The sequence below is a fragment of the Vicugna pacos genome, chromosome 22, assembly GCF_048564905.1.
Source record: "Vicugna pacos chromosome 22, VicPac4, whole genome shotgun sequence".
In the NCBI taxonomy this organism is placed as follows: domain Eukaryota; kingdom Metazoa; phylum Chordata; class Mammalia; order Artiodactyla; family Camelidae; genus Vicugna; species Vicugna pacos.
Window position 1 is genome coordinate 10,921,933 of NC_133008.1, and position 225,595 is coordinate 11,147,527.

The following is a 225,595-nucleotide window of genomic DNA, read 5'->3' on the forward strand; positions in this document are numbered from 1 at the left end:
GTTCAGGAATGATTAGGTTGTGGGAGGGTTAGATGTTCTTCCAAATATGCTGGTATTTAAGCAAAGTTTCCAAAGGAAGCTGGAGCTGTGGATCCCGAAATCTGGAGACAGAAATCTGAATTTGTTCTAAAGTCAACAAAAGAGAAAGCCCACTACTGAGAGGGGGACAAGCCCAGCCAGAGAACAGGTTTCATGTGAAATTACTGGGGGGGGGGGGGGCGGAGACATGAAGAAAACAGCAAAGCAAGCCCTGGGCTAGGAGTCCTGCGTGGCTGCTTGCATAAGCAGTTTGGTTTTCATCACTCCCCAGAAAAAACGCACACTCGAAACTCACTCCCTAAAAAGAACGGGGGAGGGAAAGAAAGCCAAGCACGAAGCAGGCCCCACCAGGATGAACCTTGCTGTCCCACAGAACTCAAGCCCCCTGGCACTCAAGGCTGTGCACCCAGCTACCACCCCTGCACGTCGGATCTGCCCGGACGAGCTAAAATCTGGGAGAGACAAGAGACGCTCCTCCGAGAATTCTCAGAGGCAGGGCAGTTGCTCACAAGGCGCAGAGGACGATCAGCTAGTTCCATGTTCCACTGGAGGGTTTCCGGGGATTTTCATGGTTCTTAAAGCTAAGTGGGGGAAGGCACCCTAATGAGGAGGTGGGCAGCCGGCCTGCTCGCCCTCCCGAGTCTTGAAGGATCCTCAGCAGAGGACTAGGGGAGCCAAAGAGGGCTTCGTGCAGGGAGAATGACCAGGCCCTGAAATTCTGCCCTGGGTATTCATTGTTATGGTAACAAACAAACCCCGAAACTTCATAGATTGAAACAATGATTTTATTTTGCTCACGATTTTGTGGATCAGAAACTTAAGAAAGGGCTCTGCTGGGCGATGGGTCTCTTGTCCACATGGTGTCAGCTGCCTTCCCAGGTGAGGGCCAGGCCCTTCCAGAGGGCACCTCGGTGCTCCCTGCGCCCCCTCTCCCGTTCTCTCTCTCCCGCTCCATGTGGCACCACGTCCCCTGAGGCCTCTCAAAGCATGGCTGTTGTAGGGTGGTTAGTCTCCCCACTTCCATGGAGACTGGCTTCCCCAAGAGAGGCTGGAGGGTTTTACGGCACATTCTTCACATCGAAACTAGGGTTTTAAGTTCATCCTTGGAAATGAACATCGGGGCAGAGACTGTCGCCTCTGCACATGGTTTCATGTCTCTCCAGCAGCCCCGCCAGGACACAGTGAGAATGAATGAATGAGTGAGACCTCTTGTCCAAAAGAGGGCCAGACTGTCAAATCGGGTAAGTTTTCATTCATCTTAACTCCTAAAGGAAAGAAATCCTTGTGTCTGTGTAAGGGGCATCGACATGTCAGAGAGTCAGCAAGGGGGTGTCAGAATTAAAAATCCCCGGCAGGTCTAGTAATTTTGGAGTCAGGAGACAGAGAAACTATTGTCTTGCACCTGGTAAATCTCTCTTTCTCTCTCTCTTTTTTTTTTAAATAATTATGACTGAAAAAACAAATTTTTTTTTAAAATAATAATGACTGGTCCTGAGACCCTGGCAAACCAGTTAAACTTTCTAAGCCTGTTTCCTTGGCCACAAAAGAAGGAAACTAACAGCTGCCTTGCGTCCGTCGCAGTGGGTAGGGAGGAGAACATGACTGCAGCTGCATGAAAGCAACAACGCATAGGAGATGCTTTGAAGATGGCGGGCGCCATGTCAACGGTGGGTGTCGCTTCTCCCGGCCGTGTCCGAAGGCTTGAGCAGGAAGTCAAGAGCGCAGAAGGGACGAGCTGCCCCATCCTGTCCACGGTCCTGGAGGTCCTCTGAGGCAGGAACAGTGTCTTCCATGGCCACCACAGACAGGTCAGCCCCAGAATGTGAGCCAGACACAAGGGGACAGAGCGTAACCAGGCGGACACCCTCTCCAGGGTGGGAGAGCAGCCCCTGAGCGGCCCCGAGGCCGTGCTGGGGAGCTGAGCGCCTTCCTGCCAGGCTCGCACCCAGCAAACCTCAAGGCAAGGGGCCCACAGAAAAGCCAGTTTGTAAACTCCTTCATGAGAAAGGAAAGCAGAGACTGACAGGGACGAAGGAGAAAAGAGATTCGGGGCCAGAGCCCACTCCACCGGGTGCCAAGGTTCCTGAGAGTTTGACATTTGGAAAAGATCTGGCCTGGAGGAGCCAAGGATTCGGGACAGGGCTCCTTCCGGCTCCCGGGACTGTCACGAAGAGGAGGAGGAGGAGGAAAATGACTCAGCTGAAATGAAGAGAAATTTATTTTTAAAAAGGGAAACGATGAAAGGCACAAGGGAATGAGATGGAGCCCAGGACAGGGTCCAAACGCCTTCTCCGAGGGAGCAGGGCAAGCCCGTAAAACACCAGCGAGCTCCTTCGGGTTTCCAGACCAAGAATAACACCTCGAAACTGAAGGGCATCTTGCCAGGCCAGCCGCTCTCCGAGCCCTCCAGGTCCATGGTGCCCACCTCCTCGGGAGAGATGCTGGGAGTGTCGGCACAAAAGCTTCTCCACGCTCTTAATTCTGAAGATGGGGGCAGAACAGAGGAGTTAGGTAGAACCTCATCTCACACTCAGGCTCACCCTCACCCAGCAGGGCGAGGCGGGGAGGAGGGTCCACGTGCCCCACGACTCCTCCCTGCCAGGTGCTCCATTCCATCCACAGAACACTCACGGGGTCATGACGGAAGAGGGTGGGAGCAGGCTCCCTCCCCAGAAGCTGACACAACTCGATCCCTCTCTGCAACAGCCAAGGTCAGATGACCCTTCAAGTGTCAATGGAGAAGAACTGTGATAATGAAAACAGATGTGAGAATAAAGTGAAGCCACCGCCTGGGCTCCGCTCTCCCTCCCCCAGGGCATCCGGGGGGATGGGTTCACGCCGGGGTCCACCTCCTCCCTGCACGGAGCTCACACTTCTAGAAGAGGGGAGATTAGGAAGAGAAGGTCAGCCAGCATGGCCCAAGGACTGTGAACCCCTCACACAAGTGTGTCAACCCTGTTGGCCTTTCTCTTACCCAGAGCCTCCCGTCCCTGGGAAAACCACCAACGTATGTCCTCCGGGGAAGGTGCAGAGCAGGGAGGCCAGCCTGGTGGGGGACACAAGGACGGATGCAGAGGGGGCCCCAGGAGGAGACCGGCTGACCAAACCCCACTGTCCCAACTTGTCCGGAAGCAGGTGGGGTGGGAAGCCTGCCCCCAGCCCCTTCTAACAGAAAACAGGAAGCCAGCAGGGAATTCCTGGCCCTCGAGACCCGGTCATCCCAGCACCTCCGAGAGGAGGAGCTGCCCCTCTGGGCCATTCGAACGGCTGCCAGCACCTGGCAGGCGGGCTTCCAGCCTCCAGTGAATGTAGCTACTGGGAGGAATGTCAGCAGACAACACAAACGATCACCGCTGTCCGCCCAGCAGAACAGATCAAATTCAGAACAACGGACAACCCCAGGTGCTGCTGGGGCAGTGAAGCGACTGGCCCCTCATACATTGCTCGTGGTTCACAAGTGGCACCACCACTTTGGGAAACTCTTGGGCAGTTTTTTATAAAGTGAAACATGTACCCATCCTATGGCCCAGAAACCCCACTCCTGGGAGTGTGTCCAGAGACATGAATACACAGAGCCACAAAAATACCAGTACAAGAATGCTGAGTAGCTTTATGCACAATAGCCAAAAACTAGAACCAGCCCAAAGGTCCACCAAATAGCAGACGGATCAACCAAGTACGATACTTCCATCCTAGGAGCACGAGTTGGCAGTCACGAGGAACGAACGACTGACACGTACAACCACGTGGATGAATCTCAAAAATGGGACAAAGGGAAGAGGCCAGACAGGAAAGAATACATGCCGTATGCCGTATGTGTCTACTGACATTCGGTTCAAACACAGGGAAAAGGAATCCATGGGGTCAGAATTCAAAATAGGGGTTATCTCTGGGGGACAGGGACAGACAGGTATCAACTGACAGGGACACAAGGGAATTTCTGCGGTCACAGACATGTCCTGGTGTCACAGGCATATCATATGTAAAAGTCATTAAGCTGGGCGCCTAAGATGTATTTTACTACGTGGAATTTATTCCTCAATAAAGTACTACAGGAAAAGAATAGAAAATGAAACAAATCAAAAGAGATGCATTATTATTCCATGAAAAGTAAAACTTGTATTTTAAAAAGCAAACATAATCACAGGACAATCCCTGTGATCTGGACCTAGCTCGGCTGTGAACAACAATTACACAGCTGTCATAATGGATAAATATGCTCTCTGTGGATTCAACCAGAAATCTTTATTGGCAGGATAGCCAGAAGGGCAGTGACTGTGTGTAGCAGAGGGTCGACGAGTGAGCAAAGAGAGCTAAATCCTACTATTCTGTAGGAGGAACTCAATAGATAATGTCTAAAATCAAATAAACAAATAAACGAGAAAGACCAGTGAGGTGTGTTCTTCAGACTTCTGAAGGTAAATATACTAGGAGAAACAGCTAACGGGTAACAAGTGGCTGTCTCCACGGAGTAGGAGTCAGCGGTGGGGAGGTGCGGGACAGGTAATCTGGATCTGCTGGAATTAGGTTTGGTGGAAGGGAACAGAAACCCACAACAAAATCCCTTAATTAAAACAGAAATGTTAAAGTCTGGAGAGAGACAACTCAGGGCTGCTCCACAAAGTCCTCAAAGACTCAGGCTCCTTTTTCTCACTGCTATACCCTACACAAGCCTTGAGTCCAAGCCCACCTTATGGTTCAGTATGGCTGCTCCAGCTCCAGCCAGCAAATCCACATTTCAGCCAGTAGGATGGAAGAAGGGACCAAGATGAAACAGGGTGCATGCCAGCTGTCCTTTTAGGATGTTTCCCCAAAGCCACCCCCACAACACTCCTGCTTAAGTCTCACTGGCCAGCACTGGGTCCCATGGTCACTCCTAGCTGCAAGGGAGGCTGGAAAAAACCATCTCTAATCTGGACAGCCATGTGCCAGCCACTGAAGGCGGGTGGTCTCTGCCGTTAGGACCTGTGTTTAAAATTTTTAACTCTACATAGGTATGATTTTGATTTTTTTATTAATTAAAATTTAAACAAAAGGAAATGGCACAAGCAGTCAACAGACAAAGCAAAGAGCGGTTCTGCCCAGTGGATCAGCACTGCAGGCTGCTGGTCTGGAGCACACACTGGGGCAGGCAGTAGAAAACACGTAATGAGCCCAGCACTGCCACTGCGGGCCTCCCACCACGGCCAGGGAGCCAGACGCAGGGCTCAGAGGAAGACCGAGAAAGTGATATATGGAATTCAGTCATTGGCTGCAGCGCACAGGACCAAGAACCCACCGGAGGGCCAAGTAACCCCACGACAACCTTGCAGATAGCCCCCAGCTCTGAAATCTTTCCCAGCCTTCCACATTGAGACCAGCGTTTTGAAAGATAAAATCGCCCAACACCCCAGCAAGGTGGAAATTGTTATTCCTCCTTTACAGATAAAGCAACAGACTCCCAGAGGTTAAGCAACATTCCCCAGGTCATATCTGGAGAAGCCTGAGACTTGACCTCAGGAATCCCCAAGTCCGAGTCCTGGTTTCTCTCCTCCATGACACAGGCACTCCTCCAAGGGCTTTTGGATTCTCTGCAGAGCCACATCAGGCCTGTCAATAAGTCACAAGATGCAATGACTCATCTGAAGACAAGATAAACAACAAGGAGGCCCGGTGGGATGACAGGTCCTGTTTCCTAGGAAGTTGCCTTCTGCAGGGCTGAAAGAGCACACACTTAGCCTGCAGGAGCCCCTTCTGCAAACACCAGCACAGCAGTTTGCAGACAAAGAGAAAGTCCTGCCGGTTCTGGAGATGGGCGGCCGGGCTGGGAGCTGCAGAGCTATTTCCATCCTGAAAGGGCTTTTGTCAAGCCTGGGCCACGAGCCTGAGCATATAGAATTCCAAGCCTTTCCCTTCCAGTTTCTGCAAAACCAGAAGGGGAGGTCATTCTATGCTATCTGCTGGGTCCCATCCGAGGATCCCAAAATGCTTCACCAACAGCTCTGGATGAAACTGCAGACCCTCTTAGGGCAGTCATTTCCTCTCCTTCCACTCCAGGCCTTAGGGGAGAAGCAGATGGCCCACAAGGAGATGAGGCGTAAGGAACTTACTGCCCCCAGAACGCATCCTATCCGGTCTGTCTGGATGCAGTGTGTTCATGGGGACCAGCCAAAGCCCAGAGCCCAGACGGCCCAACAGGAAAGTGGCAGGCAGTCACGGAGGGCCAGGCAGAGCCAGCAGGAGGGGCCCAGCCCAGGGCTCAGTGACAAGGCTCAGCCTCTGCAAAGACTCAGGCCCCGGCAGGACCCCAAACAAATCTGCTCTCAGATGAAGGATCGAGGTAGAGCCTTGAGGCTTGGTCAGGGGAAATAAAATAGAAGACGGGGCCTGCTGGACTGCAGGTCAGAGTGAGGTGATATAATGCTGACGCAGGCAGAGAGATCTCAGAGGAAATTTTCATACTCCATGACCGGTCGTGGAATCGTGGCCAGAGTCTGCAGCTGAGGCAGCTTCGAAAGTCCAGGACGACTGGACAGGGAAGCCTCCAGGGCAATTCAGGAAGCAGTGTGTGCTCAGACACTTTCCTCCTGTGCCCCCGTGTAGGAGGCCCTTCTCCTCCAAATCATCAAAATTAAGCAGGTGACCTTCAAAGCAGCCCCAGGACTCCGTGGCAACACTCAGAACAAAGCCCCATTCATCCATGACCCCTTCCTGGACACCCCCAGCTTGAGTGGACCTGCCTAATGGATGAGGTTTATCTCTGGCCCAATTCAAATCTTCTATTGTTATTTTAAAATGACTTACTCTCACTCCATGCCAGCCCCTAGCATAAGGCCGTCTACTCAGAGGAGCTCAGTAAATGTCTTTGCTTTTGACTTGACTTGAAAACAATCTAGTTAAGGAGATTAAAAAAGAACTGTATGAGAAAATGACAATACACAAATAAGCACAAAATGATGTCATGGAAATAAAAGTCATGAAGCTAGAGAGAGCATTGGAAAAATAAGCGAATCAGAGAGGAGGGGGCATTAATCTGGGAAGGTTGCTTGGACAAGGTGAGTTTTGAACCAGCTACTAGAAGGATTAGAGTTTGGGCTTATAGATCATTTTGGTTGCAAGCAAGAGCAATCTAATTCGAAGTAGCTTAAGCCAAAAAAGAAAAAAAGAAACAAAAAAGGTAGGAAGGAAGGAGGAGAGAAGGAGGAAAGGGATAAAGGAGAAAAAAATAGAAAACACTGTATTGGCTCAGGTAATGGGATGTAGGCATGGCTGTATCCAGGTGCTCAAATGATATTAACAGGAAATCGCCTTTCTGCATTCTGGTTTCCTCCGTGATAGTGTCATTTCAAGGCAGGTTCCCTGTAGAGTGGCTCCCTAGACATAGATCCTACAGCTCAGCAACCCCAGGAGGAAGAGAAAGCTTCTCTTTTCCAGTAGTTGAGTAGTATTAAGAACAAAAACAGAAAATTTTTGTTGTAAAGAGGTTCTCAGGGCTTTATTTGTTACTGCAGCTTAACCTGGCCCATCCTGACTAATACATGCTTCCCTGGTCTAGCTTGGGACACAGGTTCACCCTATAGCCAGCAGGGTATGCTGATCTGATTGGCTAGGCTGAGTCAAGGTATGGTGTTCTGACTGGCCAGACTGAATTACAGGCCTAATCCGGGAACCAGGGAACTGAAGCCAGCCGCGCCTTAATCATGTGGTCTGAGATTTCCCCAGAGGAAAATCAAGACGCTGCTACCAAAGAGAAAGGGGAATGTTCACTGGGCAACAAAAATCAGCAGAGCTTAACGTGCACTTGGCAGAAAGGTGAAAGGAGGCTGGGCATACTCCATACCAACCATTCTTGCATCTGGAACCCACTATGCTATCAGATGACCCCCCTCCCTCTAAGGTACTCTCTGCCTCCCCACAGGAGATTCCCAAAATGAAAGCTGGGTTTTTCCTGAAGAGAGCTTGGGGACTCCCAGACAGGGCTAGGTTTCCCCGCCTCCATCTTTGAGACTCACCACCTGCTCTGGCCAAGACTCCCAGCTGTGAAATCTCCCGGCCCTGCAGGGAGGCTGCAGGTGTCCAGTGGTGGCCTGGAGGCCCAGGGCCCCACACCTGCAGCCTCTGAGGGCCACCAGATCCTGCCCGGACCCTCCCCGCAGCAGGCGCACGGACGCTCACACGGCATTCCAGCAGGGCCGACTCCTCGGGGAGCTGAGCAAAGAGCATCAGCACTCTTAGCTCTGCCGTCCCCTGACATATTTTTAACCTCCTGGACGGAATAATTCAATCAGGCATGTCTGCCTCTACCCACAGACCTCAGAATCCAGCCGGAGTCACTACGTCACACTTTCTGCAGCAGCCCAAGGGTCAGGAGTTCACCCGCTGAACCATTTGCCTGGGGAGCGGGGGTCCTAATAAGCATTCCACCCTCCCCCAGCGCTCCAACAGCTGTGCTTCCCCCTCGCTCTGGAGGGAAGAGACCAAATAAAGCGGCAGGAGGAATGACGTCGTGCAGAAACCCTCAGCATGGGGCTCCGAGCCCCAAGGTCAGACCCTCAGTTGTGACTGCCAGCAGGTCAGTTTGGGGGTTTTGCCTCGGTTTTCCCATTGATAAAATGAAGGGAAAGAGGATCATTTCAGGGAAGCGAGCCAGTGTATGATAAAGTAGGAGTTTCTCTGCCCAGGTTCTGCTGGGTCCAACAGCTGGTCAAAAATCAAGCCAACGCTTTTCGTAGGGAAACTTCTGGACTGCCAAACTCACCTTAGGAGAGAGAACTGTAGTCGAGCTGAGCTTGCATCTTCATTTTTCTGTCTAAACTGGGCAGAACTCTGGGAGGCTGAGCCACCAGCCAAAGGCTTCTGGCTCTCCAAGCATCTCTCAGAGGTGACTGGAGGGCTGGAGACGACCAGGAGCAGGACAGACCGAAGTGTCCCAAAACCCTGGCCTGGGAGCACCAAAGTGAACGTGTCCCCTGAGGACTCACAACCCATCCCTCAGAGCATTACATGTATTTTTTATACAGTCAACAAGAACCACAGAGATGGAGGGGCTGTGAGGTTGGAGGGGGTTGAAGAGAGCTAAATATATGACTAGGTCAGGACAGGCAAGAGAAAAGGTGGCTCCTGGCAGTTTAAACCTTAAAATTATTTATTTAAAAAAAACAGTAGAAAATTTAAAGAAAGAAGTCTGGATAAAACACTTCTGTGCACTAGGCTAGGGAGCATACAGCTAAAGATAAAGGACAGAGCCACTTGGGGGCAAGGCTGACTATAAGGCCTTTGTGCAGAAGGTGCTTCAAAAGGACAAATCTAACAAAATCACTTAAACGGGAATTAGGACAAGTCCTGGCAATGGTATTAGACGATTTTGGTTGCCAGCGGCAGCTGCCCAATTTAAACTGGCTTAAGCCAACAAGGGGAATTTGCTGGCTCCCTGGACTAAAAAGGTCAGGGGTTCCAGCTTCAGGCATAGTTGGATCCAGACTCAGATAGCGCCATAAGGACTCAGTCATCAACTCCCAGCCCCATTTCCCTCCATGCCAACTTCATTCTAGGATGCCATGTGGCAGCCCCTGGAAGCTGCAGGCTTGCAGCCTCCTTCCTGCTGGCAGTCACAAAGGAAAAAAAGTTTCTCCTTCCCAAGGGTTCTCATTGACCCGGTTTGTGTCACAGTCACTGTGGCCAGGGAGAAGGAATACACTGGTTGGTCAGACCACAGCCATGTATGGAGTCTCATACGAAGGTCTGGAACTCTGGGAGAAAGGCCTGGCCTGAAGATTAACAAATGGACTCACTGGGATGAAGACGGCACCTAGGTTACCAGTTTTGCCATTCCCTGGCTGTGGGGCCTTAGGCAAGTCAGTGTCCCACTATGAACCTCTGTTTTCTCATCTGTAAATGGGCAACAATACCTACTGCAGATGGCTGCTATGGAGATTAAGTGAGATAATTTACATAAGGTACCTGGTGGGAATCAACAGATAGTAGCTACTATTCTTTTTTCTATTTGTTTCTCATTTTAATTCCCTTCTTCCTGTTTCTACCTTAAGATGCCAGAGGCTCGCCCTTCGGCACTACTCAGCATCCTGGGAAGCACTGGGCTAAAGATAGAGGAGACCCTGGGCAGCCAAGCCTCATTATGACCCTCCTTCCATTCCCTTCCATGTGCTCTGTCTTGCAGCTGAGAGCTGGGAGATGGGGAGAGGGGGGGAAATTCCAAACAGCTAGGCTGGAGAAAGAGGTTGTTCCCGAGGTATCATGAGCTATCAGAACTGCAGGGCCAGGAAAAGGGCTCCTGGGAAGGTCAAAGGCAGAACCTCCAAGAATGCCCTTCCGGTTTGGAAGTATCAAGCTAGGAGTGGGTTTGGGACTTCCGGGTCGAGAGGGTAGAAACAAGGAAAGCAGAGATGAAGGGCAGAGGAGGGATCCACGGAATCCGACCACTCACCAAAGGCTGGGGAGATACAGCCTGGCTGCTCCAGGACCAAGCCAAGGCCATCTCAGAGTTCTAAGGGATTGGAGAAATTCTTTGAATTCAGAAAAACATTGAGACAACCCCACCCACTGTTCCTGGAAAGGACTACATTGTGACACCAGTGATCATGGCCCAGATGCGGGCGGGAACCCAGTTAGGAGCTGTCAGAAGGAAGAAAGAGCAGGCCATCAACTAGGGGAGGCCACCCCAAACCTCACCCGTTCTTCCTTCTTTTGGCCTTTGCCTTTTCGAGAGATTCTTTCTACTGAGAACTTCCCTCGGGACCTTCCCTTGTGCAGTGAGAGCAGCTGAGCAGGGCAGGAGGGCCCCACCAGAGGACTTGCCGGACAGCAGGGCTCAGCAGATGGCTCTGGGTCTCTGTCATTCCTGGACTGAGGGACCTTGGACAAGTCTCATTTCCTGGTCTGGGCAGTTGGAATATCCCCTGGTCACCTCCACCCAGCGCTGTGTCCGGATGAGCAGGACGAGACAAGGGCCGTGAGGGCCATGAACCTGGGGAAGTTTCAGGGGCTTCTCCCCGCTCCACCCACCAGCCAGAGGGCCCCTGGAGCCAGAACACCCAGTCTGGGAGCCCAGGGGTAACCCATAAAAGACCTCTAGCTCTTCCCCCCCAGGTCCACCCCTGGCAGCTGACCTCAGCACTTGGCTGGCCTTCTCTGAGTCAGAACTCCTGATGGGAACAGCAGCGACACTTGCTGGGCAGGGGCAATGCGGCCGAGCTCAGCACCTGCATCTTGGCGCCACCCTGGCCGCGTTCAAATACCAGCTCTAAGTCTTATCAGCTGTGTTAACTTTGGGCAAGTCATTTCTCCTTCCTGTGCCTCAGTTTTACCATCTGTAAAATGGTGATAATAGTGTCTGTGTTAAATTAAATGAGCTCCATGACTGACACAGAAAAATCACTCAGTGATGGTAACTGCTATGATTGACACTGTGGTTGCAGCTTAGAGGATTAAAAGAGGTCTTCAGCAAAACATTTCACAATTCGCAGATTCAAGAGAGGTGGAACAGCCCCTAAAACTCCGTTTTACTGCTCCTTTAATTATCATTCTGCTTTCATGTCTCCTGGGCACCTTCTTTGCAAGGCTGCCCAAACATCTGCCCTCCATCCACCGGCAGTCCAGAAGTGGATGGTAAAAATTCAGACAAGAAAACCAAAAAAAAAAAAAAAAAAAACCAGCTCGTAACAGACAGCAGCTTGAAAACCAGACTGACCTGCAAAGTTGGCATCTGATCAAATGAGTGGGTGCCCAGGGAGCTCTCAGACAGGGGTGGTGGTGGCGGTTAGTGTCGCTGTGGCTGTCTGACACAGATCACCCGCTCAATTTTCCAAGGGCGCCTGCAGACGAGAGAGGGACCCAGGCGGTGGTTTCCAGGAGCTGCATGGTAACAATGTGTCTTTCTTCCTGTAGAAAGATGACATCGCTGGTTTGCACTCACAAGCATAGGAGCCTTAGCAAGCCCTGGAGAGGGATTTGCAAGGAACCGCTTCCAAGTTTCCCTGGCCCCCACCATTTGCCCAAGAAATGCGATGCCCATCTAGGGGTCACAGAGATGTCACGAGGACTGTCCCTGACCGAAGATGGAGAGAGAAGTCTAAAGGGTCCAAGGGGGAAGGAGCCTCACTCCGCCCTCAGTGACACCCACTCCCTCAATGAGCCTTTGATTCGGCTGATGTTAAAATGAATCTGGATCCCTCCAGCACAGCGGCTGGCGGACGGTAGCCCCAAGGTGGGAGGGAGGTTGCTCAGGGACGCTGGGGCACTGGGCAGATGGAGGAAAGCCAGGCAAAGGCTGAAAATGGTCCAGCTCTTCACACCAGTGGGCCTGCAGCCTGCGTTCCGGCAGCAGAGCCTTTCCCTGGGTGTGAAGGTGGTTCAGGGAGTGGAAGAGAAAAACAAGGAGACAGAGGCGAGGGAGAAGGTGACAAGAAGCAGGGAGGGAGAAGAGGACAGATGGGAAAAGAGCAGAGCCTGAGGATACAAGCCGCCTTGGGACTCGGGATGGCTGGCACATTCCCTGCAGAACCTCCCCAACCTATGGGCTACACCAAGCGTCCCTGACTGTCCCAAATCCAAGCCGAGGACATGCCCCGCATGCCCCGTGTCCACACACCGCAGATCTCATGTATGGTCTGTCAGGTCTTCCCAATGTTCCCACACAACTCCAGGCGGGCCTTAAACGCCATGCTCCACGCAAGTGGCAGCCCCAGGGTGGTGAGGCGAACCACCTGGGCAGCCCTGCGCTGTGGCGCTGGACGCCTCCACCCCTGCTGCGTGCTCTCCTCCAACTCCGTCTCTCTTAGCTTGGCAGCCTTTGCCCAAGCTTTGCCCCTGACAATCAAGACAGGTGGTGACAATGTAGAGTGAACACAAAGGCAAGTGGCAAAGCCCAAAGAAGAGCAAACAGAGTCAGAAATGCCAGGCCTGCTCCTCCCATTAAAAGAGCCAGGTGGCCCCACATCAAGAAATAGCCTGGGTGAATCCACTGCAAGGCAGGGGTCCCTGCACCCGGCCAGGCCCTCCCACCTGCACCATCATCCCTGCCAGGCCATGCTAGACCCAGCCCCACCACAATCAAGGGGGACACTGGTACTTTCCTGCCCCCAAAACACTCCTCTACATCACTTCCCAACCTGCCTGCCCCGTTTTTGTTGGCCCATAAAAATGGACATTGTTCAGACATCTTGCTGGGTAAAGCCAAACTCTCTCTCCCAGACCCAGGGGATAAATTATGCCTGATCTAAGCCAATCTCGGTCATCCTGTTCCTCCTTGTCAGTGAGAGTCCAGGGACAGGCATGTGACCAGCTCTGGTCAATGAGATGTAAGAAGTCTGCCAAGACTTTCTGAGCTTGCTAACTAAAAACAGAACACTGTGGAGAAATGCCCACTTTGCCATCCTTCCTGCTCTGTGTGAAGACGTGAGGCCTGGAGCATCCGCAGCCATCTTATGACCTAGAGGACAAACCTAAGGTCAAAATGCCAATGCTAAAGATGGTGGAGTGGAAAAAAGAACAAGCCTTGGTTTCATGGGGCCATTGTGAGGTTTCTGAGCCAAACCTGGAACTGCCTCTCCAGATTCTTTATCAGTAATATAATTAAATGCTTCTATAGCTTAAAACATTGTTAGCAGGCTTTCCTGTCCTTGCAACCAAAAGCAGCCTAGATGATGCAACAGTCAGCAAGTTCCTCTCCCTTCACCCAAGGCCAAAATCCTACCCCAGCTGCCTTCCAAGCTAGGGGTGCTCTTATCCCCCAGCCAGAGCTCAACTCACACCCTTCCTGAGCACCCAAGGCACCTGCAGGCCTCCACCTGAAGCAGAAGCTCGCTCCAGCCTGTCCCTGCCTGTAACGGGTAGGTAGCCACTAACCAACCTAGGGTCCCCGGACTCTTGACTCATTCTGTTCCTTCTGTTCATCAGTCAGCCGTCTCCTAGACAAGCCACACCTCTCTATCTCTATTTACTTATCTGTAAAATGGGTGGGGGTGATGACTTTTTTTTTAACTGCCTTATTTGCTCACAGGATATCATAGGATTGAAACTAGATGAGAAAGGGGAGGGAGGGAGGAATGAATAGATGGAGTACAAGGGATTTTTAGAGTAATGAAATTATTCTGTATACTACAGTGGTGGCCACATGTCATTACACATTTGTCAAAACCCATAGAATGTACAACATCAAGAGTGAACCCTAATGTAAACTACGGACTTCAGTTGATAATAACATGCCCATGTTGGTTCATCGATTGTACCAAATACGCCACACTGATGAGGGGTGTTGAGGGTAGGGGAGTATATATGTGTGGGTGGGGAGGGGTATGTGCAAATTCTGTATTTTCTGCTCAGTTCTGCTGTGAACTTGAAACTGCTCTAAAAGAATAATGTCTATTAAAAAAATTAAATATAGAACCAGAATTTTGATTTGTTATATAAAAAAGTGCTAAATTTTTTTCAAAAGTAATAAATCATAATTAAAAATAGTGCTCTTATTAAACATACTGACATACCATCAAAAGTAAAATAAAATAAATTAGATCTAAATATTAAAAAAAAGAAACTAGATGAAAAAGGATGAGTAAAGTCATCCTGTGCATTTTAAAGTGCTCGGTAAATGTCAGTTAGTGTTATTACTAAACTAATGTCTGGATGGGGAAGCACTCTGGGAAAAAAAATTGTCACGGAACTGTAGACTTTTATGTGAATTATATCTCAAAGGCAATTAGTAAAAAAAATCATTTAATACATATGTATGCATGTGTATGCACATATATATTCATTGTCATCAAAATCATTATTGTGATGATGAAAGAAGCCTTTGGAACAGGCAGGCCTGGATTAGAATTCTGCCTCTGCCACTTACTAGCACAGCCTCTTAGCTAAGTGCCAACCCTTTCCACACCCTGAGGACCACCCATTTCACAGATGAGGAAACTGAGGCTCAGAAACCAAGTGGCATGCTACGATCACACCACTAGGAAGTGCCTGACCCTGGATCCACACCCTGTCTGCACGACCCCAAAACCCACGGGAATTCCCTCTACATCACACTACCTCCCCGTTAGGTGTCAATGACAAAATATTGATTGCCCCATGACTGCTATCTTTCCTCCCCAGTGTGTTTCTACTTCTGCCTGGGGTCTCCTCACTCTCCTCACCTAGCATGACACACACACCCTTAGTAGCTGTACACTTTCAGCTTGCTTCATTCTTCTCTCTATAAAGAGCTCGTTTCTGCTCTGCCTTTATTTCTTCTCCCAAAGCCCGAGCAGTGAATTCGTTTCCTATTCCATAGCGCCACCGTGTGGGCATGGAGAGCACAGCGTGTGTTTGATCAAGTGGGCAAAGGGAGAAAGCCTCACGGCCTTCTAGGTCCTAGGTCGGGAGATAACCTGTAGGTCACACCAGTAGCAAAACCAGTGTTTCCAGCACAGCCCGCTCCACATCCCCAAGGGAGTCACATCTGCACTGATTCCATTACAGCCTGCCCTGCCTGCCTAGGAAACAGACACGGGAGGCGTCCCCGCATCAGCAGGTGGTCTCCTGAGGGTTCCAGCAGCTGCTGGGCACAGTCCAGTACAAACCAGGGGACACCCACCCTTCGGCCTCAGGCAGGGAAGGAGCCACCCCAGCAGCAGAGGTGCCCCCCGCAGCTCTAAACTGACCAGTGGAGGGTGAGTCCTGGGTCTGCCCCAGAGCCCAGAGAACTCTTCCCTCCAACTCAAGGGAAAGCACATGGAGAACAGTCCTCATTCTTAAAACATTTTAAGTGATAAATGCAGGTATAAAATTGTACATACGCAGTGATCTTTTATTCTTTTTACATAAACATTCATATGTTACAAAATTGCACTAAAAATCTGGAAGTATGTTAAAGTTAGTGGGGGTTATTAGTGAGTGGTGGGATTTTTAATATATACTTCTCCATATATTTCAAATTTTTCACAATTATCGTGGAATATCTTTATCGTGGAGGTTGGGGGGGTGCAAGGTGGAAGACATGTTTACACTCTTTGGAAAATTGAAAGCGTTTCCCATGATGTGCTGGGGAGTTGTGGTAGAGGAACTATCCTTGAACTTGGCCATCCACTCACAGGCTGAGTATCCCTGGGCAAGCCACCTCCCTAACCCCCATCTGTCCTCCATAAACTAGAAAGCATTTTAGCTACCTACTTCATAGTGTTAGTCGGAGGGCTACATGAGATCACGTATGTGAAAACACTGGTACAGAGTGAGTGCTTAATGAGTGTTTTTTGAGTGAAATATGTTGTATATATTTAGCATTGAGTAGTTCAATGCAAGTGACAGAAACCCAACTCAATTCAGCTTAAGAAAAAAGAGGACAGAATTTATTAAGTTACAAAACAAAAGATGAGGGTTTCAGGCATGGCTGTATCAGGCTGCTCAAATAGTGTCTTTAGAAATCTGCTTTATCTATCCCTCAGTTTTTCTTTCCCTGGAACTGGCTCAAATATCAGGCAGACTCTTCCTGGAAGTGGCACTCACCCTCAGCAGGCCGCAGCTCACATCTCACCATCTCAGGTCTCAGGACCCTTAGCAGGGAAAGCACTTCTATTTTGCAGGAAATCCAGCAAAAGTTCCTCAGCCCCACTCCAATCACTAAGGCAAGAGTTTGACTGTCAGGCCTGAGAAAGTCATAAGCACTCCCCGGGGAGAGTGGGTCAGGGCCTGCCCTAGTCAATGTGGTTATTTGGGGTGTGTACCCAAAGGAAACGTTAGGCACAGTAACCAGAGAAAGGAAGAAATGGCAGGCACCCCCAGCATGAACATTCATCACTAACAGAGCACAAAGACTGTCACGAACATAGGCTCACACCTCCCTTAAGGCAGAGATTCTGATCATTAGCTTCACTACCTGAGCAAAGAGCCACCTTAGGGTGGAAGGGGCACTGGGAAGACACGCTGTCTCCTCGCAGCCTGTCCCACGTGACCTTGAGCAAGCAGCCAGGCCTGGCTGGGTATCAGGTTCTTCACCTGCCCAAGCAGGCTGCCGGACCAGGACCCACACTCACATGCCTCCAGGCCCAGGCAGTTAGCAAATGAATGAAGGGCCGTGGGTACCACAAAGGCTGGGGCCCCTGTGAGCCCGAGTCCACTTAGAAGGCCAGGCTGCCTCATCGCGTCAGGAGGTAGGCCCTATATTACCGGGTCTTCTGGTCTTTCTGGGAAATCTGACTTTTGTGTGTCGAAAATTAACTGTGGTGATGGTTGCACAACACTGGAATTGTGCACACCATTGTGAGAGCCATGGAAGTGTACTTTTCAGGAGGCAAATTTGGACAGTACCTGGGTGACAGCTCAACACGGCTGTTATAAACTAATTCAAAAGCTTTTTAAAACTATTCAGCCTTTAAAAGGAATAAAGAACTGACACACTGCAGCACGGAGGAACCCTAGGAACACCGTGCAACATGAAAAAAAACAGTCACAAAAGGCCACCTACTGTACGATTCTGTTTATATGAAATATCCAGAGCAGGCAAAAAACAGATCTCCGGTGGTGGCCAGAGTCGGTGGCGGGGGGAGGTGACAAGAGTCTCCTTCTGGGGTGATCAAAATGTTTCGGAACTCGATAGTGGTGATGATGGTACAGCATCATGAACGTGCTGAATGCCACTAATTGTACGCTTGAAAATGGCTAATATTTATGTAATAAGAATTTTATCTCAGTTTAAAAAAAAATTTTTTTTTAACATTCTGCTAGCCAAATAAAACATCCATGGGCTGAATCAGGCCCAGTAGGTGCCGGTTTTTAATCTCACCCCTTCTCACTCTCAGATCCCCTGTTTCCAGGGACAAAAATGTCGCCTCCCGTCAGAGGAGCAGTGCCGGGCTGACCGCAGTTTACGGCCAAGAGGAAAGAGGCATTTTGTCTCCTCGAAGCGGAACCTCCCAAAGATAATTTGAGGCCAGAAAATAAAAGTCTGCCCTAGCTGGAACCAAGCCAGGGTTTTCAATTTTTTTTTTTTCCTAACTGCCCTTTGCCACAATGAAGGGCAACGAATTGCATCTGGGTGACAGCAAAGGGACCCTGTTGACACAGCCCAACTTTAATTTTGTGAAGTTAATAATTAGGCTGTCATCCCTCTGCTCCAGAGCAATTAGTGGCCTGCAGAGGGGATGAATGGGCCCTATTATCAAGCAGAATTATAAATAGAAGAAGGCGCGGGGTGGCTGGGAGCTCTGCACAGCATCACCCCTGCCCTCTCGCACGCACCAGAGTCCCCACCAGCCTGACTGTGATCACTTGCCTCCAGCTGACAGCTTGAATCCCAGCTGCCATCTGACAGGGCTCTAAATTCTGCCTCTGTCATCTGAGCCTGACTTTTTATGCTGTCCAGAGCCGGGCCAGGCAGCCCAGCTGAGCCGCACGAGAGCCGGAGTGAGATAAACACCTTTGTTTCAGTGGCCTCCCGACTCCAGGGTCTGAAGGTGTCTGGTGCTGAGCAGAAGAAACTGGGCTCAGCCTGACAGGCCAGGGTGTTAGGGACACTGAGTGACAGCCAGCCCAGTGACTCCCCAGGTCAGTGCGTGGCAGCCCCCAAAAGCACAGTCAGGGAGGGAAGCGTCCCCAGGGTGGCACTGGGACCCTTTTCTCTGCTTGTCGTGCTTCTGCCAGCATCTCAGACAAGTTCAGAACCCTCTCTGCAAACTCTCCTCTGAGATCAGATTGACAGAGAGTTTGGTAATTCAAGAAGGAAAAGCATTTGCTGCTGTGAGGGGAAAGCAGCAGTTAAAAAATGCAAATACCTGTAGCCAGCAAACAATTAGAATAATAATTAACACTTATATAACGTTTTCGATGCCCCAGATACTTTTTATATCTATTAATTCACTTAAGCTTCCCCCAACACCCCTATGAGACGGGTAGTGTTACTGCTCCCATTTCACAGGTGTGTAAACTAAGGCAGCAAACAGTTTCGCTAACTTGTCCAAGTCACGTGGCCAGGAGGTATAATTCAAACCCACTCTGGCTCAAGTCCATGCTCTTAACTATTATTTCTATGGCTTCTACTTTAGTCAATGAGTGAAGCGGGCCAGGGGTAGGAGACAGAAAGGAGTGGTGGGCACTGCGGTGCCCTGGAAACTGCACACCCAGACTAGAGGAAGCGGCGGCCAGCTGATGGGTTGCCTGACAGCGATGAGGACACCGATTTTTTCAAGAGAAGTGGGAAATCTAAATTTAACATGAAATTTTATTTTCAAATTTTGGCAACTAACTCAAGGCTTTTAAAAACACTGTGCAGACCCAACAAAGCACCTCTTTGAACCACTGCTTTGCAATTCTGACGGCCAGCAGTGCTCCTGGCTCGCTGGCGCCACCTCTGGCCTCACGGGGACTCAGTCTGAGTCAAATGGAGCCTCATCTCTCTGCCAGGTGTCTTTCCACGGAGAGAACTTGAAAGACAGAGACAGAGAGAGAGAAAAAACAATACACAGTCCAAAGCTGGGTACTACCAATAGCTGTGTGACTTTGGACAAGTCACTTACCCACTCTGGTCCCTGATTTTCTCATTTGTTAAACAGCGATGAGAGTTCCTCTGTCACAAGGTCACTGGGGGCCTGGATGAAAACAATGCAGGAACCGAGCTTGACAGACTACATAAGTCACCCCCCAGAAGCGGGAGCCTCCTCACACACGTGGTCTTGGCCTGTGGTCGACCAGGACAGGAAGAAAGGAAGGAGCCTCAATCCCGTGCAGCCAACTGCCCAGCTCACCGCAGCCGCCCCCGCCTCCTGCCTTTCTATTCAACACAGCCTGTGATGTCAGGACAAACCACCCCAAGTCCCTGCCAACCTCGCCTCCACACCTCCCAGGATGGAGCCTCCCTGCCTGCCTGGACCAGCACAGATTGCAGGCCAGCCTCTCATATGACACAGATGTTCAAAATTAGAGAAAAATACTAAAAACAGAGAAAATGCGCCCCCGCCTGCCACCTCCCTGTAAATCATTTGGTGTCTATTCAACTAATTATTTCTACACATAGAAATAGAAATTATGTACAGTTTGTTTTTGTTTTTATTGAAGTAGAGTTGACTTCCAATGTTGTGTTTCTGGTGTACAGCATAGTGATTCAGTCATACACATATACACATATTCTTTTTCAGATTCTTTTTCATTGTAAGTTATTACAAGATATTGAAGTTCCCTGTGCTACACTGTAGGACCTTGCTTCAGTGTGTATTTTATGAAATGGGAACCAGATATACATTGAAGTTTTCTTTTTTTTCCTCTTCATGAAAGTATATTTTTTCAGGTTATATAAAATTTATTATTAAAGTATATTCTACCTGCTACTTTTTACTCTTTAAATGTAAGATACTACAACATTTTTTTAATTGAAGTACAGTCAGTTATAATGTGTCAATTTCTGGTGTACAGCACAATGTCTCAGTCATGCATATATACATATATTCATTTTCATATTCTTTTTCATTAAAGGTTATTACAAGATATTGAATATGGTTCCCTGTGCTGTACAAAAGAAATTTGTTTTTTATCTATTTATATATATATATACAGTGGTTAACATTTGCAAATTGATTTACTCCACCCTGGACATCTTTCCATGGCAGCATATGTTACTGTATTCTTATGAATGGTGCCACAGGGTTTCATTATTTTTTAAACTAGTCCCCTGAACATGGCTGTTGCTTCCAATTTCTTTGCTGACAGAAGCAGAGCCACTGAGAGCATCCTTGTATTTATAATTCTGGGCACTCAGAGAAGGGGGGGAATGTTCATATTTGGCTAATTCTTAGATTTGGGAATACTGAGTCAGAATGGCTGGTGGAATTAGGATCCTTTCATTTTCTTTGATTTATTCGAGCTGTCTTAATTATTTTAATGTACTTGCTAGTGAAGAAACCTCACACGGGAATTATAAATGATTAAAAACATCTTAGTGATCCACTCAGATAGCATGACTTACCACAACAGGTGTGTGCAGTTACTTGGACTCAGACTAAAATTCAGAGCTTGCACTCAGGGTTAACTTTTAAAGAAGACCCTTGGCGGTTTTCCCAAGTCCCCTGCAATCACTCTGGATGGAGCGGGACCACTGTGTCCTCCCTGATGGGAGAGACACACAGGCCAACAACATGGAAGACCCAACTATGGGGAAGTAATTTGTACCTGGAGCTAAACTCCAGGAGAGAATATGGCTGAGGACAAAACAGATATAAGAGAAAAGCAATGACTCAGGAGGCCTAGGCTGGAATATTGACAACTACATCCACCACCTGTACAGACTGGGTAAGTCATCTATCCTCTCTGACCCTCGGTCTCTTCCTCAAAAAATGGGTGTAGTAATCTGACTTCATAGGCACATGAAGAATCCAGCCCAATGGCTGGCACATAACACGTGCTCAAAAAATCACTGGTTAAATCAGAATCCTGGAAATTCCCTCTGCAATCAACCTAACAAATTCTGTCTGGGTCCACAAGGGACTACTGGAGCGATGTTGCTGCCTGAATTTATCAATTGCTTGACTGACTAGGGCATCAAGAAATGGCTGTGACTGATTTTGACCTCAAAATAGGCTGACTGCTTCACTTCAGGAAATAGGATGTCTTTACAGGGCCCACCATCATTTGGGGGTGGTTGTGCACTGGCTAATGGGCTGAAGATATGAGTAAAACCATGCATGATACTTTTGTAGAAGAAAGTAATTTTGCTTGTGCGGTCCTTCTTCCTGACATACCCTCCCATCTTCCCTCTAGCAATCCCAATCTTTCAAAGTCTGACTAAATAATTCTCTCTGCTTGAAGCCCACACCAGCCCACCCCTCACTTTACATTGCTTCAGCCCACAGACCTCCCGTTTGGACATACCATGTGCATGCGCGCACATGCGCACACACACACGCGCGAATGCGTACACAATAGTCTTCCAATAGTCTGTGCTTGCTAAAACTCCCTGACTGCTTAATGTATCTATATCAGATTTCCCTAAATAAAATGTAGGCTTACAGAAAATTAGGCAGTTTCTAATTCTCTGATCTACTACATACCATTTACTGAGTACATAGCTATGTACCAAGTGTTTCACCTACATTATTTTATTTAATCTTCCCAACAACGCCACATGATTTAAATGTCATTATGTTCAATTTACTGATGTGGAAACTAAAGTTCAGAGAAGTGTAGTAACTCACCCAAGGACACAGAGCTTAGCACTCAAGGCGTATAAGTTGGCACCCAATGAAAAATTTTTTGAACGACTGAAAGAATGGATGGATAGATGGGTGGGTGGGTGGATGAACAGACAGCAAATCAGTGGTAGACGCAGGTTTACCTGACTCCAACAAGATCTTTCCATTTGAGCATAAGGGGGCTCCTACTTTTTAGCACCCAGAGTAGGCACAGGGCAGGTACCCAATCACTGTCAAACATTCCCCTAAATACACAGTAGTAGCTGAGCATCTTTGTTCCAGTTTCCATAGCTACAAAGCTGGGTGTTGGATTCAGCCACAGGCAAAGGTGAGCCATTAGGGTGAGGACCAAAGAGTCTCCTCCCTTCCTCCCAGTAAGAACGGGCTCACGGGCTGAGGTTCCATATGGAGGATTTGGCGGGGTTCCCGGCTTACGGGGACACACCTGGTTAGCAAGAGGCTCCCCATCACCTGGCCACAAGGGGGCAGCTGCTCAGCATCTAAAAGCGTCCTCCCACTCCAGGCCAGCAGGGCTGTCAGGAGGCTGCTGCTGGATAAGTGTGGTCCCACCAAGTACCCTCATCTGGCCCCTGGCTGCAAGTTCATTCCTGCATGGCGGTTGGGTGGGGGGGGGGACCACGGCTGGAAGTGCTTAAGAAAACGCTGGAACAACCAAAATCTCAGCGCCCGCCGTTAGAGGGCAGCTTAAAACAATCACGGCTTGTGCAAGCTCAGCCCTTATGAAGAACGTGGCCCCTGCTGATACAGGAAAGTCCCTGACACACATCAGATGAGAAAAAGCAAAGCGTTGAGCATCCGCGCCGAGTGACCTCATCTGTGTACATTGTAAATACGTATACAACAGTACGTGTATTGATTGTCTGCTGCTCCAGGCAAAAGGAAATTCTTGAAGGAATCCCAAGCAGCTGTTTGAAGGCCCTGTTTGGAAGAAGGGGCTTTTCCCTTTTTCTTTTCTGCCTTTCCGTGTCGTTTGAATTACTTTTTTCGCGACTGGAATGTATTGTTTGTTTATTTAAATTAACAGGGGCTATCTGGAAACGGGTTTGTGGAGTTTTTTTGTTTGTTTGCTTGCTTGTTTGCTGTTCGTTTTTTACACTTTATTTTTTTTAACCTAATCAATACTGTTTATAAGGAGGCAGACGGCAGTTTAGGGCTTGCTGCTGGCCCTACCTCTGTAGCCCTACCTCCCACCCCAGGCAGGAGGCCCAGCTGACAGAGCCTGGCTGCACTGGTGCCCCCCTGCCCAGGGCAGGGGGGCAGGCTCAGCCTTGGAGCACAGGGCCCGGGCACCCCGAGCCACAGGGAGGCTGGCACCATCTAGTTAACCGAGGCTGCCTTTGAGGAACCAGGACAGGTTCACCGGGTACTGAAGGCTTAGTGCTCCCACCCTGCGCCGACACAGAAGATGGGTGTCGCACTGGGGTCTGTGAAGCGGAGCTCTGGGAGAAGAGCAGGGCCGTGGAGTTGTGAAACAGCAGGGCCCAGGGATTTGCCGATCTGGGCTCGGCTCGGGTCGGTGCTGTCCTAACCGTTTCACCGGCACAGCGGCCTGGTGTAGTAAAACATGCAGGGCTTCAGAACCCGACAGACTTGGCTTTGAACCTGGCAGCTGGGTGACTTTGGGCAGATGACTTGACCTCTCTGGGCCTTAATTTCCTCCTTTGTCAAATAGCAGTTTTAAAATCATTGTTGTAAAAGTGAGCATTGATGTACATATACCACCTACCAAAGAGGCTGCCGTATAGAAGACACTGGATTCATGGTGATCACACTCACTGGATGATGGTGATCACCATCATCGTTACCTCCTTCTCCTAGAAAGAAAATCAACCAGAAAGTCTCCAGCCTGGTGACCGCCATCTGGTCCATGTCCGAACCAGATCTGTGTCTCATCAAGAAAGGGCAGGACGTTGCTCCTCTCTCAGCCCTACATCTAAAACCAGAGCCTCCCATCCAAGGTGCAGGCCCGCTTCCCGCCCCTGCAGTTCCTGCGTATCTCACTTGAAGGCAACATTGAGCTTCGGATTTCAACCTGCCCAGGCGCACTCACCCTCCTCAGTTCTCCAGCCTCCACCGCCAAACCACAGACTAACAGGACCAGGCTGCTCATAACATGGAGAGGGCAGTTCCAAACACAAAGAAAATACATGCTATTTCCCACCACCAAGGAGAGCCATGTAATGTGCCAACCCTAAACCAGCTGAATATATAAAGGGGTTTCAGAAGCTAAGGAGCAAAAACAAGACAGGGGAGAGGGACCTATGCGCGCCTTGGCAGACTTATCTATGAATAATAAAAAAAAAAATTGCAAGCAACATAAATGACTGTAATAGCTAAGCCGATTGCAGTATGCCCACTGGAATGAACATTTACAATTCTAATGATGGAAAACGCAGCAACTTGGGACAATTCCCTAAGCAGAAAGAAGAATGCACATTTTTTCCCTACGCTTTTCTTGCAGCCATCTAAAAATTAAATGTGCCTGTAGGAAAAAAGGAAACAGGAATAAATAAAAACTGAATTGCAGAGGTAAGTGGACTAGAGGTTACTGTCCCACATATTCTGCATTCATGGTGTTTATTCCCTTTTCTTAATATTCACGGGTGTTGCCGCAGCATAGCATGATCGAAAACACACAGTCTTGATGCTTCTGGCCCTCTGAGGTCACAGATCGTCCCCAGTACAGACATACCTGTGGGTTAAGGTGAAAATGGTCTTTAGAGCGTGGCTAAGAAACTGTTCTGCTGGTGGGAGGGGACAAGCACTGCTCTAGGAGTCATTAACACACAGCAGAAAATAAGAATGTGTAGGGTTATTAGGTTCTCTCTCTTTCCTATAGAAAAGCAGGATTTCAATGTGAGCGGAAGCGAATGGAAGGAGATACTATTCCATAATAATAATCTCTAATTTGTGCAGACCTAGATTATCTACTGCTTGTGTCTCAATGATCATTTGCCATTTGTTGAGCAAACTCCTTTCCCGTGTGTTAGATGCCAAGCAATGCGCTGGGCACGCCATGCGTGTTATCCCCATGTGATGCACCCGACAACCTCGTGAGATGGTAGGATTTACTTTCCGCCTTTAATCGATGAAAAATGGGGGCTGCAAGAGGTCGCTTGCCTGAAGTTATGTGGCTTGTTGGTGGCCAGGGCAGGATTTGAACCCAGGTTTGTCTCCCTTCTCACAGCCTGTGCTTCACACACATGCACACACACACACTTGCACACACACAGCCAGAATTGCCCCAAAATGCAGACAGAGAGGCAGGGACCCATGGTGAGCAGGACCTGGGCTTGGCCTTAAGCACCAAGCAAGGGGCAAAAAGCTTCCCCAGAGCCCCTTGTCTTGGTCCTAATGATGACACAAATGACCTCTGTGTGCCAGCAGGATCCAGACACTTGCTGCTGGGTAGGATTGAACCAAAGCATCTGGCTGGCAGGAAGGCGGGGAGCATTTTCAGAAGATGCTCGTGGGTTCTGGTCTCCACCCTTTGCTTTTCTTCCACTCCCTCCCTCTGGTTTTCCTGCCACTTAGCATCAACGGGTGAGAGCACAGAGCCCACTAGCACAAAAGCCTGAGTGCCCACCTGTATGGGAAAGCTCCAGGGTCAAACAGCTCCACTCAAACCACACTTCCCCAGAACTCGGGTGAGCAGAGCCCGTGAAACCAGCATCAGCCAATCTGCAAATGTGCCGGAAAAAAAAGGATTTTTTGTAAGACATAATTCGGGCTGGGTGGGGTGGGGTTAGCTCTCATCTGTACGCTCGAGTTCTCAAGAAGGATGCACTGGTACTGGGTCTACTTCACAGACAAGAAACCCAGGACTGGGAAGACCTCTCCCAAGGCCATTTCGCTGGGAAACAGTGACGGACTCCAGAGTCTGGGAGGCTCCCTGGAGCCCGAGTTCTCAAGCCCTGCAGTATAACATCTTCCCCTGGGCCAGACCGTGTCATTGGAAAACGGAACAAAAACTTCACAGCAACCTCTGCACCTCAGGCTCTTCATCTGTAAAATGGGCCAATACTAATAACAACACCTACCTCAGAGGGTTACTGTGAGAATTAAATAAGTTCATACATGTAAAGCGACACATGGTCTCACTCAGTGGATGGTGGCTTGCTGTTTAACTGTTACTGAGATTACAGAGTCAAGACTTGGAAGGACCGAAGCGACCTGGTCCAACTTCCCTACAACAGCTTCCAATCTCCGCTTCAATGCGAACGGCCATCCTTGCTCCATGAGAACCTTGTTCTTTCAAGAAGACAGTCGTGATTAGAAATGTTTTCCTAATACATTTGGCTAAATCCAGCTGGCACGACATACACCCTCCCCAGGTCTATTTCTGCCCTGGATAAGAGACAGATTAAAGCCTCTCTCTTCCCCTCTCTCTTTCTCTCTCTCCCCCTCTCTCTCAACAATGCTTCCAAGCTGAGGAGGAACCCACTGCCCCCAGGCCCTCCGGAGTCCTCCCCACCCTGCCCCTCCAGGGCAGACCCCCTCACCACTCAGCACCCTGGTCCCTACAAGCCCAGAACAGGATGCAGGCGTCCAGCTGGGCCCTGCCACTTCCCTGACCCCGGCTAGTATTAATGCAAAAGTGACTCCCCTTTTGTCTTACACGGACAGACTGTAAGGAGAAAAACCAGGGAAACGTAATACTGAAAATAAAAAGGACAGTGGTGTTTGGAGCACTTTGGGATGTGACGAATCTCAGTTCATGACACTAGCCCGTTTCTCAGCCTCAGCCCCGAACTCACTCCTGCTGACAGCTAATGCTTCCATGGAGGGAGGCCTTTGTCCTGGCTTCTGTTCTTGAGGCTTCTCTGCTGACTTCCCTCTTCTAGCCCACGCGGGCACTGAGAATAAAGCAGGCAAACGAGTTCAGGTTCAAAACACATTGCTGTCCGCGGGGTCAGGTCCCCAGGCCGGCCCGGAGCCCTCCTCCACCCCGTTCTTCATTCGCTCCCGTGTCCACACTTCAGCCTCAGGAGGACCAGGCTCTGGGCCAGCTCCTTGCAGAAGCAGTTGGCCTTTTAAGCATCGTTATCTCCCAGAGGATGCACGGAGCTGGGACCGCCCAGGGAGCCATCTCCTCGCCCAAGCAAGATTGCTGGGCAGCAGAAAGAACACAGTACAGCAGCGCTGTCTCATCTCTGATGAGGATACTTTTGAATGGGCGGGAGTGTTCTGGAAAGTTAAAGCTTTATTCCCAGGTGGGCCAAGTGCTCCTCCCCGTGCGCTCTCCTCCTCTGCCTTCACCACCTCAGGACTGGGCTCTGCATTGCCATTGCCCCTCGACTTACCTAAATCTCTCCCTAATGTGCCAGTCCCTTGCAGGTAGCGATGCATCTCTCTTACTGTTCCCACTCCCCAGGACCCAGCACCACCGTGCCCAGAGTAGGTGATCAAGGGGTATTTGTTGAATGAATTGATTAAATGAAGGACCAGCATTTATCATCCTATCCACATCTTGTACATTAAATGAAGCTGCACAGACTAATGAGAGGTGTGTCGGTGGACGTCCAGTTTCAAGATGGAGGAACAAAGATTTTCTTCTGAGAAATCACACAAGGACCAAAAGAAGAAATATACACAAACTGCATCTTCAGTGAAACAAGAGACATCTGTAACCCAGTATAGGAAAACTCAGGTACACAGAGAACTGTAAATGACCCGGAGGACAGGAAGGAAGGCAAGCTCAGGTCTCTGCAGGGCTGGCAGGGGGGACCTACCATTTGTTCTACAGAACCCCCCCCCCACCTCAGAAGGCTCAAGAATAGGAAGCATCAAGTTCTCACATTAGATCTGAACAGCGAATGAAAACAGAAAATCTTCGGGGAAAAGAAAAAAAAAGAAATCTTTGAAAAATCTCTTTCAAGACTACACAGAGTCCATCAACTGATGCACAGATAAATGGGAAGTTGTACATCCATCCAATGGAATATTATTCAGCTTATTAAAAATGAAGTACCAATTCATGCTACCATATGGATGAAAACTTGAAGACATTGTGCTAAGTGAAAGAAGCCAGACACAAAAGGCTATGTATTGTATGATTCTATTTATATAAAATGCCCAGAACAGGCAGATGTACAGAGACAGAGCGTACACTAGTGGGTGTGGGAGAGTGGAGTGGGGAGTGACTGCTAATGGGGTCAGGGCTTCCCCTTGGGCTGATGAAAATATTCTAGAATTAAATAGTGGTGATGGTTGTACAACCTTGTAAATATACTGAAAAAAAAACTGAATTGCACACTTTAAGGGATGAATTTTGTAGTAGGGGAAATTAAATCTCAATTTTTTTCAAAAAGAGAACACAGAACTTCCAGCCAGCTTTTTCTGATTTAAATATGAACTGATAGTGAAAGAGGCTGTTCTTTCTTACCACTTCAAGTGCTGCCCCCTCCCCAGTTTTGCAGGTGGGTGGGGAACAGCATATGCTCATTTTGAAATCAGACAACACAGACTCTAAAGCAGGACAAAAAAAAAAATGAACTGAAAGGCCAGATTCTTGAAGAACATCTTGACCATGAAAGACAGAGACCAAAACATACAAAGACAAATTAAAGAAACTTGGAGCAGAGATAATGCAGGGCTCAGAAGGAAATTTTAAATAATTGTCATTAATACGCTCTGCATGATGAGAGAAGATACTGTTCCCATGAAGCAAATGTAGCATATCACACAAAAGGAGAAGCCAAAGAACAAGAACTTCTTAGAATAAGTTTTTTTTATTTAATTATTGCTGAAATAAATAAACCTTTCAATAAAAAGATTAGGAGATTAAGTTGTGTGTCTCGCAGAAACACTCTCCCCCTCAATAAAAAGTCAAAGAGATGGCAAAAGGTAAGAAAAGATTAAAATGAAACTAGAGAATCAATTCAGGAAGCCTAACTTGAAAATCCAAATAATAAGTGTTCCAGAAAATGAGGACAGATAAAATGGTGAAAGGAAAATGATCATAAAAATAACATTAAGAATTTCACAAAAATGATAGGACTAAGTCTCTGGATTTTAAAAGCCCTCAAAGTTCTCAGTGCAATGAATGAGATAACTCTACCAAAGAACATCATTCTGAAACTGCAGAACAGTAAGGATAAAGAAAAGATGCTGACAGCATCCACAGAGGAAAAACACCAAGGCACACGCAAACATATCAAGAAATGAAATGATAGCCATCTTCTCAACAGCTAGAGGAAAATGGAGAATGACTTCAAAAACCTTAGGAAAAATGAATTTCAACCGCTGTATCTGGCCAGACTATAAGTGAAAAGATTAAAATTAAGAACTTTAAGCATGAGAGAGCTGAAGAATTCACCTCTTGTACACCTTTTCTGAGAAAACTATTAAAGGACATTCTCCAAGGAAACAAGGAAGGCAAAGGCTCAAGGACGAGAAGAACCAACACATACACAAAGGCAAATAGACATCCCAGGAAGGAGGGAAGGGAAATGCCAGGGCTACCAACAGCTGTGCAGAAAGCTTAAAGAGCAGGAGGGAAGGCTCTGAGATAAACACTGAGCTGATGAATTACCTGATAGGTTTGACCATATAAGAAGTTACATGGAGAGGCTTACAGGTCTGTTGAAGAGCGGAGCATGGCTGGCCAGATATTCAAAGAAAACTAAACAAACAAAAATATTGCACAAGAAAGGAAATTTAATTACAGTAGACTATCAGACACAATAATGAACACTGCTTACAAAGTCATAAAATGTAAATACTGAATAAGGTGTTTATAAAATATTTAGATAATTATATTGTAAGAAAGGAGAAAGAGAAGGAAGGTATAAGTCAGCTAAAATTTTCATCGGCCATGTTTGGAAGTCAAGCAATAATGGTCAAATTGATGAATCAAGAGACAGCTTAGGGGAGGGTATAGCTCAGTGGTAGAGTGCACGCTTAGCACGCACAAGGTCCTGGGTTCAATCCCCAGTTCCTCCATTAATTACCTCCCCCACCAAAAAAAAAGAGAGAGAGGGATAGCTTAATACATATGCTATTTAGAAATATGGAAGTAAATGCCAGGATAAATAGCTAACTGGGCTGAAAGATGTTCTTTCTGGGAGAAGGGCTCAGCATTAGTCGAGCAGCCTGGGGAGACAGAGAGGGCAAGACAATTTTGACAAAAATTTTTTAATTATCTTAAGTGCACTAGTTTTGAACTCAAGACATGGTTTGATGTGGGTCTGCCATTTCCAGGCTGAATGACCTGGAGTGAGTTCTTTCCCTTCTCTGGCCTCAGTTTCTTCAGCGTCGGTAATTCCTACCTAGTACATAACAAGGGCACAATGTCTTCGTGGATAAATAAACGGGAGATCCCCTCTCTCACCTCCTGCTCCATCTGAATGTCACCTTGTTTCTTCTAGGAGGCAGGGACTGTGTCCTCTACTTCTTTTGTTACCCACCCACCCAGCACCCAGCATCCAGCAAAACATGTGAAAAGTCTATCCTCTGATAAAGCTGCCAAATTCAGTAATTGGCTATTATGAGTTACTGGTCACCCAAGAGAAGTATTTCACTGAGGGACAATTATTAAAAAAAAATGGAGATAATACCATTATAATAATAACATTGCTACTCAGTAGTTGTTTGGGGTTTTTCTAAATTATTTTTTTAACTTTTTTAAAAACATTTTTTATTTGGGGGCAGTGGTAATTAGATCTACTTATTTATTTATTTTTAGAGGAGGTACTGAGGATTGAGCCCAGGACTTTGTGTATGCTAAGCATGCACCCTACCACTTGAGCTCTACCCACCCACCTTTTTTTCACTTTTTTTTTAATTGTAAGGGGTGGGGGGGGGGTAATTAGGTTTATTTATTTTAATGGAGGTACAGGGGATTGAACCCAGAACCTTGTGCATGCTAAGCATGCACTCTACACTGAGCTATATACCCTTTCCCCCAACTCAGTCCTTTTCATTGTCTCCAGGGTAACAGAGTTTTATGGGTTTGGTTAAAATAACAGACCGCAAAATTCTCTCGTACAGCCAATAATTTCTAGCCACCCTTTTTAAATAAAAGCCTCTATGGCCAAAGTCACTAATTAATCCACCAGTCTCATTTCCACCTTCTTCCTTTTCATCGTAGAACCCCCATCCCACCCTGACTGCCCAGGTAAAGACCACGTTTCCCAGCCTCCTTTGCAGCAAGGGGTGGCCCCAACCCAGTGCTCAGAACGACTGTGAGAAGACGTGGTGCGTGCCACTTCCACGTCACTTCCTCAAAAGAAGGCTGCCTACCGTCGACTTCCTTTCTCTTTCCCCCATCACACAGGCTGGTTCACAGACACGATGACCAACAAGACAGAAGGAATCTGAGGCCCCACATGACACAGTAGAGCAGGGCTGCCCCTCCCGCCCCATGCCCCAGCTACTGAGAGCCCACAGCCTGCCTCACCCACGTGCTGACTGGGAGCTCCTGGCGCTGGATGTGACAGGAAAACACGAGAGCCAGTTAGAGAGAAACTCCCTGCTTCACTTCTACAATCAAGCAGCAACTGAAGTTTGTTCTTAATTAATTTTTATATACACACACAAGACCCAAAACTCAAAATACGCAGAAGTATATATTATGAGAGGTCTCCCCTGATGCTAAACTCACCTGGCCAGATCCCACCCCACTCTCAACCCCCAGGTAACGACTGGTTTTGGTTTCCTGTGGCCTCTTCAATAATTCTTTTATGCACATGTAACTGATAAATGCTTATACTTGCTTCTTATTCACACAAAACATAATTTTCTATATTCTACACCCAACACTCTACACTGGTACCACTTCTGGGAATCTATTTTTAGAAAATAACTAGAAATGGTGCTATGTGACCAAAGATATTAATTTCAGCATTATTTATAACAGTTTAAAAAAAAAACCAAGGAACCCTTAATGCACAGAAACAGGAAACTTAGCTTTAAATTTGTAAAAAGTATTCCAATGACATGGAAAAATGCTTCTGATTTTATATTAAGTGGAAGAATCAGATCAGACATACAGTGTGGTTTCAACCATGTGAAAAATACGCATAGGAAATGAAAGGAAAGACCCCACACCCAAAAATCTGTAGTGCTTTTTGTCAATTGGAGAAATTATTTTTTCTTCCGCTTCTTTGTTCCCCAAAATGACAATGAGCTTGTAATTTTTCCATACAATAGGAGAGGGGATAGGACAGGGGAGGCAGAGATGTACCACCCTCCTCTCTTCAGACGCACGCCCAAGGTGTCTGAGCGCCTTCACCTGTGATAAGAGTGACTCTGACTGGGAAGGGTCAGAATAAAGGCCGAATTGGATTTTTTGTTCCTCTGTTTGGAATTCCTTAGCCCCAGGCCTTGATGCTTCCTTTCCTTCTGCCTCTGTTCAGCTTGCTCCCCTGAATATCTCTGGTCTCTGTGTAGCTAAGCTGGGAAGCCACCGTTCCAGGTGGAGACTGGCACAGCAAAGGCAGAGCCTTTCCACGAGTGGGTGGAGCTTGAATTGTATTTCTCCTTTCACCCTAAGGAATGACTGTTCCCCAAACAAGATGCTGCTTTACTTTATGTCAATCAAGAAGTGTCTCCTTTGCCACCCCTACCTCAGCTTCCCCCGCAGCCTGTACCCACCAATAAGCCCCCATCCAGGTACGTCCGCCTCCTCTCCCCTTCCGTGCCAGCCCACCATGGCTCCATGGATTTCCCACATTTTTCCATCTTCATTTGAGTTCGGCCAGCATTTTCCAATGCATGGTATTGCCTGGATTTTTAAAAATTAGTAAGTATTGACTTTAAAGTATATTAAGACAAAATACAATGAGGGTCTCACAGCCATGATTTCTTGGATATTATGGAGTTCCCAAGTTAAAAAAAATACCTGCTTCAATAAAAACATTGTATCAATAAATGTATTGTTTAACTTAATATGTTTACCTTTATATATCTTTATTTATACATTATTTCTCTTACCCGGCTATGGAAAACAACAAGGTTTAGGAAACTCTACATTTGGGTATTCTTTTTTTTTTTTTTAATGTTTTAATACATACCTGGGAGGGATAATTCATTGCCACCCCTGAGATCCCCACCCCGAGAGGCAGGCCTGGGCAGAGAAGCATGGACAGAGGCGAAGCCGCCCGGGAGGGGCAAATGGGAGGCCAGGATGAATGTACTGTTTTTCCTGGTGAATCCCAGGAAGGCAGAATCCCACCCGGCTCCATCCGGAGCATCTTCCTGACCGGGTCGTGGGCGGCCAAGGTGTTGTCCCCTTTCACCCAGGAGAGGGCATGAGTCTGCAAGCAACCTGCCGCCGCCGCCGCCGGCCGCGGGCACCAGGCAGAAGCCCCCTCACCAAGCACCAGGGCCGGGCGCGCTTCCCACGTGCTGAATGACAGACTGCCTTTTCGAGTCACTTGCTGAGGTCACTGAGTCCAAACCTAGTGAGATACAACATACTTTTGAAAAACCTCATTTCCGGAAGGAAGAGCTGACAAGCCAGGATCTCCCCACCTCCTCCAAGGCCGGGGAAGCAGGAGCAGGAATGGGGGGGGTGGAAACAAAGATGGACCAGGTTAAACAGAGAAGGGCCTTTTAATCCCCCTGCACTTAAGTTTGGGACTCATGAGCACTTGGCGCTTTTTCGGGCAGCCTAAAATGAGGGTCCTTCAGCGCTCCTCACATTCTACTAAGGAAGGACACATGGGTGGGAGTGGGATGGGCTCGGAGGCAGGCAGGCGACTTCCTAGACTCGAAGACTTCAGGGGATTAGGACAGTGACAGGCGTCTTCTGCAGGGAATGCTGCCAACCTCCCCCTGCCCCCACCTCCCCCCGAAGCCTGGGTCCAGCCTTCACCAGCTACCCTTGAGTCCAGCCTCTCCCCATGTCTCAGTTCACATCTCAGGACGTTTGGGGCAGGGGGGCAGGGGACAGAGGGTTTGGCAGGTCCAGTCCCTACCAACTGCCACCTTGCCGGGCGTGAGCAGAACAGCAGGTGGGTCCAGCAGGAAGGCGCAGTTCGCCTGTGTTGGCATCTGGCTGCATCACGCTGCAGCTTCCATGATATAAATACTGGGAGCGAAAATAGCTAATCCCAGATAACAGCAGTGTAATCACCCAGCGCCCGGCCTGGAATCCCGGAGAATTTGGAGGGAGCAGCTGCCGGGGCTCCCCCTCCAGCAGCCCGCTGCCCCTGGGTGGCCTGGGCTGAGCGTGTAAGCCAGCACAAAGCTGGGGGAGCGGGGAGCAACTGGAGGACAGAGACCTGATGAAAAATACCTCGAATTGCCACCCTGCCTGGGAAGAGATGATTTTTTTTTTCTAGAAGCACCATGAAAATTCTGAGCTTGCAGCAACGTGAACCTGGTATCTGGTCTTAGTTGTAACTGGGCTCCTGGTCTCATGTGATGATACACATGGAATCGTCCAAGTTTGGGTTTTTGGTTTTTAGGTTTTTTAGCTTCTGGGTATGATTATCACCCCTGGTGTCACTGTGGTTCCCCCAGTCTGGGAGGTCGAGCCTCTCCCATGTTCCTCCTGCATTCTGGTCCTGAGCACCAGGGTGGTCAGTCTGTGGCCGCCAACCCCGGGCTCTTGAATTCATTTCTGATGTGCTGGCTGCACCCAGTGGTTACTGCTGAGGTTGCAAACGATGCGACCACCTCCCCCGTGGCGATCACCAACTGTCTGGGAGAAGCTGCCAGGCCTGCTGTCTGTCCTCAGTCATTCTGTTTAAGCAGCACATTTAATTAGGGCTGGATGAGATGGTGCAAACAGCTCAGGGCTCCCCTGCCCTGTTCAGAGTGTGCCTTGATTCTCCGGTTGACGTACAAGCCATCCCCAGCCGCCAGTCATGTCTGTCCTCACACTCTCTGTGCTTTGTCCCAGCTTCCCAGCTGTGCTTCTGAAGGGCCCTAGGCACTCAGATACCTCCTGACAATCGTGAGGCGCTCTCTCGCTCAGACACCACTGCAGACAGAGCCTGGCAGCCCTGGAATCGGCTTGGTCTGGGCCACTGGGGATGGAAACTGATGGGCTGAGGCCACAGAGGGGCTCCGAAGCAAGGATGGGGGCCGGGCCTCACAAATACGTCCCTGGTGAGCACCCAAGACATTTGATTCCTTATGGAAGCATCACTACCATTCTCTGCTTACCCAGGAAGAGGAGAGATTACAAACCAGAAGGAATGGGAAGTGGAACCACTTGTCATCTCTGCACAGTCCTGGGGTGGCTGCAAACAAGACTTCTGGCTAGGTTCCGAGGGGCTGTTCTCTGGTCCTCTCGGTTGGAGAACCCACCTCATTATGAATAACGTTATTTTTGTTTGGAGGAGTTTTTTTCTGGGGGGGGGTAATTAGGTTTGTTAATTTATTCATTTTTAAAAGGGATACTGGGGATCGAACCCAGGACCTCGTGCATGAGCTATACACCCTCTCCCTCTTTGGAGTTTCATGTCACTTTATCACACAGACTTTCATATTGTCACCATGGAAGAAAGTCACTGTGTCCTTTCTCCCTAATACGATTGTGAGACCAGCCACAAATATTTCAGTGAACAGCAAGCCTTGAGCTGCACAAATCTCTGATCCCTCAGCTCAAGGCAGCGGACGGAGCAGATGGAAGGTTTGCCCACCTCGCCCACGGGAGATGGAGACCCTGTCAAAAGAAGCGACTGTGAGGCCGACAGGCCACCCGGGCCACCACAGGAAGCTCAGCCACCAAGATCAAATTTGAAAAGAGTGTTTGGAAGACACAGGGAAATGCTTACGATTTTACACCAAGCAGGAAAAATTGCATATTATGCAATCTCGGTCATGTAAAATATACCGAAAGAAAGATGACAGAACCACACACCTAAATATTTTCCACGCTTTTTGCGGCTTTGTAAAATTGTAGTTTCTTTTTCTTCTTTCTCATGAGCTCATCGCCCCATGGGTTTCATCCCAACTTCTGTGCTTTCTAAAGAAGGAACACGGGGCCTGACAGCCACCTGTGCACGAAGGAGACCCAGGACGTCTCGCACATGACTGCTTCGGCGAAGGCCGGAAAAAGGTTTCAAGTTAAAAACTGTGTAAGAGAGTCGAATTAAAATATTAAATGAAAAATAATAATGGGGGAGGGTGTAGCTCAGTGGTAGAGCACATGCTTAGCATGCACAAGGTCCTAGGTTCAATCCCCAGTACCTCCAGTAAGTACACAAACAAACAAACCAACCTAATCACCTCCCCCCTCCAAAGATATAAACAAAAACTATTTTTAAAAGCTTAAAAAAAAGAAAAAATGATAAATTAAAGTACTAAATAAAAAAAATTCTGCCTAGTTGTGGCAAACAACTGACGTTTGTAGGAAACTCTACATTAGTGTATTAATCTTTTTTATTAAAAAAGACTTAAAAAATTTTTTTAACGGAGATACTGGGGATTGAACCCAGGACCTCGCAAATGCTAAGCACACACTCTACCACTGAGCTATACCCCCACCTCCGTAGTGTATTAATTTTTAAAAAGAAAAAAAAACTTATTTTAAAAATATGTACAAATGTCTGACTTGGTGACAGATAACCCATTTCCACTCTCGAGATTCCTGTCCCAAAAGGGGGACCCACACAAAGAATCAGAGAGAGGGACAGAGCTTCACAGTCAGCATGTGGAAGGCCAGGAGGCCCCTAAACAGAGGGCAACCCCCCAGTGAATCCATGAGGCCCCATTGGGAGCCCCTTCCGCATCCGGTCAGATTCAGCCTGGGTCCAGATACTGCTCATCCACTTAAAGACCCTTGGTAACAGTCACCCGAAGACTGACATCAAAGATGACATTTGGGATTGTAACTACAGTGCACCCTAACTATCCGAATCTCTTACTCCTCATTGAAAAGGTCTTCCTTACATATTTAACAGAAAACAAACCCCAACATAACAAGAGAATAAAGGGAAATGACATTTGTTGAATGCATACAATGTTCCAGAAATTACATTAGAAACAGGACAATGTAGCATATCAGAGATGCAACCAGAGATGGCTATCACACTGCTGTCCATTTCATAGATGAGAAAACCGAGCCTCAGAGAGGTTAAATAGCTCATCCAAGGTCACCAGCTCGACATGGTCAAGCAAAGCTTCAGATCTGCTGACACCCAGGCCCAAGGTCTTTGCACCAAGTCTCACTAACCCCTGCCTCTGCAAGGACTTCCTCATGCACAGAAAGCCACGAGGGGCTGGGAGCAGAGGGAGGAAGAACATGAGCTGAGACTGACAAGATCCCAGGGGGTTGACAACCTCTCTCCCCAGACATTTCACCACTGGGGAGACACATGGGCTCAGAAAAAGAAAGCCAGGGAAGGAAAAGGAGCAAAGGATCAAAAGCAAAGGCAGGGAGGAGCCTCACCATGGAATCAGCTTCTCGGCTCTGGGCCGTTGGGCTACAGCCCACTGGCCAGTATGTAAATGTGGGGTCCGCTGCGTATGAAATCAACAAGACCAGGTCTTCCATCTCTGCCAGACAGGCAACTCCGGCTGTAATCTAATCGCACCCCTTGAAGCCCCAGCCAGCAATCTCGTTCCCTCACCCTGTCACAAATGCCATCACATTGCATCACAGATTCCCCTCACACGCACAGCCCCGGCAGGACACTGGGACCTGTCTTGGCCACACATCCACAGATCGGCAGGGTCAGCCCTGGTTCTGCACAGTTCACAAAGGCCAAAATAAGAGTGAGACCAGAGAGGGGCCCCTGCGGGCAGCAGGCCTGGCTGGCCCAGGGAGGGCAAGGCTTGGAGGCTTGCTCTTAGCCGAGTCCCGGTTCCTTGCTGCTGCCCACTGTGGGGAAAGTTATTAGGGATAAAAACAAAAGGAAAGAAATAATCCTAAAATGCAATTACTTTTTTAATTATTTTTTTTAAAGGAGTGAGGAAAAATATAGTAAAAACTCATCTGATGATTCAGATTTTAGATTTGACTGTAATGAACCGGGTACCACTAACTGGTCTGATGTTTGGGGAGTCACAGAGGGACTGTCTGATGCAAACTGCCTTGGCACCACCAGCCCAGGCCTGGAGTCAGCGGGTGCCCTCCTTCCCAGAGTTCAGATGCCTCTGGGAACTCCGGGATGAGGAGCAGGGGGAAATGAACCTTAGCACGTTGCCTTTATATTGGGTCGCATGTTTCCAGGTAGTTTATCTCATTTGCCCCCATAGTAATCTGGGAGGCAAGTAAGCCCACGGCTATTGTCCTCTTTCAACTAATGAGGAAAGGAAAGCCCAGGGGACCCGCGGTCCTACAAGTACTTTGTGACAGAGCTGAGACTAGAGCTAAAATCTGGAAGCCTGAACTCCCGTTACCAGCTATAGCCAACCAGGTAGTTCACACCAACTGCCATTCTGCTGAGGACAAACACAAAACCTGTAGAACAAGCAAATTCTTAATTGGACAAATGGAAGAAATTCATGAATTTTCTTGGAATAAAGAAGAGGAACATGACTAAGCTCAGCCTTTTCTTTTTTTGTCTTTTTTTTTCTCTTTTTTTTCTTTTCCTTTATTTTCTTTTTGGTGGAGGGGGATTAGGTTTATTTATTTAACTATTTTTTTAAGGAAGGTACTGGGGATTGAACCTAGGACCTCGTGCATGACAAGCACATGCTTTACCGTAAGTTCTGTCTTTTACTTTCCCTGGCCCATTTAAAACTGAAAGATTATTACACTCACAGGCAGTAACAAAATTACCCTGCCCCTCTTATTGGTCAATGTAAATTTTTTTAATTATTATTACTATTAGTCCTAAATAGTGATTGCTCTGCCTCAGATGTGAGAATTTGTCACAAAAGCATGCAAAGGTAAAATACACTGAAAGAAAAAGCTATATAAGCTTTTTTTTTAGACGTGGTTTCTTTGTAAGAATTCTGTCTGCCAGAATACCTTTTGAGAAAGAAAAGGAGTAAAGCCAGTGAAAGACATTGTCATCTTACTTTGTTGCTGTTATTGTTTGTAAACATTTGTTTATGCTTTTACTAAAACGAATGATTACTCACAGTAAAAAGCAAAACAAACAAACAAAAATCTGCTTCAAGGAATCAGAGAGCTAACAAAATAATGAAGGATTCTCAGCCAGGATGCAGGGGAAGAAGGCGGCTCAGAGCAGTGAGGCCATTCTTTGAGCTGCTTTAAGACCTTGGGAGCGTTTGGTAACTCTGCGAGTGGTGGCTGAGAGGCTGAGTGGCACTTTTGACAGCCCCAAAGGGAAAAGGGGCAGAGGTGGGATCTGAAGCCCACCAAGAGTAGGATGGGGACTTGCTTTGGATTGGAACTCCAAAGGGATGGTCTCTACAAGAAAGTGTGAACCAGAAGTAGACAGGTCCTTGCAGAGACTACGGCTAAGCTTTAAGTATCCCAAAGCCCCGAAATTAGATTAAAGTAATCCTTGATTGTTGGTGCCCCAGGAACCTGGCAGAAGCAAACACAAACCTTCTTAGAAGGAAAACAATATTATTGGAGGCCTCCAATAGATTCCGCAAGCAATTTTGCAAAAACAATGCCCAAAACACAATTAATAAAAAATAATTAAGGTACAAAGGATACAATGCAGTATTTTTGAAACAAAACCAAAAAAAAAAAAGAAATGGAAAATCAACAAACAATAGAAACAGACCCACAGAAGCTCTAGATATTGGTGTTACCAAACACCTTAAAATAACTATGATTACCACATTCTAGGAAGTAAAAGAAATAAAACATAAGGCTGAGGATTTTGGTAGCGAACTGAACACTATAAAAAAGAACCAAACAGATATGTTAGAATTGAAAAATATAGTAACTAATATTAACAACTCAAAGGATCGTTTAAGTTTAAAAAAAAAAAGTCGTGGGGGGGAGGGTACAGCTCAGTGGTAGAACACACAATTAGCATACAAGAGGTCCTGGGTTCAATCCCCAGTACTGCCATTAAATAATAAATAAGTAAACCCAATTACCTCCTTCCCCTCCAAAAAAAAGAAAAAACATTTTAAAAAAAAATTTTAAATGGTGAACCATGTTAGGTGAGGAGAAATTACCAGAATATAGGAGGGAAGACAAAAGGAGAGCAGTATAGAAGATAACACAAGAGACATAAAAGACACAGTGAGATCTAACATGTGTGTTATTAAGGACCCAGAGAGAAGAGAAGGGGAAAATGTCAGAAGCAAGATCTGAAGAGACAACAGCTGAGAATTTTTCAAAAGTGATGAAAGACATCATCATACCACAGATTCAAGAAGCCTCACAAATCCCAAGGAGGATAAATAAAAAGAGATCCACACTTAGGCACACTGTTAAAAAAAAAAAAAAAAGACTACTGAAAAACCAAAGATGAAGAGAAAATCTTAAAAGCAGCTAGAGGGAAGAAAAAAGATAGATTACCTTAAAAAAGGAGCAGGAATCAGGCATACAGCTGACCTTCCATCAGCAACAATGGAAACCAGAAGACAATAAGAATGCATCTTCAATTTGCTAAAGAACTCAGGTCCCTTGTCTACAAACCCAGTTCTCTGTCTACTGCACTATGCTGCCTCCCAAGCTTTCATTTCCTAGTGGCTTCTAGAGCTAGACAAACCTGAGTTCAAATGCTAGCTGTTTGATGTTAAGCCTCTGCTTTCTTTCTGTACAACACAGAAGAGAAAAATTCAGTAGAAAACGTACATAAAGTATCTGGTACTAGCAGCTCAACAAAACTGAATCGCTGCTCCTTCATTTTTTCTCTTCATTTCCCTGAGACTCCGATATCCCCTCAAATGAACACCATTGGTAAATTGTGTCCCCCTTCTCTGGTTTTCTCTTGTAACACAGTTCAAGCCCTAGTGATTTGCTGAAACCACAGTTCGATTACACATACTCAGATTTTCTAGGAGAATGGTCTGCTTTATCGCATCTCACCATCTTGAATGATTCTTCCTTCTTGAGCTCTCCCTGTCTGTCCTGGTCTAAAACACTCAGTGCAGCTCCTGTGAGCCAGAGCTCACTGCTCCGGCCACCCCCCTCCTGACTGCCACACACATGAGGTTGGTGACCACTTGTCTTTTCCTGCAGTGATGTGTCAGATACCTGATTGCCTTAGGGTTGAGCTGAAGCTATATCCCGGAAGGCCAGAAGCATGAACTTGACCCTGGCAAACCTAGAGCTCCGGGAAGACAGCAGGTCCTCAACCACATGATCATAGGACACCAGTTAACACTTGGTGAGAACCTGCCAAGGGTCAGGTGCTGCACTGAGTGTGGCTGCTGCAGATAGAAGACATGGTGCTGCCCTCAATACACTCCTAGTCTACCGAGGAACAAACCATTTCAACAAGTACCAAAGTAGGGTGTGATGGAGTTAGGGGGAGGGGAAAATAACTTGAGCAAAGACAAGACCGGTCCTGAGCCCTCTTTCTTTCTCTACAGTCTCCCTGCTTAATCTTATCCACTGCCATGGCTTTAAATACCATCTGTATACACTGACAGACTCCACGTCACATCTCCAGCCCAGATCGATCCACTTAACTCCAGACCCAGAAGACAACTGCCCATCAGAAACCTAAATGTCTATAAGAATCTAAAACTTAACACAACCGAAAGAGAACTGAGTTCCTGCCTTAAATCCCACACCTCACTCACACACACACAAACCTGATTTTCTTCAAGTCTTCCCCACCCCAGAAAACCATACTAGGTACTTAAGCCAGACACTTAAGTGCTGAGATGTCCTTCATTCTCTTTCCTTCTCCCTCAAACCGATCCATCAGCACAGCATTAGACTCTACTTCCAAAACGATCTTATTTACGAGTTTCAGTCTGTTCGTTTATTTTCTCCCACCAGAATGTTACCTTTTTAAATGCAGGAACACTGTTGTTCTTTGGGGTTTTGTGTGATTTCTTTTCACTGCTGCATCTCAGCTTGTGGAGCTGTGACTGTCATTTCACAGGACTTCAATAAATATGTGTTACCAGCTAAGAAGGTCAGGGAGGGTGTCAGCAGGGAGGTGATATCTGAGCTGGGTCCTGAAATGTAAGTCAGTGTTCACCTGCTGGAGAAGGAGGAAGGGAACGCTGGAAGAGGGAATAGTATGAGCAAAGAGAGAGAAGCAATAAAAAGTGCAGAATGTCTTGGCAGCCCGGACTCGGAAGTCAGGTGTGCTGTGTTCAAATTCTAGCTCAGCCCCTAGCTCAGTAACTTTTGGCAAAGTAGCTTCCTGACCTGGGAAAAATGGAACTAACGCTAATACATTCTTCATAGGGCCATGTGGGGAATTTAATAATAGGCACAGCACATTATAAGCATGCCATCAATGGTAGTTTGATTAATATGAATCAATAATCATTATACATTTATAATGAGTAACAGTCTTAATAATTTGGTGTGGTTAGAATGTGGGATGCATGAGAAGTTTCTGGGAGATGTGACTAGATGATCAGGTTAGAGTCAGAACACCAGAGGTCAGGGGACCCTCAAAATCATGCAGTTAGTGGCCAAGTGACTATGGCTCTGCAAATTATTCTGTCACTCAAAACATTAGGTGATCAGCAAACTCTCACCTGAAAGCATGCTTCTACTCTGATGCTAGCAAACAGCAGTCAGCTAATACAGGCAATTCTCAATTATGACAGTGGTGCATTCATTCTTTACTGCTGTGTAACAAATTACCCCAAATCTTGGCATCTTAGAAAACAACGAACACTTATTATCTCATATAGTTTCTGTGGGTCAGGAATACGGGAAAAAATTTAGCTGGGTCATTCTGGCTTGGGGGTCTCTCATGAGACTGAAGTCAAGTTTCAGACATCTGAAAACTTAACTGGAGCTGGAAGATTCACTTTCAGGATTGTTCACATGGTTGGCAATTGCAAGCTGGCTGTTGGCAAGAAGCCTTAGTTACTCACCACATAGACCACAGGGCTGCTTGAGTGTCCTCACAACATGGCAGCTAGTTTCCCTCAGAACAAGTGATCCCAAAGAGAGCAAGGAAAAAATCACGTCTTTCATGACCTAGCACCAGAGGTCACACACGGTCATTCCTAAATACCTTACTGGTGACCAGGTCAGCCCTACTCATTGTGGGAGGGCCAGGGAGCCTCAGCGCTTCCCCACTTGGCCTCTCATCCTTCCAGAATACTAAGTTATCTTAGGCATTGACTGCCCCAGTTGGCCAGAGTGGACCTGAATTTTTCTTCACATCCCAACAGATGGAACAAAATAACAATGCTGAAAGAGAAAGTACAAAAATGGAAAGCAAAAGAGGGCTGCTGAAGGAATATGGTAATAATAATAATAATATAATAATAATAGCTATCATTTACCAATTGCTTCCCTTACATTGGACAAAGACCAAGATCTCTCCCAACTTCATCATAGGTGTTGACAAGCTATGGTCTGTGGGCCAAATCTGACCCATCACCTAATTTTGGGAATAAAGTCTTAATGGAACATGGCCACACCCATTCACATCATCTGTAGATGCTCCCACCTACAACAGCAGGTGAGCAGTTATAACAGAAACCATGTGGTCTGTAAAGTCAAAAATATTTACTATCTGACCTGTTACAGTAAAAGTTTACCAGCCTGTGCACTATCCCACTAAAACCTCATAAAAAAAAAAAACCCATGAGGTTAAAAAACCTATTTTAAAAAATTTTAAACCCCATTAGGTAAGTGATATTACTTTCCTAATTTTATAGATGAAGAAACCGAGGATCAGGTAAGTTAAGTGACTTGCCCAAGATGGTGTTTATTGTAAGGTTCCTACTGGGGAGCCTGACATCAGGGTCTGGGTTATTCTGAGCTAGGAATCAGAAAGGCTGGCTTTTCGGAGGAACTCTGTGACCTTGAGCAATTATTTAATGTCTTGATCCTCATTTTTCTCTTCTAGGAATAGATTTTAAAATGTCTGTCCAAACACTCCATGGGAAGGTCAAACGATAAATACAAAATTAGAATGAAAACCCATAATGGAAAAGAATGTATATATACGTGTAACTGAATCACTATGCAGTACACCAGAAACTAACACAACATTGTAAAGCAACTATACTTCAATTAAATTTTTAAGAAGTGGAACGAAAAAACAGCAAGTACTTCAACAGAAGGAATTAGGATTCTCAGCATGTGATGCTAAGGCTTACAAAGAGAAAGAAGCTCTGGGAGATACTACTAGAGAAGGCATCTCAGTTATCCTTGCAAAACAGACCACCCAAAATGTAACGGCTTAAGGCAACAACAGTTTATTACTTTTTACGATTTTCTAGGTTGGCTGGGTGGTTCCTCTGCTGGTTCCCCCCGAAATCACTTATGCAGCTGTGTTCAGGTAGAGCAGCAGTTCTCAACCAGGGGACATTTGGGGATGTCTGGAGCCATCGTTGGTAAGCGTTCCTTTCATCTAGTGGGTAGAAGACAGGGATGCTACAAGACAGGGACCAAATATCAACAGTGCCAGGAAACCCAAGCTGAGAGTCAACTGAGCTAGAAAAGTCGGGATGCCATCACTCACATGTCTGGCTTCTGTGCTGGCAACTGGCTGGGGGCCTCAGCAATCCTTCACGTAGCCTCTCGTCCTCTAGTAGGCCAGCCCCGCCTCCTTCCATCATGGTCTCAGAGCAGCATCCCAAAAACTCAAGGGTGGAAGCCACAAGGTTTCTTGAGATCTGGGCTCTAGCATTCACCCAAGGTGGCCTCCCTCACATTCATTTAGCCAAAGCAATTCACAAGGTCAGCCAAGATTCTAGGCAGTGGAGGAAGAGACTCCACCTCTGCTGGGCCAGCAGCAAAGTCACATTCAAGGGTGTGCATATACTGGGATGGGAGGACTCCATGACTATTAGTCTACTACAGGAAGTAAGATTAAATATGTCTCAGCAGGAGCCCCATAGCTCAGGGGACAGCTCTAAGCCAGTGGTTCTCAAAGCGTGGTCCCTGGGCCTGCAGCGTCAACATTACCTGAGAACGTGTTAGAAAGGCAAACTCTCGGGACCTACCCAACCCAACTGAATGGGAAACACAGGTGTGGCAACCAGCAGTGTGGTGTCAGCAAGCCCTCAGGTGATGCTGCTGCTCGTTCACGTGTAAGAATCCCTGGCCTAAAGAGAGCAACCAGGTCAGACACCCGTACATGCCCTGGACACTGGCTTGAAAGATGGTAGAGACCAAAATCTCCCTCCCCAGCCCTGCCCCAGCTCTCCCTGGGCCGCTGGTCATTCACCTGAGCACGAAACTCTCTCCTTGATAACAGAGTTTAGAGGGAACAGTCCTTACACTCCCAACAGAAACGTGTCAAAGATCAAGGGGCAGGAACATGAGCCCAACAGAGTCTGCGGGCCGGGCCAGGAGGAAGCCAGGGAGGCAGCCAGCCCTCCTCAGGAGCTGGACCAGAAGAATCAGAGGATTCTTTTATTTTTGTTTTTGCTACTAAAAATACTAGCAGGAGAAAAAAAAAAAGTCCATATAAAACCAAATCTTTTCTTATGATGTGACCAACAAGGTAATTTCCAAAATATACAAACAGCTCAGACAGTACAATATCAAAAAAGCAAACAATCCAATCAAAAATGGGCAGAAGACCGAAATCGACATTTCTCCAAAGAAGACATACAGATGGTCAACAGACACATGAAAAGATGCTCAACATCACTAATTACTAGAGAAATGCAAATCAAAATCACAATGAGGTACCACCTCACACCGGTCAGAATGGCCATCATCAAAAAGTCTACAAATAATAAATGCTGGGGAGGGTGTGGAGAAAAGGGAACCCTCCTACGCTACTAGTGGGAATATAAATTGGTGCAGCTACTATGGAGAACAGTATGGAGGTTCCTTTAAAAACTAAAAATGGAGTTACTGTATGATCCAGCAATCCCACTCCTGGGCATATATCCAGAAAAGACAAAAACTCTAATTCGAAAAGACACATGCACCCCAATGTTCACAGAAACACTATTTACAACAGCCAAGACACTGAAGCAACCTAAATGTCCATCAACAGATGACTGGATAAAGAAGCTGTGGTATAGATATAAACACTGGAATATTACTCAGCTATAAAAAGAATGAAATAATGCCATTTGCAGAAACGTGGATGGACCGAGAGATGATCATACTAAGTGAAGTAAAGCCAGAAAGAGAAAGACAAGTATCATGTGATATCACTTATATGTGGAATCTAAAAAAACTGATACAGATAAACTTATTTATAAAACAGAAAGAGACTCACGGACATAGAAGACAAACTAATGGTTACCAAAGGGGAAAGGGTAGGGGAGGGATAAAATAGGAGTTTGAGATTAATAGATGCAAATTACTATATATAAAATAGATAAACAACAAGGACCTACTGTATAGCACAGGGAGCTATATTCAATATCTTATACTACCTATAATGGACAAGAATCTATAAAAGAATATATATATATATATGATGTGTGTGTATATATAGCTGAATCACTTTGCTGTGCACCTGAAACACATTGTAAATCAACTATACTTCAGTAAAATAAATAGGTAAATTAAAGGTTTTTAAGCTAAACAGAAATACTCGCAGGGCCCATTTAGAGTTTTCTATCCTCAGCCCAGAACTTAAATTCACATCACTGATCAAGAAGCGGATGGGACACCACCACTGCTGGTGATTGCCAGCTGAAAGCAGAGAAGCCGGTAAGAACCCCTATGTTCCAGCGCCACTGTGCTCTGCAGCCTTTAGGCAAAACCAGTGGTAGGACCCAGTCAGGTTCCCAAGCTACCCTGAGTCCTATCTGGTTCTTTGCTTATTACTGAATACCGCCAGCTGAGAGTGCTAAGCAGGGGGGCCTTGGGAACCCCCTACCCAGGGCCAGCTGGGTCCTCAAGCTCTTGATGAAGGAGGGAGATGTGTGACCCCCTGACCTGTTCATTCAATCTGAGGCAAGGTGAACTTTCCTGGATTCAAGATAAACCACATGATCCAACAAAAGGACCCAGTCCTTGTTTAGCACAAAAATGGCTCAGCAGATATTCACCATCTCCCAGGCGGGTACTAAATGTGCTCCTGGAGCCTGCTGGAGGCCACACATTTGTGAGAGGAGGCGGTAAGAGGACTTTATTGGCATTAAAATAAGTTTTTCTGAGAAAAACAAATATCATATGATATCACTTATATGCGGAATCTAAAAAAAATGATACAAATCTTATTGACAAACCAAAAATAGACTCACGGACATAGAAAACAAACTTGCGGTTACCAAAAGGGAAAGGGTGGGGGAGGGATAAATTAGGAGTTTGGGATTAACAGATACAAATTACTATATATAAAATAGATAAACAAGAAGGACCTTCTGTATAGCGCAGGGAGCTATATTCAATTTCTTATAATAACATAAAATGGAAAAGAATCTTAAAAATACATACATATGTTAATATATGTATAACTGAATCACTTTGCTGTACACCTGAAACTAACATTGTAAATCAACTACATCTAAAAAAAAAAAGTCTTTCTGACCATGGGCCCAATCTTAGCATCGTAGAGGCAGCTTCCCAGGGTGATGAGGCCCTCTCACTGGAGTTATGCTTTCAAGAGGTGGGACATTAACAACCAATTGCTGGGGGCGCTAGAGTGGGGATTTAGGAACTGGGGATTTCTCCACTGTCAGCCCCAGAAGTTAAACACAGCAATTTCCAAGCAGGAGCCACCATGAAGACAGGAGCCTCCCCTACACTCAGTCCTTCTATGTTACGAATTGGGATTCTGCATTGAGAAGATCATTTGCAATAAGGATTCCATTGTTTTAAAAACAAAACTTTGAGAACAACTGAACTGATAACTGCTGGTGTTCTTTCCAACTTTCAGACCCCTAGTTCTGCGGATTATGTATCTGGGTGCCCAGAGAAGTCAACATTATCTAAACCATAATCACCCTTCTTACCAATAATCTCTAATGTTTGCATATAAATTATCGCTACAGCATAAATAAGCCAACATAACACTAATTTCCCCTCCCACAGGAAAGTTTTAAGTCCCTTATCCTTGGTTTGAACAGGGGTGGCAGAGCTGTTTCATTATTTACCTTCTATTCTCCGTCACTATGAGAAAATGGTGATGACATCTTTTTGGCCAGATGGAACTGATGGGAGATTTATGGAGCAGCTGAGAACTGTCAAAGCCAGGCCAGGCAGATCCCACAAGACAATGACCATGGCCTTTTCATCAAGGAGCACACTGCTTTCTGGAATCCACTAACACAAGAGGTTCGTATCTACCCAGTCATCAGCAAGATTATCCCAACACCCCACCAGCTGCTGCCACCAAACCCGGAGGCCTCCGCTTCTGCTCTTGGGGGATGCCATGTGACTGCACAGGAGTCTCACCCCTCACCCACCATCGCACCACCCACCCACCCCACCCCCACCCCAGTCTGGCACCCACAGCCCTCCCAGAGTGGGAAACCTCATCCAATGCCTTCTCGGTTACAGAGATTTCAGAAATTAGTCACAGAAAGGAGGGCGGGAAGAGAGTGGAGGTTTCCCGAAGGAACCAGTAACAAGATCTGGGCTGTTTCACCTCGAGGTCACAGCGGCTCAGATTGTCCCTGAGTTAGCACTGAATGGTCAAGAACAAAATCAGCCTCTCCAAACCCTTCTGCCGACTTGTCCACCATCTACTTTGTACCAAGAGCTTCCTTGAGGCAGGACTTCCAGGCAATGGGATCTCCCCATTCACCGAGCCTTTCTCATTGGAGATTTTGATCCTTTCTCCACTGTCAGCCCCAGAAGATGGCCCCAGTGCCCACTCATTATCAGACAGAAGGGAGGAGTGGAATTGGAGACTAGAGTCAAGCATTTGTTTGAAACAAAGGTTCAGACGAGCTTCCCATCCTTTTCTTATAAAGATGCACACTGGGACCCCTTCTCTGGCTTTGGTGACCATATGTCCTACTCACCACAGAACAGTCCCAGTTTGTTCCTCCTGTTGTCCCAAAGTTGTAACTTCCATCGCTGCCTTTCACTCTTAAAAGTCCCTATTTGGACAGCAAACTATACAGTCCCTTTCCCCTGGCCCAGTCGCCACCTATGCTTTTCAGTAAGAATCTGGAAAGCCGCAGGTAGCCCTGCAAGCCAAGAGATGTGGAGATTTACAAAAAAAAAAAAAAAGCCAAAGAGACAAAATAGATTTCAAAAAATAAATTTTAAAAAGCCAAAGCCAAGAGCAGAGATGCTTATCCAAACAATCCAAATGCTCATGGGTAGGAAACGGTTTAATAAATCAAGGCTTGTCAACATGGAAATACTATGCATCAATTCAAAAGAAAAAGGTGTATGTATTCATACTGATACTGTTATGAAAAGATCTCCAAGGGAGTTTGGTAAGAGAAAAAAGCAAACTGTCGATCGATGCAACATGAATGATCCCAGTTATCTATTCTTTGTCATTGTGCACGTGGATATACAAAAGGTCTAGAACAGTGTCTAATAGAAATATAATGTGAGCCACTATGTAATTTAAAATTTTCTAGGTCCATATTTTTACCAAGTGAAATTAATTTTATATAACCCAGTACATCCAAGATATGATCTAAATCAATATAAAAGATTATTAATCTTATTTTACTTATTTTGTACTAAGTCCTCAAAATTGTGCTTTTTCCAGCAGTCTCAGTTCTTACAAGCCACATTGCAAGGCCTTAATAGCCACATGTGGTTATTCAACAGCTCAGGGCTAGAAGGACACACACCAGATAGCATGCTATCTCTGGGGAGGGAATTGGGATTATGAAAATGGAGTGATTTGCACAGGCTTTTGAAATTTTTACAATGAGAATATATTCACTACTTAACATAATTTTGTAAAACAATAAGACCGTGAGATTTTTTAAAAGTAAGGAGCCAGAACATGAGATGTGAAACTAACAAAATCTATGAATGAGCAATGAGGAAACATGGTATTAAAATCAATTCATCAGCCAGAGTGTTGGCTTATATTTTTTTTAAGTTTGACCCCCTCCAGGTCTGCTGGTCATGGGGCTGCATTAGGGTGCCCAGCAGCTGGAAACCAGCTTCCTGGGGGTCGCCTTGCTGACTTCTCCATCTAGAAAGAGAATGCCACGACATCACCCTGAGAAGCCTGCCACGTCAGGGGACATAGGACAGTGCTCTCAAACACTCAGATTGAAATTCTTTCAAAATGCAGACTAGAAAACCAGTGTCATCAAAATAGCCTGGGGTGCTTGTTTTAAAAGGCAGACTCTTGTAAGGGAGGGTATAGCTCAGTGGTAGAGTGCATGCTTAGCATGCATGAGGTCCTGGGTTCAATCCTCAGAACTTCTACTTAATTAATTAATTAGCTAATTGATTAATTAAAGGCAGACTCTTGAGCCTCACAAAATAGGAGTTCCTGAGGTGGGGCCCAAGAATCTGCAATAAACAAGAACTCCAGGTGACTCCTATGCCCAACTAGGATGCAAAGAGACATCATTCTCTCCCAGACAACTTTCTACAGCCGATTCCTGGCTAGAATCTGATTCCACCTAGAATCATACCGCCAAAAACTGGTGGAAGACAGGAAATTCACTTCGATTTCCCCCGCCCCACCCTGAAGGAAGATTATATTCCTTCACAGTACTTACTGAATGATGCTTAAAGACCCCAAAACTTAAAAATAGGCCACCTCTTGGTAAAGACGGCCTTGTCCAGAATTAGCACTGCTTCCAACTCTCCAAATCAGAGAACAGCTCAGGCTGCTGGACCAGTGCCTGCCCTATTGTGAGAATGCAAAAGGTGCTTCTTTCTACTTCCACGAGATGAGGCTGGGACATCTGGGTGGAAGATTTTTTCCCTCAAGGTGAGATCTTATATCTGTTTGGGTTTTTTGTTGTTTTTTTACATACTTTTTTCTTCCTTATTTTTAAACAAACCAAAGATGCAAATCACTGTTTAAAAGGGGGTGGGGTCAGGGGAGGAAATTACTTCAAAGGCACAGTTTCAATAGTGAAAAGTTATTGCTGCCTGTGCATAACATCTTTGTCCTAAAAGCTCAATAACCAGAAATTGACAGGTATGATTTTTCCCTATTTTACAAAAAAAAAAAAAAGGACAGGAGGCTGGGAAGGTTAAGAGATGAGGGGGCTGGAGGGAGAAACTTACCCTCCCCGTTTGGACTCACAGGTAATTTTCACAACCGCGAGAAGCTGGTATCATTACTCTCCCCATTTTCACACCTGAAGAAAGGGGTTGGAGGGCTCGCAAAGCTAGTGAGAAACAGATTGTCCACTGGACTCCTCTGCTGGTGCTCATCGCCCCTGCTTCACACAGAGTAATTCCCTCTGACACAAAATGATTTACTGCCTACTTCACCCCCACTCAGCCACGTTTAGCTGATTACAAGAAAGGCCCTCTCACGATCGTTAAACAAGCAGATGAATCTTTTCATCAAAGCTAAATGTCCTTTAATAATCTGACGCCCATTCTCCTTCCCTGACACCTGGCTGCTGTCAGTCTCCATGTAGATGAGAGAGGGAGAGAGGAATGTTCCTTCTCCCCTCACCCTAACAGCCCTCCAAGGCCAGGTTGGGTGCAATCCCTCACACTTGGAAACTCCTTTCCCTTGAAGTTTCTCTCTCTCTCCCTCTCTTTCTCTCTCTCTCTACCCTGCCACCCACCCCCATCTCCATCTCCATCTCTCTTCTCTCCCAGTGTCTCTTTTCTCCTTCAGTCTCCCTTCCTCTCTTTCGGCTCTCTAGGCAAAGCAAACAGCAGCGAAGGCAGCCCAGCAGAATGAAGAACGGGCAGGAGGATCCCTGTGAGGGGCAGCCTCCCCAGGGCAGAAGGTCAAGGTGAGGCGCAGCAGAGACCAGGGCGCGGAGGAAGCCAAGGAGCCGGGCGTGGCCCGCGCGCGGGGACCAGCTGTCCAGAGGTTCTCGCAGCTGTGCAAAACCTCCCGGTGCCGGTGCCCATCTGTCCGCCTCTCTTCAGAGGGAGGAGAAGCCTCCTGGATCTAAGGAGGGCTGGGCGGCGCTCACCACGGAAACCCCAGAAAAGATTCGGCACACGGGCCCAGGCTCGGTTGTCCTAGAACCCCACCTCCCCCGACCCCGCCCAGGATGCTGCCCGGGCGGGGACACCATCTCCAGAGAAAAGCAAAAGGCTATTTCTGAGGCAGCTTAAAATTTTACCCTCTTTGCTACATCCGAGGCTTTCGCTTCTGCAGCTCTGAGCCCCCAGATGTACTGTCCCTTAATTGTCACCCCTGAGCCCCCGGGGAGGGAGACATAAGCCGGTGACCCTGATCAGAGCCCACTGGATGTGGGAATCACAACAGCAAAAAGATCCCCTTCCTGCGCAGGAGGCGCTGCGCACGCGCATGGACTCCCTGTGCAGTCACTGCTTGGCGGGTTTCAAATGATCAATCCGAAAGCATTCGTTGTACACCCAAAACCTGCTTGGAAGTGTGCTAGAATGTATTCTCTGCCCTCAAATGCCTAAAGACAAGGTGATGCATAGGGAGACAGGCGCTCAAACTGAAAAGCAGAGCCCAGAGACGAGGGTTACTAAATTCTGCACAATTATTTTTAACAGTCACCATTATGGTTTTGCCGTTCAAGCAACAAAATGATTTCTCACACCTCCTCTACTCCCCACTCTCCCACATTCCCCAAGCTCCTTCACTCCAGCCTACAACCCTTGCCAACACCACTCTAGAATTTTTTTAAAAGAGGAGAGGTGGGTGCAAAAAGAGAAAATTCTAAGGCCCTCCAATCACCTCCTTTTGTGGCTATTTGCTGTTTGGAGCTCTGGAGGCAGGAGGAAGATACAGTCCAGGTAGAGGCCCTGAAATCATACTGGCTCCACTTTCCCACAGCAGGCCCGTCTGCTCTATTCCCCTGTTAAAGCCTCCTGTTCTCCACTCTGGGACAACTCTGTCACCAATGAGACTACTAAAAGCCACTGTATATTAAATAGCTACTACCAGTCCATGTGCTGAATCATTTTGCTTGAACGATGTTCTGATTGCCTATAGCTGCATCACAAACCATCCCAAAACTTAGTGGTACGGAAACAACCATTTTATTATATTCGCTGATTCCATGGAGTAGAAATTTGGACAAGACATAGCAGGGATGGCTTGCCTCTGCTATACGAAGTCTGGGGCCTCAGCTATGAAAACTGGACCAGCTGGGTGCTGGAATCATCTGGACCCTTCATCACTCACAGGTCTGGCTTTGAAGCTGGAATGACTGGAAAGCTGGTTCATCCGGAACTGTCAAGCAGTTTCCTTCTGTCCTGGACGCAGCCAGTGATACTTCAATCTCCATCCCATCTTCACCGGCTCTGGGGCCCAGGATGGAAATTTTAAGGAAGGCCCCCCTCCAGGTTTGACCAGCCTCTAATACCAGCTACTTACGGGTTCTACTAGGCCAGACTAGGAACTGCCTTTGTCTGTTTACGGTGGGTTGGGGCCCTGATGCACCCTGCCTTCATTCTGCCATTGGCCCCTAACTGGGAAACAGAACCCCATCAGTATATCTCTTTATATACTATCATCAGGTGCCCTCAATTAAAAATGAAGGTTTTAGAACAGCAAATGGGAAAATGGTCAAAATTTGTAGCATACAATAAAATGATAAAGGGGCACTAGCTCATATGAAGAGTTCATAAAATCAATAAGAAAAAAAACTAAGATCTCAATATATAGTCAGAAAATGCAAAGAGGTGATATAATTTAAAAAGAAAAATACAGATGCATTATAAACATTGAAAATAACCAAAATAACTTAAAATAATTATAGTATGGTGTTTTCACCTTATATATTTGCAAAGATCCATAAAATGAGAATTCTCAAATTGCTTTCCAGAAGGACTGCATAAAATTATATTCATGTGTCACTCATGTTTCAAGTGGAGAGCGGCTCTTCTTGAGCTGCAGCAATCAAGAAAGACTGTCTGGGAGAGGCGGGGCTGGGATTGGGACTTTAAAAGGGGGATAGGATGTCTCGTCTACATCTCTACAGCTACACTACCTGTGTTTTAAAAACTCATGTAAATGAGGAGGGTATAGTGAGGAGGAAGTGGTAAAGTGCATGCTTAGCTCAGCATGCATGAGATCCAGAGTCCTGGGTTCAATCCTCTAAAAATAAAGAAATAAATAAACCTAATTACCTACCCCTCCAAAATAAACTTAAATAAATAAATCACTCTTCAAAAAATTTTTTTTAATTTTTAAAAAACTAATGAGTTTACAAAAAAAAAAGAAAAACTCATGGAGTTTAAATTATTCCACTTAAATTGCTATGGAAAGATTTGATCCACCACAGTGTATAATAAAGGATACATAATAGTGAATTCAGCCCTCTCCTTCAATCCGAAGGTTTTTTATTGGAGTTTCTCCTATTTAATGGATGACTAAAATATTCTTAGAAGAAAAAAAATGCTCTAGCAACTATGAGGGAAACAAGGAGAATCAAAAGGGTGTTATGTCTTCAAGGAGTTTACTATGGATGGCGGGGTGGGTTGCCCAGAACCCAAAAAGGTACTCAGCCACAGATACCCCAGACATATAAACCAGCAGTGCTACCACCTCAAGGTCAGAAGCATGTCACGAGGCCAGAGCCCAAAGTGGATGCTATGGCATTAAGAGAGTAAAAATGCAAACCACCAACTGGGGGACGACATTCACAGTAAGTATACATCCAACAAAGGGCTCACATCCAAAAATATGCGGAACTCCCACAGATCAATAAGAAAAAGACAAAAGACTTAAACAGGCACTTCACAAAAGAGGACATTGAAAAAGCCAATAAGCATTCGAAAAGTTGCTCAGTTTCGTTAGTCAGTAGGGAAAAGCAAAAGAAAACCACGCTGAGATAGCCCTACACTCCCACCAGAATGGCTTAAAATGAAAAACTGATAATACCAAGTGTTGACAAGGAGATGGAGTGGCGGGAATTCTCAAACACTGCCAGCATGAATAGAAACTGGTACAACTGTAAATTGGAAAACTGTTGAGTTAATCTACTAAAGCTTAATTTATGAACATTCTGTGGCCCAGCAATTCGACTCCTAGATATATACCCAACAGAAATGTGTACATATATTAAAAAAAAGGCACATACTAGGGTGTCCATAGCAGCCTTCACTATTCATAACAGTCAAAAACTGAAAACCACCTAAAAAGTGCACCAAGAGATAATGGGTCTAAAAAAGAATGAAATAATGCCATTTGCAGCAACATGGATGGACCTAAAGATTATGATACTAAGTGAAGTAAGTCAGACAGAGAAAGACAAATATTATATGATATCACTTAAAAGTGGAATCTAAAAAAATAATACAAATGAACTTATTTATGAAACAGAAGAGATTCACAGTCATAGAAAACATACTTACAGTTACCAAAGGGGATGGGAGCAATGGATACATTAGGAGTTTGGGATTAACAGATACACATTACGATATATAAAACAGATAAACAACAAAGACCTGCTGTATAACACAGGGAACTATATTCAGTTTCCTGTAATAACATATAATGGAAAAGAATCTGAAAAGAATACACATATATGTATATGTATAACTGAATCACTTTGCCATACACCTGAAATTAACGTTGGAAATCAACTACACTTCAATTAAAAAACAACTTTTTTAATTAAAAATAGAAAGAAGTGCCCAGACCTTCTAGAAGATGATGGCCACATCTAAGGAGAGGGCAGTGTCCTGAGGGTCCACGCTTGGCTGTTCTGACCACTCTTAATTCTGAATGTCCCAATGTCCCCATCCCCCACCCCACACAATTAGAAGAAAAGAGAACAACGAACCCTGGATTCCTTCTAACGAAGTGTTCATTCAGAACAGCTTTCTATGAGGGCCCTTGGCCTGGAGGAGTGGGGGAAGCAGCCCTCCCCATGCAGGAGGGCCATCTCCAGGTGACCCTGGGCTGATTAGCTAGGTCCCCAGTGTAACCGAAATGGCCAGGAGATGGAGGGCACTGGACCATTGGCTGGCAGACACCATGGCAGTGTCTAGTTCACATTATGCTAGTGTCAACCTAGCATATGGTACTAACCTGGCAAGAAAGCACAGCTAGAATCTCCCCTCCACTTCCACCGACCAATTTGCTAGTAATCAATTTCGGTATTTTTTTAAATGACAAATGAAATAAAACGGAAAGGTCCACAGGGAGTAACAAGACTTAGACCAAGGCTTTCAAGAAGCTTCAGAAATGCCTCCTCCTCTCCATGAGGGAGAAAGGTGATGTTTTCCTCTACTTAATTTGCCCACAATAATTTCTATCTATCTGGATAAATAAACCCTGATAAACGAGAATCCAAATTTTCCCAATGCCTGCGCTTCCCCCTGGATGTTTTTGGTGGGTGGTCCTCTCTCAGCAGTTAGGGTAATCCGGATGATCCCGGGCAAGCTGGAAGGGAGCAAGTCTGTATTAAAGCCAAGAAATGATTTTCCCCCTCCAGCTTTCCAGGAGAAAGGAACGCTGTAGGGAATTGTGAGGCTGGAAATAAAGGGAGGCTGAATCCCACCATACCTGGATGTTTGGTGGGTGTGTGCAGGCTTACGGGGTAGAGGGAGGAGGAGACTGAAAAGTTTTTATTATTGCTATTGGATTATTTTTCTTTAAAAAAAAAAAGCCAGATACAACCGACTTTAATATAGAAAGAGGAAGATGAGGAGATGCTGGTGGCTGTGCTTAGACATGGAAGCTGGCCCAGGGCCTCCCGGCAGGTCGCCACATCTAAAAACACTTCAGTGCAGGGCCTGGCCTGCAGTTCTCTGCGAAGGGTTCAGACCGGAAGAGAAAGCCGAGGCCGGCCCCAGGGCCTTTGCGAAGGCTGGAAGACCAGCCAGGGTTACGTCGTTCCTCTGCGCCCTGTCCTTAGGCCCGGCTGCAGTCAACTCCGACTCCAGCTCGCTGCAGGCTGGGGAGGTGAAGCCGCCAGAGGCGAGGACGGCAGCCGGCAGCCGGACGTCCCACCGACCCTCAGCCCTTGGGAGTTCGCTCCTCTCCCCCGCACAAGCCGCCTGGAGACCCGGGAAACCTCACACTACCGGAGCGCGAAAGGTACCCTGGCGCCGGGTTGGCGCTTCCTGAAGCCCAGGAGGCCCTCCCCAAATAACAAAGCCGATTTTCCTCCAGACGCGGGCAAACAAGGTTGCCCACAGAGTCACCAAAGCCTAGCTCTCAGCAGCTATTTTCGTGGTTAGAGAAAAAGAAAAAAGAGACCGCGCCCTCCCCCGCGAGTGCTATGCACCCCAAGTCTCCCGCGAGGCGGGTCGCTTTCAGCCTGTTAGTTCCCTCCCGCGCCTGAGTGGGAGTTCGAAGCCCCCGCACCTTCGTCCCGGCCCCCCCTCTTCGCCCCACCCTCCCGGATCCCCGAAGGGGCGTCTGGGCCTAGCCGAGGGCGCTGCGCGTGACCCCGAGCGGAAGGGCCCCAGTCTGGGTCCTAATGCGGGTGGCGTCTCCCTTGACAGGCGGCGTTTGGGGACAACAGCGGGGACGGGAGATAAGGTGACATACCAGAGCAGATTTGGCGGTGCGCGCGCTGATACTCCTCTCCCGACAGGAAACGCGGAGCTATTTAAAAGACCCTATCGATTACTTTATCTTTCCCGGAGGAAAGCTTCTTGCCGGGAGACAAAAGATGTTCCCTACCTAGAGATACAAGGCCACAGCCCTCAACACACACAACGGAGGCTCGGCGCAGGCGACGCCCAATTAGGGCGCAGGGACGGCAGGGACACACTTACCCCGCAGAGTGCCAAGAGCCGCTCTGGAGGGCAGGAGCCGAGACGGGACCGAGGGGTACTTCACAGGATGATCTGCTGCACCCTCTGAAATTTTATTTTCTGACTTTGTGAATTTAAAACACGCACAAAGACAGTGACTATGCACTTAAAGGACGCGTATGTGTACCCGAGCCCCTCAGCATATTTAAAGCGCACCCGCTGTGAACGTATTCCAAAGACACACGTCTCAAAAGTAAACACTCCACTGTGCTCCTTTAAAGTGCCTGAATGTCTGCAACTGTCATGTGTACACTTAAATGTGGGGACGCGTCAACGGCCCTTTATAGTGCGCTCATTTCCCGTCTTGAATTCCCCGCACCTCGCCAGTCTGTGGGCAGCGCAGAACGCCATCACCGCTATCCTGCTGCTGACACTGAGTTAGCTCCGGAATCCCGAAGCTCTTTGGCCTCCGGGTCCCCTACGCCATGCCCCCGGGGGAGATTCTCAAAAAATACCGAGAGAACCTAACTGCACGGAATCGAATTATTTTTCTGTGCAGAAATCTGCAAGCTAGGCATTCACAAGGTGCTTCTCCCGGCTGTGCAAACTTCGCGGCTTGTGCACAGAGCAGGTTGGAAGATAAGACAGGAAGAAAGATGCTGAAAAAGCAAAGGTGGCGGGCCTAGGAAGGTTCGATCGCCCATTTCCAGCTTAAATGCAACACTGACCAGGCCGCAGAAATCCGGGAGTGGAAGCTCTGGGAGCCGCGGTGCCAGCCTGAGCCCAGGAGGCTGCACAGATCTGGGCAAGACTCTAAGATCTCTCCCGGAGGCCAGTGCCGAGGACCAAGCCGCAACACTGCTGACTCCGCGAGCACCCCGCGCTTTGGGCAAAATCACACGTCCGCTCGCCCAGCTGGGCTTCTCCCAAAGCTTCGCACTCACTCCAAAGGTTTTTCCAAAGCCGTGGCTCCCGAGCTGTACACTCACCGGGCAGGTGTACACCGGCCCTGGAAAATCCATTTTCCTCTTCATCGGATTCCGAATCGTTGTCCATAGGACTCGAATGTCACCTGACTTTTCCAGCTGTGAACGCGAGCGACGGGATCCTGGGGGACTGGCTGCAGTGTCTTGGTTCCCTCCGCCTCTCCGCGCTGTTTTCGCTGGAACGGTTTGCAGCAGTGAGGGGAGGGGTGGAGAACCAGGGGGAATAGAGAGGAGAAAGCATGAAATTAACACGGAACGACAACGGAAGTTTGAAAGCGATGCGCTCCGATCTGGCAAACCTTAACACGAGTTTGAAACCGGATCATATCTATGCACACAGGATAAATTCCGTTTTAGAAACATGCCCCCCCAAAGCATGAGAAAGTGACTTACACAAAGATACTGGTAACAAAAACTGTCAAGTGCAAAAATGCAAAGGAATCGGGAAAGGTAGTTGCTCTCAGAAAAAGACAAAAACAAAAATTAAAAAACAATGTATTTGTTTGCTTACATTTGCAGGAAATGTCTCCAGAAGGGTACTTTTTTTTTTTAAAGCCGGTGACTGCCTGGATTGGGGTAAGAATTAACTGGGAAGGAGCAGAAGGAAACCATTTGTGGTGACGCAAATGTTTTTGTATCTTGATTGTGGTGGTCCTTACACAGGTTTATTCATGTGTCAGGACTCATCGATTGTGTTTTGTTGTAGATACATTATGCCTCGATAAAGTTGATTTTAAAAATAAATAAACCCAGATACAACTTTGTGTTTAACGAAACTGGGTGGCGGGGGGAGAGTCCTGGGATGCTTTACATTGTATGTCTCTTTTCATGTGTTTATTTTGGCATTTTGTCGTTTTGTTTTTATGGTGTATTACTTACTCAAAATATGTAAGTAGGGTATTCAGTGATGTGAATATAAAACAATTGTTAAGGAAACCAACAAAAGCAAGACAGAGATGCTAATATGAAAACGAATATATGTATGTATATGCATGACTGGGACATTGTGCTGTACACCAGAAACTGACACAGTGTAACTGACTGTAGTTCAATTAAAAAAAAAAAAAGAACAGAAGATGCTTATATACTCCCTTGTAGGGATTTTTAAAAAGCATGCATTGTCCAAGCCCAGAAAATAGTTTGAAAGAGGAAACATCTTTAATGTCCAGATTTGTTTCTTTTGTTTTTGGGTCATATGTTTCAGACATCAACATAAATGAGGACCTAGAACTTTTCCGGTGTTTATGTGTGGTGTGGGTGGCTGTCATCTCCTCGAGGACTGGAGGCCAGCCACAGAGAGCTCCACACAAGGCCACAGGAGGTTTTCCTGGCTGGTTTATCCCTACTCCCCAGAGTAGCATGCTATCCCGCTATCCTGCTTGGAGCAAAGACGAGATGGCCCACTGCGCTGTCCGGAGAAGGCCAGATGCCCCGGGCAGGCGTGCTTCACACTGGGAGAGCCCTCCCAGGGGTCAAAGCAGGGCCTCCCAGAGGCTAAGCAGGCGAATGAGAGGCCCCAGACCTCGCAGCCTCTGTGGAACCCTATGGGGCTGGCAGTCTGGGACCAATGACTGGGAGGGTACTCTGGGAGAAGCAGATATGAAATACCTCCATGTATTGCCCTGCAAGACAGGGAAGAGTCACTTTGGCCTTATTCAGACAGGTTCCAGATCTGGTTTGGATTCAGAGCTATTTCACAGAGAGTTTTGAAGGCAGGCCCTCAAGAAGACAGATGGACAGTGGGTCCAAGGCCGGGGGCCAGGGAAACTAGGACTTGCCAGACTCCTCTGCTGGCCTGGGGGCAGGACCTGGGTGGGGTTACCAAACCTTCCAGCCAGCCTCGTCTACTGTCCTACTCACAGCCACCCAGACCCACAGCACCTTCAAGCAGCAAGCCAAGGCATTGGTTAATTTAACGGAGCTGCATTCCCAGTGACCCCAAAACTAGTGTCTAGCCCCGGGACCAAAGCACAAGTCAAGGGAAATCATGAGGGCAAACATGAGTTTGCTGAGTGGTAACAGGGACCATTGACATCCTGTCCCTGGATAGTGCTGGACCAAAAAGCCACCCCACTGCTCTCTCTCTGATGCTCCTCTGACCACCCTACTCGGTCTTCCTACCACTGATGACTTAGCTCCAGTTCCCTCTGGGAAAGTGGAGATTTCATTGGCCGGCTGCACAGGAGGAAGTTTCAAGCTATATACACCTTTGATTTGCAAACTCCAACTTGAAGGGTGGGGCCCATAAATGTGCATTTTTAACATGTACCCCAGGTGATTCTGGCCCAGATGTTTCTAGATGTTTCTATAGTCCAGATGTCTCTTCCCTTCTACAAAGGCACAATTTGATTCACTGTTTGGAGTTTGCCTTGATTGTGTTTTTTTTTAACTTTTTAAGGCAATATATGCATGTGGTAAACAACAAAACAAAACAAAATTAAAAAAAGAGGAAATTGTCCTTAAAAATGTACTAAAAATGTCACGTTTTTATTCTTGACCATCCCCCCTCATTCTTCCCCCGTTTCATTACCATTTTGTTTATCCTTCAAAAAATCCATAGAACCATACATATGTACATATGCCCATATTTAAAATACAAATTCTGCATCTGGATTTAATACTTAATGTGCCTCAAAATATATCCATAAGAATACATATAATGTAACAAACTCTTTCTCATGGCTGCTAGTATTCTGTTCCATCGGCGAACATAATTTTTTTAACCAGTCCTCCAAGACAGATATATTACGGGTTTTTTTTCTAATGTTTTGATTCTTTAAAAAAATTTTTTTAATTGCAATAAAGATACTTCTTTTTCCATACAGGTGCTCATACAGAATAGAGTCTTAGAAGTGGAAATACTTGTTCAAAGGGCTTAAACGTTTTTAATTTTGATAGTACTAAATTGTTCCAAGGAGGTTTACCAATTAACTTTCAATCAACAACATAAAAGGGTGTTTAGGTAGGGTAATTATCAAACTTTGCGATCTTTGCCAATCTGATAAGTGAAAAAGTTGCCTCTTTGTTTTTAAATTTCTTTCTTCCTTTCTTGTTTCTTTCTTTCTCCCTTTCTTTCTTTCTCCAGCAAAGTTCTGCTACTCTTGGCCAATTTCAATTAAATGTTGCATCATTTTCTAATTCATTTACAGAAACTCTTTCCATATTGTGTAACTCAGTAGGGTTTTTGGTCATTATTTCAAGCATTTAACCTGTGTGTCATTTTTCTCTTTGATTCTATTCTGTTTTGCTTTGTTTTATTTTTCTGTACACAAGTTATTTTTATGCCATCAGGTTATATAATTCACCTTTTATAATTCTAGGTCTTTAGTGCTCCTCATTCACCCTCCTAAATATATAACCACTCCAAAATTACTATCTTAATTGTTATGTTTCAGTTTTTAAGTCTAAATTTTTAATCTATCTGGAATTACATGTATTTGATGTAAGAATAATCCATTTCCCTTTCCCTAATGTCACTTTCACTTTATTTCGAGTATGTCTTGCTGTATGGACCACATTCCCCAAAACAGTGTAAACTGACAATAGATAGGGACCTTATTTCCCATCTTTCCAGTTTCACTTTGCAGATTAGACAACCACCAACATGCTGCTCCACCCCTCCCCACCGCCCAGGTGAGTCCAGGTAACAATAGGGAATGTTTCCCAGAATAGCACAACTAGGAAGAGAACTTAGGTACACCCAAAATCACCAAGGAAACAAACATGAAATCAGTGAGAGAGGAAAAAGGATGTGCTGCAGAAGAGCCAATCAGTGAGGGAAGCAGGACCAGAACCCAGTACTAGCTCATAGTCTAGCACTCATTCTGGCACAATTCTGCCTCCTTCAAGGTCTGTGTGTCATGGACTGTGCAACCCCAGCACCTGGTGCATGGTGGCCACCCAGTCAAGGTGGGTAAAGAGAAACAGAAATCAGCCCAAGTTTCCCATAGTGACTAGGCTATGGGGTCATTTGGTGGCTGGGTGGAAGTTCAGGCCTGCTCTTCTAGCCTTTCCCCTCACTGCTCACCACGCCTCAACACACTTATACATACCTGCACATAATATTCTCCAGCCAGCTGGGTCTGCCCACTGCTATCCCCTTCTGTGGGCTCCAAGCCCTTCTTATGGCTGAGCAACTTTGGATGGACAGCCTTTAATGCAGCTCAGGGGACTTCCTGCCTGATCCAGCTGGCTAGCCAAGGCTAAACCCTGGGGCAAAGGAAGCCAAAAGCCTGACAGATTACAGGGGCCTTAGGGACATGAAGATAGTATTTCCAGGACTCTGCTCAGACCGCCCAAAGAGCAGAACCAGCTATATCGTTGGTGGGGCCCACTGCAAAATGAAAACGTGGAGCCTCTTGTTCCAAATGTAGCAAGAATTTTAAGACAGCAACAGCAGAACACGGGGGCTTTTCTAGGTAAGTTCAGGCCCTGTGTGACTGCACAGTTGGCATACCCATGACATCAGCATTCAAGGAAGGACAGGGTTAATTGTAGGGGAAGGCAGGAGAAGGGTCCTCCCCAGGCCTCTAAAGGTTCAGAGTTTAGGGCAGAAGTGGCCTGGGAGATTATTCATAGCAGCCAAAAGGTGGAAGCAACCCAAATGTCCATCAACTGATGAATGTAGAAACAAAATGTGGTATAGCCAAACAATAGGATATCATTCTGCCATAAAAAGGAACAAATCTGGGAGTTTGATATTTGCAAATGTTAGCCACTATATCTAAAAATAGATTACAAAAACAAATCTCTTCTGTACAGCACAGGGAACTATATTCAATATCTTGTAATAACCTTTAATGAAAAAGAACATGGAAATGAATATATGTATGTATATGCATGACTGGGACATTGCGCTGTTCATCAGAAACTGACACATTGTAACTGACTATACTTCAATTTTTTTAAAAGAGGAAAAAATTACTGATACATGCCACAGCATGGAGGAACCTTGAAAATGGGAGATGGTGGGGAGGGAGGGTTGATGGCTAAAGCCTACAGATTCTTTTGGGGGTGATGAGAATGTCCTAGAATTAATTGTGGGATGATTGCAGTACTTTGTGAACATACTAAAAGTCACTGAATTGTATACTTTAATGGATGAATTATATGGTAGGTAAATTATATCTATTATATCTCAATAAAGTTGTTACCAAATAAGAAGAGAAGGGGGAGGAGGAGATGGGGGAGGAGGAGGAAATAGAGGAGATAATGGAGGAGTGGAGGAGGGGGAGGAAGAGAAGGAGGAGGTGGAGGAGGTGGAAGAGAGAATAGAGGAGGAGGAATCTTAAATTTCTCTTTCTCTCTCTCTCAGACGAACTTTTTGCCAGAAGCCCCCTCGTCCATGAAGGTTTTGGCGAACCCAGCATCCCAAATCTAACAGCCTGCTCCTCCTCTCTAGCTGCGGGGTGTGTGTGTTTGGGGAGGGGATAGTGTTTTGCTTCCTCTCCAATTAATTGGCTCTAGGAGGCAGCGACGTACAATTTAAAAAAAAATCACAGCTCTGTAGTTAGTTCAGTGTTCGAATCCTGACACTATCACTTCCCGCCTGTGTGACCCTGAGCAAGTCATTTCACCTCTCTGAGCCTCTTTCTCCTCCGCTGCGCAATCGAGATAAGCGGATCAGCGATGACGGTCGAGAGTGTATGGCCCTCCCAGTGGGAGCGCAATAAATTGGAACCGGCTGAGCCACCTGAATAAGGAGAATGCCGGGCAGGAAAAATCCGCTGCCGCTGAGGCCGCCCGGACTCTTCTGGAGCCCAGGGCGAGGGAGGCAGCCCCCAGAGTCGCCCCCCACTCCCAAACCCGGGCCCGGCCCGGAAGGAAGCCGGGACGGTTGAGAGGCCCCGAGGCCGGCCGGGCCGGGGAGCCCGGGCGAGGGCCGGGAGCCGGGCTGCAGCCGCCGCTACTCATCCATCAGCTGGACGAAGAGCAGAGGCGCGCTCTCGGCCCACTGTTTGCTTTCTCGCCAATTATTGCCGCGCCGTGGCCCCTTTGTTGATACAGTAGTCCGAAAAAGTGCTAATGTTCATTTATCAGGGGGCCTGCCGGGGACTCCCACGAGTTGCGATTCTTCCCAAAATATAAACACGGGGCGAGCGTCCCAGACAGAAACCCCCATCTGTTTCCCCGGCGCGGGCCGAGAGCGAGGCGTTGTTGAAGATAAAGCCGAGGATAACGCCGCCTGTCTCCAATGGACGTCTCCCCGGCGCATTAATGACATTCCCGGTGATAGTTCCAGCTTATCTTTCAATTAATCATATATACCTTTCGCGGCCGGCCCTGCTTATTGCAGGAAAATGGGGGCCGGCTCAGGCCGCTCCGATCGCTTTTCAATTAATAATATTTTATGTGCGCAGAATGCGCGCAAGTCATCCTGGAATTTGGCTCATATTAAAGCACCGACTCTTTAAAAGGCAAGGAAATGCACAGATTTTCGGTCTCTCCTCTCTGCCTGCTTTTGTCTTTCTCTAGACTGAAGGTTGTTTGTTTGTCCTGCTAGTTTGGCCAAAGTACCGCTTAAAGAGGCGGCCAGGTTGGGTCAGTCGCGCTTGGGACGGGAGATGCACCCCTGGTGGGACTAGAGAATCAAATTTCATCCCTTCCCATCCCCAACCACTGCAACTTCTATTTAAAGAAAACAAAACAAAACAAAAACATTTTTTTTACTCACTCAAATTGTGAGGACTGAAAGGAAAAGTTAGAAATTGCTCTTGGACATTTCTCTGCAGAGACCAACATGGGTTGCCCCAATTTTGAGTTTTGCACGTGTTTATCCGGTTTTGCCCCCGGTTTCCTCTCTCTGGCCTGTTTTAGAGTCAAGAGAAATTATTACCAATTCACAGAGGGTGCAGGGGGTGGAAAAGTCACTGATTTTGTCCGAAAAGGGAGAGTTTTCTTTTCTCCCCTTTTCATGACACCTGACCCACAAGTCTTGTCAGCTCTGGGAACCCCCATATCCGAAAATATGTGATACATCTTCATCTCCTTGATTTGCAGAGGAAATGCTGATTTTTTTTCATCCTCCAGAGCTCTCTCTTGACACACACACACACACACACACACACACACATACAACTAAAAACAGGGATGCCGGATGCAGCCTCGATGTCCCCCATTAAACGGTAATATTTCAGGCGTCAGCTCACACTAATCTTTCAAACTGTCATCGCGAGCCGCCAGGCCAGCCCATTCACTTCGCAGCGCTCCCAGGACCCTCACTCCGAGCTCTTTTCAGTGAGACGTTTAATTGAATCGGATGTGGCTCGTTTGCCAGACGTCACCGCCTCGGCGATAGGCATTCTCTCCCACTCCCCAAAAACATTTTTCAAAGGCGAAGCAGGCCCCCAAGCTAGGTTAGTTGAGGGCAGTAACTAACATTGGCCAAAAGCCGCGGTGAGGTACGGCCGGCCAAAGAGAGGCCACTGATCTGCAGATCCGTCGAGGGAGAACCTAGGTTGGAAGGCTGGGAGGTGTGCTGGTGCAGAGGGCTCCTGGGGCTTTGAGAACGACCCCACATCTCTGCGTAGAGATGCCCACAAAAAAAAGACATCTCTACGCAGACCAAGCTAATAATCCCAGAACCTCGCATTGCCCCCGGCTTGAAGACGTGAAGCGAGATTCTGCCTCTGTGGAGGGGGCCTGGTTCTGGCGGCTGGCGGCTGGCGCCTGGAAGCCGGGGTCGGAGTGCTCCGAGCCTCTGCAACCGACCACCGTGCTGGGCTCCGCTCTCCTTTGCCTAGGCCGGGGTCCACAAGCCCTGCTTGCAAGTATGGGCTTGATGAAGGGCTGGTAAAGTCCCAACGTTAGGCCTATGCTTGACTCCACTCGCTTCCTTCCCAGTGGCCCTGCCTGATGGCTCACCATCAGGCTTGAGCACCCTAAGGCTCACTTTCTGGGCCTGCTTTGTACATTTCCTGGGTGCCTTGAGTGCATATTCTGGACTCTAAGGCCCAGAAGCCGTCACCTTGGCATGTTTTTGGCCCTACGCACCTTTCTTCTAGTCCAAAACACTTCTTCCCCAGTTCACAACTCGCCCTCCACAAGGAGCTGAGTCATACAAATCTCCATTGCCAGAAAGTCCGCGTGCTCCACTTGGACTTCCCCTGCAGAAGCTGGAGTCTTGGGAAATCCACGTTATTCCCCTGAAAAGCCTCTCCATCTCCAAAGATAGGGTAAGGCAGCGACCTTAACCTGGGACCGTTTTGTACGCCCAGATCCTTCCTCCCTGAAATTGTACACAAAACAGAGAACTTCTCTGCAGTGTTTCAGGGGCATGGAGTGGAGAAGGCCTCCCAAGCTTTCATCACATCTCCTGAGGGACCCAGAGGGATGAGGCGGACCAGTGCTAGACTGGCCAGGTAGCTTGTTCTCCTGAAACACTGACAGATTTGTCTGACAGAAGATACCTACTTTACTGACCCTGGGCTAAAAATTAACACCCTGGCCCTTCCCCCATAGGCCTGGCCAGGCCCGCTGCCACGGCGCCCCACTCGGAGCCCGCCCAGAGAAATCTTGGCTGCGCTGGACTCAGAGAAGCCCCGCCTGCCCGAGACCTAAACCTGAGCTGAGGCCTGAGGCCCTGGTGCTGACAAAGGTCTGGGGGCCTTGCTGCCAGGCAGGGAGGGCAGGAATGACCAGCCTCCATAACTGGAGACACTAGGCCACTGGAAGCTAGAATGGCCTAGAAGACAGCTCTCTTCTGGCAAGCTGAGTACACCAGCTGGGATTCTGGATTTGTTTCATTATTAAGGGGAGGGTCATCTCTCTGGGAGGAGACTGGTAGTGACTGGTGTCTCCAGGAGTTGTGTTTGTGTTACTTGCACGTCTGTAGGAGGTGGCCACCCCCATCCCACAACCATCAACCTTGCTTTTCAGCTTGACTCACTCAGGAATCCCCAGGGTCTGGCCTCTTGGAGAAGGGCAGACTACTAGGGCATGAGTGGCCTGGTAAGTCAAGCCACACAGAATCCCCAAATTATCCAGAATGTCCCGCTCCTGCCATCAACCCAGAGCAAACCCTCTCCCCATGCTTTTCTTATTCAGACTCTTTCAAGCGAACACAGTCAGTAATAAAGCGTTTGCGACTCCTGGAAATAACTCCATTTCTTCAGCCTCCCATCCAATCCTTCACTCTCCTATTCAGTTTCAGGTACTGAGGAACATTTCTTCAAATCCCAGATCCACCCAACTCAGCCCAAAAGCCGGATTCAGAGAATAATCAGATCCTTTCCTGTGCATGCGTCCTGGTAGGGGTTTCAGGCGGATACTACGGAAAACTCTCAGGCTGCAGAAGCAAAAGGGGAGCCTTCCAAGAGCGTCGCGGCCCCTTTAAAAAGCTGAGCGGGATTTTTTTTTTTTGAGTCGTATGACTATATTAGGTGACACAAAACTGCTCATCGCTCCTGTCAACGAGGCCCCCGGCCCAATGGCAGGCTGAGTCCCCCTCCTCCGGCAAGATCCCGCCTCTCCTGCCCCTTGCGCTCCGCACTACCTGCCGCCCTGCCACATCCCGAGCTGGAAGGCGGGTGCGCGGGCGCGCGGCGGCCACCATGCAGGGAGGCTGCCAGGGGCCGTGGGCAGCGCCGCTCTCTGCCGCCCACCTGGCTCTGTGAGACGCGCGCTGCCACCATGTTCCCCAGCCCCGCGCTTACGCCCACGCCGTTCTCGGTCAAAGACATCCTGAACCTGGAGCAGCAGCAGCGCAGCCTGGCCGCCGGGGAGCTCTCGGCGCGCCTAGAGGCCACCCTGGCGCCCGCCTCCTGCATGCTGGCCGCCTTCAAGCCCGAGGCCTACGCGGGGCCGGAGGCCGCAGCGCCCGGCCTCCCCGAGCTGCGCGGCGAGTTGGGCCCCGCGCCTTCGCCCGCCAAGTGCGCGCCTGCCTTCTCCGCCGCCCCCGCCTTCTATCCGCGCGCCTACGGCGACCCCGACCCCGCCAAGGACCTTCGAACCGATAAGAAAGGTGAGGAGGAAACACAAGCTCCTTCTCCCCTCTGGGGTCGCTTTCGTCCCCAGACCCCGCGGCCAAGAAACTTTGGCCTGGGTAGAGGAGACTCGAGTGCCCGGGCAGATGGTCGAGCAAAGGGGGCCCCAAGTGTGAGAAGGGAGATTGCTGCCCGGGCCCCTGCGCTCTGCGTTCAGTCGGAGTTCTAGAGGAAATGGTGGATCGTGATGATCAGAAACAAAAGGCAAAAGAGAAAAAAAAATTTATTTTGCGGCCTAACAAAGCCCCAGGCGGCAGCACCCTGCTCCTGGATCTGTTACGGAGCGATCTGTTTGTGGTAGACAGAACAGAGGGAGAAAGAGATGGTCTCTATATTGGGTTTTGTTTTAAATCTCTTAAAGGTCTTTCAGAGGATCTGACAAAAACTGCTAAACGGAAATTAAAATGCTGCACACCAGACATACTTTGCCTACAATTAGAAAAGGTCCGAGACCTTCTGTAGCCCACCCGTTACCCGGGGTTTCTGGGGCCTTTCCTCCTTTGTGCCAGGAGAGTGGAATCTTTGAGAACAAGGATCTTGAATTTAAAATGGGATACTGCGGACTCTCCGGAATTTGACTTAGCAGCTTTGTTTTTTCATAACAATTTCCCCACGCGGTCAGGGCCGAGGGGTTCTCTCCTGGAATAAGTTAGAAAGTGCCGCGTGACTTAAGTCGTGGGCCAATGGAGAAGATGGCTAGGGAAAGTGGCCAGATCGCCGCGCACATCCCGAGGTTCAGGGGGAGGCTAACTCCGTGGCGGAAAGGGCATGTAGGAGACGGTGGCCCAGTCCAGAGTCCGCGCGAATCCGGGGAGGACGGGGGCACCGCGTGAAGGGCCGCTGTGAGCCCAGAAAGGATCTTGCCGTGAGCCTACAAAAGTCTGTCTAGTTGCAGAGGGAAGGCCCCGGCAACAGCTGCCGGCAGGCACAGCGGTTTGAATTGGTCTCTACCAATTCGAATTATAATTCGAGCACGCCAGCAGGCAGGTTCCCAGGCCGCCTGCCCACCCGCCGCTTTCTGGGCGCTGCACAATCCCCGCGGCGGTTGCACGGAACCTTCGATAGATCACCAAACCAACACCTCCTGGCGTTCTGTTTCTTCGGTTCTGTAATTATCAGACAGTTTGCCGACCCTGGGGTGAGGGCTATGTCTCCTTTTAACTTCTCAAACCAAAGTAGCCCTAATCTAATTCACCCCAGAGAACCATTCGGCTTTATTTTCTTAGCAGCCTTAAGTCTTACGTCATTGTCCATCTCTCTCACTAGAAGGTGAACTACCCGTGGGCAGGGATCTCCCTTGTTTTGTTCTTCAGTGCCTAGAGCCATGCCTGGCACATCGTAGGCATTTAACAAATTCTTACTGGAGAGGGGAAACCTAGCTGTCGTGGCGCCCAGTGCACCCGGCAGAGTGAACCGCAACCAAGCTGGGGCTCCAGGCAGGACCGGGTGGCACGCACCGGGGCCCATTACCCACCTGGCGGGCGCTTGGAGGGTCGGGCCGCTGCGACCCAGCATCTCTCTGCCTCTCTGTCCCCCTCCTCCCCCAACAGAGCTGTGCGCGCTGCAGAAGGCGGTGGAGCTGGAGAAGCCGGAGGCGGACAGCGCCGAGCGACCCCGGGCGCGACGGCGGAGGAAGCCGCGCGTGCTTTTCTCGCAGGCGCAGGTCTACGAGCTGGAGCGGCGCTTCAAGCAGCAGCGGTACCTGTCGGCTCCCGAGCGCGACCAGCTGGCCAGCGTGCTGAAGCTCACGTCCACGCAGGTCAAGATATGGTTCCAAAACCGGCGCTACAAGTGCAAGCGGCAACGGCAGGACCAGACTCTGGAGCTAGTGGGGCTGCCCCCGCCCCCGCCGCCGCCTGCCCGCAGGATCGCGGTGCCAGTGCTGGTGCGAGATGGCAAGCCTTGCCTAGGGGACTCAGCGCCGTACGCGCCAGCCTACGGCGTGGGCCTCAACGCCTACGGCTATAACGCCTACCCTGCCTACCCAGGTTACGGTGGCGCGGCCTGCAGCCCTGGCTACAGCTGCACCGCTGCCTACCCGGCCGGGCCACCCCCGGCGCAGTCGGCTACGGCCGCCGCCAACAACAACTTCGTGAACTTCGGCGTTGGGGACTTGAACGCGGTGCAGAGCCCCGGGATTCCGCAGGGCAACTCGGGAGTGTCCACGCTGCACGGTATCCGAGCCTGGTAGGGAAGGAACCGGTCTGGGGCGCCCCTGACCGATCTCACCTCTAAAGAGGGGCATCTACTCGACCCTGCGACTCTTCTCGGATGTCACATTCACTCCCATGGAGGCCTTGGAGCGTTTTCCGCCCCAGGCGCTTTTATCTCCTCCACGCGCGGGAGAGTTTGTGGCCGGGTTTACGCAGCTTGCGGTGAGTGATCCCGCAGCCTGGTGCCTTAGCCGTCGCCCCGGGAGTGCCCTCCGAGCGCCCACGGGCATCCCTAATCGGCCGAACACCGGCCAACTGGGACTGGGAGCCCGGGCGCGCCGGGCCCAAGACCTGGCGGCCTTTCCCCGAGCCTGGGCCCGGCGCCTGGGCCCTTGCTGCCTTGCCGCCCACCCACCCGTATTTATGTTTTTACCTGTTTCTGTAAGAAATGAGAATCTCCTACCCATTAAAGAGTGCTCTGATCCTCCTGTGTGCTTTTTTCAGCTTGCAGTGTTCCAGAAACTGAATTTTGGAGGGCAGAGACAGCCGGCCTTGAGATGTAGGGACAAGTACTCACTGAGCAAATAATAATAATGATAAAAACTAACCTGTGCTGGGACCCGTGTTAGATGCTTTTGGGGACTACTCATGTAATTTTCAATGACTCAAAAAAGGAAGGCGCTATTTTAAAGTTCAGCAGACTGAGGCCTGGAGAGGTTTAATGTGAGCAAATAACCAGTACTGGTAGACCTGAGGTTCGTTTCCAGGTCTTACTTCAGAGACTGAGGACACCTGCCCAGAGGTCCCAGTCTCACCTCCTTAAACCCTTCTATGTGCCAAGCACTGTTCCAGGTACTGGGCTTTTAATGAAGGGCAAAGGCATCTGGGCCCTATGAGACTGGAGGGCACCATAATTCATCCTGCTTAGAAGAACGCTGCAGCCCATTTTCGACAGAAAAGCCCAGAACCAAAGCCCTAGTCAAGCTTCTCAAAACTCCCCAGCCCAGCGTTACTCCACGTGGAAGGGCGACAGGAGTCCTGTGGCCCGGTCCTCACCAGCTGCTGGGCTGGGCTGAATGCAGAGCCTGGAACACAGAGGTGGCTGGCTGGCAGTGCTCACCTCCTTCTGTGGCTGGGCCCCATGAATTCATGTGGTCAGGGAACCCTTCTCCCCCATCTGACTGCCATCCTCTCCGTTCAGCATTTAACAAATTTTGCCATAGTCCTTACCAACGGATGCTATTATACAGATTTTACAGATGAGGAAATTGAGGCTCAGCGAAATCAAGCTAAAAACCTGCTTGCTGTGGGACCTGCTTGCTGCCTGCCCCTCCCCCCCCCTTTTTTTGGGGTCAGTAAAATGAGAATAATAAAGATACCTTGCTCTAAGACCAGCTCTCAACAGTCCCCAGTGGCTCGGACCTGACCTCCAGTTCCTCTACTCCCAGCCTCCAAGGTCAGGAGAAACTAACCTGATTCTTAAAAAGTGAGGAAAGCGGGAGGGAGTTGGAGCTTTCTGTTCCTGTGGAATATAGGTTTTTCTGAGATTTTGCCTGGGAAGTGCTGGCCTGCCGGTCTGGCCCTGAGCTCCTGGTTGAAGACACAGCATTGCTCCAGGCACTTTGGGATGGAGCCAGGCTCGATGTGCTTCTTACACCGGGGAAAAGTCGCCAAGCCAGGCTGGTGAGATCAGGGGCCGTCCAGCCGCTGAGCCAGGGACTGAGCATCGCTGCCAGTGCCTGTACTGTCATCTCTTTAGGTAAGTGCTGTCCCTCAGGCTAGCCCCACCGCCTCCAGGGAGGGGAAGATGCCAGGGGATTCTACGTGCTTAGAGCTGAGCTGGATGGGTTTTCGATACAGGGACGCTGCGGTGTATGCAATCAACTGTCGCAGTGGTATAAGCCGGGCTCTGTAAAGGGGAAAGACTGTGCTCAGAGCAGAGCTTCACTCTGGGCCCTGGGACTTTAATCCTTCTGCTGTAAGGTCCAAGCCGGCGGCCGAGGGCCATGGGGAGGGGGATGTGTTCAGCTCAGTCTCCGCATTCCACCTTCTGAGCCTACAACGTTACTCCCAACCTTTACCTCAGTGCTCTCTGCCCCTTCCCGAGATGCACGCTGTAGTCCCATCTCATGGAAGGGCACACTGAGGCTCCTCCAGGCCACCAGACCAACTCACACACACAGCGCCCTGCTACCAGACATCTGAGCTCAGAGTACAGCCGCAGCAGGCGGCCTAACTCACACAATCAAGGAAACCCTTCTATCTGGAGCTCATCCACATTCCCCCTGGGGTCCTGCGCATCGTGAGCTTTTTTCACCTTACACTCATCTATAGTTAACACTAGAGAGGTGTTTGTTTTTCCACTTAACGTTATATACCGCGAGGGTTTTTTCTGTGATGCCTCTCTCTCTTTCTCATCGTTCAGGGACCAGCTGAGTGATCCCAAGGTCTCCCAACAAACGGATAACAATGGCTGACTGGCACTGGGCTGGCCGAATGCGAGGACTCCGGGCTAAACGCTTACAGGAGTTCTCTAATCTAATGCATCTTAATTTGCCAACCAGGAAACTGAGGAACAGAGGCTACGGCAATGGTCAAGGTCTTAACATTCGTTGCCTAAGCAATCGCGGAGCTGGGAAACCGACCCGCCGTACACACGTAGGGCGGGGCGGGGGGCGGCGTGTTTAAGAACCGAGAGCGCGCACGTCTCTCGTCAAGACGCAGCGGGACCCTGCTCCCTGCCCCGGGCGACCCCATGCTCTCTCCAGTGGGGTTAGGATCCCAGGCTCATTATGGGGCAAACTGTAGCGCGCGAAGGCTGTCGCCCGGCCGAGGGTGTTGCGTTCAGGAGCCAGGGGCCGAGGGCCGCAGGGGCGTTAGCATCCTAAACTAACACCGCCCGCATTCCCGTAGCGATCCCTTCCCAAATTAAATCGGTAGTATTTGTTTTGTTTCTCAATATTATATAAACGACGCGTGCAGAGTGAGAAAATTCCACCAGAACAGAAAAGTGAGAACTTCTGAGAGCCGCTGAGGTGGCAACGCGCGCGGAGACTGGGGTGGCGCAGGCAGGCTCCGCATGCCCGGAGCGCCAGGGGGAACATAGGGAAATAGACAATTTTTAAAAAAAAAAAATCAAACAAGAATACGCCGCGGTTAAAATACAATGAGAGAAAAACCTTGGCATTAAAAAGAAAAAATCTGGCTCCCCAAGCTGGAGTGGATTGGGTCCCTCTGCCCCGCGCCGCCGCGCACCAGCTGGTGGTGGAGAACCCCGTCTTGGTGGGGTGGGGGGTCATCTGAACAAGAGGTGAGGAGAACCCCGTCCGGGGGGTCCTCAGAGCCAGAGGCCGGGCCCGCTCGCCTCTCTCCTTTCTGCCGCGCTCTGGCCAAGACGACCTTGTGTAATTCCCAGCCAATAGAGGTTTTGCCAAATCAGAATAGCTCCCATCTTATTTTGTATAAATTTTCCCTTAAATCGATGCCATGCTGTATATTTCAATACCTGAATTTAAAAGAACGCGCAGAAGCCGCAGGGCTCGCTGCAGACCGGCGAACTTGACGGTGGCGGCGGCGGGAACCCTGCGCGGCTCCTTGGCAAGCACGCCCTTCCTGGGCCGGCCCCTCGCTTCCTCTGGGACAGATTCCTGGCTCCGGCCGCGCGCTTGTGTCGCGCGCCTGTGCGGGAGCCGACAGTTCGGCAGCCCCGGGTCTCTTGCTGACCTCCCAGCTAGACAGGGCTCCTGGGAAAAAGGTCCTGTGGCTTAGATTTACATTTATTTATCACTCACGGAGCTTACTGTGTCACTGGCACTGTCCTAGCTCTTTACAATAAACCCATCTAATCCTCTTTCACACCTCTTGAGTTCTGTTGAGGAAGCAGATGAAGAATCAATCTTAGGCCCAGAGAGGAGGAGTAACTTGCCCAAGGTCACACAGCTGATTAGTGCCACAGCTTGGTTTCAAACCTAGGCATTCTGGCTCCAGAGCCCAAGGGCAAGGTGCCATCTCACCCCTAGTCCAAAGAGTGGGCACTAAAAACTATCTGTCAATTGTTTAAAGGGTACAGTAATAATCTTAGCGAACAATTTTTTGAAGATTTCTATGAGCCAGACATATCAAGCGGATGAGATCAGCAGGATTATTTCTCACTTAGGGCAGGAGAGGAGACCGAGGCATAAAAAGAAGTGGCCCACCCAAGATCTCACAGTGGAGGAGGCAAGGCAGCTGCGATTCTGGGGCGGGGAGTCTCGTCCCTTTGTACCACTCCGCTGCTTCTCCGGAGAGCTTGCTGCAGAGTCGGGTAGGAAGTGAGCAGGCCTGGCAGGCTGGTCACCCGGAGCCACCACGAGCTCCCGACCCTGCTCCAACCCACAGCTGCGGAGGATAGCAGTGCGGATTACTGCCTAACATCTGTTCTTGCTTGCTTTGTGCCAGGCACCGGGCTAAATGCTGAACCTGCAAATCTCATTCTGTCATTTTCCAAGGAGGAAACTGAAACCCAAAGAAGTTAAGGGCACTGACTACCTAAGGCAGTCAGTGGACTGGGGAATCCTACACGTGAATCCACATGGTTCCGCTGGAGCCCTGGCTCTTTGAACCACTCAGCGGTTCTCGAACTTGCCTGAAGACACAAACTGCTGGAGGCTGGGACAAACCCAACCCCCTGCTTGCCGCAGCGCCCTTGAATTAGACTCCCCAGGGATGGGGGCCTGCAAAACCGCATTTGGAACCAGGTGATTCTCGTCATCTGGCAAGCTGGGGAACTGCATCTTTCACAGAGGCCCTAGATCCCTCTGGCTCCTCTCTTGATGGCCTGGGAGAAACTGGAGTCAGATTTCCCCTCTCCAGGCCCTTCTCTTCCATCTCAGGGTCTCTGTGTATTTGCTGTAATCCAGTGGCTACAGCACAAGTCTCACAGTGTGGGGACCCTGGAAGCGGGGACGTGGGCAGAGGGAAGGAAAGTGAAGGGGAAGAGGTGGAGAGAGGTACTCTGGGACACACCTGCCTGGGCCCAGACCACAAAACCATCCCTGAAGCTCCTGCAGCCCAGTGCCCGCCAGTGCTGCACAGGGGAGAAGAAGAATTTGGGGGAACTCGTCAGAGACAGTCCATCTGTTCTGCTCAGATCCTAAGCTCCCCTCCGGAGTCCCCCAGGAAGGGGAGTGGGGGTGAGCCAACCTCCATACGGGTTTACGGGGTGCAAAGCTTTCAGCTGTCCCCCTGTCTATATGAGGCTTAGAAATGTTTTATCACTTGTCCTGTTCTGCACTTAAGAAGCAGCCAAGCTGAATTCTAACATCAACTCCCCCTTTTTTCCAGCACATCCACAACTAACCCCACCCCACCCAAACTCCAGCTTACAGAAATCTCAGTTGCTACACTGGTTCACATTAACTCTGCCTCCCCCCACAAAGCAGTTTCCTTTGTCCTCAGCTTCTTAGGAAAGGTTTGTTACACAAGCTTGGTATACTCCTGACTCAGGGCCTTTGCACTGGCTGTTCCCTTTGCACGGAATGACCTTCCCCTAGGTATCTGCCTGGCTGATGCTTCTTCTGTCTCAGTCTTTACTCAAATGTCACCTAATCATGAGGCCCACCCCAACTATCCTACTTAAAACTGTATCCCCACACACATACTCCTGGTGGCCTCTATTTTTTTTCTTCCTTTAGCCTATGTCACCTTTTAATATATTGTTTTGTCCCATGCTGTATCCCAGGCATCCAGAAGACTGTCTGGCACTTACACTCAGTAAAACGTGGTGAATGAATGAATGATGATCAATTACCCAAAAGGGAAAATCAGGCAAGAGAAATGAACAAGAATTTCATGGAGAAGGAAGCACAAATGGCCACAAAATACATAAATACAGGTGATCTATCCATTAGTTAGCAAAACAAAAAGTCTTGATAAGATAGTATATCTCACCCATCAGATTGGCAAAAATTAGAGTCATTAGTACCAGGAATTGGGAGAGCAGGCATCGATGGGAACGTGCCCCTGGAAAAGGTGTGACTAAGTACAAAGAATTTAGAAGACAGTTTGACACAATTTAGTAAAGGTAAATACGAGCCCACCCTCAATTCAGCAGTTCCACTTGTAGGCATATATCCTGCTATGTGTGCATCTGGAGATACATATGTAATTAAGTTCAGAACAGCCCTGTATGTTGTATAGACTGGAAACAACCCAAATGCCTACCAACAGTTGGATAAATAAATAAGTTGTAGGAGATTCACACAGTGGAACATTATACAGCCATGGAAATGAAGGTGACTCAGCCACACTCATTGACATGAATACATCTCAAAGCTGAGCAAAAGAAGTGGCACTGAAGAATATAGATGGTGCCAGAATGGTCATCATTAAAAAAGTCCACAAACGATAAACGTTGGAGAGGGTGTGGAGAAAAGGGAACCTTCCTACACTGCTGGTGGGAATGTAATTTGGTGCAGCCACTATAGAAAACAGTATGGAGATTCCTTAAAAAATTAAAAATAGACTTGCCCTATGATCCAGCAACCCTGAACATATATCCAGAGAAAACTGTAATTTGAGAAGATACATGCACCCCAGTGTTCATAGCAGCACTATTTACAATAGCCACAACATGGAAGCAACCTAAATGTCCATCAATAGATGACTAGATAAAGAAGATGTGGGGTGTGTGTGTGTGTGTGTGTGTGTATATACACACACATATATATATGAATATTACTTAGCCATAAAAAAGAAATGAACTAATGCCATTTACAGCAAAATGGATGGACCTAGAGATCATCATACTAAGTGAAGTAAGTCAGACAGAGAAAGACAAATATCATATGATATCACTTATATGTGGAATCTAAAAAAAGTCACAAATGAACTTATTTACAAAACAGAAGCAGACTCACAGACATAGAAAACAAACTTATGGTTACCAATGGGGGAAGAGCTGGCAGAGATATAAATTAGGAGTTTGGGATTAGCAGATACAAACTACTATATACAAAATAGATCAACAGCAAGGTCCTCTGGTATAGGACAATAAACTATACTCAATACCTTGTAATAACCTAAAATGGAGAAGAATATGTGTATATATATGTATGACTGAATCACTGTGCTGTACACCAGAAACTAACATAATTTTGTGAATCAGTTATACTTCAGTAAGAAACTGAAAAATTAAATAAAATTTAAACAAGAATATAGACAATGAGGTTCCATGTACGTAACGGCCAAAATGGGCAAAAGAAAATGATGTATTAGTGAGGACGTGCCTAGATGTTAAAGTTATAAAGAAAAGTAAGTGGATGAATAACTCAAAATTCAGATGGTGGTTGCCTCTGGGGGAGAGGACGAGGAATGCAATGGGGAGGGGGTTTCAGAGGGGCTTGTTGGGTATGGTCATGGCCCGGCTCTCGGTCTGGGTGATGATGACTTCATTGCATTATTCTATAAACTATACATACCTATGCTCTTCATGTTTATTTTATTATTATTTAACTATTCACCTGCGGTATAACTTACATATAATGAAGTGTACAACTCTTAAGTGGTCAGCTCAACCAAATTTTGCAAATCATCATACTCTTGCGTGTATATACATACAATGCCATATTTCACGATGTTAAAGGGCACCCCCAAAATCAATCATGCTGTCCTGAGTTTCAGGACTTAGGCTTCAAATAAGGGAGCTCCACCCGAGGTAGATTTTAAAGCGAAAGCAAGTCAGATGCAAGCTGTGCTTCCAGAAGGATCCCAAGTATGTAAAGAAAAAAAATCAAGTATGCTTAATACATTATAATGCGTGACATATGATTATTTTATATTTTCTAATAATCATCATCTTTCTAAGCTGCCAGAATTATTGGTGAGATGGATCCAGATACTGTTTACACTGAAGAAACAGAGGTCAAGTGAAGAGTCAAGTCAGCCAGCTCGTAGGGGCCAAGGGAAAACCAAAACTTACATTCCTCTCACTCCCATGTCCCTCACTCCATCACATCAAACCAGGGTTGGGGAAGGAGGGAGGTGGGAAAGAAACACACCAAAACGTGCCTGGCCAACGGTAATCTTGAATTTTATACCAGGAGGGTTTCCTTAGGATCTCAAATAATCCCAGCCTGGGTTTGCAATTGGATTAAACTCAAAGTATGATTCCCCACCATGTCAAGTTCTGCACTTAATGGAAAACGAACATTTTTGGTATTTCACTACTTCAAAAGTATAGGATTCACATTTACACACAAGGTAAATGATGAATTGATTTCTCTATAGTCTAAGTCTTCTACGGTGAGCATCAGAAATAACAATCAAAGTTTAAAATTATAAATATGTCTACGGAGAGCGGTATGTGGACACCCTTTCACTGAGAGGCCTGGAAACAATGTGCTAGAGGTCAAGGTCAAAGGGAGAAAAGTCATTGCACTGTCCTTCCCAGAAATGATGGTGCTTTTTGCTCTCTATTTCTGTTGCTATAACGGAAACTCCATGAGGACAGGGAGCTTGCCTGGAATTCTCAGTGCCCAGAACAGTGCCTGGCATAATGGGAACTACATAGGGACTGCTAAGTGCTTTACATTCATTCTCAGTTTTCCTGAACTTGGCAGTCACCCTGAGATACTTACCAGAAACACGAACCCCAGGTTCCTCTCATGGAGACTCTGATCTGGCCTGACTTCCAGGTGACACACCGGCTTCTCCCCAGCTCCTTCCTGCACATCTCTTCCTTCTGCCCGCGAAGCTCCTCGCCTCACATGGTGGCCTGTGTTTCCTCCCCAGCCCTCAGGACTCAGTTTGAATGCAGCCTTCCCAGAGGAGCCCTTCCTGAGCCCCAGTCTAAATTGGGTGCAGCTGTGACCTCTGTTTTAGTGCCCTGATTACAGACTGTTGCTGTTCTTCTGTAAGTGCAATGATTTCTTGTCTTCCTTTCTAGACTACAAGCACCTCGCAGGCGGGGACTATACAATCACAGGCAATACTTAGGGAGCAATTGCAAAGGGTCAGGCTGCATTGGCACCATCTTATTGCAGCTTCACAATTAACTCTGTAGCTAAACACTGCCCTAATCTTTGTTTTATAGGCACGGCCCAATGACTTAGGGCACGGGACACCGGGAGTAAGACGCAGAGCCAGAACTGAACTCAGGACCGAGGCAGGCTAGTCCAGAGCCCATTCCTTTATTTACTGGAGTCTACTGCTTCTGTTCGGGTCACCACTGCCTGACACACAGTAGGTGTTCAATAAATACGTGCCAGGTGAATGGATGTTACCTAGAGGTGCATCACAGGGCTGAGAAAGTGTGCGCCCTTTATTAAAAGAATGGGAATGCTGGACAAGAGCACAGTTGCCTTGCTTAAAAGAAAACACCACGATGAAAAAGCAAAAGAGGATGACACCAAACAGCCTGGGGCCATTTAGGGCCCAACTGCCCATCTGTCCCCTGTGCCGCCCTGTCCCCATTAACTGTAAAGCTCGCAAATCTCAAATCGACATACAGCACACCTGAAACTAACAATTCTGTATGTCGACTGTAGTTCAGTGTTCTTTTTAAGTGTAAAGTTCAAGGAGTTTCATCTTGTTAGAATTGAAACCAGGCCCCTCCTTTAAGAGTGTTGACAGACCGGGAAAGAGCCACCCGGCCTCACTGGAGGATGATGGCTTTAAAACCTGACAGCGTTTTCCCTCAAGGAAATGAACTGTTTGGTCCTGCAGGAATCATCTTCAAAGTCGGAGAACCTGGCTTAAACACGACCTTTAGAAGAAGCTAATCGCGCCCCTGACTCCCACCAAGCAGATGGCTGGGCCGTCTTCCCCTTGTGGAATAAGGGGCCTGCTTCACGCAGCTGTCCAAGCTGGGGGCTGAAACGAAGATGCTGGCATTCACCCTCTCTGCTCTTTCATCCGCAGCCTCTGGGGCCTGCGGTCTGGAGTCAAGTGTGGGGTGAGCCGCAGGGGCCGTGGCAGGTGAGGTCTCGCCAGCATTTAGCCCCCGTGCCCAGACACTTGCTCCTTTTTATGTTCCTAATGTTTTTACCAGAAACACTGGATTTTGTTCCAAGCTGGGCTGGGAGCACCACTCTCTTCAGAGGGCATTGGGAAGTCAGGTGTTTTCAACACTCAAGACCCCTTGGAGAATGGCCCCAACTCTGAATTAACAAGTTCCAGAAACAGGTGGGCTACTAGAGAAAGTGAGAAGCATTAAGAGAGCATTCCTAGACAGTAGGTTAAGAGAGAACTGATGCAACAAGAGAAAGAATAGGTAAGTTGGACTTCACCCAAATTAAAAACCTTTGTGCATCAAAGGGCACCATAAATGGTGTAAAAAGGTGGGGGGTGGGAATAGCTCACTGGGAGAGCACATGCTTAGCATGTGTGAGGTCCTGGGTTCAATCCCCAGTACTTCCACTAAATGATAATAAATAAAAATGCGTGATAGTCAAATGTTTAAAAAAAAACAGTGTAAAAAGGGAACCCATAGAATGGGAGAATGTATTTGCAAGTCCTATATTCATAAGGAATTGATATGCAGAATTATCAAAGAACTCCTACAACTCAGCAATGAAAACCAAACAACTGGATTTAAAAATGGGCAAAGGACTTGAATAGACATTTTTTGAAAGAAGATATACAAATAAGCCAATAAGCACATGAAAAGATGCTCAATATCTTTAACATTAGCCAAATGCCAATCAGAACCACACACCCATTAGGATGGCTACTGTCAAAAAGAAACCGAAGAGGAGGGTATAGCTCAAGTGGTAGAGCACATGCTTCGCGTGAACAAGGTCCTGGGTTCAATCCCCAGTACTTCCATTAAAAAAAAAAAAACTGAATAAATAAACCTAATTACTCCCCCTCCCCCTGCAAAAGAAAGAAACAAAGAAAGAGAAGAGAAGGGTTGATGAACATGTAGAGAAACTGGAACGCTTGTGGACTGTGGGTGGGGATGTAAAATGGTGCAGCCATTGTGGAAAACAGTCTGGCCATTCCTCAAAAAATATGAAACACAGAATAACCACATGATCCAGCAATTTCACATATGGCTATTTATCTGAAAGAAGGGAAAGTAGGAACTCAAATACACAGCAGCGTTATCCACAACAGCCAAAAGGTAGAATCAATCCAACTGTCCACTGAGAAATGGATAAATAAACAAAATGTGGAATATTCGCACAATCAATCAGTCTCACAAAGGAAGGAAATTCTGACATACTGCAACATGAATGCACCTTGAAGACTTTACGCTAAGTCAAATCAGCCAGTCACAAAAGGACAAATATTGTTACATTTCTACTCGGATAAGGCACCCTAGTGCAGTCAAATTCATGGAGACAGAAAGCAGAGTGGTGGCTTCCAGGGGCTGGGCGGGAGTAGTCGATGGGGAGTTAGTGTTTGATGGATGCAGAGTTTTAGTTGGAGAAGATGAAAAACTTCTGGAGAAGGATGGTGCTGATGGTACCATAACAACATGGATGTACTTAATGCCACTTAAAAATGGTTAAAATGGTCAATTTTATATTATGTGTATTTTACCACACGAAAAAAGACTTGTCCGCCCAGCAACTGAACCACAGGATCAGCCGCCTCCTCAGCCCCAGTAGTGATGCACAGAAGGTCGCAAAGTTCTGTGAATCTATGTTCTCAATGTCTGTAGTAGACTGATGGCAAAATAGCCCCAGTTATCACCTCTCGGAACACCTGTGCCCTTTACAGCGCAACTATGCTGCTCCCCCCATCCAGAGGCAGAGCCTAAGGAGGGGAGGGTACAGCCCAGTGGTAGAGTGTGAGCTTAGCAGGCAGGAGGTTCTGGGTTCAGTCCCCAGTACTTCCATTAAATAAATAAACCGAATTACCTACCCCCCAAAAAAGTAGAGTCTATTTCTTTACCCCCAGAATCTGGCCTGGCCTTGTGGCTCGTTTACCCAACACAATCTTGTGGAAGCAACAATATGACAGTTTTGACCTAGTCTTCAAAAGATCTCGGTTGCTTCTGCTTGCCCTCTGGGAATCCTGTTACTGTCGTTAGAGGGAGCCAGAGTTAGCTGTCTGGAGGAGGAGAGCCTATGTGGAGAGAGGCCTGTTATCTCAGCTGAGGCCATCCCAAATCACCCCACAGCCACCTGGGCCCCAAACACATGAGCAAGGCCAGCCACAATTAGTGGACCTTGTCTAAATGACAGGTAGCTGGCTGCCTATGCACGACCAGGCCCTGCCCAGACCAGAAAAACTGCCCAGTCAACCAGTAAACTCAGGAGCAATAAGACATGTTTATTGTTTTAAGCCATTCTTGGGGTGCAGGGGATGAGGGCTGTTACGCAGCAACAGCTAACTGATACATACAGTACAGGCATAACTTGGAAATACCGTGTGTTCAGTTCCACACTACTGCAATACAGTGAATATCACAATGAAGTGAGTTGTAGTTGTTTTTCGGTTTCCCAATGCATAAAAAAGTTACATTTACACAGTACTGTGGTCTATTAAGTGTGCAATAGCATTATGTCTAAAAAAGCAATGTGCATATCTTAATTAAAAATACCTTATTGCTAAAAACTGCTAATCATTTGACAATGCAGGGTGGCCACCAACCTACAATTTGTGAAAAAACACAATATTTGACTGTATTCTTACTGAGTCCTTTCCTCTTCCTATTCAAGAATTACATTTGCCTTAAGCATCTAGATTATATTAGCAACCAATATTTAGATTTAAGTTCAGTTTTACTGCTGACTGTGATTTGCTTTACACCATATTTTCCCAGTTCTTTTGTCCTTTATTTTATGTCCTCATTAAAAGATGGAATTAAAGATGTATCTCCTGTAATTTTTTCAGGAGGACTATGCAGATGGTATACTTAAAACAGAAAGCTCTGCAAGCTTGTAAAACGTCAAACCATATAAATATACAAATTGAAAGAAAATGAAGACAGTTTCTGAGTTCCTGCAGGTCTGAAACTGACTATGTTTGCCTTTGAATTTGAAAAACTGCTTGACTGACTATGGAATTCCTGGGCTACAATCTTTTACTTTTGATATTCTCTAAATATTGCTCACTGTCTTCTACTCTAAGGAAGCAGTCTGACATCAACCTTAGTTTTCCCTCTTTTCTGAGAACCAATGTTTTTTTCCAGTGGCTAATAGGCAGGATCCTTTAAATTTAAAAACTTCACTAGGATATATTCAGACATTGATCGATTTGTCATAGTTTGGGGTTTTTTTTTTTTGATCTTTGGTAAGTGAAGTATTTTTTGGGTGAGAAATAACTTTTATTTCTTTGGTGCCTGCTTCTGTTCCAGCTTTCCTTTTACACCCATTTCTCTTTCCAGGGCACATAAACTGTGCAGACAATGTGTCTTGGGGAGTTTTCAACATGTTTCCTATCCTCTCTTCCATTCGTGTCCTTCCTTCAATCTTTTTCTCTGGGTTTTGGGAGAACTCCTCTTCAATCCACCAGTTCGGTATTTTGCAGTACCCAAATTCATTTTTCCCACCACGCTTTTTAAATCTGATCATAATTTTCACCTCCAGGAATATTTTTCTGATTCTCAGATTATTTACTTTTCATGACTGCCTAACTGTTTTCCAGAGGCTGTGTCCTCTCAAATCTTACTAAGAAGATAAATGAGAGCTTGTTTTTTTTCCACCTTGTTTCTTTCTGGGTTTTTTTTTTCCTATTAATTATGTTTGAAGGGAGATATTTGCTTTAATTTCTCCAGGCAGTCCTTTTCTTTTGGTTTACTGAATTCTTTCCATATTCCAGGATTATTTTGCTGTTTTCTCATTCTTATAGGAATGGTGGTTTTGGTAACTCTAGTGGGGTGGTGATGGTGGAGATGGTGGTGATGGTGACAGTGGTTGTGATGGTGATGATGATGGTTATGATGATGTGATGATGGTTATGATGATGTGATGATGGTGGTGGTGATGATGGTGGTGATGATGATGGTTGGTGGTGATGGTGATGATGTTGGTGATGGTGATGATGGTGGTTGTGGTAGTCTCACCCCAGGGCTTTGTCAACCTTCATTGGTTATCTGCAGACCAGCTACACCCTGAATCTATAGGAAAGGCTCCTGAGGGCTATGGTCACCTGGGGTCTCTCTCCAGCTGGTCTTGGCCATTATGAGGGCTATTCCCATCCTAGATGCTACCCAGCCCAGCCCAGAAGTCCCCACCCTCTTATCTCCATTCAGCCCAGCCCTGGGTGGGAGAATTGGCCACATCCTACAGCCACAGGCAGGCAGGGTCTGTAGCTGACCAGTCATGATACAAGAAGTCCTACGAGACAGACAAGGGCTTGTCTAGGGGAGCATGGGGGTGTGGTGTAGGGCAGGGAGGTCTTCTTTTGGAAGGGTCCATGGGGTAGTAGAAAAAGCACTAGTTGTAGCACCCACTGACCTACATTATCATCTCAGTTCTGCTATCATTAGACCATGGGCAACTTGTTCCACCTTGCTAAGCCTTGATTTCCCTGACTGTAAAATGGGACTAATAAAGCCCCCCAGGCCACGTTGTTGGGAGTAACGGGATAATGCAGGTTCTCAACAAACGTTACTTCCCTTTCCCATTTTGCATGCATCTGTCTCAAGCAGGAGGCTGAGCTTAAGGTAGTTTCAGTTTGAGATCCCAAAGTGGAGATTCCTCATAGACAACCCCAGACAGGGGGAATTGGAGGCAGATGGTAGTATGGTCACAGCACAGGCTTTGGCCACAGACAGCCCCGAGCGCTGCATACTAGCTGCATGACCTTGGCCAAGACACTTCACCCCGCTGCATCTTGGGTTGTTGTGCATCATTGGGATGATGGTGTCCTATCTCACAGAGCTGCTGCAAGTGGACACTGGGACACAGGAGCACTCACTGAATGCTCACTGTTAAAGAATTTGGAAATCACTGAATTGGGTTTGTACAATTTGAACAGAAAGATATTCCAGTGTTTTCTGTGTCTGTTCACTAGCCAGTAACCGGCCACTATGACCGTTTCTTGCAAGAGGGATTGCCAAGGGCATACGTCCACTCTGCCACCACTGTCCCTGGTCACACTGGCCATATTCAGAGTGGGCACGATAGGCCCGGAAAGGGGCACGTTAACAACCCTCACTTGGTCATGTTTGACCATCACGCAGTAGGAAAGGAGGGGGCTGGGGGCACTGCTTTCATGTTGTTCTATATTTACCTCCCACTGGCCTGTCTGTGGGACTGGGTGTGTGCTGATCCCTGCCCAGCGCCCCCCTGGCTCCCAGGGGCACCCTTATCGCTGGACACAGACACCTTATCTCCTGGGAGGCTCAACTGGCAATTTTCTTTCAGGTTGAAACCTCCACAAATCAGTTTTCAGATGCTTTCTACGTGACAGCTTGTGGCTGCGGCCACCTCCCTGGTCCCCTCAACTTTGGTCTCTGTCCCTCCACAGTGGTTCAAAGAAGCTTTTGGAAACCTTTTTTCCCTCCAACAAGTTGTTATTCATTCATTCACTCATTCAGGCACTCTATCAATGTTTATCAAGACACGGCGCTGGGGCCTGGGGATACAAGTGCTAATAAGATATATATAAGGACCCTGCCCCTCCTGGAGCTTATGGCAAATAAAATAAGGATGTGGTAGTGAGCGCTGTCATATGAAGAGACAGGCAGAAAGGTAATAAAAGGGGGGCCACCTTTGGATGTAGCTGATGCATTGGGGTCCCCCAAAGATCTCCCAGGGGAGTAGGCTGGGTAGCTCCACAGGTAAGCTGGTGACTTCCCCTAGGCCTGGTTCTCCCCCATATCCCGTTGACTCAGAAGTCTCATCAGAGTCCTGGGATCAGATCCTCATCTCTAGGGGGACTTACATGTTGTGCAAGCTGTTACGAATTGATCTGTCCCTTGTAAAGCTGTGTTGAAGTCCTAACCCGCAGTACCTCAAAATGTGACCTTATTAGGAAATAGTCATTCCTTACGTAATTAAGATGCGGTCATTAGGGTGGGCCCCAATCCAACATGACCGGTGCCCTTTTTGAGGGGGGTTGGTAATTAGGTTTATTTCTTTCTTCTTAGAAGAGGTACTGGGGATTGAACCCAGAACCACATGCATGCTAAGCATGCGCTCTACCACTTGAGCTATACCCTTCTCCCTCTACCAGTGCCCTTATAAGGAGGGAAATTGGACACAGAGACAGACGTGCACTAGAGATGATGTGAAGACACAGAAGGCGGGGACGGCCATGTGGCGATGAAGGCAAAGACTGGACTGATGCCAGGAACATCAAAGATTGCTGGCCACCACCAGAGGCTAGAAGAGGCAAGAAAGGACTCCCCTCTAGAGCCATCAGAAGGAGATGGCCATCCCGACACCTTCATTTCAGACTTCCAGCCTCCGGAACTTCAAGACAGTAATTCTCTGTTGTTTTAAACCATCTACTCGTGAACCAAGTACTTACTGAGCAACTACTATGTGCAGACATTGTGCTAGACCCTAGGGACACAGCTGGAGGCTTGGAGGCTGAGGTGGGGGGTACTCGGGTTAAAGGCCTGAGGCAGGAGTGGCAGGACCAGGACACTGTCATGGAAAGATGTTTATGGGTGAGACTGGAACCCAAGGCAGGGGAGGTGAGCGCCCACTCCTCCCCAATGGACAGAACTGGGGGTACTGTGGGATGAGACCACCCAACAGCCCTTTCCTGTCCTCCTGGCTGCGGTGGTCACCAGGTTGCTTCTCCAGATGGACACATCATAGTAGATGAGGCATCTGCTTAAAAAGCTACAGTCCATCCAATAGTTAGGTCTCCCGAGGCTGCCCCAGATGACACCGGTTGGAGTCTGAGGCATTCCCAAAATTCTCCACTCACATTTACCAAGCTGTTACCAGTTTAACCCAGATGTCACCCAGGGCTCCCCCAGGGCCATCACATGGGCATTCTGTTGGCAAGGCACAGTGTGTTTGCCCCAGGTCACACCCCATTCTCACACCTTCTGCATGCCTTGCCCTTGTGGAAAGCATCTAGGATTGATTCCTGGCTTCCTCAGATTATCAGTAATGTTCCAGTTATCTATTGCTGGGCAGCAAACCACCCCACTCTTCGTGGCATAAAACAACCTCCATTTAACTCTTCAGTGGGTCAAGAATTCAGATAAGGCACAGCGTGGATGACTTGCCTCTGCTCTGTGATGTCCGGGGCCCCAGCTGGGAGGCTGCAGTGGAGTCTTCTTCACACACCTGTCTGATGCTGGGCTGGGATGACTCAAAGCTTAGCTGGAACTGACAACCTAAGCATCTACACTGGCTTCTCCCTGTGCCTTGGGCTTCCTCACAACATGGCAGCCTTAGGGTAGTTGAAATTCTTACATGACAGCTCATTCTTCAAAGTCAAAGGAGCCAGAGAACGAGGCAGAAGCTGTACGGCCTTTAAACACCTAACCCTGGAAGTCAGAATTGCGTCCGCTGGATTCCGCTGGTCAAAGCAGTCCAAGCCCTCGAGTTTCAAGAGGAAGGACATGGCGCCTATGGACATAGACAGTCAGTTACATCCACTAGGAAGGAACCAGACCTTCCTCAGGTCAAGGTACACCTCACCTGACTGACAACACCTGGCCCTCAAACCCCTTGGTGTGAAAAATCAAAGCCCTTCAAAGCCTGTCACAGACTGGATTCCAGCCTCCTCCTCTGGCCCTCTGAGCTCTCCCCAAACTGGTGGAATGCTCTCATACCAGGGTTCCAGCCGCTGGCCACTGTGGCCTCGAGGATCCAGGAACTTCAGAGGGTGCCATTGTGGCTGGCAGCTCCAGAGATTATCCTTCCAGAGGCTCTGGGCGCCATAAGGGGACACAGAGACCCACATGGAACGCTGGGTCCTCAACCTGACAATGATGCCCCCTTGCCCTCTGCTAATGACTCAGCCATCTGTCTTCCCTCCCTGAACTCTGCTCCGCTGGAAGCTGCGCAGATCCCCAGCTGGGGCTTCAAAGTCGGTGGGTGGGGGGATGGAGTGGTCCTAAGCCTAGGAATCAGAATGGGAGCTGCTAGTGATTCTCTAGAGTTCCCGCCCCAACTCATAACTACTCACAGGCGTGGACAGCTGAGTCTGGGCTGCACCCTTGAAAGGGCCACCTTTGAAGCCAGTGGCGACACTGAAAGGTCTCCTGAGTGGCGGGCACTGGCTCTGAGTGACTGAGACAGCGACCACCGGGGCCACACCTGGAAAGGCCACTCTCTCAAAAGGACCCACGTGCACTGCCAGCAGGCAAGAAGAGACAGGAAGAATGCACCTCCGCTGTCAGTGACCCCTGGTCCCCAGCAAAATGATGACTGTAGGATCTGAGGGGTCTGAGAGTCCAAGAACAAAGCCACTTCCCATTTTAGTTGACAAGACGCAGCTGGGTCTTTTCCTGGTGGAAGTGATGCCAGAAGGAAGAGGACCCTTGCTCTTTGGAAGCAGGGGTTCTTCTCTTCCTCCCTCCCCTTCATTCACTCACTCATTTGTTGCTTCCATCATTCAACATGCAGTCGCTGAGAGCCCACTGCAGACACAGCCCTGCTGGGCTCAGCACTAGAGGTTAGCAGGTGGCCAGGACAACCCCTGGCCTCAGACCCCAGGTCATCCCAAGTCATCAGACCAGCCTGAGTTCACGTCCCAGCCCTACCACGTGCTGGCCAAGTCTCCGGGTGTGGTGGGCTGGATGGTGGCCCCTCAAAGATACACCCACATCAAGTCTCTAGAACCTGTGAATGTGACCTCATTTGGGAAAATGGCACACGGCAGGAGATCAGGAATGCTGGCTGTTTTCTAATGGGTCTGTGCCCCACCCACCCCACCACCACCCTCCTCACCAACCCCCACTATAATGGGCTCCTTGGTCTCCAGTGAATTTCTAAGTGGGGCCCTAAAAACAAAGATGCAAGATTGGATTCTGATGCCATTTAGAGGTTTTAAGAGGGGCTGCTCATTCTATCCGTGAGCCTGAATTGCCTGCATTCCGTGGTGTACTGTTTGAAGGTCCTTGGGCTCCTGGACAAGAATGAATTCTACAGGGATTAGACAAGTCAAACCCACACGTGCATAAGCTAAACGACGCTCTGCGCTTGGACTCCTGCCCCTGATCAGCACTTAGTAAATCAAGTGTGAATGAAATGAACCCCAGCATCCAGTGCAAAGCCTTCTTTTTTTATTTATATTCACCTGCACAAACACCTCATGTTTAGGGTGTTTTTAAACTTATTTGGAAATCTTTATGGACTCACAGGAAGTTACAAAAATAGTACAGAGGAGTCCATGGACCCTTCACCCAACCTCCCTCAAAGATAACATCTTATAGAGCAGTAATCTAACACCCAAAGGAGACAGACCTGGGTATACTGCCGTGAACTAGACCACCTGCCTCACTCCTTTCTCACCAGTTTTCACATATGTTCATTTTTGTGTGTGTTTCCATGTAATTTTACCCCATGGATAGACTGGCATCACACCACTGCAATCAAGACACAGGGCAGTTCCATCCCCGCGTAGGAACTTCCTCGTGCTGCCCCTCTCAGTCACAGCCCCCAACCCCGCTGTGCTCTCCATCTCGTTAAACGTTTTGTCGTTTTGAGAACTTTATACAAGTGGACTCACAGAGTACTCAACCTCTGAGATCAGCTTTCTTCACTAAGCATCACTCCCCCTGAGATCCATCCAAGTGACTGCACGTATCAAGTTTGATCCTTTTCATCGCTGAGTAGTATTCTATCATGGGGATGTCCCACAATTTGTTGAGCCATTCACCCGCTGAAGGACTAAGGTGAACTATTCCTAGTTTGGGGCTACTAAAGCCACTTGAACCTTCATCTATGGGTTTCTGTGTGGACATGTTTTTATTTCTCTGGGATAAACGCCCAAGGGAATGTTCAGTTTTAAGCCTGTTATCTGGCACGCATCTGCTAAAGAGTTACAATCTGCAGAGTTTAGATTTTGTGTTTTAAGGCACTAGGTGGTCATTCTTCTAAAGGGAAATCGCTCTGTTCTCACATGGGTTTTATAAATGGGGCTTCTTCTATGTAGACTTCACATATGATGCATGACTGAAACATTCTGCTGTACGCCAGAAACTGACACAACGTTGTAAACTGACTATACTTCAATTATAGTAAAAACAATTTGCATTAAAGATTAATATTAATATTCTTTTTATCCAAGAGATAATCGTACTGTTCTCATAACCAATTTGAAAAGCAGAAAAGAGACAGCCATTGTACTGCCATTCCTCAAATGATGACACCGAAATCCATGGTTGATGTGGTTTTGTTTTTCATCCTTCCAAGCCTAAACTGTTGTAATGGACCACTTGTGGCCTCTCAGGGATGCTGAGGGGGGTACAGAGGAGAGGATGCAGACAGCCTGGGGGGCCTGAATTAGAGGGCCAATGACAATGACAATGGCCCAGGCTTCTGGGTTCCTAATCATTGCACTTTTCAATGAAATATCTCAAAAAGACCAGAGGTTAAAGCAGTTTTATCAAAATGGTAATGTTTCTATGGCAAACTGCAGTGAACAAGAGGAATTTCAGGCATTTCTCTGTGGGGCTTAGTAAAAAAATTCACCACACCTTCGTAGCATATAATTCAGATTAAAAAAAATAAATTACCAGCAACATGGATGGACCTGGAGATTGTTATACTAGGTGAAATAAGCCAGAAAGAGAAAGCCAATATCATATGATACCATTTATATGTGGAATCTAAAAAAAAAAAATGACACAAAGGAACTTATTTACAAAACAGAAACAAACTCGCAGACATAGGAAATAAACTTAGGGTTACCAGCGCGGGCAGTAAGGGAGGAAGCGGTGGTGGGGAGGATTAAATGGGAGTTCGGGATTTGCAGATACAAACTACTATGTATAAAATAGATCAACAAGGTCCTGCTTTATAGCACAGGGAATTATATTCAATACCTCGTAATAACCTATAATGAAAAAGAATAGGAAAAAGGATATATATAACTGAATCATTATGCTGTACACCAGAAACTTACATTGTAAATCAACTATACTTTCATTAAACATAAATAACTAAATAAATAACAATTTAAAAATTAAATCTTTCGAAGTTAATATATTTAAAACTATTCAATGCAATCTTAAATAAATTACCAAGAGTCAAATACATATTGAACATGGAATTTGAATAAGTATTTTCAAAAAGTCTGGATGAGAATTTCCCCCTATAAATGCAAGTTTCGTGTCAAGCTTTGGGCTCATGGCCACCTGTGCTTCCTGCTTTAATGATGAGGGCTTCACATTCTTAATCATCATCACTGCCAAGAAATTTTGCTTTTCAAAGTGGTTTTAAAAAGGCTTAGAAAATTTTTTTGCCATCTCAAAAAATTGACAATAGTCAAAATAACATTTAAAGAACCTCTTTTCTTTCACTGGCAATAATACTGTGGGAACTTCATGGGGTTCTGAATCCAGTCAAATTTCTTCACAGAGTTTCGAAATGGTGACAAAGCCCTGACTTCTAGGACACCTGCGCATGGCTAGGCTGCCTGAGGTGGCATGATTCCCCTAAAGGAGACATCAGTCACACTGGCTGAAGCGTCTGTGTTAAGACAGCACCCACCCCCATCCTTCCCTTCCCATCCTTCCCTGTGGGCCCAACTGTGTGTGTCTGTTTCTGCCGCTTCTGAGCATCTGGAACACAAGCCCCAGCCCCATGACCCTGGCCCATCTCAGGCAGTGGGCACTCTGCGGCTAGCTGCGGTTGTTGACATCCAGGTGGCAGCGTCTCCTTGGCCGCACCCAGCATTCCACCCACACCAGGGCATGCCACTGAGGTTCCCATTGTCCAGCTCAGCCAGGCTGCCCTGAGGTGTCAGTGTCTCAGGCACACCTGAGCGTCTAAAGAAGCACACCTGTATGCCAAGCACAACCCACGTGCTCTGGTGTAGAAGACAACGTAGGGAACCTCAAAGTACCCCTACCACCTGGTCCAGGAAGTAAATGATACGCAGATCCTACTAGAGCCCAATGACACTGATTTACTGTAAGAAATACATATTTGGTCTTCGACCCCATTCCGGATGCAGAGCTCCTAAAACCCTGAAAAATTCCTAAGTGAAGAGAGCAATAAAGGTGCCTTTTGTGATGTTAAAGAGGCATTGTTCGGAAAGCCCCTAGGTCACCAAAGGATGGGGACTGGTTGCTAGAACCAACTACTTGATTAAAGAGAACTTTTAGTCCCTTCCCATTGACCTCCAGGGAGTGGGGATGGGAAAGGAGCTGGAGATCGAGTTCAATCACCAACAGCCAACCACCTAATCAATCCTGACTCTGTAATGAAGCCTCCGTGAAAAACCAGAAGGATGGGGTTGGTGAGTAACACTGAGGAGAGTCGTGTCCTTCAGGAGGGCGTGGAAGCTCCGCCCCTTTCCCCATACCTTGCCCTATGCATCTGTCCCATCTGGCTCTTTCTGAGTCATACTCTTTTATAAGGGTGGGGGGAGGTATTCTTGGAGGACAGAGCCCTTAACCTTTGTGTTCTGACACCACCTCCAGGTAGATAGTGTCAGAATGGAGTTAAATTGTAGGACACTCAACTGATGTGGGAGAATAGCTTGGTATGCGCGAAAAACCCACACAAGTTGGAACTGGGTGCAGAATATTAAGCCCCCTGCACGCCCGTCCCCAATTCCATCTCCTCTCACCCCTGCAAAGGTAGCCACTATCTTGATTTGGGTATTTATTATTACCATTCATTTTTTAATATTTTACTACATGTGTATGTATCCATACAAATATAGAACTCTCTTGCATGTTTACAAATTTAGCAAATAGTATTTGGCTAAGAATCCTTCCATAACTTAGTTTTTTGGGTTTTTTTTTAACATTGTGTGATGTTTCCATGTTGATACATAGATTTCATACATTTCTTTTCACAGTTGCACAGTATCCTATGAAATACACTCCAATTTATCCCGTAAATAGACAGTTAACTAATTCCCAATATTTGCTTTTACAAATGATGCTTTAAGGCCTCTTTTATGTTTACATAGGTGCTTAGGAACCTGTTCAAGAGATGCTCTGAGGTAGCAGAACAGACGAGTGGTCAGAAGAACCCCGGGTCACCGGCCTATTCGAGGGGGTTCGTGAGAGCCCCCCTCTTCTAACTACAGATCTTCATGAAGCCAGATTTTTTTCACCAAAACAACTTACCGCAACGTACAACGTAGAAACAGATACCAGAATCCAGCTGCTTCTGCTAAGCCAGGGAGTGAAGAGATTTTCAAACATGTAAAACAATGCCAGCCACTCACGAATCTTGTTTTGAAAAACACGGCTACTTGCCATTAAAATATTTTATGTTAAATTACCATTGGTTTATTACTGTTGTTAATGAATTATTAGATGTTTTAAATTTCTCAGTTTTCATTTCTAAGATACGCACATAAACGAAAATTCTCTGGAGAGCTCATTTTTAAGGCTATAATAAGAGTCCCCCAAATTTCTGAGAACCCCTGTTCTCAGGTACATACCCCGGTGTGGAATGACCAGGATAGGCAGAATATGAACGTCCAGCTTCTCGAGATGAAGAGGGGGCGGCGGCGCCGGCGGCTGGGAGCCCGGAAACGCGAGCGCCGATGGGAGGTGGTTTGGACACAGCCGGCAGCCGTCGTTTCTAGAAAGGGTTTGGAGAAAGCTCTGCGGCAGCTCTGTTGATACCAGTGAACCAGGATCCGTTCCCCTAAATGTTGGAACAGTGCTCTGAAACTGCACAATGGACCAAGGTCTTTTACTGAGTTGGCTGGCTCCTCTTGTTGCGGAAAAATGTGTTACAGCTCAGTTGTAACAGCAACCTGGATCCGGGCGAAAGACCAAGCAGCACTCGGAAAACTGGAAAAACTCAGGTTTATTACGCCAGGACACTCAAAAGACTTAATAATTCAAACTCTGCACCCCGGGTGTAGGTTTACACAGGCTTTTTATAGGCTGCCAGTTTTACACTTTGCAACATTGTATGCAAATAAGGTATAACAAGTTGACCAACCAGGAACACGCTTTCTAGAAATAGACCAATCAGGAGTGAGCTCCCCGCAAATGAACTACTACAAATGGACCAATCAGAAGTTAGAGAAGTGGGCCAATCAGAAGTGAGAGTAATAACCAATCAGAAGTGAGAGTAATAACCAATCAGAAGTGAGAGTAATAACCAATCAGAAGTGAGAGTAAAATAACCAATCAGAAGTGAGAGTAATAACCAATCAGGAGTGAAGGAAAGTGAGCGCAGAGAACCAATAGAATTCTAGGTGTAAGTTAGCCGCTTTAGAGGCAAAAAATGAGATAGAGCCTCTGGGCCAGGGAACCGGACGGTGCTAAGAGGAGAGCAGCGGCCCTGCGTAGGGGTCCTGCTGGTCTTTTTATGGGGCTTCTCTCTTCACTCTGGCTGATGGCATGTTGAGGCATATGGGCCAGTGGCAACGAAGGCATCCGATCCAGAGGCGGCCACTCTAGAGACCAGGTCACCCCAGCATCGTGGGCCAGTGCGTCACCAAATGCATGAATCCGTCATCAGCTCTGGGTGGCGAGAATGGAGACCACTGTGACCCCAGCAGCAAGTCACACAGCAGGCGGGGTGCAGGCCATCGTGAGGAACAGCTGCCAGCCTGTGGCAAGCCCGGTGGGGTTATGCTCATCAAAGGGTCCAAGAAGGCAGAAGCTGCTACTGAGGCCCGCCAGCTGCCAGCATCCTCGGGAGATGCTGGGAGAGAGCCCCAGTCAAAGGCTGAAGGGTCTTCCTTGCAGAGGCTGGAGGAACTGTTCAGGCGCTACTAAGGATGAGTGGGAGGATGCAGTTTTGGAGGAAGGCATGGAGCGCTTGTGCAATGACCTATATGTTGACCCCACGGAATTTCTAGTGCTGCTCTTGCCTTGGAAGTTCCAGGCTGCGACCATGTGCAAATTCACCAGGAAGGAGTTTTTTCATGGCTGCAAAACAGTGCAGACAGCATTGATGGGATCTGTGCACGATTCCCCAGCCTCTTAACGGTAGCCAAACAAGAGGATAAATTCAAGAATCTCTACTAGCTTACATCTCAGTTTGGCCAGGACTCTGAAGAAGGGCAGCGGTCACTGCATCGAGAAATAGCCATTACCCTGTGGAAACTAGTCTTTACCCAGAACAGTCCTCCAGTATTCGACCAGTGGCTAAACTTCCTAACAGAGAACCGCTTGAGGATCAAAGGCATCTCCCGGGACGCTTGGAACATGTTCCTTTTGTCACTCAGGTGTTTGGCCCCGACTTCAGCAACTACAGTGAAGATGAGGCCTGGCCAGGTCTCTTCAATACCTTTGTGGAGTGGGAAAGGGAACGAAGGAAAAGAGAAGGGGAAGGGAGAGGTGGGCTCAGGGCCGGGGGGCTTGTGTCCCGAGGAGCCGACTAGTGGCTCTGTCTCAGGAGCAGCAGCAAGGATCTGCCCGTGTCCTAAAGCCATCCGAGGAATTGGACCTTTCTGGAAATTACTGAAGATCTGGATATTTTTTACTTTACACCTTTCTCTGCCTTGTATTTGAAAGGGTTCTAAAATGCTGTTTCATGTTTTAGGCATTTTCTTCACTTTTTGGCTATTTTGGTTATTCCTATTGTGGGGGGGGGTTCACCCAAAATATTGCAGCCTGGTTACATGTTGTGTTTCTTTTCTTTTCTTTTCTTTTCTTTTCTTTTCTTTTCTTTTCTTTTCTTTTCTTTCTTTCTTTTTTTTTTTTTTTTTTTTTTTTTTTGAAGGCTTCAGATAGAATAAACCTGCCGTTTCTTGCTCAAAATAGTTTTTGGGGTTTTGGGGGGGTTTTTTTGTTTTTTTTTTGGTCGGAGAAGGTGCCAAGCAGGGAGGGGGGTGGTACAGTTAGGCTGAATTATCATTACAAAGGGATACCAGTTTTGCATATTCTTGTTTCTCAGGGCAGGTCCGTACTGTGTGCAGTGCTGTTTACATGGTTGAATTTAGGTTGTAATAATTATTTTTAAAGATTTACAGAGTTGCATAGCATCAGTAACTGTTAACCACATTGTATTAATTGCCAGGTGATTTAAAGTTCTTGGAGAGCTAAGGCCAGCCAAGAACATTTGTAGTCTAGTTATAACCCCTTTAAAGCTAATGTATCTGAAACCCTTATTTCCCCGATTTCTTGTCCTTTCCTTCTTTGACCTATTGCATTTCATGTTGAGTTTATCCATCAATGTGCTGCACCTGTCAGTCAAGTGAGCAGTTGTTTTTTTAGAACACATTGTATGTACTGAGACCCACTTAAAGCACTGAATGCAGAGAAAGCAGTGCTACCTCAGTTTTGCTGGAAGTAGATTTTGATACTTTTCTTTCTTTGATGAATATTAGGTCTTTTCATGTTGTAACTGGAAATACTTTTTTTTTTTTTTCTGTCCATTTACCTTGGAGCCAAAGTTTGTCTTCCCGGTGGTCAGAAAACTGGGCCTGCCAGCCAACTGACTTGAAGGAAAACTGTGGTATGGAGCTCTGCTTGAATTTTTTTTTTTTAATTTTTTTAAGTATCATCAGCTTACTTGTCTGGCAAGTGCAGAAGCCTGGGGCTGACCTGAACTCTGCCAAACAAATAAGAATTGTATTTCATAGTTAAACATGCGCCCTTTCCCTTCTTGCTGCACTCATGTTGTCACTTAACCCCCAGAAGTTATTTCTCTTCTTTGTTATAATGTCAGGCTGATTTGGCGTAATGTGATGACTGTTTAGGTTAACAGGACCCTCCTTCCCTTACCCCCAAATATGTATAGATACATATATAAAAATACATATATACGCATATATGTATCTATATTCCTTTGTTTCTTCTTTATGTTTTTTTTAAGTGGGGGAGGTAGTTAGGTTTATTTATTTATTTTAATGGAAGTACTGAGAATTGAACCCAGGACCTCACGCGTGCTAGGCATGCGCTTTATCACTGGGCTATAACCGCCCTGCTTTTGTTTCTTTACCTGCAAAATATGGCTACAAAACGGAGCTGCCTGCAATATATAAAGTATAAGAAGAAGACATCATCATGGAGGCTTTTGTATCTGAATTTGGTCCATTTTCACTAAAGAACAGATGAATTTTCCCAGCCCTTTCCTCGCAGGAGGGGTCCCAGTTCCCCAGGCTCCCCCCGCGGGCTCTCCTCCCTGAGGCCAGCTCTGGCCAGACCACCATGGAGGAGTTGATGGGTCCTACCTGGTTTCAGTAGAAGGGCCTCTTGTTATTTTTCCATTTAAAAAAAAATGTCCTCATAAAATTATACTGGAAGGTTGGGTGGCAGAAACTTGTACAGTTCAGCTTCCAACACTTTGGAAGAGACTGAAAAGGGAGTCCTTTAAACAAAAAACTTGTAAAAAAAAAAAAAAATCCAGCTTTCCTAGCTGTCACCGGGTTTGTCTCCTGAGTGGTCGTACCGCACAGAGAAACTGACACTTGATACCACAAGACTTTTTAAATTCTTGCCAAAATGCAGAGTGTGAAATTAAATCTCATTAGAGATTTCATGTGCATTTCCCTGATGATTGATGAACAATAAATCCCCTAGAAATTTACTTATTTATTTTTAACTATTGTAAAATACACATAATATAAAACTTGCCGTCTGAACCATTTTTAAGTGTGTGGTTCAATAGCATTAAGTATATAAATATTGTTGTGCAACCAATCTCCAGTGCTTTATTTTTTTTGAATGGTATGAGGATCAAATTTATCATTATTAATTATTATAATTAATTATTATCATCTTTGGTGTTAATTGGCAAACCAGTGGTCCCAGTGCCTTTCACTGAGTAGCCCATCCTTCTTTCAGTGATTCAGAATTTCCTTTGTGTGTGATGTATGCAGTTTGTACCTACAAAAGGTGCTCTTTCTGGGTCCTCTCTTTTGGTGTATCTGTGTCAATGACACATTGTTATAATTACTACAACTTTATTATCAGTCTCAAAAACTGGTAGGGCACATGTGCCCAACCCCTCTTCTTCAAAATGTTTTTGCTTCTGCTATTCCCTTTAAATTTTGGAATTAAACGATCAAGTCCTACAAAAATTCCTATCAGGATTTTTTCTTTTTTTTTTTTTTTTAGTTGCATTGAGGAGATGGGGAAGCCTGAACCAGCCAAAGGCTGAATGTAGAAATGGGGGCCTCAGTGACTGACCAGGCAGAAGAGATAAAGACAAAGGAGATGAGAAAGAGGTTGAGTTTCCAGCCGGGGCACTGGCGGCCAGTGGCAAGGGTGGAGAAGGTTTTGAGGTGGTGATTAGGTTGCAACCAAAACGGGAAACACTGGGGTTGGTAAGGGTTTTGACACCCGGCTACTTCATTCTCCGTCACTGGTCCCATGAACAGGCATCCCTGACCCACCCTCGGTGGTCAGGTGGGGTCCAGTCTTGGGCCAAAACCTCATGGTGAGACCAAGGACCAGGCTTAATGTCAAGACGAGCCAAATGCCAGGCTTTGGGGCAGTGTTAATCCCAGCTCTGGGTAAGACCAGTTCACGGTCAGCTGAACAACTGCGGGTAAAAGAACGGTCAGCTGAGGGCCGACGGCCTGCGCTGGGGCCGGGGGCCTCTGCGGGGAGCGGTCTGGACAGAAACTCTTGCTTTGGGCCCACACTGATGCAGAGGGCTCTTCTCTGAAAGCCTTGCTGGGGAGGAGGCTGGCCTGCTAGTCCCGCCTCTTAACCTCTCCCTCCTCCAGTACGCGGGCTGTATCAGTAAGGACACCTGGAGTTGCAAGAGAGGGAAACCCAAAGTAGAAGTTAATCTTTGACTGACCTGAACAGGAAGACCAGAGAGACATCTAGTTTCAGGCATGGCTGGATCCAGGGGCTCAAATGTTGTCAATAGGGTGCTGCCTCTCTGCCTGTCTCTCAGCTTTCTTCTTGAACTGGATCCAAAGATGGTCACTCCATAGCCCCAGGATCTCTTCCTACAAGCTTATTGATCCCAGCTGAAGGGAATGCTTCTTTCTGGAGAATTCCAGCAAACACCTCTCAGGACGGATGCTCTGTGGCCTGGCTTTCTTTATGTGAGCCAGTCACTCTGACCCTGATTGTCCAGGTCACCTCTCCAGCTCTGACCAGGTGGACTGAGAGTGGGGAGAAGTGGTTCCATAAAGGAAAATCCCCAGATGAAGAACGGACGCAGGACAGGCAGACACAGCAGAAGCCACCGCAGGCCGGGGGAGGGGGCCTCCCTGCTCTGCCCAAGGGAAAGGAGTACGGGAATGTCTCCCAAACCATCTCCTACCATATAACCAAGTAACCTCCTCTGTGCTCAGCCAGACCCCCTATTATGAAAGAAAAGGGGGAAGTATCTCTGGGTAACCAGGGAGCCCCCCCTCACTCTGCTCACACCTGTTTTACATCACTGTGAAAAAAAAAAACTAGAAGAGAAAGCAGTTTTTTGAGTGTGTTAAAGTACATAAGGAAAAACAATAAACTTGCGAGTGGGGGGTTTCAAGTCAGAAGCGACTGGGTGTATTTTGGTCAATTGATAAAATTCTGAATCATGAATGTTATTTGCTCAAAAGGACCTCTGCTATTTGCTTTCCAGGTTTTTGGTTTAGAAAATGGTTAATAATTTGGTTTCAGCTGCTGCCACATTCCTCGTAGGCCCTGGGATTATACAACCACTTCTGCTCTGGAGAATAGCCGGGGGCAGCGCCTACAACTTGCTGGAGAGCAGCGTTTGAAGTCAGGGTGATGCTGAGTAACACGAGCAGTGCCACTGAAAGACGGATGTAAATATTATCCCCGAGAGCTCACCTTTCTGCATAAATCCATTTTCCAGAAGGAAGATGTCTGCGATCTCTTTTCCAACCTGGGCTGAGTCAGCGCCCCAGATGGAGGAAGCTGAAGGTCCCACGAAAGGCTTTTCTACCCGGGAAAGACGAATGTGGAGGTGGCAAACCTTAGAAGGCAAACCTGTTTCCGCCTTGCTCAGCACAACAAACTTGGAAGTCAAGAACCTACCGCTCTAAAAACCTGCAAATGACCTAAATGCCCAGAAAGGAATGGAGGCCAAACCGTCAGTTCATTCACTGACTCAGTAAATGTTACGTGCCAGCAATTATCTCTAGGTAGGAGATTTGACAGTGATTTTTTTTCTTCTTTAGAATTTGTCGGTGTTTTCCAAATTTTCTCAAATGAGCCTGTCTCACTTTTATCATCAGAAAAATATTAATGCTCATTCAATAAGGACAAAACCAACGAAAGGAATGGGTGCTCTGGGAGTGGTCTGGCAGCATGCACCAGTTAGCTACTGCTATGTAACAAATCACCCCAAACATAGTAGCTAAAATCAACATTCATTCCTTATTATTTTCTGTTGTGGTTCTGGGGACTGACAGGGCTCAGCCAGGCACTTCTTTCTCAGGGTCTCTCATGCATTTGCAGTCAGATGGTGGCTGGTGCTGGAGCCATTTTGAAGGCTCCCTCCCTCACATGTCTGGCATTTGATGCTGGCTGTTGCTAGGACCTCAGCCGGACTAGAACACCAGCATGTGGGCTCATGTGGCGTGAGCTTCCTCACAGCATGGTGGCTGGGATCTAAGGGTGAGTGTCCTGAAAGAAGAGAGCCAGATGGATGCTATACTGCCTTATGACCTAGTCTCAGATGTCACACAGTGCCACTTCCACTGCAGACCATTATTAGAAGCAAGCCACAGAAGTCAGCCCATATTCAAGAAGAGAGGACTTAGACGCCGACTTCTGATGGGAAGAATGTCGGGAAATTTGCAAACATCTTTAAACGGGATCGTGTTTTCCTGAACTAAAGTTCCCAAGAACCTCTGCTGTCCTCCACAACCAGCCATGTTACCCCCAACCCCGTGAGTCTCTGTCACATCCATCTTCTCAGCAACCCTGAACCCCACCTTGGACCCTCTGCTCTCAGCAGAAGACCTGGCCCTGTCAGAGACAGCAGACATCCCCACACATACACACTCTCTCTAAAAGCTCTCAGAGCTGAACCTGAACCCCTTTCCCAAGGTGACCGCTGTCCCCTCATCTCCTCCATGACCTCATCCAACCTAATGGGCCATCCTTCTCCCTCTTCCTTCACATTCTTGGAAGGTGCTCGGTTTCCTCAGAGTTCCCTCAGAGCCTGGGGAAGGGAACCATTCAAAAGGCACTGCAATAAGCCAGCCAAGGTCAGACCAGGGCAGTGGGAAAAGGCAGGAAAGGGTCGGCTAAAAGAAAGTCCCCTTTGGAAATAGAATGGCTGTTCCCTCTAAGGTGATGATATGGGGAGTTTTTGAACTTGACTTTGAGGCTTCCATCTTTTGCGTCCCTGGTGTCTTTCTTAGTAAATACATAAGACAGAGTTCCCTCTGTCCTCTTAAATCCCAGAGCAGTGAGTGGTCATCTATCCTGCCAGACAGCATCCTCTTCTTGACCTAACCACCATGACCCCCAAAATAAAGCCCCAAAGAGAAAGGGGAATGAATGCAGTGGCCATTGCATTTGGTTACAGTGTGAGCTCTTGGCCTGAGTTTTGCCCTCTAGTCCTCCCAGTGCCCCTAAGAGGTCAGTGTGGCCGCCTGTTCCCGTGTCCCAGAAGTTGGGCAGGTGAGGAAACCACAGAGGGGCGATCCCTGTGCAGGACAGCTGACCCCAAGGTCGCACTTCTGACCACTGTGCACTGTGGCCCATTGCAAACTGCAGGCTGACCAATGCCACAGGCCCTGGCACTTCGCTGTTGGGGACTGAGGCGGGGGTGGTTAACACTCACCTCCCCTCACCCCAGCCTGCAGCCCTTCATTCCTGACAGCACGGCTGAGACTCCCGCCTGGTATCTCTTAGATTAGCCCCTGGCTATTTTTGTTCTGCCCTTGTTTAGGGAAGAAACACAGTTGGGGCAAACCCTCAGGCAGGGCCCCCGGGGAGACCACCATTAGCCAAGGAGGAAAACAGAGCTTATTTTACATTTTACGTTTTTTTTTTTTAATCTTTTTTTCCATAGAAGCATCTCCACACTTTCAGAACCAGGTGGTCATGCATCTGTTAAATGAAGTCTCTTCTCCTGGACTGGTGGGAAGGGGTGTCAAGGAGAGGGGCTGGGTGAAAGGAAAAGGAACCTGGGAAGGGGAAATGGGAGAGCTGCCGGGGGAAGTCAGGGAAGGCTGGAGAAGGGCCAGGCTGTGCGTGGGAGGGAGAGCTCAGGGACGTCCCGAGGTGGAGGAGCCCCAGGGACATCTGAGTGGAGACAACAGAGGGGTCTGGGGCTCACTGACGTGGACATCGAGCCTCTAGATGACTGTTACAGCTCCGGGGACGCAGATGATCTTGCCTCTGAGAGAATAGCTAGAGGCAGGGGAGGGAAGAAGATCTGAACCAGCATCTAAGGCTGAAGAGAAGATGAAGAAAGAAGGGGGAGCAGGAGTTCCCAGAGAAGCAAAAGGAGAAGCAAGAGAGGCGGGGGGTCACAGAAGCACCAATGAGCAGAGCGGGCGTGCTCAGCACCTGCTGAGAGGAGGTCAGGGGTGGGGGGCAGGCATCTCCAGAGCAGCAGCCTGGAGGTAACTGATCACCTTCCAAAGCTTGTTTTGGGGAGAATGATGGTAGCAGAAGCCAGACTGAAGAAGCGGCTGAGGAAATGGGGGTGAGGAAAGGGAGACCTGTGTCCCAGAAGTTGGGCAGTCAAGAGGAGAAAAGACAGAGCAGGGGCTCACAGGGGAAACAAACTTTCCATGTTCCGTTCCGAGCACCGCTCTCTCCCCGCGTGGCTCCCCCAGGCACCCCTGTCATCCTGTGTCGTCCTCAAGGGCGGGGGCTCCCATTTATGTGCAGTCCTCGGGGTCTAACGCACAGGGGGAGCTCGACAGTTAGAAGATGCTTTGGATGATGCTGGTAACAACCATGACTACAGCGATGAAGACGATGATGAAAAATACAGATTCTTGAAGATGAGAAAAATCCCCCATCTGGGGATTAAAAGAACGGTTAGTTGCCAGAAGTCTAACCAGGGAGAGCACCTGCTCTGTCTCTGGTCCTCCCCTCCCGGCCTTGTTCACTGGTTCCCCTTTTCTCTGTCCTTACCTTTTCTCTGTCTTTACTCAGATCTCTGGGTGATCTCACCCTACCTCGTGGCTTTAAATTCTACCTGTGCGCCAGAGACTCCCAAACTCATGCCTCTGGCCCCGACTGCTGTCCCAGACTCCAGACTCACACAGCCGCCTGCCTACCTGTCACCTTGACCTGAGTGTCTAACAGACACCTCAGACCCAGCGTGTCCAAAACCCAACTCCTGACCTTCTTCCTCCTCCAGTTCCTTAGGCCAAAAATCTCAGTCTTTGCTCTCTTTCCTTCAAGAATGATGTCCATTCCTTCAGGAAGCTCTGTCCCGTGGGTCTGTCTTCAAAATACATCCAGGTTACGACTACCTTTCACCACCTCTACTGCCACCAGCCCAGTACAAGCCACCAGCACCTGCCACCTGGGTGGCTGCCACTATCCTCGTAACTGGTCTCCCTGCTCTGCTCGTATCCCCTTCACTTTGTCATCAACATACAAGTCACATCGAGTCACTCCTCTGCTCCAAGTCCTCTGAAGGCTCCCCATGTCCCTCAGAGTGTAAGGCCAACCCTCCCAGTGACATACAAGGCCATTCGTTAACGATACTGTCCACCCGTCTCTCTGACCACCTGTGTTACTTCTCTCCCACTCCTCACGCTCTGCTCCAGCCACAGTGGCTTCCGCGCTAGTCCCCAAATGTGCCAGTCAATCATGCTCTGACTCTGAGGTTCCCCCCCGCCACCACCAAGCAGTTCTCTAACACCAGCTGGGCGTCCTACAATTCCGCTCCATTCCGACACTGTCTGCCTGGAGCTGGTGTCAGATCACGCAGGATAAGGGTTCAGTCCTCCAAGACGCCTCCCACCCCCAGCTTCAGACTCTAATCACAAGTCCAGGTTGTCACTGGCACTTCTGACCAACAGGCTATAGATGGGAGGTTTCCACCGAGCCCTCCTCCTGGGGTTCCATTAATTGGCTTTAGAGCGGAACTCAGAGAAACGTTTAGTTTACTAGATCACCAGTTTATTATAAAAGGATGTAACTCAGGAACATCCAGGTGGAAGAGATGCACGGGGCCAGGTATGGGGAGACGGGGCGGAGCTTCCATGCCCTCCCAAAGGGCAGCACTCTGCCCAGTCTCCACTTGTTCACCAACCTGGAAGCTCACCAGACCCCATCCTTTCTGGGTTTTTATGGAGGCCTCATTACATAGTCAGGATTGATGAGGTCATGGACAATTGGTGATTAAACTTAACCTCCAGCCCTGCTCCCCTCCCTGGATACTAGGAGGCAGGACTGTAAGTTCCAATCGCCTAATCACACAGTTGGTTCCCTTGGTACCAACCCCATCCTTAATTAGTGCTCTCCCAAAGTCACCTCAAGAATGTAACTAAGGACAACTTTATCACTCTCACTGCAGGAAATTCCAGGGGTTTTAGGACCTCTGTGCCAGGAACAGAACAAAGACCAAATATATATTTCTTATTATAAATCACAAGGCCACACATGCTCCCACCGTAGTCCTCTGCTCCAGCTGGACCCTCTTCTCCGGGCCATCCACTCTGCTCTGATCTTTCCTCCTGCATGAGACCAAACCTGCCCCCATGCCTATATTCCAGTTCTCTGTTAGCTGGCTCCACATTCCCCCAAACACTTATTCCCTAATGTAATAAGTGATTTATTTAGTATGTTAATTGCTTTTATTCAAGTATAGTTGATTGACAATATTATATTAGATTCAGGTGTACAGCATAGAGATTTAGTATTTTTGCAGGTCATACTCCATTATAAGTCATGACAAGACAATGGCTATAATTCTCTGTACTATACAATGTATCCTTGTTGCTTATCTGTTTTATACATAGTAGTTAATCCCATAGCCCTGATTTGTCCCTCCCCCGCTCCCCTCTCCCCTTTGGTAACCACAAGTTTGTTTTCTAGTATGCTGTTTCTCACCTGCCCACCCTTCCCCACATACTGCAAGTTCCATGACGACAGGGAGTCTGTGTTTTGTTCCCTGAGTATCCCTAACATAGTGCCTGGCACAAAGTAAGATGCTCAGTAGATACTTGAATGAACAATCACTTGAAGGCTGTTCTAATAATTTAATTCCTTGGCTGTCAGCTAAGCAAAGTGGAGAATACAAGCTTGCCTTACTGTTTAACAGTGAAAATTAAGGTCCTTTGTGAAACATCTTCCAAAAACCATATACATAAGCTTTGTATATTTGCTTTAAAAAAACAATCTGGCATTTATTAAAAAAAAAAAATCCGTAAGAGCATTTCACATGGACCGATGGAAACAGGCTACTCACAGGTAGACCAAAGAGCGAATGTGAACACTGCCCCCTCATGGTTGAACATGGAGATGGCGGCTTCCCACACTGCCAGCCCACTTAGGGACAACTTCCAACCCTGGTGGCTGATTAGGGTTACAAGATATGCGATCGATGACATTTCAAAATGGGTCAGATTCAACCCTATTTTCAGACGGAGGCAAGGAAATGAGGAGTTAAGTGTCAAAGGGAGAACTTTTTGGGGAGTAAAATTTTTATTTAGCGCCCACACATTTCCATACTGTGAGGAGGATGTTGACAATTAGTGGGAAGTAAAGAAAAATGTTAAGACAAGAAAATCCTAACATGATAACATCCATCTGCTGCACTTACAGCTGGAATCTGAGTGGGAATTTCCCATCTGTGCTTTATTCGCAGCTTTAATTTTGACTATAAATAAGACACACGTGTGCGCAACTCGCACTGCGCGTCTTCTGGGGCCAGAAATTGTTTAAGGATGATATATAAAGTGTACACACACACACACACACACACACACACACACACACACACACACACACACACACACACACACACACACTTACACTTTCACTCAGAATCTACTCATTAGTCAGTCTGAGGTGTACAACCAGGACATCTGACACTTCATACCTGCGGCCGTAACTGTTGGTACCCTCTGCTCGACAGACCTAAACAGAACTCCCCAGCGCCCAGCCAGCCTGCCCTGCAGACCCTGGCTTTTTTTGCCACAGGAAACCCCAGGGCCCAGAGGCCCGGAAGTGGCCGGGTCTGGGGAGCCCACTGCTCAGTCACAGAAGCTGCACTTGCTACTTTTCACGTCTGTGTGATTCTCAGACTCCACGAGTATCTATATGGACTGTCACCCCTACTTTACAGGTGGGGAAACTGAGGCTTAGTGACATCAGTCGCTAAGTCATGTGGTTTTTCTTTTTTTAATTGGTGGAGCCAATATCAAAAGCAAGTCTTTCCTCTCTGCCTCCACATTACCCTCCCAGGGCCTCTGGGGCTATAAATAGTGGGGGAGGCGCAGACTCTGCGTGCGAGGTCAGCCAGGCCTATAGCACAAGGAGACACCAACATCTCCCGGGCTGGCCAGGCCCAGGCCTTACAATACTGTAGGCCTCAACAGAACTCAGGCCCAGACAGGCCTTGGCTTATCACTAACTTTGCTCTCTTGGTTATATTTAGCTCTGGACCTCAAAGAGAAAAGGGTGGGCCAGCCCCTGAGAGCACACAGCCCCAGGCCAGACCAGGCCAGGCCTTCAGGCGTAGAAAGAGAAGAAAGGATGTCTGCCTCGGGCTGAGCTGTGTGCACCCTCCTTCCTTAGAGCTGCAGGATCTTGTCTGTCTTGCTCCTTGAGGGAGGGACCAGGCAGTGTCTATAATGCTGTGTGTGTGGCTGGTGCTTAATAGCTCTTTGCTGAGTGAACAAAGCAAGGATCCAAGTTCATGTCCTAGAAATCTGTACATCAAGATCAGGTACGTGACCTCACACCAGTCAGAATAGCCATCATTAAAATCCACAAGTGATGGATGCTGGAGAGGGTGTGGAGAAAAGGGAGCCCTCCTACACTGCTGGTGGGAATGCAGTTTGGTGCAGCCACTGTGGAAAACAGTATGGAGATTCCTTAAAAAACTAAAAATAGACTTGCCCTATGATCCAGCAATCCCACTCCTGGGCATCTATCTGGAGGAAGCTCTAATTAGAAAAGATACATGCACCCCAGTGTTCACAGCAGCACTATTTACAATAGCCAAGACATGGAAGCAACCTAAATGTCCATTGACAGATGACTGGATAAAGAAGTTGTGGTATATATGAACAACTGAATACTACTCAACCATAAAAAAGAATGAAATAATGCCATTTGCAGCAACATGGATGGACCTAGAGATTATCATACTAAGTGAAGTAAATCAGACAGAAAAAGACAAAATCATATGATATCACATATATGTGAAATCCTTAAAAGGACACAAATGATCTTATTTACAAAACAGAAACAGACTCACTGACATAAAAAACAAACATGGTTAGCGGGGGGGGGGGAGTGGAAGGATAAATTGAGAGTTTGAGATCTGCAGACACTAACTATTATATATAAAATAGATAAACAAGAAGGTCCTACAGAATAGCACAGGGAACTATATTCAATACCTTGTAATAGCCTATAATGAAAAAGAATATGAAAAGGAATATATACAGAAACATATATATACATACATACATATATATTCCTTTTCATTATAGGCTATTACAAGGTGTATATATGTGTGTGTGTGTATATGTATATAACTGAATCACTATGCTGTAGATCAGAAATTAACAAAACATTGTAAACCAACTGTACTTCAATTAAAAAAAAAAAGGTATACAAATTCCCAGAGGGATACCTTATAAAACCGAATGCATCTCATTCTATTAAATACAGTGAACTTTATTCCAGGAATGGACATGAGTTTTCATCCCCTCCGTCCCCTCTCCTCTCTCCCTCCACCAGACCTGGCATTAGGGCTCAGCAGGAGAGGGAGAAGGAAGGAACATCGAATCCTGGACGCTGGCCTCTGGGTGCCCCGTGTGGCAGCCACCCACACTGTGCGACGGCTCTTCGAGTCCCCGTGTCCTTGAAGGTGGCCCGATGACAGGCCTCCCTCCCCTTGCTCTGCTCGCCCCCTTACGTGCCAGCCGACTGCAGAAACCTGGGGGGCTGTGTTTCCATCTGACCTGCTCAGCGACTGGAGCAGACTGGGGGGTGGCGTGGATCGGTGTGATAGCCGGGATCAGAGCTCAGGATTGTGGCTAGATCCTGATGCTGGAGCTCAGAGGGCAAAAGCTGGTAGCTCTCGGACCTTACAAAAATGGAAAGAGCCGCTTTTTCACAATATAGAGGACTGTAGCAAGAAAGAGGGCCAGAGCAAGGAAGATGAGAAGCTTGTCTGTCAGCTCTCGGCGATTATACTTTGTGATGAGCTTCCGTCCCAACTGGATGGTCCCCGACATGGACTTAAATTCTTCGTTTGCATCCAGGATAGTCCGGGAAGAATTAACTGAAACAAAGGAGGAAGGAAGCCTGACTCAGAAACTGCACAGCACCAAGTCCAAAGACTCTGCTCTGCTGGCTGGGTCCCCAGTAAATAACACCGCACTCAGAAGCAAGTTCTTCTGAGCCAGAGCAGAGGATGTGAACAGAGGCCATGCAGAGGAGCACGGAACAGGACAGAGCAAGGGCAGGCACTTCCTTGGGTCCCGTCCAGCTCAGAGAGGGATGTGGTTTGTTGACATTCAATGTCAGGGGCCATAAGTAGCAGTCCTTCCAACGTGGACATCACCAGGGCAAAGGGCAGAGGACGGTTCCTCTCCTCACTCCACTTTCTGAAGGAGGCAGGCGCTGCTAAGAACTGCCGGCCACAAAACTAAGACGGTGACTGGGGACAGGCACTGCGAGGTCCCCGTGGGGGCAGGGCTGGGAGGCAGGACCTCCCCCCACGAGGTGCACCCCGCCAGGATGCCTGCTGGTCACACCTACTCTTTGAGGGACAGTGGAAGGGCAAGGTGTCCTGCACTCTTGTCACAAGCCCTACACACGCCAGTCCTCCAGTCCTGGGACACTGGCTGTAGCTTTAAACGTGTGACACCTGTGCTCCAGCCCCTGCGTAAAACCTAGGAGGAGGCATGTGTCCCTTCAGGCTCACTTCACCTAGGTGTCAAATTAACTCCTGAGTGTGGGTTTCTGGGCCTGACACTCGGGGAAGAAGGTTTACGTGGTAAGATTCTCCTACAAAGCACAATAAGGCTTCAGAACATCCAAAGGATGAAACATGTTAAGAGAGAAGGCAAAGTGGGGAGGAGAATCCGTGAAATGTTTCCATTCGTGTAAGAAAGAAGGGGATAAGTAATATTTACTTTGCTTGCACTACACATGATTGCATAAGGATACGAAAGAAACTGGTAACAGCCTCTGGGGAGCAGACCTGGAGGCTGGGGGCCGGGGGGGTGTCAGAGGGAGAGCTGTCTTTCTGTTTCCCCCCGAGACCGTCCAGGGCTGTGCAACCTGGTGTGACGGCCACTAGATACACATGGCACCTGCGTGTATAAAATGGGTCCCAATCCAAACTGCAATGTCTCCACGGATAAAATACCCACATGATTTCAAAGATTTAGGGAGAAAAGGGAAATGTAAAGTATTTCAGTAATTTTCAATATGAATTGCATGCGGAAATGGTAAAAAATATATTATTACAATTAACTTCATATATTTGTTTTTACTTTTTTGAATATGCCTAATGGAAAATTTAAAGTTAGCATATGTGAAAAAATATATAATTAAAAAAAAATTAAGTTACCATATGTGGCTCACATTGTTTCTATTGGACAGGGCTGGCCTGGAGGTTTTCGCCTTAACCATGTAATTTACATTACTGTTCCGCAAAATACAAGTTAATAAGCAAATAAAAGAAATTATCAGAGGAAACAGAGCAGCATTTTGAAAAACACAGATAAGGAGTAAAAACAAAGACTCTATACACAAAAATCCCTCTCGGCCCTTTCTCCATGCCTGCTGCCGTTCAGAAACCGTAGGAAGAACCTGTTAAATAATAACCTAATAGGCCTTTTCTTTTAAAACTTTCTTTATAGAGAATTTTAACCATCAAAAAAGTAGGTAGAACAGTGTCATGAAATGCCATGTCCCATCACTCATACCCAAGAACCATCAACTCCCTGCAATCCTGTCCCCTCCACCCCGACCCCCAAAATTCCTATGATTTTGCAGCAATTTCCAGACATCATATCCCTAATACTCTTTTTTTTTTTTAACTCTTTTCCTAATAGGCTTTTAAATCAAGCTGAATTTGTGAGCCATAAGGAAAGGATTAAGAACTACATTCGGAGGAGAGTGTAGCTCAAGTGGTAGAGCACATGCTTAGTAGGCACAAGGTCTGGGGTTCAATCCCCAGTACTGCCTCTAGAAATGAATAAATAAACCTATCGCCACCCCCCCACCAAAACCATAAAATAAATCAATAAGTAAAATCACCTAGAAAATGTAAAGAAAAATAAGTTAGAAAAAATAAAAGAACTGCATTCTTTTCTCAACTGTCTCTCCTACAAAATATGCCCCAAGAACAACCCTCAACACCCCAACAAGCACAGACATACGGTCTGTTCTGATGCGTGTGCTGGGGAAGGGCGTCCTGTCACTCACAGCAGAGCAGAAAAGCCCTGATCCCAAGGACAGGCTGGCTCCTCCCTCTCATGTCCCCCAAGGCCTCTCCCAGGCTCGGGCTGCACTCCCCAGTGCACACTCAGAGGAGGTGACCAGCTGGTCCTGAGCCTAAATGCCCAGATAAGTTTCAAATACAGGGAGTGACCTTGGGGACAAGCTGCTTGCTTTCCTTTTGGTTCTGTTTGAATAGCGCACTGGAAAAAAAAAAAGGTTCAAGATTACAGATAATTTTTAGGGGTGATAATGGTACTGTGGTTTGGTTTTGTTTGTTTTTTGTTTCCAGTGTCTCTTATCTTTTAGAGAGACACACTGAAATAGTTACAGATGACGTCTGAGATTTGCTTCAAGTCGTCCAGATGGGGGCACAGTGAGGACAGAGTGAAACAAGACTAGCCGTGAGCTGACAATTTTTAAAGCTGGGTGATGGGTCCATGGGACTCATGTACCACGGTCTCCATCTCCGTGTGAAATCTTCCAAAAGTGTTTCAAGGAGTAAACTCTCTTCCTCTGTTTTTCCAAACAGAAGATCCTGGACAGAGCAGATTCTCTTCTGCATTGCAAGGGAGACATCATGGAAAAGCCACTGGAGAGAACCAGACGGTCTCAAGATGCCTCTTCTGTGGCCTCTGACTGTATCTTTCAAAAGGAGCTCACAGTAAAAATAGCACTGGGGAGCACCGTGGTAAGCGGAGGTCCTAGCCGGCAGCCAGCACACTGACCCTCATTCCGGACAACGGTTCCCAAACCTGCCTGGCCACGGACATCCCCAGAGCCCTTGATGAGAAACAGGCTCCCCGGCCGCTCCCCCAGGCTTGCGGGTACCCACTCTCCAGGAGAGGGCCCAGGGGGTGGGGGGTCTCTGCTTTTCCCATGAGCCCGTGCAAGTGCCTCTGCTGGGGAACACAGTTTGATGGGGGAGGTGTGGATCTTGTAGCACAACTATAAAAACCAAAAAGAGAAATACGAGCAGCGTATCCCACCCTGGGGAAGGCCACAGTGTCAAAGGAGTAAGAAGCCACACAAACCAGTAAGCCTGGGGGCAGGGCGGGGGCAGAGGTGGAGGAGCCCAGGGTGCCGGTGCCGGTGCCGGTGCCGGGGCGAGGGCTCCGGGAGCAGCTTCCTGCCACAGGCCCGGCCTTACCCAGCGTCTGCATGGCTTCCTCACTCTGCTGGACCTGCTGGGACATCATCCTGCTGATCCCCATGAGGCTCTCTGTGATGGCACTGGACGTCTGGGCCAGGCTCTCTTTGGCGGTTTTCCTACAAGTCCAGAGTGGGAGAAGGAATGTCAACAAAAGCCTGGCTTGCAAGAAAGCCCCAGATTCACATGAGATCCCATTTTCTAATCTATCGAATTAGTACAGATTTTGAAAAAGATCACGATCAGTGGAGGGGAAGGCTGTGCCCAGAGCACGCCGCTGCGGGCTGCTGGGGGGGACGGAAAGCGGGGCTGCCTTCTGGGGGCGATCTGGCGATACGTGCTAGGAGCCTTAGGAATGTTCACGACTGAGACCTCCTTTGGAAATCTCTCCAAAGGAAACATCCAGAATGCGGATAAAGCCTTATGTCCTAACACGTGCCCTGGTGTGTTATTTACAACATTGACAAATGACATATAAACACACAAACAACGGACTAGTTAATACAAGAGAATACTATGTACTGTTAAAATTTTGTTTAAAGAGTTGTTTTTTTTTTAAACAGGCAAGTCTTTGTGCTGTAATACTAAGTGGGGAAGAGCAGGAGACCAAATTTTATGTGTGGTACGGTATTGACTTTATAAAAAATATGGAGGGAAAAATAATGGGAGGAAGCGATATAACATAATGTTGGTGGCTAGCACAGTTACGACCTACTTTCACTTTGTAATTTGTATTTTTCTTTATCCTACCAACTCATTACAAATAAGCGAGCATTTTTTTCATACTTAAAAATATTACTTATATAATAGAATTAAATGCCAATTTTATGCTGAAAACAAGAGAGGGTTTACTACAGGGGGGGTCGCGCCTTGCCAGCTGCGGTCCATTTTATCACCACCCAGAGAGACAAAAAGATGGATACCTTTGCCGGAAGAGGTCCCCTCCCTGGAGCAGTTCTGCTTTCTCTAGGTTGTCAATGGCAATTTTGCAAGTGAGATTTGCCTTCCTCCATGAGGTCTGATTGCTGGAATCAGAAAGGTCGTGTGTGAGTTTCTGTTGACATCATCAGGCTGTCAGACAGTTCAAGTCACAGTAGTTCTTCCTTCCAGCAAGGGAGTGGTGCGGAAGGCCACCCAGGTGTGGCCCACAGAGCCCAGCCCCACCTCCCGCCACCCATTCCCCTTGGTTGCCCCGGCAACTGCTCCAGCTCAGGCCCCGGAACCTCTCATCTGGACCCTGGAGGCTGCCCCTGGGACGTTCTCCTACGGCTCATAACTGTCTCTGTCCCCCCAGGGCAGCCCGAGGGAGCAGTCTGGCCACAGCACGCCTCTGTTTACAGCCCACAATGGCTCCAGACTTGGGCAACATCCACTCTCCCCAGCTGGACACACGAGGCCCCGTTCCAGTTCCTCGCTACACTTTACTGCTCTGCCTCGGGTACTGCCTGGTTCAGTCCTCGAGAACCATGCCTTGTTCATCTCTGTATCACCAGATGCAGAACGACAGCCACTGACCCATCAGCTGCTCACATCAATATATGTAGTAGGAAGTAGAAAAATCATTAAAAGACAGTCTTCAACATTTCTTCAAGATTTGCTGTTCTTTACAAACCACAGACCAATTACAGACAACACGAACATACGGTATGAGCATGGCCCAGTCTGACATGATTTGTTCACTCTCTTTACCTGAGCTCCCTTGCGAGAAACAACTCAAATTTGGTGAAATTTGGAGATCCCAGGAGTTAAGAGTGTGTGGACAGACTATAAAAAAGTGAACTGGGCCCCTCAGAGAATCAAACTCACATTCTAGAACTCTTCTGCAGCTGGCTCAAATCAACTGAGCCAACCCCCAGAATATTTAAGAAGGCAAACGAGGGGACATGAACTGGCAGAGTGGTCCTGAACAGCACCTCTGTGTTCAAAGTGTTCAGGTGAACTCTCTGATGCCTGACCAGCATCTGCCACGCCGTCCCTAGCCTGGTATTTTAAAAGAATCAATTACATTTTCGATCTGTTTGCAAGGGGCTTCTGCTGGGCCCTGCAATGCAGAGATGAATGAGCCACAGTGCCTGCCCTCAAGGAGCTCACATTCACTGGGGAGAAAGCCAAGCAAAGAGGTATTTACCGTATAGTGTGATGAGCCCGATACCCAGCACGGTACTGTTTCAACGCACAACTGGCAAAGTACTAATTTACTGCTTTCTCTCCTCTACCCGGGGATTCCACACCATGAAGGCCACTCTCAACTTTAAACCCATGCTGAGCTGATTTTGTTGGTGTCACTGGCTAGACTCTATACAAGGGGTCCTCTTTACTCAGTGTGTATAATATGAGTCTCCACGGTGGTCTCGGGAAACAAAAGCCATCGTGACACAAAGTTATCACTCTTGAGCCAAACACCTTACCGTTGACGCTGGTCCCGCTCACCACGCACACATCCTTCCCTACTCACGCGAGCCTCCACCACGCCCCTGTCTGTGTCAGTTCCTTTCCTCCTGACCTCTGGGTGTTATAAACACAGCTGCCACAGGGGAGGGTGATGCTGGAGAACTACTCAAATCAGAAGCAGTTAGACCGACTGACAAGGATGAAGAGAAAACCTTTGAGGATGTGACACACTAGCGACTTCAAAAGAGAATGATCTGGCTACCAGGGGGCTGGGAAAGCTGATGGGGCCCTCAAATATTTTTGCAAGTATCAACCTTCTTTATGATTATGGTGCAAACATCAAATGTGAAGGATCAGGTACGGTTTCATGCTGTCAGACAGTTTTGTTGAGAAGTGCCCCAATTCAATAACAGGAAATAACACATACTTCTAATCATGTCATCAGGAATTAGTATACTTGCAATGAAAACCTCCATTTTATTTAACATAAGCTTATTTATGTTTTTTTGTTCATTGTTAAAGATAAAGCCCCATTCAGAACTTTCTAAATGTTGGTCCATTTTAAGTAGGTTCACTTTCAGTGGGCTTTTCCTGGTATCAATTCTCCTTAGATTCAAAAAGACCTTGTATTACAAAAGCAATCATGTTTTTGCTTTTTAAAACATAAAATACAGAATGTTAAATATGCTTTTGTAAACTATGCACAGGTCCACCCACCCAGCAGCCCCTGCTTGCCTGCTGGCTTTGAGAATTACATTCAGTAAATGACACGATCAAGCCAGCAAGTCAGGCTTACTGGGCAAACCCAGGCACAAGCTGCGCAGGGAGCAGGTGACCCAGCCGAGGTCACTGGCAGGAGGCCAGGCCCCACCTACCTGAGCATCTGCTTTTTGTGATTCTCCACTTCCTGGAGCAGCGCTTGCTTCTCTGACTCTTTGTCTTGCTCTTTAGCCGACTGCTCGAGCTCCTTTGGAGGGGAAAACAGCGCTAAGTTAAAATGATTTAAAAAGCCAATACAAAAATTGGAGAGCACTTCTATTTCTAGCAAAGTCATCCAGTAGCACTTGAAAACCCTTCTAGAACAGAACACTTAGGAATGCCACGTCACATGTAACAAACATCCTTTTACATAGATAGCTGAGTCTGCAGGAAAGTAAGGACCATCCCCAGGGCCACACAATGAGAAGCGAGCTAAGAGCTAAGGGGTCTTCCCAGGCGTGGTGTGAGGCTGCCCTGGGGCAGGAGATGCCCCCCGTAACCTAGGGCGTGCCTGGAATGCAAAGGGAAAAAACACCACTAAATAGGATCTCACTGATCGCACCCTTAGATATGATGGAAACATCAAACTGCTCTCTGTTTCTAAACGCTCACCCTCCATCTCTGCACACATCTCACTGTAGACGGGTAACAATTAGAGCTTTAGAGTCCATGCAGGGAGGGAAAGATGAAGCCTTGGCCACATGAGGCTGGGAACAGGAACTGAGAACACCGCAAAGCCAGGGCCACAAAGGGACACAGCCTCAGTGAGAAGATGAAGTAGGAGAGCGTCTGTCAAGCAGCCCAGAGAAGACGTGGAAGCCTGTCTTTTTTTGCTGTGGGTACGTGTGGCCAGAGTATATAAAGTATCTCCCCTGAGAATTCACAACCACGGAGCTGCCCTCACACCGATCTGGGGCTCAAATTCACCCTCCCCGAGGGGTTCAAGCACCTCTACGAGGAGAAATGAACACAAAAAGTGCTCCCGGAGTTGCGGTCATCCCGGGAGACCCAGTAACAGCAAGTGAAAAAAACTTTGAAGAGACTTGCCTCCCACCGAGGCCGCACAAAAGGCCCACAAGTCTGGTTTTCCGAAGAGCGCCCAGAGCCCGACACGTCCCAACAGCCGGACGCAAACCGGCCACTATGGTGAGGGGCAGCGGACCTAACCAGCAGCAGTCTGAGACGCACCCCCCCCGCAAGAACTTCAGGAAACAGAACTATCCGACAGACTATAGCTAAGGATGTACACCTCAATTCTCATGCCATATAGATTTTTAAAATTGAAGTATAGCTCATTTACAATATTGTGTTAGTTTCAGGTGAACAGTGAAGTGATTCGGTTATACATATATATATATTTCCAATTCTTTTCCATTATGGGTTATTATGAGATATTGAATATAGTTCCCTGTGCTCTGCAGTAAATCCTTGCTGTTTGTCTATGTTATATAGAGTGGTGTGTATCTCTTAATCCCATACTCTGAATTTATCTTTCCCCTCCCTCTCCCCCTTCATAACCATAAGTTTTTTTTCTATGTCTGTGAGTCTGTTTCTGTTTGTAAATAAGCTCACTTACATTATTTTTCAGATTTCACACATAAGTGATATCATTCATATGTTATTTGTCTTTCTCTGGTCATGACATATTTTTTTGTTTTCAGATCAAAACAAGTTCCAGTTTTAATCAAACTACTGATGAAAAGACATACACTATTAGCTCACTTACATACTAATTTACTTATTTACATGCGTGTTTTTACACTGATTTGTACACGATGGTCTGGAACAAGCATCTGTATCCACCATCTCACTAGCTCCCAGGTGACTTCTAACTGACGGCCAGAAAATTGCTCAGGTTCTCAGAATGTGAGCTGGGAAGGTTTTGCAAATGCGCTAAGTTAATGATTTGCTTAAAATCTAGATTCCTTGATGGAATGTAAACTCTATGAAAGTAGGGAGGCAGGGAGGGAGAAATGTACAGGCTCCCCATGAGAGGAGGCTTGGAAGTTCTGTCACAGAGAACGAGAGATAGTTCTAGAAGAAAAGAAAGGGGGTAAAGTAGTTCTCAAATTCCAGTTTGAGAACCATATACAAAGACATTCACACAAATACTTACACATTGTTAATGTCCAACATTTACTATGTTAAGAATGTCATCTTCTGAGGCTATGAAGCCAATTCACCTAGTATCACACAATCTTGCTGCTAATACACAAAGAAGACATTCATGGAAGAGCTAAGAACATCAAACAAATAGAAATCTTGTATGCATTTCCAGGTATAAACATTTAGGAGTTGCAGATTAAACTGGGATGGCGTTATTCATTCATTGATCATGTGTATAATAGGGCCTTACTGGGACTTGAAGAGCTGATGAAGCAGAGAGGGACATAATAAATACATACATGTATTGCTGGGGTTCAGGAAATAAACACTGGGTGAGCGCACAGAAACTTAACAAGAAAATACTTATACTTAAGGTGGAGGGTGTGGTTGGAGAATTGAAGCCATATAACTTGAAGAAAGGTTTTTTAGGGAATAAATTTGCTTTAAAAAGCAAAACAACAGTCCAAATAAATTCCCTTTGATAGAAAACTGGCTAAAAAAATTATGGCTATGAAAAAAGAACGAGGAGACTTCCTCACACTGATATGAAAAGATTTCTAATACACACTGTTAAGTTTTTAAAAAAAGCAGTGTTTTAGTCTGCTACCTTTTAGACGAGAAAAGGAAAGAAATAAGAAAATATATTTGTCTTGTTTAGTATCTGAGTAGAGAAACGATGGAAAACTACATAGGTAACAAACAAAAGCGGTTACCTGTTTGGAAGAGGGGAACAGAGAACAAACATGAGATCAGCTAGGTTCAGTGACACTGCTGAAACCCTGAAGTGTACTCCTTTGACAAAAACTGCACGTTGCCAAAATTGCCCTTGAAAATCCCTTAGGAAGTTAACACACAGGATGCAGACATACTGTTTCTCACGGTCCAAACTGCCAGTTTTGCTACCAGCTTTTGAACAGACTGTTTTCTTCTGTTAAGCAGCAACAGAGTTGTTGGCTGGCATTTGGGGCCATGTCATACAAAAAGTACAAGTCTTCAAATCCGAGGACCACACACAGTGAGACCAGGTGCCCCAAGACCCACAGGTGAACAGAGCCATGCCACCCACCCTGCCCTCACTCAGGGCACAGCACAGAAACACCTACGCTATTCAAACTGCTACTTTTCTCACTCTATTGTTTTTTGGAGACAGTACACATACCCTAGTCGAATTCAGGACTGTTACATATGCATATAATGTGACTGGAGACTACAGAAACAGAGAGGAGGACGCTGGGCTGAGTGACAGCAGGAAAAATCCCAGGAGACCCCGGAAATGGATTGAGGTGAATGGGATGGAGAGACTGGTATAGAACAGAAAGTAATTCAAATGACCTCAGTTTTCAAGTTGAAAACTTCCAAGGACGACGGTGTCCCTACCATCCACTTGTTAACACAGCTGGCAGTGCTCTGCATTCAAAGTTCCTCACTTTTACCTGGATAGCAGGTTAGCAACAGTTACCTCCACTGTCTAAACATTTACCACTCCCCTGTCTGACCATTCACTGAAGAACCAGGACAGCTCGCAAGCAGAGGTCAGTCCCAGGACCGAGTCCTGTTCATCGTTACCCACTCTCAGCATCTCAGCTCTGCAGACACTCACCTGGATTCTGTGCCTCAACTGTTGAAACTTCTCTTTCACTTTAGTATTCAGCTCAGTAAGTGCACTTAACGGTCCTGAACAATCTCGAATATCCTAGGAGACATTGAAGAGATGAGGGGGCCTTTCTCAAGACAATGAAATAAAATGATACCACCTGTGCAGTGAGCGGCAGCGTGGCCGACTGACTGTAATTCATCCTGATCTTTGCTGTTTACCTCTGCAACACAAGCAAAAACATGATAATTTACATTTTCCCCATCCCTCTTTAGATTAATTCTGAGCAAGTAATATAAAAGCAAAGAGAGAAACACAACTCTCTCTTGACTTCTTAGTTTCTGGAGTTTAACAAAATGCCACCGAGCCATTATGAAGACTTACAGTGGCTTGTACGTCTGACGAGAATGAACATCCAAGAGGTGGATGATCTTCCCAACACAAAAAATCAGGGGGCTAAATCCCTGGCATCATATGACAAGATTAACTTCTTCAACTCAATCTAATTTTACAAACCGTCTTTTATAAATCACACAGTTTATAGACATGGTCAAAGGCAGAGTCGGAATTTGTTTCTGAACATTCAGAATTACCGGGGCCAGGTTTCAAAGCAGGCCATGGAGCCAGATTATGTGGATTCAAATTCTGGTTGCAACAATTTATTAGCTGTGTAACCTTGAAAAAGTTACTTGAGTTGTCTGTGCCTGTTTCCTCATCACACCATTACCTACTTCACAGACCAGGATGTATTTAAAGGGCTTAATAGAGGAGCTGGAACACGGTGAGAGTGCACTAAATCTAGCTATCATGAGAACCCGAATGTTACGGAGTGCAAAAAGAGGCTTAAGCAATTTTGATTATATGAAAAGGCAATTTCATTTGTATAAATCCTAAATTTATTTTTCTAGAATTGGCCCAGATGTTTTATAGCTTATACATGGGAAATGTGAGGTTCAAGCAGTTTAAATGTTTGCATCAAGTTCCCTCACTTGTCTGGATTACTCATCAAATCACACGTCCTTGCACCATGTACCAATTTAGTTTATTTTACATCTGCTTTCCGTGGAAAGCTTTACTTTCCTTCACTTTTTACCACAGCTAGTTGCAAACTGAGTTTACATCTAATGTTTAGTAACATTTGTTAAAAATGGAAACGATTTGCCTAAAATGATTTGTTTAAAACTCCTGGGTTTTTTGTTTTGTGTTTTTTGATTTTTTGCTAAACTCAAGGAATCATTTACATTCCTAACTCTTGCCTATGCCAACGGGTCTACTGCTTTATTATCTCCTACCCTTAAATGGCTTAAGGCCAAGGACATAATTACCCAATCTGTTAAACGAAGGAGTAGACTCTGTAAACAGTTTTTTCTCTAGGTTGACTTTCCCTGTCCGGATCCCAGTTTTGCCATTATCTGCCTTTTGGTCCACGCCTTGGCACTTTAGTCGATTTCTTCATTTACAAAATCATAACTACGGTCAGGTGAGGTTCATTTCACCGGGCGCTACCCGTGCCAGGTGGCCTTTGGTGCCACGGGGCATCTGCTCCAAGGAGCGGGCCAGCAGGGGGCGGGGCTCATGGCCTCCAGAATGCTACCAAGTGATGGAGAGGACGGTGTCAGGAGGCGGGGCCCAGCAGGGTGGCAGGTGTGTCGTCAGGCGGTCGGGGGCGGGGAGAGGCGACGCCAGGGGTGGGTGGGGTAGGGACCAAGCGGAGCCCTAAAGGGGAAGCGTGGTCAGAGGCGGGGGTGGAGGGTGTCTCGGAAGAGGGCGAACCAAAGGCAGCGAGATGGATCAGGGCCAAGGGGATGGGACCAAAGCGGGTCGGTAAGGGGGTAACCGGCCATGGGGCGGGGCCAGCGACCTCGGAGACTAGACCAAGCGGGGAAAGCTCGCAAGTGAGGCCGCAGAGCTCAAGCTGGCAGAGCTTGGGTTTAAGGCTGCTGGACCCCGGCGGGGGTCCCGGGAATTAGTACCTGGATAAGCGCCTTCACCTCCAGGTCGAATTTGACAATCTCCTGGTTGCAGATCCGGACGTGGACATCCTGGGGAGCTGCCATGTTGGGGTTGCCGGCTACGGGCAGCCGCGGCGGCCAAGTTCCAACGCGTTTTCGCACCGCCTTCTTTCCCGGCCGGATCTCGCGGCGGCGCCCCCTAGAGCCCGGCCCGCGGCGAGCGGGGGCGCAGGCGCCGCGCCACGGGGACTTTCCCTGACACGTGGGAGAAATCGGTCCGCCTCTCAGTGTGGACCTAGTAAGACCGAGAGGGAGAGAGGAAGGAATTACAAAGAACGGTTTAGCAGTGGCCTCTCCCCATCTTCCGCGTATCAGCCAGTCGAGTGACTGCGTATTTTTTGCAGAGAAGGGAGGGGGAAAAACACTGGAAGTGTCAGTGGGGATGTCCCTGGAAGGTAGAATTAACAATTTTTTTTAGATTTCTTTAAACTTTCTTGTATTTTTCTTGTATGTTCTACAGTGAATATAAATTATGCCGTGAAAGGGGGAAAGATGACAGCTGTTGTTGTTATTACTTTTTTTAATGTATGGAATTCAGGGCAGGTCTCTGGGGCACCTCTGACGGTCCAGCCCAGGGTCCGAGGGATCTTTCTGAAACGCACGACTGATCCTTACCTCCCAGTTTATACAACCCTTTTCTGGCTCCCGGCGGTTCCTTTTTGTGTACAGTTGGATTTATTAAATTTGCCTCGCTGGAGCAGTTTTGATGGATTAATGTAGATGGAAATAATTAAGAGCACACCCTCCACAGATGGAGTATTTAGTAAGAAAAATAAAATCAGAGAGCCTGTAAGTTTCTTAGCTGGTCCTCAAGGGAATCAGCCTTGCCTCCTTCTGGGATTCTTCAAGCTCTTTTTGGATCTGTAGCCTTGGAATGTGCTGTTCCCTCTTTTTTTTTTTTTAATTTTATTTATATATATTTTAATGGAGGTACTGGGGATTGAACCGAGCACCTCATGCATGCTAAGTAGGCATTCTACCACTGAGCTGTATGGTCCCCCTAACTGTTCCCTCTTCTTAAAATGCTTTTCCCCACTTGCCCCCACCACATTCACTTTTGTTCACTTCATCAAACAGATTGTGAGGACCTGAGTGCCAGCTGTTTCTCTTAATCCTCACAACCACCTTTGAAATAGGAAATAACCCAGCTTCACAGGTGGGGAGCTGGCTAAGAGTAGATCAAAACACAACATCCTTGCCCCAAGGTTACCCAACTTGAAATTGGCAGAGCTTTAACTGAAAGCTACATCCTCCCTCAAGAACCAAATACGGCCCCTTGGGTAGTGTTGAAGAAGCAGGGCTAAATGCTCCCCGCCTACCACTCCACACACCCCGCCTTAAGGTGTTTATCACCCCACTGCTCCTAATAGAGAGGCTGTGTATTGCAGGCTTGGGCATCTGACTTGCTTGAATCCTGCTTGACATCTACTGCACATCTCTGTGATTCAGCCTCCTCAGAGGCTAACTGGTGGTAATCACAGCGTTGGCTGGAGGATTAAATGAGGGAATATATAAAAAGCATCCAGCACAATGTAGCAATGTGGTACATGGTAAGCACACAATACGCGTTGGCTGCTAATATTACTGACATTTTTGGAGCACTTCCCTTGTGCCAGGCACTTTGGACTAAGTCCCTTATATGTATCATTCTAACCAGTTAACTGTCACAACAACCCTATGAGGTAGAATTATCCACTTTTTACCCATGGAGAAACAGGGACAGAGAGAATAATGACTTGCCCAGCACAGATAGAATTGCTAGGTCAACGGATACATGCATTTTCAAATTCTGATACACGCTACTTAATTGCTCTTCACAGAGGTTGTATCAGTTTACACTCCCACCAGCAACGTGGTACAAATGCCTGCTTTCTCACGGCCTCACCCACGCAGTGTGTTAACAGTGGGATTCGCCAATCTGATTAAGTGAAAAGTGCCGTCTGGTAATTTGCATTCCTCCTACCATGAACGAGATTGAGACTCATTCGTATTTACTCTCTGCTTGCTCTTCTGCTGGGTTGTCAGTCTTTTTCGTATCAGCTCCAAGGAGCTCTTTACATATTAGGAGCATTTGCCTTTAGAGATGAAGTCTATACTCTTAGTCTATAGAATTTTGACTTGACTTCTGGTTATTTTTGGCCTTAAAAAAGGTTTTATTTGAAATTTAAAAATTTTTGTTTCGCATAGAATTTGTCAGTCTTCATTTATGACTCCTAGATTTGAGATCCCAGTTAGGCCGTCCCTACCCATAGACGTTGAAAGGGATTGGCCACATTTCCTTCCAGTGTTTGTAATGTGGTTGGTTTTTTTTTTTTTTAATATTTAGATCTTTACCCATTTTGAAATATATGTTGGCTTGTGGTGTGAAGTATAGAACCAACTTTACGTTTTCCAGAGGGTTACCCAATTGTTCCAACATTATCTTCTCAATAATCCATCTTTTTCTCACTGGTTTCAGATGCAACATTTACCACATAAATTCTTACATTTGAATCTACTCCTAGACTTTCCATTCTATTCTGTTGGTCTTTTCAGTCATGCATCAAATGACACTGTTTTAATATCATAGTTTTATGTGTTTTAATATGTTATGATTGAACACTCCATTTTTTCCCCATGTGAACTTTGGGTTTTTTTTTTTATAATTGTATTGCTGTCTTATTGGGATGCTATTAAATTGTTTAACTTAGGAGGACTGACAGCATTATGCCCTTGACTGCTCCTGTTCAAGAACTTGGTTTATCTTTCCATTTGTTCAAGTCTTCTGTGTCCTTCATAGCATTTTTTTTAAATAGTAATGACCAATGTTTTATTAGAAAATATTTATCTTGGATAAAGCAGTTTAAGAAGGGAAATTGTATTATTCCATTTCATATTAAAATATATTCCTCCCAAATAAGTCTTCATAGTATTTTAATGTTTTCTTTAGACCTTGTACATTTTCTGTTAAGTCCATTCCTGGCGAATTTTTAAGATTAAAAACCTAAAGAAACTGAGATTGACATTTTTCAGGTCACTCGAACGTTTTGGATCCTCAGATAGAAGCTCCCCATTTAAGTGTCACAGGGAAGAAGCCCCAAGTCTGTAGCAGTAGATCTGCCTGTGTGACCTTGGGCCCCTTTCCCATCATGCTTCTTGCTGGAAATTCCTCTGCAACTAACAGTCGCCAGTTGCATCTCTGTGTGACAATTAAAGAAGAAAATGTAGCTCCCCTTTTCTCCACCCTCCAACATATTCCCTTCTAATAGGAAAGACTCAGTTCTAAGCTCTTCAGCTGGAGGCCGTACTTGGGGGATAGACATGCAACTTGGTGACCCACACTACCAGGCACCGACTACTGGCAGTGCTGTTTTGCCTACATCTACTAGGTTTTGGCTTTAGTTCTCTCTGGTTTTCAGATTCTAAGCTCATTATCTTCCTCCTACACAGACACCCATCTAAATACTGCCTGTGACTTGGCCTGGCCCTCGCGGAGGAGTATGGATCGTCTGAGTGCTGCACGCAGACTGCGCTTTGAACTGGAGCTGTGTCGTCTCAGTGGGGTCTGGGGCGAGTCCCTGCATCTGAGTCTAGTCTGACTCCTTTGTAAGATGGGCATGACCTCCCACTTCACGGGGCCACGCAGAGCAGCAGGTGAGTTCCCTGATGGGAAAGCACCTAGCCAGGGCTTCCTGAATGCCACCCTAGCCTTCTGGGACTTTCTAATGCCTTCTTCCAATTTGATCCTTTCAGCTGGGATATTAAAAGTATTTCCAACTAGTGGTTTTCTCTCTGGCTAAAGTGCTGTCCTGGTTTCCAAATTACCGTGGGTGAGAGACAACTGAACAACTCAGCTCACTGGATGCTGCCTACGAAGGTTTAGTTTCCTAAGAGCTATGCTGACCTGGCTCACCCAGCTCCTTAAAGCTCCCAGACCCCAACGGAGGTCACGTCCTGAAGCTCCAACAGCCATGAGAGGCCAGGTCTACTTTGCTTCCTGACAGCCTTGCTGTCACTCAAATGAAGCAGAAGGGGCTTCTTCAAGGGACCAGGGATGTCATGAACAAAGTCTCTCAATTCTCTAACATATCCCGCCTCTGTCCTCGCAAATACACCTTTGTGCTAATGCACCTAGAACCCTTTGTAACAGCTCGTGTTGCTCTGCGGTCCTGTTCACAGGTGGCCTCCCTCAGCCTACTCCAGAGTTCCTGGAAATCTCTTCAATCTCCTTCTAGCCCAGTACCTCTAGCCCAAGTCTTGGCAGAGTAAGTGCTAAACAAATGTTTGTTGGCCGAAGGAACACACTGCTAGCCCCGATTTAAGGGCTCACTGGACATACCCAGCCTCATTAGGGGACTTACTTAGAATTATGAAACACACAAACACATACAAAGGCTTAAGGCAGGAGAGACTCTAGATCCTTTATTTCCCTCAGAGAAATCAACTTGGCCAAAGAATCAAGGAGAAGAAATAAAGATAAACTAAACTGTGCTCTAAACTATGAGGAATGTAAAGTTTTTATCAACATATAATTCTACATAATAGCTAAATTTCACTCAAGTATTGAAAAATCAGCCCAAAGTGTCAAAAAAAAAAAAGTTAGCTCTTTGTACACGACACCAGGAGGGGGGCAGCGCGGTCAAGAGTTCAGCACTGTCTTTAGTTTGGAATCTGTCTGCGGTGGGCTACTTCGAAGAGGAGTAGGTGGTCACCTTGGAAAGCAACAGAAAAGCAAGAGGGAAAGGAAGGATGAACACACGAGACGAACAATTCAGAACCTTTTCTTTTCATCTTTTTTTTTATTTTAAATTACAAAGGATGTTGCATACACTGATGAATCTGTATCTGACTAGAAGTGCCGAGGGGTTGGAAGGTGACAGAAAACAAAGGCAACGTTTGAATTGCCTTTTCTTCTGAAAAGAAAAACTGCACAACTATTAACCAACATTTAATAGAATAATTTTTAAACAGCTCATGCGTCAACAAGATAAAATTCTTTCTAGACAAAAGACAAGACTGAATCCAATAAAAAGTTTCATAGCTCCAGTTGGGGGAGGGAGGGGAACAGAACTACAGAATATTCATGGTAGCGTTACAAACAGGAGCCTACGCAGCTATGCAGAAGAGGTCGCCACATTGGTATGAACAAATGCTTTGAATTCTTGCCTTTCCACTCTTCTCTTATGACTTCTTATGTGCGGTCAGCCCTAGTATCACTGTTAACCACAAATGCTAAGTTCTAGGACAAATCCTAGGGAGAGAAGGTTAAAAAAAAAAAAAGAAAAGCAGGCAGTGGAATACAGTGTCATAAAAATGTGGTGAAAAGGCAGATACAGTACACACATACACATTTCTGTTATTTGGTTCTGAAAAAACAAAGGGCGAAGGGCAAGACACAGTAATCAGTCCCGCTCCCATCCACCCAGAATTTAATTAACTACACCATTGTGTTTACATGGTTATGAAAGAGGCGAACCTGGTTCACCCGAACTTGGCACACTGAAATACCTAACTCCGATGTTCTTCACTGGTCACCAAGTCTTCAGTTCCAAAATACTATTCGGAAGTAGTTTTAAGGTTCTATTCCCTCACCACTACCCCCAAATCTCTCTTTTCTAAAAGAAAACGGCAATTTGGCATAATTCATTTCTTAGGTGTAATTTCTACAATTTCAGTCAGTTACTAAGCACGAGGATTATGCTTCAACACATAACCCCACTTGCCTACGGAAGTGTAAAACTTTCAGTAGTACAGTTTCATCATCTTTCCCCAACATGCTTATTCCTTAAAACGAAACAACCATTCCTACAGTTGACATTCATTGTTACATCCCAATGTGTTTGAAATATTAAAAAAAAATGGAGTCATCTTCTCATAATGCCCTTATTGAGATTACAAAGATTACAAAAGAATCCACAAGTGTTACGGCACTGTGTGAGACTTATTTGTCATGATCCAAGGGAAGAACAAGACTGCAGGACTGTGCGAAGTTGTGGAAGTGGCCTCAGTTCCATGGGAAATGGTATTCCACAACAGACTTCACTAGAAGAACAACTGAAACCTTTTACTTTAACACTGAAAGCATAATTCAATGCATTCTCAAAATTCAAGTTTCAAGATTTGGAGAGATGCTAACATTCTGTTACATAATTAACTAGAAAATACTTGAACAGAATTTTAGGAAGACTATATAAAGAAAGGGAACATAAGTTTTTGTTAATTCCTGCTGAAGGCAACTTGAATTCGTTTCTTAGAAAGTTGACTAAATCTTAGCAGCTAAAATATTTTTAAATGTATGGAATAAAGAAAAGCACATCCATTCTTGACATTTTGGTGAATAAACTAACAGCTTTATTAATGAAGGCAAACATCAGATAATTGTATGAATATTATATATAAAAAAGAAATTCAAACTAACAGCATTGTATTTCAAAAGTACTGTACTTCTGTTTTCTTTTAAAGAGACTTGTCATCTGTTTTATAAAACAAACAAAACGGGTACTCTTCTCCTAAAAAATTCTGGAAAAAATGAAATAGTCAAATTTCAAGCTGATGAATGGAACACACCTTTCTTTAAATGCAGACTATTGCTAAGGAGCAAATAAAGTCAAGCATCAGAAAGAAGATGTATGACAAATCCAAGAAAGTTAGGAAAGAGGGATGTAGTGAAACCACTGCTCATCTTCCCCCCTCATATTCAAAGACCATTCAAAACTGGTCTTTCATACAAATATAAAATAACAGTAAAGAGAGGGAATCTGAAACCATACCCATCTGAAATCCTTCATGATGTTTTTATAATAGTTCTGATTCTCTTACCAAAAAGGTCAAAGTGAAAGATTTAGGAAGTGGGAGGGAATGAAGATGGTTGGTTTTAAATGTACAAGTAAGGCACAATATAAAGCCACATCATAATCTGTCATGAAGGGTCTAGGCGAGGACAAGCATCATACATGGTACAGGAGAACAAGCAGTCATACCGACTGACACAGTGTGGCACCCAATTCAAAACTCAGACGAGATCTTAACGAGAACAACTGGACAGCATGCTTTCATATGGAGACAAACTCTATAAAGAATCCAGTGTATCTGAAACGAGGAAGAATGTTTTTTCTTTTTCGTTTTTTTTTTTTTTCAAATCATAGTAGTACTAGAAGTCAAAGTTGACAACTACTTTTGGAACAATGGGTTTGTTTGAGGTGAATTCACAATGCCTTCACTTAAAGTAAGCCTCTGGACTTCATTATGAGCTATCTGTATACCATGTATGAACACAGAAAACCTTTAGAGAGCTCTTCTCTAATGATCTTCACCCAAGAACACATGCCACAATTTTCAAAAACAGAACACGTACAATTGTTGGGGTTTTTACGTTACCCTTATAAGATCTGTTTGTGTGATACACTAAACGTATATATTTTAATGACAATAGAGGAAGCAGATTATTACTGGCATTAAAGTACAACCATTTCTAGACGGTTTTAAATGCCACAGAGTCCCCTGGTTAAAATGTAAAGCTGCACAGCTTGCCTATATCATCTTTATGATAAAGTTAAAACAGCAAGAGGATTTAACTTTCACTCTACATTTTACTGCCAGGTTTTATTTAGATCAAGTATCGCTGCAGCATTCTGACCAGCCCAGATTTAGCAGCAAATGGCAGGAATCATATAAAATGCAATTTTTTTTAACAAAGTGCTTTTCTAAGATATACATACATATATAAATAGGTACAAAATAAAGTGTCAACATTAAAAAGCTCAACTATTTAAAAGCTTTTAACTATTTAACTTAAGTAGTACATATAAAACACTGAAATGCAAGGATATGGAATCTACTAAACAGATTCAAAGTCTTTTTTTGAAATGCAAGACCAAAAAATCAAATTCTGGTTTGCAGACAGGAAAAAGGTATCAAAAACCAGAATTCCTAACAGAGCAGCTAGAAAGGGGCAATTTTATAAACCTCATCAGCTGAATCTCTTATCATAAAGTGATTTTCACCTGATTGCAAAACTGCCATATTTGGGATCATGTTTCAATTTCCCAGACATACTCTGTCAAAACTTCATATACTTCCAAGTTACAAACCTGTGCTTTGCCTTCTCCCACCTAAAAAGGAAAACCTTTAAACAGTCAACTTACATTCTATTAAACTGCTGGATCTGAGCTTATAACATCTGTTTAGTGTGAGTGCACTAACCAGGTACTTCTCCACCGAGCACGCAGGGAAATCCTGTGCATCACAGTTCAGCTAAGGTGTTAAGACAATCCTTCTCGGAGTTTCTTTTTCATAATGTCAAAGAAGCACGAAAGCAACACTGCTCAGTTGTTACTGTGTGTTTTAGCATCAAACCTTTAAAAGCTACAGCTTCATGTGCTATCACTTATAAATGGGCAAGGGTGATAGGGAGGGAGAAGGAAAAAAAAAAGGAAATACACTGTATAGACAGAATGTAATTACAAATAAATTCTCCAAGGGATAATGGAGAAACAGTTGGAGAAATAGATACTTTCCCAGCAGCTAGCTCTGGAATATTTGGTATTTTTCTGGCTAAATAGGATTTTTTTTTAAGTATAATTTTTAAGCCACCGGTTTTCAGAGTTCAAAACACAAGATTTGAAAATAAAACAGTAAGAGAGACAGGATGGAAATATCTGTAGGGAAGGTTTATAATGCTGCCTTGACATAAGAAATTTCTCATCAAGAGGTAAAGCTTTAACACAGTTAAAACACTGACTAATGAAGCTGTTTTATGTGAGCAAAAAAGAGCACCTAAAAACTAAATGTGTTAATATTTCTCAGTTCTAGAAACTATAGAAGAGGAATAAGTCACATGTTAAGTTTGAAGAAGCTAGTTTGAAAATACCTGTACAAAAATATAAAAATCTATAAATTGTTTTTGTTTTTGTTTTAAGCTTGTGTTGATCTTTGAAAATATTACATGCACAATAATACATCAATTGGAAAAGTGGCAACTAAAGAATTAGATATTTTTAGCTTTTTTCTTTCTTTACATATATATACATAATACAATAAAAATAATCTGTATTTTGGTTGTTTGGTGGAATTATACTACAATAAGCTAAATAAACTTTTTAATTTTCAAGGTCAAAAACTATTTTACCAATAGCTTACTAAAATGAAATATATTAAAATTTCCTACAATAAGTGCAGAAATAAAAAGACTTACAGACACCTAAATGGTCACCAACTTATCTACTATGGAAGCGAACTAGAGGAACAGCAAAATAATATTTGTATGTGTGGATGCTCCTTCTGTAGATAATTGGACCCAAACAGAAATAAAATTCACAGTTCAGTAAGATCCCTAACCCTGACCTTTTCGTTTTTCTTTTTTTTTTCTCCTTTTTTTTTTTCATACATTCATACAGTATCATGTAAGCTGTGCAAAACTTTACTTAGACTGGCAGTTTGCCATATCAGTTGCATTTGTCTTTGGTACAAAAAATAAAACAATCGCAATAATGTGCAAGTATTTGTCTTCTTCCGGTCAAGTACCGAAATATGAGTTTTCTAGAGCCATCTTTTTTTTGTTTTTTTTGTTTTGTTTTTTATACAATACACAGACTCTGTGGCATATATCTACATTTCAACATAGTCCTATATACATTCAAAAAATTTGAAAAAGAGTTGGAACAAAAAAACATTTAAACCCCATAATTTTCCATCTATATATCTTGTTTTTCCTCATTAGGATTTTCATCATACAAAATATTACCAGTTTTATAGTTTCCCCAAAATACAAGGCACAAAGAATATGCTTTTTTTTTCTTACTTGCACAGACATTATATATATTTATATATATATTTATATAGACCATATTGAGCTCGGAAAATGAACATCTAATATGGCACATGGGCGTGAGTGCTGGGTTGTGCCATGTACAAGTGAGATTAATGGTTGTGGAAAATTAGAACAAAAAGCAGTAATTCTAAAAACAATCTAAATTGAATGTTTAAAAAAATGCTTCCTCAATTTTTTTGTGTGATTCAGAGCATAAACCTGCCACAATATTTGGCATTTACTATGATCTTCGCTCTTCCAAAATGCTTTGCTCTAACGGACTCTGCAATCTGTATCTAAACATCTCCTAATGTGTGAGTTTCAATTCTGATACCAGTAGCAGTTTTAACCATGGTTTATGCTCTGAAAATGTAATAATCAAGTATTTTGGATCATGCTTCACTTATGCTACTTAGTTCTTAAAACAATGTAACCTAATTGTAAATGTTTACATAATGCTAAGCTGACATGCAAAACAGAATGAAAATTTACAATGAATAACATGACAAACACAGACATTTCTGACCAGTGGTCCAATGAGGCTGACTACACTTTTGATGTTGGTATCCTTAGTCCTACAAGGCCTCCAGTGGGATTGCCTTCTGCCGTCTTCTCCAACACTTGGTTAACAAATTCTGAGGTTTGCCCAGCAACTGGGAGACCTAAGAAAAGAATAAAAGGCACACTTAGACACATATGAAGGTGAGGGTCAGGGGGAACCCTCTCTCAGGACTGGTCCCAGATGAGTGCTTGGCTGCTTGCTACTGAGCCCAGAAAATAATTCTACCCACTGAGTTAGGGCCTACAATTTTAAGATTAGAAGGGTTAAACCAAGGATAACCATGAAGAATGGTTAATCAACATTTTACAGCAGGGTAGAGACAAGTAATAATAGTCCAAACCCAAGCCCCAGGCCTGCCGACAGGGACTGGTCCCTAAGCCCACTACGCATGTATTCCCCTGTTCTCTCAGCGAGTGTCTTCCAGCCGCTCCAACCTCACTGCATCTCATGGACGGGCTTCACCCACATGACTGAAAACATAGATCTGAAGGATGTTTTCAGTCACTTTCATAGTGATTGGATAAATTTTATGTCCCCTTTTCCTTATTTTAAAGAAGAGTGAATGAATCAGCCAAGTTGGAAGAGAAGAGGAAGGAAAGGTGGGAGACACTGCAGGTATGTTGGGTTTTTTCCATCTTCCTTATCTTCTACAGCTGAGGTCAAAAATATTTGATTTATTGATTTTAAGTAACACAGGTATAAGTGTTCCAAAAGTAATAAAAATAGTAAGTGATTAAAAGGATATGGAAGCAGAAAAATACTATTTAGTCATTGCTCATAAGAAGCCAAAAGATACTGTAAAAAATAGAGAACTGACACCACCTCAACCCTGTAGTCAAATTCTGTGTGACAGTAATGGGACAAACTGATAATAGATGCTTCTTAATCGATGGAATGAGAAGGATATATAACCTGCAATGTATTTTTGCCAAGAAAATGTAACTGCATCGAATCACGAGGAAACAAATATAGATAGTGGGGCATTTTACAAGGTCAACTACCTGGATTTTTTCACGGGAAAAAACAGGCTGGGAGACTCATCTAGATTAAAGGAGACAGAAAAAAAAAAAAGACAACTAAATGTAATGCATGATCCTTAACTGGATCAAAAACAAAAAGGTTATAAAGGACATTACTGAGACAACTGGGGAAATTCAAATATGGACTCCACATAGGTATTGTATCAATGTGAAGCAGGAAGTGATATGAGTCTTATGTCTAAGTAAGAAAATGTCCCGTTCTTGAGAAATCCACGCTGAAGCAGTAGTTAGGGAGGAAGAGTCACATGTTTACAAGTTACCTTCAAATATTTAGGGGAAAAATGTAGACAGAGGCAGAAATAAAGCAAATGCAGCAAAATATTAACAACCGGTGAATCTAGGTGAATGATACACAGATGTTCATTGTACTGTTTCTTTCTACTTTTCTTGTAGGATTGATATCGTAAATGAAGAGTTGAGGGAAAAAATTAAGTATACATGTTATGTTACAGTTAAAGAGTGAACCTGCAAGACAAAAATGCAGGGCCTGCAAATTATCAGGGACACATACAAAAATGAAACTGTAATAATGGATCACACAGGGAATGACATAAAAAGGCAAGAAAGCCATGTGAACAAACCCTAACAGATCTTCTGATGACAGAACTAAAACCCAACATACATCAATAAATAAAAATGAGCTACTTGAGGAGTGTGGCCTTAGTGGGGGTGTGGTCTCTTGGCGGCGAGTGGACTCTTCTGAGTGGGTGGGTCCATAATGGGGCGGGTCCAGACGTGGAAATGTTAGCCCTCTCCCTTCTGCCCGGTAGCATGAGGCATCGTACTCTAGCCTCCGTCCCTGCCCTGTGGGCCTCCATCCCCGTCCACGCTCTGAGCTGCACCTGGACCTGATTCTGGCTTCTGGACAGTCTTTCCCGTAGATGGAGCAAAGCCCTGCGCACGGGAGTGGCGTGCTGGCGGACCAGGTATGGACACTGCCTCAGACTGAGGAACAGCTCTACTGCACTGTGTACCGAGGGGACAAGGGCCAGGTTGGCAAACCCACACCAGAAGAGCTAAAGGCCATGCGACAGTACTTCCAGCTGGTTGTCAGCCTGGCTCAACTGTATCACCATTGGAGTTCCATGGACCCTCACTTTCAAGAGGTGGCTCAGAAATTCCAAGGTGTGAGACTCATGCAACAGGACCCCATCGAATGCCTTTTCTCCTTCATCTGTTTCTCCTACAACAACATTGCCCGCATCACTGGCACGGTGGAGCGGCTCTGCCAGGCCTTCGGACCTCGGCTCATCCAGCTTGATGTCGTCACCTACTGTGGCTTCCCCAGGCTGCAGGTCCTGGCTGGGCTGGAAGTGGAAGCTCAGCTCAGAAAGTTGGGCCTGGGGTACCGTGCCCGTTATGTGAGTGCCAGTGCCCAAGCCATCCCGGAAGAATGGGGCGGACTTCCCTGGCTGCAGCAGCTGTGCAAGGCCCCTTACAAGGAGGCCCACAAGGCCCTCTGCACCCTGACAGGGGTAGGCACCAAGGTGGCCGACTGCATCTGCTTGATGGCCCTAGACAAGCCCCAGGCTGTGCCTGTGGACATCCACATGTGGCAGATCGCCCAGCGTGACTACAGCTGGCACCCCACTACCAACCAAGCCAAGGGTCCGAGCCCCCAAGCCAACAAGGAACTGAGAAACCTTTTCCGGAGCCTGTGGGGACCTTATGCTGGCTGGGGCCAAGCAGCGCTGTTCAGTGCTGACCTGCACCAAGCCCACCGAGCTCAGGAGCCACCAGCAAAGTGCAGAAAGAGATACATGGGGCTGGAAGGCTAGGTGGGAGCACTGGACACAGGGATTCCCCAAACACCCCCCTCAATTCCCCACTTCTCTCCCCCATCTAGTCTTGTTGGAAAGGGGGCTCAGGAGTCAGGCACCCTCAAATCAAGCAGTTGGTCAACAATATAGGGTGTGGTTTGTCAGGGGAAACAGAGCTACCTGTGGTTTTAACCTCTTCTATTACAAGAAGGAACAATAAAACAGAAACATTTGTATGGAAAAAAAAATGAGCTAAATTCACCTATTAAAGAAGAACTTCTAGACTGGCTAACAAAGAAAATCCAACTATAAGTTATACATAAATATCTAAGAGTGAATTTTATGGCATGTGATTAAAATTAAATTAAAATTTTAATCTAAGATCTTTTAAAAAGAGATGTATCTAATAAAAGTAATTTAGAAAGATTGCAAATAAAAGACTAACAAGCAAAGGAATACCTAGCAAATACAAATAATAAGCTGCATTCATGACTGTAATATCAGACAAGACCGAATTCAGGGAAAAAACTGTAAACAAAAGATGTGTGCTTCTTGATGATAAAGACTGCAATCTACAATGAAGACCTAGTCGTAAAAATCATACTCAAACATCCAGCATTCAAAAACCAAAACACAAAATATGAGAAGAAATTGAAACACATGAGTGGGGGCCTTTCTCAGTACTACAGAGTAAATGAACAACTCTTACAAAAATCAAAAGGAAAAGAAGATTTAATTAAGATTAGCAAATTAACATATATTGGAGTTTTAATATAAAACAGAAAATATATCTTCTTTACAAATGCCCACAAGGTATTTAAAATTATAATCATATAATAGGTAGCTAAAAAAATCTCAATAAATCACAAAAGAACATAATAATAAAACCAGAAGATAATATTCCCTGTCTTCTGGAAAATTTTAAATCTCTCTCAAAAATTCCTTGGGTCAAAGAGTAAATCAAACCTAAAATTTCAAAGTATTCAGAAAACAATTAAAATATGATTCATCGGAATCTGTGAGATACAACTAAGCAGTGCTTGGAAGAAATGTCAAAGATTTTTAATTATATTAGTGAGTGAGAAGGAATAAAAAGAAATGAATTAAACATCTAACTGAAGAAATTAAAAGAACTGATATATTCAAGAGCTAGTTCTTTGGAGGAGAGGGAGTAGAATAACCTGAAACCAATCATTTCAAGAAAAAAAGGTGAACATGATAGATATAAAAAAAGAAATGAAAAATGTAGCGCTAACCACCGATACAAAGGAAATTAAGAAACAAAGATTGTTTTGCTCAATTTTAATAAATCTGACAGCCTGGAGGAAGTGGGTAGTCTTCTGCGATATACAAATTATCAAAACTGATTCCAGAAGAACTTGTAATCTGACAGACAAATTATCATAGAGGACATAAAGAAAGTTTTCAAAGAGTGAATCACAAAACCACACTGGGCCAGACAGTTTCAAAAGAGTATTCTACAACCTTTCAGGAAAAGGAGCTCCAACATATTTAATCTGCTCCAAGGTGGGGAGGGTACAGCTCAGTGGTAGAGTACATGCTTAGCATGCATGAGGTCCTGGGTTCAATCCCCAGCACCTCCATTAAATAAATAAATAAACATAATTATCCCCCCCCCAATTTTTTTCAATAAAAATTAAAAATAAACTGCCCCAGAGGGGAATTCTGGGAAGATAGTCATATTGCAACATGGATTTTTAATCTCCTCAACTCCTCACATAAAAACAGAGCAATCAAATAAAAAAACCATGGAAAACTTTAACAAGTGACAAGTTATCTCCATGAACCTCAAAATTCAAGAAGACAGGAATGAACTACCAAAGGCACTGAGCCGCCTGGCATTCACATTATTACTACTTGTGTGGGACGAGTCAAAAGGAAGTAGTGGACCTGAGAACCTGGCCACCTGAAGTGGCCAGCAGGTTAATCGCTGGGAGGGACGAGAGGACAACTGGAGGGCAGCCGAGGCTGTGAGAGCCCGTCTAAACGAACAATGAGTATAAGGTGAGTGTGGGGCCCACAGTCAGATGTGAAGGGGCTGGAGCAGTCCAGCATCTGTGAACTCAGAAAACATGGCCAGCCAGGACTCCCTCGTAGGACACAGGCCAGCACTGTTGAGAATTAAAATAGAGTGGCCTAGTGACATTCAAATGCACCCAAGAAGTCCCCTCACACCTTCTGCCTTTGCACTTCGCCCTGACCCCTGATAAAGGCACCTGCCCACAGCTTCCTTTGTTCTCTCCCTGTTTCCTCCTGACCTGATGGGTTGCGCCTGCTCCCTTAGTGCTCCCCTCGTGTGGCCCCCTCGCGGCATGTGGTGACTCTGTCTCTCTAGGATGAACTTTCTTTTCCTGCTCCTCTCCTGTGTCCCCTCTTTTGGCTGGACCAGAATGACCATCTCATGAACGCATACGAGACATTTTTTTACGTTTCCTGAAAACACGGGACACTCTGTTAAGTTTGAAGTTAGAAAAACTATCTTGAAGCAAACTTTCTTTTTAAAGTTCAGAAAAACTCATTTCACATACAAATGATTAACAGAAAAGCAACAAGGTCAAAATCCCATAAAAAAGGAGTAAGAAAAAAAGGGAATAAGAGACTCCTGCAACCAATGAGAGCATGCCTGGAAGACATGACCACAAAATGGGTGAAAACCATACCCACTGTTATTTCAAAATTAACTAAAGACATTAAGCAAATGCTTTAAGACATAAGAAACACAAATCAGAAATATAAAAATTCAGGAAAGAATTAGAAATAAAGCCCCATGTTAATTATAACATTATAGTAGCCAAGACATGGAAACAACCTATATGTCCATCAATAGATGAATGGATAAAAAAATTGTGGTGTACAAACACAGACACAGACACACACCCCACTGGAATATCATTCAGCCATAAAAAAGAATGAAATCTTGCCATCTCTGACAACATGCATGGACACGGAAGGCATGATGTTACGTGAAATACATCAGACAGAATAAGATAAATACCGTATGATGTCACTTATATGTGGAATCTAAAAATAAACAAACCAAAAACCACACAAAAAAACAACAAAACCCCCTCAAGCTCACTGATACAGAAAACAGACTGGTGGCTGCCTGAGGCAGGAGTAGGGATTGGGCAAAATGGATGAAAGGTGGTCAAAATATACCAATTTCCAGTTATAGGATGAATAAGTCATAGAGATGTAATGTGCAGCATGGTGACTACAGTTAATAATATGGTACTGTATATCCAAAAGTAGCTAGTAGGGAGGATCTCAAAAAACATCACAAGAAAAAATATTTTGCAACTACATATATTGATGAATGTTAGCTGGACTTGTGGTACACATCATTTTGCTAAAAAGATCTAAAATTACATTCAGAAAGAGCACAGAGCATACATGTGAATATCAACCTAAAATGACCAACTCCAAGACACGGTCTAGTAAAATGACTGGGATTTAAAGAAAAACAATCCTGTTGACATCTGGGCAAAAATGGCAAATGACATAATGGGAAAAAAATTAGGCAATTATTAGCCTTTCAATAGCAATACTTTCTGCCAGAAGAAAAATGCAGAAACATATTTAAAATACTCCAGGCAAGAAAATGTGAGTCAAAGACTGTACCTGGTAAAACTGACAACCAGGTATATAGGGAAAAACACAAGCTTATCAATATATAAGACCTCTAAATTAATAAAAAAAGGTAGGAAGAATTTTTTCTTGTAACATTAAATCCCTCCGTCTACCTAACAAAAGAAAACTGAAAATGATTTTAAAGAATAAGAAAGGAAACAGAAATGCTATGAAAGAAGATATAAAACACTAAAATAGTATCAATTCATTTGAAGTAAAAGTCAAGCAAATTCATCATTACTATTCCCTGTTTTGCTTAGTATTTGGGTGTGGAATTAATCTACACGGAAGTTAAGAAGGAAGTGGTTGTTTAGGAAAATATTAGCATATTTTACATTCAGTATGAACACAATGCTGATAAGAGAAACTAATATATAATTTCAAAGACCATGAGAAACTTACTAAATGAATGGGAGCATTCAATATGTATTTTCAATTAAACAAAATGCAATCATTTTGGTAGCTATGAGTAGTCTCTCTGTAAAAACAGAAATAAAATATTCTCACTCACTCCACTCTATTTAGCATCTTGAGTTCTTTATTGCAGTTGCCACAATGTTATTTGTTTTTGTTTTTCTGTTTGTTGTCTTTCATTGGTTTAGATTACAAACTTGGTAAGAAGAGCAGCAACCAAGTCTCAGCGTATTAACCCTGTATCCCCCCAAAGCCTGGCACACAGTAGGCGCTGAAAAAATTTTGTGGAATGAATGAGTTTATAATAACTGGAAGTCAAAAAATTGTCTTAACGAATTCCAAGATATTTACCATTTAAAAAAATTAAATTATAGTGTTGGCACCCTAAAATTAAAGTAAGTAACTAACTAATGATGGAAAAGTAAACTCTGCTTCTTTTAAGTTACCTAATTCAATACACAGTCAGCATCATCAGGAAAAATGAACTGGAAGAAAATGCTCAGGTAACTAAAGTTTACCACTCTACACAATGACTATGTCAGAACTGGTATTTAAGAGACAGTCCTAGAATAAATACTGTTAAACAAAGAATATATAATATAGCTGAACCAATTTCATGATGCTTCAGGGTTTTCATGGATTGTGCTATGCCGTAAAGCCCCTGGGATGCTACTGATCATGGGGTGATTTGCTCCTACGACAGCTGAGCTCCTGGGCCTCGGGGGTTCTCATGTCTTTGTGTGCATCAGCTCCCTCTATCCTCCCCGTCAGGCATCGCTCTGCCTGCCTTCAGCATGCACGCCTCGCTGTTCCTCCCCCATGTTATACAATCTGTTCAGGGATGGAAAACCAGATGATCACGTTTGTTAGAATCCTATAAATGGGTAGGAAACTCCACCGAAGGATAAACTGCAGGCTTGACAAGCTCAGGGATCTTTATTTTCCCCACAGAAGGTTAAAGTTGCTAGAAGTTTATCTTTCCTAAGTGTTAAAACCATTCAGTGATGAAGTCTGAGTAATAAATTGTGCTAACCAACAGGACACGTGTACAAATGCTAAATCTCAAGAGACAAAAACTACTTGTAGAGGAGAGTGACCACCATGAGAGCACTTGAGTTTTTCCTTAAAACAATTTGTATCCCTTTGAATCATGTATCTTACATTACATGTTATTATTTGTTATTAATTTATCCAATATTCTTCTTACCAAGAGTATCTTTAATGAGGATTTCAAGCTTCTGTCCCATGTTGGGTCCTCTTTCCTCTCTTGGATTCTGTACTCGGTTTACAATCTCTTGCTTGATGGAGTTGATTACAAATAATAAATTATCTGTAAGACAGAACAAGACACTTGGAACATGTCACTAACAGAAAAATTTACTTTTACTAGGTAATAATAGATATTCAATTAAAAGAATTTATAATACATTCAATGTATTCAATACATTGAAGAATATGTAAGAAAACACTAAGCAGTATGGTTATAAACCTTCTCTCTTACACAAGAGACTAATTTCAAATGATGTGCCACTTTTGATAACACGTTGTGGACACATATCAGTGTCCACTACCCTGTAAGCAATTTGCCCTACTTGTCTTCACAGTTTTAAGGCCTATGACAGTGCCTGGTATATCGAATCAGAGGGTCTTAGTAAATGTTTATTAAATAAATCAAACAGAGTCCTTCAAAGACAAAGCTTGAAAAATAAATTTCCCCACCTTAAGAAGCTTTAAAAAAAAAGAACAAAGCTAACCAAAAATATATAAGGAGGGAAATAATAAAGATAAGAGCAGAAATCAATAAAACAGAACATAAACACACACAGTAGAGAAAGTTAACAAAGCAAAAAGCTGGTTCTTTGAAAATATGGAAATTGATACCCTCTGCTACCCTCATCCCCATCCCCAGCTATATTGCTCAATCACCTAGACCTAAAATGAAAAAGAGGTTATCACCTCAGAATCTAGAACCATTAAAAAGATAATATGAAAATGCTATGTCAAGAAGTTCAACAACTTGAATGAAATGGACAAATTTATTGAAATGTAACTTAACAAAACTGACACAAGAAGAATTGGAAAATCTGAATAGCCCATTTCTAGTAAAGAAATTTCTAGTTTTTGAATTTATCAAAAAATATTCCCAAAAGAAAACCCAGAGGATTTTAATGGAAAATTCTATCAAATGTACAATAAAGAGATAAAGTCAATCTTGGCAAACATTTTCAAAAATGAAGAAAGATGATAGTCTAATTCATTCTCTAAGGCCTGTATCCCCAAATACCTAACCTGACAAAGAAAGAAAATTACAGACCAATATCCCTTTTGAATACACACATAAAAATAATTGACAAAATATTAGCGACAGAATCCAACTTAAAATACTGGAATAGAATCTCACAGAATATTTGCAAAAGACTCTAATATAAAAAGGAAAATACATCATAAACAAATAGAGTTTACTCCAAGAACAGAAGGTTGGTTTAATCAAAAATCAGTTAATGTAATTCACCACATTAACAGGGGGATATGTGATATAAAACCAAGAATAAGGGAGAACAAAGTGTTCCAATAAATGCGCACACACACAGAAAGTAAATGACAGTATTCAACATCCATTCATGATAAATCAAACTAGAAAAATAAGGGAACTTACTCAAAATGACACAGAGCATCTCATCTACAAAAAAGGCTACAGCCAACACCAACTTAAAGGTGAAAGCTTCCCCTCTGAGATTGCAAACATAGCAATCACCACTTCTATTTAATGTCCTAGACATTGCAAGAAATAGAATTAAAAGGCATAATGATCAAGAATGAAGGAAAAAGCCCAACTCTATTTGCAGGCGATGACTGCTTAAACAGAAAATCCCAGGGCATCTACATACCTACTACTGGAACTAATAAACTTAGCAAGATATATATTAGCAACAAAGAGTTTGAAATTCAAAAATGAGTCCATTTACAGCAGTACCAAAAAATATAAGATACCCAGGAATAAATCTAACAAAGGATAAAAGATGTTCAAGCACTCTACACTGAAAACTATAAAAGAAGACACAATGAAATTAAAGAAGACTTAATTAGATGTAAAGAGATAGCAAGTTTATGGATTGAAAGCCTCCATTCTACTAACACGGTAAATTCTCTCCAAATTGATTTACAAATTCAAAGCAATTCCAATCAAAACTTCAGGAAACTTTTTTTTTGGTAAAAAGTTGTAAACTGATTTCAAAATGTACATGGTCATGCAAAGGCCCTAGAATAGCCAAAACAACTTTGAAAGGGAAGAACAAAATTGGAAGACTAACAAGGACTAACACTATCAGACTTAAAAGATTTACTATAAAATTACAGTAACATACTGTGTATTCACATAAAGGCAGACAAACAGAATACAGAGTCCAGAAGTAGACCCATACATATAGGGTCAACTGATTTTACAAAGATACAAAAACAATTCAATGGGAAAAGGAAAGTCCTTTCAATAAATGGTGCTTGATGAACTGGATAGTCACATGGGGAAAAAAAAAATCAACTCTTAGCTTTTACACCACACATAAAAATTAACCTGAAAACGATCACACACCTAACTGTTAATTAAAAAATTTTGCTCTTTGGAAGATGTCAGTGAGAAAACAAAAAGGCAATCCAAAGACTAGAATAAAGTATTTTCTATATATATATATATATATATATATATCACAAAAAGAACTTGTATCTAAAGAACTTTTAGAAGACAAGGGCTTTAAATGGCTAAACATTTTATTTAACAGATGCTTCACACACACAAAATATATGAATAGCCAATAAATTTGGTAAAGATGTTCAACATCATTAATCAAAGAAATGCAAATTAAGACCACAATGAGATACCACCACACACCCATTAGGTTAATTAAAATTAAGAAGGTTGACCCTACTAACTGCTGGCAAGGATGTAAACCTACCAGAATCCTCCTACACTGTTTCTGAGAATGTAAAATGGTACAGACACTTCGGAAAACAGTTTGGCAATTTCTTATAAAGTTACTCCTATGTATATAACCAAGAGAGATTAAAACATATGTCCACCTAAACATTTGTACAAGAATATTCACTGTGGCACTGTTACTGCAAAAGCTAGAAACCACTGAAGTATCCATCAACAGAAGAATGGATAAACAAACTGTGGTATATCTATTATAATGAAATACTACTCAGCAATGAAAAGGATTTAACTATTGATACAGGCAAAAACATGGAGGAACTTTAAAATAATTATGCAGAGTGATAGTAGCCAGGCAAAAAAAGAGAACATATTGTAGGATTCTGTTAATACAAAATTTTAGAAAATGTAAACTAATCTATCATGACAAAAAGCAGATTGTGGCTATCTGAGGATAGAAGGGAGGGAGAGGATTAGCTTACAAAGGGGCACTAGGAAACTTTTGGAGGTGATAAAAATGTTCAAATGATCTTGACTGGTTTCACATGTATATACACATGTCCAAATTAATCAAATAATACTTTTTAAATATGTAGTTACTATACTTCAATTACATCTTAGTAAAGTTGTGAGGGGGAGCTCATTTCCAGTTTCAACACACAGGATTCCTATGGTCTGAAATAACTCTCTACCACTTTACAGACTGCTTTGCAACAGTGATTTGTTATTCCTCATCTATTAATACTGAGAAGAGACCAATCTAGACTGATACTGAAGAGGAAAGTGAGAAATAATTGGGAGGAAAGCAGTTTAAAATGACATGTAGGGACAATATATATAAAATGTGTCACTAAACAAGGAAAGCGCAACTGACTCCCTAAATCACATGAAGCAAGAAATTTATGCTTCTTTTCAATGAATAACTGAGAGAGAACACCATTTTCTCAAATATAAGTAAGGACCTTTACAGGCAGTCTGGATTTATGAGAAGCAATGAGGTTCCCCCATCCTCAACAGGTAAAATAACCTGGTTACCTTTAAAAAGAAGGAAAAAAAACCCACTATAAAATCGAAACTGAAACAGAACAGAAGAGCTCTTCTCAATCCGGGCAGCACCCATGCCGGGACACTGGGGGCCGGCAGGGCAGAGGAGTAGGGCTCTATTTAACACCATCAAAAACCCCTGGGTGAGGAAGTGGAGGCATCTGGCTCAGAAAGTGAGGACAAACACTCAACCTGTAACAGATCCCTCCTGCTTTGATTTTATGTTCATCCAAGAATTTTCTAGTTTTAATTTTCTCACATAGCTTGCTTAGGGACAAAATACGCTGATCAGGGTGAAGGTCCAGTCCTCTTAGCAGTTTTACTTCTCATTCTGAGTCAACAAACCTACATGTGACTCACAGGGCAGCTTCTGGTGGGTAGGAGGAGTCAACAGGAGGAGGAGGTTTGGCAGGACAGGACAGGACAGGGTGAGTAGAACAGTACTGGGTCCCTGAAGCTAGTGTTTGGAATGGTGCTAGCTAATAACAAATTAGAAAGGATAAGAATGACAGAGTACATTTTTCATAAAGCATATTTTATTCTATTCTGAGTTTACGCCTGTCTCAATGTTTTAGAGCTAAAATGTCCTTTCTTGTATGAAATTACAGGGGTCATGGATGATGTTCTTTTTAATCTCCTTACCTGGCAAAATATAAACCTGGCCATCCTATGGGTCCCAAGTCCCCAAATCTTTTTCAAATGTCACTGATTTGTGAATCACAAATTCTAGAAACCATTAGGTCAATAGATAGACAGTGGATAAAACTGTTCCACAAAACAGTAACGGAGTGACTCACAGCTACTGAGAGGAATCAAGGACACTGTTCCCTTGAGAGACGTATCAGAAACTCTGGGAAGAATTTTCAAACTACATGTGGCAAACCACACAGGATTATCTCATTGGTTCGGAGACGTCTTCTAAACCAATAGTCAAGGCTGTTCTTTCCCAAGACTGGAGAAGAGAAGCTAGTAAGACAGAAGGGGAAGGTCGTCTCCCTCTGTGCTGACTAACTAAGAAGAAAATGCTACCCTTTAAAGACAGGCCCTTCCCTACATGTAAATATCAGAGGCTTTAAGTTAGCTTTGGAAACAAGAAAATTTAAGTCAGCCATCAAAAACTCAATTTGAGATTGAACATATTCAGAAATACACACCGTCCTGGCCCTTACCAACTCCCCAGTTGTTCTCCACCCCAGAGTGGAGAACATGTGTGTGTGGGCGTGCATGTACATACATACAAATGCAAAAATATATGGCCACACAGGTGTACATCTTTATGGATAGATAGATATATTAACTGAACCACACAAACAGATGCCTACATGTGTCCAGAGAAAAAGAGACCCAGAGGCTCCTAGTGGCCCATCACCTCTCCCTGCAGTGTGAGTCACTGGGCCCTGAAATATGAATGCCCAAGACATTGCAATTGTTGTACAGATATACTCACAGAGTGTAAGGTCAAAATGCTTCAGCAGCAAGAAAGAATAATAGGAAAATGGGTAGACTGCCACTCCAACAAACCAACTCTTATTTTACTTAATTCATATACCTTGATAAGAGTTCCTGTGTAGCCATTAATAAATAAAACCATCAGTTCATTTCACAGGTTGTAAACGTCACAGTTGGAAATCCCCTTTCTGTCCTCACAAATGGAAACAAGATCATCAAGATAAAGGATTAAGAAAAACTGCACAATGTTAATTGAGCACTTGTGTGCCAGACATCATGCTGGACTTAAGAAAAGCTCTGGAAACAAATAATCATTGCTCATTTAGCCACTGTTTCACTTTTGGACACAACTTAGCCCAAGAGCTACACAGGGAAGAGTACAATTTTAGAGGCAAAGGAATATACGGCCTTTTATGTTACCAGGCTTAAGAAAGAGCAACAGAGCAAGGGGGGAAGGAGGGGGTTGCTTATTAAAAGCAGAGCTTTCCAGCCCTCTGGTATGCTGCAGAAGTGTTCCACATGTGTGAGACAATGATCCTCTCAGCCAGGAGCAGCCTACTCTGTTATATTAGAGGATGCCTTAGAGATGACAGTTTTCCGCACGTGCCGTGATGTGAAAGACCGGAAGCAATGATCTAAGCCAAGAGTTCCCAAACATGTGCTAGGATGGCTGCGTAAGAGTAATCTGGGGAAATGGTAAAAATATGGATTCCCAGGTTCCACTTGCATAGATTACAATTCAGAGGATCTGGGGAGAAGCCTAGGAGTCCACATTTTAACATGTATGCACAGATGATTCTAATGGGCAATCAAATTTATAAAACATGTATCTAAACTATCCACTGAAAGGTTAAAATATACATTAGCCAATAAAATTGGCTAGCCCAGCAACATAACTGTAAAGCAGAAGCCAGAGAGTACCATGGTCACAACAGAATGAGCTCTTTAGGACAGAGATGAGATCTGGCTTGAGGAGCCACAGATACAGACACACTAACAGGAGGATGTGAACGACTGAGAGCGAGCGTGTAGCTTACTGAGTGGACGAACAAAAGAGGCCGAAAACTGGGCAGGATACATGGAAAGCAAAAAACAAAACCAAAGAAAAAGAGAATGGTCACCAAGGTAAAAGGAAGTTTATCAAATTCTTAAAAGTGTAAGTTTACCATATTCTGTGTTGAGGCCCCATAACTTCACTTTATTAGCTTCATACTGTGCTTTTTTCTTTAACCGACAAGCCCTGTGAAAGGAAGGAGCAATCAGTTCAGCCTTTTTCAAGTGAACATTCAAAATATACTTCTTTTTGCTGCTGTCAGACATCTTCTAACAGCAACCAAAAATCACTGCCTACTGATGTTTATCTCAAGGGACTCAGTTATTCCAAAACATACAATATAATCATTTACCCAAACTTATTTCTTTAAATTTTAGCATACATTCAAAAATAAAGCTGCGGCCAGTACACTGAAGTAATAAACAAACAAAAACTGACAATACCCAGTGCTATAGAAGATGTGGAGTAAGCGGAACCTTCATATGTTGCTGGTGGGGATGTAAAATATAGTACATTCGGCTACTTTGGAAAATAGTAGATATTTCTGAAAATTTATTTCATTCCTTTGGAAATAGCTACTCTTGCTTTTTCTTATAAAGGTAAACATACACTCCTGGCTATTTCCGCAAGAGAAATGAAAACTTACGTTTCCATAAACACCTGTAAGTGAATGTTCATGGTGACCTTATTCCTAACCGCCAAAAACTGAAAATCACTCAAATACCCTTCAGCTGGTGAGCGGATGCATGGCAGCATGTCACTCTAAAGGACTACTACTATCAATAAAAAGGAACAAGCTATTTTTTCACACAGCAACATGGATGAATCCCAAATTCACTGTGTGTGAAATCAAAGCCAGACTCAAAAGGCTACATATGGTATGATTCCATTTATATGGCATTCCAGAAAAGTCGAAACTGAAGGAACAGAAAACAGATTAATGGTTGCAATGGGTGAGGAGTGAGAGAAGGAGTTCACTTTTACAAAGAGGCATAAGAAAAAATTTTAAGGTGATAAAAATGTTCAGTATCTTGATTGCGGTCATGCTTACATGATTGGATATGTTTGTCAAAACTCACAGAAGTGTACACTAAAAGGGATGAATTCTACCATAAGTTAAGTCATACCTCCATTTAAAAAAAAACACCCTGACTTACTTCAAAACAAACAAAAAATAAAGCTATGATAAAAATTTTCATTGTTATACTGTAAGGCTCTTGAGTTCATTCACCTCTCCTCTTTAAAAACTTCCTCCATGAAGCATAAATACCGTCTTTTACTTTCAAAGGAAAAATTGTAATACTCTCATTGCACTATTTATAAAAGTATATTTCTCAATAAATGGCCGAGGGTCATCTCTACAAAAGCTCACTGGAAGTCGAACCCCACCTCCTAGACTTCAATCGCATGAATGAACAGGATGAGCATTTACCTGGAAGCCAGCTTATTTTTTTCCTTCCTTGACCTTGGCCGCGCCGTTAAGGGAAGCTCACTAACTGGAGTCAGGTCACTGATCACCTTATTCAGCTTCCGTAGTTCATTGCCTATCTGGAGAAGTTTTTTAGGATTTGGAGTCAGGTCTTCTACATCCGTTCTCCGTGACTTCTTTACAGCGTACTTCCCTATAGATGGTTTAAAAGAAGCTTAAGTGAGATCATCCTATTTTTATTTAACAAGAGGTACATTTTCTACAGCCACATTTTAAAACCCCATTTCTCCCCTCCCCCCTTTCTTTTTCAGAAGTCTCAGCATGTGAACAACCTATGCTAGGGGGCTGCCCTCCTCTCAGACTTCCCAGCTTGTGAAACGGGAATAACACTGCACGACTCCAGCCTGTTCCCAGCCCTTCTCCACCTCAAGGTTTCTAGTCCCAGCATGACAGGTTCTTAATTATCTGCATGGCAGTAATAAGCATTTCAAACTCCAGGACTGGAGTGCAAGTTCACCTGCACACAAAAATCAGGGCTAGGGCACAGGATGTGGTCAGCAGAGAGTTTGAAAATTATATCCAAACCAAGACATTTTGCTATGACTGAAAATTTGTCAGACATGTATATTCCTGTGTTGGACTTAAAAGTCCAACAAGCAAAGATTGCCTTTTTGGAAACCACTTCTTCAATTAGTTTGATAAATAGCATTACAGAAGACTCAGGAAGTCTCTCCCTATGACTGCAGGTATTACAGTACCCTGAACAACTTCCCTAGCACTCACCACATGCTACCTGGACCTATTTATTGGATCTGTCTTTTCATTTCTGGTAGAAAATTGATCTAAAGTCAAAAGCTAGGTCTTTATTCACTGTAAAGACAGTACAGACCTGAGTGCCAGTGGAGAGGGAAAATGACACACAAATATACTTCTGATACAATTTCTATGTCAAAAACGCTTAGCTAAGTCTGTAGCATGAGTGACTACTGAACTGTTTATTGAGCTCCAAGCTTATGAGTGCCCTCCCTCTTCTCATACAGACATTGGAATAACATTTCTGCAGAAGAAATTCTACTTAACTACATCCTTCTGGGTGCACAGTTCAAAATGCAGCCTACCTAAGATTATAAGCCCCTCCTGACTCCTAATACTCAGTTCTTTCTGCTCCATTCCTTTTCTCCACAATTATTCTTCCTCTCCTTTCCTTTTGCTCCTCTTTCTCCCCACCACCGTTTTGATTCCACTCTCCCGTTCACATTTAGGCCTGGAGAGTGGGCACGAGTGGAGGACAGAGATGCTGGAGCCCCAAGATGCTCTCCCTCCCCAACCCTTCTTGTTTACAGCAGCTGAGACAGGTGAGGGATCAGCAGTCCCCTGGTCATTTCCTGGGTAGGATATGTAGACTAACAAGTGACTAGAAATTGCTTTTACACAAGCTTTTCCCCCTGTTTAGGTGATGGCTCTCAACACGGATAAAAGCTATTTGTGAGTGAAGCGCAGTCACAGCAGACACAGCAGCTCCACACTGTTCTACCCTCCAGCCCGCTCGGAAGGGCTGAACACCTGCAGACAGTGGATGATGATTAAGCATTGCGGTTTAGTACCTCTATTTAAAAGTGATGTGAAATGTCAGGGACAGATGGTTACTAAGACTTATCATGGTGACCACTTCATAGTGTATTCACATGTCAGATCACGATGTAGTACACCTGAAACTAACATAATATTGTACGTCAACTGTATTTCAAAAAGAAGAAAGTAGAGAGAGAGGTAGGGAGGGAGGGAGGGAGGGACACAACATATGTGATCGCAATCCCCTCTTACCATGGTGTAAGCCGTTTTTCTGATACATATTACTGGGCAAGGTGTCTCGGTTCCATTCAGATGGCCTTAGCATCCTCTCTTGCTGTGATGGTGTGAGCTGTTCACTATACTCCCAGAAGTACCTTCTTTTACCTCTCTTCCGAGAGGATATCGAAGTCATCTCCTTCAAGTCTTCTACAGAATCATTCTCATAGCCTTGAAAAAAAAAAAAGCAGCCCCTCCCAATTTCTTAAGTTCCATAAATTTCAATGAACCAGTCAAGACACACAAAAATAACCCTTCTATTTGCCACCTGACACATTTCCTTTCATCTGAAAACATTATTAGCATGTCAAAGATAAAAAACCAAACCTATAAAGTAACTTTTAATATGGAAATCTCTAGCTCACAAAATATTTAGAGATTAATAAACAGAGATAACTACACTGTTTATCTTGCTTGGGTTTCTTTTTTTAGTGTAAGATACTTTTCTGTATCTTCACATAAGATTGAGAGAGTAATGAAATATAGCCACAGGAATATCCAAAGTACCATTAGATAATGGTACTTACACACTATACTGTGATTTTAAATGTCTTCCGTCTAATATTTATGCACTGAAGCACTGCCAGACAGAGAGCTGTCTGCATTTCTGGGACGGCTTCCCACTAGGCGGAACTCTGTGAGGCAGCAGTGGTTTTCTTCCCACTTCCCACCCTTACTGCTTTTGTAAAAGGACAAAAATGACAGCTCTCACACAGGTTATTCAAATAAAAACTTATATGCCTATTTGAACTAATATTTTATTGGAAGTAATTTGCATTTACTTCACTTTTTAATAAGTTATTTTCCCTACTAGTAGGTACTTGCACAAAATTCTTAATTCTGAGCTGCTAGAACTACTGGTTACACCCAATACAGGATGAGCTGTAAATCTGAAATACCCTTAGAGCATGCCCGTCTTAGAGGTATACTCCACATGATTAGTGCTGGATACCTGGGGCAGTGGAGATGGGCTGTGCATAGGATGTGCACAGCCCTAAACCTCAGGTGGCCAGGAAAAACTGGACGGCAATGGCCAAGCAAAATGATCACTCTCCCTCCTAAAAGCATGACTCCTCTGTAACTAACACTAAGAAAGTGATGACATCTGCACATTTTGGGAAAAACATAGGAGTTTAGAATTTTACCAGGTTTTCTTCAGATTAAAAATTAATTCGGAACATGATTCCATCTATACAACATTCTGGAAAAGGCAGAACTATAGGGACAAAGTGGTTGCCAGGAGTTGGGGGTGGAGGGAGGGGTTGCCTATAAAGAACACGAGGGACATCTCGGGGTAATCCAACTATTCCATATCTTGATTATGGTGGCAGTGGTTACATGACTGCATGTACTTGTCAAAACTCAAAAGTAGTACACTTAATAAGGGGTAAATTTTACTGTGTGAAAATTTTACCTCAATAAGCATAACCTTTGAAAAAAGGATAGCAGAATGATTTTAAGGCAACAGTCAAATAAGCTTTTGTAACACTGCTGGCTTAACAGCATTATAATGCTCATGTAGTAATTCAGAACACGGCATGCAGTGTGACAGAGAACCTTAGATTCTTTTTTAAGAAATGATGCACAAGTGGAGTGACACAATCATTTCTAGAAACCTGATTTTTAAAAATTTTGTTAGATACATGAAGTGGTAACTTTGGCCTATTTACTTGTGTTAATGTTTCATTTTAAAGGATTTTATCTCGGGGGGAGGGTATAGCTCAGTGGTAGAGTGCATGCTAAGCATGCACTCGGGTTCTGGGTTCAATCCCCAATACCTCCATCAAAAAAAAAAAAAACCTAATTACCTCCCTCAACAAAATAAATAAATAAATAATTGAAAGGATTTTACCTTAGTCTAGTTATCAACCTAACTTTGGAAAAGGTACAAAGACCACATGGTGCCATCAGAAATGGACTTTTTTCAAAAGACCCTTGCTCCACAAGGCCAAGTTAAAATTACTGGCCCACCAAGATTACCCTAGTATGGCTGGGAACACCTCAACACAGGGAGATACACCAACCAAAACACTCTCATCTTCCTATCAGGGTCGAGAACCGGTGTTCCACATCTAAGTCTACATCAGCCCGAAGTATCAGGGAAACTTCCTTACACACAGCTTCCTCAGGCAACCCTCTCCTGTGCTTATCCGGTTTAATGGTCTAAGTGGATTTTTTTCCTGACATGTATTCCACGTTAAATTCAGAGTCATTAAGATTTGGATTTCTTCTGTACCATCCAAATTAGTTACCAGTTTTGTTTACTGAATGAATTTCAGTCTTTTTCCAAAAAAGTATTTAAGGGACATCAGTTTTCTTTGACCTAATATTTTAACATTCTCTAATAGCATACACCATAAATTCATAATCTCATACACATACAATGGATTTGGTAAAAGTCATCCACTGTTCAATAGCGACTACTGTGATCAAGTAGATGCAGAAAAATTACATTCCCAGATCATTGGTCTTGCATTAAAGGTAATTAAATATTTTTCAAAGTATGTTCTGAGGAACAATATTACTATAAGACATGCCTTCAATCCCAAGTGAGTTCCGTGGTCAAATAAGTTTTAAGAAACTCTCATCCTGCATGTTTCTCTTGCCAAGTCACAATATACGTAAGATCAGAAGATGGAGAAAAACCTGACAGTAAATAAACCCACTCCTCTCTAAGCTCCATGAAGATAAGGACCATGACTATTTTGCTCATCTCTGCATAGCCAGTAATCTAACACACACAGTGCCAAACACAAAAATAGGAAGCCCCTTCAATTTCTTTTAAGAATCAGTGGTCTGTTTAATGTAACACTTCCTATGACGCTTTTCCCTTTTCTTTTCATTTGGTGGATTACCATGTTCATCTAACTTATTTCTCCCTGACACAATTACCAAATGGTATTCCAAAAGGCTGTATTTACTGCCTAAAATTCTGATCACATATCTTTGGTTAGTCTAGACTACTGCCATTAAGCCGGTAAAGTCAATCATGAAAATGTCTAGTAGGTATTACAAAATAAACTCTCGTTCTGAGGGCCTAATTCTTAGCCTTATAACCATGTAATTCCATGACCCCAAACAGTTGTAGCCTGTCCACAGAATAGGCTCTATTAAAACCTGGGAGCAAGTCCAGAATAGGGACTGAAACTCCATTTTACACCTTTCCTGGAGCTTTGTAGGCTCAGGCACTGTTGTAGCCAACTGCCAAGAAACAGCATCAAGGGAGCGAGTCATCACAAAAGGGCCTTTGTGAACCGCCTGCTGCGAATTAAACCAACCAGCCCACTCTAAAACTAGCACTCTGAAGAAACTATAACTATCCCCACTTTCCTGCTTCAAAGAATTTCTTCTTGCTTCTCACTTGCAATAATTCACGCTTGTATTCCTAAAGTCGCTTCTTTAGCTCTTTCTTCCAAGAAGGGAAATTTTCATTAGCAAATGTGAATAAGCCCCCAAAATACCACAAAATATTGATTTGTGGCTAAAGCATATCATTCACGAAAATTTGTGAGAGGTGTCCAGGCAATACTAACCGAAGAGCTTTTTACTTCAAGTCAACTGGAAGTGAAGTGAATTAAATGCCATCCAAATGCATTAAACAGTGCCAAGAGAAGAGCTCTCTTTACCCTGCTGAGCACCAGGTAATGCATCTCTGCTTTAAAGCAGTGTCGCTTGCTTAATACCAGTGAGCTCACAAATCAGGCTTCTCCTACAAGCGACAGGGCAAGAGACTATGGCATGACAGGACATCACCAGCTGTAACACTGGTTCCCCCTCCCCATGAGAGTCAAAAGGCTGAGAAAATGGAAATGAGGATCAGCTTATAAAGTAGTCTCTCCTCATGGGCCTACTCATCTCTCAACATTTAGCCAAGTGAAACCAAGTCAAAAGATCAAGGATGAACTTAAACTGGAGTTAAAAGTCAAAGAAAAGCAAAACTACAACCAGAGATGGAATCAACAGCATAGTCCTTGCCTGTCTTGGTTGGTGACGAGGGGATTTATTGACTTCCTTGGATTTATATATTCCTTTAAGCATCAGTTGGTAAAGGTGTTTCTTCCCCATTCTTTCCATTTCCAAGTCATCACCCTAGTTATTACTCCTTTTCTCACCATTCCCCTCCTTCCTACCCTAATTCTAAATACGGGACTCAAAACAACTCTCAAAGCAGATGTTATTAATCTGTTGAGAGAAAAGTTTTCCTGCTAAGTAGAAAAGACAACTGTTCTACTAGACTATACTGAGTCCTAAAGCAAACCAAGGAAAGGGCATAAGCTCTTTTCTTCCACAGCGAAGTACCTCCTCCTTACTTGAAATTCCACCCAACTCAAACAACTCAGTTGTATCAAATGCATAAATCTAAGCATTTGTGAACAGAAAGATTTCACTCAGAGGAAAGTCTCTCGGCAATAGTAAGCTTCACCGGCTACAGTCTAGCTACTATGGCTGAAAAACCTTCCTGAAAATTAAATGTCAGCGTTTGTATAGCCGGAAATTCCAACAACGAAAGAGCTCTCCGACAATTCATAACTTTGTTTTCCTAATAACTTGGTCTTTTATGTAGAAGTTATAGTATCAACATTATTTTTCATGAAAAAAAACTTCTGCTTAAATTTGAAGATCTCCACTTCTTTGTGCATTTTAAACTGTGTGCCACTTGGCAATACCATTTTCATAAATAAACTGTACAAGCCAATGATGGCAAGAGCCCAACCATGTACTTGTTGGAGTGAACCAGTTCCCCAAAGGTTTCATTTTCTTCCTCCCTTTTATTTATATGCGCTATATATAAATACAGCAGAGGCTCCTTCATGCTCATTAAATTATAGCATGTATTTTTCTTACATGGAAAAATACTGCAAACGAAAGATGCAGCAGACACAAAGCAATGGCTCTCTTTTACATTATTCATTAAGTAGGTTTTGTTGGTTATAGGCATGAGTAATACAAACCATCATTGCTTCGTTCACCATTCCAGGGACTCCTAACTTACCTCAACTATAACAGAGGGACACATGCAGAAACAGAAAAAATTTTAAACCGATCAATTTTGGCATCTTTGCCCAGCTGCTCGACAGAGTGACAAATCAGGTCACTTAGCATAAGATAAATTAAGAAGCCTTCGAGGAATCAGCATATGAACCACTCATGAGCAAAAGTGATTATCTGAGAGCTGTTTGAATAGATAAAAGCAATTACATGTCCAAGAGAAGACAGTAAGTCATTTAATCCCCAAACTAAGACAAAGAAAGCATCCACAGCAAAACTTCCTATTTCAAGAGAGCAGGAAAAAGTCCGTTTGGTAATTAAGCCTCCCAACACTACAATACCTGGTTCAGAGAAGGTGTCACTGATATCATCATCCTTGTCATCTTCATAATCCTCTTCCTCTTCTTCCTCCTCCTCGTTTTCAGAAAGTTCGTGCTCGCTGCCAAACCCTTCGTCATGGTCCTCATCATCAACGTCCTCCTCGTCCTCCTCGTCTTCTTCAGGACTGCATTTGGTCGGCTGTTCACCCAGGTTGTCGGAGACAAAAAGGGAGTAATTGTGCTCTTCTTTTTTCTGGGATGAATCTGAGACCGATGTGCTGGCAGAAAGGCTGCTACTTTCTCCTGCTGCAATTGACCCAGGCCCCTCCTGGGGCAGGGGGCTGAGTAATAGTTCCTGGGTTTCTTTAAAAGGCAAAGCTGGAGTGGCATGGCCCTGCAAAGGCTCCGTCCCTTTCTTCTCCGGTCTCTTGGCTACAACGCCACAGTAGCAGGTATTCTCCTTCGCTGCGTCCGCGGGAACCTGGCTCAGAAGGGGCCGGCTCTGCGGCACTGGGTTGATCTTTACTTTTGCCTTTTTCACATAGTCTTTACATTCAACATGAAAGTTCACTTTTTCATTATGATACATGTTGGTCTTCACCATGATTTGTGTGCTTGAAGTGGGTTTACTTGCTTTTTGGACACAGTCTGACAAAGGGACCTCAGCCTGAAGAGTCTTAGAAGAACACACAGGGGCAGCTGCTCTGCTTGCGAGCTTTTTACCAGGGAATGAAGAGGGCAAGGGATTTTGTTTGACACTGAAAAGTGAATCGGGGTAGTAAAGGGAGTCAGAAACAGACTGAGAGTCCTCACTATTAAGCTGGGCCAAAGTTGGGGTTTTACTTATGACCTCTTCATCTTGGTAAGGGCTAGAAAAGTCATCAAGGCCCAAGTAATCCACTTCTTTTGTTCCCCAGATGTCACAGCTGGTTAGTTTGGTGTACTTTGTTAAGTCTTCACAGTATGTATCCCACTGTTCCCAGTTTGAGGTTAAAGCACCCTCATTATCCAAGACATCTGTGAAAGACTCCAGATTTTCAATGTCTTTGCAGTCCTCCAAAGAAAGGAAGTTGTCTCTAGGATTCTGTTGGTAGTTCATCTCTCTATCCTGAGAAAGGTTGAAAAAAATAATCACAGACCATACTTTGGGAAAGAATTATTTACCTCCATCCTCACTTCCATATATCAAATTGATACATCAGTACTCAACCTCTGGTCTGTTTTATTTTAAGATAAAGACTACTTACATGACACTCTACCATTCCATTTAATATCATTTACTCGGGCAGGGGGGGAAAAAAGAGGGAAAATACGTCCCCTGAGCAGCTTAGGTACAGTCAAGGGCTCTTGAACTTCACTATAAACACTCCGCCTGAAAAAAGTTTACATTTCCTGACCTTTGAAAGATTTGAGAATCTTCTTAGAAACAAGATTCACTTATACAGCAGATAATGAAGACCTTATCTTCCTCACAGAAGAATCTGTCTTCGTAAGTGAAAACTTAAATGTAGAGGTAAGGAGCAATCCAAAGAGAGGTAGAACGCAGCCACAGAAAGATAAGATCTTTGGTAAGACCTGTAACAACTCTCGGGCATGGGGAATAAAACACTCCTCATGAGCATGACACACCTCGTGAGGAGAGGTATGATTTTTAAAACATCAGTAGGATTACGCAGCCATTAAAAAGAATGCAGTTAAGCTGTAATGTACTAAGATGAAAGGCTGCTTACCATGTTTTTACGTTAAAAAGATTAAAGTTACAGAATACTGTATCTATGATATGTCATCCAAGTTAAAATATTCATAGAAAAACTCTTGTTAGTGGTAATTACTTTTGGGGAGAAGGTTTGGTGGGTGGAGGCTCAGCAAGGAAATGAGAAAATTTTCAGTTTTCCAGTTTGTTTTCGTTCTGTTTTGGTTTTTCTATTTGTTTGTTTGAGGGGGTTTGTTTTGTTTTTGCTTGTGTACGTCTCTGTGTTTTGACAGCTTTACTGAAGTTTGGTTTACCCACCACAAAATTTATCTATATTAAGTGTACAATTCAATAATTTTTCGTAAATTAGCAGATTTGTGTTAGTTTCCCAGTTTTTATACACTTCAGTGTTGCTTAAGTTGTACGTAATTAAATTTATTTAAAAAGTGTTTTTCTTAGGAATCTTAAGTATCTATTTACCTCAAGAAAAAATGATATGTATATTCAGATACTGCTTGGAATTGCTATTTTTGTCTCACAGTCTCTGTGTCATATGACTTGCTCAATATTATCATTCCTAAATAATCCCAGCTGAAAAATCCTTTAGCAATTAGGCATATTAAAAAGACAGCTTCCCATCCTCATTATCAAAAACTGGACTTAAGGATATTTAGGTAACCCTTCCTCTTACTATTTTCAGTGGGTTCATACATACTTCTAAAGTACTAAGCTGATAGTGACAAGAATAAAATTTGACCTAAATACATCCTTTTTTCTTTTCAGGTATTTATAAATAAAGAAACTATACCACAATGTTTTTGCCCAAAATCAATTAAAGTAGAATCCAAGAAAATGTTACTTACCAGTTCATACATGAAATCTGGATCTGAACTGTTTGCTAAGAGATCTGTGCTCATCAGAGTCTGTTCTGAAAAGGTGTGGCTTCGAAAGGCATCCCCAAAAGGCGGATCCATTCCGCTTACACTAGGCTACAACAGAGTGATTTTAATTTGGGGAAGTTAGAGATTGCTTCAGGATCAATTTATTACACGTAAGCCCCACAACCACACCAACTCTAAATAATTATTTTCAGAACGATTTTGTTTTCTCCTTCTTTTTAGTACCTTTAAAATATTTAACTAATGTTAAACTATGGACTTATGTTAGAAAAATAACGAAATGCACTAAAAATAGGAAAAGGAATAGAGCGACAATTGTTAAATAATCTCACTTCTAAAAACTAGAGCTTATTTATCCACCAGAGCAGCACACAGTACCTAAGGAGTGCTTTTACTTATTAGCTATATAACATTTCTTCAAATCCATCTCTGTCAATACTCTCTGTTCTAACTCCATAGAGTGCAGAATCCCCTGCCATTTCCTGGGGTCTGCAGAGGTAGCAAGACAGTCTTACTCTATACTCCTAAAAGAGTTCAGTGTCTTATTTCCCAAAACAAGTGGAAGACAATTTGGGCATCCCTAGTCCAACAAATGCCTCCAGGAACGAGAAGCATGCAAATATCTAACACTCTCCTGGGTGAGACCAGTAACTTGGGCATGAACCCAGTAGCCTGAGTCTTGATCCCTGAAAAGGGTACAATTTCTATGATAAAAAAGAAAGGGGAAAAAAAGACTCGGCACCCAAAGTTAACGCTCCTTCTTTTCTCTTCATGCCCCACTTCCTTTTCAGTATTGATACAAATCATTCCAGAGTGAAGTTGGGCTAAGACTCCTAAACTGGCCCAAACAAGTCAAAGTCCTCACTTTGCAATCTAACTTGGACAAAGGAAGAAGACGCGAAAGAATAAAAATTCCCTCTTTGCCTTTATGTTCTTCTTTTGCAAGTTTCCATCAAAACTTTAAAAATTTTATGAGTCTACTTCCTTACATTGCTCTATTCATATACCTCCCAGCCACCACAGACTGACCTTTTCACACACTCTTTTACCAGATTTTCCTTTATTGGTACTTCCCATCTCATTCTTTTCTTTCTCTAATTTTCTGCAAATTCAAGTATTCAATAAATAGTAAATAAAACCTTGAATGGGAAAGAACTCAAAATGGGTATCTGTAGTCGACTTAGTACAGAGGTAGGGGGGAGGCAAGCCACTGATCTTTTTAATATCAGTGAGCAAATCCCCTTTCTTTGCCTCTGCTGCCCACTTCTGAGCATGTGGACCATCTCAGCAAGTCACTGATTTCCTGTGTTCAAGGCATAGTTCTGCCTGGCCTCAGATAAAGTCCCCTTTAGAGTCCCTGCCCTCTCATTATTTCTAGGTCCTTCCCCAGCACAAAAAGGGGAGGGATAAGTGCTAACCAATGGAGGGGGAAGGGAAGAAGTTTGGATGTGCAGAGTAGGGACTAACAGGACTTCATTTATTGTTTCAGGGATTGCCTCAAACCAGAACTGATCAATTCAAAGTAGTTACCATAATATAAACAGATATAGTCATTTTTAGACATGTTTTGTAGGAGGTGTATACGTGTGTGTGTGTACGTGTGTGTGTGTATGAAAGAGAGAGAGAGACTGAAGCCCCTCACCATTTCTTCTTAACTGAATTCAGTGGGCGTAAATGGAAAAGAACAATGGGGAAACAGGAAGAAGAGAGAGAAATGGGCTCTCTGTGGCACATTCATTTTCAGGGCAGTTGGTTTAGCCCCATAAAGCCAGCACATCTGCCGACCTTCTAACCAACTTTTCCTTCACATTGTTCCCTGTGTCAAGCTCGTTAAATTTCAAAGCTGTAGCAAAGGAAGAAATAAAAACGAAAGGAAGGACATGTATTCAAAACTAGCTGAGATCACAGGCAAACGTCTTTTAAAAGATAGTGTATCAGGTTGTGTTAAGATTCAGAGAGCTTACAGAACCAATGGTACTGACTTTCTGCAGTGGAAAAATATAAAACTTTGCACCTACTCTGTATCATTTACCTGAGGCATTTCCAAGCCCAGATCCTGTGAGTCCGATCCCAAACTTCTTTTTTTTCTTGTTTGTAAATTCCTTTCCAGCTTTACTTTTAATTTCAAGATCAAAGATGATTTTCACAATAAACAACAGGTTTCCCAGAATGCCTTCAATTCAACTGCTTGGATCACTGCGGGTTGTTTTTTGTTTTTTCTTTTTACTAATTCTGTGTGAATCTGTCAAACAACACAAAGTAACTTCACTGAGCACCACTATAAACAAGTTGACCTTTCAAAAATGACATTAACAAAGAACACTTTAAAGGAGTAAGTACTGTGGTTGTAACATCAAGAATGTAAGAGAACCAACTATTCTGAAATTCACCATCTCTCCCTATATTTGTACCTACAATAAGGTTGGTCAATAACCAATTGGCAACACTGAAAAAAAAAAAAACTGACAAGATTAACATTGACCCATCTTTCCTGTGATGTAAAGATGTATTATACTTAACGTTAAAATCAAGCTCTAATTTTACATAAGAAACATGACTCAACAATTCCATCTATTGTATAATCAATACTGCTAAGTGAATATACATTTTATATACCTCAAAAATCTACAAGAAGAGAAACGAAAACATAATCAACAACAGAATGTAACATATCCTCCACATGAAATAAAATCACATTTGTAAAGGTATACACAACAATATTCTTTGAGCTATAACTGAAAGCTGTCCTTGAAGTAAGAATTCTTCCAGCAAGATTTTAACATGTGTATGTTGAGGGGGGAAACAAGGATAAGGACTACTTTGCAGGGTGGTTTCAAGGGTTAAATTAAACAATGATCGCAAACATGTGGCACAGTGTCTAGACTGATGTAGAAACTGACATGCTAGTTCCCCTTCCCTCCTCTGTGAACACCTGAATCAAGAAGAACTAAACAGATATACCCATTTCATCATCTCTTCCTAGATTAGTGGTCCTCAAAGTGCGATCCCAGGACCAGCAGCACCAGCATCAACCTAGAAATTTGTCAGAAGTGCAGTTCTTGGGCTCCTGCCTTCACCGACTAAAGCAGAAACTCTGGGAGTGGGCCCAGTAATGTGTTTTAACAAGCCCTCGGGGTGTTTCTGATCCTCCCTAAAATTTGAGAACCTCTGCTTTAAACTGAACTCCTTGCTCTCATTCAGTCTAGATGCAGCATTATTTCTTTGATTGATGTAAAGAGCCAATTCAAGCTGAGCTGCCTCTGTAGCTAACATATATATATTCTCTGGGCTAGAGAGTTAGAGTGGTACATTATATTGATTTCAGAGACCTCTTGCTGAACAAATAAGAGATAGTCAACAAGGACTCAGTAACTGTTCTAGTCAATTAGATTAAAAAATTGACTCTTCTTTGCATTTTCCACATCTTTGCTGGGCTCTTCCATATGGTGGGCTGTCATTCCCAGCACACTGTTCTAGCCTAGAAAACACCCTCAAGTGCCCAGCCTGGGCCTAGAAACAATGAACTATGCGTCTCGATCCTGTGCTACAGGTTAAGTGGGTTGATTCTTGCTCCTGGCAAAGGCCAGTTCTGGCTCAGTACCTCAGCTTCATGCCTGGGACCTACCCCTGATACGTAGTCTCAGTCCTAACTCTTCATTTGATTTCTATGAGAAACAAAGTCAGCTGTCTTTTCCAGACCTCTTACTTAGACCCACCCCCAAAAGCATATTATTCAAGTGATGCATTCAACAAAGTGGACCAGTGTCATCCTGGTCTTTAACCTGGTCTATAACCTGGATCTGGGAGAAAAGTTTGATACTCTCTAAAATCTGAAACTTACCCTTTCTAGCAACAGGGTTGAAGACCCAAGAAGGTGGTTGAGTTCTGTTCAACATTCATTTATTGGCATCTACTGCAGACACCGCGTATCAACAGCTTGGTTTATCACGGAAACACTGGACAAAAAAGGCTAAGCTCTAGTCCCAGCTCTCATTTACAAACTATACAACACTGAGAAGGTCCATCTTTCTAAGACTCATTTTTCTCATCTCTAGAAAGAAAATGATACTACTCCTTCCTGGCTACCAAATTTTCTAAGCCATAAAACTTCCATACAAATACAAATATATTTGTTTAAAACGTTATTTAAATACTTGGCATCAAAACAAACTTGTCAATGCAGTTAGCAAAAAAGAGCACTTGTTGGGGAGAAAGGAGACCTGGATTCCAGTCTTCAATTCATAATTAAAACTAAACAGCCTTAAGAATCAGAGCAAGTTAATTAAACGTATGCCCAGCCCTCAGACTGAAGAATTGTAATTATTCTCCCTTAACTATGTAATAGAGATGTTATGAGAATTGAATGAGATATTAAATTAGGATTCAGTAATAAAATAAACCTGAAAGGTGATCATTATCAGTAGGTATATTCTTCCAATGTTTTCTTTTGTCCCACAGCTAGTGTAGCTCAGAAACTCAACATCTGTGACAGCTGCTGGCAGCAAGGTTGAATATTTTAAAGATACCAATTCCCAAAGACAGGGCATCCACCACGTGCAGGGTTGAGCTTGTCCCCCTGGGACAAAGGCCCTTAGTTGCTTCTCCAGCCTCTCAGGTAGCAGCAAACAGGGCCGGGAGAGGGCTGATTCTACCACAAGCAGTAGGACCTCTTTTCAATGATAAATACACTCACCCAGTCTCTACAACTAATGACTCAAGGTCATGACACCAACTACCCTCATCCCCAACATTTTGCACCCATTTTCCAGAAATGCTTGGTACTGTTCCAAACATTTATTGTGAAACAACCAAGAAGAGCAAAATTCCCCACCAAAAAGTGGAAGGAAAAAAAATAGAATAAGGACTTCTGTGGCAATTACCATTACATAGACTCTTCCATGACACACTGCTCCCAAACCACCTCCTGCACCAGGGAGCTGTGCGCACTAATGCTCCGCTGGCTGAGGAACACTGAGGAGGAAGGTTTAACAGCTTGGTTTTCGGGATGCCTTCACACTTCCGTGGGCTCAAGAATATCTGTATTTTACTCAAAGTTTTGATATTAAAGTAGATAAAAAGGAGTGATCTAATTTCCTAGTGTGTGGCCTGAGGAATGTCTGCTCCTGGGAATGTTAAATGGTTACTCAACCAAAGGGCTGTGAGATCAGGAAAACACCACATTAAACCAAACTGTTATAATGCTGCTGTCACACAGGACTTCTTGGGAACTTTCAGATGCCAGGTGCCAATGTTCATTATAAATCACCAAAGTGAACGGAACACATGCCATTTTTCAAACTTATTTGATCATAAAATCCTCCACTCTGCCCTCAAGCTGACCTCAAGGACTGGCGTTTATTTGGAAAGCGAAACAACAATAGCCGCCACAGCTCGCGGAGAGGCTGCGTCCGCTCCCCCAGTCACTCCTTACTCACGGCGCGGGCTCACCGCTCCCAGGACGGTCCTGTGACTCTTTCAAGGGAGAGAAGACTGTGGCCCATCAGAAATAATAATCACTGACAGCTTTTCTGTACCTGGGCCCATTCAGAACTATTCAGCAGCAGCTCGTAGGCTCAGGAAGATGCCCCAGTAACACAGAACTGGTTCTCTGAAGCAAGGGGACGGACATACGACTGATTTTTATCAGCAGCAATGGGACCACGTGAAGACAGCTACCGCTTCAATCCCTTTCACAGCCCTTTCCACCAGGTCCTACCCCAGGCTTTTTTAGTTCTCCGTCTGAAAATATGTTGGGGCTTACAATGCACATTAGGCAAGGCAAAAGGTAAAGATGATAGGTAAGGTCAAAGGACTCCTCACAGAAGCTCATCCCGTGGACTGCTCAAACCATGAATCCAAACTTTAAAAGCCAAACCCAAGGGCTGACTGGTGTGGCGCAGGCAGCTCACACACATCCAGGAGCTCCTAAATTGTACCCCTTCTGAGTCTGAGGATTTCAGCTGATCCCTCAGAGTTCACGTACAAAAAAAAAAGTTGACATCAAGAAAAATATAAACCAATTTATAAGTGAAAATGTCTCATGAGTAAGTAGACGCTGTACACGATGGCTGGCACCTCTGCAGCTCCCCTCTGTGTGGCACTGGCTCATGCCACTGCTCCCTTTCACTATCTTAAGGAAACTGGTTCCTCACAATGGTAAACAGCACTTCTGAGTCATCCAACATTCATCAGAGTAGATGTTAAAAAAAATTCTGACACACCCGACAGGATGGCTATCATCCAAATAACGGAAAATAACAAGTGTTGGCGAGGATATGGAAAAATCGGAAACCCTGGGCATTTCTGGTGGGAATATAAAATGTTACCGCTGAGAAACAGTTTAGCAGTTTCTCAGAAAGTTAAACATAGAATTATCATATGACTTAGCAATTCCACTTTCAGATATATACCAAAAGAATCAAAAGCAGAGGCTCAAACAGATACGCGTACACCCATGTTCAAAGTAGCATTATTCACAATAGCCAGAAAGTGGAAACAACTCTAGTGGCCACAGATAAATGAAAGGATAAACAAAATGTGGCATATACATACAATGAAACATTATTCAGTCATAAAAAGGAATGAAATTCTGATACATGCTACAACACGGATGAACCTTGAAAATACTATGGTATGCTACGTGAAATAAACCAGACACAAAAGATAATTTACTATATGATTCTACTCACATGAATATAAGAATAGGAATAGGAAATTCATGGAGACAAGAGTTAGAACAGAGGTTAGCAGAGGCTGAGAGTTATTATTTACTAGGTTCAGAGCTTCTGTTTGGGGTGATGAAAATATTCTGGATAAAGACAGTGGTGATGGTTACACAAAACTGTCAATGTACTTAATGCCATTGCATTGTATGCTTAATATGGTTTAAGTGGCAAAATTTGTTTATTTTACCATAAAGAACATTTTTTTCAAAAAATGTTTGCATTAAGAAAGGCCAACACATTTATACTGTTACATAATTCATGTATCATGGTTTATTTTGATCTTTCCTAATCTTTGCTAGTTCATGTTCATCATTTATTTCATGTAGGCAGAGTTCTTGGGTTCTTTCTCTGTAGGTGGCAACTGGTTTGACCCCTAGTTTAAATAATTCATTTCTTCTGAGGTTTAATCCCCAAAGATGAAAGAAAGGGAAGAGAGGGGAGGAAGGAGGGAGGGACAGTCACACATTCCATCCAAACTGCTATACTTCAAATGTCCCACTCAACAATTCCTTTCCTTCTGAAAACTACTTAATAAGAGTTGCACAAAGCAGTCCTTCAAATGCTTACTAAATCCAGCCACTACCTGTTCCATGTTACAGCGGAAATCAGAGATCCTTGAATCTCCACACCATTGAGGAAGCAGAGGCTAACTATACAAGAACACAATGGATGGAGGGAAGGTAGGGCCATGTTCTCCCTTTCATCATGTAACATAAATCCTGTGAACATGACTGCAGATGAACTGCCATTCTCTACCCTTCAACAGCAGTTCTCTAGACTCCAAAATATGGAAAACAGGCAAATAAATTTCAAACTAAATGGTTATCCTAGTATGATGTTAATCCAGTCTGGATAAGATCCTTCTGCCATGACACCTTGTGAACTCTTTATTCCTGGGTCAACACAAGAGTCTCCTTTTATCCTTATGTTCAGAGTTTAAAACATAAAAGGTAAATTAGATTGGCCACATAATTTAAATTAAATGAAACAATTTAAGCCACACTGAGGAGCTAAGAAACTACTAAATCTCAAAAATGATCTCTCCTTGGAAAGCTATCTTAGAGGAGGACACAAGACCTCTCAAGAGAATTTCATTTGATTCCTTTTCAAAGGCTTTGGCCCAATGTTAATCTTTGGGCTACAGAGCCAACACACGGGAGCTTAGTTAAACTCCTTTGGGAGCCGATAAGAAAGACCATCAAAGCAGGTTTCTGAATCAGTGCGAGGTGAATGGGAAGAGGTTTTATTTCTGCCAACCATTGACTATAAGATACCAGGGCTTTCTGCAGTCTTGACGCCTGCCAGTGAAGAAGTTCAGAGCAAGAATAAGAGCATGGGACAGTTTTAGATAGAACCAAAAAAATGCATTTCTAACCCTAGCCACTCTTGATTACCACTGGCAACAAATATTGTTTATATTTGGTGTAACTGTTTACAGATTACAAAGCACATTGCTATACCATGTCATTTAATAAAACAATTTGGTAAAGTGTTAGTATTAGCATTATTACTATCCCCTACCCTCTGTCCAACCACTTTTATATTAATTTAAAAAGTTCAGCAAGGATGAGAGTTGTCCAAGGTCTCTTAGTAAATGAATGCCTCTGTGTAAACCTATCATCAGAGAGACCATCTCTGCTCTCACTGCCTCAAAGATCATCTCAAAAGGACTCCCAAATCTCATGTTCATCCTAAACACGTCAGTGCACCATCCCTGCCACCTGAGATCAAGGTATTCCCATGTTCATTCCCTTTCCATGACCTCAGACATGACATGCCACCTCTTCACCCAAACTCTCCTATTCTGTTTACAGTACCATCACTCTCAGACATCTAGCATGTAAGACTCATCTCAGCCTTGACTCCTTTCTTCCTCTTCCCCATTTGCTTTGTTATTAAATCATGCAAGTCTCTTTATCAAAGATATGACAACTTACCTTGTATACAGCATGCATATACCTGTCTTGACTTTGACTTCCCACTTCCTCAGCCCTTGCTTGGGCCTCACCATTCTACATTTATCACTCCAATATCTGCTCTACAGACCGTCCTGTCTCCAGTCTGTCCCCCTCTCCAGTTCTAGTGCCTATTATAAAGTTATTCTCCCTAATCACCACATCATATCAGCACTATGGTTCGTAAGTTTTAAAATACTCAAACACAAGGAAGACTATCTTTCCAATCCCATCTTCCATTACTCCTTGACAAACAAAACATCAGTATTAGTTTGATTTTACAATTTCCCCCAGACCTTTGAGGTCCTTACAGTCCCACTTCACTCCACTAAGGATCTCCAGCAGTAAGACTGGCTTTTCATGCCTTTGTTCACAAGGTTTTCCTTTTCCTCCTCCCAACCCCTTGCCTCTAGTACCACAGACTGTACAATCTTTGGGAACGACCATTCTATCTCATGTCTATTTCACTACAGTGCCAAAAGCAGCACTTTGCCCAGCACAGACATGCAGACAAGAGGTGACTGACAACAAATAAGAAATTCCCAAAGACCACAGGTCCTTCTGGATAAGGAGTCAGAGTCAGATGTGCGATGTTCTTTATAAAGAGGACATTACAAAGAAGTCAGTCATTCAATATATATTTATTATCTTTTACGTGCTCCAAAGTAGCTTGTAGGAGCTTGTGAATTTGAGTCTTGAACCACTGTAGTATAGTATAATAAAAATATTTAAAATTGTACTCCTGAATTTTCTTTTAAATTTCTTGGAAGAGTGCTGTTCAAATTTCAGTCAATTTGAAAGACCTGAAATAATTTTTGTCTAGTGAGGAGAGCATAGAGGAAAGGGTAAGATTAAAATTTGTTTAAACTAATTGAATTGAGGCACTGGACTGATACATGTTCCAGTATTCTCTCTTTTGCTCTCACATATTTCTAATCAAAACAAAATATTGTATGCAGGTTAAACACTGGAGTTTTAAAGAATCATTTTGTTTTCTGAGCTGATCTGCAGAAATTTACAAAATGTAAAAAGGGAACAGTACAATTAAAGGTAGGAACATAAAAACAAGACGGTGCTGCAGGTGAGAACACACTTGAGCCATCCAGCAGGATTCCAGGGAAACATTCATCACAGGACACTCTGGACACACCCTGATGACATCAGTGTTCTTGTTATCAGGGATCTGGGTACTTCCTCAAAATTTATCTTCTCCTCCCTTTTTCCTCAGATTTGGCATTTTTCAAAAGTAGCATAAATACATACTAGAGAAATTTTGAAATTTCCTTCCAATTCCTTCCTACTGTGTGAAATGGGCTACATATACACCACTGACACAGGACTCCAGAGGTACAGAGGTTATGGTGCAGGCTACAGAGAAGCTGTAAATACAGTTTGCAGTCATTTCTTTCAACATTGAGAAAGGCGGGCTGCCTCTGACTCCAATGCTCCTAAAAGGCTTGCTCTATGAGAAGCAAACTCTAGATTCAAGATAAAAGGTTCTGCTTTAAAACTGAATATTTCGCATTTCATTCCAGATTCTCACTTGCCATCTTTTACGTACAAATACTAGAACTCCCCCTTACTTTGCAGGGATATTGCGGTTCGCGATAATATGTAAAGAATCCAGCCCTGGCACAAAACAGACAATAAATGGTGACTATTTTTGTTTTCAGATTCCTTTCTTAGTATAAGATGTTCCTGGGATGTGGCTGCTATTGAATGTATAAACCCGAACTCAACTCAGAGTCCTAGATTGTCTGAATTCCACACTTAATTATCACAAAAACCCAACTGCCTGGAACTAGGGTGAATGAAAAATACGCAGGCAACACAGGTCATTTAACACCCTTGCCCTGGCTTTATGAGGGTGAAACATCCATTATGCTGGTTTAATCAGCAAAAGAATCTTCGGATTCACAAAGTAATTCAAAAACTGCAAACTAGTCACCTCTATACACAGTAAAGAATTGGCAGATAAGTTACAAGGAGAAAGGGCTTCTTTTGAGAGATTATTGCTCTTATTGTTCAAACAATTACATACAATTTATCTTTTTTCAAAATAGTTATTTACACTGGCTTCACCATAGATTCTGAGCAACTCAAGGGAGCAGATTTATACAGAATTTCTCTTTGTATTCATTAATACCTTAACACAGTTTCTAATAAATACACACACACACATTAATCTATATCATACTTGTCTCAACAGGGCTCAGAATAAATCAAACAAAGGAGGCAGACTATCCCAACTGCTGGGAAAACATAGCTTGGAATAGAATCAGCAGCTATCAAAGAAGTACGAAGAGTAACACGAACCTGGTCCCACCCTTCCATTATACACTCATAATTCTTATATCCCTCTAATCAGAGAAATGAATAAAATTCATTTACAATAATTCACTAGTTTTTAATTTGGGAGTTTGGACAACCAGCAAGCTATTATGCTAAGTTATAAAACACAGGAAACAAGGTCCTAATAAGTTCACTCTACCTGATGTATTTACATTTTAAAACAGGAGACAAAAAACTGAAGATTTAAAGCAAAGGTCTCAAACTGCACTGCAGCCACAAACTGATATCTACATATATGGGTTCTGTTCAGCCCACACATCAGTGTTTTTAAAAAATTAAATTTGGGGAGGGGGTAATAACTCAGTGGTAGAGTGCATGCTTAACATGTCCTGAGTTCAATCCCCAGTGCCTCCTTAAAAAATAAAAAATTTAAATTTAACTGCCAGCACTTAACTTGGAAATTTAATATAAAATTTCTGAATCCTGTTATCAAATGCCACTCTCCTGGGAGGAAAAAACCCAGACCTAACCACACTGGGTACGTATTCCTGGCAAGATCACCTGACCTGAAGTGAGAGTTACCCCCTTGAAACTGGCCTGTGATCTCCAGCTTGCTCCAATCTCCACCCAGTCCCATCTTACAGATGGGGAATCTGAAAGATTCTCGAAACCACAGAGCTAGCAAGAACCTTCTTTGTGACTATAGCTAACTCTAGGACTTTTATTCCTAACCATTTTGCAACTCGACCTCCAAATTAAAGGTAGTGTTAAAATAGGTATTTAAAAGAACTGTACATGATTATAGCAGCTTTATTCACAACAGCCTAAAATCTGGAAGCAACCCAAATACCCATCGACTGGTAAATGGATAGACAAATTGCAGTATGTCCACACAACAAGTACTCAACTGATACTTGAAATGACATGAGCAAGTCTCAAAAGCATTAGGTTAAGTAAAAGCAGTCAGACTCAAAAGACGACACATTCTATCACTGCATTTACATGAAATTCCAGAAAAGAAAAAACTCCAGTGACAGAAAGGACATCAGTAATCGGGGCCGGCGTGAAGCGGGGCACGAATGAACTCCTGTGGTGATGGAAATGCTCCCTATCGTGACTCTAGAGGTGATTAAATGACTGCATACATTTATTAAAACTCAAAACTGGGTGAATTTTACGGAAACTATACCTCAATAAAGCTGGTTTTTAAAAGAGGTGTTTAGAAAATACTGTAAAACTAGAGGGAAGAGTACTGCTACCTCTCCCTGGGGAAGTTCAGGAGAAGGTGAGACCTGCACTGGGTCTCGCCACGAGAAGTCTAAGGCGCGTAAGAAGTAGACAGCACAGGACGTGAGTAGCGGTTTTCGGCACTGCAGCCTATGAGAAGTGGCATCTCTGAACACAAAGGGAAATGCTTCAAAAACAAGAAATTTCATATGGATTCATGGATAATTAGTACCTGGGCAGGCATCAAAAACAAGCTGGTCTTACAAGATTTCCCAAGAAGGAATCATCTCAGACACATATTGCAGATCATATGCTAAATAAGCAGTGTTTAAGAATTTGTTTCGTTTTTAAGTAAAACAAAAGGAAAAAGATAAGTCAAAAAAAAAAAAAAAGGAATAGAAACCCAAAGGGAGTAAAGGAGGGGATGAAATTAAGGAGATGAAACAAAGGCAAGGGACATACTGGGTCAGAATCAAAGGTACCTTGGCACCCACAGATTAGAAGAGAGAAGAAAGGTGAGTCAGACCTTGATGACAGACTAAAAGAAAAACTAAAAGCAAGAGGGAAAGACACCAACCAATCAAAGGCAGAGCTACAGAGAAAAGAGGACAGAGACCGGACAGTATAAAGCAGGCCCAGGAGGATGAGATGACGAGGGAACGCAAAGAAGTTCTTTCCTCCTAAACCTCACAAAGCAGTCGCTTCCTCTTCCAACTATGCGTCTGCCTTAGGTGAAGTCCTCACACCAACGCCACCCCACCCACCTTGTACACCTTTTATATTTCCTTGACTTCTTTCCCTAGTCTTCAAAGGCCAGTCAAAGGTCACCTTTTCTGGGAAGCTTCTCCAACTTTTCCTGGCAGAGTTAGTAGCCCTTCTTTCATATTTTCAGAACATTATTCTAAATAATGTTGAACTACAACATCCGTCTCTTCTACTATGGGCAACTCCGGCGGAAGATTCAGTTGTAAGGATGAAAACCCTTACTAAAAAGCAGTTCAAAAAACTATAAAGCCCACCTCGTGTCACACAGCCAGGTAGATGCTTGAAGCCTTGCTGTTTAATGGGCATGGTGATCTTTCAAACAAGAGTAAATCCACCCTACCCCTAGTTTCTCCCCATACCATCAAGAACGTTTTTGGTTTTTTTTTTTTTTTCAAGAACGTTCTAAGTTTTGTTTTCGTAATGTTTTACATTTCTCACTGAATGGCAAACACAAAATAGAGAAGGCCAGGAATGGTGTGTAGCAATCAAAGAAGAAACTTCCTCTACAAATAAAAGGAGCAGCTTAAACTCGCCAAGACGGAACATGATCTAGAAGAAAATAAGTGTACAAGAATTTGAAGAAAACGGAAGGACAAAAAAATCAGCCACCTCATGAGGTTTTCATGGGAAACTTGTCAAAGTCAACAATACTCAAAGATAAATAAGTGAAAACATGACTTTGTAACAAAAGATGTAAAAGTGGTTTTGGCGTTAAAAGGACAGCATGACAGGATGATCAGAGTTGCTGGGAACTAGTGGGGAGATGAGCAGTTTGGAAAGCTGTCAAGGGAGGAGAGCTTCAATACAGATTTTTGGAAGAAAGGTCATGAACTGGTGAAAGGGCACAGAAGGCTGGGCTGGCCATGGAATGGGATGGTACTGCAGTCACAAAGTACCAATGCAGCCCCTGCATCAAACTCCCTCCACGTCCAGCCCTCCCCAGCGGGGTGAATCAGACTTATTTGCAAGAATGATTTTACAGTGCTTCCCCGCAAAAGGGACTCTGCTATACAGATGAATAATTACCCCAAACCTCTAAGAAATAAGAGGTTTCACTCACATTGGCCAGAAACCCAGAGACCAAGTGTGCCAAGAGCTAATGACAAATCCAAAGGACAAAGCACAAGGTTTTTTTTTGTTGATGTTTTTTCAGTTTTCAGGGTGTGTGTGTGTGTGTGTGTGTGTGTGTGTGTGCGCGCGCGCGCAAGTGCGTGTGCCTGGAAGGAACAGTCAACAACTCTAACTAATGGAATGCATCTGAAAAAATTAACAGAAGAATTCAAGCGATTTTTAGACATCATCAAAATAGCCTCTCTATAAACTTTCCTACAAGAAAGAGTCAATTTTAAAATGACGACTTGTTATATGCGCAGATAGTGATTGACTACTCCATTCCAGCTAAGCCCAACCTCTCTCCTAATGGTAGACTGCCTTGTTGCCTTCCAGATACGCAGTTTTTAGCAATTCACTCATTTTAAAAAGTAGTTCAGAAGCACTAAAAGGTGTGAGGCACTGGGGATACAGAAATAAGAGGCAGACTCTGACCTCAAGTTGCTCACAGTTAAATGGGTAGAGAAATACTGCAGAGTTGGGAAGTTCTAATAAACTGAGAGAAAGAAAACTGAATCCAGATTTGAGAGGTGGTTTCAAGCAGCTATTAGCGTATTCAAGGACTTTTAGCATATTCAAAGTACAAGAGCTTGAAAATACAGTAACTGACAATTTCCCAATATCCCTCTGTGAGATGGAAACAATCATTAACACCTACCATCAACAAATTAATAAACTGAATTACTGAGTCGCCAAGGCAAACACAGGTTAACCAGAACAAGAAACAAGATTATAGGCTACATGATGCTTTTCAATATATAGTCTCCTTCCTAAAGTTTCATGCTCACAGTTGAAATCCAGTTCAAGTCAACAAGATTGGCACAAAAAAAAAATTACATAAAAACAAAACAAAAAGCCACATAGGAAAAAATTACGTTTCTGCCTGTAATATTTTTAGTTATGGCATCTCTGCTTCAGTGAGCACTTAGCACCACTTGACATTTTCCAAGGAAGAGGAGGGGTAGCAACCTATGTTTTCAGGGTCTACTTTGAAAAAGCACCCTACCCTATACAGGCAATTCTACAGAGATCTCAGGCAACAGTACAATCAATGTGGCTCCCTAATTAACTGTATGATATATATGAGTATAAGAGCTAAGTGTGACAAAGTTCTCTTCAAACAGCTGTACCCAGTTTTGTTAGGAGTGATATGCTAAATGCACTTTTAAACCTCAACAGGGTCATACTCTTGAATATATTAAGGCTCTTTGATATATCTTAAAGCTAAAGGTTTTTCAACCAGAAAGCATCGCTAAAATAAACAGAACTTTTAAAGATCTTTTCAGGAAAACATCTCCTTGCAAGTGAAATAAAAATATAGAATACAATATTGCCATGTGCTCTTATTCTAAAAATTCTCAAGACAGGTGATATGTACATTTTGCAAGTGCTCAAATATTACATTTACATATGCCGCAATATCTTAACATCTAAGTACTTAAAACCCAGTGACTGATGTCTTGGAACACGAGTTGACAAACAAACTACGGCCTTCAACTATAGCCTGTTCTTGTAAATAAAGTTTTTTTGGATCTTAATTCCAAACATACTGCCTATGGCTGTTTTCATGCCACAATTCGCAGAGCTGAACAGTTCTGACAAACACTATACAGCCCACAAAACCTAAGTTTTTACTACTTGACCCTGTCCAGAAAGTCCGTCAACCCCTATCTTGGAATCATCAGAACCAACGATCCGACATATTTATGTCCAGCCTAAGAGTTTATCTACCCTGAAAGATGAATTACTGAATATGGTGAAAGACAATTCTTTGCCCAAACGGATCCAAGTGCATGGAAAGAAACCTCTGCTGATTCATTCAAACTCATGTCGTTGTCAACCTTGACTAAACTTTAAAAGCAAATGGTGAATTCAGTGATCTCAATCTTTCAAAACTGTGCTACATGAATAGAATTAACTAGCAAATTCATCATACATTCACTGTCACTTGTGTTTAGTTCCCCACCACCAGCCACCATACTAATTATGCCTTTATGCCTTACACTGGCATCCAAAAACCCACACTCATTCAACTACTAAACTAGGTAGGACATAGTATTTGTAAAAGTTTGTCTTCACCTACCATGACAGACAGACAAGAAAATGGGATGGTAAATGGAGGCGTCAAATCTCTTCTTCTGGATGTATTTAGCCTCTTATGTGCTTAACAGTCTAAAAATTCCAAAGATGCTTTATCAGTCACATAAAAGAATTACATCCAAATAAGTCCTGTTGGATCTATCTGCCATTCTTAGAATAAGAGAGAAAAAAAGCTAATATTTTTATTTGCCATAAAAATTATATTTAAGAACCGAACTCTACCAAATAATTAGGGATTATATTTTTATATATCATTCTTAACAGACCTGAGACAACCATATCAAATCAATACAGAAATCGATAAATCATTTATTTACCAACTACTTTTCTCCAGTTAACAAAAAAGGAGATAAAGCAAATTCCTAAATAAATACAATTAACTCTTGAATAGCCCCTGCATTACATACCTAAGGCATGTTCCTAACCCTAAGTCTTAACCAAAGATGCATCAACAGCCTGGTACCCTTGACAATACCAATGCCATCAGTCACAGGTTGTAAGGTGACAATAAAATAAAACTAAACTAAGCATTTAATACGGCCGACATGATGCCAAAATAATCATGAAACAAATAAAAGTAAGATAAGTGATTTTCTAATTACTCATACCATCTCTTCCTTCATTTTTGGTGTTTCTCTTAGCTACTTCGGATTAAAAGGAAAATGGGAGAAAATATTTTAAAGTACAATCAGGTGACAACCAGTTTACCACAGATTACACGATTTACACAGAAGTCTTATTTTCTGCTTTTTTAAAAGAAATAAGTCAAATCTTGATCCTATTTCTCACCTGCAGGGTATTCGCAAGACAAAGTCCTAAAGAACCTTCATACCTAAATAATTTTCTCAAGGTTCAGCTTTCTCATGAAGCTGATTTACTTGAGGTACCAATTTATGTAAGCAGGAGGCGCAAATTACTACTAAGACTAGGGCAAGCACCAGGGGCCTGATCTTTAGAAGGTATCCTGATGAAAAAATGGAGACCCCGTCCAGCCCTTAACTTTCTCGGCTTTTCTAGTCCTGGTTTTCTCTGGGCAAAATCCAGAAAAGCAGAACTTCCTCCTCACTGCCTGCTTCTATCGGAGGCCTGGTGCAGAAATTCAGACCGCTAGTTATCCAAGTACCTTCTTAAGGTAGTCTTAAGGCTCAAGCTCGCTCATAAACAGCAATAAAGGTTTTGCTTTCTTGAGTTAAAGGAGGGCAATTACAGGGTTTGGCGGCCGGGTTTGTCAGGAAGCGTAGGGCCGGGAAAGAGGGAGAATCCGGAGACTGAGCTCCATCTAGTCCCAAGAACCACCCCCAAGGGGCGGCTAGACTGCCCTCGGTACTTCCCTGCCTCCTCTGCTCGGGTAGGGAGAGCGGTGGGTCGGGGTCGGGCTCGCCTGAGCTACTTCCTGGTCCGATCGGACTCGCCTTCGGACACCCGAAGCGCCCCCGGCCCGGCTCCCTTGCCCTTTGCCCTGTCTCCTCCCCTCTCAGTGACCCACCACCACTGTTCCCCTCCCATCTAACATGGCCGCCCCACCCGGCCCACCCCCAGCACAGCCTAACCAATTGCGGGTCCTCGGCACCGCATCTCCACGCCCATTGGCACGGTAGCCTCCGTCCGCCTGCCCCATTGGATGGCACGCCCTGCCACTCGGTGCCGAGGGCTCCGCCCCCATGCCGCTTCAAGCTGCTTTGAGAAGACATATAAACAAATCCCGGGAGGGAGGCCCGTCTCGCCTGTCTATGGGGCGGAGACGGGAAAGGGGAGCGGCCACCCCCGAGACACCCCTGCCTGGACCCCCCCACCCCAAGCCCGCGCCTCCCTGTCTCCTGCCAGCCTGGTTCCAACCTTCGTGGCCCCAGCCCTTCCTCACACGCCCCTCTCTCTCCTCCTCCCCCGCCAGCCTCGCCTCCCCTCCCTTCCCCGGCCCCTCCCACCCGCTCGCTTCTCTGACAGGCCGGTTGCCGGCAGCCACGGCCCCGGGCTCGAAGACAGCCGTGAAGGGCCGGGCAGCCTGGCAGGGAGGACGCCAGGCACTGCCTATCCCTGGCCTAGCCTGCCGCCAGCCCGTGGGTCCCTCTATTGCCGCCCCGCGCTTTTATATAATCGTCCCGGGCCGGGGGTGGGGGAGGGGAGCCGGAGCCCCCGTGACCGGCAGGCGGCAGCCTGCTGCCCGCGCGCCCCCAGACTCGGCCCTGGTCCCGGCCCCCGCCCCGCGCCGGCCCGGCCCAGAGCCCCGGCGCTGCCGCCTCCTAGGCCAGCGGCCCTCCTCCGCCCCCCGCCCGGCTAGTCTCCTAGCCCAAGCCCCTGCAGGCTCTGGGCGACAGGCAGCGGAGCTCACCTGTGGGTGTGGGGGCGGCTCAGGGGCTGGGTCCGGTTCCGCTGCAGGGGCCGCGGCCCCTCTCCATGCTGCCTCGGGTTTGTTTTGTTTATGTCCTTCCTGACGGGTTCCCGGAAATCGCGTGACTCGCCCCCCTCACGTGGGCCGCGGCAAGGAGGAGGAGGGAGGCGGGGGCCCGCCGGCCCCGGGCCAATCGCGAGGCGTTCTGCAGCCCGGCCAATCAGGAGCTCGGCCCGGCAGGGCACCCCTGTCACATGACGCCGGAGGGGCGGGATGCCGGGAAAACCAGGAAGAGGGGGCGGAGCGGGGGCTCGGCGCCTGCCACTGCACCGTGGGTGTGGGCTGTGTCTGGTACCCAGTTACACTCAAGTTTGTGAAGGATGATCATTTATAAAAGCTTTCGCATCCAGCGTTTATCTAACTCACAACTGCGCGATGAGGCCTGAAGTGCCCGTTATGCCCATTTTACAGTTTAAGTTCAGTGAAACTTGAAGGGACTAGGGATTGTATCCACTTTGTTTTATGAATGTCCTCCCCATCTGAACCTCTTAATTCACCGAGAAGCTGACCTTGCCTTCTGCCATTCGTTCATTCTTTCAATTAATATATTTTGCGCACGTATGCTCCAGACACTGGAATCAACCAGATTTCGTGCACCTTTATGAGAAAGAGCTGTACACAACCGTACAAAAAGAATGCTACCAGAAGAGCCTAGACAAACAAACCTTCATAACACACGGGAGAGGGAGGGAGGGAGGGAGGGAGGGAGAGAGATGACTAATCCTATTGATAATAACACGCAGTGGTAATATATGCCAGTTTTTCAGACAGGGAAGGTAAGACAGAGGGTGGTTAAGTTACTTGCTCAAGGTAAAGCAGCTTGTAAATGACCTAGCCGGGACTGGAACCCAGGTCTGTCACCACAGCCTGTGCTTCCACACTCATCTTTAAGGGCACAGAATTTATCTTCTGAGCACAGGTCAGAAATCTAATTTTAGTAAGTATAGGGAAAGGAGGATTGAGGAACAGAAATGCTTGCCCAGATTCCTTTAGGATGCCAGTTTTCTCTTAGGAGTAATTGCCTTTGGAAAGGTGGGTCCTCTTTGCACAGTTCTATGGAATTAGTACTGTCAGTGTCAAAACCATGAACTTTTGAGTTTTATAGATCTTAAACTTCAAAAGGACAAAGACTATCTGTGTTGTTTTTCCTCTGCCTTTCCTGCCTGCCGCATACTGGTTGAACAGCAACCTGGATTTGAATCCTTGCTCTACCCTGTGTGAACCAACACACATTACTTAAGCTTTGTGAGGCTCCTCTGTAAGTACCTCACTGGGTGGATGTGAGAATTGAGTGAAAAAATTCATATGAAGCGTTTACCATAGTGCTTTGAATACAGTGAGTACTTTATGAATGATAGATTGTTTCAAGGACATCATTTAAGAAGATCCACTGCAGACTAAAAAGCAAGTAAGGATAACTCTAGACTTTAGCAGTTTAGCAGCTACTAAAATAATACTTTGTACACGATGTTAAAAGGTAAGTATATGTAGATACCTGAAAGGAAAGTAAAAGTAAATCTCACCTCTGTATCCTTCAAAATGCCTTAAGGTCTCCATACGCAGTGAAGGAATGAGTATTTTGCCTACTGTACAGGAGGCAGCAGGGTTATAATCATTTTCTTCAGTCTAACATATCACATTCAATTTTTCCACATGAACTGCCGTTTAAAAAAGAAACCCCAATAGAAAAACTAGCTTGGGAAGTTTGAGCCAGGTTCCTCTCACTCATTCATGAGATTCACGCATTAAATCTCCACGGAATGCATATGACAGATGATCCTCTCTCGTAATACTATATTTGGGGAAACTCCAGCAGATGGTTGGTTGGCTTTTCCACTGTCACGCTGTCCTCTGAATATAGGCATTTTCACCTCCTCTACTGGGCAACAGTTCCTCGGGCTCAAGGAGTGCCCAGATTCTTCTGCTAGTGTGAGGCTGTGCCCATGGAAGGCACTTACTGGTGAATTATATTGTATTCCCGCCTTTGCATCTTCTGTTGCCTTGGAAAGGACAGACTTTTGGCTAACAGAGACCTTTCCATCAAAGTTTATTAATGACTATATCCTGTTCCGAAGTGAATGAAATCGCTGACTCCTAATTGATTTGTGTTTCTCTGGGTTTTATCCTGCCAGATTGTGCCACAGTCAAAGTTGGCAGGGAGTTAGGACTCTGGAATCGCACTGGTTTGAGTTTCAGAAGCCTCTTCTTGTTCTAGCCACAAAGTAATAACCAGCGGCCGTGTCCACTTCCAAAGTGCTGAACCTTGCTCCTGCAGAATCATTTGCATACTGGGATAGCCTGAGTCAGAAAAAACATGTTTTACACAAACACGAGACAATGGGGTAAGAAAAAAAATACAAGGACTCCACTGAATTCTTAAAAATAAAATTTTTATTGGATGATTGGGTAATATATATGCACTGTACAAAATTCAAAAGGTACACAAAGTCTTTGGTGAATATTGAATCTCTCTCCCCACCCTGTTCCCTGGTCACTCATTTCTCCTTCTCAGAGCCACCCACAGTTACTCTCTGTATCCTTCCAGAGATATTCTCTGTGTATGCAGACATTTCACCCACTTTAAACCTTGACGTTTTTGAAACACTGTTCTTGGAGCCAAGACCCCAGTTTAAGCTCTACCACCAACTATGAGATCCAGAGGGGCTAGACCTCGCGGGGTTATAGTTTCTTCACCAGAAGGGATCTGGACTAGAACTGGATGTTTTCTCCAATCCTTCTCACTTCAACATTGAGTTCTCCTGAAAGAATTAAAAGTTGCCACAGATCCTCCCTTTCCTTTTGACCTAAAGTTGGCACTGTGTGTGATTCTTCACTAGAGCACAGGCAGCCCTACCTGCTGATCACGGACACTTCTCTAAATGAGTGTTATCCTTACAAATATATGTTTTCTTTCCCGACCCCTCTGGACCTGTGTGATGTAAAGATTTCACAGCTTCAGAAGTGAGATTAATTAACTCAGCACTGGAAGATCTCCAGGAAAAGCTGTGTCCCTCTGATGCTTTTAAAAAGTGATTTTCTTCCTGAGAGAAGACCAGAGCATTGCTGAGGGGGAATCTAAGAAAGATATTAATTGATGGTTGGCAATTGGCACCCATCCCTCATTCATTTCCTCCTAAAAAATTTTCTCGCGGGGAAGAGGAAAGATCAGTTTCTGCCCATTGCCTTAGCCTCTCAACAGGATGCAGTGTTCTTATGTGACTGCTCTGAGCTTCGGTTTATTACTTCTCCCAGAAAGAGCCAAAGTTCAGTCCCAAATGCCCTTCCTTTTAGTCGATCATTTACTTATTCACCCCGAATCCTTGTTCTCCATACCCAGATCCACGTCTGCCACAGGATAGAAGCTTGGTAACTGCTTGTGGTCTGAATGCAGAGATTAACCTCCTAATCCGATTCATCCTTCATGGCTCAAGATCCCACATCCTATCTTTTTGAACCAATTCTTTTATTGTGGTTGGCTTTATTCCTTTGATAACTGTGTATGTTTAAAAAGCTAAAGCTCTAAACGTTCTTAGAAACAATGAACAGTACATATATGTAAATTTTTTAAATGTGCAGTATATTGTGTATATGTATTTACACGCAATATATTGTATATGTGCAAATTGTAACAATTCTACCTAATAAAACTGAAAAATGAAAAAAAGATCTCACATCTTTTATCAAGTCTATTTCTACCATGTCTATTTCTGCCCTCATTAATCTCCTTTCTTCCACCACCCAGCTGAGCACTGGCTGTACTTACTGCTTTGTATTATTTGTATCACTTGTGTTGATATTATTTCTTCAGTTAGATCAAGTGGCACAAACACTGATACATCCTTGAATTATGGAGAATGCAAGGCACATCATTAGACAGCATATTCAAGCTTACTTAGTAATGGATAAGAGGAGAGAAAGAGAGAAACTGATATTTGCTTGGGCGCCAAATGGGAGACAGTCTTTGCCCTGGAGGAACTCAGACCCTGATGAAAGATGTGGGAAATCGACAATACAGTAGAGCTTCTAAGAGAGGAAGCCCTGACTGGTTGTTAAGAACATGATATATTCATGATTCAGGGCCACTTTCTTGCTGATTGGGGCAAGTAACTAATCTGTCTATTCCTTGATGTTTGTCGTCACCTGTCTCACAAATTGATTTTGAGGATTAAATGCAGGGCCTGATACATAATATGTGCTCAGCAGTGTTGGTCTCCCCCTCCTCCACCTTCGGGAGGTGGAGGAATGTGACTGGAAGTTTCTCAGAAGAGAAGTGGCAGCAGAGGGAAAGCCACAAGAGAAGGCAGCAAGCAACTCAGACTGTTTTCTGATTGCAGTATCTTCCGAGGTAGCATTCCTGTCAAAACTTCTGTCTGTTTCACTCAGACTGAAAGTGTCTAGGACATCTAATAGTTCCTGCGGGTTTTTGTTTTTTGTTTTTTTGTTAGTGCTGAGCTGAACATACTAGTATCAGCAACTCTAACTGATAGTGAACTGGGAAGCCAGGCAGTGAGAACAATCTAGTGTTTGTTGTAGGAAAGACTCCCAAAGGACAGGTACAATAAGACATTCTTGTTGGTGAGGCTAGAAGTAGGGCGATAAAAACAGAAAGTGCAGAAAGTGGAGGAACAGATTGATAAGAAGCAGGAACCAAGACCTGCAGCCAGATAATAGTTTGTTGAACTACAAATAGAGGCACATTCCAAAAGACCCAAGCTGGTGTGAAACTGTGAAGCTGGGTTTCTGAACACAAGAAGAAAACAGTCCAGCGAGTTCGCTAAAGGAAGGGAAAAATTAAAAGTTCAGAGAATTGAGGGGGAAGTTGCGGGGGTGGGGGGGGGCGGGTGGTTCCTGTGTCTCCAAGTTTTTTTTCCCCCAAAATTCACAAGGCCATGAATTTCCCTCATGCTACAGCAAAACCAGGGATGGTGCCCAGTCCTGAGGTTTTTCATCCTGTTTTCACAAGGTCCAGCCCAAGAGTGAGATGCATGAAACAAATGGGCGCGATATTCTGCCCCTGCATTCACTCCAGTCACAGTGAGACATGTTAACAAGCCTGAATGCCAAGTGTGGATTCTATCCTGTGTTAGGAGGGCAGTACCAGGAAGGAGTCTCGTTACTCCACTGCCATAAGTCAGTGCCCACCTAGGCTCCCGAAGGGCTGCCTGTCTTTCTATACAGACCCTGAGGGCACCTGCTCCCCGCAACCTGGGCGGTGCACCCATCACTCAGGCACAAGTCAGAGTTCTGGCTACAGGAGTCCTGGTGAGCTGGCCACAGCTCTTTCCTGGTGCCCCAACGACCAGTCAGCTCGGCATCAGGAGGATTCTTTGCCTACTTACCCAATCACCTCTTCCCAGTCTGGCAAAAGAGGAAGTCGCCTTTGGGGGAACTTGGGAGTGGCAATGGGAGTTGAAGTGGGATTAGAACAAAGTTGGGGGCAGTTCTCCTTGCCTCCTAATAAAGGAGGTAATAAAAGGTTTAGATTCCAGCAAACTCCATAGGAGAAGGGAGGTTTTCTTCTCCCCTCTGGTTGGGGAACAGAGGAGTAGGGAGTATTAGAAAGGAGGAAATACAATACTGTTCTTTGCCTTGGCTCAACCCAGTTACACTCTGGGGGAAGGGGAAGGCAACACATGTCAAGTCCTTAGGGTCTGGCACACAACACACCTAAGTAAAGAGTAGCTGTTACTGTTATTATTAAAAACAATCGCTCTGAACTTTCCTGGGGGTCTGATGAAAGCCAAAAACTTGCTCCCCAGAAAAACACACACAAGTATACACATATCTAATTTTGCAGGTGATTTCAGGGGGCGGGTGAGTATCTGTGTAATATCCCGATTAGGACCCACTGAGGTAGGAGGGGGACACTCCAGCCTGGAGCAACAGCTGTGTAACTTGCAGGTTTGAGTGCAAAATGAAAATGCAAGGATGCCTTGTTCGAAAATTATTGTGAAATTCATGACGAGAGCAGAACATTAAACCAAGTGTTGGGACCCTTCTACGCCTGGGGCCCCGTGTGACCGCACAGGTCTCATGTCCATGCAGCTGGTTCAAGGAGACCTTAGAGCTCAAGGTCAGACAGCTGTACCCTTGCTTTAAGCAAACTCAGTATCTAGAGAATGGAATTTATAACACGTGCACTTGAAGCGGGCCTCCCACAGGACTCTTGCTGTGCAACTTTGTGCAAGGTTGTAGAGATCAAACACTTGAACCAGCCAGAGATCCTGCCCAGTAAAGCTTCTGCAGCCCGGGGGAAGAGATCTATATATGATACAGCTGTGATGACAGGAATAAGCCATGGTTGCTGTGGGAACCCGGGGAGGGGTCACAAGTTAGGAGAGGAGGTAGGAGAGAGCCTCCAGGGCCTGACTGAGGTCAGAGGCATGATGAGAAGGGTGCTGGCTGTTCTAGGCAGAGGGAGGTGAGAGAGGGGACGAGGCTTTGCCCAGACCTGCACTCTCTGTGCATACTCGATGTTGTACCCGAAAATTCCATTTCTGACTCCAGTTTTCAGGAATGCCAGCAGAGAGCAGGAAGTGTGCATGCGCCCTCACTCGGGTGCGCAGGTGTGGGTGAGGGCTGCTACTTCACCGCAGGAACCTGGGAAACTGACCCTGGGGAAAAATGCCACAGAGCCTCAGTGGCAGCCCTGGACCCTGTGATCAGACGCCTCTGGAGTAAATCCCATTACCTCTAAGCGGCCTTGTGCCTCAATTGTTTCATCTGTAAAATAGGGACAATAATAGTACTTACCTAACACGGTTGTTGTGGGGATTAAATGAGGTAACGTATGTGAAGCATTTAGAACAATGTTTTGGTTATGCAACTGCTACCTAAGTGTTAGCTATTCTCATTAGCAATAGGACTGATAACGATGAAGGGAAAAAGCCACACACACACATACAGAAACCCACAAAACCCAGCAAAGAAAAAAAAAAAAAGCAGGCACAAAAGGACCAAAAGGGCTCCTAGATCTCAGAGATGGGAAGAGGCGTGGATGTGAGTGAGTGAGGAAGGGAAGGTTGGAGGCCCTGTAACCACACCTGCTGAAGGGGTAGGGAAACCTTTGGAATGAGAGGGTCTTTGATGTTTTGGGAAGGTAGACCTCTGGGTGGAATTGGTTAAGTCACACAACCTTTGCTGACCTCAGTTTCTCCAACTGTAAAATAGGAATGTGTCCACAGGGTAAAGCATGTGAAAATACTGGGTAAGCTGGAGGGTGGTGCTGACTGCCGTCTAAGCCACGGCATTTACCAGGATCTGCTGTATAGACTCCTCTTCTTCCTCTGCCTGCCCCTTAAGAGTGGGTGCTTCTCAGGTCTCCAGCCAAGACAGCATCTCTTCTCACTCTACATACTCTCTTCCTGGCCCCCATTCACACCCACTGCTTCAGTCATCTCCATGTTGGTGCCCTGCATCCCTGATTCCAACCTCATGCTCCTTCTCAACGTCCAGACCCATGTAACAACTGCCCACTGGCTATCTCCATGTGGACACCTCAGGCACCTGAAAACTCTCATTGTCCATGATTCATCACGGCCCCCATCTCAGTGAAAGGTTCTCCAGTCCACCCCGCAGGGAACCTGGGTATAATCCTCGACTCCTCCCCTCCAACATCCATCAGCTATCTTTATATGCTAATAAATACGGCCCCAGTTCAGCTACTTCTCTGACTTCATTTCATTTCCATTTCTCTAATACAGAAGACCTCTCTCCCTCTCCTAGACTCCTGCAACAACTTAATCACTCGTCAGCCTAGAACACCTCAACTATTCCTCTTTGCCTAGCTCTTACTCATTCTTTGGGTTTCCTCTTAAAGGTCACTTCCTTTAAAAAGCTTCCCCTACCATTAGTTAAGTGTTTCTAGTGCTCTTGCCCAGCAACCTGTACTTGCTAAGATACTGCACCTGCACCGGGGTCCACTGCTAAATTCTAAGCTCTAGGTCAGGGTCTGCTGCTCCTGTTTACCATCATCTCGAGCAGCTAACACCAGGACAAGGACCAGGAGCTGAAGATACCTGCTGAATGTGGTTGAAAACCTTACATGCTTTGCAAAGTCACATTTAGCTTCAGTGCTTATTTTTCAAAACAGCTGCTCCTCTTGCTCATTTTGGGGTGGCGCACAGCAGTACCACAATTTGGACAGTGTAAAGAAACTACGGAACCATGTCAAAATCCTGACAGCAGTTTAAATAGACTCCTGACTAGATTCACGTGGGTAGCGGTATTTGTCGCTGGGCATCCTTGCCTAGAATCTTCCTGTTTTGAGTTGGCCCGGGGGGTGAGGGAGAGTGGGGAGTTGGGGGAAAAGGGGCCAGTACATTTCACAAGGGGGCGGGGGTTTAACTGAAGCAGCAACACAGCCTGAATGAAAGACTTGCTCGGAGCAGTTGGGAGTTGAAGAACAGTGGGGCTTGTTCATAGCCATGTGGGACCCCAGAACATTAATACCCCAGGCGTCCACTTTTCTATGTGGGCAGAATCAAAATCAATGCTCCCTTTTCATTCCACCATGCCGTCACTGTGAGCACCTATACAAAAGTAGGCCGGCGTTTTATGAGCTGAATGCTCTGTACTCTGTCCTCCACAATGCAAACAGTTAATCAGAACTGCTGTGTGAACGCGCTCATTTTCATTGATTCAGAATAGCTTCAGTGTTTTAATAAATCTAGCTGACTTCACTTCCCTTGACCCTGAATTACTTAAAAAAAAATGTGTGTGTGTGTGTGTGTTATATAATGTTTGAAGGAAGTATTAACACTATTCTGACAATGTTCCCTCCCAAAACACCGTTTTCCCCCGATTATAAAATACATGCTTTGTGGAAAATTTGGAAAATACACAAGGCTGTAGAATAATCATTATCAACATTTTGGTCTATGTCCTATCAGGTTTTTTTTTCTATGCATGTAAGTTTAAAATCCTGTTTTTTTCCCCCCTCTTAACATAATATCCTATTATCTTTTGTTATTAAAGTAACTTGTTTCTTTTTGCTGAACTATTACATCATCATTGGAGAAAATGCTCAAAGGAAAAAGAAAATTAAAGTCACTTGCAATCACCAACCAGAGGCAATATTAATAGCTTTGTTGCTTGTCTTTTCAATCTCTTTTCTAGGCATATATTCTGAGAAAAGAAGTTACTAAAATGCATTGCAGTATTCCTCCATTTGGATGCAGCATGGCTTACATAAGCATCTCCTTTTGTTGAACATTACGTTTGCTGTCCATTAACTGTGCTATGATAGATATCTTCTACAACGGCATTTTACACTGTGCTTTTTTCCTTTGAAAACTATGGATTTTCTACCATTAATTTCATACATTCAATTCTTGCGAGAAAACTGAAATAAAAGGGCAGGGGGAAGAAAAATAACATCTCCGCTTTGAATACATCTGTTTCCCAAGCAGAAGAGAGCTCCAGCATAGAGGGATGGGGTGATGAAGCCATTCTAACATGCTTATGGGGGAAGGTATAGCTCAGTGGTGGAGTGTGTGCTTAGCTCGCACGAAGTCCTGGGTTCAATGCCCAGTTCCTCCATTAAAAAGAAAACAAAACAAAAAAACAAATAAATAAGTAGACCTAATTACCTCCCATCACCCAAAAAAGGCTTAGATGCATATTTTTAGAATACAACTTAAATATAGTTAATGAAGAAGCAAATGACTTCAAGTTTTTGGAAGATGAAATAATCTAGGGTGAAATCTTCCAAGAGTCAAAGCAACAATTTAAAATAATTTCTCAATTCTAAATTTGCCTCTGTATGGCAGAATACCTACCATTGCTAAAAATAACAACTGGCCAGAAGAAATAAACAAAAAGGTGCTACTTTTGAAGCAACACCAAAGGAAGATATAATAAAAAGTTGTTGGGTCAGTAATAAATGAAGGTATAGACATCATTCTATGTTTAAAGAAAATAACAAAAACAATGTTAAAAGAAACCAATGACCCTCGGACTGCATCTTCAAAAGCATGCCAGAAATACTGCCGTTCTGGTACACGAGCTGCCAGAACCTGGAAGGGCAGGAAGGATGTGGTCTAGATACTTATGTGATGATTGTTTCTGAGATCCAGCTCCCTGCTCAGAGCTCAGGCCTGGAGCCTGGGGTGTGCCTTTTATTTTTCTGTAACCCAAGTACAAATGACTAAACAAAAGGGAAACCATATGTTTAAAACAAAAAATCAATTGGTTGCCCCTCTGGGGCCTATCTTTTTAGAAAACTACTGTCGGTGGGTCCTAGGGATTTCGCCGTTTCTTTGAAAAATATCTTTTGTGTATTATCATAATTTACAAATCATCTTTACCACCATCTCACTTGGTAACAACCTGTGTAGCAGAAAAGTCGGGTATTATCCCCATTTTATAGATGAAAAAACTGAGGCTCAGATGTTAAATGACTTTCTCAAAGTTACATAGCTAGCAAATGATGGAATAATTGCAAACCTAGGGCTTCCCCTAGTCTAGTGATCATCCCAGGCCACACCATGTTCACCAACAGGCTTTGGAAGAGAGAGACACCTCCAGGATCCTTTTAAAGGGCTGGATGGAGCTTCTTGCAATCTGGGCCCTGGCAAGCACAGGAGAAAGGGCACTGACAAAGGAAACAGGATTCATAAGCATATCCATCTCAGATGCTGGGCTGTGTTGTAACAAAATGGTTCAGTTATTAGGGAGGTGACAGGAAAACATATGTCTGAGTTTACCTGTTAATTGCATTTAATATCCTAGAGAATTTCATAAGTGAGGAAACAGGCTCAAAGGTGAAGTGACTTCCTGGACAAAGGGAACTTACTGAGTTTCCCCCACAAAAGCCGACTTGATCTCATCATTCCCTCATTTCAACAACACTGATACAGCTCAGTGAGGACAGAGAGCCAGAGGACCTGGCTGCTAGGAGCTTGCAATCAGTCTTTCTGGGGGACTAATCTTTGATCTCCAGGCTGGCTGAGAAATGAGCTCCTTTTTTCTTCATAGCCTTTATGCTGAGGCTTCATTAGGAGTAAATACCAGGGGGGTTTGGAGAAAACCATCTAGGTTCAGGCCTGAGTTGCTGCCTTATTAGGGCCTTCACCTCCCAAGCAGGCTTACTGAGCAGGATTTTCAAAACCTCCCTGGCACATCACCAGGCCCTTCAGTGCTCATGGCCCTGTGTTCCCCACTGTTAGTGCTGTCAACACACAAAATTTCCTTACTCGTATCTGTAGGAAATCGGATCCCACCAAACGGTGAGCAGGTCCAAGTGCAAAAAGCAATGTAATCCCAATGTCTCACAGCAAACAAGGAGTGTGAAAATGGATCTGGACAAAGTGACAGAATAAGGCAGAACCTGGGGGCTTGGATCAGCAAGGACGTGACCTCTGCCGTGAGACCGGGAATGTGTCCAGCCATGACCATAAATGAGAAGAGCCTGAGGCTGCCCTCCATCATGGCTGCAAACACGCCGCAGCCTGGTCTGCTGCCCTGGACCTGTGGAGGCTGCCCATCAGGCAAAAGCAACTCTCAAGGGAAGCAACGTATTAGGCACACCATGCAGCTCAGCTTCAAACCCACGGGGGCCTGCTGGAAAGCAGTGGGGGCGGAGGGGGGTGGTGGTGGAAAGGTTTCAGGCCAACCTCCAGCGATGATGGGCAGTGGGTGACTGATCTGAATCTGGGTACACAGTCATACTCCCCTGACCACAGTCAGGGCTCAAAGACTGTGGCATCCTTTTATGTACCCATGGTAACCATCAGCATTGCTTTCTTCGATGACAAATAATGATTGAGGGTCAAATAAGTTGCTCTGATGAAATTCAGCTTGGTCACCCACAAAGGCAGAATTCTTCCCTCCCACCCGAGCCCCAGAGGTGGCTCCTGGCCAACGAAACTCTGAGAGGGGCAGGGGGCAAGTGAGAAGTGCCCCAGGGCGGAAACGAGAGAACGCGGATCCTACTCCCCTGTCCGCCCCAACCAGCTACGTTACACTGCGCACGGAGTTCTCCCTGTCTGGGCTCCGGTTCCTCGTCATAAAACGATGGAGTCAGCATATATCACTGTGGTCCCTTCGACACCAACTCTTCAGTGTTTTCTGGACTCCATGAAATTAGCTACAGAGGCCTGTTTGCTGGAAATGTAAAGTATGGAGTTGCCTCTTAGGAAAACTTTTAAGTTCAAAATGAAAGCCCAGGATGAAAAGAAAGAAATGAAAGCAGGAGAGTCACTTCAGCTTGAAACTCTCTTTGGTCGTAAGAATAGCAAAGCAATGAGTTCAGATAGACTGGGAGGAATAGAAAAGCACAAACTGCAAAACAGGAAATCCACTCTTGGCTGGCTGTCAAAGAACCATGAGCTGGTGAAAATTTAGATCCATTTTCATTTTTAATTTCTTAAAACTAATAAAGGCCTCAAATTAGTGAATTACTGAACTGCCCACTACCAAAACACAAATTTACCGTCCCTGTCCTCGGCTTTTTCATCGCCTGATTTTTCAGTCCTATTTCCGGCCGCGTGATGATACAAGAAACTGCTGGTTCCAGCTCATCCCTGTGGCTGGTCCTGCCCCTCTACATGCCCAGCATCATAACCATGTTTTTGCGGACAATGGTCAAACACGGCCTGGTGTTACAGTTCTGTGTGTACCAACCTTACCTCTCCAAATAGCACATCAGCTCTTGAACTTCCAGGGACCCGATTTCCACATCTTTGATTCCTCCAGTGGCTACAGCGAGCACTCAAATGTTTACTGGATTGATGAAGAAAAGTACTTACCAGACTATTCTGGTATCTTGAACCAAATGGCCAGTTTTATACATTCAAGCTAAGTTTGAACTACAAAATCATTTTTCCAAAAGGAATTATCTAGAGATAGGAAAGCTTAAAAAAAAATGAGCTTAACAAACACTGAAACCAGATTTCCATAGAAAGCAGAAAAATAATTTATTCCAAGAGATGGCAGAAATAAGAAATTCACCCTGAAAATATACTTTGGTATAAGTCTGCTGAGACAGATTTTCCCCTCTGAACATGTTTTCCCACTGACTGCCCCACTGGGGTCCTGTTGTCTTGTGACAGTTTTTAAACGCTTCGCTGATTCCCATGTTGTGAGCTGCACGAGCCATCTTCAAATCCACAGGATCCAAGGAGAGAGTAACGTGCTTCCCAGAAGAACAGCACTTTCCGTCTCAGAAGAGGACAGAAACATTTTGCGGAGGCAGCACAGTTTAGGTTAAATAGGCACGTCATTCATCAAAGTGTAAAAAAAGGTGATAGGAAAAAATACTGCGTTGTAGACTAAGATATTCAAGTGTGGTGTGAACGTTTAAGGCAGCGGATGGCCGAAAGGGGCGAGTCGAGGAAGGCGGTCTGGGTATGGAGGTGATTTTGCATCTAGAGGCACTGTCTTCGTGACCTGCAAAACAAAACCGTCCCAGTGACTGGGCCTCACGCCATCCGCAGGAGGGCGAAATGTTAGCATGGAGAAAGTCAACCAGTTCAATAATTTAAAATATACGGGTGCTCCCTAAATACTGGAATGAAACCGGGCTCAGTGAACGTGCAGGTTTGGGCAGGTTGTGCAGGGCTGTGACAGGAGGTCCGGGTACCAAGGACAATGCTAAACTGAGGATCCCAAGTCACGGTTTGACTGTGTCATGGAAAGCAGGAAGGGCGAAGCGACCGTACTGGGATCTGACGCGGTCACCTGGGTTTCAAGCACCTGCATGTGCACCTGCCCTCTTACAGCACGGAAGGGGGCTTCCCGCAGGCGGGCCAGCTTTCCTCTACGTCCTAAAAAGCAGGGTCCTCGGTCCTCGAGGTTGCTCATTGTTCTTGTCTCCCCCCAAGTATAGGTGACAGATGAGAATTTCTTTTTCTGGAAGCTTCAAGCTGCACCACCACCTTCGCAAAGTTAGCAAACACTTAAAATAGGTATCTTCACACAACATTGCGAATCGACTATACTCCAGTAAAAAAGAGAGAGAGAAAATAGAAATTAAATAGTGTCTTTCAGAGGGAAGCTCCACACAAGCCTTGAGTTGGTGGGTGAGAAAACAAGCTGGTCATGACCCACTATTTGCCAGAATGTTGAGGGTTAAGGGCAGCAGAGCGAGGGGGCTAGTTAAATTCGGATGAGGCATGGCTGACGCAGGCAGGTCTGAAAAGACTGAAGGTTGAAAAGCGTGGAGAGAGATCAGGTGGGCCCTTGAGGTTTTCCAAATCAGTGGGCACAACCAGCAGAACCCACAGGGCAGGGTGACAAAATGAGAGGTTTCCCACGGCCCCAGCAGCAGACATGAGGCCGCTGCTACGTCTTACTGGGGCAGGCTGGGCGGTCTGACTGCCCTTGACGGCAGAAAGCCCCAGACTGCCGGGGACTCACCAGGGCAGGGCACTGCAAACAAAATACCCGTCAGGTCACGATGTGATTAGAGGACTGTTTTCGCCGTGTACTAAGGAAAAGAACCAGAGCAGGCCAAGTCGGGGCAATTACCAGAGCTACCGGTTTCTTCCACAGCTCCACAAAAACTCTCTTCTAATCTAATGATCATTTTCTCTTCTCCTTAGGCCAGCAAAACAGTCCTCTGCACAGACCTGACTTCCAGGCAGATTATACATTTCACTTGAGAAGACTTGAAGCAGTGAATCCAGACGTTTTGTGTGTTAATTTCTTATGAAGAGCACACTGGTTAGATTTCCTTAGACTGTTCAGGCCTTTTTGGGCAAATGAATAATCACAAAGAGGGAAAATCGGTCTTCACTTTTGAAAAGTCACATAGAAACAGGGGGTAATTTTCACTCAAGCTCAGTGATACCAGTTTTAAGACATGTGAGTGAGTGTTATGTTAAACGGCACAGACTTGTGGTTCGATTTGAGTGAATTAAAGAAGCCCATACTCTAGTCATCTCTCTGATATGAAATGGACATTTACGGGGGGAGGTGGGCAACTCAACAAAAGGGTCCCTGTCATCTTCTCATTTTTTAAATAAGGGAATCACAAGGCTACTTTCAGATAAAACCGAGAATGAAGACAACATAAAAATATTAGGACTGGAATCAGGATATCTGTTCAGGGAAGGATGAGTGAATATATTTTTTAAAACACAGAAAAGGTCTCATTTTTATCTGTATTTTTTCACTTCAGATAAATTCACAAAATAATTCCTTCTTTACTATTATGCATAAGGTATGTATTTATTGTAGGAGATTAACTATAAGAGGTATTTAAGCAAACTAAAGGCATGAGTGTTTCAAAATCCAAGGCAATGCACCGAATGGATGGCAAAAACTGCCGAGCTAAATATACTGAGAAGAAATCACTGTGAAGCCCGGTGGCCAGGAAAGGAAGTACAGGGATTTGCAAGCTGGACACTCAAAGAGAAAGAAAATATATCAGAAAGAATTCCGAGAGAATGAGTGAGTGGAGACAAGAATGCAGAAGAATGTTCACGGAATAGTAAGTTTACCAATCTGCCCTCTGAATTAATGAATGCTGTGAGGTAGTGAGAAGCAGGAAAAGCTAAGTAAAGCTAATTAGGTCAAGAGCATGAAAACGGTAGAACCAATAGGTAACCATGGAGGAAAGCAGTGAAAAAGAGGCTGAGAAGGTGATCTGAGGGCAGAACTGGGAAGGCCTTGACCGCCAAGTCAGAGAGCAGGACAGAACCTACAGATGAGTCATTCTTATCTTTTGCGGCCCATGGGGACCTTCAGTGACCCGGACAGGCTGTGCTTACAACATGTTACATACAGCATTTCAAGGGGCATGTATCCATGAAAATCAGGGCCTTCAGGTTAAAAGAAAAAAAAAGTCCTGCTGTAGGCCATGGAAAAGGGGTGAAAATTCTGGGGCAAAAAGCAGTGATGTGTTTCGGGAGGTGCTACATCAGGAAGATGAACAGGGCGATGGTTTGCAGACACCCTGAGTGAAGAGACAGGCAGGCCTGATGAGAAACCACTGCAATCATTCAGAGCTGCGGCGACTGGGTCAGAAGTTGGGGTCCCCGTCAGAGGAACAGAAAGGAGGGGCAGACACAAGAGACATCCCAGGCTCCACTGGATTCAAGGAAGACGAGAAAGAAGCGATCGAACACGTCCTGACCCTAAGGGACACAGAAAACTAGGGCAGGTTCTTTAACCATGAAACACCTTGTACAGTTGAACTTTTCACAAGCCTGGCTTCACTGCAACCTCTCAGCAGATCATGAACCCCTTCAGAGCCCACAGCCTTCCCTGAAACCCTACGCACCTCGTGACACTCAAATATTTTTGGAACGCATAGAAAAACAGCTCCCTCGGGGCAGAGGCCTAATTACCAATACGCTGTTCCTCTCTGGTCCAGACTTTGTAATAAAGTAGAATGCCTGCCCTTTAGGACTGTGGCAGACCACACAGGCTTATCTAAACATACTACAATGATGTGGTTTATCAACTGACTTACAGCACACTGGTCTGAAGCCACTCCAAGGGGACTCTGTACAAGCATCAGACCCCCAAAGCTGCAGGAAAATGGGACATCGGAAAAACAGCAACCTTGATGTGATAGGTCCATTAGAACCTTAGGAATCGAGGCTCTAGAGGCAGACGAGGCTGGCAGGACGCAGAGATGGAGTGAGCACTGTTCTTAAAAGTACTGGGTAAGACTTCCGGCCAATAAACACAGTGTGCTGTAACTCAGCCTATCAACATATGAAAGAAAACCATGGCAATGAAAGTGTTTAAAGTAGCGAAAGGACTGGCTAGCTATTTAACTGTGTGGTTTGAACCAATTCAACTTCATGTGTATAAAATTACGCAAAAGCTTTCATGACTGTTCCTCATTTTTCTCTGCTGAATACCATGCCTGGCTTACACCTCCTACTTTCTAAATCTGGCCTCTTAAAGAATCATATACAGACCTGAACACTTTTCCTTACCAGGTGGAGACAGGCCTATATCTGGTCTCTGCACTCCTTTATCATTCCACGTTGTGTAGAAGTTCAAAGTTCTAAAGGGGATTTCATTTAGCTCATTCTTTGGATTTTACCACCAAGAGAAGTGAAGTCCTGTCTTAAAAGTTCTGTTTGCTCCAATGTTAGGCAGAGATTAGATCTCCTGATGTGATAACTCCAAAGGCCTACAATTACGGAACTACAATCACTGCCTCAAACATGGAATGAATGTGACATGTTTATAACTAGGGTTGCCTGGCTGTGCTCTATTTCCCAGTGTTTTGCTTTTAAAGGAACAACCTTTAATATAAAGGTTTTAAGCAGTGCTAGTCTGTGCTGTGGATCCAACTGCAAATGTTAGGAATTCATCAATCAGGTTATGGACACATGAAACTGAAAAGACTGGCCAAAGGAAACCTTCCGATTTCACACACGCAGTGTTATTCAGGGCCAAAGGGCCCAATTTACTTCTTGTAAGGGAAGGAAATAAGGCTCAGAGATGGTAAATGAAAGGCAATGTTAGAACCAGATCCCACTCTGAGGCCTAAAGTTCTCTGCTTTAAACTCCAAGCAACATCCATACCTAATACTCACTATAGTTAAGAAGAACGAGAGAAGACAGAACCTGATGAAAAAAAGGCAGGTTAAAAAAATACATGAATCGTATTTTTAAAAAATCTATATAAAAGGGAATCAAAATCCCTTTGGGCAAAGAAAGAACTCCAAGCGGGAAAAAAAAGCTGCCTATCTACCAGACTGGCAAACATCAGGCTTATGAGGAAAAGGCACTCACATATAATGTTGGTGGGAATGCAAAAATGGTGCAATTCCTATAGAACAGAATGCAGTAATATCAAGGAAAAGTATATATACTGTTAACCCAGAGATTCCATTTTCAAGGACTCTAACCCAAAGATCACTGGTAAAAATACAAAACCATCATATGCACAGGATGGCACCATGGCTTTATCAGTAATAGCAAAAGACTGGAAATAATCCGAAAGGGTATCAATGGCTATAAAAAGAATTGAGGACGATCTCTAAACACTGACATGAGCAATCTCTAGGATATATACTGTTCAGTGAGAAGAGCAAGGTACCGAATAGTACATGTAATATGGTATCTCTTCTGTAACAGCTGTGTGTGTAGCGGGGGATGGACACACACACACACACGTATATGTTTGCTGATCTTTGCACAGCGAAACAGTGGAAGGATATAGTCTTCTACGAATATATCTTAATGATAATCTTGACTCTGGAAATATTTTACATATCCAAAAAAAGTAGCAAAGAAAAAAGAAAAAAAATTACTAGAAAATTGAATACAAAATAAACCATCTTAATCTAACCGTGTATAAATTGATAACCAACAGAGGAAACAATTATTTCAGTTGACCTCCCAAAACAGCATTCTGTCCTTTATTTGTTCTAAGGACAATATAAAACAGCAAAGAAATCCTCAATTGCATTCGATAAACTTATAGTTAGTAGTTATATTGGTGGTATTTTGAAACTATCTTATATATGTAACAGGATAATCAAAGTAAGTAATTTCGTTACTGCCTTTAGGAGCCAAGTTTTCAGCATATGTGAATGATATGCAAGTATAAAACCAAAGAAGTCAAATAAAAACCCTGTAATGTTAAATCTGAATTAGAAACACTAACATGAACTCATGATAATTTTTTTTTTCTTTTTAAAAATCTATACTTCCTGCCTTTGTCTGCTGTAAAGGCTTGGCAGCAACAACACCTTGGCAGAAATGAATGCACCTGGCCATCTGATCATGGCTTTTAAACACCACTACCGCTGAAAAAAATCAGGGTCCACAGGGCTTGAGGACTGTCTAGTGAACCAGGGATCCTTTCAAGTGGGAGACTCAGAAAGCAGTTGGAGGAAAAGCTGATTCCACGTCTGGGACAAGAAACATACAAGAGAGGTCTGAACACCTTGATGTTGCCAGAAAGAAAACTATCAAAGACTAATATCAAAAGGACCCGGAAGCCAGTCTAGACAGAGACTCCCATAACGCCAAAGAAAGAACTGAACATAAAAAGGGTAACAAATGTGCAACTGATTAAAACTGGAAATGAAAGAAAACCTTATTGGATACCCTAGAAGTAACTTGGGCACCAACATCTTACTCTGAAAAAGTAAAAGAAAAAAAAATTAAGTATGTATTCTGCTTTTCTTGTATGACCTATGTTTCAAGGTTACAAGTAATGGTAGCTGGTGAGGAAAAGCTCATCTTTTAAAGAAATAGTTCATCTAATCAAATAGAGAGGTAATAATAGGATAGAAAATCACCGTCTGTGCAGTTTCTACTGAAATGCTTCATTCAGGCTAAGATCATTGATGGATAAATTCACTGGATAAAGGCGGACAGAGACCGTTACATCTGGAGGGACCAGGCTGTTGTTACCTGAACCCACTGATCACCTTGGCATCACTGAAGACAGACATCGTGTGTCTCCTGATATAAGGCAATACGAAGTTCACGGAACCACTTGAGAGCCCTCGCCAAAAAAGCTGAACCTGAATCTAGTCAAGCATTTAGCGGTCACCTCCACTTAACGAAATAATGGAGACAGGAACAAACGAAATGACAGGTTTGCTGACTCTCAGCCTGTGAATAAGTCTTTCCATTACACCACTCCTTACTGCTCCTTCGCTGATCCTCAGAACCAAATGAAACCTGCAATTTTAAGACCAATTTTCAAAAAGCATCTGTCTCTCTCTATCCAAAGCATTCAGAGAGGCCCTTCATGTAAAACCTGTCAGCCACTTAAAGTTGCAGAAGCTCGAAATACCAAGCATAAACAATCACGTACTTGATCTGTGTCTCCAAGACTGCATGCAAACCTACCTTTATTTAAACATCTGGGGAAGAGCACAATTTAAAATAAATCCTTTGGTATAGTGAATGGCCTAAGACCCACATCTATTTCTGCTAGTCAGATCGCGTTTACTTGCAAGAGCCTACCCTTGCAGAGGCCCGAGTTTTCCGAGGAAAAGTCAAGGCAAACTCCAGCTGACCGACGGACAACGCTCATGTGAAAGGTCAAGGGCATAGTCACCTCAACGACTGAGCACTGGCGAGCAGGTCTTCTTCCTCAAGGCCAATGATACTTGAGGTACCAGATGGTTTCATTTTTCAACTGTGGTCCAAAGAGAGGGTTGAGTTGGGCCAGAATTGCAATCAGCCAACTAAAAAATAATGGGGGAGGAAGGACAACAAAAAGTGGTGAAATCACGTTGGAACAGGACCATTTTTGATTAGGATGAAAAGAGTGCTTTAGTAAAACTTAAATCTATTCTGTTCAGACCAAACCTTCGATACACTTAAAGTTCATAAGACACATGGTGCTAACGGGACCATATTTTACAACAAAATGCTTCATAGAACACCCTGCCTTCGTTTGGATGCCTGACTGACAAAGCAGTGAGGCTTCACCACAGTATGTCTCTCTTCTCTCTTGTTATCTCAATTCCCTTTCCAAGTATCCAAGATTTCCTAAATTCATATGATATCTTCATCTCAGAGTGTTTTTGTCTAATCTCAGTTATCACCCTCACAACTTTCAGGCTCAGGAAAAATGGGTTTACTTTACTTTATCCATTTTCCAAAGGCTGGGACCCACAACCAATATGACACATCCATTTTTATTGGTACAGCCATTTCAGCCTGCTGTCTCCCAATTAGACGATGACACCGGAGCATCCCATCTGTAATCACTATCACCACTAAAATGTGTTACATACATTTTGGGCCCCAGTGGAGCTGAGAAAATGGACATTTAACTCCCCCTGCTTACTCAGAATCTAAGTAACAAGGTATTCCTCTGCATCACAGACCAATTACGGAGGAAGTACGATGGTGTACATACTGCCCCAGGGTTAGAAAAATAGCACATAGTCAAAACTGTCTTTAAAATTTTCTTATACAGCTCACCGAGGTCTGAATAAATGGTTCTATACCTGATCTAGGAATTCATAAGCCCACTGAAGTTGGAAAATCACTGAACTAAGACCAAAGCAGAGGAAAAAAAAAGTGAAATATTTGCAAATCATGTATCTGATAAGGGGTTAATAACCAAAATATATAAAGAACCCATGACTCAATAGAAGGACAGTGAGCAAACATCTAGCCATTCAAATCATTCCATGTTTTACTTTATTAAACAAATATTTAATGAGCACCGAACAGGCTCCAGGCCCCAGAGAGACAAAGGAGAAAATGAAATGTTACTTCCCTCACAAAGTTTATATAATATGTCAGGAAGGATGTAAAGTGGGGTGAAGGGACAGAAAAGATGGAGGTAATGGGGGTTCTACTTTGATGGGCTGGTCAGGAAGGCCTTTCCAAGGATGTGGGGCTTGAGTGGAGACCGGAATGAAGAACAACTGCCTTGAATTCCTATCCAAAATGTAGACATTCATCTCTAAATTAGAATTTAAACTGGAAATTGGAATGGCTCTTATTTGTGGGGGGGGGGGGTGTTAAACAAGCCCTGACTCCGTCAACTAGTGATCCTGGAGGATGGATTTCAGCCTGGGACCCTGATGCTGCTGTCCTCTCTGCAGGGGACGTAGGGAGTTGCTTTCTACGGAGAAGGAGATGTCCTGTTAACAGTAGTTTCCTCCTAAAATTTCAGGACTTTCAATTCCCCTATAAGAGGGGGAACTAGCCAAAGCCAACCCAGGTCATGGTCTTGTTGGATCTCTGTTCTTCCACTTGCTGTCATTTTTAGAACTCTTCCAATGAGAGGATCAAGAAGCTGAGTCTGATCACTAATGGTCAGACTGCTGGGGAAGCGACCAGCACCAGCACCAGACGCTTCACTTGCAGAAACAAAGCACCGGCCCTCCCCTCCCCACCGCACCCCAACGGAAGGTGGTTCTGTGACCGGAAACATGACACCTGAGGACACTGGGCCAACACAGCTACCTCTAGCTGACTCACTTTTATAAACAAGAAGTTAATTCAGATGAGATTCTCTGATCTGTCCTTGGAACTAGAGAATTCAACACAAACAAAATACCAAGACTTGTCACCGAGGTTTAACATCTACCTGAAAAAAGGAACGCCGAGGGCAGCACAGGCAGACGCGCTGAGAAGCGCTGTGACTGCAGTGAACACTAATGGTGCAGAGCGAGAGTCATGGAAAATTCCAGAGACCCAGGACCTCCCCAATCCCAGCAGGCAGTGGAAGCAGACTGTACAAACAGTCGTCCGTCCTCTCAGGACAGGCTGAAATCACTGGCCGGTGCTTAGAAATGCTAAACACAAAACATGTTAGAACCTCGCCTCTGTCTCTTTTCTTCACCCAAAATGCATACTACCCAGTAAAAACCCCATCTCCCCACACTTCGTATGATGTTGGATTGTGGTGCTTCTCAATCCTGACAGTACGTTATAATCACCCAGGCAGCTTGGAGCTTTAAAAAAAAAATGATGTTATATCTTACAAATGCTCTTTCTTTTAATTCTCCCACAATCTGGTCAAGGAAACTGAGGCAGAGAGAGGTGAAATGATTTACCTATGGTCATAACACTAATCAGGTGGCAGCACCTCCTGAACCCGAAATCAGGTCTGACTAATATTCCTGTCTCACAAGTTACCTTCTGAAATATGTTAACTGACAATATTTCAGAAGGCATCAATTCAGCTCAATCTAAACCGTCTGGGAGTCAGGGATACAGAGACTCCATCTGCTCACTCTTATGCCCATCATGAGCCTTTGGTACCAGAGGTAAAGAAGGAACATCCAGAAGCAAGAACGAAGTCCACTCTGCTTGCTCAGATCAGTATTCAGAAACTTTTTCGGATTTTATTTCACATACTATTTTTAATATTTCAAATCAAGCAAAACATCTCACTTAAAAAAAAAACAAACTAACAAACCACAGTACAAGAAAATTCCTTGGGAAACAGCCCAGGCCAGTTCATTTGAAATTCCAGGGAGGAATTTCCCCCCTCCAACCAGCTGAGCTCTGGACCCGCCCTTCTGACTACTGCCTGACTTCAGATTTTTCTTTAAAGCTGATAAACATAGTGGAAGGAGGAAAAAAACACCCTGAATTGATGGAAGTGGGTGGGGAAAGAGATCGTATTCCAGTGAATCTATTACTTCATGTATCCAAGAAGAGAGAACTAAATGTACCCTCCACATCTGCCTCCAGAACCCCTAGTCCCTTCTGAGATTATTCAGACAAATGAGGCAGCTATGGCGCCAGAACACCTTTCAGAGATCTGCAGAGCTGGAGTGGACCAGAGGTCAAGTCCGTGTTCCGCATTTTCACAATGAAGAAACCATGTCCTAGGGAGCTTAATACCCCATAGCGAATCAGTGATAGAGCCGGAAAGAGAACCCAGGACTTGTGAGTCTCATGGTACCAAGTTGCTCCCACAGGGTTATTAAGGATGAAACAGATCAGGCAGTTTGGGAGTTCCTCTTTCACGCCACAATCATTTCCCAATGCCAGGCTCCGTAAGTCTGGCTCTAAGGATGCCAAGGGGAATTGGCTGAGGGGCCATCCCCTAGGAGCTCATGACTTGTGAGGGACAAACCAAGGATGGTGGCGGAGTTCGCTGTGGGAGAGAGAGGCAGAGGGTGATTTCATCACAGACACTCCTGACCACTTCTCACGAGCTCAGCTCTTGGTTAGCTGAATTCTTCAAGCACAAAATATGCCCTTCCCACAGAAAAGGCGACACCCAGCTCTCTCAAATCTTGCTTTGTTCTTTTGTTCCGCATTCAGATATGAAAACAGGGAACAGAGGCATGGTTACTTCCTGGTGATACACAGGTCAAGGGGGTAATTGCTTAGCTTCCCTGTTGGAATAGGGAGGCCTGGGTAGGACTTCTTTTCTGATCTGCTGCCCCTCTAAAGGGCCATGACAAGAGTGACCTCTATCAGCGGGCTCCTTAAGAGACAGCAGAGAAGTGACTTGCCCTGTCTCTACCAAGATGACCCCTGTCAAATACCCTCACTCCAATTCAATGACGTAAATTCTTTCAACGCAGCAACATTATTAGACACTATTAGAAAACGTGGGATTCCGTATTAGACGAGATTGGATTTTAATTTCAGCTACATCAAATATTACAGTGACTCCAGGCAAGTGAGCTTACAACCCTGAGTCTCAGTTTCCCCTTTTGTAAAATGAAGATAATAATTCCTGCCTCACGATGTTAAGAATTAAAGGAATAATACATGAAAGTGCTCTGTGTAGTAGTTGACAAATGGATGTTTCATAAATACGAGTTATTCCTTCTCCTTCTCTGTGAGATCGCTAAAAATGTACTCAAGCCACAGAATGAAATACAACTGATTTTACTTTACAAAGGATTTTGTAAATGCAGCACTGAATCATTCTCATTTCCACCTCCTCTCCTGCCCCCACCCCACCTACAGAAGGCAGAATTCTAAGATGTTGCCCCCAAATTCCCATTCCCTTGCGTAGACACCCTGTATAAACAAGGGATGGTGGATATGATGAGACAGTCACTCCCATGATTAGATTATGGGATATAGCTGGCTTGACAGAGAAAATCAAATACTCTCTGATATTTGTTATACGTGGAATCTAAAAAATGCAACAAACTAGTGAATATAACAAAACAAACAGACTCACAGATATAGAGAACTAGTCATTACCAATGGGAAGGGGAAAGGGAGGGGGAGAGAAGAGGGAGATACAAACTATAATGTACAAAACAAATAAGCTACAAGGATACACTGCGCAACACAGGGAATACAGCCACTATTTTATAACCATAAATAGTGTATAACCTTTAAAAATTGCGAACCACTATGTTGTACACCTGAAACTTATATAATACTGTACATCAACTATACCTCAAAAAAAAAAAAAGATACAGTTGGCTTTAAGAAAGGGAGATTATCCTGGGTGGGCCTGACCTGATCAGGTGAGTGCCTACAAGGGCCAGGACTCTCCTTGATGAAAGCTATCTGGAGTGTATGTACTTATGACTTTATTGCCAATCAGCTTGGAAAGTACCCTTTAAAATGTGCTCCGTAACAAACAACGCAATTCTTTTTTTCTCCTTGAAAGTGGGCATGATGTTAAGCTTTTTCAGTAGAGGGAGCTGGAGGGACACTGCAGGCACAGGCCGGAAGCTGGGGGAGCGGGTGTGAGGGCATCTGGTAGAACCCGCACAGGCTCAGACCCGGAACACGGCCACTCTTGGATCTGGAAGGCTTGGCCTGGAGACAACCTTTCTGCAGCCCTCTCGATACAGAAACCAGAGCCCCTGCTTGGCCTACATGCTGTGGGGTCCTCCTGCTCGCAGTACACAGGGATTCCGGCTACACACCCAGGCCACTACGGCCCGCTTTCCTGCCTGTACTCCAGATGGTGGCCCATTGCCGGCAAGCCCAGACCAGCTCTGGCCTGGCCAAACTCATGAAGTTCTCTGCTCTCCGGTGGGCTGGACCACATCTTCTCCAACAAGGTCTGAGTCCCTTCCAAGTCGGTCCTTGCTTGGGTACCCCGCCTCAGCCTTCGGGTTCCATCTGCTGTTTTCTTGTAACTTACAGTTACTCTTTTGTCCTAGTGGATAATTATGTTACACCTCCCACATTCAACCTACCGTGTGGTGTTTATCTCCTCACTGGACCCAGACTGCTACAGGATGAGAAGGACTTGACACAAAGGAAGATTCTCTCTTGCTAGCTTTGGAAATGCAGGCACTACACGTGGGAGAGCAGCCTCAACTGACACCCAGCAAGGAAATGGGGCCTAAGCCCTACAAGCACGAGGAACTGAGGTCCGCCACAGCCATGGGAGCTCGGAAGAGGACCCCAGGTTCCAGATGAGAGGGTTATTTTCCACTAACCTGATGTCAGCCCTATCTCTACTACAGCCCTTTCAGTACTGTAGAAATATGCCCAATTTCTGCCTGCTCTGTACTTGATCTTTCCTTTCTTTTCTCTATTCTATACTAGGCCTTTCAATTCAAATTCTCTTATCTGCCAAATTATAAATGAAAAGATGATATGGTCAGAGTAAGAAAAATAAACTTTTTTATACAGCAGATAATAGTATGCTTGGTCAGGTCCCTAGATTTCCTTTCCACTGTCAACAGTCAGGACATCCAAACATTTCACATGTATCTGTGAGAAAGATGTAGGTAATTCTCAGACCACAAACCCAAGGGAAGGCAATAACCCAGAGAGGGAAGTAAAATGACTCCAGGTTGCTCTCCACAACCTGAGAGCATACACAAAACTAGAGGGATCTAAGCTTTGTTTTCAGACCTCACAGCGCATGAAAAATGATAGAGAAAACCCAGGGCCCATACAAGGTAGAGAGTCTAACCAAAGTTTCACCTCCCTCCTCCCAAATTTGAGACCTCAAAGGGTGCTGTCTCAGTGTAAGGGTAAAATCAAACAAAACCCCTTCAGACGGAAAGCGAGAAAAACCAACTGTCATAAATGTAAACACCAAGGAGAAAAACACTGCCACTGAGAACTGGTCTTCACGAAGCTTTGCCAACTCAAATTCATACTACATGGTTTCACAAAAGCGCATACCAAGATTTTACTTAATTGAATGCCACACTGGTGACGGCCACAGACACCTGGCAGGAGCGATGTAAATCCTCTCTGGAGGAGCCTACCTTCACACCAGGCCTCAGAGGACTCACGCATATAAAACTCTAGGGAAGATGAACAGATGGCAGATATAAATAAACACATACAGAACAGGGCGCCGAGAGTGAGAGGCAGCAGACACAGACCTGCAAGGGCTTCAGAAAAAGGAAAGATCAATATGGACTATACATAAACTGCCTACTACATTTTAAGAAATAAAGATACACTTAAAATACGTGCAGGAAGAAAGAAGGAAGGAAAGGGAGAGAGGGAGGGAAGGAGAAAAGGAGGGAAAACAAAACTGTAAAATCAGCAAAAAGAACTTCTACAGAAATGAAACACAGAATATATGAAAATAAAAAAAGTCTATACATGAGGTTCTGGTTCCAGTAATAGCACAGTAGCCTGCATCAGACTCATTCTCTAGGTAGTAATTATAAACTCCCAATAAAATACGAAAAACAATTCATAGAAGGTACAGGAGAGTATCCAAAGCAGGTAGAGACTGGAAAGGATTCAATCCTTGAAAGAAGGAAGCTCCACTGGAAACTTTAAAGAGCATCCTCCCTGAGGACACCGTCCAGACCACGTATGCGGCAGGATAAGTGAAGCCCAAGCAAAAACCCTGCAGTCTTCCTGGCTCGAGGAAGCCAAAGATGAAGTTCAGAGCTGCCAGAGCAGTTGGAAATTAAGAGGGGAAATCTCAAAAAGGAGGGTGCCACGAAGGGGGGCCCCAAAACCCGTGCATAAATTCCCCTTAACTCCTTGGCTCATCCCTGATCCATGCATGCAAATGCCAAGGCCTGGTGGGAAACACCCAGAAGGCTGAGAAGACAGAGCAGAGATTTTTGCTGCTGCGTACCACGGAGAAGGAGAACTGGGAGTCTGAAGTTAGAGGGGCCTGGTAAACACCTCAGACTTTCCAATGAAACCCCAGGAGGGCTGGACCTTAACGGACAAGGCCCTCTAAGGGCAAAACTGAAATAGATCTGCCCCGACAGAGTGTAAACCCAATCCTCCACGAGTTTAAGGTGATCAATTAATAATTTAATGGTTTGTTAGAACAAAATTTAACCTTTTTCAGAGGAACAAAGTAGAATCCAGCGTCACTATCACCTACAATATCTAGCATTTAGTAAAAAATACATGTGCAAAAAACCAACTAATGTAACAAACAATCAAGAACAAAGGAGTTAACCAAATGAGACCAAAATGACACAGGGGCAGTTAAACGGTAACATCTCTAAAGCAGCCATTATAGGGCCACCGTGGCCGAGCAGATGGCTATGTGCTGGGGGGAAGGAGCCAGAGTTCAGTCTGAGGAAAACCAAGGCCCAGAAAGGCAAATAAATCTTCCTGCTTCCCATCTTAGCTCAAGAACTAAAGGTGTTTACTGTTCTAAAAACAAAACAAACAAAAAGACAAACCACAAAACAATTATTATTTAAATATGATTAAGGACGTAAAAGAAAAATTGGCTATAAAGAATAAACAGATTGGGAATCTCAGAAAATAAATTAAAACTTTAAAAAAGAACCAAATGGAAATTCCAGAACTAAAAATCATAATATACAAACTGAAAAATATTTGGATGGGCTTACCAGAAGACTGGAGATGACTGAAGAAATAATGAACCTGATGAAAGAGCAACAGAACCTATCCAGCCTGAAGAAACAAGGGAAAAAATACTGAAAAAAATCAAACACGAACATAGGTATAACTGGAGTCTCAGAAGGAGAAAATGAATAGAGCAAAAAGAAAAAAAAAATAGAACACAGGCTGAACTTTTCTTAAATTGGGTGCAAAACATTAACTTAAAGATCCAATAGCAAACCCAATGAGAATCAATTCAAAGACAACAATCTACACACATCACAGTCAACCTATAAAAGCAAAGATAAAAAGAAAATCTTGGTAACATCCGGAGGAAAAAGAATGCATAAAGAATAATTATTCAAATTACAGCTGAGTCCTTAGCAGAAACAATAGAGGCCAGAAGATCATGGGAGAGCACCTTTAAAACTGTCTGAAAGAAGGAAAAAAAAAATCTTGTCAATCCAGAAAAAAAAATTCTTCAGAAACGAGAGTGAATAAAGACATTTTCAGATAAACGAAACTGAAGGAATCTGTTGTCAGTACAACCGTCCTATAACAAATACTAAAGGATGTTCTTCAGGCTGAAGGGATACCAGATAGAAACTCAAATCTCCAAAAAGAAACGAGGAACTCTTAAAAACTGTAAATATGTGGGCAAAAATAAAAGACTTTTTTCTCCTACTTTCTTCATAAGGCATATGATTCTTTAAAAATTGTAACACTGCAGCAAGGGTTTTACAACACATAAAGGTGTAACAAGAGCACAAGGATGGGGAGTAGACGGAATTGTAGTGTGGCAAGATTGGTACATTTTACCTGAAGTAGCTCGATATTAACTCTAAGTAGACTGTGAAGAGTTAATCTCTAGAGCAATATTAAAAAAGAAAAATATAGAAATACAGCTAAACGACCCTAGAGGAATTAAAACAGAAAACTCAGAATATTCAGTTAACCTAAAGTAAGGCATAAAAGGAAGAACAGAGGAACAAAAAAGAGTTGAGACAAACCAATAACAAAATAGTGGACTCAAACCTAGCTATATCAGTAGTTACATTAATGGTATACAGAATATCCATATGCCAAAAGGCAAAGACAGAACGGATAAAAAAGTCAGACCAAGCTCATACTGTCTCCAAAAAGGCACATTCTAAATACAGTGAGCACAGGAAAGGTGGCATGATTATTGATATCAGACAAAGTGAAATAGAGTTAAGGAGCAGTGCCAAAGATTAAGAGGGATATCTTATAATGATAAAAATGTCATTTCATCAAGAAGACATAATAACCACAAACACGCATGCTCTTAATAACAGAGCTTCAAAACGTATGAAGCAAAAAAGGAAAGAATTAAAAAGAAAAATAGAAAACTCTACAATCATAGCTAGGAGTTTTAACATCTTCTCTCAGTAATTAATAAAAGCAGACCCCCAAAAATCAATAAGGACATAAAAGAGTTGAATTACCCTGACTTGATGTTTATGGAACACTACAGACAACAACTGGTGAATACACATTCTTTTCAAATGCACATGGAATGGTCATAAAATAAGCCACAATCTCAAGACTGAAATTCTTACATAACACATCTTTGGACAAGATAACTAGAAAAGCATCAGGTATGTGGAAATTAAACACCACAATTAGAAAATGAAAACACAGCATCATCAAAATTCATAGGGTGTACCTAAAGCAATGTGTAAAGGGAACTATATAGTATTAAAGGTTTACATTTCAAAAGAAGAAAAGTTTAAATCAATGATCTAAGTTTCCACTTTGAGCAGCTAGAAAAAGAGCAAATTAAACTCAAAGTAAGGAGTAGGGGAAAAAAAAGAAATAAAAGAGAAGTGAAATAAATGGAGAGATATACCATATTCAGGATCAGAGGACTCAATGCCATTAGTGTGTAAGTCCTCTGTTCTTCGAGATTATTTTGGCTATTCTAAAATACCCATGTATTGTTCATTGTTGATTCTAAAATTTACATGGCTACATTAGTATAGCCAAAATAATCCTGAAGAACAAACAGAGGACTCACACTTTCTGATTTCAATATACAGGTGTAATATTGAAGACAGTGTGGTATTGTCATAAGGCTGGACAAACAGATCAATGAACAGAAGAGAGAGTCTGGAAACAGACTCACACATACAACCATTTTGAACAAACATATCAAAGCAATTTAATGGAGAAAGGGAAGTCTTTCAACAAATGATGCAGATAGACAACCAGATACTTGCATTGGGAAAACCAAACAAAATTAACAGTAACAAAAACAAGGCTTGACCCCCCTTCTTGAGTGCCTGTGGCCCTGGGAAGCAGCCATGCCTAACTGCCAAACCCTCTGTCAGGCTCTAGTCCAAGTCCTCGCTTAAGAAGAAAAACTACAAGAAGTTCAACTGGTCTCGTATCTTTGTTTACCTCAATTTTTGCCAGAAAAAATTTCTCCAAACCTCTCAGGACCATCTGGTATGACCCCAATCCCATTCCCAGCCTGCTCTGTTCATCTCACCACTTGATCCAACGTGCCCCCTCCCTTTCCTTTCTCCGGAACCCTCGCACTGTGCCCTCGGGAACTTGCTCAGTGATCTGCCCCTCACACACACCTCCTAACCTCTCACTTCCCGCTGCCTCCAGCTCCCTCCCCAGGCTCCCTCAAGCCGAGGAGGTGGCTGATTCTCACAGCAGGTAGCTGGAGCGTTGGCAATGGCACCAGTAACTTCTTTGCTCCTCCTTGGCTGCCTCCAGACAAGTCTCTCCCACTCTTGTGAAAAACTGCCTTCTGCTTGGGTGTGCAAGCCTACTGATTTTACTCCCCTTTCCTCCTCCCGATGTTCCAGTCACTTCTCCTTGTTCAACAGAAGAGGCATAGTTTGCCCTTTTCTGGCTCTTCCGTATCCGTACCTAAACACTGGCATCCCTTAGGCTTGGCCCTAACATCTCTTCTCTTCTCTTACCACACCCCTTCCCTCTGGTCAGGTTTCTCAACTCAGCACCATACTGACGTGCGAGGCCGCATCATTCTTCACTAGGGGGAAGGCGGGCTGTACTGCGCAGTGTGGGATGTTAAGCTGCATCCCTGGCCTCCACCCACTGGATGCCAGCCCCAGAGAAGAATCACTGCCTTAGGTACATTCGTATGGCCTCAAATATCTCTTCTTCTAGCCAATGTCCTATTTAGTATCTCTTAGGAGGCTCGCAGGCCTCATTGAGCTATACCCACCCCCCACCCTCCCATCAAACCATTCGAACAAAGATGCCAAAGCAATTTAATGGAGAAAGGTAAGTCTTTTCAACAAATGACACGGCAACAACTAGCTATCTGCACTGGGGAGACCCAAACGAAATAACAGCAACATAACCAAAGCTTGACCCCACCTCTTTAGTGCCTGTGGCCCTCGGAAGCAGTCATGCCTAACGCCAAACCCTCTTAATCTCAAATCTCAACCTTAGCATGTCCTCAACTTAAGTTTTGCTTTGAAATGTATCCTGTCCCCAGGCGTCACCATCTTAGTAAGTGGCCTGGCCCAGAAACCAGGGAGTCATCTCTGATTCCTCCCACATCCAATCCATCTGCAGGACCAATAAGTGCTACTCCCAAATTACCGCTCAAACCAGGCACCGTCTTCATCTTCGCTATCCTCACCTCGGACCAAACCACAAAGATTCCCGGCCTGAATGAAGGCCATAACCTCTCCTAACCCGTGTCCTCTTCCACTCCGGCCTCCAAGCAGTCTACTCTCCACGGAGCAGCCAGAATCCTCATCCGACCAAAACACTCTTTTATTTAAAATCTGAAAAGACTTCCCATTCGCTTAAAATAAAACCCAAAGTCCTTACCCTAGCCCATAAAATCCTACATGACCTGGCCCTTACCTAAATCCCAAACCTACCTCTCCTCGCCTCTCTATGAAACCCCAGTCACACTACTACCCTCTCAGAACCTTCCAAGCTCCTCACCCCTCAGCGCCTTTGCATGTGCGGGAGACCTGCCTCCAGTTCCCCCCCTGGCTGATTCCTCCTCCACTAGGCTTTCTGGGATCACTCTGAACAAGTCTCGCCCTCTCTCCCACCACCCTCATTGTTCTCTACCACAGCACCCCGTCTGGCTCCTTAAAGCACTTTCTCACTTTGTCTATTACAGATTGAGAACAGTTTGGCTGCTGCTGCTGTTAACCTGCTTGTTTCACTCCCCTGGCAGGACTGTCACCTCCAGGAGGGCGGGGATGTGGTTCTCTATTGTATATCCAGGAACTGGCACAGAGTAGGTATTCTATTAAATGCCTATTGGTTGAACTTCAGGGGAAGGTGGGTAATAAGCTGCAGAACAAACAGCCACCTATAAATGTGAGATACCAACAGAAAACCCAATGAAGGGAACGAGTCAGTTAGCTAAAACAGCTCATGGCTTCCTCTGGCTATCCACTTGGGAGTTCTAAGCTGAAAGGAGCAAGGGCAGGAGGACCTCGTATTTCAGGAACAAATTTAAATTGAGTTACTCACTGTTTTCCATGATTGACGCCACAATTTCCTTTTATTAGCAGACATCATCAGACAAGACAGGAGACAGACACAAAAAAATGACCAGTCACTTGAGAGACGAGACAGAGACATTCCACCTATACAAAATACGCTTCCTGTCTGAAGGAGCTTCAAAGCTAGAAGTGAAGATAGAGCCTACCTACCAGCTAACAGAAGGTCAAATAATACAGGTGCTTCCACTGGCCAAAGATAGGGCAATCTGACCACCAACAGGATCTTAATTATACTGGATTGAAATACATCAAGTATGTTTATTGCTGTTGTTTTTTTCTGGAGCAGGGGATTAGGTTTATTTGTTTACTTGTCTGTCTGTTTATTAAACGGAAGTCCTGGGGGTTAAACCCAGGACCTTGTACCTGCTAAGCACATGCTCTACCACTGAGCTCTACCCTCCCCACAAAATACATCAAATATGTATCAGATCATGATGATACTAACAAAAAATAAAAATCATTGTTCATCATTGGAAGATACTAGAGAACCAACTTATTATTTTGAAAACTGGCAAGTAAACAGACTACCACACATATATTCTAGGTTTTCTTTAAACTGTTTTTCAGTTATTTGGATAACGAAGTAGTTGACGAAGTAAATCTTTCTTTCTGGATGTACTCTAGCTAATGAATAAATAAGAAATTGTAGAAATAGAATGTCATCAATGATGCCAAAATACAAAAAAAAAAAAAATCAGACATTTTATACCCCTTGATGAAAATGTCAACACCATTTATAAAACAGACTTAAGAAAAATTTGAACATGAATGTGATCTAGCCCCTGAATATGACTACCAACTTACCGGATATGTAAAAGAAGGGTGTGTTAAATGAGATCATGGGTATACAATTAATAAGGACCAGACTCTGGAAAACTATGGGGCAAACGATCTGGTTTCTTTCTATTAAAATATGCAAGGTAAAAAAGAAAGAGATTCAGAGAAGAAATCAACAGAGACTTGAAAGACACATCCACTAACTGCATGCATGGTCTTTATGTACATCTTTATTCAAGTAAACTGTAAAATAAATAAATAAATAAATAAATAAATAAATAAATAAATAAATAAATAAATAAAACGAGGGAAATTTAAATATGATACTTGATGATATTAAAGAATTAACTTTTTTGTGTGTGACAATGGTTTGGGGCTATATCTGAACAAAGAATGATTACCTTTTAGATATATATATAGAGAGAGAGAGAGAGAGAGAAAGACAGAGAGAAATATTTACAGATAAACTGATATATCTGAGATTTGCTTCAAAATAATCTGGACTAGAATGGGAAAGTGTGTCAGGATGAGACAAGATTGGCCATGAACTGATAACTGCTGAAGGTGGGTGACAGGCAAATGAAGGTTCATCATACTATTCTTTACTTCTGTAGAGAGCATACAAGAGGCTTTAGAAGTCCCAAAAGAGAAAGTTAAAAAATAAATAAATAAATAAAAAATAAAAGCTATAGTAAAGGACATCCCAGAAACTGACCACCTTGTGGTTACTTGGTGGGAAATTAAAGGGACGACCCTGGCTCTGGGAGGTGATCACATCCTGTCCCCAAACTGGCTCTAGAGCCAGGACCAAAGCAAGGCTGGGCTTGGCTGTGGATCTGCAAATTTCTGGACAAGTGGGGAAAGTTTCTGTAAGCTGTGCAGGAGCTTGTGTGATGGGCAGTATTAGGAGGCTGGAGGGGTGAGTGACAGGAACACGTTTGGGGTCACAGAATAGGGGCTTGTGGGAATCAGCAGATGAGGCAAGCTCTTCAGGAAGGGACTGAGGGCTTCTCTGGCTCTTTGTTTGTTTACTGACTCTCCTCTCACTAGAGAGGGCAGAGAGATACATCTGTTTTATCCATTCACTCCTACATACCCAGTGCCTGGTACATAGTAGGCTCATTATACTCGTATTAGTTTATTATCATTAACAGCAAATAAGTCGAGAATGGATAGACAGATGATGAAGTATGTACAGTAAAATGTTAATCACAGAATCTATGTGGTGGATATTCAGGCGTTCACCATTAAGTTCTTTCAACCTTTCTGTATGTTTGAAATTTTTCGTAATAAAATTTTGAGGGGAATAAAAAAACCACAATAAATAAGCTGAGAGAATGAACTCTAATAAGGACCAATAAAATAAATGCTACAACAGTGTTGCACGCAAATCGTGCTTACAGGTAACATATGGATCTTTGAATAATTTACTTTAAAAAACCACTGGTAACATCACTCTACATTTTTCTTATTCTTTTTTTTTAACATTTTTTATTGATTTATAATCATTCTACAATGTTGTGTCAAATTCCAGTGTTCAGCACAATTTTTCAGTCATTCATGGACATATACACACTCATTGTCACATTTTTTTCTCTGTGATTTATCATCATTTTTCTTATTCTTTGTTCTAAGTTTTTACATATACAGCATCTTATTTAAAAACTCACCAAAGCATACTACCATATAATCAGGTCAAATATTATTCAGCCTAAGCAGAACCAAGGTTTCCTTCCTCCTAGTCAATATTTATTTTCCTTTATCACTCTGCTGGTAAGACTTACAATTAGTCAAGTGCTAAAGATACAGCACATTTTCCAAGAAGCAACTGTGTCTTCTAAGTTTCTAGTTTACCCTAAAGATGTGAGCTTTGTGACTCTGGGTAAGCTATAACGTAACTCGACATTAACAACTAACCTAAGAACAATAGAAAGTACAGAACGGTAACTAAAAGGACTGTATCCTTAAGAAACAAGAGTGATCCTGGGCCTCAAAGAGGGAACCACATGTAGAACATTTAGACTTTCCTCTGCTGAACTAATAACACAAACTGGTTGTACTGGCAGAGATCCTGATTTATTCGGAGCTCAAACAAGGTACGCCCCACGGAATCTGAATTTAAACTAGAACAAACTGGAAAGAGGAAAAAAAACTGCCCCAAATGGAAGGCAATTTAAAAGTCTGAATGTATTTCAAAACATGACTTTGAGACATCGGGTTTCTTTGGGCATATCTTGCTTCAAATGAGGTATTTTCAAGAAACTGTATGTACCAGTGCCAAAGAGTGAAAAATTTTTTGAATTTCAAATTGAATTTATTATCAGAATCCCACTCGTTTATGGAAAAAGATACATAAAATATTTGGGATTTGAATTTCACTTACATGTTTCAAGCAGATATTTTTCTAACTAGGAGACATGATCAGGTGTCAAAGAAACAAAAGGAAAAAACTGCATAAAGTCTACTATCTAGCTTTTTCCCCATAAAATGGTCTCCAGAGCATTCAATGTTGGAACACTGTGTACTACGTTTATTAATACATTGATGACAGGACTGACGCACTGTCAACAGAGCAGTCTCCAGCACACCAGGTCAGAGGGAAAAATCTAGACAGCAAGAGGTGAGGGCTCACAGTTCTCAACTGAGTCACTAAGCCTCAAAGTGATAGAATTTCCAACCAAGCCCAGTTATTTTACTTTACACTTGAAAATGAAAATAAGAGACTCACTGGAAATGTTTCCTGTTTGTTTTAAAGACAATATCAGGAAAATTAACCGCATTTCAAAGAGCATGGAGGACCAGAAAGTCACAAAACATTTCTGTCCTATCTTGGTTTAATCTCAAGTCATTCCTCTGCGCCACAATTTTCTCTCTTTAAAGCCCCACCTCCAACTTACTGCTCATGCAGCAGAGATCAAAGGAATGAAAACAAAGGCTTTTTCTATCGCAGAACCAGTCCTTGGCTCCTGGATTGATAAAGAGCTCCCTTGCTGGGATTTCTAGAGGATTTGATAGAATAGGCTGGTACTCAATTACCCCTACTTACACATGGAATATTTTTTTAAAAAAATTTTGGGGTTTAGGGGGCAGGAATTAGGTTTATTTATTTATTTTTAGACAAAGTACTGAGGCTTGAACCCAGGACCTTATGCATGCTAAGCACGCACTCTACCATTTGAGCTATACTCTCCCAGCGGCTTAAGTGAGGAATTTTTGATGATGCACGTACTTCTTCTCATTTACTCTTAGAGCTAAACACAGTTAGTGTAAGAATGCCCTCCAAACGCTGCCTGCCAGACTTCCATTCTCGGGGCTGAGCTGTACTCAGAAAAAGCCTCTTTACCCTTCTAACTGGGAAGAAAAGACTAAACAGGCCAACTGCACAAAGTCTCATTATCTCAGCCCTCGAGTGGAGGCAGTCAAACACCACCATCATCATTTAGCAAAACCTCCATCGTGCTGCGCGATGCAGCTCTGAACACTTCCAGGGGCACTTACGCGAGCGCCTGGATGGCCAAATAGCCAAAATTCACGGTACAAACTCTTTGTCAGGGGCAGATTTTGATCCATGCCAAGAACAAGAATTGGCTCATACCCACAGACCTCTTTGAAAAACCTCAGTGCACAAACCCCAGAATATAAGAAATTCATAGATTCAGAGCCACAGAGAACCATGGCCTTTCATCACAGGATTAGAACCGCTGCTTCCTACCACATTCGGGAACTAAACACCAGTACTTACTTTCCATATAAGGAAGTCTCGGGGAGCTAGAAAGCTCTAAGAAAAGAGAATTGCAAAAAAAAAAAAAAAAAAAAAAAAGAAAAAAAAGAAAGAGAAGAGAATCGCTGGTTCTCAACTCTAAAAAGCAAGCCCTGAAAGGATAAATTTTATGGTATGTGAAATATATATAAATATATTTTAAAAAAGAAAAAAAGAAACCGGAAGACCTTTAAATACTTTGAAGTGATTATTCTCTCCACAAACTGATTAATACTTAGTTTTTTCCTAGGGCTTGGCTTGTTCCATTCTTCGGGGGAGGGGAGAACGCAGAGAAGGGTTGGAAACATCTTTAAAACAGTTCAACTGCAGTCCTGCCATTTCTAACAGTCAGGAGGATACAGAACAGTATTCTAAAAAAACATATGTTGAGAAATTACCTTACATATCCTAAAGGTTTTCATTCAACTGTTTATACAAACTATATAATCTATTCAAACAGATGCCAATTACTATCAAACTTTGATACAGCGTACAATGAATTGTTAAAAAAACTGCCTTTTCTCTACTTGATGATAATTTTAGCTCAACTTCTAGCCATGAGATAAACAAAATTCATAGCAAAGAATGGTTGTATTGGCTTCATAGTGAGATATCTAAGAAAAATGAGTAGGCCTAAATACTTCCCAATAGTAAAATATAAAGCAGTACAATGACAATTTCCAGCTAATTATATGATTTAAATTTGTGCCAAATAAATCACACCTGTATTGCCAGTAGAACAGAGCATCTGCACAGTTCTTAGGTCAATATACTGAACACAGGAAAAGTGTTCTTTTCAATCTTAAGATACTATCTCTAGATGTTACATGAGAGACAAGCCCCAATGATACTAAAGTGTGACGTTTCAGAACAATCATGCTCCACTTATTTTACTTTTAATCACGCACATGATAAAGACCAAGAATAACTGCTTATTATTTTAGGGAAAAAAAAACTACTTACAAGAGATAGCAGCAAACTGAACAGGTCACCAACATGGTGATGATAACTCTTGAAAAAAAAGAAGAAGAAAAGCAATCGTTAGACTACTAGCTTGCAGGAGTTTCACGTTCCCTTCCCAAGTGATCAAACTGACGAGGACTGCGCACCAGGAAAATGGATCTGAGTCTGTTCAAACGCCAGTAGACAGCAGCGCACCCCAGGGTACACTCGGCAGAACTCTATGTAAGTAATTCACATTTGTATTTAAAGGGACGTGTATTGATTCTACAGCTTAAGTGTTTAATCCAAAGCCATCTGAAACTGAACACAAAAACCTGCACTGACAATCAGCTTGGCGTCCAAGTCACTACCCTATGTGGTAGCATCCTCTGCAATGAAACGACACTATACTCCTAAAAATATGATTTTCTAGTGCTGACCGCTCCCTACCTCCAATCCTGTCTGAAGAACACTTTAACCTGGATCTCTGGTCAGTTGAATCTCAACATTTAAAAAACTGAATTCATGATATTCTCTTCCCATTTTTCTTTCCAAAGGCTTCTAAATCTGTTCCCGAGGAGCTCTGCCACTTCCACCCACCCAAACCACCCCTCAGAACCCTTTTGCTCACGCCTCCCCTGCACCCTCACAGTCACTGAATGCTGTATATTAGTCCTCTGAAGCATCTCTTCCCTATGTGGATTTCTTCCTTTCCATTCCCACCGTTAACACCAAAATTCATCGGGTTCGCCTGGCAAACTAACCACTAGCAGATTCAAAACTTTCTTCCTTCCCTTTCATTCTATCCAATACGATCTTTCATTCATTTCTACAATCACATCAGATTACTCTTTCTAAAATATTCCTTTCATTACATCACTTAGCAGCTTAACACTTTTCAGTACCCTCCTCCATCATTTCCAGGAGTAATTTCCAAAGAGTGTGTGACTGTGAGGTCAGAGGGAACTTGTAGCCTCTGAAAGGAAAAGGGAAGCAATTTGGAGGGATCTGGGGAGAGGAGTGACAAAATCTGATCCAAATTCTAATAGGATCTCTCAGCGGGGTGGAAACAGTCGGGGCAAGAGAAGCGAAGGGAAAAGCAGAAAAACCAGTTAGGGGGAAACGGCACGAATGGAGCTGGCTGCTAGCAGCCACAGCGAGAACTGGTCTGACTCTGGATATATTCTGAAGGCACATTCTTCAAAGCACGTGCCTTATATAATATTATACCTAATATTACGCTTATAATACATACAGAAATAGATAAGGTGGTTTGTGCTAAAAAAAAATGCTGACAGCAGCACGACAAAAATGCTTGGCGATCTACAGAATCAAGTCCAGCTCCACCCATCCTTCTCACTGCTCTATACTTTCAAACAGCAACCCTTCACTCCAGAACGTGATGCCCAGCACGTCCCCACGACAACACGTTTATTACTCCATCCCAAGCTTCTGCTCATCTTCCTCCCCTCCCCTGTCCCACCTTGAATCCCTTCCTTCCTCAGCCTTTACTTTCCCCAAAAAGACCATCTCAGAGAGCGGAAACAGCTAGGGCCCTTAGTACTACCTGCTTAATAGTTTGATATCAAAAGCTTCGTCATTAAAGTATCAGCTCCTAACGTGCTTCTTCGTAGTTGCTGCGTGCTGAAGTGTTTAAGCGTCAGGTTGACTGCAATTTACTTCCAAATGGTTCAGCAAAGATACGTACATACACATGGATCCACAGATAGAGCAAACATGAATAAGCGAACATTATTGAACCTAGGCGGTGGAATATGACACTTGGACTACTCTTTCTACTTTGCTGTATGTTTGAAAAGGTTCTGTGATTCTGGAAACAACTGCAGATTGAACTCCTGGCACACGAATCCCTGCACACTGGCCCCATCCCCTCCGCATCATCTGCTCCTCAGGGGAGTCGCTGTGAAAAAAAATCTGAAGCTTTTGAAGAATCTGTAGATTCTTAAAGAATAAAGTGGGAAATCATGAAACATAGAAATGGTCAGGAAAGCTGATTCCAGACATAGACTTGGTTCTATCCAGCTGTTTTTCAGTTGGAGAAAAGAGAGTAAGGGGCTTGCTCTAGGTTATACATAGATTCAGAAGGGTTTCAACCTTTTTCCCCTTCCTCCCCCGCAGCTTCACCAGGTCCTGAAAACCTCACAGAAGAGGATTTAACAGCGAAGTCTCCCTTCTTCCCTTCTCACCCAGTTCCCTGACTTATCTCCTTAACGAAGATGTTTTCAATGCTTCAAATCAGAAATGCTCTCCTGCATTAAAAATTGACCATAGTCCCTGAAGCAATTCAGCTCCTTCATGTATTAAAAAAAATTCTTTTTGTAGTCTTTTCAGGAGATAAAGGGAACTAATACTAATTCAGCACTAATATTTTTATTTTACAATGTGGAAATGGGAACCTGGAAAAGTTATCCAAGGTCACAGGGATCATCCAGCTGGGAGCAGTGTATTTCAAAGTGTAATACAGTAACTCCTAGGAGACACCTTGTGTTTTAAGACCTGCTCAATTCTGCCAAGGGCAGGAAATGCAAGGACCGTGGTAGAAGCTATGAATCAGAACCAGATAACGTAGCTAGCAGGTCAAACCTGAATCATGACACCGAGTAGCCCATGTACCACAGGAGGCTTTCACTACCCTGAAAAACAGCAGAGGCATCGAGACCCAAGGCTGGGCACGGTGAGCCCCAAATGGGGTCTTGAAGAAAGGAGTGGTCAATGTTACCAGCACATTAATAAAGTATGAAGTATGAGTATGAAGGCTGGAAAGGCAGACAGAGGTTAATGAAACAGTTGAAGACAGAAACACAACAAAGGGGCACCTTGTTGTTCTCTAACTCCAGTAGGGGAAACAAACCCAATAGTTATATTTGGTTACTACAAACTGTTTTAGTAACCCCAGAATTCTGACACTCTAAATCATCTATTACCGACTGGAAAGACACCCTATATAACTGATGTTACAGTGGGGTGGAGGGGAACAAGAGACCTAATGTAACCAAACGATAGAAATTCACCTACCATTTTTCCATTGTAAACAAATTATGATTTACTTGTAAGCTAATACAAGTTTATTCCAGAGACCAAAAGGGGTTCAAATATTAAAATGCTAAGGAAGTAACAGTATTTTCTTTCTTCTAACAGAGGCAATAGAATTATCCACTCAGTACAGTGGATATTCACTGAATGCTCACTATGCATGCAAAGCACTGTGAAGCCACCAGTTAGTGTCAAAGAATAAAACAAGAGCTGGTGTTCCCAAAAAACTGTGGCTTCAGTCTGTTTCACCCCCACATGATCTTGCACTGAGGAAAAATGACTAAAAGGCAAAAGAGGAACCAGAAAGAGGGTGTTCTAAAGCTCCTTTGAAGCTATGCCTCTGTCGCACATTACAATAAAAAAAGTTTACTTACAACAGAGATAAAGCTCTATTTCACGAAGAAGTCTGGGGGAAAAGTATTTCTTAACCAATCGCTCTAAGTGCTTGTTCCACTCAGGAACGAGGGCAGGAGCGCCCTCCCAAAGGTATGACGCAGGGGTTTCTAAACAATACCTCTTGTTCTTTGGTAATTAGTCTCGCTCTAGATCAGGCCCCAGCTACCTCCTGGCACTCACTAGATGCACGGCCTGAGCTCAACGTTATTGCACAAACTTGTCCTGTGCAACTAGGACAGCCTATGAGGCAAAGAGGGCAATTTCTATTTTATTGGTTTGATCCGTTCCTTTAAAGTTTAGGCAAATGAGGCCTGTGGACTTAGCACGGCTAAAGGGGAGACAGTCGTTTAGGGACGAATCCCAGCTCTTCCTTGACTCGGTATAAATCCATTTCCGACTGCACCGTCCCCACGCAGGGACGTGATGAGGAAAAAATTCCCCTAAAACTCCTTCCCAAGGAGGGTCCGCCGGAGGTTACCCTCCTCGCGCTCGTGCCGGGGGCCCCCGAGGCTGCTGCGATCAGGAAGTCGGGGGGCTGCACGGGGTCAGGGCCTGACTCGGACCTGTGCGGGGCCGCCCCCTTCCCCGCCCGGCCCGGCCCGGCCCGGCCCGGCCCGGCCCGGCGCGACCCGGTCGGTCCTCACCGCGCGTCCCTCCCAGGGCAAGCCTGGCGCACTTACCCCCGGTTGGGACCCTTAGGGATGAACCAGGGCACGAGGAAGCCGACGAAGCCCCAGAACACGCTCATCACGATAAGAGGCACCGTGAGGCCCGTATACGCCATGGTTGTCGCCGGAGCTGCCAGCCCCTGCCCCGCCGCCTCACTTCGGTCCCACCCGGAAGTGTCAACACCGGCCGCGTGACCGGCGCGCGCGCAGGCCCGCCTCCCGCGCCCCCACGTGACCGCACGCCAGACTCCGCCCCGCCGGGAGCCCGGAGACAGCCCCGCCCTCCCCAAGCCGGTCTCGGGGCTGCAGCTCCTCTGAGGGGCGTCAGTCAGCCCAGAGCCCCAAAACTAGGGACAAGTCGCCAGGGGCTCAGTAAAGTTTTCTGATAAGAACGTGGCCCTTTTCAGCAAAGAGCGTAGTTATTTACAGTTTTGTCTTCTTATGCAGCAAGAGAGAACGTAGAGAGAACTTAATAATGGTAAGTTTCTGTTCGGAATTCCTGTGTGCCAGGCACTGGGCTGTGAACTTTAAGCACTTTAATTCGTTCTGGACACCTCACTACAGCCGATGAAGTACTTTAAATTATTGCCCCCACTTTGTAATTGAAGAAACTGAGGCTCCAGGAGGAGGTTAAGGATCTTGCTCGGAGTCACATAGCCAGTAAGTGGCAGAGCCAGGATGATGTGATTTTCAAGGCCAGTGCTCTTAGCTACCGACCTACTGTATGACTTGTGCACTGTGCCAGGATTTGAGGTTACAGAAATCTACAGGTCCCCCGTGGGGAGCTCACAGGCTGGTGAGGAGATGGACTTGTGAGCAAGCCACTCAATGCAGTGAAGGTAGAGGGACCAGAGTGCAGGACTTTCCACCCTAGTCAGTCCTGAGCTGAGCTTTGGAAGAGGAGTGGGAATTGCCAGAAGAATTGTAAGAAGAAGGTAAACATGGAGCTTCTAATGCTTCCCGAGGATTTTCACGATGTTAACTGTAGTATGCAACAACCCTGGAACAGAGGAGGAGCCCAACTCTTAGAGAGAGGGAGGAAGTTTAGCTCCCAGGCAGAAGCAAGATGGAAAGCAGATCTGTAAACCAATGTGCTTTACCGTGGAGCACGGTTTCCCTGCAATGGTCACATATCCTGACCTCGAGTTACCTCTTGATTTCTTTCTCCATTCAACTAGAATGGATTCCTGGATTGAATAGGAAGCTGGACCAATGATCTTTAACATTTGTACCAACTCTCTAAACATGATGCTAAGTCTTTACCCGAAGGACAAGGTAGGAAACTCGTTGTTCTCCTTTGTGCTCATCCTGCACCCCCAACGTAGCCTCGGCAGAAATTCTGTTGTCTTAAGTTTCAGTCCAAGCACCGCCTTCTCCAAGACCTGTTTCATTCTGTTGATGCATGTCTTGTGGCCTTGTGTGTGTAACTCAACTAACCCTATGCTAGAGGGTAAACTCCTTGAGAATAAGCACTGTTCACTGATCTTTGCTCCTTAGGAGTGCTTTACACATGGAATGTGCTCAAGAAACAGTGGTACAACAGAATTGAGTAGAAAAGGTGAGATCAGCCAGAACTAAATTAGAGGGAAAAGTGTCTTCCTACTTCCTTCCCATTTCTCTTTTTTGAAACTTACTTCCTTTTTTGGTGGGAGGGGTAATTAGGTTTTTAAAAAAAAACTTTTTTTTAATGGAGGCCCTGGGGATTGAACCCAGGACCTTGTGCATGCTAAGCATGCGCTCTACCACTGTGCTATGCCCTCCCTACTCCCAAGCTTACTCTAATTGTGGTAAAATTAGAACATAAAAATAACCTAAAATTTACCTTCTTAATCATTTCTTCTTTATTTGTTTTTTAATTTTTTATTGAAGTATAGTTGATTTACAATGTTGTGCTAGTTTCTGGTGCACAACGTAGTGATTCAGTTATACATATATGTATATATTCTTTTTCATTATAAGTTATTAAAAGTTACTGAATATAATTCCCTGTACAGTAGGACCTTGTTCTTTATCTATTCTGCATATAGTAGTTTGCATCTGCTAATCCCAAACTCTCAATTTATCCCTACCCCCGATAAATTTGTTTTCTATGTCTGTGAGTCTGTTTCTGTTTTGTAAATAAGTTCATTTGTGTCATTTTTTTTTAGATTCCACGTATAAGTGATATCATATATTTGTCTTTGACTGACTTCACTTAGTATGATAATCTCTAGGTCCATCCATGTTGCTGCAAATGGCTCTTCCTAACCATTTTTAAGTATACAGTCCAGTAGTGTTAAGTATGTTCACGTTGTTGTGCACCCAATCTTCAGAATTTTTTCATACCCACTAAACAACTCCCCATTCTCTCCTCCAGCCTCTGGCAACCACCATTCTACTTTCTGTTTTCTATAAGTTGGATTACTCTAGATACCTGTTATTAGTGGAATGACAGAACATTTGTCTTTTTGTGACTGGCTTAATTCACTTAGCACAATGTCCTCAAGATTCATCCATGTTGTAGCATGTATCAGAATTTCCATCCTTTTTGAGGCTGACTAATATTCCATTGTATGTCTGTACCACATTTTGTTTCTCCATTCATCTGCTGTTGGATAGTTGGGTTGCTTCCACTTTTTTGGCTTTTGTAAAATTTTTCCTCCTTTCTTAAATAAATGCAGGTATTTTCTTTGAAGTTGATCCTCGTAAGTCTAACCTTTGCCTTGCCTTCTTGGCGGCCTCTCTGAGAAGCAGATGTCAGGGAGTACAGGGACGTGGCTGTTCAGACACCAGTTCTGTCTAAATCTGTTTCATCCTCTGTGAAATGAGAAAAATCTTTAATCTCAGCGTTATATTTGTGGGCTAGTATTGGCCAATAGCTCCCTCTATCAGTCAGTCTGTCAAAAACGTTTTATCACACGTTTCAAATGAAAACTGTGAACAAACACTAGGATTCAGTGACCCTCTGAATGAAGAAATATTCTCTGCCTTCAAGGCATTTAAAGTTGACTTCAGGCAATAAATCAGACTTTGGGCAGCGTGGTCCAAGGACCCTTGGGGAGTCCCTGAGACTCTCCGAGCAGCCATCCCAGGTCATCTCTTTTCTAACTACCAGTCTCTGTGGGGCTGAATTTTTTCCCTGTGCCTCACTCAAAACAACAGATTGCAACAGATGGACCGCAGAAGCGTTATAAGAATCTCTTTATCTTCTGTTAAGCCAGACATTAAGGAATTTTCCAAAAATGTAACACAATGTCACTCTTTTGGCTGCATTTCTTTTTGTTTTGTTGCGGCAAAGATAGTTATTTTGCATAAAAATGTTATTTGTGTTAACATGTTTTGGATTCATTATTATTAGCTTAAAATGAATTTAAAATAAATGTTTAATTTTTGTTTTAATGTGTAATATAGTACATCATATCAATCGATAGAACCCACATTAACAAGCTCTTCAGGTCCGCAATAGTTTTTAAATTGCAGGAAAAGCCTTGGAGGCAACCTCAATAGGATAAGATAAACGGGAGCGAAGTAAAACACGACTGTGCAAGCCCCAAGGAACCCCTAAATAGGCACGCAGAGCCACAGAGTCATAAAGCTTCTTTCCAAGTTGATCTGGAAGTTTGGAAGTTAGCGGAGAAGCTGAAACACCAGCATATTTCACTGCTCCTTTGCTCAGCACGTATGTAGGGAACGTGCATTGTGGGCAGCCCCCACCGATGACGGCAGCTGCCAGTTCCTGGTGATGGCCACGTGCCAGTCATTCAACAAGGCGCTTTGAATTTTCCTGTCTCATTCCATGCTGACAAAACCTAATACAGATGTTATTAAATCCATTTTACATATTACAAAGAGGGGCTCAGATTTGTAACTTGCCCAAAGTCTGTTTCTTGTTGTTAATGGAGGTACCGGGGACTGAACCCAGGACCGCGTGCGTGCTAAGCACGTGCTCTGCCACTGGGCAATACTCACCACCACCGGACCCCCCAAGTCTCGCTGTTTTAAGAGACAAAACTGGGATTTGAAGCTAGGTCTTCATTGCTCCTGTTCTTCCCACTAAGCCATGCTCCCTCTCCTATTTCAAATAGTAAGTCAACCCCAAAACCTTAAATTATATACTACTTGACAAGGTAGAGACCTCTGATGCACAAGTTGAGACCTTCGAAATCCTGTTCCAGAATTCGCTGCCCTCCTACTAGGGAGAGGCTAGCGTGTGGTTCATTTAGTTATTTCTGATGGACAAAGTATACTTTATTTATTATTGGTGTGTGTTTATATTGTAATTATGGTGTTCAGGCCATAAATCAGCCGTACACGACTTTAAATTTGTACAACCTGCTGTTCTCACGAAGACTTCTTCATGGATTGTTTAAATTTTTTTTAATTTTTAATTTTTTATTGAAGTATAGTTGATTTACAATGTTGTGTTAGTTTCCGATGTACAGCAAAGTGATACAGTCATACATACGTGTATTCTTTTTAATATTCTTTTCCATTATGGTTTATTCAGGATATTAAATACAGTTCCCTGTGCCATACAGTAGGACCTTGTTGTTTATTTTATATATAGTAGTTTGTGTCTGTTAATCCTAACTCCTGATTTGTCCCTACCCCACCCTTTCCCCTTTGGTAACCGTAAGTCTGTTTTCTGGGTCCGTGAGTCTGTTTCTATTTTGTAAATAAGTTCATGTGTATCATATTTTAGATTCCACATCTAAGTGATACCACATGCTATTTAAAAATACGGAACGCTTTGCTCATTTGTGTGTCATCCATGATAATCTTCTCTGTATTGTTCCCATTTCAGCATATGTGCTGCAGAAACAAGCACTGAAACTTTTAAATAAAAACCCAGTCATATATGCATAGAATATTTCTGGAAGGCTACAAAAGACTGGGGACAGCGACTGCTTCTGGGGAGAACTGAGTGACTGAGGGTCAATGTGACAAGGAAACGTACTTTTCACTGTATACCTTTTGTACCACCTTCTGGTGTACTACACAGAAGTATAACTTCTTAAAAAAAAACAAAACCAAAAACCTAATTTAAAAGAATAATGAAGTCAGACCCAAGCCACCCCCAGATTGCTCATAGTCTTAGCATCAGCAGAGTTCAAAGAACTCTTGGTTAGTACAGTTCTGCCTGGTTCCCAGAAGGTTCAAGACTTACTTGCCTACCCAGCTCACACTGAAAGCTCTGTCGCTGGACATCTCAACCCCAGTGCGCTCTGAAAGCCGACATTCAGAAGCAGTTATCTGAAGTTTAAAAGCTTGGAGTCTTCCCAAAATAGCACAAGGGGACTCACTCAAGTAAGTGGACATCTGCAAATTTGATGAAAAGGTCAGTAGGAAACTGCTTAATTCAGACCCATTCCAGGAAACAGGCTAGAACCCCCACGCCTGAACCTTGATAAGCAGCCCACCCAGCTGGCATTCTCCAGTCCCCCGTCTCCCACAGCAGCCCAAACACAATACTGCTGCCTTTAACCCTCCTTCTTCGTTCAGGCATTTGTCCGAACTCCCTGGAGAAAACCTCTTCCCTGTGCCTAGGGCGACCCCCTGCCAATCTCTGAAAGACAAGCTTCTGCTGAGCTCCCCATGCTTTATGTGCGGAATCTCAAGGACTAAGTCTGGCACCTCTAATGAGGCAGGCACTCCTCTCATCTCCATTTCATAAAGGATAAAACTGAGGCCCAGAGAGGTTACGCCGTTTGCCCTGGGTCACACAGCTAGGGGCTGGCTGACTGAGCTGGGATTAGAGCTTTCAGTTGATGCTAAGTTCCTGCTTTTGATCAGGCCCCGCTGTTCACATGGCTGATGAGAAGCAGTCTGGCGTGATCTGGGAGGATTACAGCTCTCAACTATCACTTGCACTGAGCAAGTTGCTGAAAAGAAACCAAATCTGACTCCTAGGAGAAATCTCGTAATTTAAGTTTAATGATGACAGTGACAGCGGGAGCCTCGGGCCCAGACCAGGCATCCAAAGAGCTCATCCTACTGTAAACTTAATCTAGTGTGAAATCTGACTTTTATACAAATTTGGAGTCCTAAAACATGTGCTGGATGAGAATGAAGACAGAATTCAAATTAGAAAAACAAACTAAGCCCTTACTGGTCGACCTAGTTATTACGCTCGCTAGACAGAACAGCTCAATATGCTAACACAGCTACTGTGTGTGGGCACCCGCTCTGTTTTATGTGCTGTGGGTACGTATACATACACCCTAATCGACAATTTCCCACATTTCCCTGGTCATAAGTATCATACAAGGGCCGTATGGAAAATACACAGGCACACGAGACCTTAAGAGGTCTCTCTTCAGACCTGCTGCATCACAGAATCTCCAGGCAAAGAGGCGGAGACTCTTAGCAAGCACCCAAGGGACTCCTAAAATCTCAGGAGTCTGGTGGACTGCTGTTTTAATCTTCACAGCCTTGCAGATAAGCGTTCCCGGCTTCTTACATAGAACAGGGAAACAGAGGCTCCAAAGACCAGAGCCTACTCTTAAGTCAATGTCACAAAGTCAGAATGTGCACGTTGAGTTCTGTGGCTTGTGAGCTTACCAATCTTTTGTGAAAAAAATCGTTGCTTTTTTGAGTGCAAAGTGAATGTCAGAATTGGAAACAAGTTAACTGGACAGTAACAGCAATGTTAGAATGCATCCACTCACACTTTCAAAGTGTGCTCAGAAATAGCCCATTTGATCCCGGCATTTCATTTCTGTGTTTCCCATGAGACAGGAAGGCAGTACAAGTATCACCCTCTTTTTTCTGTAGATGAAACACACGAAAGACTAGCAGTGGGGAACTGAAAGTATGATGGATTTTATCTATAAAACAATAAATACCATTCAGGACTAGAAAACATTTCCAGGTCTTCTTCATAAAACTATTAATTGAAACAGCAAAAGCAGATTTACAGAGCCACACATCAGTAACAAAACAGGAAGGAAACGAAGTGTTCCAGAGACATCTTGAAAAGTTTCAAAGGAATACACACCCGGCAAATAACCTACAGATAAACCGTGGCTGCACCACAGGTTAACTTCATTCCTGCATTTTCTCAGCCAGTTCTTTACATTTGCCTTTCTCTTTTCCAACTTGTCGAGATTTGGCTTTGTGTTCAAGGATTTTTTTCCGATCTTTGTCCAGTTTCAGCCTGGTGATAACCACCTGTTAGCATGAAAAAACAAACATCTTAATTTTTTTTTTTAAGTGGAAAGGACTTATAACTATAATTATCTTATACAGCAGATCTCCCCTTGACAATAGCAGCTACCCAACCTCCTACCTTCTAACTCCCGAGGATCTAGGACACCATTTAGACAGTTCAGTGATGAATTATCATTTAGGTTGTGAAAAATTATACTACCAACGTGGATGATTTGTTTATCACCCCTTGGCTG

The 225,595-nt window shown here is 44.5% G+C and overlaps 4 protein-coding genes, 2 long non-coding RNA genes and 3 pseudogenes across 11 annotated transcripts; 4 read left to right on the forward strand and 5 right to left on the reverse strand.

Annotated features, from left to right (window-relative positions):
* Positions 1-2,239: 2,239 nt before the first annotated feature.
* LOC140688416 (uncharacterized) lies at positions 2,240-74,600 on the reverse strand. Its single transcript, XR_012063094.1, has 4 exons — positions 74,498-74,600; positions 58,860-59,032; positions 11,726-11,916; positions 2,240-2,520 (listed from the first exon to the last, which is right to left on the reverse strand). It is a non-coding gene; the product is annotated as an uncharacterized lncRNA (long non-coding RNA).
* NKX2-5 (NK2 homeobox 5) lies at positions 68,322-71,466 on the forward strand. The gene is made up of 2 exons (XM_031689756.2): positions 68,322-68,817; positions 70,390-71,466. Exons 1-2 carry the CDS (start codon positions 68,487-68,489, stop codon positions 71,028-71,030), a joined length of 972 nt encoding a protein of 323 aa, XP_031545616.2. The 5' UTR covers positions 68,322-68,486; the 3' UTR covers positions 71,031-71,466.
* Positions 74,601-93,072: 18,472 nt separating the features above from the next.
* Positions 93,073-94,304, forward strand: LOC140688335 (uncharacterized). The gene is made up of 2 exons (XR_012062971.1): positions 93,073-93,303; positions 93,985-94,304. It is a non-coding gene; the product is annotated as an uncharacterized lncRNA (long non-coding RNA).
* A 191-nt stretch (positions 94,305-94,495) lies between these two features.
* LOC102535704 (DCN1-like protein 3 pseudogene) lies at positions 94,496-96,608 on the forward strand (annotated as a pseudogene).
* A 12,107-nt stretch (positions 96,609-108,715) lies between these two features.
* BNIP1 (BCL2 interacting protein 1) lies at positions 108,716-121,626 on the reverse strand. 2 transcript variants are annotated; one of them, XM_006198974.4, is made up of 6 exons: positions 121,488-121,626; positions 119,521-119,613; positions 115,931-116,022; positions 113,588-113,689; positions 112,665-112,783; positions 108,716-109,346 (listed from the first exon to the last, which is right to left on the reverse strand). In XM_006198974.4, the coding sequence occupies exons 1-6, from the start codon at positions 121,569-121,571 to the stop codon at positions 109,150-109,152; spliced, it is 687 nt and encodes a 228-aa protein (XP_006199036.1). In that variant the 5' UTR covers positions 121,572-121,626; the 3' UTR covers positions 108,716-109,149. The 2 variants fall into 2 exon arrangements, with proteins under 2 accessions (XP_006199036.1, XP_031545215.1); XM_031689355.2 differs by having other exon boundaries at positions 112,549-112,783.
* A 4,649-nt stretch (positions 121,627-126,275) lies between these two features.
* CREBRF (CREB3 regulatory factor) lies at positions 126,276-176,620 on the reverse strand. 5 transcript variants are annotated; one of them, XM_072947223.1, is made up of 10 exons: positions 175,897-176,620; positions 173,551-173,639; positions 159,426-159,635; positions 157,358-157,483; positions 154,823-155,909; positions 149,469-149,663; positions 147,648-147,837; positions 146,328-146,401; positions 139,948-140,070; positions 126,276-131,975 (listed from the first exon to the last, which is right to left on the reverse strand). In XM_072947223.1, the coding sequence occupies exons 3-10, from the start codon at positions 159,432-159,434 to the stop codon at positions 131,860-131,862; spliced, it is 1,920 nt and encodes a 639-aa protein (XP_072803324.1). In that variant the 5' UTR covers positions 159,435-159,635; positions 173,551-173,639; positions 175,897-176,620; the 3' UTR covers positions 126,276-131,859. The 5 variants fall into 5 exon arrangements, with proteins under 5 accessions (XP_072803324.1, XP_072803325.1, XP_072803323.1 ...); XM_072947224.1 differs by lacking the exons at positions 173,551-173,639; positions 175,897-176,620 and adding exons at positions 161,235-161,349; positions 174,357-175,067; XM_072947222.1 differs by lacking the exon at positions 173,551-173,639.
* Positions 133,657-134,693, forward strand: LOC102526595 (N-glycosylase/DNA lyase pseudogene; annotated as a pseudogene).
* A 12,228-nt stretch (positions 176,621-188,848) lies between the features above and the next one.
* Positions 188,849-218,412, reverse strand: ATP6V0E1 (ATPase H+ transporting V0 subunit e1). Its single transcript, XM_031689357.2, has 4 exons — positions 218,226-218,412; positions 214,117-214,164; positions 195,944-196,073; positions 188,849-189,345 (listed from the first exon to the last, which is right to left on the reverse strand). Exons 1-3 carry the CDS (start codon positions 218,327-218,329, stop codon positions 195,980-195,982), a joined length of 246 nt encoding a protein of 81 aa, XP_031545217.2. The 5' UTR covers positions 218,330-218,412; the 3' UTR covers positions 188,849-189,345; positions 195,944-195,979.
* A 4,514-nt stretch (positions 218,413-222,926) lies between these two features.
* LOC116285126 (U6 spliceosomal RNA) lies at positions 222,927-223,020 on the reverse strand (annotated as a pseudogene).
* Positions 223,021-225,595: the final 2,575 nt, after the last annotated feature.

Coding starts and splice junctions, on each gene's coding strand:
- CREBRF (XM_072947222.1), bottom strand. Junction 147,838..149,468: donor GAAAAACGGCTTACACCATG/GTAAGAGGGGAT, acceptor AACCATCTATAG/GGAAGTACGCTGTAAAGAAG. Junction 146,402..147,647: donor AAAAATAAGCTGGCTTCCAG/GTAAATGCTCAT, acceptor TTCCTTTCACAG/GGCTTGTCGGTTAAAGAAAA.
- BNIP1 (XM_031689355.2), bottom strand. CDS start 121,571: ATGGCAGCTCCCCAGGATGTCCACGTCCGGATCTGCAACCAGGAGATT. Junction 119,614..121,487: donor AGGTGAAGGCGCTTATCCAG/GTACTAATTCCC, acceptor AATGTCTCCTAG/GATATTCGAGATTGTTCAGG. Junction 109,347..112,548: donor CCCTGCCCCCAGGCTTACTG/GTTTGTGTGGCT, acceptor CCTTTGTTTCAG/TTAATTCTTCCCGGACTATC.
- ATP6V0E1 (XM_031689357.2), bottom strand. CDS start 218,329: ATGGCGTATACGGGCCTCACGGTGCCTCTTATCGTGATGAGCGTGTTC. Junction 214,165..218,225: donor CCTAAGGGTCCCAACCGGGG/GTAAGTGCGCCA, acceptor TTTTTTTTCAAG/AGTTATCATCACCATGTTGG. Junction 196,074..214,116: donor TCAGTTTGCTGCTATCTCTT/GTAAGTAGTTTT, acceptor ATTATTTTTTAG/TTGGCTGATTGCAATTCTGG.
- NKX2-5 (XM_031689756.2), top strand. CDS start 68,487: ATGTTCCCCAGCCCCGCGCTTACGCCCACGCCGTTCTCGGTCAAAGAC. Junction 68,818..70,389: donor CCTTCGAACCGATAAGAAAG/GTGAGGAGGAAA, acceptor CTCCCCCAACAG/AGCTGTGCGCGCTGCAGAAG.